Source organism: Callospermophilus lateralis, chromosome 2 (assembly GCF_048772815.1).
Source record: "Callospermophilus lateralis isolate mCalLat2 chromosome 2, mCalLat2.hap1, whole genome shotgun sequence".
Lineage (NCBI taxonomy): Eukaryota > Metazoa > Chordata > Mammalia > Rodentia > Sciuridae > Callospermophilus > Callospermophilus lateralis.
The window spans coordinates 53,588,988-53,877,345 of NC_135306.1; the positions used below are offsets into that span (position 1 = coordinate 53,588,988).

The 288,358-nt window shown below is 38.2% G+C and overlaps 1 protein-coding gene, 2 non-coding genes and 1 pseudogene across 3 annotated transcripts; 3 read left to right on the top strand and 1 right to left on the bottom strand.

Moving 5' to 3' along the window:
- Positions 1–18,035: 18,035 nt before the first annotated feature.
- LOC143393334 (U6 spliceosomal RNA) lies at positions 18,036–18,142 on the top strand. Its single transcript, XR_013090621.2, has one exon. It is a non-coding gene; the product is annotated as a U6 spliceosomal RNA (small nuclear RNA).
- Positions 18,143–43,054: 24,912 nt separating this feature from the next.
- LOC143393165 (U6 spliceosomal RNA) lies at positions 43,055–43,160 on the top strand. The gene has a single exon (XR_013090485.1). It is a non-coding gene; the product is annotated as a U6 spliceosomal RNA (small nuclear RNA).
- A 26,047-nt stretch (positions 43,161–69,207) lies between these two features.
- Positions 69,208–69,922, bottom strand: LOC143390929 (centromere protein K pseudogene; annotated as a pseudogene).
- Positions 69,923–76,070: 6,148 nt separating this feature from the next.
- On the top strand, positions 76,071–207,382 carry Ttc39b (tetratricopeptide repeat domain 39B). Its single transcript, XM_076845961.2, has 20 exons — positions 76,071–76,209; positions 112,430–112,464; positions 148,316–148,411; positions 158,702–158,812; positions 161,849–161,980; positions 162,898–162,974; positions 174,004–174,071; positions 176,965–177,029; positions 179,938–180,043; positions 181,385–181,450; positions 182,987–183,095; positions 183,648–183,715; positions 183,806–183,865; positions 185,290–185,451; positions 186,038–186,129; positions 187,199–187,325; positions 189,800–189,908; positions 195,441–195,558; positions 197,924–198,040; positions 200,400–207,382. The coding sequence occupies exons 1-20, from the start codon at positions 76,168–76,170 to the stop codon at positions 200,488–200,490; spliced, it is 1,851 nt and encodes a 616-aa protein (XP_076702076.2). The 5' UTR covers positions 76,071–76,167; the 3' UTR covers positions 200,491–207,382.
- Positions 207,383–288,358: the final 80,976 nt, after the last annotated feature.

The window sequence follows — 288,358 nt, forward strand, 5'->3', positions numbered from 1 at the left end:
TATCTTGCAATGAATTAAAATTATCTCCCAGGCAATAGCAATTTTATTATTACTGCCCACCTGACCAATACTGAGATGATCAACCAGACCACAGTTTAAGCAAGACTGCTTGCTGTGCATACTTCTGGGCCCTTTTGTGTATTTAACTTGAGAGCTCAAGTCAGTATTCCTGAAGATAGGCCTGAAACTTCTTGTTCCCTTGTCTTCCTGGCATAGCTATACTGATTGAGGTTCCTGTCCTACTTTTAACTATTACTTTTTCTATTTGTCTTTTTGGAGTTAGTGACTGGACCTGATTTGTTGAGACCCCTAGAATTGGGCTTCTGAACTTAGGACTCTCTGGAAACAAGAGGAATGGATCTTGGAAATGGTAGAAAATTATTAAGTCTGGGCATGGTGGTGCATGCCTGTAATCCCAGTGGCTCAGGAGACTGAGGCAGGAGGATCTCGAGTTCAAAGTCAGCCTCAGCAAAAGCCAGGTGCTAAGTGACTCAGTGGGACCCTGTCTCTAAATAAAATACAAAATAGACCTGGAGATGTGGCTCAGTGGTTGAGTACCTCTGAGTTCAATGCCTGGTACACCCCCCACTACCCGCCACAAAAAAGAAAATTATTGAAGGTTAAAACTATGGGAATAGATAATCCAGTATATTCTGCCCCCATCTTGAAAGAAAAGCATATTTCCACTGTAAAGTTGCTTTTCTCTCTCTTCCCATATTTTATCCTTTGGAAGGAAATTACCCAACACAGTACATATTGGAAAGGTGAAGATTAATCTCCATCTCCTGAAGTGGGGAGGTGTTACACACAAATTTTTTGGAATTCTATGAGGGAGATTTTTCTCTTCTCTATTTCTTATTAATTCAATCAATCATTTATATCACTATGAGTTTGTGAATGTTTATTTTATACTTTGGTCAACAACCGATACAACATGCTTTTCTGATATTTTGACATTAGTTGTTAGTGAACCAGGCCTGTTTTGCCTACTGCACAGTATGTCAATCACTGAAATGATGAGTTTGGCCAAAGAGAAAGAGTATTCATAAGGGAATCAGTTGCATGGAGACCAGAAAACAAGCCTTAAATCTGCCTCATTGAGAACAGGGTTAATGGATATTTATGGGATAAAGAAGCAGGATAGTCTGAGGAATGGGGAAAGGGGATTGATCTTAAGAATAAGTGCTATGTACATGTATAAACGAACCTCATAACACTTCATAGTACACATGTGTTCAGAAAATGGTGACATGATGTGCTCTGAGAGTATAACCTGGCAATCTCTAAAATAGGAAATAAAAGCAGTAGCTAAAAAAAAGTGTCTAGATGGATATTCAGGTTTTCCCTCAGTAGTTCCAATTCGAGAAACAATAAGTAGCTACTTTTAAAATAGTTTTATTATTTGGGTATGATGAAGGTGAACAGACCCAGGAGATAATTTAAAAGATGGTTTGTTCCTCACAATTCTAAGATAAGAGGCCACACCATGCAGGGGCCATATAGAGAAGCACCAGTGTTGGTCAGGAGTGAGAGTAAACGTGGGCCAAGGCCTTTATTGTGAATTCCATAGGAGGGAATGGGTGAAACAAGGTGAAAGGGTTTAGGATTGGCTTGAGTGATTTCAGCAAGCTCTGGAGTATAAGGGTTGTCACTGGATGCCAGGTACCTGGCTCTGGAGAAGAAAGGGCAAAGGAATTGTAGCCCTGAGTAACAGAATCCAATGAAGAGATAAGGAAGTGAACTCTGGATTAGTTGGTTTGTATATGTCAGGTACCTTCACACGAAAGTTCCTTACTCTGTGCAGGAATTGATTATCCCTGGGAGGAGATTATTTCCAGGCCCAGAAGGCCCTAATGAAACCAAGGAAAAACCTGAATAAACCCTGTAACTTTACTTACCTTTAGTCACTTGTTTTTATAACCAATTTTAGGTATCACCAAGCTAAGCAATAAACTCCCATTAGCTTTTTAAATTTTTTTTATTTGTTCTAATTAGTGACATATGACAGCATAATGCATTTAGACTCATTGTACACAAATGGAGCACAACTTTTCATTTCTCTAATTGTACACAATGCAGAGTTACACCATTCATGCAATCATACATGTACATAGAGTAATCATGTGTGTCTCATTCCACCATATTTCCCACCCCTATGCCCTGCCCACTCCCGTCTGCCCAACCCAAATTTCCTCCATTCTTCCCCTGCCCCCCTCCCCCAAATTTTTGATCAACATCCACTTATCAGAGAAAATATTTGGCCTTTGGTTTTGGGGGACTGGCTTACTTCACTAAGCATGACATTTTCCAGCTCCATCCACCGCTAGCTTTGCTATAGATAACACCTCCGACATACTAGTCAAGATGATAATAGTTGCCTAAGTTGTTTTTCAAGAACTTGGAGGTAGGTCAAACCAGTCAAAAGCACCAATCTTTTACATATGCCTGTACAAGTATTTGATGGGTGACCTTTTGATGTCAGAAGGTTGGAACTCTGCCCTCAGAGCATTCTAATGCCCCATTTCCCTACCTTTCTTCTTTCTTTAGCTCTTTCTTTCTTTGGGCAGTGCTAGGGACAGAGCCCAGGACCTCCTGCATGCTAGGTAAGGGGTCTACCACTGAGCCGTATCACCAGTTCCAATGCCACCATTTTCTGAACATATCGAATGAAAAACCGTAACATTTGATTATGCGTGCATAGACAACTGATTGCTTCACTTTCCCTTAAATTTGATCACCTTTCTTCATGCCCCAAGCCACCCAATTTCTTTATTCCATAAACACCCATAAATTCTATCTTCAGGGAGGAAGATTTAAGACTTGGGTTTCCACCTATGTTTGCTCTCCTCTTGAATAAATAAACTCTCTTTTGCAAACCTAGTTGTTTCAATAATTGGCATACTGTTAAGCAGGCAAAATGGCCTAGTTTGGTAACAGATTTATTCCATGTTTGGTCTCCAATGTTTCAGGACATGCCCCACCAAATCGTACCACTCCAAATTGTACCACCCCCTCCAAATTGTACCACTTGAGCATAGAATTATTTTTAGCTAAAGACAATTGAGAATCAGCAGATTCAAGGAAAGTTTTTTCTTTCTCCTGATTGCCTAATAATAAACTATAAATTTCCTCCTTTAAAAAGGAAATTTCCATTTGGAAGGTGTACTGGAAGAGAGGACCGGGAGAAAGCAGTTAGACATGTAACTTGTCTAGTGCATGCAGGTCCACAGGACGCTCCCTCTCCAGTGCACCTCCTCTCTTCTCTGCCTCCACACAGAGGAGGCACCCCCGACACTTCCCCTTCTCCCAGGCCCATGCTCCTCCCTCAGTTTCAGGACTCCCAGACAGAAATCTTATGTTTTGGGACCTACCTAACCACCTCTGACCTCATTTCCAGTTCCAGTCAGGGTGACTTTTTTGCCTGTTTCCTTTTCTGCATTTTTTCTAGTAATAGTCCAGCTATCTAACATGTGGTCATACTTTTCTCTTTTCATCCAGATCATCCAAAATTCTTGAATTAAAGTCCTTCAGTCCTACGCCATCTTTCCCCCACTTCACTTTGTACTCTTCCATATTTTCCCAAACTTTAGAAGTTATCTGTATACATGAGCACTTCAAAAATCCAACTGGTACCTGCTATGAACAAGGCCTTTTGCACTATGGCACTTATTTTCAAATTTGAAAAGAAAAATAAACATAAGTCAATTAAAGGTTTTTGTTTCTTGTTTTATTTTGTTTTTGCAGTAGTGAGGATAGAACCCAGGGCCTTGCACATGTTAGGTAAGTGCTCTACCTCTGAATTCCCTGAATTACATCTCCAGCCCCTAAGGGTTTTTTTTTTTTTTTTTAATTACTCATAATGCCAATAGCTTAAAATGGCTTCTTAAACTTTTTTTTTTGTGTGTGTGTGGGGGGGTGGGTGGTATTGAACCCAGGAGCCACATTTCTAATACTTTGAAAATTTTTTTTAATTTTCAGGGGCTGGGGTTGTGGCTCAGCGGTAGAGTGCTTGCCTAGCATGTGTGAGGCTCTAGGTTCGATCCTCAGTACCACATAAATAAATAAACGAAATAAAAGGTATTGTGTCCATCTATAAATAAATTTTTTAAAAATTGTTTTAATTTTCAGAAAGGGTCTCCCTAAGTTGATTAGAGCCTTGCTAAATTTCTTTCTAAGTTTTTGAATTTATGATCCTCCTGCCTCAAGCTCCTGAGCCAGTGGGATTGCAGATGTGTGCCATTTGGAGTAGCCTTCCAAATCTTATAATATATGAACATATATTATGGCTACTGATTGACCCATATTCATGTCCTTTTAGATTTTGTGAACTAAGAAGATGGGCCCCTTCTCTTCTACTTTCAAATAGCAACAACCCAAGAAGATGATGAGTCCAACTCAGATACACACCACAAATATCCCAATCCTTTGAATAAACAACTAGGGCTTAGGAATGAACCCACAATGCAAAGAAAAGATCATCAACTCCAATTTTCAACGGAATTAAAGCAAGCTTATATTGTGTACATAAGAGAGTTGGCCAGCAACTGTCTCACCCAAAACCCAGTCCAGAGAACAACCCAGCTCTCAGGGAAGAAAAGTTTTTCATAGCACAAAAAGTTACAAAGAGGGGTGTCTTGGGAACTTACAGTTTACAAGGTCCTGGCAAATATAATACAAGAGCAGATAGCAGATTAATGATCTACATGGCTTGATATTTCAAGGTAGGGAGTAAATTCAGATTCCAACATCAGAATTTATGAAGCATCACTGAGGTTTCAGAGAGAGAGAGAGAGAGAGAGAGAGAGAGAGAGAGAGAGAGAGTTGTTATCTGGTCAGGGAGAGCCAGGATTTATGAGGTGCCACTAAGGTTTTAGGGAGGGTTGTTATCTGGTTAAGGAGAGTCAGGCATGGGTGAGTTCAGAGCGCTGGCAGGAATTCCAAACAAGTTTTTAAAATATCAGGAGACAATCTCAAAATGTGGCCAGACCAAATAGAAATCTTAGTATTTTATAGAAAAACAGAAATAAACTTTCTATGACTTTGTGGTGAGATGGCTCCCAATCTTAAGAAGGAATTAGACTGTGTTCATCATTACTTCATTTGGCCAGATCTAAGTTACCTTGTGGCCACATGATTGGGTATGATTGACAGCCCTCATTGTAACTTTTTGTTCTATAAAAACCTTTTCTTGGGCTGGGGATGTGGCTCAAGCGGTAGCACGCTCGCCTGGCATGCGTGCGGCCCGGGTTCGATCCTCACCACCACATACAAACAAAGATGTTGTGTCCGCTGAAAACTAAAAAAATAAATAAATATTAAAACTCTCAAAAACAAAACAAAACAAAACAAAAAAAACCACCTTTTCTTCCCTGAGAGCTGGGTTGTTTCTGGCCTGGGTTTTGGGTGAGACAACTCTCTTATGTACACAATATAAGCTTGCTTTAATTCTGTTTAAAATTGGAGGCTGAAAGGAAGAAATGTAGTAATGGACAGACAGAAATAACTGCCATCTATGAACACGAAGGTTTGAGAAACCAGCCTCTGCCTCAGAGCAAAGCCTGTCCAAGAAAGGGGGCATGACCCTTGTCCTTGGAAAAACCAACAGAGCACTTCTAGGCACATACCCACCTTGCTGAGTTGTTTATCTACAAATAACGGAGAGATCTGAGACACCAGGTGTCCCTGACTCAGTTAGGCTAGGTGAGAACCCAAGGCAACCCCCTAGCAACCACCAATTAGTATGAGACAGGGAAAATACCTGGGATACCAGATAACCCTCCCAGTAGTTATTGGTGGTTGATAACATGTTGGGAAACCATGTAGTTCAGCACGTACTTAAGCCAATCAGTTAAAAGGAATCCTCCTCTTGTACTAACCGATCAATCACCCTTACTCAACTTGTTTCTGCCAGTGAATGTGCTAGTCAACGTTAAGAGTTGTCGTTTGATTTTTCTGTGGTGTATAATGACTTGCTAAGAGATGCTACGATGTATGTGAAGTCCCTGTCGTCCCCAAAGAGTATATAAAACTGCTGCAAACCCTGGGCTCGGGGCCTGTCAGCGTCACCAGCTGCTGTGTGTGCGGAGGACCGAGCTAGCTCTCAATAAACACCTTTTAGCTGCTTACATCGATCTTGGTCTCTGGTGGTCTTTTGGGGGTCCGGAACTCGAGCATAACAGGTTCTCCTGAATTTCTCAGTCATTCTACCAAATGACTCCTCAAATCTGGTCATATTTTGGTGAACTGAAAACAAAATTTATGAAACTATGAAATTGAGGATTATACTTTCAGTCAGTGATAATTGAAAAGAAACACACTAATTTTAAGAATATTGATTTTACTAAATTATACTTCTTTCATTTGAGTGTCTGAATGACATTTATTTATTTATTTATTTACTTATTTTCCCAGGAGCAGGGAGTATACTGGGGATTGAATTCAGGGGCACTCAACCACCAAGACACATCCCCATCCCTACTTTATTTAGAGACAGGGTCTCACTGAGTTGCTTAGTGTCTCACTGTTGCTGAGGCTTTGAACTCATGGTCTTCCTGTCTCAGCCTCTGGAGCCACCTGAATGACATTTATAATAATCACATGGCATGGAATGTCTAAGATGATATTATTGTTCTCCTTTTTTAAAATATTTTTTAGTTGTCAATGGACCTTTATTTTATTTATTTATATGTGGTGCTGGGAATTGAACCCCGTGCCTCACACTTGTTAAGCAAGTACTCTACCACTGAGACACAACCCCAGCCCCTGTTGTTCTCCTTTTAAAGAGGAGTGCATTGGGATTTGGAAAGATGAAAAACAAAACAAAAACAAATAAAACTGACCCTGACCCTGTCTAATAACATTTGCAGGCCTATTGCCTGGGGAAAGTAAGTTTTTGGTCTTGTAACTTAGGCTTTACAAGGGAAGCTTCTAAACTACAATATATCAGAGGTTTGTTTTCCCCTCAGGGCTGAGAACTGAACTCAGGACCTTGCATGTGCTGGGCAACACTCAGCCACTGACCTAATGCCCAACCATGGACATTTTTTTAAATTGGAAGATGACTTTAGGGTATGCAGTTGTGATAGTCTGAATATACCCCTCGCCCTGCCCAAATTCATGTGTTGAAACCCACCAGTGTGATATTCAGAGGTGTGGGCCTTTGGAGGTGATTGGGTCATGAGAGCAGAGCCTTCATAAGTAGGAATTAGGGTCCTAATAAAAATAGTTCTAGAGAGCTGTCTTGACTTCTTCCACCATGTGAGGACACAGCAGGAATGTGTCACCCCAGGGACAGGAGCCTACTCTCACCAGTCATGGAATCTGTCAGTTCCTTCCTTCCTTCCTTCCTTTATTTATTTAGTTATTTCCTGTGCTGAGGATTGAAACCAAGTCTTCATGCATGCTGGGCAAATGCTCTGTCACTGAGCTACATCCGCAATCTCAGCTCCTTGATCATGGACTTTACATAAATAAATAAATTTCTATTGTTCATAAGTCACTCAATCTATGGTATTTTGGTATAGAGCTCCGAGACAGAGTTACTATTTGTTTTCTTTTCCCAGTGTAGCCAATAAACACTCTTCATATCCATTCAGGAATAAGGCAGAAGAAATGTTGTTTAAACAAAATGAATGTACCTTCATAAACAGGAAATAAAATTGTGCTTCCAAGTATGTATGGTGAATTTCCCTGCCTATATTTTGCTTTTCCACCAGCCAAAAGTCTCCATTTGTCTTTTTTTTTTTTTTTTTTTAAATAAAGATACTCTTCTCACATTGGGGTAATTGCAGAGAATAGCTATCTACCTACATAATAGATGCTACCTACATAAGAGGGAGGTGAAGCAAAACATTCTTCCCTCATTTACTTTTGCCAGCAAGTTTCTGACTCATAGAACATTTTTTAAAAGTGTTGTCTCCTGAGCCCTGTATCTAACTTTGTTGTTTCTGTATAATATATTCTTTGAAAATAATTCTCAGCAGATAATATTTTAATATAGTTCAAAAATAAAAATATAAAGGTTGAATGAATCTTATTTCCACACTTTTATTATCTTTTCAATTCTCACCAAACTTTACCCAACAATAACTACTCTTACTCTTAATAGATATATATGACTCATATAGTTTTTAATATAAATGCAAACAAATATGAATATATGATCTCATTTTACCCTATTTAAAATAAAAGGAGGTATTGTTCTAAACTTTTTTAAATTTTATTTTTAGCCTTTTTCTTTTAAACTTAGCATTGTACCTTGAAAGATCTTTCATACCAATGAATAGAGATCTTCCTCATTCTTTTTTTTTTCTTTTTACAATTGTATCATCTTCTATCAAGTAAAAATACAATGTTTATTTAACTAGTGCTACTAATTTACATTTGGATTGGTTCCAATCTGTTACTATAACAAATAATGTTACAATGCTTAATTTTGGACATAAGTTATTTGTTACATGGTGGAATAAATTCCAGCAATGAAATTGTTAAATTTAATAGTTAACATTCTTGCAGTGTCTTTGTTTTTGTTTTGTTTTGTTTTTAGAGAAGTACTATCTTTCTTCTTTTGGTAAACTCATTCTCCAATGCTCACTTAAACATTAGCTATTCTTTGAAGACATTCCCGCTTCCCTTTCAGAGGATAGTCACTTGCTTCCATTTCTGTGTTCTCATTGTCCCATATCACTACCTCCATATCTGCTTAACCCTTTGTATTGAGATTATTTATTGGTATGGCAGTCTCCTCCATTGATCTATGATGTTGAAAAGCAGTGTTCCTGTTCCATAGTTTTGTAATCCTAGGATCATGGGACAGAATCCCATGTTTTCTAGATATTTGATACAGAAAAGATGGATGGATAGATGGATAGACAAATGTATGAAATAGATAGGTGGATGCCACCAAAGAAATTACTTTAACTAGAATAAGAAGAATTATGGTTCCTATGGAGAAGCTGGAACAATTGCCAATGTTAAAAACACTGTGTTTTGTTATGTTTTAGTATTTGGCCTGAGTGGGTAAGCAGACTGAAAGAAAGTTTCTGGACCACTGAGTTCAAGTGAGTATTGGATAAGGTTCATATTAGATGCAAGCACCAATAATGGATCTTCTATCAGTTATGCAAAAAAAAAAAAAAAAAAATAGATTTATTGTGCAAGCTTAAAATAGAAGATTTTTAGCTGAGTGCAGTGGCACACACCTGTAATGCTAGCAACTCAGTAGACTAAAGCAAGATGATCACAAGTTTGAGGCCAAAAATTTAGTGAGACTCTATCTCAAAATAAAAAATGAAAAGGTAGCTGGGAATATAGTTCAGTGGCAAAGTGCCCTTGAGTTCAATCCTTAGTACAAAAAAAAAAAAAAAAAAAAAAAAAAGTTTTCTTTCTTTCTTTTTCTTTTTTCTTTTCATGCTGGGAATTGAACCCAGGGCTTTGCACACGCTAAGCATGTAGCAACAGAAGACATGATCATCTAATTTTCAAGACCCTGTTTAGTAACAAAGTCAGTACTTCAGAAACAGAGCTAATGGGCTTCTCCTTTGAACATTGCCAGAGATGACTCAGCTCTCCCCATTTTCTGTTTCTGATTAAGTCTCAAAATTCTCAGGAAAAAAGCTGATAGGTCAGTATCCTCTTTCCTTGGATCTCTCAGGCATAGCTCAAGGACAATTGTCTGTTGGTGTGACTGAGAAAGGGAAGGATACTAGTATCCATTTTGTGCCTACTTTGTTCCAGACATAGTAATGGGATCTCATATACATTATTGCATTTTCAATCCTCAAATTCACTCTCAAAGGGAATAATTAGGCCTCCTTTAAAAAAAAAAATGAGCCACTTTATTGAGCTACAATTGACATACAAAAAACTGTAGAGGGTTGAAGCTGTAGCTCAATGGTAGAGCTCTTGCCTAACATGTGTGAGGACCTGGGTTCAATCCCCAGCACCACAAACAAAACAAAAACAAAGAAGCTGTACATATTTAATGTTCACAACTTAATGAGTTTGGAGACAAATATATACCCGTGAAATCATCCGTGTATCTATGCATACACATGTCCCACCTCCAAATGTTTCCTCCTGGGGTCACACGCCTTTTATAGGTGAATTAATTTAGGTCAAGGAAGCTAAAGTAACTTGAACAAAATTCCCTGAGATTCCAGTGCTGACATTTCTCCCTTCGTTTCACCTGCTAGATCCTCTTGGCTCTATCATGTTCACACAAGATCCATGGTACCTTTCTTGATAGTGACTATGTACTGGTCATGATGTCATGGGCAGTGGAATATACTTGGAATCATATAACCTCAACATCTGGCCCAGCTCTGCTATTAATTATTTGGTGACTCAGTTTCTTATCTATAAAATGAGGGAGTTGAATTAGCTGATGTTCTGGATCTTTATTGCTATAAGAATGCCATGCCTCTGATTTCAAAGCCCTTAAAATGATTAGAGATTGCTTCTGCATTAGAGACCTTGGATTTGGCTTGTGGATATGTGTCATAATGATGTCACATTTGGTTAACCTCTGAAGAAAATATGCCAGTATCTTTGACATTCTTCTTTACTCCTTTGCTACTCCTCCCCCTACACACAACATATGATTGAATGAAGCAGTATTGTGTGCCCATGGCCTCATCTGACATTCCCGAGAAACTTGAACTTACCCATATTGTTTCTCAGGTAAAATTTGGTGTATTGTCTCCTTTACTTCCCTGGGCTGTAAAAGTTATTTTAAAATGTCTCCTCCTGCTGGGTGGGTGGTGCATGCCTGTAATCCCAGCAACTCAGGAGGCTGAGAAAGGAGGATTGCAAATTAGAGACTAGTCTCAGCAATTTAGTGAAGCCCTCAGCAACTCAGAGACCCTATCCCAAAAGAAAATAGAAAAAGTGCTGGGGATGTAACTCAGTGGTAAATCACTCCTGGATTCAATCAACAGTACCAAAACACACACACACACACACACACACACACACACAAAACAGACAAACCAACCCTTCCTCCTCCCATTTTTGATAATAGAAACTATTTTTTTTCCTTCCCAAATGAAGTATCTATTCAGAATTCCAAAATGTAAACCAAATGTAAATGAGTATGAAAGAGTTATCATATCAACAGTTAAGAAAAAAATCCTGTTGGAAAAACAAAAGGTTTTTGTATTGGAAAAGACTTTTATGATAAAAGAGAGAGAGAGAGAGAGAGAGAGAGAGAGAGAGAGAGAGAGAGAGAGAGAGAGAAATTTATTGCACTAGAAATTAACAGAAATTTGGAGGGAGAGGAATTGCATAGATGGAGGAGGGGTTCAGCAATATACTGATAAACTGGAGTTCAAGGTTCCTGAAATTGGTGAAAAGTAGATGTGTCTAATATTCAATTTTAAAGTGTTGGATTTGGGGCTGGGGATGTGGCTCAAGCAGTAGCGCACTTGCCTGGCACGCGTGCGGCCCGGGTTCGATCCTCAGCACCACATACAAACAAAGATGTTGTGTCCGCTGAAAACTAAAAAATAAATAATAAAATTCTCTTTCTCTCTCTCTCTCTTTAAAAAAAAAAAAAAAATGTTAGGTTTCTGTGATGCAAATCCTATGCATTTCCCAAACTTTGTCTGCTGTACACATAGGCACTCTTATTGTGAGGGGGATTCTTTGCTTGTATAAAGTGGGTAGTGGGGATGAAAACTAAGGAAAAGGACTGAAGTTCCCCCATGAAATTGATTCATTGGAAGTAGAAAGTTATCATTATATCAAGTTCTTCTGAGCTCCTGGCAATATACTTGATGCATTTACTCTTCTGAAGAGCTCTAGGAAGTGGATGCTATTAAGCGCAGAGAAAATAAATTGTTTGTATGAAGTTATCCAAGGAGCAAGTGGTCAAGTGGTGAGTAGAATTTGAATTCAAATTTGCCTGACTATAAGATACATCTTTCTCTTCGTATATTGCAGTGCTGGGAATTGAACCCAGGGCTTTGAACATGTTATCAAATGCCCTACCACTGACTTATAATCCTCTCCGTAGAATAAAACACATTTCTTATTCAGTCACTGCACTAAATGGCTATTCATGTTGGTTAGGGATTTAATCACCGGGATTTGGAGCTAATAGCACATTATGTTTCCTTTTTTTGTAATCTTCCTCCTGAGGTTTTATTTTTTAATTAAAATATTTTGTATTTCACAAGCCAAAGGAATTTACTACCTAAATATAAACATGGAATCATTATTACTATTTTATTAGTAAAATAAATCATTATTACTAATTTTATTGGTAATAATTTATTATTTTAAAACCTGTCCAGCATTATAATTTATAATATAGAGAGTCACATCATAGAAGGCATTATAACCATAGTTGTTAAGGCATTATAACCATTATAACCATAGTTGCAGGTCTAGGGCCGGGGATATAGCTCAGTAGGTAGAGTGCTTGCCTTGCATGCACAAAGCACTTGGTTCAATCTCCAACAAACACACACACACACACACACACACACACACACACACATACACACACACAAAGTGCAGGTCTGGGGCTAAAGTGCAGCTCAGTGGTAAAGCACCTGCCTAGCAGGTGTAAGGCCCTGGATTTGGTCTCCAGTATCACTCCACCTGCCAAAAAGAAAAGAAAAGAAAATCCAAAACCAGAGTGCAGGTCTGAATCCTTGGCTCAGACATTTCTTGACTACATAGAATCAGGCTAATTACTGAACCTATATGTGCCTTTATTGTCTGCTTCATAAAAAGAGGTTTATAGACTGGTGTTATTACTTTATAGTCACACCTTCTTTTTTTTACCTAAACTGGATCATCCACTTTGATCATCCTTTTTTTTCTTCCAGACTTAGATCTTAACAATTTTATCTTGTTTCAAAAATTTAAAAAAATATAAAATAATTATAATAATTACAAAATTATCATTATTCATAAAATGATTATAAAATAATATAAGAATATTTTAAAAGAATAGTAATAGACAAAGCAAAAACAATGCTCTGAAGGCAACTCATAGAAATTTCAAAATGCTTTTAGCAATAGCCTTCTTATCTAATTGAGCATGTGGTTTCCCATGGAGGTAATTTTGAATGGGGCAACATTATTTCATCATTATCTCAGGGACTATAAAACTGAAGAAATCACACACACCCTCCCTTTCTGGGCATCTGGATCCAGATATCTGGGAACCCAGAATGATATTCTACAGAGATGTCCAAAGAAGTATTCCCTGGAAAAGATACACCGGAAATTAGTGCACAGAACGTTAAGGTTGAAGGATGTGGTTCTTAATTTCTCTAATAACTAATTCCTCTTAACTACCCAATTGGTATGGTTTGAATGTGTTCATGTATTGGAAACTTAGTCCCAATACAACAGTGTTGGGAGGTGAGGCCTAATAAAAGATGATTAGGTCATGAGGACAGAATCTTCATGAATACATTAGTGTAGTTATTGTGGAACTGGGTTAGTTGCCATGAGAGCGGGCTTTTATATAAGTGAGTTTGGCCCCTCTTGCTCATTTGCTTTCTCAAACTCTCTTGCCCTTTCATCCTCTACCATGGGATGGCAAAGAATAAAGGTCTCACCAGAGGCTTGCACCTTGGTATTGGACTTCCCAGTCTCCAGAAGTGTGAGAAATAAATTTCCCTTCTTTATTATCCTGTGCGTTGTATTCTGTTATAACAACATGGAACACACTAAGACACCAGTGTTCCCAGAGGCCTACTATATCAGTTGTAACCCACCCCCACCCTCTTATCTGCTGTCTATTCAACTCTTGCCAGTTATGTTGCCTACTTCTTTTGGAATTTGCAAGTAGACTGCCTTTTCCCTGCTTAGATAGACACCTTGGACCCTGTTCTGTTTGGAAATTAGCCAGTAGCATTCAGTTCCTATCTTTTGTTTCCATAATACCTGAACACCTGATTGCCAGATTCAAGTTTCCCTAAATGAACTGACTCCCTAGTTTGTTCCTAAGTTCAGTGTGTGTGTGTGTGTGTGTGTGTGTGTGTGTGTGTTGCTGGGGATTGAACACAGGGCCTTGTGCATGCAAGGCTAGTACTCTACCAACTGAGCTATATCCCCAGCCTCAAGTTCATATCTCAACTTCTTTGGTTTTGTTTCAGTCAGATACCACCCATGGTCTAGTTACAACATAGTCAACCTGTATTCTACAGCTTGCAGGTGGAGACAGGCACATGCTTACCTTTGTGTAGGAGGGACCAGTAGGTGGAAAACTGGAGCAGAGCCAGATAATAAGGATAAGACTAGCAATCTGAAAATTAGGGAAGAGGTCATAGGGTGGAAAAAGAGAGGAGAGGGCCTTATGGTTGGTTATAATGTCTGTGTTCAAAAAGAGAAGTGCTTTAGACCCCTATCATCACCCCAGATCAAATGACTATGCATCAGGGGTTCCTTTAGTTTCAAAAAATCTTTTTCCTTAGTAGTATGCTTATTATGATAGCTCCATGCCACTTCTGTTGTGAGATTTGCATTATTGTAACAAAATATCAGAGAAAATCAACTTAAAAAGAAGAAAAGTTTATTTTGGCTCACATTTTTGGAGATTTCAGTCCATGTTCAATTGTCCTTGTTGCTTTTAGGCCTGTGACGAGGAAGTACATTATGGTAGGAGCACGTGACAGAAGAAGCTATTCACTTCATAATGGCTGGGAAGTGAAAGAGAGAAAGAGATGGAAAGAGACCAGCATTCTGCAATTCTCTTCAAGGCCATATCCCCAATGACCTGAGACCTCTCACCAGGCCATATATCTTTTATTATTATTATTATTATTATTATTATTTGTTCAAAACATTACAAAGCTCTTGACATATCATATTTCATACATTTGATTCAAGTGGATTATGAACTCCCATTTTTACCCCGTACACAGATTGCAGAATCACATCCATATCTCTTAAAGATTTCTACCACCTTCCAATAATGCCAAGCTAAAGGCGGAAGCTTTATTTTGAGACAGGGTGTTGTTATGTTGCCCAGACTAGCCTTGTATCATAATTTGCCTGTCCCAAACTCCCTGGTAGCTGGTGTCACAGATATGCACCTTTGTGCCCAGCCTAGGACCATGCCTTTAACACATTAGTCTTTAAGAGACATTCTAAATTCAAACTTTAGCACCACTATAGGTGTGGGTCTCAATGTCTTAGTTCTTCATTCAAGGTGTTTAATTTCCCCTGTCACAAGCTGTCCGTGGGCTGTGTGTGGACTGTGTTGCACATGGTAGCCTCTTGATAGGATAGGCCTGGCTTGCAATCTCCCTGTCAGGGATTGAATATAGCATGATGCAGGTGCACCTCCTCCTCTAGCTCTGCCTAAGATCCCACGCAGCACCTGAGGTGGGTGTGATTCGCCAAGATGTCAATCGATCTGCTGACCACAGGACATCACAAACCAAGACTCTACCCTTGAAACCTTATCCCCCTCTGATGTCTCTGCTATAAAATAAAGGAAACATGGGCTCATGCTGTCTTTTCCAGTGCTCTTTCCAGTATGGAAGCTGACCCTTAAGGTCACAGAGTCATCCCTCCCTGGATTTGAAAACTACTCTCTGTGCCAAGTGTTTTATTTTCTGCTTTCTTAGCTTAATGTTGCAGCCAGTTCTTTTAAACCCAGTTCATCTCATTTGAGAGGGTCACTGGTGAAACCCTCCCCTCAAAACAGACAACCTATTACCACCTTCCCTGCCAACACTTATACACATCTATTTTTCCCAAGGTACTAGAAAGTGTCAGGGTAGTTGAATCAGGGAGTGTTTCTAGTCTCTGCCACGTGGGTGCCTGGAACTAACTCTTTCCCCAACCCTGGAGACATCATCATGGAAAGTAGAAAAGGAAGACTAACTTCTTAATACAAAAACATCAACCACTTTCTGAATCTGAATAAATGTTATTTCTTTTAGAGGTAGATTTTTCCCATGCTTAAAAATGAATGATCCACAGAGTTCCTTTTATACTGAGCTAAGCATAAGCTCAATGTTTAAATGTTTTCTTCCAACAAGATTTATTAAGCACTTAAGGATTAAACAAGAAAAGAGCAAAATATCTCTCCTTTAAAAAAGTTCTGAGTGTTTTGAACTTCCATGTTTAACTTGAAGGAATGTCCATACTCTCCCTTCAACCACAAATAGTTCTAAATCAGAATAAAGTACACTTTATTCTGAAAGTGTACTTTCAAGCATTGGACAACAGAGTGTATGGGCTATAATTCCTTAAAGAAGGGAAACAAGAAAGGTAAACTCTAGGTTTTGCTGTTTTATGCCGGTGAGAACTCTCTGAATTACAGAGGAGAGATTGAGGGGCTTCTGGTGCCACCAAGACAATAAATCATTGAGTAAGCACTGCCTCAGAGAGAAGAGAGGAAAAAGGGACCAGAAATGTTCACTAGGTAACTCCCTGGCTCCTTGGCCAGGGTTGGACTACATGCACACAAGGCAAGGACTGGCAAGGCCCAGTGAAGGCCAAAAGTGGAAGAAGTGATTAGGAGAAGCAGACAGGTTCAGGTTATAGCTGGAGATTTTAACCACCTTTTAGTAAATGATAGAAGAAACACACACATACAATCACGGACACAGAAAATTTGAACAATACTATGAGCCAACTTGACATTAGCGAGTACTACCCCAACAACTGGAGAGTACAAGTGCACACAGGATATTCACCAAGAGACTATATTCTGGAATATGCCCAGAGAGAAATAAAATTAGAAATGAGTAGCCAAATATTTGTAAACAATATGCTGGGCCCAATGGCATACATCTGTAATCCCAGAACTCAGGAGGCTGAGGAGGGAGAATCACAAGTTTAAGGCCAGCTTCAGCAACTTAGCAAGACTCTGTCTCAAAATAAAAAGAAAGGACCCTGGATTCCAACCTCAGTACCAAAAAAAAAAAAAAAAAAGGAAAAGAAAAACCCATATATTTTGGATATTAGACAACATACTTTTAAATAACTCATAGGTCAAAGAAGAAACCCTAAATTTCTAAGAGAAACTTAGAAATATTTCAAACTGAATGATAACAAAACACAATGTCAAAGTTTGTAGAATGTACCTAATCCAATGTCTAAGAGAAAATTTATAGCCTAAAGTGATTATATTAGGGAAAAAAAAGGTTGAAAACAATTGATCTGAATTTCTACCCTAAGAAGTGAGAAGAAAATGAAGCAAATTAAAAAATGAATAGAAGGAAGAAATCAGTAAGAAGTTTGCAGCGGCACATGTCTATAATTTCAGGTACTCAAGAGACTGAAGCAGGAGGATCACAAGTTTGAGTCCAGCCTGGGCAACTTAGAAAGATTCTGTCTCAAAATAAAAGATGAAAAAGGATGGGCTGGGGTTGTGGCTCAGGGGTAGAGCACTTGCCTACCATGCGTGAGGCACTGGGTTCAATCCTCAGCACCACATAAAAACAAAATAAAGATATTGTGTCCACTTATATAACTAAAAAAATAAAAATTAAATTAAAAAAGAAAGAAATAAAGAAATAAAAAGGATATAACCCAGAGGTAGAACACTTGCTTCAAGTGTGCAAGGCCCTGGATGCAAAATCTCAGCATCTCGCCAGGGCAATTTTTCCTGTGCAGGAGGGGATAAGCCACCTGAAAAAATAAAGTCTGGAATTAATTTTTTTTTTAATAATTCTTTAAAAGTTATACATGGACACAATTTCTTTATTTTATTTATTTATTATTTTTATGTGGTGCTGAGGATAAAACCCAGTGCCTGGCATATATTAGGCAAGTACTCTACCACTGAGCTATATCCTCAGTCCCAATAACTTAAAAAAAATAAATTTAAAATATGTTTATAATACATTTCAGCAACATCAGTACTGGATATTTATCCAAGAAAAATAAAAACAGTTATACATTCAAAAGCCTTTACTCAGGCCTAGGGTTGTGGCTCAGAGGTAGAGCACTTGCCTAGGATGCATGAGGCACTAGTTCAATCCTCAGCACCACATAAAAATAAAATAAAGGTATCCTGTCTACCTACAACTAAAAAATAATTTTTAAAAAGCCTGTACTCAGTGCTCGCTTCGGCAGCACATGTACTAAAATTGGAACGATACAGAGAAGATTAGCATGGCCCCTGTGCAAGGATGACATGCAAATTCGTGAAGCGTTCCATATTTTTTGGCATGAACATACTTTATATACAGAGTTATGAAAAATTGTTCTGTGAATGAATAACTATGAATGCAATGAATTCCACTATTGTCATGTAAGAAATAAATAAGTAGATAAATATATAAATAAAATAATACCATGTTAAAAAAAAAAAAAGCCTGTACTCAGATTTTCATAGCAGTTTTATTCACAATATTTAAAAGTGGAAATGATCCACACATTCACCAAGTGGTAAATGGCTAAAAATTATAATATTAAAAATTATCACAGAAAAATGTAATAAATGATTCCATTCCATGCAGTACTTCTCATCATTAAGACTGCTACCTACACTGGTGAATCTCAAAAGTTGGTAAGTGAAAGGAAAAACCATCAGGATAGAGAACAGGTGATCTGGGACAGGGGATTTGGGGAGGGAATGACTAAACACTGGCATGAGGGAACTTTTTGAGGTGATGGGACACTCCATATCTTGACTTTGATTATAATTACAAGATTATAATTTGTTAAACTTATCAAAGTGCACATTTAAAATGGGTGGATTTTATAGTATAAAATTACTGTTTTTAAAAAAAATATCTTTATTTCATTTTTATGTGGTGCTGAGGATCAAACCCAGCGCCTCCCATATGCTAGGCGAGCACTCTGCCACTGAGCCACAACCCCAGATCTTAAAATTACCTTTATAAATTATATCTCAACAACACTACTCTTCAGGAAAAAAAATATTGCCTTTACAATTCATTTACTTGTCAAATCAAATAAAGCAATGTATAGCTCTTAGTAAAAAAGAAAGTCAGGAAGGAAGGAAGACAAAAGAAAGACTGCAGTAAGCTGTAAATGATTTAATAATACTTGAAGTAAAATTCCCTAAGACTTACCAAAGAGAAAGAGATATATAAAGAGGATGCTTCAGTTGAGGGTATTGCTCAGTTGCAGAGTACTTACCTAGCATGTGCAAAGCCCTTGAGTTTGATCTTCAGCACTGCAAAAAAATAAGTTAAATAAATCAATCCAGAGACTGCTTGGAGACAAGACTCCTGGGAATTGATCAGATAGCTTTAACCATATCACATAGGTTTGTGTTCTCTTCCATTTTCAATTGAGGGTGTTATTTATTAACACCTGGCAGTCAGAGTAAACCTGCTTTGCCTTGCTCTTACAGACCACGTCTTTTTTTTTTTTTTTTTTTTTTTTTTTTTTGGTATCAGGAATTGAACCTGGGGATATTTAACCACTGAGCCACATCCCCATCCCTTTTTATTTTATTTTTTTATTTTGAGATGGGGTTTCACTAAGTTGCCTAAGTCCTTACTAAGTTGCTGACCTCAAACTTGCAATCTTCCTGCCGTAGCCTCCTGAGCTGCTGGGATTATAGGTGTGCACCACTGATTCTGGCTGCAGACCATGTCTTGGTTAAATTAAGATATCAAGAAGAGGGTTGCTATGTATCATCACTCCATACTTGGCATAACCCCAAGTGAGCATCCTCCTAAATGACAACAGGCTGTGTTCAGGCCTGGGCTGGTCCTTAACTGAACACAGACCCAGATTGAGATCCTCTAAAGATCTGTCCAGCAAAGCAGATAGCTTGTAATGAAAAGCAAGCTCTTGGTAAGAGTGGAACATTACCATTTTCAGAATTTTCCTAAACTAAATAGCTATGCCATATGTTATTCAGACCCTTTGGGAGATGCCCTGGAAATTATGCATGAAAGAACCCTCACATTCAGGGGAAAACAGGAAGGGCAGTTGTTCCTTAATGGGCTTCAAATAAAACAACCAGTGAGCTGAAAGCACGAGCAAGCAATTAAGGAGGTCACATAGGATTTAGTTTCTTCAACCAGCTTGACGCAGTGGAAGTTGCGTGGAAGCATGGGAATGGAAGCCATTCCCAGTGGAAGTTTCAGATCTCAGAGCCAAGCTCAGTTGTTTGCAATGTCCAAGCTAAGGCAGGGTGGTAAAAACAAAACCAATGAAGAATCAAAAAGTATTGCTTTCTCAGTTTAGAAACAGAGTTAATCTGGTATGGAAGGATGGTTTGGTGGCCTGATTCCCTTAACTACTCTGGGTGGATCCCCTCTTCACATCCTTGCTCTCCTAATCATTTTTTCTCTCTCTTTTGTTTTGAGGGGGGCTACTGGGGATTGAACTCAGGGGCACTTGACCACTGAGCCACATCCCCAGCCCTATTTGTATTTTAACTAAAGACAGGGTCTCACTGAGTTGCTTTCGCCTCGCTTTTGCTGATGCTGGATTTAGACTCGGGATCCTCCTGCCTCAGCCTCTTGAGCTGCTGGGGTTACAGGCATGTGCCACTGTGCCTGGCCTAATCATTCTCTTCCATTAAATAATATGATAACCACTTTGAAAAGCTATTGTGAGGTTAAAAGAGAAAGATGCAGGCCTTCAGCACACAGTCCTGCACCAAGGAACTCATGGTCAATAACTTCTAAACAGCATACTAACTATCATGTGCTGAATATGAAATTGTAAATATCATATGTAAAAACAGTAAATACCATTTGTGTGAATGTTGTCTGTGGACAGAGGGAAACTGTCACGATTACAGGATTAATTCCCAGAGGGTTAAGAACGTAAGCATAAGAGAGATACACTTGTCTTCTTCATGGAAACAGAGATGAGATTCCCAGTGAGGGGTGTGTTCTGGTCATTCTTATTGTCCCATACTCATCATTCTTCCAGGAAGCTATCCCCTGATAATTCTATCACTGGAACTTCTTTGCTGGCCAGAGACAGGTTGAGCTTGATCTGTGTGAGGCACTGGCAGGAGCTCACTGAGCAGGAAGAGGGAGTTCTGGGTGTTTTCTCCGGCCACCTCCCTGTGTTGGTGGTGTCTCTTGTGCAATGTTTGCATCCTTCCAGGACTACACTAAGACCAGGTGGCTGCTCCCTCACAATTGGTGCTCACTGGCCTCTGGTATTAACTATTTCTTTCCCTTGTCCTTTCATGCCTGAGGTGGTGATGACTTTCCCCTGTTATGAATATATATATATATATATATATATATATATATATATATATATATATAATTTTTTTTTTTTTTTTTTTTTTTTTTGCGGAGGGAGCAGGAGATTACTGGGGATTGAAACCCAGGGTCACTTTATCACTGAGCTACATCCTCTGTCCTTTATTTTGAGACAGAGTCTCCTTAAATTTTTGAGCTGGCCTCAAACTTGCAAGTCTACCTCACCCTCCTGAGTCCCTGGGATTACAGACATGTGCCACTATGTCTGACTTCCGTGTTAGGAATTTTTATGTGACACTGTTCTTTCTGTATTCTGTTAATGCAATACATGTCTCTATAAGCATGCCATTCTTTAGCGTCTCTGATTGAACCATCTGAGGCAAGTACCGTTTTCTGCTAGAATCTTGACTGATCAGAAGCTTCCAAAGAACTCACAAATGTACCCATTAGAAAAAGAAGTTTTAAATATTTGGTATTTCTGAAGAGTGACAACTACTTTACCACAACAGTGCAAGTAATAATTTTCCTAACAACATTAGAAAGACACCTAACAAGATAGAGGAGGAACAGCAAACCCTAAGTGGGAGAGAAAGAGAAGCGGATAACCTCTGGGGATAAGCCAGAGCTTGAATAATGAGGAGAGAAGCCTCAATTTAACATGAAATTCCATATTGGGGTGTGTGTGTGTGTGTGTGTGTGTGTGTGTGTGTGTGTAACTGGAATTGAACTCATGGGTGCCCTTCCACTGAGCTACATCCCTAGAACTTTAATTTTTTTTTTTTTTTTTTTTTTTTTTTTGAGACAGGATCTTGCTAAGTTGCCCAGGCTGGTCTCTAACTTGTGATCCTCTTGCCTCGGCCTCCTACGTAGCTGGGATTACTTACAGACATGCACCATTATGTGTTTAGCAAATTCAAAGTTTTAACTATTATATAAGGCTGATATAGTAAAAATTAACCAGAGAACTTATGATTACCTCAGGATAATGAGAAAGGTCACAGGACCTGCTTCAGTTTTTATTCAGGGTGGGAGGAGAAAGAACAAGACTTAGTGAATACATTTAAAGGGAGCAGCGAATAGGGCTGAAGCTGCAGCTCACTAGTAGAGCATGGGGGAGGCTCTGGGTTCCATCCTAGCACCCCCCCAAAACTAAGACTAAAAATAAAAGAAGCAAATAAATTTGCTCTACTATATATCAGGGGCAGGCTCTTCAATATAATGGTGTGAGTCATAGTTCTAGAAAGACTTCTTGCACAGAAGCAGTCATAGAGATGTCTCAACTATTGGCTGCATGCCTAGTCAGCTCTGCCTAGATACCAAATCATTAACCTTGGCAGGCTGGCATGACAAAGTGTCTGTTCATTTCCTTGTTATTTTATGGCCAGAGCAACGTTTTCTTCCTATTTCTTTGCCCTTGTATGTTTTACGAATGTCATACTAGCCCCACAAATGTACAGTATTTTTATCCTTTTTTTTTTCTTCTGGTACTGGGAATTGAACCCAGGGGTGTTCTACCATTGAACTACACACTCCTTTTTTTTTTTTAGAGAGAGAATTTTAATATTTATTTTTTAGTTTTCGGCGGACACAACATCTTTGTTTGTATGTGGTGCTGAGGATCGAACCCGGGCCGCACGCATGCCAGGCGAGCGCGCTACCGCTTGAGCCACATCCCCAGCCCCTGAACTCCACTCTCAGCCTCCCAAATAGCTTAGATTAGAGTTGTAGATTATAGTAGGTTCAGTATTTTTATTCTTAAGTGGTACCACATCATAAATCACATAATGTTCCATCTTATCAGTTTAATTATTGGTGTGAACTCTCAGAAAGAAAAGACGTGCTGTTGCTGCTGTTGATTACAGAGGAGGGTGTACAGGAGGGCAGTGGTCAGAGACACACTACACAGGAAAGAATTGCCTGTTACCCTAACCCAACTCCATGTAGCTGCCACCTTTTTGATTGCCATATTCTAAAATTCAATTGTTAGGCCATACAAAGGTGTTTGAATTATGGGAGGCTGACAGCATTTGGACAAACCTCAAGAGTATATGTGTATGTGATATATAAATATGTATATATATATCCCCTGAAGGCCCATCTGTTAATTAAAAATGAGATCTGTAGGTATATTATAGCCAAAATAGTTGTGTGGCTGATCAATGCATTATTATTTTATCTGCAGAATATATGTGAAGCCAATATCTAGTAGGATAATTACTCGGTGAGCTTAGAATTAACGAAGAGGGATCAGTTGGATGATATTAATGGTTAATGTCATCCAGTCATGATAATTAGCAGGAATCTGGCTATATCAGGTTATGTGGGCCCATAGCCCAGGGGCCTCACTAACTAATGATTCATTTGCCAACCCAAATGCAATCTGATAGACACACTCTTTTTTTAGTTGTGTTAACAGTGATACTTGAAGTTACTGTTACATTTTACTGGGCCAGGAATCTTGCCATCTGTCTCTGGACCATAACTTTGCTTATCTCTGATATAATTCTTTCTTTGCTTGTATATATAACCCAGCTCCCAGAGGGTAGTCTTCTTTATCTCCAACTTTTCAGGGAATCCTCATTCTTGGCGCTGCATGCCACCTATGGCTACCAGATGGGAATGCAGAATCCTTAGGGCTAGTCTTACCTAGTGCAACACTGCTCTTCATTTTAGGCTTCCAAGCAGAAGTACGAGTGGCTGTCTCCCAGCCAATGTTTTCTCTATATTTTTTCTGCCATCTGGACCTTTTCAATGGTCACATTTTGGACCCCAGTAATTCCACTAGATCTAACACTCTGGAAGCCTGCACTTGACCACAGATTCCTGTCATTCCAGCTATCACACCTTTACTTCTGCAACTCCTAATCCTCAATCCCGAAGGAACTTTAAATTACCTTGAACCCTCTATCTGTCCCTTCCTGGCCACATTTACTTCTTTAGCTATTTTCTAACCTGATGGACTATCACTTTATCTGCTCAAGGACCATGTCCTGTTGTTCTTCTATGCCTGCCCTGTAGTCAGTATTGGCCTTTATGCTTCCCCGTGGGTGTTAGAGTATTGCTGAAGGAAAAGCAAACTTTAAGTATATTGGAACCACTTCAAATTTATAATTTTAATTATACTCATCTTTCAATTTTTCCTCTACTTGATGATGATCACTTCCTATTTAACAGTTAGAACATTGCATGATTTTTCAAGGCCCCTAACTAACCCCCAACACTGTCTTCCCCAGTTGATGATCTTGCTTATTTATTTCATGGATAAAACAGAGGCAATCCATAGATATTTACTTATCTTTAGATATTTACTTAAACTCCCCAGTTTAAAAATGTGTACCCAGCCACATGCATCCTGACTTATTTGCTCCTTGCTCAGAGAAGCAGCCATCTCTCCCTACAGCACTCCAAGGCTAATCCTTCCACCTGGCCTCTGACTCAGTTGCGGGTTTTAAAAATCATCCCTTTTCTTTCTAATCATGGTAACTTTCCTCTACTGGTTCCTTCTCAGCCTAAAAATATGCTCAAATCTCTTTTATCTTCAAAAAATAGATAAAATCAAAACCCTTCCTTAGTTATACATTGTCTTCTACAAATGAACCTCTCCAACTTACTACCTTCTACCTCTGCCCCCAGATTTTCACTGAAACTGTTCTAGAAAATGTTATCAGTCTAGCTGGAAAATTCAGTGGACTGGGTGTGTGTGTGGCATGGGGAATTGAATCTAGGGTACTTTACAGCAGAGTTACATCTTAAGCCCTTTTATTTTAATTTTTTTTATTTTGAAATGGTCTTACTAAGTTGCAGAAGCTGGCCTACAACTTCCAATCCCCCTACTTCAGCCTCCCTGGTAGCTGGGATTACAGGCATGTGTCACCATACCCAGCAATTGACACTTATTCGATCTTGATACAGAAGTTACCACTGTTTGCCACACTTTCCTTAGTGGAGTATGTTAGTTAGCTTCCTATCCCTGAAAACTATACATAAGGTAATCAACTTACAAGGAAGAAAGACTTATTTTGACTCATGGTTTCAGAGATTTCAATCTGTGGTTGATTGGCCCCTTGGCTTTTGGACCTGTGGCAAGGCAGCATGTCATGGTGGGGAGAATGTAGTAGAGAAAAACTGCTCACTTGATGGCATCTGGGAAGCAAAAAGAAAAGAGACTGGAAGGGGTGAGGGTCCCAATAGCCCACTAAGGACAATGCACCCAGTGACCTAATTTCCTTCCAATAGTCCCCACTTCTTAAAAGGTTTCACAAGCACCACCACAGGCTGGCAATCAAAGCTTCGATGCATGGACAGATTCAAACTATGTGACCAGGTGTTGGGGCACACACCTATAATCCCAGCGGCTCCGGAAGCTGAGACAGGAGAATTACAAGTTCACAGCCAGCAAGGCCCTAAGTAACTCAGTGAGACCCTGACTGTGGGGAGCCACTCTGAATGATTTGTGTCATTTGTCTTGGAGCGCAGAGGCTTTGACCATCCCTACATCTCTTAGTGACTTGGACATTGCCCCAGTTTGAGGACACGTCTTCAGACATAGGTGTCGCCCTACAGCCTTGGGTCGAATTACACTCACATGTCCCTTGTAACTCCATCTCTTCTTGCCTTTTTTGGATGGAAGTTTCTAAGAATGAGAGTCCTCTCAATAAACCCACTTCTGACCGTGCTCACTCTTTCTCCGGTGTGTGCCAGCTTCTCATGACTACCCCTCACTCTCCCATTTGGGGAGCTTGAGGCTGAGAGCGGAGGAGCCATCCTGAAGCTTGTTGAAAGATAAAGTGTGTGTCTGTGTTTTATTTGGTGTTCCTGGAAATTTACACGAGGGACCTTAAGTTTAGCTGCCTCTGCGGGCTAGGGGTGGCACCTGACTCTAAATAAAATTTAAAAAGGGCCAGCCCAGTGGCTCGGTGCCCCTATTCAATCCCCAGTACCAAAAAAAAAAAAAAAAAAATCCAAGCTACTATATATGGGCTTTTGTCATCCTTTTGGCAACTCAGCATACTGTTAGAGTCTGTAAACAAGTCAGGATGGCGCCTGGCAAATGTTAGAGTCTGTAAACAAGTCTGGATGGCGCCTGGCATTTTGTGAGGGGGAGTGGTTTGTAAGGTGGAGCCAGCGAGCCATTAAGTGTGGAGATTTCTTATTGGTTGACTGCTGTATCTAGTTTATGCTAATTAAGATAAGCTGTGTGGAATGTATAAATACCTCTGTTGTCCTACAATAAAGGGCTCCCCAGCTGGCTCCCACTCCTGCTGTATCAATCTACACAAGTTGCTCGTCACCCCCCCCCACCCCCGGTTATTTTGCTGCAGCCGGACTGCGGCAGCATACTACCCTTTTCTTATACTGAGTGATTTCTCCACTTCATGAGTCACAGGAGAAGCAAATACTACATTTCAAAAATTGGAGGCATTTCCAGACGCCTTTGCAGCTAGGGCACAGCCCATGACCTAGGCTTGATCATTCAAATACGTTTGTCCTGGACATTGAATCCATAGCAACTGATGCAAAGAGACTCAGGGACAGCAGACTTCCTTCTGATGGTGAAGAACATGGCAGCAGCATTTAGCTTCTTGAGACAGTAAAAGTGGTCCAGTCTTTGAGATTGTGGTAGCCTATGAAACCAATTCTTTCATATGGTTTATGGTTGTGATTTAATAGCCTGGCCCCTGGGCCTTCCAAGTGATTCAATGAGCTATTCAGTAGCCTTCATTTTTTTTTCCTTTTATTTAAAAATTAAGAACTCAGACTGATAACTACTTCATTTTTTTTAACAACTCCATTTTTGAAATGCCTCCTTTGGTTGATAAATTCTTCATTCCCATTTCCTCTTCATTAGACAACATCTGAAGATATAAAAGGAAAAACCAACTCACACTCTAATACATTCAAAGCACAGATCACTTCTGACACCAGAAGTGTAGGGTTCCCCCCCCCCCCGCCCACATACCAAGAAAGCAATCATTGTTGCAGGAGATACCAGCTGATTGTCCTCTAATTCAACTCAGTTCTGACACTATCTACCTGAGATAGCATTATATCCCATAGGTTGAGGCTCAGTTCCCCAAATTGCCTCTACATTTTTTATGCCAATCACAACCCCTGAGATGTTTTACCTGTGCTTCTAATTGATCAGCTATAAATTTGTGTTCCCACAACTCCCTCCTTAGGAACCTATTCTCCAGTGGCTCACAGAACTCAGGGAAACACTTTGGTTTGCTGGCTTATTATAAAGGATACAGATGAAGAAATGCATAGGGTAAAGCATGTGGGAAGGGGAGCAGAGCTTCTTTGCCTTCCTCAGGTGAACCCCCCGCCAGGAACCTACACATGCTCAGCTTCTGGAAGCTCTCTGAGCTCTGTCCATGATTAAAGAACAAATAACCATATTGAAATATGATTTGACAAAAAGGGTATGATCTGATTTAGACTGAGTGGGGAAACACAGGAAGCTTAGTCTGTTCAAATTCTTCTTGGCCTCTCTGTGTAGCATTCTGCTCTCCCTGGTATAAGGCAGAGCTACTCTGAAATGGGGGTCCTAGGATCTACTGTCAGATAAGGTAGGTCATAAAATTTTTTTATGGCTAGCTCCAAGATAGAAAGGTGGGTTAAGATTGGAGTTTCTATGACATATCTTAGGGAAAAGAAATTCAAATTTCTAATGCCTGTCTTGAGGTGAGGATTATGAGCCAGCAGATGACAACCAAGTTATATCATGTGGCCATTTTAATGTATGAAAATATATATATTTGGAACTGGGTGTCAGGGGTCGAAACCAGGGCTTTGCAAATGCAAGGCAGACACTTTTCCACTGAGCTACATCCCAGCCCTGAATATGTATCTTTGAACTTAAATGTGTTCCTGAAAATATGTGATTTTTTGTATGTTTTAAAATTTATATAAATAGGGGCTTGGATATAGCTCAGTTGGTAGAGTGCTTCCATGCACAAGGCCCTGGGTTCAATCCCCAGCAACACACACACACACAAATAATTATATAAAAAGTATTTTTGCTAGAACCTTTCTTTGCTTTTTAATTAAATTACTGCTACTACTACTACTACTACTACTACTACTACTACTACTGTGCTAGGGATCAAACCCAGATCCTTATTCATGCTGATCAAGTGTTCTATCACTGAGCTATACCCCAGTCCTCTATCTTTTTTAAAAAACTCAGCTATAAGCTTTTAAAAAATCCCATGTAGTTATATTTATATATTGAGCATGTTGCATAGGGGCATTTCTATGTCTTGTCTGAAGTTTAAAACTCTCTTTGTACACATGACACCACACTAACCTATTTGAGAATGTCTCTGATATATTTTGCCAAAAGTGAAATTGCTGGGACATAAAGAATATATTTATTAAATTTGAGTTAGTACTGCTATATTGCCCCCTGCCATGGTAGTTATATCTACCAATAAAAGTCACCTAGTGTTCTCATGGTCCACATCCTTACCAATACTTATTATAATTCTTAATGACTTGACAGACTTGGTAGTTTTTTTTTTTCACATTTGCCATAGGAAATTAGTACAAATCACTCATTTTAAAAAATTTAATTATAGATGAACATAATGTCTTTATTTTATTTATTTTTATGTGGTGCTGAGGATTGAACATGGTATCTCTACATGCTAAGCAAGCACTCTACCACTGAGCTACCACCATAGTCCCCTAGCCCTAGTTTTATTTATTTTAGGGAATTGGCTCACACATTTGTACAGACTGTCAAGTCTGAAATTTGCAGGCTGAAAATTCAGGTGCAAGTTGATGTGAGAGCCTTGAGCCCAAAATCTGTAGGACAGACTGGGAAGCTGAGGTGGGATTTCATTGTTTTCTTTTTTGTACCAGGGATTGAACCCAGGGACTTAACCACTGAGCCACATCCCCAGAACTTTTTTTTTTTTTTTTGAGACAGTCTCAGTAAGTTAGGGAGGCTGGCTTCAAACTTGCAATCTTTCTGCCTTAGCCTCTCAAGTTGCTGGGATTATAAGTGTGTGCCACTGCACCCAGCCTCAGGTTGGATTTCTATGTTGCAGACTTGAGGCAGAATTGCTTCCTCTTCAGAAGAACCTCAGTATTTGTTTTTAAAGCCTTTGTCTGATTAAATGAGTCTTTATCAAGGTAATATATTTTACTTAAAGTCAACTGACTTTACTTTAATTTTTTTTTAAGAGAGAGAGAGAGGGAGAGGGAGAGAGAAAGAATTTGTTTTCGGCAGATACAACATCTTTTGTTTTTTTTGTATGTGGTGCAGAGGATCGAACCAGGGCCACACGCATGCCAGGCGAGCGCGCTACCACTTGAGCCACATCCCCAGCCCCAACTGACTTTAAATATTAGTTATATCCATAAATACCTTCACATGTACACTTGACCAAACAAGTGGGCACAACAGCTTAGCCAAGTTGACACACAAAGTTAACATCATAGTGCCTGATAAGTGTTTGTCATATAAATAAATGAACAGATGTCTAATAAATATTCCAGAATTTCAGAGAAGAAAGCAATGGTTTGGAATAGATTTATAAACTTGAAATGTTCTCGACAAGTAAAAGAATAATATTGTTTTATTCATTAAGCAAATAGCCACCAGAACCCCTACACCAAAGACAGAAAGAGAAAGAATATGAAGAGCCAATAGTTATACATGTATCAAATATGGATAAATGTCACAATTTTAAGAAAAACGATCTATGTGTGGTACATGTTGTTACTGGAATCCTAGGCTAGAGGTCCAACTCGGAGGGTCCCCCAAATCAAGTTTATTCACTCATTTCAAAAACCAAACGGGAGGGGCTGGGGATGTGGCTCAAGCGGTAGCGCGCTCGCCTGGCATGCGTGCGGCCCAGGTTCGATCCTCAGCACCACATACAAACAAAGATGTTGTGCCTGCCGAAAAACTGAAAAATAAATATTAAAAATTCTCTCTCTCACTCACTCTTTCTTTAAAAAAAAAAAAAAAAAAAAAAACCCAAAAAAGCAGGAAAGGAACTTTTTTTTTTTTTTTTTTAAAGAAAGAGTGAGAGAGAGAGAGAGAGAGAGAGAGAATTTTTTTAATATTTATTTTTTAATTAAAAGCGGACACAACATCTTTGTACGTGGTGTTGAGAATCGAACCCGGGCCGCACGCATGCCAGGCGAGCGCGCTACCACGTGAGCCACATCCCGAGCCCCCAGGAAAGGAACTTTAATTAATACGGTCATACTGAAAAGATGACTGAGATCCAGTGTCTCAGACTTGTCTTTGAGGGTACTGTAGGTTTAAATAGAAGAAGAATTTGGGCAAGGGGTGAGATATATGCATAGTTAAACAGTTTTTGTCAAACTGTGATCTGGTTGATCATTACCTCAGTTCTGGTCACACAGAGTCATTGGTGTCAGGAAGCTCCTGCTAAGGAGGTAATTTCTATTTGCTTCACAGAATGTTTATTTACTACAACTGTGATCCTGGGAGGGGGACAAATCAATGAGATGATTGTTCCTGCTTGGGGGCAAGGAGCAGTCTTATCATGAAGTTATCTGCCTATAAGGCTCTGAAGTTCCTGAAAGGTGTAGGGCAATGATTAGAGATTTCTAGGCACCATGCCAAGGTGTCTAGAAGAGAATATTGTAAAAGCTTGCAATTGAGTGTTCCTGAAAATCTAGAGAAAAACCTTAGTTACTCTTGTATTGGTGTCCTTAGTATTGAAGGGAGAAGAGAAGGTATATTTAGAGCTATGAAACCTTGTATTAGACCTACATGCACAGCTGAGGAAGAATCTAAACTGAAACTTAGGGTAATAAGGAAGACATAAAATGAAAGCAAAAATGCCAAGCCTTATTGCTGCTCTTACTTGTTGGGAACAGTGAATGAGTTATGGCCCTTGAACTGCCCAGAGACAGAGGTGATACTTCTCATGGGAATTTCTCAGTGCTGATCTAAGATTGCACCGTTGCTATGGTGGCACCCCCTCAAAAGGGGGTTCTGTGCCAACCACAAAATTTATCAGTTCGTGGCTGGATGTGGAGGTGCGCACCTAAAATCCCAGCAGCTCGGGAAGTTGAGACACGAGGATCATGAGTTCAAAGCCAGCCTCAGCAAAAACAAGGTGCTAAGCAACTCAGTGAAGACCCTGTCTCTAATAAAATACAAAATAGGACTGGGGGTGTGACTCAGTGGTCAAGTGCACCTGAGTTCAATCGCGAGTAGGTACCAAAAAAAAAAAGAATTTATTGATTCTTAACCTGGGGTTCAAATGCCAGCTGCCTGAGGGTAGAGAGTTATGGGCACAAGCTGATAATTATAATCAGGCTGCAAAGAACTTTGTTCTTAACTTTGAGTGCTTTGCAGAAACTTTCTCACAATAAATCCTTTTAATGATATAACTTATATAATAAACATGCAGAGCTGACTCATTGTGATCACACTCTAACAGAGTGTAGTGCCCTCTGGTTCCCAGCTTGTTCTCTATTTGTCTATTTGTTTTTTCTAATCCCCCGTGGTTCCTCGTCCAGTTTCCTGACTTTTAAATAGTGTTATCATTGACTATCCCCCCTTCCTAAGTTAACAGATTTTTTTTGTTCTAAGAGCTCTTCTCAACAGTGGATGCTCTTAGATAGTTAAAAAAGAAAAAGAGGGCTGGGGATGTGGCTCAAGTGGTAGCGCGCTCGCCTGGCATGCGTGCGGCCCGGGTTCGATTTTCAGCACCACGTACAAACAAGGATGTTGTGTCTGCCGAAAACTAAAAAATAAATATCAAAAAAAAAAAAAAAAAAAAAAAAAGAGGGAGAAGAAGAGAGGGGAGGAAAGGGAGAGAAGGGAAAGGAAAAATATCAACTCAAGTTCCAGCCCAGACAAACTGATGCTTGGCTGTATAGTTGCTTCCTATTCTAAAACAATGTCCATGCCCAAATGATAACTGTAATTGGGGCCTGTCAATCCTACCAAAATTTGTTAACAAACTTATTTGCTTTATGTAAATTCACCCCAGGCTAGACTTGTTATTTTACCATTTATTGCTATTTTATCCCATAAAATTTTGTTAAATGAATCTAAATTTGGCTTGAGGTTGCCTCCATACTTTGAGTTGCTACCTAACAACAACTTAACTTAGTAGGAAAACTAACTGAAAACTTAACTTAGAAGTATACTTCTGTAACAAATAGCTAAATCTCAGGCAATCACAGCAGCCAAGCATCAGTCAATCACAGACGGCTAATCCATCAGGCCATATTGGAGGCACAGGCTTGGCCCATCAAGCTGTTTCTATACCTTACTTAAACTTTCGGTCTATAAATACTCACTGTCCACATTGTGCAATGGAGCTCTCCAAACCTCTTCTGGTTCAGACAGACACCCAATTTGAGAATTGCTCTTAGCTCTATTCAACTGTTTAATTTGTCTAAAGTTCTTTTTTTAATCAGTATCTCTATCATCTAGTCAGGATGAAATTGGAAACTATTTGGAAGGTAAATGAAGGTGACGAAGAGTTGCTGATATAGTTTGGAGTTTTCCAATTCAAGATACAATATCTAAAGAAATTATTATTATTATTATTATTATTATTATTATTATTATTATTTTAAATCTGGGGTTCTCCACCACTGAGCAACATTTCTAGCCCTTTTTATTTTTTATTTTGAGACAGGGTCTCCCTAATTTGCCCTGGCTGTTCTCCAACTTGTGATCCTTCTTCCTCAGCTTCCCAAGTGGCTGGGATTGTAGGTATGTACCACAGACGGCTGGCAAGAAACAAGCTCTGGATATGGTTTATGGAAGCTAAGTGGGCACACACATGCTGGGAGCATGAGGCATCTTGGTTTTGAAACCCATCTTTACGGTTGTTCTTAGCGGCTAGGGCAAAGAGAGGTGCTTATTGGATTAAGAAATAGGCAATTCTGAGTAACACTAACTGCAAGTGAGACATTTGACACTTTAAAAGAAGAGAATAAAAATGAACAGTGGGGACAGAAGGGGTGTAGCTCAGAGGTAGAGCATGCCCAAGATACTGGCTCCATTCCCAGTATCATCTTAAAAAAAAAAAACTGGGTATAGTGGTACATACTGTAATCCCAGCTACTGGGGGCAGTGGGAACTGAGGCAGGAGGAACACAAGTTTGCAGTCAGCTGGGCAACTCAGTGAGATCTTGTCTCAAAATAAAATGAAAAGGATTGGGATGTAGCTCAGCCGTGCAGTGATTGCCTAACATGCTCAAGGCCTTGGGTTCTGTTCTCAACACTGCGAACAAATAAGCAAAAAACAGCAGAGGTTGTAATGGACATAAATGATTGGAAGAATATAGGAAACTTTCTTTAGAAAAGATAGTAGGAGCTGGGCATGGTGATGCATGCCTGTAATCCGAGCGGCTTGGGAGGCTGAGGCAGGAGGATCATGAATTCAAAGCCAGCCTCAAGTGAGGCACTAAGCAACTCAGTGAGACCCTGTCACTAAATAAAATACAAAACAGAGCTGGGAATGTGGCTCCGTGGTCAAGTGTCCCTGAGTTCAATCCCCAGGACCAAAACAACAACAAAAAAAAAAAAAAGGAAAAAGTAAAGAAAAGATAGAGGGAGAGGGCTGGGGTTATAGCTCAGTGGTAGAGCACTTGCCTAGCATGTGTGAAACACTGGGTTCGATTCTCAGCACCACATATAAAGAAATAAAGATCCATCAACAACTAATAAAATATTTTAAAAATATATAGTGGGAGAGAGAGTGAAGGGAGGGGAGGGGTATGTAGGAAAGAATAAAATGAATTGGACGTTATTGCCTCACATGCATGTATAACTCTACAACCATTGTGATTCTCCATCATGTACAACCAGAAGAATGAGAAATTATACTGTATTTATGTATGATGTGTCAAGATGCATTCTACTGCTATGTGTAACTAATTAAAACAAATTTAAAAGAAAAAAGAAAATGGAAAGAAAAAAAGATAGTGGGAAAAATGTGTATGGTATTGTATCAAGCAGTGGTTTAGAAGTTTAGTGTGTAGCAAACAGATAAATGGTTAGGAGAGCAAAGACTAAAGAATTAGAATTTTTTTTCTAATTTTTTTTAGTTATAGATGGACATAATACCTTTATTTTTTTAAAAATATTTATTTTGGGGGCTGGGGTTGTGGCTCAGCGGGAGAGCGCTCACCTAGCACGTGCAAGGCCCTGGGTTCGATCCTCAGTACCACATAAAAATAAATAAATAAAATAAATGTATAAAAAATATTTATTTTTTAGTTGTAGTTGGACACAATATCTTTATTTTTATTCATTTTTATGTGGTGCTGAGGATCTAACCCAGGGCCTCCTCACACATGCTAGGCAAGTACTCTACCACTGAGCCACAACCCCACCCCTACAATACCTTTATTTTATTTATTTATTTTTATGTGGTGCTGAGGATCTAACCTAGTGCCTTGTACTTGTGAGGCAAGTGTTCTGCCATTGAGCCACAATTCCAGCCCTGTAATCCCAACAGCTTGGGAGCCTGAGGCAGAGGGATCATAAATTCAAATCCAGCCTCAGCAACTTAGCAAGGCCCTACCTCAAAATAAAAAAAAAATTTAAAAGTGCTGGGATGTGACTTGGTGGTTAAGCACCCCTGGATTCTATCTCTGATATCAAAAGAAAAGAAATGCAAGAGCTAAATTTAGCTAAGAGTTTTTTTTTTTCTGGAAAAAAAAAAAAAAAGAACTTAAGTGGGAAAATATTTCTGTGAAGATTTGGCTACTCAGCTGAGTGATGAACAAAGCAGCCAAGAATATCCTTCTCTTCTTTTAAAGGAAACTGGAAAAAATAATTAAAAAAAAAAAAAAAAAAAAAAAGCAGCAGGATTGCCATGACCTACGAAAAACTGTAGCAGAATACTGACAGATACTGTGAATTTGGGTCCCTATCTCCATATGTTTTTCGCTTTGTTTTTTATTTAATTATTCAGGACCCAATTGACCTGTTGGCAAGGAGTTTAATTAGGAGGAATTGTTTTATTCTTCTCTTCGTTCTTGTGTGTTTTTCAAACTCTTCTATGATCGCTTTTGTAGTAAGAAAGTTATTTTAATTCTTAAAAGCTAAAGAGAAAGAGAAACATTAAATTTATTTAACAGTGACATTTAAAGACATGAAACTAGGGGGAAAGACATTCAAATAGAAAGTTCCACCCACAGCAGAAGTTGTAGAGTTCTCACCCAAGAAGACTTTTTTTGTTGTATCTATGGGTTTACTTGTTTCCATAGCAGCAACCTAGATCAACTGAGAGCAAGTGGGTTGACTTTGCTGTTGACTATGCACTCTTTCTTTTAATTTTTTTTTTAGTTGTAGATGGACACAATATCTTTATTTTACATATTTACATATTTTACATATACATATTTTACATATTTACATTTTTAATGTGGTGCTAATGATCAAACTCAGTGCCTCACACATGCTAGGCAAACACTCTACCACTGAACTACAACCCCAGCCCCAACTATGCGCTGTTGCAATATGCGATGGAATCAGGGTAGATTGGGCTGGCAACCAAAGAAACCACCCAAACACAGAAAATACCTTTTTCAGGGTTCAGGATGGCTCTGCAGCCTCAAGAATCAAGCTCCCATGTTGGAGGGCAAGGAGAGCAAGGGAGGCAAGAGGCTAGAGGCAGGCAGACAGAGAGTACATCCTGAACTCTAATATTTACTGGGGGAAAAGAAATTTGATAGAAAGTTCCACCCAAATAAGGCAGGGATTGGGTTTTGGAGGGTGGAGTCTTGCTGGGTGACAGCCTTGTGGTCAGCAGTTTGACTGACATCTTGGAAAGTCACACCAATCTCAGGTGTTGTGTAGGATCATAGGCAGAGTAAGAGAAACAGCACACGTAGTTCATAGAGCCCAGTGAACAACGTCAGCCCAGTTCTCTCACGTGCTCAAATGCGCATGGCTCGCACACACAGTCCATGGATGGCTCACCACAATGCACTCTTAATATCTTATAAATTAAGAATGCCCTATTTGGCCTTATGAGACCAATGACAAGGAAAATTTGAACCAAAGAACATGCCCATAAAAACAGATTTTTGAAAAAGTTTGTGTAATAGTCTTTCTTTAGGGCTAGGGGTGTAGCTCAGTAGAAGAGTGCTTGCCTAGCATGTACAAAGCCCTGGGTTAGATCCCAAGCACCAACCATAAATCAATGAAAAAATGAGTAAATAAATACATATCAAAATTATTCTGCAAATAATTACCCATATAATACTCCAAGGTTTGTCTATATGAACAGAGTAACAAAGTGTTTTCATGGATGATATTTCTCAAGTTCCCCAAATAGTCAATTGCATCTTGTTCTTCATTAGTTTATGTAAATAAGAAATGATCTATTAACATCTAAAGGATTGTATAATGTTAATATTTAAATAATACCTCATGAGTTTTATTAACTCCTTAGAGTTAATAAGGTAGTGGTTTGCAGTTAGCTCTTAGGGATGGTAGTGGGAGAAGTGCATGGAGCTGATTAAAGTAAATGTGTTTAATTTGAAATGTTTGTTTTTTGCCTTCCTGCCATTAGTTTATGTGTGTGTGTGTGTGTGTGTGTGTGTGTGTGTGTATCCACGGGAAAGTTGAAATTATTTTTTTCCATTTGTTCATTCATTTAATAATTATTAACTAAAAACTTCCCCCCCCCTTTTTTTTTCTTTCTTTGCCTGTACTAGGCATAGAACCCAGGGCCTCACACATGCCAGGTAAACACTACCACTAAGCTACACCCCAGTCCCAGGAGTTTCCTGGAATGAGATTAAGTATCTCTTGATTGCTCTTGCCAATCACCGTGTAAGCACTGTCTGTACTCATTGTGCTTATAAACCTGAAAGCGCGTCAGAGGAATTTGACTAGTTTACAATAGTACACATAGCCAGTTTAGTAGTTTTCCTAGTGAAAATGAATCATAAACCCTTAACTACATTTAGTAAAGGGTATGAAATGATATTAGCTTTTAGGGACAACTTCTTTAAAATTTACCTTTCCTTTTTTCCTTCCTTGGAAAAGAGGTATTCCCCCACCCACCCTGCATCCCCGGTCTCTTACAGAAACCAGTTGTGTTAGTTAGAGTCTCTCTCTCTCTCTCTCTCTCTCTCTCTCTCTCTCTCCATATATATCTGTCTGTCTGTTTATCTATCTAACGGAAATTGGCTCACACAATTGTGGAGTCCAAGGAGTCCCATTAAATGACATCTGCGGACTGTAGGATTAGGAAAGCTGATGGTTGTAGTTCAGTCCAAGCATGAAGGCATGGGAACTTGAGGAGGTCTGAGGCAGAAGAAGATGGATGTCCCACCTCTGGAAGAGAGTAAATTTTCCCTTCTTCTACCTTTATATTTTATCTGGGCTTTCAATAGATTAGATGCTGTGATTCCGTACCAGTGAGGGCTGATTTTCCTTAGTGTGATGACTCAAATACCAATGTCTTCTGGAAACATCTTCAGAGACACACCCAGAACTAATGTTTCATTAGTGATTTGGAAGTCACAATCCAGTCAGGTTGCACCTGAAATGAATCATCACACTAGTTCAATTGGTTTTTCTCTGTTCATTCATCAAATTTTACTTAATACATACTACGTACGATACACTAGGCTGGCAGTGGATACAAAGACAGTCTCAGCCCTCAAGGAGCTCACACCCAAAGTTTGATTATTGTGATGACAAAGATAAGTCAGAATGGCCAGGTGTGGTGGTGCACACCCATAATCCCAATGGTTCAGGAAGCTGAGGTACAGGGATGGCGAGTTCAAAGCCAACCTCAGCAAAAGCAAGGCACTAAGCAACTCAGTGAGAACCTGTCTCTAAATAAAATACAAAATGGGATTGGGGATGTGGCTCAGTGGTGGCGTGCCCCTGAGTTTAATCCCCAGTACAAAAAAAAAAAGGTAAATCAAAACAAAATAGTAAAGGTAAGTAGATGTGGAAGAAGAGGTGTCAAGAGAGGCTTCGGGGAATGGAACCACCATTTGACCCAGCTATTGCCCTTCTCGGACTATTCCCTGAAGACCTTAAAAGAGCATACTACAGGGATACTGCTACATCGATGTTCATAGTAGCACAATTCACAATAGCTAGACTGTGGAACCAACCTAGATGCCCTTCAATAGATGAATGGATTAAAAAATGTGGCATTATACACAATGGAGTATTACTCTGCACTAAAAAATGACAAATCATGGAATTTGCATAGAAATGGATGGCACTAGAGCAGATTATGCTAAGTGAAGCTAGCCAATCCCTAAAAAACAAATGCCAAATATCATCTTTGATATAAGGAGAGCAACTAAGAACAGAATAGGGAGGAAGAGCATGAGAAGAAGATCACCATTAAACAGGGTTGAGAGGCGGGGAGGGAAAGAGAGAGAGAAGGGAAATTGCATGGTAAAGGAAGGAGACCCTCATCGTTATACAAAATTACATATAAGAGGAAGTGAGGGGAAAGGGGAAAAAAACAAGAGAGAGAAATGAATTACAGTAGATGGGGTAGAGAGAGAAAATGGGAGGAGAGGGGAGGGGAGGGGAGGGGGATAGTAGAGGATAGGAAGGGCAGCAGAATACAATAGACACTAGTATGGCAGTATGTAAAAAAGTGGATGTGGAACCGATGTGAATCTGCAATCTGTATATGGGGTAAAATGGGAGTTCATAATCTGCTTGAATCAAATGTATGAAATATGATATGTCAAGAGCTTTGTAATGGTTTGAACAACTAATAATAAAAAAAAAAAAAAAAAGAAAGGCTTTGTACAGAAAGACAGGGCTGTGTGCATTGTCACTTGCATGGCACAAAAACATTTCAAAATGAACACACCTAAAACTGAACTCGTTATCTCTCTTCCTCTTTGGGGAGCTGGCACCTAGTACCTATTGTGGCCTCCATCCACCTAATCGTCTGAGACGGAAACCAAGGAGTCTGTCTAGGTTCCCTTTCTCACTGTCCCTGACCTTCTTAAGAATTCAGAGCCAGCTGGGTGGGATCTCCACAGATGAGAGTGGCCCTAGGATGGATGGGTCTTGAGCTCATTCCAAGCAGGAAGGGTGTTTTCCTGTGACACAGCAGGTGGAGAAGTAAATTGTCAAGGGAGGTGGAGTTTGCAGTTGGAAAAACAGGATTCAGCACGGAGTTGGAAATGCAAGGAATGGAAAAGGATCAAGGCTGGTAGCTGGCAGCTTTGAAATCAAGAGAGTCTGAGATTCCAGGTTGAGAAGAGTAGATCAGAAGTGAGTTATATTAATGGTAGGGATGAGTGACAGCTTTCCTTTTAGGTGGTGGTAAGTTATGTCGTTGGGTATAACGTGGTGTGTGATAGTCAAGCCAAAGTGACTCCATTTTGTTTTGTGACTCCATCCTATAAAACAACCATGCCAAGTAGAAGAGTCATGACTGGAGCAAGTTGTTCTTTTCCTTTTCTATAGAAACCTTTAAGAACACAGAACGGCCTAATGGGGCATTGTTTCTGTAACTAAGGTAACGGGGCTGTGTTTCTGTAACTGGGGTGACTGGGCTAACTGTGATTGGCTAAGCGTCCCTCCATCTGACTGCACTCTCCTGCTTCTGTAATTTGGCTTGATTGCATTGGCTAGATCCCCAAAATGTCCCTTTTGCAATTTTCAGGCTTATAAGGAGAGCCCTTGCAATTGTTCGGGACTTATCAGGGGAACAGCTTTATGTTCTGGTCAGTCACCACGGGTGTGCTTCAATAAAGGCTTATACGTGAGTGGTCCCAAGGTCAATTTATGAAACCCTGGGATGATGCTTCAACTATAACAGTGGCGTAAATGATATGACCACATTCTTATTGGCAATGCTGAAAAAAGGCTCTTTGGATTACAAATGATCTATGGACCTAGTTGAGAATGATATTTTTAAAAGTTACACAATGTATACACATTGAAACATTACAAGGTACGCCATAAATATATACAATCTTTGTTTCTGCATATTAGTTAAATAATTCTAAACTTTAAAGTTACACAAAGAAATTGTGTATTCTAAGTTAAAACATAGAAGCATATATTGATTCCTAAACTTTTTGTTGTTGGTGGTGCTAAAGATTGAACACAGGGCCTTGTGCATGCTAGGTAAGCACTCTACCAACTGTGCTATACCCACAGCCCAATCTCCCAAACTTTTTTTTTTTTTTTTTTTTGCAGGGGGTGGGGGATGTACTGGGGATTGAGCTCAGAGGCACTCAACCACTGAGCCACATCCCCAGCCCTATTTTGTATTTGATTTAGAGATAGGCTCTCACTAAGTTGCCGAGGCTGGTGTTGAACTCGGGATCCTCCTGCCTCAGCCTCCTGAGCTGCTGGGATTATGTGTGTGCGCCACTGTGCCCAGCTCACTTGAGCTATCTTTATCAATGTTTATTGAATAAATACAGTCTTATAATAGCTTTCTTTTAATATTTATTTGTTTATTTTTAGGTGTAGATGGACACAACATGATGCCTTTATTTTTATGTGGTACTGAGAATCGAACCTGGATTCCACTAGTGCTAGGCGAGTGCTCTACCGCTGAGCCACAATCCCAGCCTCTTATAATAGCTTTTTAAGTGTGTATACAATATCTTGTGCAAGATTAAGCTCCATCTCATGTGACAATCTTGATGCTGTCTTGGGAATATATGAGACGAGGGCTCTGTGGGCAAGGGTGCTTTATTCTGGGCAGCCATATATTCACTCATCCTGGACCCTTTTTTTTTTTTTTTAAGTTTCTCTCTATGGTTACTACCCCAGACTATATAGTGCTTGATTATATTCTGAATTATATCACATGCAGAGAGCATATTTCCATCCTAAATAATAATTTGGAGAAAATGAATTTCCCTTTCATGTATATAAATTGGAAAACTAATTATTTGTAATTCCAACTGTACATTAGATTCATCTGTAGAACTTATGCATTTTGCATGTCTGGGTCCCATTTCAGACCAAATGAACCAGAATCTCTGGAGGGGAGGCAGACATCACTTTTTTTTTTTTTCCCCAGAGCTCCCAGGTGATTCTTTGTGTTGCCAGGCTGGCAAAAGGATGACTTACATCCTCTCTGCATCTTACCATTGTTTGGCTCAGGTATGAGATTTTCTTAGTCATTTGGATCCAGAACATAATGGAACATATCAAACGACTGTTATTACTAGTGCAGTTCAGCTGCCTCATGAGCTGCATTGATTGCAAGGCTAGGGGAAGACAGAGCAAATGAAAAGGTTGGCATCTATATGCTTGGTGTTTTGGGTAAAAGAAGATTTAAAGTCAAATTTGAAAGGAGTGCCAACCTATCAAACTGACCTTTGCTAATACTTAAGGTGTCCCTGCTATGTGTTCACCAGTGGGGGAAAGGAGAAACAGCAGAGATGTGGTTCCTGACCTAGAGTGGAGAAGGGGAGTAGAGGGGCAAACAGTTACAAATCTATTCCTATGTCTAAGGCACAATGATGTTGGGCACTTACCGTTATCATCCTCATGACAATCTGGAAAATTGTGACTATATTTACACAAGGAAACAAATTCTTTTTCACAAAATGAGAATACTGTTTTTAACTCCCTGGTTGTTCAGATATATTAAGCTCTTAGCATCATTGCACATACAAAACAATAAAGGTTGTAATTATTGTTAGTGCCAAGGTCTCAAAACTAGCAAGTGGAAAGAGAAGTAGGATTAAAATCCAAGATCACTGGGGCTGGGGTTGTGGCAGAGCCCTCACCTAGCATGTATGAGGCACTGGGTTGGATCCTCAGCACCACAGAAAAATAAAATAAAAATACTATGTCCACCTAAAACTAAAAAATAAATATTAAAAAATAAAATAAAATCCAAGACCATCTGACTCCATAAGGCTTGTACTTTTTCCTTCTGATTTGCAGCCCAGAAGAGGATTTAAGAACATGGAGAGTGGGCTGGGGATATAGCTCAGTGGCAGAGCACTTGCTTAGCATGTCATGAGGCACTGGTTCGATCCTTAGCACTGCATAAAAATAAGCAAATAAAGGTATACTATCCATCTACAACTACAAAAAAAACAAAAACAAAAACAAAAAAACACAAACAAACAAACAAACAAACAAACAAAAAACCCACAGGGAAACTTCAATATGAAGTTTCAATAGATGCAGCATACAGTGAAGTGTCAGAGGAAGGCAAGGGCAGGAGCCTGAGTGCTGTCATTTATACTCAGTGAGGGAAAACACCAAGTGTGAGGCCCAGAATGTAGACACTGAAGGTCTGAACTCAAATCTTGCCTTCACATGTACTAGTTGTCTAATTTGGGTTCAACTGTATCTCTAGAGGTCTTATTTCTTCATTTGCAAAAAATACTACTAATAATGCATATTTCGTGTGAGTGATTTTGGAAAAAATTAAATTTGATCATTATGCAAGAAACTTATGCTAATTAAGTAATTTCTTTTTAGTTAGGTAAAGGAAGTGGTGTGGAAACATGGCTTCTAGAAAGCTATCATTACTTAGTCACTTTGGGCAAATCCTCTGACAACCTAGCTTTGAGTTCACTCCATGTTAAATAAAGGAAGGAATCAGGGGGCAGCATGGTAGGCATCCAGGAAATGTTAGCACCATCTTTGTCCTTTCAGTGTCTCGTAAAATGAGATAACTAGAATATGCTATTGTTTCACAAACCTGGCCTGCTATTAGGATCCTCCACAGAACTTAAAAAAGAAAGCAACAGATGAATCTGAACATGTATGTGTGTGTGTGTGTGTGTGTGTGTGTGTGTGTGAGAGAGAGAGAGAGAGAGAGAGAGAGAGAGAGGAGCAGGAGGAAAGAGAGAGGAAGGTGGGGCTATTTTTAACCTCAGGAAGAAAATATGACTTGAGCTTAATTTTAAATTGTTTATTCTTTTTCTACAAATTGTTTGAGCCAGTTTCTAATATTATGCTAAAAAATGAAAATATATGAGTGCTGGCTTTGGCAACGCATATACTAAAATTGGAACATATAGAGAAGAAAAGCATGGCTCCTGCGCAAGAATGACACATAAATTTATGAAGCGTTCCATATTTTTATTCACAATAAGGTGGGGGTGTGCTAGGGAAGAATAGAGTTACTTTAGATTAGGTAGAGGGGAGTGAAGGGAAGGGAGGGGGTCTGGGGGTTGGAAGGGTAGTACAATGAATCAGACATTATTACCCTATATACATCCCCAAATATAACTATATAACTGGTGGGATTCTACATCATGTACAATCAGAAGAATGAGAAATTATACTTCATTTATATATAATATATCAAAGTGCATTCTACTGTCATGTACAGCTAATTAGAACAAATAAAAAAATTAGACAGGGAAATAAATTCTGTGACATTAAGTGCATTTTATAATATTAAGGGACATTTTATAAAACAATATGCACATTCTTTTTTTTTTTTTTTTTTTATGGTACTGGGATTGAACTCAGAGGCACCCAACCACTGAGCTAAATCCCCAGCCCTATTTCATATTTTATTTAGAGACAGGGTTTCACTAGTTGCTTAGCACCTTCCTGTTGCTGTGGTTGGCTTTGAACTTGAGACCTTCCTGTCTCAGCCTCCCAAGCTGCTGGGATTACAGGCGTGTGCCACAGCACGTGGTGATGCACATTCTTGCTGTTGTATAGGTAGAAATAAGATTGGAAGGAAAAGCACCAAAATGTTAATACCTGTTTTTTTGTGTGTGATGGTATCAGAGGTATCAGATGGTACCAGAGATATCAGATGGTATCACCACACTTTTTGCTTATTTGCTTGCTTGCCTTTATGAGGTCTATTATAAAAGTTCCAGTTTTATTAAAAAAAAAAAAAACTTTAAAAAAAAGAGAGAGAAGAGAAAGCATGAGACCAGGGTATTTTTTTTTTTTTTTTTTTTTTTTTAAGTACCTGGGATTGAACTCAGGGGCACTTATCCACTGAGCCACATCCCCAGCCCTATTTTGTATTTTATTTAGGGACAGGGTCTCACTGAGTTGCTTAGTGCCTTGCTGTTGCTGAAGCTGGTTTTGTAGTTTACAATGGGTTGATGTGTCTGGGTCTTTAGGGAGACTGGCTAAGAGGTGGGACTGCTAGGAAGGCAGGTCAGAGTACAGAGGCTTGAAGACTGAGTAGAAAACAGTAAATCTGTTGTGCTAGGAAGGGAAGCTGAATTTAAAGTGTCCTAATCCTTCAAATTTAAACCCTTTCTGTTACAGTTCTCCTTACTCCAACTCCAACTGTTTTCAAATGATGGTATTCTCTAGCCACATCCCAGACAGAGTAAGAAACCAGCAGGTGTGTTCCTCTTCTCTTTTTTGCATTTGGGATTCTCATTAATGTTGAGGATCCTTGAGGTCAGGGACTGAGCTTTTTTTTCATCTGCCATTTATACCTGGTCCAGATGGTGTGCACAGGACTGATGTCTGCTAGGAAAGTGACCACAACAGGGGACTGGAGTATATTCAGTGCAAACGTTCTGCTTGCAGTTTACAGTGAGTGTAGAGCTCTTTGTTAAAAGAGAGTGACAAGACCTGAATCAGCAGCCAAACTCCCACTCCTACATGGTAACGGTTGCATTTTTTTTTCTTGTTCCAAATCCTATTCACAAAGCTGATTGGAAATCTTAAAACAACACTACAAATAAGTGTAAATGTGTAGGTGTGGTATTCTAAGTTTCTTGGATAAGATTTTTGGAGGGCTGGGGATGTGGCTCTAATGGTGGCGCGCTCGCCTGGCATGCGTGCGGCCTGGGTTCGATCCTCAGCACCACATACCAACAAAGATGTTGTGTCCGCCAAATACTAAAAAATAAATATTAAAAAAAAAAAAAAGATTTTTGGAAATATGCTGGTATTTTACCAGTGTGTTGGTCAGAGGGATGCTCAAAATAACTCATTAAAAAGGTTATTCTGGTCATATTATGTTCATTCCAAACCCTGCCTAGAGATAGTGTTATGCTCAAATTCGGGACCCCCAAAAGTCCACCAGAGACCCAAGATCGATGTAAGCAGCAAAGAGGTGTTTATTGCAAGCTAGCTCGGTCCTCCATGCGCACACACAGCAACTGGTGACGCTGAGAGGCCCGGAGCCCAGGGTTTGCAGCAGTTTTATACATTCTTTGGAGAAGGCAGGGACCTCACATACATCATAGCATCTCTTAGCAAATCATCACACACTGAGGGAAAATCAAATAACAATTCTAAAACATGATTAGCACATTCACTGGCAGGAACAAGTTGGGGAGGGGTGATTGGTTACTACAAGAGGGGGATTCGTTTGAACTGATTGGTTTAAGCCAAGAGGGGTGTACTGCTGAACTACATCGTTTCCCAACACCATAAACTACTGGGAGGGTCATCTGGCATCCCAGGTATTTCCCTGTCTCATGCTGATTGGTGGCTGCTAGGGGGTTGCTATGGATCCCCACCTAGCCTGACAGAGTCAGGGACACCTGGTGCAGCAGATCTCTCCTGTTATTTGTAGATAAACCACTTAGCAGGGTGGGAATGTGCCTAGGAGTGCTCTGTGGGTCTTTCCAAGGACAAAGGTGATGTTCCTTCCTTGGACAGGCTTTGCTCTGAGGTAGAGGCTGGTTTTTCAATAGAATTGGAGAGATGCTAAACATTCTAAATAACATCCAGAGATTTTTTTTTCCTACTAAAGCCAAGTCGGTCCACTTCTAATATTTTCTTTCTTTCTTTTTTTTTTTAAAGAGAGAGAGAGAGAGTTTTAATATTTATTTATTTATTTTTTAGTTTTTGGTGGACACAACATCTTTGTTTGTATGTGGTGCTGAGGGTTGAACCCGGCCCGCACGCATGCCAGGCGAGCACGCTACCTCTTGAGCCACATCCCCAGCCTACTTCTGATATTTTCAGTGATGGTTCCTTGTGATGAACGAAAGCAATATGTTCCTTCCTGTTATTCTTGGTCAGTTTTGGGGTGGGGTTGTTTGTTTTGAGAGAGAGTCTTGCTCTATTGCCCAGGCTGGTCTTCCACTCATGGGCTCTGGTGATCCTCTAGCCTCGGCCTCCTGAGTAGCTGGCATGCACCACCAGGTCCAGGTTTCTTGGCAAGTTTTTGTCATCCCTAGTAGAGGCATCTCTGCTTTTGCATGTAATATGGCCTTAGGAATGTATTTATATATCAAATATCTGAAAGTCAAGTAGCTGACTCACATATTATAAAGAGCGTTCCATTTTTAGATAGCTAAAATATATCAAGGAATTATACTTCATGCAAGCTTCCTTTCCTTGGAAATAGGTAACTGGGCATGAGATAGTCAGTTCAGGTATACCTTGCTCTGGGGTGAGGGGAGGAAAGGCAGGAAAGTGAAAGGGAGGTGTTTAGTCCCCCCAAGTAATGCTAGGTGGATTGTCCAGAGTGGGGTGAGGTGGAAGGGTGAGTAGTAAGCTCCAGGGCTCCAGAGACAGGAATATGATAAGATTTGGAGGAACATGTTTGTACTGACAAGATCACTGCCACCATAACTGAAGGAAAGCAACTTTCCCTCATACCTTGCTGATACTGAAGCCAGAATTAGACAGGCAGTCAGTATAAATAGGTAAATCGAGTCAGGAGGCCAATTTTGAGTGAGTCCAGCAAGTTGGAGACTGTCCCCTGAGGGGCTGAAATGTTAATTCCTTCAGAGCCCTTCCTCCACCCTTATCAAGAACCTGCCCTCGCTCCAACCTGTTGCTAAGGTAACTAACCTGTCCCAGGAATTGCCACCCTATCTCTCTCTCTCTCTCTCTCTCTCTCACACACACACACACACACACACAGGGAGCTGTAAGGTTGTTAATTAATGTGTCCTTCCCCCTTCAGCCCATCTGTTTTTGTAATACCAGATTCATAGGACCCCAGTAAACCTCCAGGAGCCGAACTCATTCAATCACACAAGAGTCTTTATTGCAAGCTCGAACCTGGACTCAACTGTTTCGGACACAGCAATCCCGAGGAGTGAGTGAGGAGTTCAGTGAGGATTTATAGGTTTTGGGGGGATACTTTATGCGTCACAACATCACACAGCAAATCATTTCACACCGTGGGAAAATCAAACAACAACTCTTAACATTGATTAGCACATTCATTGGCAGGAACAAGTCGGGTAGGGGTGATTGGTTAGTTCGAGTGGTAGATAAGTTTGAACTGATTGTTTAGGCCACAAGGTGTTGCAAGAGTGTATATGCTAAACTTGCAGGGTTGCCTAATCATGTTATCAATCACGATAACAAGATTGATAACCATGTTATCAATCTTGCCTTTAAGTTTTGTTATCAATCACTACTGGGAGGGCCGCTTGGTATTTCAGGTATCTTCCCTGTCTCACTCTGATTGATTGTTGCTATGGTCCAAAATTAAGCCTCAGGCATTCTTTTGGTCTTTTCTGGAACTTGCATTTGCTGAGTCAAGGACACCTGGTATGAACAAATGACTCAGCAGGGTAGCTATGTGCCTAGGAATGGGTTTTCCAAGGACAAGAGTCACCCTCCCCCCACTTTGGACAGGCCCTGCTCTGAAGGTACAGGCTGGTTTTTCAAAAATGGAGTCACATCAGTTTCTCATTTCCCACCTTTTGGCCATCCCACTGAGCATTCCTGGGCCCAGTCATATATGCAGGAAGGAGAGAGACAAAGGGAAGAGGGCAGGAGAACAAAGGAAGCCTAGGACATGTAAAAAGGGCAGAACACCTGCTTCTTGGGACACCAGGATACCAGCTATGGCCCCCTCTCCCTCCCAGGAAAAGTCTATGTTATTCCTTTTTAAAATAAACCCTACTTTTTATGCTTGCCTGGGCGTGACTCTCAAACTTCAACATGTGAGAGAGCAGAACTTGTCACCTGATAACCAGCGGTATCCCATGCTGATAAGTCCTTTAAGTTAGCAGATTCCGGGTCTTAATTATCCTGCTTCCCCATATCTGGGAATCTCTGGTCTGTGTCATTTGTGCAGGACCTTGCTTAAGATGTCTTATGGATTAGGTTCTTTTGAACAAACATAATCTAGTGCTTTTGTTCTTGTCCCCTGAATTTTGCGTCTGGGATTTTCATTAATATTGAGGATCCTTGAGGTCAGGGACTGAACTTTTCTTTCATCTGCCGTTTATACCTTATAAAAGGAATAGATTATAACAGGGCTGAGATCAGGCAAGAGTCCTGATATAGCAACTTGTCAGATCTTGTGGTGTCACCGAGGCAGGGCTTTTGATTAACTGATTTGTTCTGCAGGAAATATTTTCTTGAACTCCTGACCCATTGTTCACGTCTAACTGCTACCTAGGTTAATCAAGCTTCTTGGATTCATCAAATTTGGAAAAATTTTAGTTATGGTTCAAATATTTTTTCTGAAAGGCTGGAGGTGTGGCCCAGTGGTAGAGCACTTGCCTACCATGCACAAGGCCCTGGGTTTGATCCCAGCACCACATAAAAATAAACAAAATAAAGTCCATCTACAACTATACACACACACACACACACACACACATACATATATATTCATATATTTATATATATTAAAAACAAAACAATGGGGTTGGGGTTGTGGCTCAGTGGTAGAGCTCTTGCCTAGCACATGTGAGGCACTGGGTTCAATCTTCAGCACACATAAAAATAAAATAAAGGTATTGTTTTCACCTACAACTAAATATATTATATATATATATATATATATATATATATATATATATACACACACAGTTTGTTTGATATATATATTAAACAAACAAACAAAACTCTGTGTGTGGTACTGGGAATTAAACCCAGGACCTCATGCGTATTAAGCATTCACTCCACCACTGAGCTACAATTGAGTCCATAATAATAACAGTTTCAATGTTTTTGTCTACTAATTCATTTGTGTTGTTTCTGGATCAGTGTTTATTGATTGATTGATTTTTTTTTTTCTATTTATTATGGGCCACTGTATTAGTCAGGGCTCTCCAGAGAAAGAGAATCAACAGGAAATTCAATGATGGATCAATTGATTGATTGACTGAATTATCTCATATGATTGTAGAGGCAGAGGAGACCCAACATCTGCAACTGGCAAGTTGGAGATCCAGAAGACCTGATGGTATAGTTCTAGCCTAAATCCAGAGGCCTGAGAAGAAAAAGAAATGGTGGTGTAAATTCCAATCCTAGTCCAAGCCCAGACGCAAGGAAATACTGAGGTCAGACAATGAGAACAAGTTCTCCACTACTTAGCATCTTTGTCTATTTTTGCCTTGATAACTTGAACTAGGTCCACCCACATTAGGGAGAGGCTCCAAATTCAAATGTTAATCTCATCCAGAAATAGCCTCACAGATACATCTGGAATGTTTAACAAAACATCTGGACAACATGTGACCAAACTGACACATAAGAATTAACCATCATAGTCATTTTTTCCTACTTTTTTTTGGATGCCTGGTAATTTTATGAAATGCCAGACATTGTGAATTTTATCCTGTTAAGTGCTCTATATTTTAATATTCCTTTAATTCTTCTGGACTGGCACATAGTAATGTTACTTGTAAATATTTGTATCCTTCAGGGTCTTGCCTTTAAGCTTTGTTATGCAGAATTAATCAGCTGGGCACAGGAACTGTTAACACAGCTGTGATCCCCCAGCATTATTCCTGTGTGTGTGTGTGTGTGTGTGTGTGTGTGTTACTGGGGATTTAACGATTTAACCCAGGGGCACTTTACCAATGAGCTACATTCCCAACCCTTTTTAAATTTCTGAGACAGAGTCTTGCTAAGTTGCCCAAGCTTGAACTTATGATCCTCCTATAATAGTGGTCTATCTCATGCTTTGAATATAGCCCTTGCTGCTCAGTCACTAAGGCTTATTTATTTATTTTTTTAAAATATTTATTTATTTATTTATTTTTAGTTCTCGGCAGACACAACATCTTCGTTGGTATGTGGTGCTGAGGATCGAACCCGGTCCACATGCATGCCAGGCGAGCGCGCTACCGCTTGAGCCACATCCCCAGCCCCACTAAGGCTTATTTTAGAATAGACATTTTTTCCCTCTTCTCCCTCTCTCCCACCCTAACCTCAGGAGAGGAACAAGATTATCTTTTTCACATTCTAGGCCAAGTTATCTGTCTTTGAGAACACATCTACTACAGGAACCAAGTAATTCAGACTTTTGGGATGGCCAGATCTAGGGAAAGGCCATCTCCCAAATTGGTAAGTGGATTGCAATCTCCCTATGGGGGACATCTGGAATGAAGCTTTTTTTTTTTTTTTTTTTTTTGAGGTGCTGAGGATTGAACCCAGGGCCTTGTGGGGATTGAACCCAGGGCCTTATGCTTGTGAGGCAAGAACTCTACCAACTGAGGTATAGCCCCAGCCCCTGGAATGAAACCTTTGAATAGCTTCTTCAGTCATTTCTTTTAAAACCCTCTCTACCCCCATTACTGGCAGAATCACAGCTTCTGGGACAGGAGTCCCCTGTGCTTCTACTTTGCTAACAAAGCAATAAACCTTCTTTTTCCCTTTTCTCAAAAATCATGTACTCCTTATTAAATTGGCATCAGGGACAAGAACCAAACTTTTGGTAACACTCCTGCCTCAGCCTTCTGAGTCACTGAAATTACAGACATATGCCACCACACCTGGTAAGAACTGTCAGGCATTGTGCTCTTTATTTCTCCTAATAGCCAAAAATAAACTCTGAATTCCCTTCTATTGTAAAGAAAAATTGCATTTACAAGAAAACTTCCATTTGTAAAGGTATTTCTGTATCAACAAGAAAACTACTTTGGGAGATAGCTATTATCATTTAATCACTCATCTGCTGATAAGTAATTACCTCAGGACTCAAGGGGGTCTGTAACAGTGGTCCACTTTGTGATTTGAATATAACCCTTGCTGCTCTACCACTGCAACTTATTTTTTAAATGGACAAGTTTCTTTTCCTCTCTCCCTGCTCCTCCCTAATCTCTCTCCGTCCCTAATCTCAGGGGAAACAGGGTTACTTTTCTTCTCTGTCCTAGGCAGAGTTCTCTTGGTCCCCGAGTGCACACCCACAGTAGGAATCCAGACTTTGGGGATCATACTAGAAGATCTCAGAAATACCTCTCTCCCAAATTAACAAGTGAATTACAACTACAGAGAACATGTGGAATGTAGCAGTTGAGTCACCTTTAAAAACCCCCTGTTCCTGCTGATGGGCAAAATTTTAGCTTTTAGGGCAGGAGTCCCCTGTGTTTCTCTTTCACCAGCAAAGCAATAAACCTTCTTTTTCCTTTTTCTGAAAACCTTATCATTATTATTTAATTGGCATGGGGGACAAGGACCACTATCTTGTTTTCCTGATGCTAATGTCTAAAAAGCATTGTTTATATACACGTGTTACATACACAATTTTTCAGTCATTTCAAGCAGCCAGGTAAATTTGGAACTTGCTACTCTTTTTTTTTTTTTTTTTTTTTTTTTTTTTAGGAAGTAGATATCACTTTTTTATTATTTTTGAAGTTGGCATTGAACAATGTCAGAAAAAGCCACCCTGAAATATGCCTTTTTGACAGATGAATTATTTTGAGCTAAAGGCAATTGAGAACCAGCAGCTGCAGGAAAAGCTCTTTATTCCCTTTAAGAGCCAAAAATAAAGTATAAATTCCCCCTTTTGTAAAGAAAATTTCCATTTGTAAAGGTATTTCAGTACCAAGAAGAAAGCTACTTTGGGAGATAATGCTTATCACTGGGGAGAGACTCTTATCTGCATAACAAGACATGCCTTATTTTCTGTATGTTTTCTCCTCCCCTTCCTAGAAAAAATTATTTTCTTTTATTTAGCCTAAAATGTTATATAAGGCCACTTCTCTGAGAGTCATTTCTTTGTACATAAACATTTAATTAACCTTTTCCTCCTGTTAACCTCTCTTTTGTCTGATTAATTTCCAGGGCCCCAGGCAAAGAATCTGGGAGGTTAGAGGGCTGGGGTTGTGGCTCAGCGGTAGATCACTGGCCTGGCACATGTGAGATCTGCATTTGATCCTCAGCACCACATAAAAATAAACAAAATAAAGATATTGTGTCTATGTATAACTAAAAAAAATTTTTTAAAAAATCACAAAAAAAACTAAATAAATTCCTTCAAGGACAATACAAACAAAACAAAATAACCCAATTTCCAAGCCTGTGGGATGGTATGCACCTGTAATTCCACCTATGTGACCAGCCAAGGCGGGAGAGATCAAGTGTGCAGCCAGCCTGGAAACTCAGACATTTCTTGAAATTAAGAAGGGATAGCTGGGTGTGGCGGTACATGCCTGTAATTCTAGCAATTTGGGAAGCTGAGTCAGGAAGATCCCAAGTTCAAAGCCAGCTTTAGCAATTTAGTGAGGCCCTAAGCAATTTAGTGAGAACCTATCTCAAAATAAAAGATAAAAAGGATTGGAGGTGTGGCTTAGTGGTTAAATACCCCTGGGTTCAATCCCTGGTACCAAAGCGGGGCAGGGATTTTAAAAGGGCTGGAGATGTAGCTCAGTGGAAGGGCATTTAAACATGTGTAAAGCCCTAAGTTTGGTCCTCAGTACCAAAACTACAAAAAACTAAATGCATTATGAAAATAATTTTTTTCTTTTCTTTCTTTTCTTTTTTTTTTTTTTTGGTACTGAGGATTGAACCCAGGAGTACTTTACCAATGAGCCACATCATCAGACCTGGGTTTTGCATATGCCAGGTAAATACTATACTACTGAACTATACCAACAGTTCAGAATTTTATGATTTTTAAAAATAAAAAAAAAAATTAGTTGTAGATGGACACAATACATATGTTCCTGCCTCAGCCTCCTGAGCCTCTGTGATTATAGGTATCATTGTACCTGGCCAGTGCTTTTTTATTTTATTTGTACATTGATGCTGAGGATCAAACTTAGTGCTTCACATGTGCTAGGCAAGTACTCCACCACTGAGCTATAACCCCAACCCCAGAATTTTATGATTTTAAAAATTGTAAAATTTTGCTCTCTGTAAAATTGATATCTGAAATATTATCCAGGAAGACAATCACATACATATAACATAATATTGTATAATATATATATGAGATTTCATGTATATATACACACTCACATATATACATATGTATACGTATATCACTCAGAATCCTAGTTGCAAGTAACAGAAACCATTTTTTGATAACTGAAGCATAAAAGCAACTCATTAAAAAGATATTAAGAGTATTTTGCTTGCTTTCCAGAGGCTTCAGAGAACTAAATCAGAAGCTTCACAACCAAAAACTGGCACCCAACAGCTTGCTATAGTTAAGGTCCCATGAAGGTATCACCAGTGTACATAGACACTGTAACTGGGGTTACCAGTTTTATTGACAATGAATGGACCATGGTCGCCATCACAAGGACTGTTGCAACTGTCTCTAAAAATTGCTTGTAGGGGCTGGGGTTGTAGCTCAGTGGTACAGTGCTTGCCTAGCATGCATGAGGCACTAGGTTCGATTCTCAGCACCATATATAAATAACTAAAATAAAGTCCATTGACAACTAAAAAATATTTTTTTAAAAAATTGCTTTAGTAGCTTCTACTACCACTGCCCATTTCCAGAATGGATTTTTGCCTACTTGGTCATATACTAACAATTCAATACCTGGGTTGGGCACTTGTGATTTGTGGAACCCAGGTCACAGCTCACATCCTTGGACGTCTCTGGCCAACTCTGCCTTGTAGGGTGAGAGTTCCCTGGACACAATCAGGGTTTTAGATGCTGGTGGCTAAAGTGAATGAAAGACGTCCATGCTAGTGACTGATTCTTCTTCCACATCCAAACAGCAGAAGAAATTCATTACAGAACTGAGGGAAAATTTTTGTATGGCTTTAAGTTTGTCTCTTTCTATATAATTCTCAGATGGAGGTTGCTGAGAATTTGTAATTTCTGTATAATTATTGCTAAATTGAGCACACAAGAAGAGGTAAAAATCTCACTATTGTATTGAGACTGAAAATCTCTGTATTAACAATAACTCTTTCCAAAACAGCACTTTATCGAACTTTTAAATCTTTGTCTGATAGTTAAATATTAAAAATTGCTATAATTAAAGACTTGTGAAGAGAAACAGCACACACCACCCCAAAACATACCACTTTTTCATAAGGTTTATTTGGAGTTGAAGACAATTGAGAAGAAGCAGAAATAAGAAAAACTCTCATCTCTTCCTATTTGCCTAAAAGCAAGGCATAAATTTTTTTAAATGTCCTCTCCCCTGTTCCCATCATCCAGGAAGGACAAAAATTAATTACTGGCAGCAATCCTAGACCCTTATCAGCCCAGAGATGACACCAGAGGAAACTACAAATTTTATCAGCTAGCCTTATCTCCCATTGGTTCCCTCACATAATTATCTTCCCACAATTTGTCAATTCTAGAAGCTCAAAGTCCTATCACTTTTCTAAACATCTGTCTTGTCACTTCTCAGTTTTGGGTCTAGGGATTGTAGTTCAGTGGTAAAGCGTGTACTTACCATGTGTAAAACCCAAAAGTTTCGACTCTAACACTGAGTAAAAATAAAAGATCTAGCTGGGCTCAGTGGCATAGGCTGTAATCCCAGGTATTTGGAGGCTTAGGCAGGAGGATCAGTTGAGATCAGGAATTCCAGACCAGCCTGGGCAACATTTAATATGCTACAGAAGCCCAAGTACTAACCATCACTTGGAGTTATTTATTACTGAGGGCTTCATTTGTATATATAATATACATGTTAATAAATTTTGTTTTCCTGTCCATTTGTTTATTGTCAGTCTAATCTTATAGGGCACCAGCCAGAGAACTGGGAATGAGTAGAGAGAAAAAGGGATATTCCTCTGCCCCACATTTTTTACATTTAAATATATATATATATATATATATATATATATATATATATATATATATATATAAAATATTTAGAATTTTGTAATTTTAAAAATATGTGATATTTTTAAAATTTATTATTACTATTTTTTTTTTGCAGTGTTGGTAATTAAACCCTGGGCTTTGCATGTGCCAGGCAAATGCCCTACTACTGAACTATATATACCCTAGTTCAGCCTGCTATTTATCTCTAAATGATAAGATCCTAGAGAATTGTTGGTATGCAAAATTTTAAATTCTTGATCCTTGTTGCCCAACTGTTTTCCAGGAATATGTACCAATTTTTCCATTTCTACCTAAGGTTAAAAATTACTTAGGTATAAGGAGGTAAAATGCAGTAGGTAGGAAAATACCCTTTAACACATCAGGGTTTAATTTGGATTCTTTTAGATCTTCTGAAGAATATATATGAATATATATTCATTCATATATATATATATATATATATATATATATATATATATATATATATATATACATACTGGGGATTGAACTCAGGGGCACTCAACCACTGAGTCACATCCCCAGCCTTTTGTGTATTTTATTTAGAAACAGCATGCTTCTATACATACTTCATTTCATTTCATGGCCAAAGAATTTTCCATTGTGTAAATATACTATTCATTCATGGGAGGACATTGTTTCGGCCTTTTGGCTCTTATGAGTAGAGCTGCTATGAACTCTTGTGTATCAATTATTTGTTTGAACACCTGTTTTCAATTCTTTTGGCTATGTACCTAGAAGCAGAATTATTGAGTCATATGGTAATTCTATATTTAATTTATTAAAGAACTACCAAATTGTTTTCCACAGTAGCTACACCACTTACTTTCTTACCAGCAATGGATGAGAGTTCTAGTTTCTCTATATCTGTGCTGATACTTATTTTCTACTTTATTTATTTATTTATTTATTGATATTTATTTTTTTTAACTTTAATATTTATTTATTTATTTTAGTTTTTTCAGCGGACACAACATCTTTGTGTTTGTATGTGGTGCTGAGGATCGAACCCGGTCCGCACGCATGCCAGGCGAGCGCGCTACCGCTTGAGCCACATCCCCAGCCCCAATTATTTTCTACTTTAAAAAAAAAAAAATTACATCCATTCTCCTGGGTATGAAGTGCTACCTCATTGTGGCTTTACTTTGCATTTCTCTCATGACTAATAATGTAGAACATTTTTCATGTACTTGTTAACAATTTATATGTCTCATATGGATAAATGTCTACTCAAGTTCTTTCCCATTTTTAAATTAGAAGTTCTGGCCATGGCTAATTGTTATGTATTATTATTTGTATGAGTTTTTAAAACTTGTATTCTAGATATTAGACCTGGTTTGAAAATAATTTCTACGATTTCATATGTTGTCTACCTACTTTCTGTGTAATATTTTTTTCAGGTACAAAAGCTTTAAATTTTGATTAAGTCCCAATTTATTTTTTTACTGTTATTGCTTATGCTTTTGGTGTCCTATTTAAGCCTTCATTGTTAAATCCAATGTCCTGAAGATTCACCCCATGTTTTCCTCTAAGAGTTTTAGACTTTCTTTCTTACATTTACGTCTTTGATCCATTTTGAATTAATTTTTATTTACGTTGTAGGTAGTGGTTCAGTTTTATTATTTGGCGTGTGGATATGCAGGTGTCCTTCACCATTTGTTGAAATGACAGCTGTTGTTCTGTATTGCTTGCGTTTTCATTCTGGTCAAAAATCAATTGGCCATAGCTGCATGGGTTTATTTCTCGCTTCTCAATTCTACTCCTCTGGTCTATATGCCTGTCTTTATGTCACTACCTCCCGCCCACGTCCTGGGTGGGCCATAGAAATGGGGTTCCCCTCCATGGAATGGGCTGGCTGAGAAACAAAAGCTAAGATAAATAGAACTGCCATAAAAACCACAGAACACAGAAAGTAGTTTCAAAAGTGGGGGCAGGACGGGCAAGCTGATCAGAGGATCAAGCTTCTGGCAAAGATGGTACCTGGGTCTGCTTTATTTATATCAGGGAACATCAAAGGCCTTCCACAGAATGTTCTTTTCCAAAAAAGGTTAAAGCTGGGCTGTTCAGTTCCTAATGGGTTCCGCCCATGTCGGGAGCTATTATGAGAAAACTTCCTAGCAGAACAGAGGGAAAGATTGAGTGCATTGGACAATCTATTGTGGTGAGAGAGCCACAGAAAGTTCCCAGTGCCAGGCCTGTCTCTCCCTGGCTACCATGCAGAAGATCCTTATGTATTTCACGGATGGTTTCCTACAACTACCACAGTGTTTTGATCATTGTTGTTTTATAGTATGTTTTTAAATCAGAAAATATGAATCCTCCAACTTTGCTGTTTTTTGTACTTCTTTTCGCTATTCAGGATTCTTTGCAACTCCAATATGAATTTTAGGATCTGCCATCCTATTTCTGCAAAGGTCATTGGCAATTTTATGGGTATTACAGTGAATTGTAGGTCACTTTAGAAAGAGTGTTGACATCTTTTTGTGTGTATGTGTGGTGCTGGGAATCAAACCTTGTGCATAGGCGTCAAGTGCTCTACCAACTGAGCTGTATCTCCAGCTCTATTGTTGACATCTTAACAGTAATAGTAATAAGTCTAAGTTTTCTTTCTTTCTTTTTTTTTTTTTTTTTTTTTTTTTTTGTGGTGCTGGGGATTGAACCCAGGGCCTTGTGCATGCAAAGCAAGCACTCTACCAATTGAGCTATATCCCCCCAGCCCATGTCTAAGTTTTCTAAACCAAGAATACAAATTGTCTTTCCATCTATTTAATTATTTACTTACTTTCAGCAACATTTTCGGGTTTCAATGTACAAATTTCATACTCACTCTCCTATTTTTATTTCTAAGTATCTTATTATTTTATGCTATTACAAATAGAAGAGTTACGGGGCTGGGGTTGTGGCTCATACGATAGCGCGCTCGCCTGGCATGTGTGCAGCCCGGGTTGGATCCTCAGCACCACATACAAACAAAGATGTTGTGTCCCCCGAAAACTAAAAAAAATAAATAAACATTCTCTCTTTTTCTCTCTCTCTAAAAAAAAAAAAAAATAGAAGAGTTAATTTCCTTTTCAATTATTCATTACCAGGGTATAAAAATACAACAGATTTTGCATGTTGATCTTGTGTCCCACAATTTTGCTGAATTTGACTACTAGTTCTACCACATTTTTTTGTGTGGCTTCTTTGGTTTTCTATATGTAGGATCATGTCATCTATGATTATAGTTTTAATTCTTTTCTAATTTGCATGTCAGTTATTTATTGATTGATGGCCTAATTGCCCTGGTGAGAACTTCCTGTACAATGCTGAAGAGCAGTGGTAAAAAAAAAAGAGCATCCTTGTCTTATTTCTGATTTGGAGAGAATAGTTTTCAGTCTTTCAAATATTGGTTATGATGTTAGCTACATTGTTTTTATGTAGAGCCTTATCAAGCTGAGGATACTCTATTTATAGTTTGTTAAGTTTCATTTTAAAAAAGATTTTTTTAGTTGTAGATGGACACAATACCTTTATTTTATTTATTTATTTTCATGTGATGCTGAGAATAGAACCCAGTGACTCACGCATACTAGGCAAGCACTCTGCCACTAAGCCGTATCCTCAGCCCCTCATTTTTTTTTTTTAATCACAAGAGGGGATTAGATTTTTGTCAAATACTTTTTCTGTATCAATTGAGATGGTAAATTTTTTAAACCTTTGTTGCATTAAAGTGTTATATTATGTTGGCTTTTAAATTTTATTTTATTTATTTTGTGTGTGTGTGGTACTGGGGGTTGAATCTAGGGCCTTGTACACATTCAGTAAGTGCTCTAACTACTGAGATATATCACTAGCACTTTATTATTATTATTATTATTATTATTATTATTTTAAGTTTTGAGACAGGGTCTGGCAAAGTTGTCCAAGCTGACTTCTAACTTGCAATCTTTATGACTACCTCCCCACTGGTTGGGATTACAGGCATGTGTCACATTGCCTGGCTATTTGATTGACTTTTGTATGCTGAACCATCCTTGCATTCATGGGATAAATCCCATGTGGTCAGGTATATAATACTTTCAATTTGTTGCTGATTTTAGTTTATTAGTATTTTTTGAGGATTTGTACACTTATAGTCATGAAGGAAGTAAAATTATTTATCTCCAAAATATGAAGGATTATTGAGTTGAAGATCATCAAGATGCAAGGGAACTTTCTACCTTCTGTTTGCCTAAAAGCAGAACAGAGAATCACAAAGACAAAAAACCCTTTCCACCTTCCTCGTTCCTATTTCACTGCCATGAGTGAATATAAATTCTGCTTCATAATGCCTTGCTTATTAGCTCAGAGACAGTGGCGCCAGAGGTGTCTGGAGTCTGGGACTGATTTTCCTTTATTTTGTCACCTCTCTAAAATTTATTGTTCTTTGTTGAAATAGTACTTGAGGCAGCTTTCTAGGTTATTGCTCCAAGTGACTTTTCTTCCATGCATGTTAATAACCTTGTTTATCTTTCTCTTGTTAACCTATCTTTTGTTACAAGAGTCTGTCTCAACACAAACTTTATGAAGGTTGGGGACCAATTATATTCCCTACCTTTAGTTGAAAGGAATATTGGTGTATAGTTTTCTTTTCTTGTGATATTTTTGTTTGTAGTATCAGGGAAAATATTTCTATATCAACTTCCTTTATTTTTGTTTTTAAAATATATATTTATTTATGTATCTTTAGTTTTAGGTGGATACATTAGTTTATTTTTATGTGGTGCCAAGGATCTAACCCAGTGCCTCATGCATGCTAGGCGAGCACTCTACCACTGAGCCACCACCCCAGCCCTTCAACTTCTTTTCTTGGCATGATTTTTGACTATTTAAAAATTGAGCTAAAACATATTAATGGTCTTTCCTATTAATATTAGTAAAACATGTTGACTTAAAAACATGTAGTTTTAACTTGCAAAAACTTAATTTGAATGTAACATTTATAAATTAATGGGTTTTATATATCTGTACCTAGCTCATGGCTAAGTGTTTTAAATGAATACAGGATCTTTTTGTCCATCTATGTCTATGTATGTTTATAAATGTGTACAAGTACACTTTTACATTATATCTGTACAAATTAAAATCCTCTAAATGAATCATATTTAAATTGTTTTAAAGATAAACATTCATAAATTAAATATACTTAAAACTGCTAACTAGAGAAACTAACCCAGATGTTTTTCAAGTTCATGTGACTTGGTAAATTTTCTTTTTCTTTTTTTTTTTTAATATTAATATTTATTTTTTAGTTCTCGGCAGACACAACATGTTTGTATGTGGTGCTGAGGATCGAACCCGGGCCACATGCATGGCAGGCGAGCGCGCTACCGCTTGAGCCACATCCCCAGCCCCGTAAATTTTCAATAAACAAAAATATTGTTGGTTTAATAAAAACAACTACAGTTATCAGAAAAAAACCTATCAATTTTGTATAAAAGGCTCTCACACTAACCAACTCTGCTTTTTAACTACCTGTATACCTTGACTTAGAGCAATGATAAATTGTTATCCCTACTTATACACACACACACACACACACACACACACTCACCAAAAACATTCTTTGTTGGCCACAAATGAGCCAGAAAAAGCCAAAAACCTATAAATGACCTTTGGAAGCCATTTCTAAGGTATTTTCACCCATACCAACCCATGAATTATCCAAACCTACAGATGAAAGAGGAATCTGTTTACTGATTTCCAATCTTACCTGGGTTTTTGTTTTACTTGACTTTCCAGCCAACATAGGAAAATCAAGGCTTTCCAAAATAATAGTCCTGTAATTATAATGATTCCAGGGCAACTGAGAGCCTAAAAGGAACTTTGTGCTTCTGTGTAATAAGTGACTCTTACATCAAGATGTTTATCTGCTCAGGAGGGCTATATTTGTTCAACATCTTATGAAATTTTCCTGTCTTAGTTGTATAAGTAATTTAAATTAGATGTAAGTGGCATGAAAGTTTATAAATGAACTTTTTAATTGTAATTATATTTGAGATAAGGATGTGGTTCAGTAGTTGGGTGATTGCCTAAAATGTGTGAGGCCCTGGGTAAAATCCCTAGCAGCACAAATAAGCAAAGAAAACAATAATTGTACTTTATGTTTGCTTTAAAAAATTCCTAAATCTCTTCAGTAACTATATCCTTAGCATTTTTCACAGTTTAATTAAATGAAGGATATTCATTGAATATTTAGATTCTTGACAATAAGATAAAATATTAAAACATCAACTGCTTAACATAGGCTTAAGTTTACTCACTTTTGACTTCTTTAATTTTATAAAAATACAATTTATATGAGTGGGTTAGTAAACATGTTCTACTCCACATTGAAAAGTGTCATGTGAGAGACCTTATGTTTCTAAAAATTATAAAATGGTCATTTATAAATTGTTGGCACTTGATGGTTAAAAAATTGCTTACTTCTTGGGTTTTCACTAAAAATTAAGGTTACTAAGATTACAATTCTTACATATGTAATTAAAATCACTAGAAGTAAGGGAAACAGTTCTGTATGCAAAGTATACAAGGAAAATGAGATGTGCTTTTTGTTAAGAAAAGTTATAAATATGTGTTTTTTTCCTGAAAGAATAATTTTGTCTAAGTAAAGATTATTTCAAGATTGTTTCAAAATGAATAAATGCAGAAAAAGTGATATGGATAAAACTGAATGGATTTAACCCAGGTTTGTTCTGCCACTGAGCTACACCTTAGCCCTTTAATTTTTTTTTAATTTCTGAATTTAAAAAAAAAAATTATTTTGAGAAAGGGTCTCACAAAGTTGTTCAAGCTGGCCTGCCTCATAAAACTGAATGTTTGGGAAGACTGTTAGTAATTATTTAAATTTTGGACAGAATTCACCAATGAAGCCATGTGGTTCTGAGATGGTCTTTGTTGGGAAGTTTTAACTACCGATTAAATCTTTTTACTTATTATACCTCTGTTCAGATTTTCTATTTCTACTTGAAGTTTTGGTGGTTTGTGTATTTCTAGGAGTTTTCCATTTCATCTGGGTGGTTTAATTTGTTGGTGTATCATTGTTCATAGTATTCTCTTATATTCCTCTGTTTCTGTACAGTCAGTATTATATTTGCCCTTTCATTTCTAATCTGAGTAATTTGAGTTGACTCTTTTTTTAGACTAACAGGAAGACTGTCACTCTTGTTGATCTTTTCAAAGAATCACCTCTTGGTTTCATTGATTTTTCTATGTTTTTTTACTTTCTGTTTCATTTATCTCTAATCTTTATAATTTCTTTTTTTCTTCTGCTAATTTTGAACTTAGTTTGCTTCCCCCCCAATCCCCAGTTCCTTAAGGTGTAATGTTAGGTTATTGACTTGAGATCATTCTTTTCTTTAATATAGGTTCTTGATCCTTTTTGCATAACTCAACTTTTTAAAATCTTTTCCTTCTGAATAATACTTTATTATTATTATTATTTTCATTTTTTTGTGGTGCTTGGGATTGAACCCAGGGCCTTGTGCATGCAAGGCAAATACTCTACAAACTGAGCTATATTCGCAGCCCGTGCTTTAGGGTTTTTTTAAATTTTTTTTTTAGATGTTGATTTTATTTATTTATTTATTTATTTTTATGTGGTGCTGAGAATCAAACCTAGTGTCTCACACATGCTAGGCAAGCACTCTACCACTGAGTCACAACCCCCATGCTTTAGTTTTAAATAAAATTTTGGGAATTATTTCCGTGCTCTTTATAGTAGAACATCTATGATATATACAGAGTCCAGTGCATGAGCAGTGCCATTAAAATAGATCTAAGGACCTATGTTTCCAAAGGTGTTGGAATTGTCTGATAATGAATAAAACAGCATTATTGTGATGGTGGTGAGGTGACAGGGGAGCTTATGAATTTCTAGGGCATATTTGTTGTACTGAGACAACTTTGGGGGTATTATTCCTTTCCTAATCTCTCTCTAAAAAAAAAAAAAAACCAACAACAACAAAACCCAAATCTCCATACCACAGTTCTATCTTCATGAAATATCCTTTAGTAAAAGTTTTTTTAAAAAAAAAAATTTATTTTTTAGTTGGACACAATATCTTTATTTATTTATTTTTATATGATGCTGAGGATTGAACCCAGGGCCTTGCACGTGCTAAGCAAGCACTCTACCACTGAGCCACAACCCCAGTCCCAGTAAAAGTCTTAATGTGTATTTTATTCTCATGCTGTAATGACTTTGGGTAAGTCATCTAACACTTCATAATTTCAGTGTAAGTGAGGAACACAGCCTAATTCCATCTTAAGATTGGGAGCCATCTTGTCACAAAGTAATGAAAAGTTAATTTCTGTTTTACTATAAATTACTGAGATTTCTAAACTTGTTTGGAATTCCTGCCCATGTCTTGAACTCACCCATGCCTGGCTCTGAAAAACCAGCTTCTACCTCAGAGCAAAGCCTGTCCAAGGAAGGGGGCGTGACCCTTGTCCTTAGAAAGACCCACAGAGCACTCCTAGGCACATACCCTTGTTTATCTACAAATAACAGGAGAGATCTGAGACACCAGGTGTCCCTGACTCAGTCAGGCTAGGTGGGGACCCATAACAACCCCCTAGCAGCCACCAATCGGCATGAAACAGGGAAAATACCTGGGATGCCAGATGACCCCCAGTAGTTTATGGTGGTTGATAACATGTTGGGAAACCACGTAGTTCAGCACGTACACCCCTCTTGGCTTAAACCAATCAGTTCAAAGGAATTCCCCTCTTGTACTGACCAATCACCCCTACCCAACTTGTTCCCACCAGTGAATATGCTAATCATGTTTTACAGTTGTTTTATGATTTTCCCGCAGTGTGTGAAGATTTGCTAAGAGATGCTATGATGTATGTGAAATCCCTGCCTTCCCCTAAGAGTGTATAAAACTGCTGCAAACCCTGGGCTTGGGGCCTCTCAGCGTCATCAGTTGCTGTGTGGGCGTGGAGGACCGAGCTAGCTCGCAATAAACACCTCTTTGCTGCTTACATTGATCTTGGTCTCTGGTGGTCTTTTGGGGGTCCCGAATTTGAGCATAACAGCTCCCCCTGACCAGATAACAACCTCTCTGAAACCTCAGCAGTGCCTCATAAATTCTGATGTTGGGATCTAAATTTATTCCTTACCTTAAAATGTTAAGCCATGGGGTTGGGGATGTGGCTCAAGCCGTAGCACGCTCGCCTGGCATGCTTGTGACCCGGGTTCCATTCTCAGCACCACATACAAACAAAGATGTTGTGTCTGCCGAAAACTAAAAAATAATAAATAAACATTCTCTCTCTCTCTCTCTCTCTCTCTCTCTCTCTCTCTTTAAAAAAAAAAGATTTAAAAAAAAATGTTAAGCCATGCAGATCATTAACCTACTATCTGCCTTTGTATTATGCTTGTCAAAATCCTGTTATCTGTAAGTTCTCAAGAAGCTTCCTTTTGCAACTTTTTGTGCTATAAAACCTTTTCCTTGAGAGCTGGGGGGCTGTTCTCTGGCCCAGGATTTCGGGTGAGACAGTCGCTGGCCAGCTTTTGTGTACACAATACAAGCTTGCTTTATTTGATTTAAAATTGGAGTCGGTAGTCTTTTCTTTGAGTCGTGGTTCAACAGTAAGATGTAAGCCCTGCCTGTCTCACAGTATGCTGTGAAAGTGCTTGAGAGACACTGAAACAACAGTTCATAGAGACATAAAAGATACTGGGCTGACTCTGAACCCTGGCAGAACTGTTGAACCAGATTGGAGCTCCCAGACTGTACCTAAGCCCCATCAGCCTACAGCCCACTTTCCAACATGCTTCCAGATAAAGTTCTCTGTTGGGAAATACATGGGGAATTTCATGTCAGCAGGAAACTTCAAAAAGAGGTGTCTGTAGCCACATGCGGTGGCTCCTGCCTGTAATCCCAACAATTTGGGAGGTTGCAAAGCCATCCTCAGCAAAAGAGATGCGATGAGCAACTCAGTGAGACCCCGTCTCTAAATGAAATACAAAATAGGGATAGAGATGTGACTCAGTGGTTGAGTGCCCCTGAGTTCAATCCCCAGTACCAAAAAAAAAAAAAAAAAGAGGGTGACTGTTGAACCTGCGACACAAAGAAAAGATCACTGACTACAATTTAAACCAAATTAAAGCAAGCCTATATCTTGCATATGAGAGAGCTGACCAGCAACTGCCTCACTGGAAAGCTGGGATGGGGAACTGCAACAGCTCTCAGAGCAGGAAAGTTTTTATAGCACAAAAAGTTACAAAGGAGGATGTCTTGGGAACTTACAGCTAACAGGGTTCTGGCAAGCATAATACAAAGGCAGATAGCAGGTTAATGATCTACGTGGCTTAATGTTTCAAGGTAGGGAGTAAATTGAGATTCCAACATCAGAATTTATGAGGAGCCGCTGAGGTTTCTGAGAGGGTTGTTATATGGTCAAGGAGAGTCAGGCATGGGTGTGTTAAGAGCACTGGCAGGAATTCCAAACACGTTTAAACATCAGAGTATGGTCAGGCCAAATAGAAATCTTAGTATTTTATAGTAAAACAGAAATGAACTTTTCATGACTTTGTCACGAGGTGGCTCTCAATCTTAAGATGGAATTAGTCTGGGTTCATCAGACTGTAGATATGTAGTATGAAGTACCTAGAATGGCATAAATTATATCACCTTTAAAATCTTTTCCCTGTTAGAGGGACGCAGCTATCACCTCTTTAATGAGGTTTTTCTTCCTGCTCAGGAGGGTGTAAGCTCTCACTACGTCCCTGTGGGTGATGGAAATGGGGTTCCCCTTGGTGGAATGGGCTGGCTGAGAAATAAAAGCTAAGAAAAATAGAATGATGATAAAGCTACAGGACACAAAATAATTTCAAAAGCTGGAATGGGACTGGCAAGCTTATCCTATGGATCGAGCTTTAATACTATGGCAAAATGGAGCCTGTGCCTGCTTTATTTAATATTGGGAAACATCAAAGGCCTTCCATAGTATATTCTTCACCAAAAAAGGTTAAAGATGGGCTGTTCAGTTTCCAATGGATTACAACCATCTCTGGAGCTACTATAAGGTATCTTCCTAGCAGAGCAGAGATAAAGGTCACGTACATTGGGCAATCTATTGCCATGGGAGAGCCATGGATAGTTTGCAATGCCAAACCTAAATCTCTCTGGCTACCAAGAGAAGACCCTGGCGTAATGCATGGATGGTTTCCGGCAGTAAGCCACCTAAGAAATGAAAGTCTAGAATAATTAGTGAAGAACAAAAGACAAAGTCAGAATTAGTTTTTTTTTTAATATTTTTTTGTTATATATGGACACAATATCTTTTTTTGTTTGTTTATTTTTATGTGGTGCTGAGGATCAAACCCAGTGCCTCACATGTGCGAGGCAAATGCTCCGCCCCTGAGCCACAACCCCAGCCCCAGAATTAGGTTTAAAGGATGGAACACCTAATAGATCCAGCTCACACAGGAGCTGGAGCTGGACAATTAGAATTAGAAAATGGCTCCAGTGGTTTATTTAAGGGGTACATCAAAGGCAGGGATAAGATTTCAGGGGTGGAGGCTTGCTTCATGCAGGTTGATTGGCATCTTGCAGGTCACACCCAACTCAGAGGGGCTTTGTGGCTATAGCAGGTCACCTCATCTCTGGTGCTATGTGGGACCTTTGGCAGAGTGGAGGAGAAAGTTCACCTGCATCAGGCAATCTATCCCTGTGGGGGTGCCATGTGAAGTTCCTATTACCATACCTAACCCCTCACTGCCTGCCATGCCTGCCGATGTAGTCCACATACAGCCCATGGGTGACTCTCAGCACCCTCTAGCATATTAACTATTTGGCATTTTGGTGAAATTATGTGAGATATTTGGTAAATTAGGGACAAATAAAATGACCTACTTTGCTATTTCCAGTCAACACGTCAGTCTCCATCATAACTGAATTAAAGAGATGTTCCTTCAATTCAATCCCTACCAATCTCAAAATTGCAGTCAGATATGAAAAGTTATGTTATTTAACCCCTCATTCTGTTTTTTTGTTTGTGTGTTTTTGTTTTGTTTTTGTGGTACTAAGGACAGAACCCAGGTCCTGGTGCATGCTAGGTTAGTGCTCTACCCGGGATCTATAGCCCAGTCCATAACCCTTCAAATTATTTTTGACACACACACAAACTTGAAAGAATTGAAATGGATTGTTTAAGGTTGGGGTGTTGGTCCAGTTTGCAGTATCACAATGAAATACTTGAGGCAGTTTCTTTGTAAAGGAAAGATGTTTATTTTGGCTTACAGTTCTGCAGGTGCAAAATCTCAGGCCTTATCTGCTGATGGCTTCCTTGTGAGCTCAAGGTGGTGCAGAGTATCACATGGAAAGAGACAAGGAGCACTTGCATGTGTCTTTCTGCCTCTTCTTATAAAGCCACCATGATCCAATATGAGGGCTCTACCCTAATGGCTTTATCTAATCCCAGTCACCTATCAAAAACCCCACCTCGGGCTGGGGATGTGGCTCAAGCGGTAGCGCACTCTCCTGGCATGCGTGCGGCCCGGGTTCGATCCTCAGACCACATACAAACAAAGATGTTGTGTCCAACGGAAAAATAAAAAATAAAAATATTAAAAAACCCCCCACCTCTAAACACTATAGTTGGATTGTTTTCACCCTCTTAAAAACTCTACAATGGATATTAAATTTCAACCTATAAGTCAGGCCTTGTGGTGCATGCCTGGAATCCCAGTGGCCTGGGAGGCTGAGGTAGAAGGATTGCAGGTTCAAAGCCAGTTTCGGCAACTTAGCCAGGTGGTAAGCAACCTAATGAGACTCTGTCTCAAAATAAAAATAAAAAGGGCTGGGGATGTGGATCAGTGGTTAAGTGCCCCTGGGTTCAATCCCTGGTACCAAAAAAAAAAAAAAAATTCAGCCCATGAAACCCTGGAGAACCAATTCAAAACATCAGGAGTCAGAAACCTGGTCTCAAGGAGCTACCACATGAGACTTTCCACCTGGTGGTCTGGTATCTTTGTGGGAGTCAGGCTGTGACTCTGGAGCAGTGGGAAACTAGTTTCTTTTTTTTTTTTTTTCTTTTCTTACATCAGTAATCTTGACAAAACAAAATTTATGAAAAAAAATTAGTTTTATTGAGTCACATAAGATATTTTTATCACTTAGATTATTTGCTTTTTTAAAATATATTTTTTAGTTGTCAATGGACCTTTATTTTATGTATTTATATGTGGTGCTGAGAATCGAACCCTGTGCCTCACACATGCTAGGCAAGTGCTTGCTCTACCACTGAGCCAAAACCCCAGCCCCCTAGATTATTTTCTTTATTGTTGGAAGAAAATCAAATAGAAAATTGTGATAGTTTTTCATTCGGATGGGACATTAATATTAGGTCATGTGTGTTAAGTAGCAAGGATGTTATAACAAAATACCTTACACTGGGTAATTTATTTTATTTCCATTTTTTATTGGTGCATTATAGTTGTACATAATGGTAGGATTCGTTGTTACATATTTGTACATGCACAGAATATAACAATATAATTTGGTCAATATCATTCCTCAGAATTAGACTGGGTAGTTTATAAATAATAGAAATTTATTTATCATAGTTCTAGAGGCTAGGAAGTCCATGCTTAAGGTGCTGGCAGATTTAGTGTTTGGTGAAGGCCTACCCTCTCCTCTGCAGATGGTGTCCCTTGTTGTGTTCTCATGTGGTAGAAGGGAGAAGGCAGCTTCTTTCAATCTTTTTTTTTTTTTTTAGATTTGCTAGGTATTTTTAATTATATCACTTTCTCCATGGGATATTACTTCAATTTTATAAACATTAGCAAATTAAATGACCTTTCCATTATAATTCCTAAATATAATTCCTAAATACAAATGAAACATAAAATGCATAAAATATACTGCCATAAAATTGAAAAGAAAAGTATTACATTAGGAATATCCTAAATTAACAAAGAATTTTCCAAAGAACATCGAATGAGGCAAAGTACATTAATGCTTTATAAATCTACAATATTTTTTACTTGCTTTCTTTGTATAGTTTAAAGCACCACAGCACTGAATGCATAAGAAAGGACCATTTTTAAAATGAAGAAATGGCAATACATGTCACTTAAGGATAAAAGAAAGATAGGCTATTACTTCGATTTGCAAATAATATTATTTTATTCAAATAATCCTGTTTCCATTATCCTTTGATGACAAGATTCTTTCCTGTTATGAAAAAAGAACATCCTTTTATTGATGGAAGGCTTCTAATCTCAATCTGGTTGGATCTTCTGGATGTCTCAAGGCAATTCCATTACGCAGCACCAGCTCAATATAAGGTGGCCAAAAGGAATCACTGATTTTGACATATGGATCATGTGGAGCATCAAATAATCTATTTAAATAATCTATTTAAAAGAATCTCTAATATTTCATGCATTGTTATCAACTGTTTGGTTGATTCTTGAATGTTTTTCTTTTCTTTTCTTTTTCTTTCTTTTTTTTTAACATTCCCATCAGGCAGAGGAAAATGGTCTTCTAGAAACTCACCCAAAGTAATCAAGAGTTTCTCCTTGAATGCTTTTATATTAAGCATTTTAGTTTTCAGCTCACTAAAGATTTTTGTTTCAGAAAATGTCACGAACTGATTTTTCAATTCACTGTAAAGTGCATTAAGAGATTCCATTATTTGTTGCAGTTCATCCAACCATTGTTCTCCCTTTTTAGGTCTTCCTTTAACTTTCATTCTTTGACTGAATGCTAGATAGTACCATTTCAAGATCATGTCTTAATTTTTGGAACTCTTCTGTTCCTAATGTTATCAGAACATCCTCTGTCAGGGGAGTTATTCTTCCATGTCTTTCCATATTTCTTCATATTCTTTAATAAGTTATTCTTCAGTATCTGTAACAACTTCCACATCTGTAGTACTATCGGGATCTAGATCTTGCTGACTCACTGACATGTGGTTTGTGATTTTTCTTAGCCTTATAAGAAAAAAAGGTGTGGGACCTTTGGCAAGTCACTTAACCTTTCTTTGCCTCAGTTTCTTCACAGAGCTGTAGGCTTTGGTTCTCAGCTTTGCTTAGTGTCAGCTATGGAGCAGAGCCAATCTTTTTTTTATAAAGGCACCAATCTCATTAATGAGGGCAAGGCCCTCATGACTTAATCATTTCCTAAAAGGCCCCAACTCTTAGTATTATCACATTGACTATGAAGTTCCAGCATATTAATTTTGGGGAGACATTAATATTCACACTGTAATACATTAACCAAAGAACCTGTCCAGTTTAGTTGAAGTGGACACTTAGTTGGTGTGTTATGCCAGACTCGTGGGACCCCAGTAGACCTCCAGGAGCCGAATCTGATGCAAGCACACAAGAGTCTTTATTGCAAGCTCGAGCCTGGACTCACAACTGTTCCCTACGCAGTGGTCCCAGGGAGTGAGTCCTGGTCCTTTGTTCAGTGAGATCTTATAGGTTTTGGGGGGATACTCTATGAGTCACAACATCACACAGCAAACCATTCCATAGCTCTGGAAAATCAAACAACAACTCTTAACATTGATTAGCACATTCAATGGTGGGAACAAGTTGGGTAGGGGTGATTGATTAGTACAAAAGGGGGATTTGTTTGAACTGATTGGTTTAGGCCATGAGGGGTGTACATGCTAAACTACATTGTTTCCCAACATTTTATCAACCACCATAAACTACTTGGGGGTCCTCTGGCATTCCAGGTATTTTCCCTGTCTCATGCAGATTGGAGGTTGCTAGGGGTGTTGCTATGGGTCCTCACCTAGCCTAACTGAGTCAGGGATACCTGGCACCTCAGACTTCTCCTGTTATTTACAGACAAACAGCTCAGCAGGGTGGGTATGTGTTTAGGAGTGCTTTGTAGGTTTTTCCAAGGACAAGGGTCACGCCCCCTTCTTTAGGACAGGCCTTGAGGTAGAAGCTGCTGTTATTTATTTATTTTTAAAAATGGAGTCACATTAGTTTCTCAGGTGGACTGTGTCTGGAAGCCTGATAGTGTTCCTATGCCCAAAGCAGCTCATATTGCTTGTTATGCTTTAGAGCAGTAGTTCTCAAAGTGATTCTTGAATTAGCAGCAGCAGCAACAGCAGTAGTGGCAAGGGGAATCCACCCTAGATTTATATAATCAGGAACTCTGGTGGTTGGGTTGTGGCCAGCAATCTGTGTTTTAACTTGCATGCTCAAGTTTGAGAACCACTGCCTTAGAGATACTTGGAGCTAATCATAGTAGTGTTGAGTTGAAACTGATGTTAAATATAAATGCTACTATTTTTAGGTCTTAAGAAGAGCTTTTGTGTCTGTGACTCTTCTCTAGGTTAGTTTAGAAAAACTACCTGATATAAGCCCAAAGTGCCAATCAGAAGTGCTGTAATACTAGGCCTAAATGAAGCAATGAAAAAAGAATTGCTAAAGATAGTCAAAGATAATTATCAGCTTACTCTTATTATGCATGAAACACAATAAGAATATCATTTAAAGACGATACTAGGGCTGGGGATGTGGCTCAAGCAGTAGTGTGCTCACCTGGCGTGTGTGGGCCACTGGGTTCGATCCTCAGCACCACATAAAAATAAAGATGTTATGTCCACCGAAAACTGAAAAATAAATATTAAAAAAAAAAAGAAGATACTAGTATCCTTCAGAATATTGAAAATATTTGGACTTGTGGGACACTAGTGAAGCCAGATTTAAAGGTAGGTAGTTAGTGTAGTTAGGTAAATTGGGTCTAATATGGAGTAAAATCAAGAATGAAGGCCATATTGAGAATATAGAGTTCAGGAAAGTTCAAAGTTCTTTAAAACACAGCTCAAAGGGGTGTTAAGAGGTGAGAACAGAAAAGCTGGCGGTCTTTACCACAACACTCAAAAGTCCCCAAGGCCGGGAGCCCATCCCAAGGAAACGTTAATGAAGCAGCTCTCAGCAAACAAAGACATGCTAATCCAAACGCCCTTCCTGCCCAGGTTACTACCCGCCCACCTTTTGGGCCTTCCCACGTACATTCCACCACTGCAAGATAATAGAACAAAGGACAGGAATGCGGGAAATCTGAAAGTAAACCTTAGCTATAAAAAAGGGAAGACCTCCCCCTTCCATGGATTCCACCTCTTGGGTCCCCTTCTTCCTCCAGGGAGAAATCTTTTCTACTGTCCTTTAATAAAGTTTCAACTTTCCACTCTAAACTTGCCTCGGCGTGCTTCTCTGGTATTATACTTCAGCATCGGGTAAACAGCGGTAACACTAGAAGACCCTGATAATATGAGGGGAAAGATGCTGGAAAAGAAGGCACAACTGAAAGAAGACCTGGGGGAAGTTGCATAATTGCTCTAAGTCACTTACTTGTTCTACTCTGACACTGACCAGAAGTCCTAAAATGATTTTGCTGGAATGAATGGGAGAGTGTTTCGGACATCTATCCAATAAAACTTTGAATAAGATACACATTGAGATTTAGATTTGTGTTCATGTAACAGAAAACACAATATAATAGTGGCTTAACTAAGATAGTCACTGATTTATCATTCATATAACAGAAATCTGAAGGTTGGTAGTCCAAAGACTTGTGTGTCAGCTCCACAGTTTTCAGGAACTCTTTTTTTCAGTGCTGGGATCAAAGCCAAGGCCATACTAAGCAAGCACTCTATCACTAAGCTACACTCCCAGCTTAAAGAACCTGACTCTTGTCTTTTTGTTTAATGATTCTTAATTATGGCTTTTATTTTCAAGATATTACCTCATGGTAAATAAGACAGCAGCAACTCCAATCATCACAGAAGAGCAAAAGGGCAAAAAGGTACACACCCTGATTGAATAATTTCCTTTCAGATAGTCTTCCTGGAAATCAAATATAATATAATGCATTCCATTGGCCAGAATTTAGTTACATTAGCCAGTTTAATTGTAAAGGAATCCTTAGCTGAGGCTGGCTTTGAACTTGCCATTCTCCTGCCTCAGCCTCCTGAGTCGGCTAAGATTATAGGAGTGCACCATCACACTTGGATCAGAAATCTTAAAGATTAGATTGTCCCTTATATTTATTTTGAAACCCAAACAGCTCCCAATATGTGTGGTTTCAAAATGAAACAATTTTAACACCACTCTTGCTTAATCCTTATGCTAGTTACTTCAGGGAAATGGAATATCTGAATAATTTCACTTGACAGAGGATAATTTACCAGAAATCTGGCAGGGGAAATTCTGTTTTAAAAACAAATCCATGGCCAGGCATGGTGGCTCCTGCCTGTAATCCCAGAGGCTGGGGAGGCAGAGGCAGGAGGATCTCCAATTCAAAGCCATCCTCAGCAATTTAGCAAGTTGAGTTGCTAAGCAACTCAGTGAGACCCTGTCTCTAGTAAAATACAAAATAGAGCTAGGGATGTGGTTCAGTGGTTGAGTGCCCCTGAGTTCAATTCCTGGTACCCCAAAACAAAAATTAAAACAAAACAAAAAAAGCCCCAAATCCATTCTGATTGTTTTTGAAAAAATTTTTTTTGAATTTGTGATCCATGATTTTATACAATTACACACGTACAGGAAAAGAAAGATGACATCAAGGCAAGCTTGACTAGTTGTTCCAGTCGCTAGAAGACATTTATTCATTCAGTGTTTATAATTAAAATGAGTGTTGCTCATATAGTGATCTGATTTTACAACATATAGTGCTTCAGATTTGATCCCTGATATAAAAAGAAACAACAAAACCCCTAGCAAACTCAAGCTGTAATATAGATTTTTGAAAAATTAAACTTGATTGTCATTATAACAGAGCCATGCCACTAATTAAAGCCAAATTTTTACATCACTTGAAAACATGGAACTGAAATTCATAACAGAATACCAAAGCATATGGGAAAGGAAGAAGTCACCAGTGAAATAATTTCACATAAACAATATGTGATATTAATTTAAGAACCAATACTTTAAATAATGGCATCAGACATGACTAATAGAGTAGAATCCAGAAATTCAGACAGGAAATCTAGCTTTGGAAAGTGAGGCATAAACAGGAATGGGGATAGGGTAGTAACAGAAACTTTCACGGGTCTTAGAATTAAGGGATCTCTAGTTGCTTTAGCACCCAAAGGATGTGTTAACTCATTTTAAAAACAGCTTTATTGGGCTGGGGTTGTAGCTCAGTGGTAGATTGCTTGAGATGCATGTGTGAGGTACTAGGTTGAATCCTCAGTACCACATAAAAGTAAATAAAATAAAGAAATAAAAACAGCTTTATTGAGATACTTTGCATAATCACAAATGTCACCCATAGGAAATATACAGTGATTTTTAGTAAATTCAGTGCTGTGCAATTGTCAACCTCAATCTAACATAGTTTTTCAAGTTTTTTTCTGGGGTACAAACCATTTTTATCTTTCTTGTATAAAGGTACATGGTGACTCAATAAAATCACAGAGCAAGTATCAAGGATTCAAAGATGACTCACTGAAATTGTGTGTAATAGACATGTGCAGGCAGCTGCTGTGCTGAAACCAACAGGGATAAAGAGAGGAAGGGTGGTTGGAGGTAACACTGAGCAATGGTTACCAGCCAGCCTTAGTGTCAGACTGCTGGAGTTCTGCTTCTGTCATCCTCACTTAATCAAGGGAATTACTTAACTCTCTGAGCTTCCTTTTACTTATCTGTTGTAAAATAATAGCACCTATTTCATGAGATTATGAAGACTAGATGAAATAATATATGCAATGGGCTTCATATAGTCTCTCATATAGTAAGTATTCAATTAAATTAAGTATTTTTATAATTTTTTAAAGAATTTTTTTGTTGCACATGGATACATGCCTTTATTTTGTTTATTTATTTTTATGTGGTGCTGAAGTTTGAACCCAGTGCCTCAGACATGCTAGGCAAGCGCTCTACCACGGAGCCATAACCCCAGCCCCCATTTTTATAATTTTTACTGGATGACTATTAAATAACATTTCATAAACTAGACACAAAGGATCACATACGGTGTGATTTAATTTCTATGAAATTCTCGAAAAGGGAAAGCTGGTGCCAGAAGAATGATCAATTAAAGGGTAGAAAATTGACTGCAAAGCATCACCAAGAACTTTTTGGAATATTCTACCTTGTGATTGGAGGGGTGTTTTGTGAACATTTGTCATGGAATTACACCCTTTAACTTAGTGAACTTTGTTGTATGTCAATTAAAACCGTCCCCCTAACCCTAAATATATACTTTTAATTTTCCAATTGAATAGTTCAGTTGTTTTATAGGTCAGAAGCAGGAATCAATTCTAAACACAGTCAACTATGTGCAAGGCATGGTTCTAAGTCTGAGGAACGGTCTTAAAGAAGACAGTATCTACCCCCATGGAGCTTTTTCAAGCACGAATTATTCACATAGATTTGAAATTAAAAAAGGAATCATTGAGGATACTGGTAGAATAATCTGGGGGTGCGGGGAGACAGAGTAGCTGTAAGTTATTTAAACCTCTATCCCGGTTTTTTTTTTTCTTTTTAAATTTCAAACATGCACAGAAGGAAACAGAGTTTCTCCATTAAAAGAGAATGCATTGGACATAGTATCTGGGCAGGTTTGTGTCAGAGGCCTCTCAGTATAAGATGACCCAAGGTTGTCCCCTGCGGACACCATCGGAGAGACGCAGTGCCCACAGAGCGAGGGAAACACACTGGCACCAGACCAAGGTCCAAGACTCTTCCACGGGCCCCAGGGGCACCATGACCTTGGCAGTGTGAGCTCCGCACTCTCCAGGCTCCCGGCGTGCGCCAGCCCTCCGCAGGGGAAAAGCTGCCGGTATCCTTGGGATACTTTCCCAGAGGCCGGGCCAGATTCGCCGCCCTCTCGGCAGGGTGAGTCCGCCCACTAGAGTGACTGGCTGAGGAACGGAGGCGAGTTGCGGGAACCGGATTGGCTGCTCCGCATGCGGAGGGCGGGGAGATGCATGTGAGGGGCGGAGCTAGAGGAGAGACGGCGGCCGTCGGGCGTTCGCTCGGGAAATGGATGCTCCGCTGGTCCGCCAGCGCCGGGGGCGGGGAAAGCACGCGCTCCGGTGTGCGCGCCCCGCCCAGGAGTCGGCGGGAGCGTCCTCCCGCTCCTTCCTCTCTCACCAGCCCTTGGTTGAGCACCCAGCGAGGAAATAGAGTACCTTATAAGTTTCTTGCTTGGTATTTGGGCGGCCGCAGCCGAGAAAGGAACATGGCGCTTGTAGGCAGCCGAGTGGAGCTGGAAGCTGATGAGGTACTAGCGATGGGCAACGCGGGCGCTACCCCTGGAGCCCGCACCCGGGCGCGGGAGGGATGGGCGAGCCCCGCTTGGGGTGGCTGAGGTCCCGCCCCCTGGGTCCGGGTCGGGGACCTGCGGGCTCCCGCTCTGGCTCTGAGGTAGGGGAAGGGGAGGGGGCTGGGTGCGGGCATCTGGCCTTGGCAGTCTCTTCCTTTCGGGACAGGAGGGATCTTGCGGTGGGCTGGCAAGGGGATGTTGAACCCCGAGTTTGGCCCCGGGACGTGTGGGTGCGAATGAGCGGGAGCGTAGGACCTGGAGCTCGGAGCTGTTCAGAGTCTTCCCCTGGACTCCCGGGCTTTCCAAAGTAGGACCCCGAAGTCCTGACACTAGCCCTCTGGGGTTCTGGACCTGGGAATCTCGCCTTCTATGGAAGTTTCCTGGTGGCAGAACTGAAGGGCTTACGTTCGATGAAAAGAGAGGGCAGCCAGAGGAAAAAGAAGCCGAGGGACATCTGCCAGAACGGCCAGGGCTGCCGGAGGAGCTAACCCCCACAGGCAGTGATGCTTCTTGCTTTTGCTGTGGTGCCGGGACACTTCCTTAAGTGAAGGACCTTTGAGAACTGTCAGTGGCCTTCGGTGGTCTTAACTATTTAATTAGCCACTTCTTGTCGCTGCGCACCTGGGGCTGAGCACTCTGCGGCCCTGCGGCAGGCGCGCAGGACCTGTTGATTTACTGACAGTTCCTTTCAGCGCTTGCCAGCTCCAGAAAAAGCGCTGTCTTGCTCTTGAAGTTGAAGTTGAGGCTCCTGCGGCAGCCGCAGGAACTGCAGAGCCCCTCAGCCGCGGCTTCTGCCATTTTACCTGACTTGAATTTTACAAGTCGCTGCCTAAGAAGGCTTCGGTTTCAAATGATGCAATAGTGGATGACCTGGAGGAGGCGGGATAAGATTTCTGTTCATCTCTTTAATGCTTGGACACTCCTGAAAACTAACCGATACTATGCTTTAAATGTGGGCCTAACAACAAAAACAGAACTACAGTACCTTTGCACAACTGGTAGAGAAGAGGGCCAGCACGATGTCCAGAACTTTGCTTACATTTTCACAGTTCTTTGACCATCATTCATTTCTTCCTCAGTGTTTTTTGGTTCCTGATTGTATATTACATTAAATATCCATGTTCCTGGCATGCAAATCTCTCCACAGTATGATCTCAATTGTTTATCTCAGGTTCCTCCTCAGCTGTCTCCCTGTATATAATCATTTAGTTCAATCATATTTTAAACAAGGAAGAAAGATTGGGAGTAGTTAGTAAATTTGAAGTGAAATTTCTGAATCCTTGGCTGCTTGTCCAAAAAGATTTTCTATGTTTAGGGTGGAACTATGGCGCTATAGACAGGACCCTGTTAATAATTAGATTGGAATAATAGATGTAAACTGGGACTGTTCTAGCATAGTGAGGCATGTGATAACTCAAGCTGTACTCATTACCTACAAGATGAACCAAAGTGTTGAAATGTGTGAACTGGTGGGGAGTGCTCTAGCTCTGTTGGGGGAAATAGGTTTCAGAGCAGTAGAGAGTCTGGCACAAAGATAGTTGGTATATGTTTGTAGAATGAATGAATGAATGACTGTAGAAAAGATGTTGCTTGGTAATGTCTCAGTTTTTGTTAAACAATTTGTTCATTAACTATAGGATTCCTATTTATTACATGCCAGGTACTGTGCTAGTCCTAGGAGATAGCAAGTACAAACAGAACTCATTGTTAATGCCAAATCCACTTTTGCCCCTCATATTGTATTTTATCTGTTAGTATAAATGTACCAAGCATTTATTGATCATTTGCTCTGTGCTCAAACTTGGTAGGTGCCTTAGAAAAATAAGACACAGTCTTGGCTCTTTAGGATTTTCAGTCAGGGTAGAAAGATATGACCTATGTAAAAAAACTTCAGAAAATAGCTCAAGGCAGGGTGAGCAAGTAAGAAGTAAGAAGTAGGGTGCTATAGACTGAGTATTCTTGATTTTTTTGGTAAAAGATTTCTAACCGTAAATGGACCGAAGAACTCATCATACTCATGAGTAAAACCCTGTTCTTCGATTTTCAGGGTGTATAAAATGAAAATAGCTATTTTATTTATAAGCTGCCTTGCTTATATCTGGCTCTTAGTGGTTTTTGTGTGTGACTTAAAATTTGAGGGTTAGATAAAAGTTTACATGTTACTATTTAATTCTGTTAAAGTAGTCAGCATTTTCTCTTTATCATTTGATAATAATTAAATGCTTAAAAAAGAAATTCATTCTCTTAAGAAGAATGCTGTTTTTATCACCATTATATGATACTCTTGAGAAGTAAAAAGGGACACAGTCGAAAGTAGAAAAGTATTCTGTTTGGAATTAGGTAAACTAGGCTCTCAGCTCTCTTTACCCCATAGTCATTCACTATTATTATATGTACATTTATGGAGACTAATTTGCTCCATAGTCATTGAGTCATTTATATGTGGAGACATCTGATTATCCTAGGTGCCAAGCCGTGTTCTAGCCTGGAGATACAACAATGAACAAGACAGACAGACCCTGCCAAGACTAGTGATTTTTTTAAAAAAATATTTATTTAGTTGTAGATGAACATATCTACAACTATTTATTTTTTATGTGGTGCTGAGGCGTGAACCCAGTGCCTCACATGCGAGGCAAGCACTTTACCACTGAGGTATAGCCTCAGCCCTGTGACTAGTGATCTTGATTGAGCAAGTCTGTCAACCTCTAAGGATTCTTTCAGTTTCTTCAACTGAAAATAGTTGGGCTAGAGAACTCTTAAGTTTCTCTCAGCTCTAAAAATCTATGCTTTTGTATGTGTGTGTGCGCGTATGTGTTTTGAAGGGGATGGAGAAGGGGGTTTTATGTTTTGGGAGAAAGGCTAATAATATGGAAGTCAGTGGGAGCACTGAGGTTAGGACTTGTATCCTCAATGGGAGCAAAAATTTGATTCTTGAAGGGGACAAAATATCTTAGATATTATAATGTTTTGTGGTTCTTCAAAGCTCAATCAACAAAATCCTTTTAACATTTTCACTTTTCTCACCTGTTTTTCCTTAGTATTACATGAGCAACATTGACATCAAGTTCATGGAAAATATACAGATGTGTGCAAGGTCAATACAACAAATTCCTGGCAAATTATCAGATGGCTATCATTAGAGGACCAATTGAGGACGTTCTATCAGTTGCTTGATCATATCTTAATTGGTGACTTTAGTTGGCTGCCATCAGTTGCATTGTGGATGTGGCTTACATTTGGCCCTCAGTTTCTTTTTTGTTTTTGTTTGTTTAAAATAATTTTTACTTTAATTTTTAATTTGCATGACATGAATTCCCTATTTACATAATAAAAGAGAAGTAAGAAATTATTTACTTGGAGAAAGAAAACTTTTCTTTTTTTTTTTTTTTAAATATTTATTCTCAAGCTTTAGGTGGATACAATATCTTTATTTTACATTTATGTGGTGCTGAGGATCGAACCCGGTGCCTTGTGCTTGCTAGGTGACCACTCTACCACTGAGCCACAACCCCAGCCCCCAAACCTTTCTTTTTTAAAGAAATTTTTTATTCTAATTTGTTTTATATGACAGCAGAATGCATTACAATTTATATTACATATATAGAGCACAATTTTTCATCTCTCTGCTTGTGTAGAAAGTATATTCACGCCATTTGTGTCTTCTTCATACTTGTATTTAGGGTAGTGATGTTTATCTCATTACACTATCTTTTTTACCCCTCTGCCCTATCTACAGTTTGTCTAATCTTCCCATGCTCCCCCTCTGAACCCCACTGTGAATCAGCCTCCTTATATCAGAGAAAACATTTGGCATTTGTTTTTTTTGGGATTGGCTTACTTCACTTAGCATTATATTCTCCTGGCTCTCAGTTTTTTTTTTTTTTTTTGGTGTGTGTATATGTATGACTTGAGATTTGAGGGTTGAATGAAAATAGTTTCTATTTTATTTAATTCTATAAAATATTCAACATTTTCTCTTTTCAGTATTGACAATAATTATATGAAGTGCTGAAACAGATAATATTGACCATACTTGAATGAATAACTAGTAGCTAGTTAAATTTAATATTATTTTATCATGTAAACCAAAAGATCACCAAAATAACTTATTCTTTATTCTTTATTTATGTATGTATTTTGTGATATTGGGGATTGGATCCAGGGCCTTATGTGTGCTAGGTAAAGGCTCTACCACTGTGCTACATTCCTAGTCCCTAAAATAGGTTTTGAATTTTATTTTTTTAATTGGTATTGGGAATTGAACCTGAAGTACTTTACTACTGAGCCACATCTGTAGTTCCTTTTATTTTGTATTTTGAGACAGGGCCTAACTAAGTTCTTGAAGCTGGCCTTGAACTTGAAGTTTCCTGCCTCAGCCTTCCAAGCTGCTGGGATAACAGGTGTGGGCCATGGTCCAGTTAGGTTTTGATTGTTGTTAAAAAAAAAAAAAAATGGTTGTGTTATTATATAGTTACATGAATTAGAAAATTGCATATATGATTTGATACATTTAAATTGTTAGTAAATTCTTGAAAGGTTAAATGTTAATATCTTTAAAGTTTTGAATTTGACATTTACAATTTTTATTTAGCTATTCTGAATCTATTCTGAATAAAAGCTCTACTTATTAATTTTATGTTTAAAATATATATGTAATTAAAATTTCATGGGGAGGTGCAATTAGGAAAACAAATATATAAACACTCCTTAGGGAAGTGATGATGAAGAAAGGTGGAGAAACACTGAGGGAAAGAAATTGCTTATGTGACAGATGCTTTCATGAACTGCTTTACTTTTTAATTTCTTTTTTTCTTTTTTTGAGATAGAGTCTTGCTATGTTGTCAGGCTAATCTCTAACTCCTGGATTTAAACAATCCTCTTACCTCAGCCTTTTAAATAGCTGAGACTATAGACATGGGCCACTATGCCTGGCTTCATAGGTCTCTTTTTGGTCCAGGATATTTAAAACCAAATTCTGATCTAGAAATTTTTTCCCTTTAAAGTTTAGATGAAGGCTTTGTTTTGGTCTCTTGGCTTTTTTTTTTTTTTTTTTTTTTTTTTTTTGAGGCAGGCCTGGCTAAATTGCCCATACTGGCATTTAACTCTTTCTGCCTCTGCCTTAGCCTGAGGAGTAGATGAGATTATAGGCTTACTCCTGTCTGGATGAAGTTTTGATAAAATTGCCATAATTTTCTTAGAGTCAGATTCATTCTTTCATTCCACTGATGATCATTGGGTACCTCCTAGATGCCAATAGTCTGTAGATGCTGAAAATACACACTAGAGTAAGACTTACTGTCCTTGAGTGCATTGTCTAGCAAAAGACACTTACACAAAGCAACTAGTTCTATCTTTGTGTCAGAGTAGGGTTTAGGTCATTGGACTTGGTCCTGAAAGAAGATCAGGATTGTGCTAGGCAGAAAGCAGGATAAGGTGCAGGCCTTGGTAGACATTGAGGTTGGTAGCAGTGAAAGCAGAGCATCTACATGGTGGGAAGGAGAGCCTGGAAACTGAAAGCCTGGTTCAGATTGCGTGCTGCAGTATCTAATGCCATGCTAAGGACTTTGGGCTATATCCTAAAAAATGGGAATCTGGAAGGTTTTTAACCAGGCAATATGATCAGATTGTTTATTTTAGAAAGATAAGCCTGGTGATGTTGATGTAGCAGATTGTGGAGTTGGCAGCAGGTGGGACTAGGGGCTGTTGCAACAGTTCACTTGGGAGATAATGAGGACTGGAGTAGAGCAAAGGCTGTGGGGTTGAAGAGGAGAGGCCAGTTTGAGGGACATTTAGTGAAAACATGGAAGAGGACTTGGCTTCGTGGCCTGTTTCCCAGTTTGAGGGTCAGTGATACAGGGAGGGAGAGAGGAGCCATTTAATTATAATGCTGAGTTCCTTGTGTAACCACAAGCTTGAATGGTGATGATGTCACCGAAGGAAGAAGAGAAGGGTTTGGGTAGGTGCAGAGGATGGGGAATGATACAAGCAGAAAAACCTGTGGTTCGATGAGAGTTTTCTTAGTGAGGGGGCATAAGTGGTTAGTTTTTGAGGGTTTGGATTTGAGCAAAGTTAAGAAAGGGTATTTATAAATTGGTAATGCAGGCTAGTGGAAGGAACACTCAATTTACTATCAGTCTCAACTCCAGCTCAGGTTAAGCAACAGGCAATTTTGCTGAAACATTCAGTCTTGAATCTCTTTTGAAATCCCATCTATTCTTTTTTTGGGGGTGGTGGTGGTGCTGGGAATTGAACCCAGAGCCTTGTGTGCATGCAAGGCAAGCACTCTACCAACTGAGCTGTATTCCCAGATCTAAAGGGACTCTTGAAGCGTGGAATGCCTGGGAGTTCATAATGCCATCTCACATTTTCAGTTAAAGGCTGTGTGTGTGTGTGTGTGTGTGTGTGTGTGTGTGAGAGAGAGAGAGAGAGAGAGAGAGAGAGAGAGAGAGAGCGTAGTAAGAATTTTTTAGCTGTGATCTGTGGACATGTCCCCTTGGTATTGCTCATATTATGCTGACACACATAGGACCTACATATTGAATATTTTAGTAAAATGATAAATTGTGTGTATTTGTGGGTTTGATTGTAACTCGTAACTAGTGGGAATGATTCTGTCTGAATTAATATATTGAATACTGTGCTGGTTGGGGGGAAGGCTAGCAGAGCTCTTGTCCTAGGTTGTAGTCTAGAGGGAGATGGGTGACAGCCTTAAAAGGAGGGATGCCAGCATGCTTTAGGAGCAAAGAGGAAGGCACTTCACTTGGGGAAGGAGTCAGGGATAGCTTCCTGGAGGAGGCCATTTCTTAGAAACCTGGTATTACAGGATGAATAGGGTTAGCCAAGTAGAAGTGATGTAGGGATGAGGAGAGCTTTTGAAGTGTTTTTCAGGGAGGGAATAGCAGGATAAGGTACAAAGTTGAGGGATAGCCTACAGTGATTTGGGTGGCTGGGAGGAAATGAGGATGGAGGGATACTATATTAAGGTTCTTGAGAGATAGAACCATAGGATAGGGGAGGTAGGTAGGTAGGTAGCTAGATAGAAGAGGGAGTTGGAGGCTAAGAAGGTCCCACAGTATGCTCACTACAAACTGGTGAGCCAGGAAAATTGGTAGCATGGCTCACTCCAAGTCTGGAAGCCTCAGAACCAGGGGAACTGATGGCATAACTCTCAGTCTGAGACTGGAGGCCTAACAACATGAGGGGTCCATTAATATAAGTCCTGGAGTTTGAGGGATGAAGAACCTTAAGTTCTGATGCCCACCGGCAAGAGATGGATATCTTAGTTCCAAAAGAGAGAGAGAAAAACAAATTCACACTGCCTCTGCCTTTTTGTTTTGTTTAGGCCCACAGCCAATAGAATGGTGCTTGATGATGGTGAACCTTCCTTACTCAGTCCACTGATTAAAAAGCCAATCACTTCTGGAACTACTTTACAGACATGCCCAGAAATAAAGCTTTGTTGGTTGTCTGGGTATCTCTTAGTACAGTTAAGTTGACACCTGAAGTTCACCATCATGGGTAGGAAGGGCATTTAGTCTTACACACCACATAGTGGAGTATATTGTGTGCCTTTAAGATTCTGAGTTGTGGGGATTGGGGTTGTGGCTCAGCTTAGCACGTGTGAGGTGCTGGGTTTGATCCTCAGCACCTCATAAAAATAAATAAATAAATAAAATAAAGGTATTGTGTCCAACTACAACTAAAAAATATTAAAAAAAAAAAAGATTCTGAGTTGTGGAGGGATATAGAGAGGTGGCCTGTTAGGTATCTGAATGATAATACATAGAAGCTGATGGGAGGGAGACCTACCAAAGTAGGGAGAGAGTTGGGTTTCCTGTGTTGTATTTGCAGAATGAGTATTGGAACCCACTGAAGACCTGGTATATGCTAGGCTTACTAAGTATTGACTAGTCTATGATGGGTAAGCTATAATTTTTGACCTCTCTTGAGAAGATGGTAGGAATGTGAACATAAATAGACAACTTAGACAGGACATGAGAGAGCATTTGTAAGCCCTGTGCTCCAAGGAGAAGAAGAAAAGCTTTTATGGGGCATTCAGCTGGGATGTCACATCAAGGGTCCCCTAACTTTTTGGCCCTTGGTTTCCTCATGGGCAACATGAAGGAGTTGAAATTGATTATCTGACTATAATGTTCCTTTCAGCTTTAATATCTATCATCTCGAAGGTGACATTAGATCTAGAGTTGAAGGGGTGAAATTTCAGCAGGTACTGAGGAAGCAGATCACCTATTCTCCAGGCAGAGGGAATAGCAGGGGGAACATGTTTGGAATGGATGAAGCATGAGGCCATGTGACTGCAGGATTGGGCATGAGGGAGTTAAGTGGCTAGGCAGGAAAACTATGGTGTGTGTTCCAGCCAGATTTTGGTAGGCTTTAAACTAGTTCATCTAAGGATGTCCTCCTGCCACCCCACTCTGTTTTTGTTTTTGACAGTTGGGAGAGGTATGTATTCTGTATTTGGGAAATGTTTTTCCTTTCTCCTCCCCTCTTTTTTATGATAAGGGAAATAACAGTATCCCATTTCAGTAGTTTCACTTGCCCCTTTCTCAATCTCAGTTCCTAGACTGTAAACTGAAATATAGTGAGTAGGTCAGACATGTTTGAGGAATTCCAGAGGCTTACATTTCACCACATAGATTCTCAAGTTCATGCCAGAGCCCACTGGACCTGCTACTCATGTGGTCAGCAGGACTAGTCACTATTTTTCTGAGCATGTGCTGGGCATTCCTTTGCTCCTACCCTGCTTCTTCCAGCCACTGCGGCCTGCAGTTCTGGGATTCCTGGACTTTTTCAATACACGACACAGTCCTTCCACTCAGAGCTTAAACAAAACAAAAAACAACAAACCTCAGATTCTCACATAATTTTTCAAACTCAGTGCGGCATGTTCTTTTTGAGAGGAGGCCGGCAAGATAGATAAGGAGAGAGTGAGAGAGTCTTGAAGAGAAGAAAGTGGGGCTTGACTTAAGGATCTTATCCCCAGAAGCCTTCATATGTCATCTGGTCGGAGCCATCTGTCAAATATTCATTGACCAATACCAGCCACCTCCTGTGCAGAGCAGCATCAAGCTTCTTAGGGAGCAGCCAGCTGGGTTCAGGTCCTAGTTTCCTTGTTGTCTGACCTTGGGTTCATTATGTAACTTCTTTGATGCTGTTCATTTATGAAGAATGAAATCAGATTATGTTTTGCAGAATACCTAGCACATGAAAGTATTCCTTTTCCCTTATGCATTTACTTTGAGGTATCTCATCACTGTTCATTATTTATAAATTTGATGAATAATCTGCAGATAATGTTTTGGTGTGTTAAAAACAATTTTATCTTATATTTACAGACAATTGAGAAGAAAATCTGCAGGAATACATGCTTTAGAAAAGAAAGTAAATGACAAGTTTGGGTTACTCAGTTGGCTTAGGTACTGAATCAGAGTTAAGAAGCCGCATGCTCTGACTCTAAATTTATGCCCTCTTCCCAAGGTCAGGGGCCTGAAAACTTCATAAGAAGCCCAAATGCAGCCTGTACCCTAGCTGTTTTTGTAAGTAGAATTTTTTGGGGACATAATCATCCCAATTTGTTTAGGTGTTGCTGTGGTTGCTTCTGTACTACAGAGGTATAGTTGAGAGGTTGGAACTATATGATTCCTACTGCTGAAATACCCATAGGTCCTTTGTAGTTTGCTGACCCCTGGAGTAGGAGATTTCTGGGGATATGTGTAAGTTTGTTTATGATGTGTTGTAAGTCTTATAGATTAAATTTGCTTATTTCCTTAATACTTTATTATTATTATGATATATTTATATTTATTATTAATTATCATGATACTAATATTAAATATTTTTTTTAAAGAGAGAGAGAGAGAGAGAGAGAGAGAGAGAGAGAGAGAGTTCTTTAATATTCATTTTCTAGTTTTCGGCAGACACAACAACTTTGTTTGTATGAGGTGCTGAGGATCGAACCCGGGCCGCACGCATGCCAGACGAGTGCGCTACCACTTGAGCCACATCCCCAGCCCCATAATATTAAATATTATTATGGTTTGAATGTGGGGTGTCCCCTGAAAGCTCATATGTGAGATAATCCAGGAATGTTCAGAAGTGAAATGATTAGATTGTGAGAGCTGGGACCTAATTGGTGGATTAATCCATTTGATGAATCAATAATTTGAAAGGACCACTATGCTGGGTAATAATTGTAGGCAGGTGGGGAGTGACTGGATGAAGTAGTTAAGGTGGGGTGGGCTGCCTTGGGGATTTTTATTTTGTCCCTGATGCCTGGATTTCCCTCTCTGCTTCCTGGCTGCCATGAACTGTGCAGTTTTCCTCTGCCATGCTTTTCTGCCGTGATGTTCTGCCTCACCTCAGGCTCAGAGCAATGGAGTTGGCTGACCATGGAATGAACTTCTGAAACCATGAGCTAAAATAAACTTTTCCTACTATAAGTTGTTCTTGTCAGATATTTTCATCAGAATGATGAAAAACTGACTAGTATATATTAAAAAAGAGAGAAAAATAGAAATTTATTTGTTATATCCTTTAAAGTGGTGTGGTGCAAGTTCTGGAGTCAGATGGACATGGATTTGAATCTCTGCTGTTTCTTGCATAGCCTCGGATACATTACTTAATCTGTCTTCAGTTTCTTCATCTATGAAATGGAGATAATAGAAGCTATTTCATGGGGCTATTGTGGATTAAAGGTCTACATAGTGCTTGGCACTTGAGAATCAGATGCTGGCTCTTAGCACTTGGTTGTTAAGGCTACTCTATGTTGCTGCTTGGCACTGTTTTCTCAGCAGTATAAGGAACAGGCATTGGATAAAGGTTGGCCCATGCAGGGTCCTGCACAACAGTCCTGCTCCACTGTTGGAGCCTGTAGGATGGGTGCAGTTGACTCTTAGGCTCATCCCCAGGACTCCAGCTGGGTAAATTCTACAGATATACAGCCCTTATGGCTTTCCTTTCCTGAAGAGAGAGGAGAAACCACTTAACACAAAAGAGAACAGTAAACAGACTCAAGGGCCATCTATTCTAGCTCCATCTACAACTGAACAGTGTTAGTACTTATCAGCTGGGAAACTCATCATGTCAGTAATGTATAGGAAATAGCATTTGCCACTGACACAGAAGTGGTGTTGTAATCTCTTGTTTCTCTGAAAACAGTCTTAGAGGGTTTTTATGTAGCACCTATATGTTAATAGGAGACTCTGATCTCTAAGAAGCATGTTTATATTCAACTACTCTATTAGTCCATTTTGTGCTGCTATAACAGAACCTCTGAGACTGGGTAATTTATGAATAGAGATTTGTTTCTTACAGTTCTAGAGGCTGGGATAGTAAAGACTGAGGGGCTATATCCAGCAAAGATCTTGCTGCATCCTAACCTGTCATCTCATGCGAGAGAGCATGCATGCATGTAAGAGAAAGAGGAGGCTGAGTTGGTTTTTGTCACATTTCACTCTTGCAATAAATAACTTATTTAATATTAGCATTAATCTATCACTCTTAATAGATCCACCTCTCAACACTATTGCATCCGGGATTAAATTTATAGCACATGAACTTTGGTGGATACAGTTTAAACTGTAGCAGTTACCCAATATAAGAAGCTGAAAGGTAAAGGGAGGTGACAAGATGCAAACACTCCTGGGTTCTTGAGGGAGCTCTAGGTTCTTGCTGTGCCCCAGAGCAATCCACTTTTACCTTGTTTCTCAAATTAAAAATTTGTCCATAGCTTCTTATTGCCTTTGAGGTAAAATGTGATCATTGCAGCATAACACATAAGGCCTTAATTAGGGTCTAGTTCAGTGGTTCTCACATTTTAATGAGTATAAAAATTATCAGGATGGGAGCAGGTGGCTTGTTAAGATGCACATACTGGGTCCTACTGCCAGCATTTCTTAGTAGGTCTGGATCCAGTCCTACAATCTGGAGTTCCTAACATGGACTTTTCACATTTGCTCTTTTGAAGTGATTGTGGTTTCTCTTCTCATGCCCAGTTTCCCAAAAGGTGGTCCTTTGTCATTTCCCAATTCTTTCATTCTGCTGTTCTCTCAACTGGCTTATTCTTTTCATCCTTTAAGATCTCCTGTAGGTATTCTTCCTCTTCCAGTCTTCCAGATTCTGCTTCCTTCCTTCCCTCCAGATGCTAGCTAGCTTCCCTGGCTACCTATCCCTTTGGCTTCTGTGCCATGGCGTCCAACTGGAATTCAGCAGGAAAGGAACCCTCTCCCTTAGAGACAAAGCAGCAAAGGAACTTTTTCTAGTGCTAACAGCATAGTACTTTTATCCTATGTACTGTGTACATAATAATATCCTATAGTACATAGTACTTTTATCAGGGACAATTTACCTGCATAGTCCATTAGCATTACCTCTGTACACTTAACTCCCACATTATCAGATGTGATTTACATATAAAATTCACTCTTTTTTTTCTTTTGGTTTGTTTTTGTGGTGCTAGGAATTGAGCCCTGAACTTTGCACTTGTTAGGCAAGCACTCTGTTACTGAGGTACACCCCCAGCCCAAAGTTCACTCTTTTTAAGTGTTCTATGATTTTATTAAATTTATAGAGTTGTGTAGCCATCACCATAGTCCATTTTAAGAACATTTCCTTCACCCTGTAAAGATCCCTTTTGCCCTTTTCCTTTCAGCTTAGTTTAAAAATCATCAGGAGAAAATAAGATTTCCCAAGCAGAAATAAAAAAAATGAGCATCTGTTGAAAGCAAATGAAAGAGAATACAAAAAGAAAAAGAAATGGAGACAGACCTCAATGATTCAGCAATGCTTTATTAAGCAAAGGAGGGGCACATTTTCTTTCTTCTTTTTTTTTTTTTAAGAGAGAGAGAGAGAGAGAGAGAGAGAAGAGGAGAGAAGAGAGAGAGAGAGAGAGAGAGAGAGAGAGAGAGAGAGAGAAAGAATTTTAATATTTATTTTTTAGTTTTTTCGGCAGATACAACATCGTTGTTTGTATGTGATGCTGAGGATCGAACCCAGGCCACACGCATGCCAGGCGAGCGCGCTACCGCTTGAGCCACATCCCCAGCCCAGGAGGGGCACATTTTCAAGGACAAAATGTTGATGGGCTACAAGGTCCTGAGTTTTATAGGGTTTATCAGGGCCGGGTCATGGGAGGAATTTTGGTGGTGGGCTCATTTAGGACTGGGGAGCATGGTGGGTAGGGGATCGGTGGTAGATAAGGGAAGTTTCCTGGGGCCTACTAGACTGGAAACAGCCTGTTCAGCTATAGGTGGGGGCCAGGTACAGTTCCTCCTGTGCTCTTCCCCATTTTCCCTTCTGCTTTCCTCTGGCTGGACTTCTATTTTATCCCACCGCAATGACAAAATCTCCAAATTTACCACAGACATCTCCCCACACACTTGGCAGGAGGGCAGGTAGGGGAACTATTGTAGATAAGGGAAGTTCCCTGGGGCCTGTTTTCCATATCTGTCATCTGTAATAGGTGATGAGGATAAAGCACAGGTATTAGGTATCAGTAAGCCAGATTGGAGAGCAGGGTGCATTTGGGTCAGTGGTTGACATGGCTTACACATTGTGACATCATCAGAAGGAAGGTTGCTGAGCTTTGTGCATTACCCCTGCCCACGAGAATAATTTGTTCCATATGTGAGAAAGCAGATGTGTATGTAGTTCATATCGATGTTCCCCCCGCCCCCCCGCCCCTCTGGTTTTCTAGTTAATTCCCCAAGACATTTGCTATTTATCCAACATGTTTAGGTTCCCGCTGGAAGGATGCACAAACAGTTGACATTTCTAAGCCATTGCTAGTTGAGTAAAAAGAACTATCACTGTGTCCAGTCTCAACTAGGACCAAACAAACAAACAAACAAACAAAAACCCCAAAAACAAAAAAACCAAAAAACCAAAACAAACAAACAAAAAAGACCAACCAAACAAAATCAGCCTTTTTACCAGCACACCCGAATTTCAGACTTGTATCTGTTCCAAGCAAGGCATGTGGAAGTGAGGAAATAACATGGACAGGCTTGGTCAGCAGGCGTGATTGTACTTCTGCTTCTTGCTGGCAGCGTGACCTTGGCCAAATTAATTAACCTCTTTGTGAGCTTCAGTCTTCTCATTAGTCAAATGGGGATTCCAGTGCCCTCTTCAGAGTTGCTGGATGCTGTGGCACCTTACTCACTGCCTGTCATACTATAAACACTTAGTTACAGCCATTCATTTGATTAGCAATTAGGTATAGATTTTGCTTTTCATAAGTGCATTTATATGGTAAGGATTTTATAGAACAGGAAAAGAATCATGAATCATGGTTAGATTGTTTTAAATGCTTCACTGGACATATTGAATATATTGGTATTAAATATTTATTTGCTGATAATAATTTTAAAATCAACTTTAAGAAGGTAAGATTTTTGTTTTTGTTTTTATTTTAAATCCAGACAATGGTAAATGTCATTTAGGAGTACTGGCTCAAGCCAGGGAACCAAGGGCAAGGTACTCCAAGCCAGTTTCCTAACTCATGCAGTGGAGCAGAATATAATGACATCTATGTACCCTGCAACCTGGGGTGAATGAAGAGCACTCACAAAATAGGGATGGTTATACTTTATTCAGTACTCTTAAAAGCATTGTTTGAACGTTCACAGTTCTAACAACTTGCTTATTTAGTAATAATAATATATGTGTTATTTATTTTTCACTTTTTTTTTTTTTTGAGCTGGGGATTGAACCCAGGGCCTTGTGCATGTGAGACAAGCACTCTACCAACTGAGCTATATCCCCAGTCCCTTCACAACTTTTCAAGATAGAAAGTGTTGAGATTTTTTGGAATTCTTTGTCAAACCATGGCAAACCTAGTTTGACTTCCTAAACAAAATTAGGGATGAGTTTACTTAGATGTAAGACCCTAAAAGTCAAAACAGAGAGCCAATTATGTTTGAAATTTAAAAGGCACAGCTACTAGCTTAGGAAGTAATTTTCTTCTAAAGGTTTTCCTGTCATTACCTTCCTTTACAGTTTCTGGTGGAAGAGGTTACATTTTAATTGAGATAAGAGGGCCTTGTTTGAAGTATACAAAGCCCAGTTCAAGTAAGAACTTGAGGTCCTAATGCTCGGGAAGCAGATTTCACATGGGAGTAGATTAGGTTTGGACATTTTAAGACTGAGGGACCTGTGATATGTTTAATGAACTCTATGGAAGGCTGCAGGGCTTTCCATTTCTTTCATGGCAGTTGGAGACAATCCTTCTTTTTGTAATTTTCAGGAGCAAACACAGGGCTTTGAAGACTGATTCAAAACAGTAATGTACAACAGAAAACAGCATTGCTTAACCCCCTGCAAACCATTGCCTCATCCTTAATTCTATCTGTTCCCCCTCAACTTTCCCTTCCCTCTGCCAACACACTTCTATCATCAGTTAGTCTTGGTGAGTCCTCCTCATGAACATGACTCCATTCCAGTTCCCTTTTTTCACACCTTTTGCCACCTCCCGGGTCCCATACCATAGTTTTCTCTTCATCTCACTCCTCTGGGAGAGCCTCCTGCTTCCTCTCTGCCCTCAGCAATCTGCTGTCTACTCTGCAGCCCTAGTGGTTTTTTTAGATGTTAATTACATATTATTCTCCTGTTGGTAGCTTTTTAGTGGCTATCCATAGCATTTAGAAGAAAACCCATGCTCCTTCCTTCCTGTGACCTGCATAGTCTGGCTTTTGCCTTCTTCCTCAGTTTGTCTCCCAACCTTCCTCCTGTTTCTACTGTAGTTTCCCTAGCTCCCATTCAATTTCCTGAACATTCCAAATTCCTTCCCACCACAGTGATCTTGCTTGGGTACTTTTGGCCTGCTGACTCATGTCCATCTTCCCAACTTCCTGTCCTTACTATGAAGGTCAAGTACAGAGTGAGGCTGTCTTTAGGTCCCATCTTCCAAGCAGACTTTCTCTTTTCTGCACTTTATATCCTGTTTGTTTCCTCTCAGCTATGATCACTATCTGTATGCTCTTATTTATCTGGCATCTCTCTCTTGGTCTGTCAAGTTTCAGTTGCAGGAAGCATATTGCTGTCTGTAGTTTAAGGAAGAAGAATTTAAGAAAGGGAACATGCTGCTGTAGGAGTGCTTGGTTCTAGGCTGGTATTCAGGAATGGCTGCCAGTCCCATACAGAATTGGCCCACTTGGGGAGATGCCTGTATTTTGTGGCTGATGATTCTAGGTCTGTGTTAGCTTTCTGTGGATGTGACAAAATATAATACCTATAAACAACTTAAAAGGAGAGAAAGGTTATTTAGACTCACAGTTTCAGAGATTTTAGTCCATGGTTGCTTGACACTGTGATTTTGGGCCTGTAGCAGCACAAGAACATCATGCCAAGAACTTGTGGGAGTAATTACCTTACTCTAGTCACTAAGAAAACTGCTCTTCTCATGACAGCTAGGAAGGAAACACACACACACCAGGGTCCCAATATCTTCTTCAAGAGCATGTCCCAATACTAATCTTCTTTCCAAAGACTCCATCTTCTAAAAGTTTCCCAACCTCCTTACCAGTACTATCAGCAGGTGACCAAGCCTTGAACACATGGGGGAAATTTGGTGGCCATTCCAGATACAAACGATAATGAGGACTTGGAGTTCACAGTGTTCTGCAGTAGTTAATGATCCAGGGATGGGGTGCCAGAGTCAAGAAGCTTTTCTGCCACTGCCTTTTATATATCTATGTCTATATATCTATATCTATATCTATATTTATATCTCTATATATGTCAAGTGAGAGAGTGGACACTGGAATGCTTCTGAAATAACCTCAGTTTTATTACCTCTGTTAGACAGCAGAAGTAGTCAGAATGAGACAGGAAAATGGCCCCAGCTCTCTGAAACTCACACAGGTATCTCATAATAGGTAGAACCTAATTCATTCTCAAACATTTAGAATAATGATTTAAGAAATCAGCTAAGGATTAATAATGAAACTCAAACTTCAGACAATAGCAACTCAAGCAAACCCTTAATATCCTCATTTTAATAAGGTTTATTTTAGAATATACATTAGAGCATCAAATATGGAAGTCAGTGGCTGTATAGCTCAGTTTTCATTAAGAGAATTGGAAAAATAAGTGAGTTTTATTGCTAAAGTTTAGATATGCCTTAACCATATAAGGTTAAGAATTCTCACAATATGAATTCTCATAATAAACAAGTTCTAGATATTAGAACATTTCTCAGAGGGAGTAAATTGAGAATTTAAAAATTATCCTGGGGACAAATTGAGTACTGTAATAATTAAGGGCAATAGTGTATAGTAGAGCATTGAAAATAATAGGAACCCTTGAATCCATATTTATGACAAATAACTATATGAATATTTAGTAATTATATATAATGGGGGAAACAGGGTTTTTGTTTTAGTAGAATGCCAAAGGCAGAGTGGAAGGAATGGAGGGAGTGCTGAAGTTGAAAACTTAGTTTTTAACTGTCACCATTGATTCAGGAAGGCATCATCCTAGCTGAATCTAGGTGAGGAGCATGATATCTTACTTGGTCTTGTACTATCTCATCACAGGCTCCTTAGTAATAGATAAAAATAGTAACTGTTGCAGAAATGGGAAACTCCATACCATGTGATCAAAATTAACATCACTGAACAGGTGGATGAACATCTGTCTCCAGAGATAAATCTCCTGAGAAGGACACAATGCCCCTTATGTAGTAGTCTAACCTGATTATTCACAAGGATACATCAGAGAAACTTTTTTTTTTTGTACTAGGGATTGAACCCAGGGGCAATTAACCACTGAGTCACATCCCAGCCCCTTTTTATATTTATTTGTTTATATTTTTGGTATCAGGTATTGAACTCAGGGGCTCAACTACTGAGTCATATCCCTAGTCCTGTTTTGTATTTTATTTAGAGACAGGGTCTCACTGAGTTGCTTAGCAACTTGCCATTGCTGAGGCTGGTTTTGAACTCGTGATCCTCCTGTATTAGCCTTCCAAGCCCTTGAGATTACAGGCATGTGCCCCTCACACCTGCCTGGCCATCAGAAACTTTAATTGAGGAAGTTTATAAAAAAGAGAGCAGGGCTATATTCTCTAAAGTTGTCAGTGTTATAAAAGATAAAGGCTTTGAGAATGATTAAATGATTAAAAAAGGTTAAAGAGACATGACAGCTAAATGCAATAGCTGACTCTAGACCAGATCTTGTTGTGTAAGAGAAAAAAATGCTAGGAAGAGTATTCTTGGGTCAGTTTACCAAATTGGATAGAATTGGGTAGAAATGTAAAATAGTTTAATATATAGAAGTGAACGACCATACTTGGGTTATGTGAGAGAATATCCTTGTTTTTAGGAAACATACCCTGAAGTATTTAGGGTCAAAGTCCTGCAGTGTTTGCAGTTTATTCTTAAATGGTTCAGAAAGAAAAGCTAGGTAGGGTGGAAGGTAAAGGGAAGTGGATTGAGGAGAGGGAGTAAGAGATTATAAAACAAATAGGATAAAATGTTAATGATAAATAAATCTGTATAAATTGTATACAGGTGTTCTTTGCTCTAATCTTATTCTGGCAACTTTTCTATGAGTTTAAATTAATTCTTTTTTTTTTTTTTTTTTTTTTTTTTGTGGTGCTTGGGATTGAACCCAGGGCTTTGTGCATGTGAGGCAAGCACTCTACCAACTGAGCTATATCCCCAGCCCTTGAATTAATTCTAAATAAAAATTTCCTAAAAGTTGTCTGGAGACTGAGAATATTGCTTGCATACACTCTGTGCAAAAGGATCTGATTTGTAAAACAACTTGAGGTTAAGAATCTCTAGAAATGGGTCTCATTAGAACTGAGTTGTACAAGGACTTAGATGAAAGCCATTCCAAAGAATGTATTAGCTTTAAGGTGATACTTTTTTTTTTTTCAGAACCATTGCACATAAATAACCCACAGATGCTATAACAATTATGGACAAAATTAGGAAAAGATCTTTTGACTAAGCTGGGTGTGGTGACTCACAACTGTAATCCCAGTGGCCTGGGAGGCTGACACAGGAGGATTGGATCTGGAGTTCAAAGCCAGCTTCAGCAATTTTGTGAGGCCTGAAGCAACTCAGTGAAACACTGTCTTTAAATAAAATACAAAATAGGGCTGGGGATGTGGCTCAGTGGTTAAGTGCCCCTGGGTTCAGTCCCTAGTACAAAAACAAAACAAAACAAAACAAACAGATCTTTTGACTAAAGTGGGGAAGACAGTATAAAACATTTACAAAAGGAAAACAAATTCAGAATAAATAGATATTTATAGGATGTTTAAAAAAAAAAAAGATTCACCTTTAACCATAATGAGGCCCCTCCAAACTCCCAAGACCTTTGCTTGCTCCTTTTGTTTTTGCTAGTGTTTCTTCCATTACCCTTCCCTGGTCTGGAAATAAGGTAATTTTGTTTTCTTATAGGCTAACTCTTTATATGTTCATTCAGAGATTTATTTTCATTAGATTGCTCCCTGGTTTTAGCTTTCCTTTGTATGGCTCCAGTTGAGGGATGGAGACACAAAGTTGCTTTCAGATCATGTGCTAGTTTCTTACTGGAGACTGGAGTCTGTTGCCATGTTGGCAAGTGATTGGGTTAATAACAACAGCAGAATCCCCTTGGTGATCTTCAGCTTTAGTGCCCTGAGCACTGCCTGGCTTTTGGGATACTCCCAGATGTGGTCACATGGAAATTTTCTGATTGGAGCCTTGGTCAGCGAATGCTTATGCTCATTATCTATAGTAGCAACTGAAAACTTTACATTCAGTTTAGTTGCTAAGAAAGTGGTGTGCTTGACTGAGCCCTTCAGACACAACCCTTCCCATTTTCTCCAGGAACTATTTCATTGTTTCAATATATTCATGGGTGAACTCCATTTCCTTAAAACACACCTGGAGAAACTTCTTACAGTTTGGAGTGGTGGTCATCCTCTTCTGCAGTCTAGGCAACACTGAGGCTCTGTCCATGAACCTAAATAGTACCTTTCAAAACTCTGGTACCAGTCTAAGCATTGACCATTATTAACAATCTTACAATTTTTTTTGCCAACTATATGGGCCAAAGTAATATTACATTTTAAGTGAACATTTCCAAATTGTTGGCTATTGGATTTCTTCAGTGTACTGTGAAGTGTGCACATCATTGCTTTTATCTGTATTCTTTTTTTTTTTTTTTTTTTAGAGAGAATTTTTTAATATTTATTTTTTAGTTCTCGGCGGACACAACATCTTTGTTTGTATGTGGTGCTGAGGATCGAACCCGGGCAGCACACATGCCAGGCGAGCGCGCTACCGCTTGAGCCACATCCCCAGCCCATATCTGTATTCTTTTTGATTGTCTCTTTTGTTTTTGGTACTGGGGATTGAATCCAGGGGTACTTTACCACTGAACTACACACACAGCCTTTTTATTTATTTATACATTTTTTTTTGAGACAGGGTCTTACTAAGTTGCTGAGGCTAACCTGTAACCTGCATTCTTCCTGTCTTAGCCTTCTGACTTGCTGGGATTGTAGGCATGCACCACCATTCCTATTCCTATTTCTTTTCTTTCTTTTTTTTTTTTTTTTAATATTTATTTTTTAGTTTTCAGCAGACACAACATCTTTGTTTGTATGTGGTGTTGAGGATCAAACACGGGCCGCATGCATGCCAGGTGAGCGCACTACCGCTTGAGCCACCTCCCCAACCAATTCCTATTTCTTATTGATGCTTTTCTTTATGGTTTTTGGTTCTTGTGTCTTTTTTTTTTTTTTTTGAGAGAGATAATTTTTTTAATATTTATTTTTTAGTTTTTCGGCAGGCACAGCATCTTTGTTTGTATGTGGTGCTGAGGATCGAACCCGGGCCGCACGCATGCCAGGCGAGCGCGCTACTGCTTGAGCCACATCCCCAGCCCATGGTTCTTGTGTCTTGCCTGAAAGATTATGTCTATTTCTTTCTTTTTTAAATATATTTTTTTTTACAGTTGTACACAATAACTTCTATTTATTTATTTATTTTTATATGGTGCTGAGGATTGAACCCAGGACCTTGCATGTGCGAGGTGAGTGCTCTACCGCTGAGCCATAATCCCAGCCCCAAGACTGTGTCTATTTCTTTTCTTGTTTTTGATTCTAGAGTTGAACCTAGGGCCTTGCACGTAACCTGAGCTACACCCTCAAGCCATATTCCAATATTGTAAAAAAACTTCCCTTAAATTCATCTATAATATTTCTCTTTAATCTATCTGGAAATTTGTATGTGGATGTACTTTTATTTGTGCCCCAATAAATGATCAATTTCCTTAGCATCATTTGTTACATAATTTATTATTCTCTTCCCAGTGTAAAATCTTTTTTTTTGTACTGGAGATTAACTCAGGGATATTTAACCACTGAGCCACATCCCCAGCCCTTTTTAAATATTTTATTTAGACATAGGTCTTGCTGAGTTGCTAAGTGCCTTGCTAAATTGCTGAGGCTTCAATCCTCCTGCCTCAGCCTCCCAACCTGCTGTGATTACAGGCGTGCGCCACCATGCCCAGCTCCCAGTGTAAAATCTTGACTGAATAATGAAATAAATTTCCATGTGTATAGGAATTTGTCTCATGTTCTGTTGATTTCTTTCAACATATATACTCCTGGGCCAGTTCCATAGTTTTTGTCAGAGCAAATCCTATAAATTTTTTCCTTCCAGATAGCTTAAGAACTACTTGTCAGATTCCACTGAAAGTGATGTTGGGATTTTGAATTACAGAACTCTATGTAAAAAAATTCTCTCAGCATAATGGATAGGCACTTAGGCAATGGAGCCAGATAGGCCTCAGCAGAATCCATTTATTAGTTCTGGGATGATAATCACACCTAGTTTAGAGAAATGTCATCAGGTTCATATGTTTAAATTTTATTAGTTGTTGATCAGAATAATCTACATTCATTTAAGAAATGATGTATATGCACACACAAACAAACATGTATCCACATATGAATACAATTTCTATTTATGGTAGTACTTGATATGTAAACAGATGCATTGTGTATTCTTGGGCACATTCATTTGTTCTTTTTTCATCCTTGAAGTAGTCTTGCTGGTTCAGGTGTTGTGTGTAGGCACTGGGCTTGGTGATTGTGGATATAGCTCAAGGGTAAGCCTCATGATACCTGTGCCTGGAGGGAGAGCAGGAGTGAAACACAACTACACATCTAATTTTGTAATTACGATTAAGATATGTTTTATAAAGATAAGTTAGATTATAACTCTGGACTCGGTGGGACGAAGTTCCCTTTGTCAAATATCTCAGTTTGTTGACTTTACAGAATTTCCTTCTCACGAACAGTTTTAAAATCTGTAAGAGAATCAGATTCTGTGGTTGGACTCTGGCCTAAGTCCTGTTTCTGCCAACATGGTGTGACCCTGGGCAAATTACTTACATTCTCTCAACCCTAGTATTTTCATTTGTAAACTGGGGCAGTACTAAGCCACTCCAGAAGGTTAGGAAGAATGTATATACATAAAAAATGTAGAACAGGGGCTGGGGTTTTGGCTCAGTGGTAGAGTGCTTGCCTAGCGTGTATGAAGCACTGGATTCAATCTTCAGTACCATATTAAGAAAAAATAATAATAAAATAAAGGTGTTGTGTCCATCTACAACTAAAAAATATTTATAAAAAAACCATGTATAACCATACCAGCATCCACATTTTTAGCATAAATTAAAAAAAATTTATAACATTTTCCCCATATTCCTTTAAAAACCAACTTTCATCAAAGTGTAATGAATATGCAATAAAATGAACCATTTTAAGTGCATAGATTAAGTGTCTTAAAAATATAAACTCATTTAACCATCACTACAATCCAGATAAAAGAACATTTCCATTGACCTCAAAGTCCCCTGGTATCTCAGCATTCATTTCAAATTATGTTTTTGTTTTTTCTTCTTTGTACTGGGGATTGAACCCATACATACTCAGTCCTTTTTTTTTTTTTTTTTTTTTTTTTTTACTTTGAGACAGAGTCTTGCTAAGTTGCCCAGGCTGGCCTTGAACTTTCGATCTTCCTGCCTCAGGTTCCTGATTTCCTGGCATTACAGATGTGTGCCATTGTGCCCAGCTTCATTTCAAATTCTGTTTAATGCATTTTTTTTAACTAGAACTTTAGTATTCATTTTTTAGCATGTTTAGAATTTTTAATTCATTTTAAATTTGAAATACTAATTATATCATCTATTATACAAATGATCCCTTGTGGCATTTCTGTATGCTAGATTTGAGTAAATTTTTGTATTTAATAGCTTCTCATTAGAATTCAGAATGTCAGATTATAATGGTGTTGATTCAATTAATTTGTTTTTTGTATAATTGAAAGTTTTTTCCTACATAATAAAATGTATAGGGTGGTATTTAGCTTTTTGCTGTAAATTTCTTGCTGTTGAGGGTAGAATGCTGGTGGGGGGTAGAGGAGAATTTAGTCTCGACACAAATGATGTGTCATTTTTAGGCTTTTTTTCTCTTAGTCTGGCCTAAAGGAATGGATTACAGTTTGCAGTATTTCTGCTTTACTAACACCTATAATTCTGTGAGTATAGAGACCATGAGAGGGAAGGTATTGTTCAAATGGTCTAATATTTGGGCAAATAACTTTTCCTTGTAGCAATTGCAATGAAAGTAATAATTTAATGAGAGCTGACATTATTCAGTACTGTTTTGGGCCAGGCATGACCAATGGCTGCTTACATCTCATTTTATTCTTTCAGCCCCACAGGTTTGGTACTAGTGCACAGACGATGAGTATGCATCTCGGAGAGTCTAAGGAATGTGCCCAAGGCCACACATAGTTAATGGGTGAAGCTGATGGTGGGACTTTGGCCCATATTTTTAGTATTCATTACCTTTTGTTTAAAGCTCAAAGACAGCGAGCATTTTTGGTTAATAATCTCCTATCTGCCAGCCCTTAAAACTTTGTTTTATGGACTTTTCACATCTATTTCTCATTCTGTCTTCAAGGCTACCAATGGGTAGGGAAGGAAATCCAATGTTTCATTTGTGCAAAGGTAGGTAGACTTTTTCTGTAAAGGGTCAGGTCAGATACTAAATATTTTTGGGGACCTTATATCTCAGTTGTAACTGCTCATTTCTGCATTTTTAGGAAAGTAGCCTTAGAAAATATATAAATTGTGTTTCAATAAAACTTTATAAACAGCAGTTAGGATTTAACCCGCAGGTTGTCATTTGCTGAGTCTGCAGTGGTAGGCATCTATTTGGGGACATTATAACCCTCATCCAAGAGGAGGCAGAACCAGGATTCTTAGTACCAAATGCTGTGCCCTCTCCTCTCTAAACTCCAGGTTGCAGTGCATAGTACCACTCAGCGGTGCTGTTAGGACACTCAGTTCATAACAGTAATTGTGGTAACAACTAATGTTTTCTACTGAATGATTTGTTCTAAGTGTTTTTCATTGTGACATTTGATCTGTGCACAGCCCAGTGATGGGAGACTGAGGTATGTTTACTCACAGAGCTGATGGCAGATGAAACTGGGGTTTGAACCCAGGCAGTGATTACAAGCAATAAGCTCAAGTTTTCTTACCTTCTGTGCCTGCATTTTGGGGTTTCTCAGATTAAGGTCCCTGTTGAAGCCTCATTTTTCAGAAGCTACCTTCCTGGGCACTCAAATTATATGACAAGATTCTTGTGTTCTCCTTTTAAGGCATTTAGTATGAAGCAGAGCTATAAGTGAGGGAATGCTACGTCTTCCATTTTTTTTTTTTTTTTTTTTTGTGGGGAGTGATAACTGGAAAGTTTGAGGGTCAAACAAGGTAATGCAAGAGGTTTCTTTGTTTATCTTGGGCTTTACCTGAGACTTTAAGCTGTAGAAACATTTTAATGATAACAGTAGAGATTATTTATTGAGTGTTTTGTCACATATCTCAGTTAGATCTCAGCAATGCTAAGATTTATTATTCCCATTTGATAGGTGAAAAAATGGAGGCTCAGCCATAGGTAAATTAATTAAATCAGTTTCCTCATTTTAATGTCATAATTATTCTTTTATGTAGTGTAGTTGTGAAGATGAGTCAAAACATCTTAAGGATCTATAGCAGGGCCGAGATTGTGGCTCAGTGGTAGAGCGCTCGCCTAGCACGGGCGGGACCTGGGTTTGATTCTCAGCACCACATAAAAATAAAGGCATTGCTTTTAAATAAATAAATAAATAAATAAATAATCAAAGGATCAATAGCAGTGATCAGATTCAGTTGTGTTACTTCTTATCATTACTGTTTTTATTATCAGAATAGAGTAGTAGTAGTGGTAGTAGTAGTAATTGTAGAGGTGAAATGCATGCCCATTTTTTAATGATTTTTTGTGAATTAAAAATAAGCATATAAGATCCAACAAAATGCCTGGGTATTAATAAGTGGGATTTGTGATTATTCATAGAAGAAGCTATGTAAACTCTCTGCCACTTAATTTTAAAATATCTCCATCAGTGATCTTTTTAAAATTAAATAACTTAAAACTAAATTTCTTGGCTCTCTTTGTTATTTGCTTTGGATGGAATTATTCTCATGCAAAAACAGTGTGCCCTAAATGATCCTTTGTTCACCTTAGATTGGGTAGATAAGGTAGGGCCAGCCCTAGAGGGTAGGAGATATTAAGTGACATATTAAGTGATTTATAAGGTTCATTTTACAGTTGTAAAAATAGCAGCTGAGCAATATGCACAGGGAAGTAAAATTGCTCATTTATGTGAAACAAATTCAACAATACGCAGTTGTAAACACCTACATTTTATATGTACTCTTTGTTATATACTGGACATATTGTACACATTTTGTGTTTGTACCTACCCATTCTTCTATGGGGTCAAGTCCAAAATTATGTATACTTTATTATAATTACAGTAATTTCTTTTTTTTTTTCTTTAAAGAGAGAGTGAGTGTGTATGTGTGTGTGTGTGTGTGTGTGTGTGTGTGTGAGAGAGAGAGAGAGAGAGAGAGAGAGAGAGAGAGAGAGAATTTTTTACTATTTATTTTTTAGTTTTTGGCAGACACAGCATCTTTGTTTGTATGTGGTGCTGAGGTTCGAACCCGGGCCGCATGCATGCCAGGCGAGCGCGCTACCGCTTGAGCCACATCCCCAGCCCTCTTTTTTAAAGATATTTATTTTTTAGCTGTAGATGGACACAACACAATGCCTTTATTTTTATGTGGTGCTGAGGATCGAACCTGGGGAACCTGGGTCCGCCCATGCAAGGCGAGCGCTCTCCTGCTGAGCCACAATCCCAGCCCAAATCAATGATAATTTCGATTGTACATTTTTTCAAGTACTGATCTTAGTACTTAACTCTCAACTCTGTATTTATTTTTATTTATTATTATTATTATTTTAGTTGTAGTTGGATACAATACCTTTATTTTGGACACAATACCTTTATTTTGTTTATTTATTTTTATGTGGTACTGAGGATTGAAACCAGGGCCCTGCATGTGCGAGGCGAGCACTCTATGGCTGAATCACAACCCCAGCCCTGTCAACTCTGTGTTTAAAATGAAAGGCAAAAAGGGGAAATTTTTCCTCTTCATAAAGTTTATTTTTTTCAGTTGTAGGTGAACACAATGCCTTTATTTTTATTTATTTATTTTTATGTGGTGCTGAGGATCAACCAAGTGCCCCATCCAAGCTAGGCCAGCACTCTAACACTGAGCCACAACCCCAGCTCCTCCTCTTCATAAAGTTAGCTTTCATTTTTAAAAACATGCTAATCTGAGTGGAAACTAGTCATGCTAGCCAATGAAAAAAAAATTTTTTTTCTTTGTGAGAGCGACATCTGGTGGTTTGTTTTTAATTCTCATGGTTTCCTGGTTCTTGACCAGAAATTGTTGAAAATTCCAAAGAATCATAGTGCAAACTGCTTTCTTTTTCTTTCTTTCTTTCTTTCTTTCTTTTTTTTTTTTTTGCTTGGTACTCCACACTAGTTGGCTATCCAGGATCAAGTTAGTACCACTAGTGTGGCTTGGACTTTAGAAAAGCCCAGTGCTCCTTTTGAATGTAGTCCCTCTGAATGCTAGGTTTTCCTGAGGGATTTTGTTTTAGTGTATGTGATGGACAAACGGTTGCTTTGGAAAAAGATTTTTGTTTAATGCAAAGAATTTAGAGTTTTGAATAAGGGATGGAATCTGTGTTAACCTCTCCGTTTTATTCTTGAGGAGGCTGGAGCCCCAGAGTTTGAGTACATTGGCCAAAGTTACACTGGCCAAAGTCGCTCTGTGTTGGCTCAGGCTGCTCTGTGTGAGTCAAGGTTGTGCTCTGTTGGCCAAGGTCACTCTACTGGTTAAGGTTGTGCTGTGTTGGGCAAGGGCACTCTCTGTTTGCCAGGGTTGTACTGTGTTGCACTGGGTTGTAAGGTCACTCTGTGTTGGCCAAGGTGAGCTAAGGTCCTGTGAGGCTTATGAAGCTCTGTGTCTGTAAGTTATGTTTTTCTTGTTGGGCAATTCACTCAGTAAAATGGATGTATATGTGAAATAAAGGAGGCAAAGGCATGTTAAGACAGAGAAAAGAAGGCATATAATATTTTTTGAATATCTGTTTGCTACAAATATTCTCACATTTGACTTTTTATTCTCTTTTCTTAAGGAGGTTCAGAGTCTTTGGTGTGAAAAAGAGCTGTTGAAGAAGTACAATAATGGACCCCTGTGTCTTCTTGAGTGCACTGATTCATGTTATAGCTGGGAATTTAATATCTATGGGATTGTATTTATGGAGCCTATTTTGAGTCAGACCTGTTCTATATATTATCTCACCAATCCTGGAGGGGATTGGAATCCCTATAGTGCCTAGTAAGAAATGGAGCATGGAAAGGGCCTGGAATCAGGGTGGAGTCAAGATTCAGACCCAGAGAGGACTACCTTCCAAGCCTAAATTTATGTTTTGCCCTGTACTACATTAGCAGTGTGACTAAAATTATTAATGTGTATTGACTTTTACAATGATAGTACTTAGGGAGGAGAGACCAATTTGCTCTTTTAGACAGTTGAGCACATGCCATTTAGAATTTCCATCTCGACCTATGGAAACTTACGGGAATATTCTTTTGTTGTGAAGAGAGGAGGGAGGGCTCATGTCATTATCATATCATAATTGCACTGATGGGCACTGACTGTGCCAGAAACTGCCTAGCACTTTACTTTCTGATCTTCCTAATGACTCTCTGGGGTATAGGTACTTTGGGTGTCCCCAGTTTACCGATGGTAACACTGGAATGGAAGGAAAGGATTTGCTATGGGGTAGAAAAGAAGAGGGAGAAGGGAATGGGTAAATGGTGGTAAATGGTAAATGGTGCTCCTGGGCCCTGTCTGGTAAACCTGATGGGAGAGCAGGAAGGCACACTCCCTCCTGTCATTATGGCCTGCTTGCCACAAATCTGAAGGGCCTTTGTACACTGAAGTAAAGTATCCTGCCAATTACCCGTATGTATTTTTCCAGCTTCCCCCACAGTAACAGTTGAAATTAAGGCACAGGGCCCTTCTGTATCAGCATCCGCACCCTCACAGACAGGGCCCTGCTGGGTAAGGCACAGCTCCATGGCATTTACATGGCAGCATTTGTTCCTTACAAACATGAAGCTCTCTGGTGCCCCTGATGTATTTTTTTTTTTTTAAAGCATTGTCTGTGGTCACCTCTAGGCTGCTTTGCTATTGGGTGCTTATAGATTTTGTGCACACGGACTGTCTGTCTGCCTTGGCTCTCATGATCTGTCGTAGGGAGCTGTGTGTAAATTATTATTCCTGTGTCTGTAAAGAGATCAGAGTAAACTCCCATCTTGGAGCCTTATCTTATGCAGTTCTCTGTGCCTCCCCATTCCCACCAGCCTTTCATTCAGTCCATTCTCCCTTCCTATGCAAAGTTAGGTCCCACTTTTTGGTGGTCTCATTGTGGGTTTATACTCTCCTTTCCTTAGGAGACTGGAATTTTGAGAGAGCAGGGACTGTATCTTTTTTTCTGTTTGACTAGTGATTGGCATGCTGATGCTTAAATGTTTGAATGAAGCATTTGAATAAAGTATAACTTGCTGATATTTAATAGTTATTATATTAACCAACTTTTCATTGCTGTGACCAAAATGCCTGACAAGAACAAATTGTAGGAGTAGAGTTTATTGTTGCTCATGATTTTAGAGGTTCAGTCCACTGTCATCCCACTCCCTTGCTTGGGGCCTAGGTGAGGCAGAACACTGTGACAGAAATACAAGGTGGAGGAGCAGTGCTCACCTCATGGCAGCTACCAAGCAGAGAGGAGGGAGAGGAGTGGGCTGTAAGCAAGGTGAACCCTACCAGAGCACCCCTCCCCTACCCACTCCATTCCTGGGCCATTTAACTGATTGGGTCACATACAGCTCTCATAATCTATTCATTTCACTTCTGAATATTAACACAGGAGCTTCGAGGAGACACCTCATTTCCATATCATAACAGTAGCTTAGTAAAAATGTTCTCAATTATTTGGCATAAGAACACCCAGAGAACTAGACTAATGCTATACTTGGAGGATGTATGAAATTCTTTTCAATCTAAATGATAAATATCTAAAATAAAAATTTCTGAGAACTTTTTCTTCTGGTGTATGATTTTACTGTTGCATTATTAAAACATTTTTTTTAAACCTCCAGGTGCTTCTTTTTTTTTTTTTTTTTTGGTCTGCTACTTTAGAATTAAGTTCATAGTCTGACCTTTTTTTTGATCCTGGGTTTTGAACCCAAAGTCCTGCATGTGCTAGGTATGTGCTCTATCACTGAGCTATCCCCCCAGGCTTTTAAAATTTTTAGGCAAGGTATTGCTAAGTTTCCTAGACTGACCTCAAATTTGTGATTCTCCAACCAACCTCAGACTCCCAAGTAACTGAGATTACAGGTATGCCCCATACCTGGCTATTTGACCTCTCAAACCTCAAGATGGTCCATTTTGTTCAGTGAAAGAGCTAGCCATAATTATAGGTGGAGACTTGGAGCATGAGTGGCCTGTGGTGTGTTGGCTCCTATGGCTTTCTTTCCCTTTGATTAAGAGCTCTGTGGGTTAGCTGAGGATTCACAAAGGACTCACTTTGATGCTAATTTATTAAGATATTCCCTTTTCCAATCGAGTTGGAAAAATATAGCACTGACTCTAAGAAGCAATTGGTGGTAGTCCTTGGGAGCTTAAATGTTCCAGAAGTCCATGGGCTGCTTTTTTTTTTTTTTTTGGTACTGGGGATTGAACTCAGGGACACTCAACCACTGTGCCACATCCCCAGCCCCATTTTGTATTTTATTTAGAGACAGGGTCTCACTGAGTTGCTTAGTGCCTTACTAAGTTGCTGAGGCTGGCCTTAAACTTGTGATCCTACTGTCTCAGCCTCCCCAGCTGCTGGGATTACAGGTGTATATCACCGCACCCAGCCCCATGGGCTACTTTTTAAGGTTGAAAAATAGATGGCAAAGAATTGGATGGCAGATGTGAGCAGAATGGAAGATTATTCCTGACTGAAGAGCTCTTAGGCATGTGTGTGTGTGTGTGTGTGTGTGTGTGTGTGTGTGCGCGTGTGTGTGCTCGCTCAGGCTTTGCTTGATCATTCTTCTAAAATCACTTCATAGCCAGATGTGGTACACACCTGTAATCCTTGCTACTCCAGAATCTGAGGCAGAAGAATCCCAAGTTTGAAGTCCAGCCTTTGCAATTTGGCGAGACCCTGTCTCAAAATAAAGTAAAAAAGACTGGGTATGTCACTCGGTAGTAGAGTATTTGCCTAGCATTCATGAAGTCCTGGTCCATCTTCAGTACAGCCATACCTACATACACACATACATGATAAAGTAAATCCATAAAAAGTCATTTCATGGACACACAGTGAAGGTGTACTTTGGTGTACTTTAAATTAATCCTGATTGCTGGGCATGATGGTGCACACCTGTAATCCCTGCAGCTCAGGAGTCTGAGGCAGGAGGATTGCAAGTTTGAGGCCAGCTTCAGCAACTTTGTGAGGCACTAAGCAATTCAGTGGTCTCTAAATAAAATATAAAAAGGGCTGGGGATTTGGCTCAGTGGTTAAGCACCTCTGGGTTTAATCCCTGGTACCACAAAAAATTTAATATTTGGGCTGGGGATGTGGCTCAAGCGGTAGCGCGCTCGCCTGGCATGCGTGCAGCCCGGGTTCAATCCTCAGCACCACATACAAACAAAGATGTTGTGTCCGCCGAGAACTAAAAAATAAATATTAAAAAAAAATTCTCTCTCTCTCTCTCTCTTTAAAAAAAATTAATATTGATTTAGAAAAATTAATATTTTATTCAATAGAGAGGCATGTCATGTTTATGTGTTTCTTATACGATTCCTTACTAACATTGTACCCTTTCTCTATGACAAGATTTATATTCAATAGTTGAGTCCTTTGTATGTGTTGCTATGATGACAAAGTATAATAACTAATGTCCAATGTGGCTTTTATTTTGGACATCTTGATTCACAGTGATGAATTCATGGTGAGGCGTGTTTGTAGCCCTTAAAACACTAGTACACATGGCTCTCTCTCTCTCTTTCTCTTTTTTTTTTTTTTTAGAGAGAGAGAGAGAGAATTTTTTTAATATTTATTTTTTAGTTTTCGGTGGACACAACATCTTTGTTTGTATGTGGTGCTGAGGATCGAACCCGGGCCGCACGCATGCCAGACGGGCGTGCTACCACTTGAGCCACATCCCCAGCCCTATAGTATATAATTTTAATTTTCCTATCTTTACTTCCTTTTCTTTTCGTGGAGTAATATTTGCCACATATTCCTTTTTACATCACAAAATGAATTGAGGGTGATGCATGCCTGTAATCCCAGCGACTTGGGAGGCTGAGACAGGAGGATCGCAAAGCCAGCCTCAGCAAAAATGAGGTGCTAAGTAACTCAGTGAGACCCTGTCTCTAAATAAAGTTCAAAATAGGGCTGGGATGTGGCTCAGTGACCGAGAGCTCCTGAGTTCAACCCTGGTACCTCCTTCCCTTCCCCCCAAAAAATCCAAATGAGGAAGCCTGAAAAATAGTAAATCTATTTGGTCTCTTTGGAAATTAATACAGAATATTGAAATTACTACTGTTAATAGTGTATTTGTCATCTTTACTCTTTGCCTCTTTTCCCTAGGGATTAAAAAAATGTAAATATTTTCATCAGTATCTTTTTATTATTTAAGAGTCTTAAATATTTATTAAGAGCATGCTATCACTTAAATGAAACTGCATGTATTTTTGCTACTCAGAATATGGCAAAATTAACAAATTAAGATGAAGATTGTTTGGAAAAACCTTAGTGCTTGATGCAGCGCCCTATCCCTTTTCCTTACTCTGTGTCAGTTTCTGTTTGGAGCCTCTCTCCATCAGGGAGCAGGGTAGATTGCAGGCTGCCTTACCTGCAGGGAGTAGGCAGGCTCTTGGGTGCTAGCCTTGCATCTGGTAGCCCATTTGCTAAAGTGCAGAATGAACTGCTCAAGGTAAGGACCTTTCATTTCAGGATGAGGTATTGAGCCAGCCAGCTAACAATAATTTGCTAAGTGTTGGTAAAGTATAAAGTACTGTGCTGGGCTGTCAAGTGGATTCAGAGAGTATAGTGGCTCTTCACTCCAGCCGGGGAGTCAAAATAGACTCTTAAAAAAAATTGGTGTCAGATGTGTAATTAGGAGTGAGGGGTGGTTCTATTCAAATGCTGCCACCCATGCCCAACGGTTGCTCCTCAAGTTTGGACCCAGCATGGGAATGGGGAGTCAAATGCAGTTGCCTTCATGGAAGGAACTAAGTGCAGGTTTTCCTTTCAATATATCACATTTATTAGCAGCATGAGCTTTCCTGTCTTACTTTCCTTATACTGGAAGGAATCTGGAGGCTGCTCTAACTGTACATGTTTTAAGTAGAGAATACATGGTGCTCCTACCTAGTACTGAGGGGCTTAAAGAGGAACCAGCTATAGTGCTTGCTGTGGAAACCAACACTGGAGTTGTACTAGGAAGTGGATAATGGGTATAGAGAAGCAAAAATACCGTAGGTGGAAAATTTAGTTATGCTACATGATTTCATGTAGGTACCAGATGGAGACTTGTGCAGTAGTAGCCAGCTGCAGTCCATGCCAGCCCAAGGGTCCTAATGGGACTCTGGTAGAGGGAAGGAGCTCACTGAGGTAGGTGCAGGAAAGGAATAGAATTTGAGTCGTGTGTTGGGACCTTGAATGACCCCCAGGGGTTAGGGTATAGAATGGGTGAGCAGTCTGTTTGACTTCTGGCATTTCCTCCCTCAGGTGGTACCCACATCAGTTTTCCCAAGGAGCTGGGAAAGAGGTATTGGGGAGAGAGTGTGTTGTCACTATTAATGTCAAAGTATAATTTCCCCAAGTTAGAAGTATGACTTTCATAAAGATACAAAATGAAAGTCAAATTTTATTTAACCCATCAGTTAGGAAACTGATGAGATGGTGAACTCATTCAAAAGTTATTTAAGGAACTAGTTATTTATTAACTGTAAAGAAACTGATCATATTATGTTATATGCATGTGCAAATGTGCCACTTGAAACTTTTCACTTGGTATAATAAATATGCACCAATGAAAAAAGAATTTAAGATTGCTAGGCTATGCACAAATCTGGATAATGTCCTACACAGCAATAAAACCAGACTCTTTTGGTACTCTTTTTTCCTGCCATTCAGAATTCCATAAATTAAGTGGTAACTCCACAGGGTCTGCAGTGTACTCAGTGAATAGTAAGGTCAAATACAAGTGCATTGTCTCGAGAGTTAAATAAGCCTTGGCAGGGCTCCTTAAACGATGCTGCAGCCCGGCATTGGGAGGGCTCCCTGCCTCCTCATTTCTCACTCCCTCCCCATCTCACCCAACTGCCTCATTCCAAGTTTTGTATATATTTTATTAACATTAAAAAGAATACATTGAAGTTAAAGAAACCTTAGATTGAGCCCCAGTTTCTTCACTTATTAACTGTGTAATGTGGGGCAGAGAATTACTTACAGTTGGAATTACTTGCTACAAATTGGAAGAAGCAAGTGGCACAGCTTTTGTAAAGTGCCTGGGATATGATAGGTATGCAGTAATGCCTGATTCTTTACAAATACCCTCTTTTTTTTTTTTTTTTTTTTTAAAGAGAGAGTGTGAGAGAGAGAAGGAGAGAGAGAGAGAGAGAATTTTAATATTTATTTTTTAGTTTTTGGCAGACACAACATCTTTGTTTGTATGTGGTGCTGAGGATCGAACCCGGGCCGCACGCATGCCAGGCGAGCGCGCTACCACTTGAGCCACATCCCCAGCCCACAAATACCCTCTTCTTAAAATGAAAAATGTTTCACTTTTTGTCTGGTTTTCATAGAGTGTGACTTATTTACAGAAGTCAATGGGATGTTTCAACAAAATAGAGGGATGTTGCTTAAGTGACTTCTTACTTGATTGTCCTTCTTTTTTCAATTTTTGAAGGTGAGGCTGGGAGCATATTTCTTGCTCTATGGAAATATTACCTGGTAGCCATGGTATATGTCTATAATACTCAGGTGTGTGGGGGTGGGGGCACTGAGGCAGGAGGATTCCAAGTTTGAATTGCCATCCCAGGCAACCAGCCAGACCCTTTCTCAAATGATAAAAATGGTTGGAGATGTAGCTCAGAGGTAGAGCATCCCTGGGAGGGAGGGAGGGAGAAAATCAGCTTGCCTCCTTTTATATGGAGAGCTGGTTTCCCAAGTTGTGAAGGGAGGGAGAGAGGGAAGAAGGAAGAAAGGAGGGAAGTTGAGGTTTGTGAGAAGGTTGGAGAACTGGAGAAGGAATGGAAAACTCTTGCCTACAAGGATACATGCCTTGACAGTCCAAGCTTGATTCTTTCATTCATTAGGCAACAAGTATTTATTGAGCAACATTTCTGTGCCAAGCCCTGATGATTTTCTGTTTACATGTTGAGAGCCTGCTCTGGTGGAGACGGACAGTAACTATATAAACAAGGAAGATGATTTTGGAAAGTATTATGAATGAAATAAATAAGATGATGAGAAACTATAAGTAAATTGCTGTTCTTAGTAGCTTTAATTAGGGTGTTGGCTAGAGACAATATCCTTGAAGAAGTGACTTTTTGATTTGAAGAATGAAAAGGAGTCAGCATGGGAATGGTTGAGAGAAGGAGAAAGAATGAACAGTGCAGAAAGATACAGGATGAATATGGCCTGTTCAAGGAACAGAAAAATCTGTGGCTCATGTGGTTGACAAGAGGAGGATGAGTGGAGATGTGATTGGATAATGGAAAGGCTGTTTGAGGGCTCCAAAGATTGTGGGAAGGAGTTTGGGTTTACTCTAAGTGCAGTAGAAAGCTCTTAAAGAGGTCTAAAGCAGTGGAATGGCAAGGTGCTTATTAAAAGAAGAGAGAGAAAAAGGATGGGATGGTGGGTCTCATGAATAGGAGTAGGGAGACAGTGAGGTGATCCTTATAGGAGTTGTGGTGAATCCCAAACCATAGTGGATGAGGGGCTTGGTTTTGATTTTGCTGCTATGAGGGAGCTATTGTGTATGTGTGAGTTTTTGAGCTAGGTTATGTGTGTTTGTGAGTGTGTGTTGTATGACTGTGAGTCAGTATATGTGAGTGTAGAGTGTGTATGGATTTGTGAGTGTGTATGAGTGTGTGTGTGTATTTAGATTTGTCTCTTGTTATAGCTTTTGAACAGGCTAGTGGCATGAAGGAAGGGGCTCTTGTATTGGTACAGATTTAGCTAGAGGAAGGCAAGTGCCAGAAAAAACTAGGAGGGTAGTTCAAGTAGCTATGAAGTGAAGGCCTAGCTATCTTGGCTAGCACAAAAAGAAGACTGCATTGGGAAAGTCCTGTTGTTTATGTGTTGTATTCTATATCCGGAACGAATGAGACTGAGAAGTGAAAGATAGCTCCATTAAAGAAGTCACCTTTTCTTCAAAGCAGTCCAGTTTGATTGCAGGCTGAATATTCTACCAGTCTTAATTACAACATATGTACATCACTTAAATTCACAGATTTCTGTGAAAGGAATTCCATTTGTCAGAGTTGGATGATTCTATTGCATGCTTTACTCTTCTGCCAAGCCCCGCCCCCAAATACATACTCATTTTCTTTTTTTACATTAAAATCCTTAATTCTTGAGAAATTCATTATGTTTTTTATCTCCCCCCTCCAGGATATCTTTGAAGATGCCTTGGAAACCATCTCTATGTAAGTAATAATATAATAAAAACTAAGTTATAATTAAAAATTGATGGTTTTCATATGTAAAATGTAAATTTTATTCTCATTATTTTAGAGTAGTGACCAGTGTTGAAAGTCACTACTCTGTAATTAAAAAGAGTTAGGATGTGATTATCCTAAAGAAATAATCTACCCAATGTTACTCTCTCTCTTTTAAAAATATATATAAAAATATAAATATAAAAATATATATATATACTTGTAGATGGACACAATATATTTATTTATGTGGTGCTGAGGATCGAACCCAATGCCTCACGCATGCGAGGCAAGCACTCAACCACTGAGCTACAACCTCAGCCCCTCTAATGTTACTCACCAATGTATTTTTTAGTATTATTTTTTATAACATCATAAAATAAAATGTTTTCCAACAAATTATTTTATTTATAGCTAACCTTTTTAATACTTGCTCATATTTATTTACATGGTTAACCTCTTATTATATTTGCATTTAGTTTTGTTACAGGCATTTACTCTAAGCCTCTATAGTTTTTGTAATAATTTTAAATGACTAAATTATATTAGAATCAAGTAGAATACCACAACTTAATCACTCTCCTTTGTTAGACATTTAGGTTGTTACTGGGAGTTTACAAACTTAAAACTAAGTAATGAATATTTTCATGCATATAGCTTTATCATATTTTGAATGATTTCCAAAGAGCAACATTACAGAAGTAGGATTTTTGGATTAAAGGATACATATGTTTATTGCTCTTCATATATTTAAATTTTCCTTTCTATATTTGTTAGCTTAGGCTGCCATACAAAATATAGTAGATTGGGTAGCTTACATAACAAGTTTATTTTCTCAGCTTTTTGGAGGCTGTAATTCTGGGAGTATGGCATCAGCATGGTTGGGTTCTGGCAAGGATTCTCTTTTTGCTTGCAGATGGCCACCTTCTTTATCTGTATTTTCACATGACAGAGAGAGAGAGATGGAGCAAGTTGTCTGGTGTCTTTTCTAGTAAGGGCACAATCCCACCATGAGGGCCCCATTCTCATGACTTCATATAAGCATAATAATCTACCCAAGGCCCAGTCTTTAAATATGATCATATTGGAGGTTAGGGCTTCAAATGTGAATTTATGGGTAACAGTGTAGGTAGACACGTGATTTAATACTTAGCACTTTGTTTTTTGCTTTTTTTTAAAAAGAATTTTTAATATTTATTATTTAGTTTTCGGTGGAAACAACATCTTTGTTTGTATGTGGTGCTGAGGATCGAACCCGGGCCGCACACATGCCAGGCAAGCGCACTACCGCTTGAGCCATATCCCCAGCCCAATACTTAGCACTTTGAAAAAGAATTTTATCTGTTTACAAGGCTACAACACTGCGAAGTGAAATCATTTAAACTGTAGCATTACCATCACTAGATATTATTTGAAAAATAGTTTGCTACTGAAATGATACTGGTTTTAGTGTCTTTGATTTTCCTTATTCTCTTATTCATTGCTTGTTATATAACACTTCCTTTTGTATGACTTTTTATCTTCTAGACTGTTTAACTTTTCCTCAACGTTTCTTTTAAGTTCTTATGGACTTAAGACTATATATGCCCTAATTTTTTGTCATATTTGTTATAGATATTTTTCTCAAAATGGTATTTTTTAAAATATTTATTTTTTAGTTGTAGTTGGACACAATACCTTTATTTTATTTATATGTGGTGCTGAGGATTGAACCTAGGGCCCTGCATGTGGTAGGCAAGCACCCAACTGCTGAGCCACAACTCTAGCCCTCAAAGTGGAATTTTTATCTTAGAATTACAAATTTTATTTTGTCCAAAAATTTTAATGTTTATGTTGTCAAATATTTTTATGATTACAAAAAGTTTCAATGTGTTTAGGAGTTCAGAAAAAATATTCTGTCTATTTTGGAACAGTTTCAGATTTACAGAATTATTGTGAAAATAGTGCAGAGTTCCTGTATGCCCCACACCTAGTTTTCCTTGTTATTAATTTCTTAAATTAGCATGTTACATTTGTTACAATTAATGATCCAATATGGATACTGTTGTAGTTTGAATCTGGAATGCCCCCCAAAGTCTTCTTCCCCAGTTTGGCACTGTTGGAAGATAGTAGAAAACTTTAAGAGATGGGGCCCAGGGCTGGGGGTGTGGCTCAAGCGGTAGCGTGCTCGCCTGGCATGTGTGCAGCCCGGGTTCTATCCTCAGCACCACATACAAACAAAGATGTTGTGTCTGCCGAAAAATAAAAAATAAAATATTAAAAATTCTCTCTCTCTATTAAAAAAAAAAAGAGAGAGAGAGATGGGGCCCAGTGAGAGGTTTTAGGTCACCAGGGATGTGTCCTTGAAAGGGATTGGGGTACCCTGGCCTCTCTTCTTTTTCTCTGCTTGGCTGCCATGAGCTAAATGGGCTTCCTTTTTTATGTGTTCCTACTGTGATGTGCTGCCTCATCACAGGTTCAAAAGCAGTGGGACCAACTGACCATGAACTTAAACCTCCAGAATTTGAGCCAAAATAACTCTTAACTCTTTTTAAATTGATTTATCTCAGAAACTCATTACAGTAATGGAAAATAAATGAACACAGATACATTATTATTAGGGACAGTCCTTACATTATTCATATTTCTTTGGCTTTCAGCTAGTGTCTTTTTTCTGTCCCAGGATCCTGGCTAGCAAACTACATTACGTTTAGTTATCATGCCCCCTTAGGCTTCTCTTGATTGTTACAGTTTCACAGACTTTCCTTGTTTTTGATGACATTGGCAGTTTTAATTGGTGAGTTATAGAATGTTCCTTAATTGAGTTTTTTTTTTTTTTTTTTTTTTTTATGGTGTGTTTGAGGTCATGTGTTCTTGGGAGGGAGACCACAGAGGCAAAGGGCCACTCTCTACACATCAAAGGTGCATGATATCCATGAGACTGACCACTGTGATATTAAACTTGATCACCTGGCTTGAGATAGTATTTGCTAGGTTTCTCCACTGTAAAGTTACTTTTTTTCTCCTCTGTTTTTTCATATTGTGCTTTTTGGAATAAGTTTATTTGTGGTATTATGATGTGTGTGTGTGTGTGTGTGTGTGTGTCTATTTGTTTATTTGTATTTGTGCCTTGACTTGGTTTTTTAAAAAATTTAAATTTGTTTTTATTAGTTATACATGACAGTAGAATGCAGTTATGCACTTTGATATGTCATACATAGATTGGATATAATTTCTCATTTTTCTGAGTGTACATGTTGCAGAATCATATTGGTCATGTGGTCACATACATACATACAATAAAAATGTCTGTTTCATTCTACTGTCTTTCCTATCCCCACATCCTCACAAAAAATAAAAAGAGTTCCCCAATCACAACTCTTTCCTCAAGGCTAACCATAGGAACTAAAATTTCTTCTCTTGAAGGCAAGTAGTATCCATAGACCTAGCCTGTCTGACAATGGGTCATTAGATCCCTATTGAGAAGGGATCTTCTCCCATACCTGGGAAGAAGGAATGCTGCTTGGAGAGGCCAAGAAGAATCTGAACAGACAGGGCTTGTTGAGTTTCGGCTACATTGCTACATAGTTGTTTGTGCTTCCATCATGCCTATGCTATGAAATTTCCATAAGAGGCCAAAAGGAATGTTCAAAGAGCTGGATAGTTAAAAATGTAGAGGTGTCTAGGAGGTTGTTTTATACCCCTTGCCCTGTTCTTCAATTCATCTGTATCCTTGATGATATCCTGTATAATAAACCAGTAATTGTATTTCCCTGAGTTCTGTAAGTAGCTTGAGCACATTAATCACACCCAATAAGGGGATTTTGGGAGCTCCGATTTATAGCTGGTCAATCAGAAGCACAGATAGAACAACCTAGGGCTTGCAAATGGCATCTGAAGTGAAGGGAGCCAGGCTTAGGAACCGAGTCCTCAACCTGTGAGATAGGAAACTATCTCAGAAAGAGTGCCAGAACTGAGATAAATTAGAGGACCCTCAACTGTTTTCAGCTGCAGAACTGATTTCTTGTTTGCTATTGGGAAGAAATCCCTGTATCTTTTGGAATCACAGAGGTTTTTTATGTTGATGGCTATGGTGTGAAAGCAGAGGAAAAACAATTTTTCCTGTGCTCATTGTGATGTTTTAAAAAATCACTTTTAAGATTATTGAGTTATTGTCATACAGAAATCTTATAACATTCAACCCTGACACTATGGCTCCACTCTGGGTACTGGCAGAAACTGAGCTGGGGCCACAGAAGGAGTCAGCAGTTCAGGTGATGGGAAATGTTTGGGCTGTGGACTGCTGACTAGAATTCATCAGTGAGGTACCGCTGTCCCCAGCAGGAGCCTGGAACACTAGACACAAGCCAGGAAGAGGTCTGGCCTCACAGAGGGAGATGGGCTGTTGCACCTGATGAGACCCAAGGAGCAGCACATATTAGTACTTGTGTATCTTCCAGCATGCACTGGCTGCATTAGGCTGGTAGCAGCTTTACCTTTGGGGTGTATGAGAGGCTCTGAAAGTGATTCCTAATAGTTTTTAAAAATTGGATTATACACCCCCCCCCAAAAAAAGGGATCAAAACAAAACTTGAGTTTAAGCCATTGAAGTTAATTTAAATCCCTATGTCATGCCATCCCTAAAATTATTAGGCTATTACATATTCCAGCATAATTTTCTAAGTCCATGAGGAAAGAAAATTTATGTATGATGCTTCTTTTATAGAATGATAAATATATTAAAATAATAACACTGTTTTGGGCTTCCTAGTCCGTTCCTTTGATTTGTATGTCTGTGTTTGCACAAAAATTGCTCTTTTGTTCAACTGTTTTAGATGTTTTAATACTAGTATGAATGATTCTTAGGAAAACAGCATCCAAAAGGGATCCTTGTGATGGAGTTGTTTTTGTTTCATATCGATCAGATGCCTCTTCATGTGCTTTTCACATGAGGAAATCAGCAACTCTGTGTGCCTTGACTTGGTTTTTTAAAAATTTTAAATTTGTTTTTATTAGTTATACATGACTGTAGAATGCAGTTATGCACTTTGATATGTCATACGTAGATTGGATATAATTTCTCATTTTTCTGAGTGTACATGTTGCAGAATCATATTGGTCATGTGGTCACATACATACATACAATAAAAATGTCTGTTTCATTCTACTGTCTTTCCTATCCCCACATCCTCTCTCCTCCCTCCCATCACTTCCCTCTACCTAATCTAAGGTAATGCTATTCTTTCCTAGTGCGCATGTCCGTGCCCCCCCCCCCCATTGTGAATTAGCATCTGCATATTAGAGAAAACATTTGGCCTTTGGTTTGGGGAGATTGGCTTATTTTACTTAGCATGATATTCTCCAACTTCAACCATTTACTGGCAAATGCCATAATTTCACTCTTCTTTAAAGCTGAGTAATATCCCATTGGCTTCTTTTATTCTATTGTGAACCATATTATAGTTTTTCTCATCCTGAAAGCAATAGTTCCTTAACATTTCTTCACTATCTAATTATCTAACATTTTCCCTACATTGCCTCTTTGCCTCTCTTTGGATGTATTTAATTGCCGCTGTCAGTATTTTCTTTCTTTTTCCTACTTTTAACTTCCCTGTCCTGCTCAACTTAACAAATCCAAAGGCTTGCTGTGTTAATTGACATTCTATCACTTTAGCAAAATACTTGACATTATTAACTATAAAGAGAAAAGTTTTATTTCTGGTTCACAGTTTAGAGGTTCCAGTTCCAGTTCATGATTTAGTGGCCCCATTGCTTTGGGCCTGTGGTGAGGCAGCACATCATGGTAGGAGTACATGATGGAGCAAAACCACTTTCCACGTTGCCAGGAAGCAAAAGGGAGGAAGGGGCTGGTGTCTCACTGTCCCCTCTAGGGCTTGCCCCTGGTGATCTAAGTTCCTTCCTCTAGGCCTCACTTCTTAAAGGTTCTACCACTTCCTAAAAGTTTTTCCACCTCCCAATAGCATTAGCTTGGGGACCAAGCTTTTTACCACATGGACCTTTGGGGGACAGTCAAGATCCAAATTATAGAATTTACCCATTCTAGAATTTTCTTTGCTTTTTTAGATTTCTGTGTGCTTTATTTCTTATGTCCTCTAAGATTGTTTCTGAAACACTTTTATGTTCTCTTTTAATGTTGTGGAAATGTCCCCATACAGACTTCTTTCACCTTGGTCATAGCAGTACAGTATAGTAACACTTCACCTAATAGAGAACCTCAGCTTTGTGAATTAGAGCCTGGTCACAAGAGTCAGGCATTGCTGTTCCTGCTCTAGAAATTTTGCACTTTACTTCTATTATAGATCTGCACTGGAGTTTCTTTACAATTGATTTTGATCTGATTCTAATAAACTTTTCTTTTTAGTCTCTTGAATAATTTTACCATATAGAGTTCAGGGAGGTGGTGTGTGTGTGTGTGTGTGTGTGTGTGTGTGTGTGTGTTAGTGTGTGTGTTAGGGGGATTGGGTTTAGAAGTCAGTTTTTTTGGGGGGGCTGGGGTGGGTGGGTTGGATTGAACTCAGGGGCACTCGACCACTGAGCCACATCCCCAGCCCTATTTTGTATTTTATTTAGAGACAGGGTCTCACTGAGTTGCTAAGTGCCTCGTCATTGCTGAGGCTGGCTTTGAACTTGTGATCCTCCTGCCTCAGCCTCCCGAATAGCTGGGATTATAGGTATGTGCCATCGTGCCTGGCTTAGAAGTCAGGTTGTTGTTAATAGCAAAAATGGTAGTGAAAGAGGAAAGTAACTATTCCACATAACCATAGAGTTTCAAAGCAGACAATGTAGTTTTACTTTGTTTACATGTACATGCCTACATGAGCTCTAGTCCCAGTCTGCCTGTTGCTGACTAGAAGGCCAGTTTCTCTGAGCCCATTTCCTCATCCTCTTATAAATTTATTATGTGGATTATATGAAATTTAATTTGAATAAATATAAAGCACATCTATTGTCCCCTTCATGTTAGTCTGGGTTCTCCAGAAAAATAGGACCAAAAGCTCTATATGAAGAAATTTACCATAAGGATTGGTTCGTGTGATTATGGAGGCTGACAAATCCCAAGATTTACAGTTGGCAAGCTGGACACCAATGGAAGCAAGAAATAAAGGGAAAGAAGTCTGTATGGGGACATTCCACAATATTAAAAGAGAACATAACAATGTTTGAGAAACAGTCTTAGAGGACATAAGAAACAATGCACACAGAAATCTAAGAAAGCAAGGTCTTTAGGTGTAATACAAGTCTGTATTGAAGAAGATACGATGGTGTGAGTTCTAAAATGTGTCAGAGTCCTAAAGCACAGGAAGACAGATGTTCTGGCTAAAAGAGAGAGGGAAAAGCCCTCCTGGAAGGATCCTTTTATTTGTCTAACAGACAATGGTGATGCTTTCACTTGGGTGTCCTCTATCACTGAAACTTTTTGAGATTAAAAATGTTGCAGGAATAATTTGATACTGTTTTTTAAAAAAATTTGAATATTTGTTTCCTCTGATTGTAATTGCATGTTAATTGTAAAAAGTTTTTAAGTCTCTTTTTTATGTGAACTTTCAGTTAATCCTAATTTCAAAGTTTGTCAATATTTCTCTCCTGTTCCTCTTAGATTTATAGTGCTAAACATTCCCTTTGTGACCCAGTGGCTGCTAAATTCAGTAGATTTTTTTCCTGATGCTGAATGAACCACACATTTTGGTTTTGTGTTCACAGTGCAGATAGAAATACTTAAGCAAGCTAGGGTGCTCTTGCCAAGCTGATGATTAATTTCTCTTAAATTCCTAATGAACAGATTCATGCAAACAGATGAAGGGAACCTTAAATTGTTTTCACAAAGGAGATTCCTTTCTATTTTTCTTTTTTGCCTAATGGATTTACCACTTAGACATAGATTTTCCTACTTCCAGGTCTTTAGGATAACAACTCAGTTCCCAAGTATCTTGGGAAATTGCTAGTTTTACAAACTGGTAGATCACACTAAATTCTCTGCCACTTAGAACTTGAGGAAAAATTAGAGATTAAAAACAAAAGTGGCACATTGACCATATCCTTTTGCAAAATTAAAATTCTTTATGAATAGTATGACATGATTGACATGAGGAGGTGACTCTCTAGGGAAGGACTACAAATTTGCCCAATCTCATGATATTCAGAAATCTGCTGTATGTAACATGCAGTTCTAGATTGCTTCCTGATTTAACAACTCCTGCTAGCATTGGCTTCTTAATGCTCTGCCTGGTATTCTCATTTCTCAGTGTTTGTGCCCAATTACTGCATCTGACAACATAGAGGTGGGTGTAATAAAGTCTGTTAATAAATCCACTGACATGGCACATGAAGAATATATAAAAATAAATAAAAAAGCAGTTTTGAAGACAGTGGCCAGAGGATAGGGCAGTGGGTATAGAGTTCCTGTAGGTCACGGATGCAGGTCACAGAGGATTCCTGTCCTTACAAGTGGGGAATGGACTAGCCACCTGAAACTGTCATTACTTGTTGGGTTTTTTTGCTTTTGTTGATGCCTTATATTTATACATAATAGTTGGGTTCATTTTGACATAATTGTACATGTATAGGGTTTATTCCATTTTAGACCCCCGTGCTCCTGCTTTCTTGCCCTTCTCCTTCCCCCTCTTCCCCTTTCTTTACTAATTTTCCTTTTACTAATTTATTTATTTATTGGTGCTTTATTAGGTATATATAAAGGCAGCATTCACTGTGGTATGTGTATGTATGTGTGTGTGTGTGTGTGTGTGTGTGTGTGTGTGTGTGTATAATATGCACAAAGCGTAATTTTGTCATATCCATTCTGCCTTTCCTCCCCTTTTCTGTCCCTCCTCTCTTCCTCTCAGTCTCCTTCTTCTGCTCTACTGATCTTCCCTATACCTTCATGATATCCAACGCCCCTTGGTGTTGTTTTTGATGAACCTCTTTCATGAAAACTACAGTGAGCAATGGGACAGAACTCTAACACTGGGAGGTACTAGTTAATCAAGATTTTCTTCTCATGGTAGTTTAGTGACGTCTGGGGAGACAGAGCAAACTTACGCTTAAAGACTGTGAGAACAGATGCAGGTTTAATATGTTCTCAGCAGTGGTCTCTCATATTCCATTGCATCTTATTAAAGTTTTGGATTTATTTTTAGTAGAAATTTGTAGGTGTTTAATGGAGTCCCAAGGCAATATTAAAACAATGGTGATGAATGTGTGTATGTGCAAGAACTGCTGTGAATTTTTATTTACCTGTAGAAGGCGAATAGGCAGACATTTTTAGCCAGGTAATTGGATGCTTACAATGAAAATAAAAATATTTTGTAATATAGCATTTCTCATGGACTTTTTACTTCTTCATATCTTCTCTTTTGAACCATATGTTGTAGACTAGAATAAGATAAGTCCTTTGGGGCCATATTTTTTTCTTGTTAGATTAGATTAGTCGATGATGATACCATAGTTTTTTCTGTTTTAAGGTAAATTAAGGATGAATTTTGCTGAATGATAGCTGGAAAAGTATCTAATTGGTATTTTTCTTCATCCTGCTTAAATTATAAATGGGAACAACAGGCAGAGTTGTATTTATTTTTATTTTTGTCTGCTATTTTTTTTTTGGGGGTGGGGCGGTGATGGTGGTGCTGGGGATTGAATCCAGGGCCTTGTGCATGCGAGGCAGGCACTCTACCAAATGAGCTATATCCCCAGCCCTGTCCTTTTTTGGCTACAATTGGACAGGTACATTTTTCCTTTCCTTAACTTTATTTTCATAACCAGGCTGACAGTTATTTTATTGGCTCTAAGATACTATTGATATTGTTATATATCACTAAGGAAAGAAAAAATACAATGAGGGATTTTACAGGAGAATTTATATAAGGAAAAGGAGAAAACAAAAAACAAATCTGTTATACAGAAGGAAAAGTAAGAAAGTGCTTGTATTTCATCTTTGTTAATGAGTAGAGAGGAAAAATACCTCTCATGATATTCTCAATGCTGAAAAATTTCTAAAACAGCCTTATTGTGATATTCATTTATATTCTACGAACTTCCCTATTTTAGGTATATAATTTTTATGAATTTTGGTATATTTAAAGAATTATACCACCTTCACTGCAGTGTAATTTAAAAATATTTTTATTACCCTAAAAAGAAACCTGTACCCCTTTTCAGTCATTCCTCATTCCTACCCCAGACAAAGGCTGCCACTTACCTAATTTTTGTTGGTAGATTTGTCTGTGTAGACATTTCATGTAAATAAAATCATCTAGTATGTGTTCTTTTCTTTCTGCCTTTTAAAGTTGCAATATGTATTGGTACTTCATTCCTTCTTATGACTGAATAATATTCATTTGTATCCATAGACCATATTTTGTTTATTCATTCATAAGCTGGTGAATATTTGGTTGCTTCATTTTTGGTTACTGTGAATAATGCTGCTATGAATAATTATATGTAGGCTTTGTGTGAATTCATGTAGTAAGTTCTCTGTCATTATATACTTAGAAGTGGAATTGATGGATCATAAGCTGGTTTGGGGTCTGGATAAAAGTTATTCTAGGGCTGGGGATGTGGCTCACGCGGTAGCGCGCTCGCCTGGCATGTGTGCGGCCCGGGTTCGATCCTCAGCACCACATACAAACAAAGATGTTGTGTCCGCCAAGAACTAAATAAATAAATAAATAAATAAACCTCTCTCTCTCTCTCTCTCTCTCTCTTTCTCTCTCTTTAAAAAAAAAAAAAAAAAAAGTTATTCTAGTGATCCCTATGACTCCAAGTAGGTAATTTAATTTTAAATGGACTAGGTTGGTGGTGCTCTCATGTAATTGGCAGAAACAAATTACCCCCCCCATCCCAAAAAACTTAACTTTGCTCTAGGGTGATCAAGTTGTCAGTTTAACCCACATCTTGTTTTCAGCGATATTTCAGAATGAAAAATTATGTATCATAGAGTCATAAGGTCACTGATATGTAGTAAACAGAAATAAAAGTTCTCTAAAAAGCTGATAGTGAACTGCACCCCATGCCTTTACCGTGTATTTGTTACTACTTGGATTGTTTCTTTGTGTATTTTCTTTTGTACTATTAGGTCTGCTATTACTGTCTGGTATTGTGTTTGTTTGGACCTTCCCAGTGTTTAGTTCTTTATGTGAGGCTTTATGTGTGTATTATTTTAAGTTAAGATTTAGATCTTGTAAATGTTCCCTTTCACTGTGAGGAGTGACAGGATTTCATAGCTCCAAGAAAAGCTCCTTTTGGTCCAATCCTCACCTTGTAACAAGGAGACCCAGTGGAGAAGGAAGACTGGTCACTGTCAGGGTATTGTTGGTAGCAAAATGACCTGTGAACTCCCCTAAGTAAGACCTTTGCCTTTGTGGCTGCCTTTCTGCAGATTCAGGAGCTTATCTGACTCCCTGGACTTGGAATAGTGCGTTTAGCACTAAATTCTTTCCCTCCCTTATTAAATAACTCTCTAGATAGAGATACTGCTCCATGCTCTTCTGTCTTAGGGCTATTTTGTTAGCTGTAATGGGAAAGAAAGCCACACATCACTTATTTGATCACCCATTTGAATGTCACTATCATCTTAATTTGTATGTTCCAAATAGACTGTTGGTATCTGCCCCCTTCCTCTATTGGATACCTTTTCCTCTTCTAGTCTTCTTTTCTTTTTCTGTAAATTTCTCCACCCAAAACAGATAATGCTCAAAACAGATACCTAGGAGACATTTTTAGTCTCTTCTGTTTCCTTTAACTTCCATATTACGAGGTCTGATGTTTTTCTATGCCCGAAATTACATTTTCCAACTGTTATTTTTTCTCTCTCTACCCTATTACATTAGCTTAAGTTGACTATCACATTTTTCCTGGGCTATTTTAGGAGCTGGCTAATGGCTAATATATTTTCCTGCTTTCTTTGCTCTCGTTCTGCCTTTCCAACCACATCTTACTCATATTTTACACAGCAGCTAAAGTTCAATTATAACATATACAAAAAGTAAAAAGGATAGTAAACGGAACTCTTATATACTCATCACTCAGCTCTAACAGTTATTAACTCAAGGTCAATGTTATTTCATCAATAATCCACCCCCAGATTATTTGGAATTCTAGATATGACAGTTTTTTTTCTATCTCCAAGCACATACTAAAATATGTGCTTCCTAAAAACAAAGGTGTTCTTTCACATAATTATCAAGAAAATTAACATTGATATAGAATTATTATCTAACCTACATATGCCTTTATGGTATCATTTCTTCTGTATTTTATAAAAGACAGTGTCTCTTTTTTTGGGCTGGGAAAGTGCTTGGAGTTAGAACACTCATAGTATGCGTGAGGCCCTGCGTTTAATTCCCCAGCACCAAAAATGAAAGGTCTTTTATTAAAAAAGTCACAATACAAGACAGTTACCATACCTACAGAGTAACAGTATTCATCAGATAGCCTTGTCAGTGCTAAGATTTCCACACTATCTGATGATTTGTTTATTTGTTTGTTTGTTTGGTACCAGGGATTGAACTCAGGGGCACTCGACCACTGAGCTATAGCCCTAGCCCAATTTTGTATTTTATTTAGAGACAGGGTCTTACTGAGCGCCTTGCTATTGCTGAGGCTGGCTTTGAATTCGCGATCCTCCTGTCTCAGCCTCCCCAGCTGCTGGAATCACAGGTGTGTATCACCCTGCTCGGCATGATTTATTTCTTAACAGTATGTTTGAATTAAGACAGATTTTGCCTTTTGAAAATGGAAAGATGTCATTACCTTGTTAAAAATCTCCGTGAGTTTGCATTTCTCTCAAGATGAAGAAAGATCCCAGTCTATCTTAGCTGTTAAGGCTTGAGGTGGTCAGGTTCCCCCAACTGCTTCCACCTCATCTAGGGCAACTCTTACCCTCACTCTCTCCCCTCCAGTCCTATAGACCTTATTCAGCATTTTTGTTTGCGTGAGCCATTGTTGTTCTAGTTTTGAGCATGAGGGTCTCTCAGACTGCTGTGTGCTTCCTGCCACAAGAACTTTTTATGGCCATCTTCAGCATTTAGCTGGCATGTTCTCCCACCTTCTTAATGACTGCACCCAAGTAGGTTAGTTACTCTTTGCCCATTTTTCTTTCTTGGCATCTTATTTCTCTCCCTTCATTTCTCAAAAGATGACTGTTCTATAGGATCTGTGTTCCATAGGGATGGGTCTGCTTTACTCAACATGTCTACTTTACTCAACATGGTGTACTCTGTGTGTAAGTAAACCATTCTTGGCACATAGTAGGTACTCAGTATATATTTGTTAGATTAATGAATTTGTTAAATTAATACACTATCTTAATTTGTTTGGGCTGCTGTTACAATTTCTTGGATTTGATAGTCCATAAACAACAGAAATGTATTTCTCATAGTTCTGAAGGCTGGAAATTCCAAGATCAAGGGGCCAGTAGGTTCAGTGTCTGTTGAGGGCCTGTTCATCACAGATGGTGTTTTATATGTATCCTCAATGGTGGAAGAGGGGGATAAAAAAAAGCAAGCCTCTTAAAAAAATTTTATATATATATATAGATATATATATCTATATCTATATATCTATATCTCTATATCTATCTATCTATCTATTTCTATCTATAGCTATATAGCTATATCTCTATATCTATCTATCTATATTTAGTTGATGGACATGATACCTTTATTTTATTTATTTATTTTTATGTGGTGCTAAGGATTGAACCCAGTAGTGCCTCACACATGCGACGCAAGCGCTCTACCACTGAGCCACAGCTCTGGCCCAAAAGCAAGACCTTTTTTAAGGGCACTTATCCCATTCATAAGAGTGAAGTCGTCATGACCTGATTGCTTCCCAATGGTCCTGCCTTTTACACAGTCACCTTGCGAGTTAAGTTTAAATGTATTAATTTTAGAGGAATGCAAATATTTAAACAGTAACATGTACTATTCAGAAAATATAGATATTCAAAGTAGAATGCAAGGATTTCAGTGCATTAAAAATATCAGCCATCACCAAGTTATGGCCTCAAGTGAATGGCACAATTGACAGTGTGGTGGTGGTTCAAAAGGGGAGTAAAATGGTCTTTTTGGATGTATGCATTTTAAATAATGATCCATGGCTGGCTGTGTTCATCAACTCAGATGCATACAAAACTCAGTATTGTCCAATTGTTTGGGCAAAGAAGCAGTATCCTGAACTGGTAGTATCTCTCTCTCTTTTTTTTTTTTTTTTTTTAAAGAGAGAGGTGAGAGAGAGAGAGAGAGAGAGAGAGAGAGAGAATTTTTAATATTTACTTTTTAGTTTTTGGCGGACACAACATCTTTGTTTTTGTACGTGGTGCTGAGGATCGAACCCGGGCCGCACGCATGCCAGGCGAGCGCGCTACTGCTTGAGCCACATTCCCAGCCCTGGTAGTATCTCTTTGGCATTTTTCAATTGGGGGCTGCCTCAGTTTTTGTTTGAAGCTTATGTAAATGAGCTGTCAGAATTCTAAGCAATACAGTGAGCTCATTTCCTTTTGTTAACTTTGTACCATCTTTTATCTGCCCTTTTTTTCCGACACATTCATACTCCTTTTATCTACCTTTTGATAAAAATAGCAACTTAAAATGACTAATAAAACATCTAAAAGCACATAGTTGGGAATTTTGTCTTTTGAAATGTGCCAGATTTCACTACTGTTTTGAAAATTAATCTCAATTTTCCCTTCTCCCTTCTCTTTCCATTTTGATTCTCATTATTTTTGTAGAACTACATGAATAGAACTCCTTAAAGGCATAGCAATACTTGGTTTAGGTACATTTTTGTATAAGGTATAGTTTAGTATCATGTATTTGTAAATTTGATCAATGGTCTGAAGACTTACATAGCCACTAACAAATTGGAAGGACTTTGCAATTACTTAAAACTGAAGAGGGATTTGAGGATTTACATATAATTTTCATTATTGTATAAAGTAATTCCAGTGTACTTTATTTCATTTTTTGTGGGGGTACCAGCGATTGAATTCAGGGGTGCTCAACCACTGAGCCACTTCCCAACCCCTATTTTGTATTTTATGTAGAGAGGGAGTCTCACTGAATTGCTTATCACCTTGCTTTTGCTGAGTATGGCTTTGAACTTGTGATCCTCCTGCCTCAACCTCCTGAGCTTCTGGGTGCACCACTGTGCCCAAGGTCATTTATTTTATTTTTATTGTCTAGAAAGAAAATATTCAAGGCAGCATGTTTTTTTTTTTTTTTTTTGTTTTGTTCTTGTAACTTATGAGCAGAGTGTTATAATTACAAATAGAAATACAAATGTAGCTCTGATAAATTAGCCTTTTCAGAGATAAGGGAATTGTTTTGGTCTCCCTTATAGGCAACTCAGTTGTAAGCTTTTGGTTTTATTTATTTTGGGAGTTATTAAGGTTTTTTGCAACTTTAGCTTTACGCAATTAAAAAAAGTGTGTGCGTATATAAAGTTCTGCATGTCAAATCTCCCATTGATTTAAGAGATTATTTGCCATTTAAAAATTTTGGACCCAGTCAAGCATAGTGGTGCTCACATGTAATTGCAGCTACTCAGGAGGCGGAGGCAGGGTTCACATGTTTAAGTATAGCCTCGGCAACTTAGCAAGACCCTGTTTTAAAATAATAGAATACAAGAACTGGGGATGTAGCTCAGTGTGAAGTACCCTGGGTTTAATTCCTAGTACTGCCAAAAAGGGGGGGGGCAATTTAAAATAAATTATACTCATAATGTACATTTTTCTTTGATTAAAATAATCCTGTGTAATCATTACAAGAAAATTAATTCCATGATTGGTTGTTTAAAGCATATGTGCTCTAAAAGAGCATTCTTATTGTTTTAGTACAATTCAGTAATTGAAATAGTGTCAGGATGCTTTTCCAGGCAATTCCATATGAATAAACATTGTTTTGTAACATGTGTCTTTAATCTATGAAATAATTTATTGGAAAGCATTTTGTAAAACGGCAACATGCAAGTGGGTATGGTAGTGCATGCCTGCAGTCACAGTGACTGAGGAGGCTGAGGCAGGAGTATTGTTAAGTTCAAGGTCAGTATTGGCAACTGATCAAGACTTTTTCCCAAAATTAAAAAAAAGGGCTGGGGGATGTCAGTATGTTTGTATCTGTATGTGTGTGTGTATGACGCTTGCACAAGGACACACATACATTTAGTATATTTGGGATTGGGTATTTCAGTGTGTGAGATTAAAAGGCATTTATTATTATTATTATTATTATTATTATTATTATTTTAAGTTGTAGATGAATACAATACCTTTATTTTATGTATTTATTTTTATGTGGTGCTGAGGATTGAACCCAGTGCCTCACATTTGCTAGGCAAGTGCTCTATCGCTGAGCTACAACCCCAGCCCCGCATTTATTATTTTTTAAAAGCCTCTTCTATAACTTCTTTTTGTATTGTCAGAATTTTTATGGGATACATTTTATTTTGTTTTATTTTTGGGGGCACAAGGGATTGAACTCAGGGGCACTTGACCTCTGAGCCACATGCCAGCCCCATTTTGTATTTTATTTAGAGACAGGGTCTCACTGAGTTGCTTATTGCCTTGCTTTTTGCTGAGGCTGGCTTTGAACTCATGATCCTCCTCTCTCTGACTCCGGAACCACTGGGACTACAGGCGTGAGCCACCCTGCCCAGCTGGCTGTGTCACTTCTTAGACTGTCCTTGTTTTGATGACCTGTACAGAATTGAACAGTGCTACTAGTCAAACATCTTATAGGATGCTTTTCTGTTGAAGTTTGTCTTGTGTTTTTCTCATGATGTTATGGTTTGGATGTGAGGTATCCCCCAAAATTTCACATGTGATACGATGTAGGAAGGTTCAGAGGAGAAATGAGAATATTAACCCAATCAACGAATTAATCCCCTGATAGGGATTAACTGAGTGGTAATTGAAGTGGTAGAGTGACTGGAGGAGGTGGGAATTTGGGGCATGGCTTTGGGTATATATTTGTATCTGCCAAGTGGAGACTTTCTCTCTGCTCTCTGATCACCATGTGAACTGCTTCCCTCTGCCATACTCTTCCTCCATGATGTTCAGCCTCACCTTGAACCCCAAGGAATGGATCTGGCTGTCTGTGGACTGAGACCTCCTAAACTGTAAGCCTCCAAATAAACTTTTCCTCCTCTGCTGTGCTGGTTGGGTCTGTTAGTCACAGTGGTGAAAAAGCTGACTAAAACATATGGTTAGACTTGGTTATGTATAGGTTATTTTGGAAGGAAGAGCAGAGAGGTAAATTGCCATTTTCATTATAACCTATCAAAAATATATACTGTTGGGCTGGGGATATAGCTGAGTTGGTAGAGTGCTTGCCTCACATGTACAAGGCCCTGGGTTCAATCCCCAGCAGCTCGTGTGTGTGTGTGTGTGTGTGTGTGTATATACATATACATATACATACATATATATATATAAAACAATGTCAGCATGATTTACATTGTTGATGTTGCCCTTGGTTATATGGCTGAGGTACTGTGTGTGTGTGTGACCTCTTTCCACTGTAAAGTCATTCTGTTGCAGTCTTTGGAAGGAAGACACTATGTGCAACCCACTCTTTTTTTTTTTTTTTGTTTTGGAAGTGCTGGGGATCAAACCCGGGGCCTTGCACATGGTAGTTAAGCCCTGTATCACTGTAATCTACTCTTAAAGAGTTCAGGGAGTTGTGCTCCTTTTCTTTTAGGGCAGGGTATCTATATAAACTATTTGGACATTTTTTTTCTCTTAGTTTACGTCAAAATATAAGAAAAACAAATCCACATCAAGTTGTCATGTCTCTTTCAACATTCTCAAAGGAGTCTTTTTAGCTTTCATGGGATTCTGAGCATGTCTCACTTAAGTTGGAGATGCTTAGAAACCTGTGGTGACTGATCAGTTAGGAGATATCTGAAGTTATGTGGGTGGCCTACCTTTTGTAATTTCTTTCTTATTTCCTTTTGGTACGTGGGATTGCAACCAAGGGCACTCACCACTGAACAAAAATCTAGTTCTTTTTTTTTTTTTTGTACTGGGGAATGAACTCAGGGGCACTCAACCACTGAGCCACATCCCTAGCTCTATTTTGTATTTTATTTAGAGACAGGGTCTCACTGACTTGTTTAGTACCTCATGGTTGCTGAAGTTGGCTTTGAACTCACGATCCTCTTGTCTCAGCTTCCTGAGCTGTTGGGATTACAGGCTTGCTCCACTGTACCCAGCTTACACCCAGTCCTTTTTATGTTTTATTTTGAGACAGGGTCTCACTAAGTTGCCCAAGCTGGCCTCAAAATTTACAATTCTCCTGCCTTAGCTTCTGGAGTTGCTGGGATTGCTGGTGTGTGCCACCTTGTTCAGCCCTTTTTTAATTTCTTAAAGCTTGAGTTTTAATTGATTAGATGCATAAGATCTATATAAGTTAGATCAGTTATCCTCTTACATATTGCATATTATTCCAAAAATATAGTTGGAAACTAGTCATAATTTTTTTTGATGAAAAGGAATATTAGATGAGAGATATTTATATTGGTGGAAAAATGAAGGTCTGTTGTACTCTGTACTTAAAATTTTTCATTTGGGCTTGCTGTTCTCTTTCCTTCCCTTGAGAAATTCCAGCTGTCACAAGACCAGGCCACTTGCATATTTCTGACATGTCTGTAGTATTCTTTTGTTGTACAATACCTACCACATTTGCTCACATTTGGTGAATATCTGGCTTCCCTACTGGACCTATAGTTTCAGGGGAACAGGAATCATGTGTGTTCTGTTCATTCTCTATCCCCTCTGCCCATCATATAATAGGCATAAAAATAGATATTGACTGTTATTGGGTATTCTAACCTTTTTGAGCTCTTATAGAAATATAGGTGGTTAACAGTAAGTCACATGTGTGGGCAAATCATCATCAGCCGTGGTGAAAAGATTAGTATATACATGTAAAGCAATAGTATTTAAGAAAAAAATGCATCTAGTTGTGAAGTCATCTTAATATATGAAAGAAGACTAGAAGTAAGTTTTTACAAAATATTAAACAGCTCTAGATTATGATCTTATAACTGATTTAAATTTCTTCTTTGTTTTATAATTTATTCCAAGGAGTTTATTATTTACAATCTGGAGATATCAGAATACATTACCTAGTATAACTTAAATAATCGAATCCCATAGGAAAAATGGTTCACTCCTATTATGTGCAAAAGTCCTTGAGGTAAGACAGGAAACCTGTTAAATCACTGACTGTCTCATTCCCCAGTAAAGCTTTTAGCTATTCAAACAAAAAAGGTATAGCTGAACTTTGGAATTTTGCTCATTTTAGAATTTTTGAATTATTCTCTAAGTCTAATTTAAAAAAATTTCATCAAAGCCATTTCAAATATTATTCATCAAATGTCAATTTAAAAGTGACATTGATGTGACTATAACATTATATTACATTGATATGACTGTAACATTATTCACTTCACTAATTTAACCTGTTAGACTAAAAACGCCAGAGAAATTGATTTTCCCCTATTTAGTATTTTTAAAAAGTCCATGGGATTTAAAAATCTAAGTCTTGGAGCAATAGCCTATTTTTATGTTTTCCTTAAAACAATTCATTTTATCCTTGATATGGGAGATGAATCCCTAGATTAAGTTCCTATAGTTTTTATAAATCCAGACCATTTATATTTTTCTTGCTTATTTCTCTAGTATAATTAAACAGTGATGGATTAAAACTAGGTTGCAGCAGAGACTGGGGGGGGGGGGGGTGGTGGAAATCTCCCAGCATCCCTTCCTGCAGAAGCATCGCTAGAGCAATGAGTGTAGCTGCCACTTTAACTGACATGTCTTAAATTCTGCCCTGCAAAGCCCTGGGATGCTGTCAGTCGCCTCGGCAACTTCTTTGCTTTGCCTGATAATTGAGAGTCAATTGGAGCCAAAAGAATAGAACAAATTGAAGACTTGTTGGCTCTTAAATTGAGGATTGTCTCTTCTTTCTATTGGCTTTTAAAAAATCTGGTAGAAGAGAGGGAAAGACATTTTCATAGTGGAGCTGTATTCATTTCTCCAAAGTTACAGCTGCTTTAAATCTGTGAGTATCTTGTATGTATTTAGCAGTTTCTAGAGGTATTATTACAAGGTTCTCTTTAAATCTCTAAGAATTTAAGGAAGCTGTGTAAAAATTTTAAACCAGAGTTAGATTTTATCGGAGGGCTGCGTGTTTTGTAAGATAATATTGTCTTCATTAAAAGCCTCATGTCAAGCTTGCTAGGGCTCCCCTGCTGTCCTCTCGCCCCCTTTTAACTTCCTAAGGACAAGAGTTGCAATTGGAGAAAATAGGCGTCTGGCTGCTGCAGAGGCTCTGGTCTTCCTGGGATGCCGTGGCTGGTTTATCGCTGCTGCAAGGTGTGCATAGTGGGGGTTGCTGAGTCTCCTGCTGCAGAACAATGGCAGGATGATAATGCTTCACTTTGTATTTACTGTGTTTGTCTTCTGCTGGCTTCGTTATGGGTTTTGTTTTGTCTTGTCACATTAATTAAAATATTAAAGATTAGTAAAGTGGTATGTCCTCAGAAATAGTGTGTTGATCGTCCTAGACCTTCACCTATGACTGTGCTGTATTGACTTAAGCCTATCTCTTTGTCACAGATTATAGTAAACACAAGCTCCCTCAAAGTAACCCTCACATGATTGTCCTTTTCTAATTGTGCATTGAAATCAGTGCTGGTTTTTTTGTGACGCAGACCCTGAAGTCTAAACATCTGTCCGTAGTCATCATGTCCCACTTTCCTACTTTGGAATTCACTGGAGGCTACAACTGTATCGTTGCTGAATTATGTGCAGAGTGAATGAATTGGGCATTTTGTAAAGATAAGAGGTTAATTTCTGATTCCCACCATAACCCCCATATATTCTTGATTTGTCTTTGTTAAATGAAAGTCTTATTATTTTAGTGAACTGGTTCATTCAGTTGGCTACTGATCTCATTCCTTTATCTTAAAACCACATTATCTAAAGTTATTTTTTTAAAAGCTGATATGTTCAGAGATTAGTAGTTGGAATACTTTTCAACATCCTTTGGTAACAGTCATCTTTATGGATGCAGAATATGCTTGGCTTAGACTAACATAGTATATGAGCTTTTTGGGTGCCAGGATTTTAGTTGACTTCCTGCAGCATAAAATAAGTAAAGGATTTTAAAAAAGAAATTTGCTCTACCACCCAGAGATCAAACATCTGTTGTTTTTATTTTTAAACATTTTGTCAGACCTAAATGCAGCAACTTCAAATTTAATTAGGAAGGGTTGCTAAAATTAGGAAATTCTGCCTTGTTTAGACTCAAGAAAACTTAAATTCATTCAGTTATCATTGTTCATTCAATAAATGTTTATATTTGTTGCAAAGCTCTTAACCAACTCTGGGGAGATGATGCTAAACAAAATATTTTATTTGGTCTTATGGAGTAGATATTTTTAGCAGGTGAGGGAGACATTTAAAAATGAATTACAAATTAATTTTTATTACAATTGTAGTAATATTTTCAGCTGTTGAAGTATAGGTACTTTGTAGCCAAACAAATATAGGCCATATAAGTGCTTGCAACTAATTCTGCCCCAGATCTGAAGCCACAGATCCTTAGAGTGCTTGAACTGGAAAGAGATGTTAGAAATAATTTAATTAGTTCAACAAGCATGTGATAGGCACTATATTAAGTGCTGGATTTAGATAAGAATTAAGTAATGAGCCTTGCTTTGTAGGAGCTCACAGTCTAGTGGGAAAGGAAGGGAATTGGTTTTGTCATATATTCTGGGTCATCATTTTCCTTAGTGGAAAAGAAATGAACTAGGCATCTTTTTAAAAATTTGTTCTGTATTAGTCCAAGTACTTTTGTTAATCTGTTTGTTGTTTTCTCAAGTCTGTAACAACAATAGTCTTGCCACTCTGGATTTTTAGATGAAGAAAAGGAGTGCACAAAGGTTAAATCCATTGCCCAAGGTCATTCAGAGTGTTGACCATGACCTGTCATGCTCAAAGTTGGTAAAACTGTGCTCCTTGAAGCTTTGCATTATCTTTCTTCACCCTAGGTTGATGGGGGGAGCTCCCTCATTTTCTTCTTTTTGAAGCCTTAGTACACTTCTGGGTATAATGTATCATGTAAAATAAAGATGCTTAGTTTTTTTGGCCCTATGCCCAGACATCTTCCTAACATTTTGCACTTGCTTTCCACTTGTTAACACCACATTTACACAGAAGTCTTTGGCTCATTTTAGAAAGAGTAGGCCTGCATATATGGGAAGATTATGCTTTAGTGTCAGGTCAGTTAAGAAATATGGAAAAAGTTCTTCCTAAAACAAGGATGCTAATGGGAAGAATCAAGGATTTCTTGAATTTTGGGTTTAGATTGCTGCCCATCAGCATCAGCAATTCCTTACAGAATTGGAATGTTTAAAGTTGCAAAGGTCTTGCCTCTTCAGTAAGTTAGGATTCTTTCGGATTTGATAATTGCTAAGGGTAGAGAGTAACTTTTCAGATTAGAGATTTTCTAGCCAAAGAGCTTCCTTGACCTCCCAAGGCCATCTCTCCATTTCTGAAAGGCTGTTAGGAAATTCTTCCTTAACCAAAATATACTTTACCTCTTGGCAGCCCCTAACCCACTAATTCCAGGATAAAATAATTCTGGTATTTTTACAAAGTAGTCTTTCAGATATGTGAGATGCTCACCCCACGTCCCAAGTGTACTTTTGCAGTTCTATGTTCTGTCTCAGTCCTATCACTTGTTTCTCATGTGATGTATTTCAGATTTCTCACTATTCTAACTTATTTGCATTTGACCTGTGATAGTTTCTAGATGGTGAAAACTAGAACCTGACACCGTCTGGGGTATATTCTGGGTCAGCTGAGAATGCAAATGGGTTATTTCTTCCCATGACTCAGTATACTATGTCTGTGCTACTTATCAATAGCTGTTTAACAAATCACTGTGAAATTTAGTGGGTTTAAAACAATAATAACAATCATCTATTTGCCTATGAGCCTACATTTTCAGTAGATTGCAGAAGGAAAGACTCATCTTGGCCCACTTGGAATCACTAGAGGTGGTTCAGCTAGAACTGAAGGATCCGTTTTCTTGATGTCTTACCTGGCCAGCCAGTTAGTGCTGGTTGTTGGTTGGGAACTTAGCTACAGCTGTTGGCTAGAGGCTTTGTTCTTCTCCATGTGGTTGCTTGAGCTTCCTCAAAGCATGGCAATGAAGTTTCAAGTTTTAATATTCCAAATAATGGGAAGTAGAAACTACTAGTTTTAAAGATCTGGGTCCCCAAATGAACACATTATTGTATTGGTTAAGTATTCACTGAGACCACCTAATTTAGGGGAAGAGCCATGGACCCCACTTCTTGACAGGAAAAATTTATGACTCTCTCTAATCTGTCACACTTCCCAAATTATAAGTCCCCTTCCAGATATGTTATACATCTTAAGTGTCTCAACTAAAACCCTAATAGTCATATTTGAATCCTTGCTAAGGTAGGTTCCTCATCTGGTACTTGACAATTCATATTTGACTTGTTAGCAGTTTTAAAAAAATTTGTTCTAATTAGTTATACATGACAGTAGAATGCATTTTGACACATTGTAACAAATGGTTGTTAGTTTTGTTCTTCCTTCTGGCATTGCTCTTTTTACACTCATTTGGATCTTGACTGTGGTGTCTCTCATATGAATTGTCCTTTCTTTATGTTATCCACATATATAGTGAGAATATTTACTGTGTTCTCACTGAAGATATGATCAACATGTTGGACAGCACAAGTCTGTGGACACTGGAGACCCCTCAAATCATTAACCAGAATATCTTGTGATACTGATGACTTAATTGGTACAAAGTGACTTAATAGTGCCCTTCTATCACATTCACTGACTTAGCCCCAGAGAGGTAGGTGTTTAAATTGAGGAAGACCAAATGGTAACATGAGTTTGATGGGAATTTCTTATATGGTTTACTTTTCTTTTGATATTCCATCACAGATGTGGAAAGCCTTTGGGGCCCATTCAAGTGGTATGAATGGATTTCTTTGGTGATCATTTTAGAACAGTGGATTATAGAATATCTGATTATAGATAATGTCTTATTACAGGTGACTGCATTTTGGAAAACAGGGAATTATGGAACCAAGAGTTGAATTTCTTTTGTGGTTTGGGATGAAGTCATTATCTTCTTAGCTAGTAGGCGTGGTAGAATTTGAGCCTTTCCATGATCCAGGAAACCAGGACCTAATCTACAGCATAATTTGACATCCTGCCTCCTTAATTTTAGCTTAGGTTTTTGTTTTGTTTTGTTTTATTTTTAAGGCATTAGCATCCTGTATAACAAAACCATTTTGTGTGCCTGCATCATACCACAGATTAAATAAATATAGCCTATCAACTGAAAATAGCCATACATTGAAAGGATATTAAACTCTGGAGCTTAATTACTTGAGTATTTATATGCTTCTCCTTCTGTTTCATTTGTTTCTCCTAATGGATGTTTGTAGGGAAAGCCCTTGTATTTACTGAAAGCTGCTTGTTTGTGACTGGAAGTCTCTGTGTGATAGTTTTTACAGGGTATTTTCTGTGACTTACACATATGACATAAAATATAGGAAGACTGTTTGGTTCAAAGGTGCTAATAAAGTCAACAAAAAGTTATTCATTTATCAAACACTGAGCATCTGTGAAATAAGATCATTTCTATCCTTAAGAAGTTCATAAGCTATTTATCACAACTAAAATAGACCCATATGATGGGCACTGCATAATCTCAGCTACTCAGGAGGCTGAGGCAGGAAGAATGTGAGTTTGAGGCCATCCTGGGCAGTTTAGTGAGACCCTGTCTCTAAGTAAAAAAATAAGGACTGGGAATGTAGCTCAGAGGTGGAGCACTCCTGGGATCAATCTGTAATACTGCACATGTGTGTTACATATTACACACACACACACACACACACACACACACACACACGATCAGTAATCTTATTGTGATGCATTATAAACTCCTACCACAAGAACCCAGAGGGGAGCTGGGCACGGTAGCGTAGCCTGTAATCCCAATGGTTTGGGAGACTGAAGCAGGAGGATTGCGAGTTCAAAGCCAGCCTCAGTAATTGTGAGGCACTAAGTAATTCAGTGAGATCCTGTCTCTAAGGATGTGGCTCAGTGGTTGAGTTCCCCTGAGTTCAATCCCTGGTACCAAAAAGAAAATAAAAAATAAAAATAAAAAGGAACCTAGAGGGGAGACATACTATCTATTCTGACATAGTAATTTTTGGGCAGTCCTTATGTTTTCTTTCCCTCATAGATCATGAGGTAAATTAAAGGAAAACTTGCCTTTCCCATTTAAAATTTTTTTTTCTTGTTATTCTTCGTTTAGGTTGTGATTTTTTTTTTTTTAAATGATGAACAGCTTCTTCCCATTCATTGAAAACCTGCAGTTGCTCTCTTCTCCCTACTTGGAGGGACATGATGAAATTGACAAAATGCTGCTTTAGTAACTTCATCCTTTGACTGCTGGAATCATTAAGCAGACTGCTGAGCATCAGGAATATTATGGTCTGTCAGTGGGAAATTCTTGGCTCTTATCATCTATCTCTACTAATAACATCTCCACTACTTATGTTCCCTTATATTTATGTGATGTTTCAGATTAAAAAGTGATTTTCCAAGGGGCTGGGGTTGTGGCTCAGAGGTAGAGCACAACCTCTGAGTTCGATCCTCAGCACCACATAAGAATAAATAAAGCTATTGTGTGCACATACAACTAAAAAATAAATGTTTTTAAAAAAGTGATTTTATAAAACGAAAAAGCATTTCTTCCTCATAACATCCTTGTGAGTTGGGCATAGCAGGGATTGTCTTATGTCCTGTGCTTTGCAGTTGGAGACATAGGCTCATAGGGGTAAAGGGATGATCCAAAGTCACACTGCTTACAAGTGATGGCACACCTAGGGTAGCAACCCAGAGATCTGCCTTGTGTCCCAGCCCACATTCTCCTGAGTTATGTTGCAGTTTCATGGTAAGAAAGGATAAGTCTTACATCAGGTAAGAAGTCTTTTACTAGAAGAGTCACATAATAGGAAAGGGATTCTTTTTTTTTTTTTTCCCATTTAAAAAAAGATCAGCAAAGAGAACCAAGAAAATGAAATAGGAGCTGTGCATATCTCTTGCCAATCTAAAATTCCATTTTTGTTTGTTTTAAATAATGTGAGGGATTATAATTTGCTTTGCTTAAGGAAAGAATTTGAAAAGATACTGGCTCTGGTTTTGATTTCCTACTCTGTTGGTAATTTGCTGTGACTATGGGCAAGGAAAATCGCATCAGTTGGGGATTGTTTCTTTTTCAAAAGAAATAGCAATTCCTACCTTCCATTTTCTTATGAAAATGGCTTATGTTTTATATGAATGTGAATCTTTATTCTTTTCAGCTGTTCTAACTTTGCTCTAAAACTGTCATCCCCATTGAGGATAGAAAAAAAATTAACTTGCTAAGTTGTCAATTAAATATTACATCTGTTCATATTTTAGTATCTTTGAATGACTCATGTTTTTTGGAGAGAGGGAAGTGCTAAGTGCCCAGTGAAGTAAAAGTCCCATATCTCTCTTATCAAAGGATTTCCTTCTCTCTCCTTTCAAGATGACACTGAGAAGAGGAGGCAGTACTGTGGGGCTGGTGCTCCAGGATGGGACGTGCTGTCTGCTCTGGGGCCTTGTCCTGTGGTCTTTGCATTGGCCTTTCTCCTCCCTGCCCCTGACTGCTGGCTGTCGGTGTGCCCATGAACTGAGTGCTTCTTTTTCTCCATTGGTGTTGGTTGGTTCACAGGTGACTGAAATCTACTGGTCACTATCATTTGTTCCTGTCTGTGTCCTTTGCCACTGAGGTATCTTTTTAAAAAATCTTATTTTGTGGACTGGGAATGTGGCTCAAGCGGTAGCGTGCTTGCCTGCCATGCGCAGGGCGCTGGGTTCAATCCTCAGCATCACATACAAATAAAATAAAGATGTTGCATCCACCGAAAACTGAAAAATAAATATTAAAAAATTCTTTCTCTCTTTCTCTCAAAAAAAAAAAAAATCTTATTTTGTGATTGTTTTAGTCAGCTTTTTTGCTGCTGTGACCAAAAGAACTAATAAGAACAATTGGAGGAGGAAAAGTTTATTTTGGGGCTCACAGTTTTGGAGGTCTCTGTTTATAGATGGCCTGTTCCATTCTTTGGGACCCAAGGTGAGGCAAAACATCCTGGTGGAAGAGTGTCAGAGAGGAAAGTGTCTGAGAACAAGGCACCAGGGAGAGAGAGACAGAGAGAAAGAGAGAGAGAGAGAGAGAGAGAGAGAGAGAGAGAGAGAGAGATTGATTGATTGATTGATTCCACTCACTAGGGACAAAATGTAAATCCCAAAGGCATGCCTCCAATGACTCACTTCCCCCAGCCACACATAGCCTGTCTACAGTTGCCACCCAGTTAATCCCTATCAGAGGATTAATGTATTGATTGAGTTAAGGCTCTCATAACCGATCATTTCACCTCTATGCTTTCTTGCATTGTCTCATTCAGGAGCCTTTGGGGAATACCTAATATCTAAACCCTAACGATGATAATTCCCAATATACAGAAAAAGTGCAAGAATTATACAGAGAATATCTGAATACCCTTAATCCAGTTTTGATACTTGATTACATTTGTTTTATCATTCTGTCTGTATAACATTATACATTTTTTTCTTAATCATTTGAGAGTAGGAGAAGCTCCAGAGCAGGTGGACTGGAAGGATGAACTAGAACCTTCCAAGTGAACAAGGGCGATTTTATATTTTTTCCTTTGTTTTTTTTTCCAACTCTTCTTTCTTGCATTTAAGTGTGTCTAAGACCTCAGGTAGGCCAAATGTGTCTGTCTTGAACAAAGGAGAGTGGTGTTCTTCAGTTGCTCCTTTGTTCATTTATTCAGTTCGTCCTCAGGATGTTATTGAAGATTTCCACTTGCAAGGCATGGTGCTGTATGCTGTGTTACATTATTACCTTCAAGAAGTTTGTATTCTGATAGAGACAATTACTTTTTTAAAAAAGTGCTAATTAAAAGAAAATTAGGACAGACCACCATTAAGACAAACTTTTCCTTACTCTAGACACTACATTTCTCTCTCTCTCTCTCTCTCTCTCTCTTTCTCTTTGGTACCGGGGATTGAACTCAGGGGCACTTTACACTGAGCCACATCCCCAGCCCTGTTTGTATTTTATTTACAGACAGGGTCTCACTGAGTTTCTTAGTGCCTCGCTTTTTGCTGAGGCCGGCTTTGAACTTGCAATCCTTTTGCCTCAGCCTCCCCAACCACTGAGCCTCCCCAACCACTGGGATTACTGGTGTGCCCACCGTGCCTGACTTTTAGACACTGCATTTCTAATATTACTGCAGTTAAGTTGGATCAGAGTTAACATTCTGTTGTGTTCATCAGTTTACTTTTAAGTAATTCACAACTTTCACATCTCTTAGAGGGGCTAAGTCACATCTCTTTTATCCTGTTTTTATTCAATTGGATCTTTCAAATTCAGGAATTTATAATCTAGTCTCACTCAGATATCATCTTTCTGAGTAGAGACAGGATGACTTTATATGTCTTAACACCTGGTACAGTGCCTGTAATATGGGGCTCTGAAATGTTTATGAATGAAAATTAAATTTTAATCTGTTAAATGTAACCAATCCATTTAAAGCATTATCTTTTTAGATTAGTGTTCATTTACTGCTGTATTTCCCGGCTTTATCGGTTTCTGCACAGTGGTTTATTTTATTTTCTCTATTTTAATTCCAGTTACTACTAAAAATGTAAAACAGGATAGAATAAAGGGAAGAACCTTTTGAGTAAAGCTATTCAAACAGTTATGAGTCTGCTTACGTTAGTCCTCTTTTATCTGCAGTTTCCTGCAGTCTACTGTCGTCTGAAAATATAACTAGAGTCCAAAGAGGAATTTATATGTATGTATGTGCATAGGTTTACATATATTTATGTGGACTTTATTAAAGTATAATTTTATATTATTCTATTTTGTTATTATTATTAATTTCTTACTGTGCTTAATTTATAAATTAAACTTTCTCATAGGTATATATTTATAGAAAACCCATATATAGGGCTCAGTACTCCCTGCAGTTTCAGGCATTGTCTTAGAGTATCCTACATGGGTGAAGGGGGAACTGTGTCTATATGAACCTGTTACTCCCTTTCATTCATATAGGGCTTATGGGCACTTGGCAGATACCGTGCTGATATTTACACAGGTTCCATGTATTACATTTTCCTGATCTCCAGAGGTGGTGAATGAGGCTGATTTTAGAGAACTTGTGATGGTGCCTGCTGATTGTCACCGCTTAGCTTCCCATGTGGGCAGTTCCTTCAATAAAGAATAAATCATAGCTAATTTTCATCAAAGGTAGATACATTCAAGACCTGGTTGAGATGGTAAATATATATAAAGTAATAATTTTGAGAATAATTCAGGAATATGATAATAGAATTATTATAGTTTAAAACTTAAAATAGCACTGAAGTGTGTTAGCAATGTAGGAAATAGAATAGGAGAAATTAGAAAACTACACCATTTAAATACCAACTTGTTAAAGTAGTGGAAATTTGGAAAATTTCTAAAATAACTTTGGAAACACATTGGATAGTGATGTATTCTGACTTCTTTATGTGGAAATATAATAAATTATGCTGTTCTTGTATATTTTTAGAAGAACCATTTTGAGTTATGTGTGACATAGAAGATGATTAGAAGGTAGTTTCTTAAATTAATATTTCTTGAATTTAACTTAAATTGTTCAAGATATATAGTTTTTTTTAAAATTGATTAAAACAGTACATGATCATTTTTGAAAATTTGAGAAAACATAAGATAAGTACAGCAAATCTCAACCTACTCAAGCCCTAAAGGTTATATTAAGTTTTATAGTTTTGATTGAGGAAAGCTTTGTAGTAAGTCAACCATAGGTTACTTATGGCAAGATTATCTAGTTTATCAATTTGCCATTTTTTGTTCAAGAAAACATTAATAAATTTCTCATTTAGTAGAACAATTATATCTTTATATTGCCCTTTGACAGTTCTTGGCTTTTTAAATTTTTCCTTCTAAAGGATCACCATCAGAGCAGAGAGAAAAAGTTGGAATATATTCTTTTGATTCTGATAGCATTGGTGATAGGCCAGGTAAAATGGTATTAAGGTTGACAGTAAAATAGCATGGCAGGGTATCTGTTGAATTCTGTACTGTTCTTACTTTCTCATTATCAGCAGCAATACCTCTCCCTTCTGACCATTGGCCATGAGAATGGCTGTTTGAAAGAATCATCCAATGGGAAGAGTTTGGGGCTGGTGAGCAGTTTTCTTTAATAAGAAAAACAAGCTGTTCATATGGTCAGTAATATTAAGCAATAGATTCCCAGGGGAGTTTCAGTGGATACCATTCAGACTGTGAGGTATATAAATGGTGACCCAGGGCAGGTCACTTGGCCTATTTACATGGATTCATTTTTTCCCCTAGGAAGAAATTCTAACTTTGATGAAAAAGTTCGCTGAACATTAAGTATATTTTTCTTAACTTTTAAAAACTTGTTTCATTCTTTTTCTTTTTTTTTAAATGGGCTAGCTTTTATCTTCTTGTATAGGAATATGACATGATGTGTTGGATTTTGGGGGAGAAACTTAACTTTTAATTGGTTTTGTTAATTATGGTTTGATTGAGAGAAAAGGTATAAGCAAAGATAGCTGTGACCTTTTCATTTGAAAATAGTTCTTCTACCTAGTGATTAAAAATTAGAGCAGTTTTTAGGTCAATAATAAAAAGACAAATAATCTAATTAAAAATGGTAAAAGTATCTGAATAGATGTCTCTCCAAAGAAGATACGAAATGGCTAATAAGTGCCTGAAAATATTCTTAGCATTATTAGTCATTAGGCAAATGCAAGTTAAAACCACAATGAGATATCACCATAGCCACTGAAATGGATAATAACAAGCATTTGCCAAGATACAAAGAAATGGGAAATTTCATACAGCATTGGGGGGAATATAAAATCACATAGCCACTTTGGAAAACAGTCTTGACAATTCTTCAGTTTCAGAGTTACCATATGACTTAGTGATTCTGTGTTCATACAGGAACTTGTACATGAATTCATGATATCCAAAAAATGGAGATAATCCACATATCATGAAATGATAAACAAAAAGTGGTATATATAAACAATGGGATACTATTTGGCAATAAAAAGGAATGATGTATTGTTACATGCTATAACATGAAATGAACTTGAAAACACACCAAGTGAAATAAATTAATGATGAAAGACCACATATTGTGAGAGTCCTTTGATATGAAATATCCAGAAAAGGCAAATTTAGAGATGAGAAAGTAGTTTAGTGTTTGTTTAGGACTAGAGGTAATAGGAAAAAATGGAGTGATTGCTAATAGATGGACACATTTGGGCGATAGATGGTAAAATTATATTGTGATAGTTGCAAACTTATGTGACTATATTAAGAAAAGTATACTGATTGTAATCTTTAAATGTGAATTTTATCTCAAGCCATTTAAACTTTTTCAAAACAATTAGAGTAGTCAAGGGCTGTGACAGTAGCTCAGTGGCAGAGCACTTGCCTAGCATGTGTAAGGCACTGGGTTTGATCCTCAGCACCACATAAAAATAAACAAATAAAATAAAGGCATTCTGTTAATCTACAACTAAATAATAATAATAATAATAATAATAATAATAATAAATAATAATAATAAAAATTAGAATAGTTAAAATAAGAGCATATTTTCCAGTTGAATGTGGCAGCATATGCCTATAACCCCAGTGGCTTGGGAGGCTGAGGTAGGAGGATTGTAAGTTCAGAGCCAGCCTCAGCAACTTACTTAGGCCCTAAGCAACTTAATGAGACCCTGTCTCAAAATAAAAAAATAAAAAGGACTGGGAATGTGGCTCAGTGGTTAGGCATCTTGGGGTCAATCTATGGTACCAAAAAAGAAAAAAAAGGGCATATTTTCCAGTATAATAATATTTGTAATTGAAATATGTTACTTTGTTCAGCCTCAGTCAACCAAATAATACTATTTTTCTCTACAAAAAATACATCCCCCCAACATGTGAGTATAATATTCAGATTATACTCAGGAGTGGAACAAACAATTATTTTTTTTTTCAGTTAAATTTTTAATGACTATGCTTATTTTGATGGTATGGATTCTAAAATTAGAGCAATATAAGAATCTAACATGGCTGTTTTGTAAGGATACATTATCATCAGTGCAGTGTGCATATACTAAAACCTTTAACAAGAAAATAAGGCTTGAATAATGTTAGTCAGCTTTATGTTACTTCAACAAAGTAATTGAGTCAAAATGAAAGTGTATTTAGTTCATAGTTGTGTAGGTTCAAAGTCCAAGATCAGATAGGGTGAGGGCCCCATTGGTTTGACCTGTGGTGAGGGCAGCAGTAGGGCAGCACATTGTGGTGGGAGCTTCTGAAGGGTTGAGCTGTCACATCCTGACAGGAGCAGAGACAGAGTACCAGCAGGTGAGGCTTTCTCCTTTGATAATAGTGGTCTTGTGAGAGCTCGCAGGGTTGCAGTTGAACTATTTTACATCCTCCTTGACCTAAGGACCTCCCATTAGGTCCCATCTCTCAAAAGTTCCGCAACATCCCACAGTGCTACCTCGGGACTGAGCCCGTAATCATAGGGGACTTCAAACCATGTTCAAATCACAGCAATATGTGTTGATAGCAATATGAAGAAGCAATCTTGTAAAGACAGCAATTCTCTGCAGAATTCCTCAATAACATAACTTACAGTCACTGATTCTAAAATTCATAAGTAAGAATGAAAATAAGAAAAAATAATAAAAAGCAACAACAAATAAGTTAACAACAAAAAAAAGTGAAAGTTTCATAATAATGGTCTCATTCCTCCAAAAAGCTTATTTAATAAAGTAGAGGGCTTGCTCCCATTGGCTTATAGTTATCAGAGAGCCATGATAATGAAAACTGTGACTGGTGCAGAAGGAGGCAGGTATGTGTGTGGAATAAGAGAATACCCAGAAACTGTCTTGCTTACACATGGGAACTTGCTCTGTGTCAGCAAGTACAGAATAACACAGCGTGTCAAAGAATAATAATTACAAAATCAACACATGGAAAGATTTGAGGAAATCATCAAGATTGTGAAACTGGTTCTAAGAATATTTGGGCATCTGAAGAGAAAGCATTGGAATAAGGTTTGTTAGATCCCAAATTGGTTTGTCTCTGTCACAGCAATAAAACTATAACCCCCTCAGACAGAGATTATTTGCATATCTACCAGACCAACATTATCTGTAAGTTAACATCTCATTTTACAGAGTATAATTCTTAATGTAAATAGCAAGTCAGAGGTAAATCCCTTAGAGAACAAAATATTCCTTGGGCAGTGCTCTTTGAGAGGACATGCAATCTGACTTTTGTCTTCTTTCTAATCTAACAGGAAGCTGAAGGATTAGTTATTAATAGTCTATCTGGAGGAGGGTTAAATTTAGCGCACAGTGTACACAAAAATGGATTCCAGATATACTGCATGTTCTTCATTTTCTCTATTTGTCTGAAACATTTCTTATAAAAAATAAAATGGGAAAATAGGTTCTTGATGAAATACCATACTGTAGTTTAAATGAATGAGTTAGATCTGTATCTAAACATACTGTGAGTGTGCTGAATGTGAGTGGCCGATCCAGGTGCACCTGACTGACCTGCAGAGGGTATAGCTTTAGAAGCAGGTGCTGCGCCACAGTGAATTGCAGTACATTAGTGCATCTGTGGAGATAAATGCCTATACTTTGCTTGTTTGTTGAGAGTCCTGTTTGAGGAACATAAGAATGAAAACTAAGTCCACACAGTGACTGAGACAGGTGGAGTAATTCTGGCATATTCAGCACCTATAGCCATATGTCTGTGACTCTCCTGGGGGCTTCTCCTGTGAGTCGTGTGTGTGCTGCAGAGTTCCAGCCTTTGCTTGAATTAGCTTCTTGTCACTGTGAGATGATACTTGTGAAAGACAAAGGGGGAGGGTTTATTTTGGTTTACAATGTCAGAGGTTTCAGTTCATGGTCAGCTGATGTCATTGTTTCTTGGCCTGTGGTGAGGGAGTACATCATGGTGGAAGGCTATGGCAGAGCATAGCTCCCCTCTTGGAGGCCAGGAAGGACAGAGAGAGAGAGAGAGAGAGAGAGAGAGAGAGAGAGAGGGAGAGAGAGAGAAAGGGCCAAGGACAAGATAGTAGTCCCCAAGGGCATACCCCAAGGACCCATTCTCTTCAACAAGGTCCTGCCTCCCATAGTTCTCTCTACCTTCCAAATAGTACATTCAGCTATGAATCCACTGATGGATTAATCCATTGATGAAGTCAGAGTTCTCATGATCCAATCATTTCCCTAAAGCCTGTCTTTGACCAAGTCTTCAACAAAGGAGCCTTGGGGGAAACAGTCCAGATCAAAATCATAACACTTCTCTACAGTATAACTTATTTACATGCTCTCTGTTTTCTACTAGTAAAAAGTTTTTGTGTTAGAGAATAAGCCTTCAAACTACATTTACCTTCATCTGTGGATTTTTCTTTCCTCCCCGACCCCACATACAACTACCCTTTTAAGAAGATCCTTGACTTTCCTTGACTGATGTATAAAATTTAGGGAATTTGATATGTCTAGGATAAGATTTATATCGAATATAAAATATTATAGGGAATTGGAAAATGTGAAAGGTGGGTTATAATCATACTCCACTTTTACTGAGGGCATTTTACATCTTAAAATTAAAAAAAATAGATTCCATAAAGTTAGCACAGTCAGTAGTCCTTTTTTCTACTCCTTTTATTGGTAACTGTAGTTCTTCTTATTGGAATGTGTGCTATTAGGTGAGTGGAAGCTGAAAGAGATTGGCATCAATTATAATATAGGACAGGGCTTATTCTGAAACTTTTTAAGTTTCCTTCTCTGAGTGGACCTGTCCCCTAGTTGTATCTACAGGGTATCTCTGGATCAATAAAGTTTAAGATTTTGATTGGTCTTCACCTGTGTGTTCCTTCAGCTTGCTATGGTATATATAGAATGGGAAATTAGACAGTTTATTAAAAATATAATGAGTAGGGCTGGGGATGTGGCTTATTCTGAAACTTTCTGTAAGTTTCCTTCTCTGAGTGGACCTGTCCCCTAGTTGTATCTACAGGGTATCTCTGGATCAATAAAGTTTAAGATTTTGATTGGTCTTCACCTGTGTGTTCCTTCAGCTTGCTATGGTATATATAGAATGGGAAATTAGACAGTTTATTAAAAATATAATGAGTAGGGCTGGGGATGTGGCTCAAGCGGTAGCGCGCTCGCCTGGCATGCGTGCGGCCTGGGTTCGATCCTCAGCACCACATACAAACAAAGATGGTGTGTCCACCGAAAACTAAAAAATAAATATTAAAAAATTCTCTAAAAAAATATAATGAGTAGATTTACTTGGGAAAAGATTTAGGAGGGTATATACAAGATACAGTGCAGTCTTTGAGTAGAAAGCTATGAGATTTCAATTTATCTTTTGTGCATTAGAATAAATTAAAAAATAAGATCAGTCTGTTGGGGCTATATTTCAGGAATATTCAATGTATGGCAGTAGATTTGTGTTACTAGATTTTCAGAAAGTGATGAGAATGGAAGTGATATGTACAAAATAATTGAAAGGCTTACATTGTGAACTTGAATTCTTATAGACTTTTCTCACAGGACAAAAAAATAAAAAACTCACTCTGTCTTTTTAAATTCACAGGTCTCCTCAACCAGATATGGCAACAAGTAGCTTTCACTTTGCATCATATGATACCAAACGGGCATCCAGACAGCTTGGAACATCAAGTTCGAGCAGGTTAGAAGAGTGTGTGGGCATTCTTGGGGGATCAGGGAAGAAATAGTCTAACCTTTAGAGAATATAATTCTGATATTCCCGAGGTGCCTTGTGTTCAACAAACCAGTGAGGTTGGGAGGGTCTTAGGTAATTACAGTGCCATTTTACAAATTAGAGAAGAGGATATGTAACTACTGAATGACTCAGTGTTATAGAAAAGCCAAAAAACTAAATTCAACTTCTGGGGGCACAACTTCCTTTTGAGTTTTTTTTTTTAATCTTTCAAAATGTTAATGATTATTTTTTTTATTATAAGATAATATAACCACATTGCCAAAATTGGGAAAGGTGGAGGAAATGAGAAACATCAACTATAATTGCAGCCACTATAATAGACTATCAGACTTTGCTATATTTCATTCCAGTCTTTTCCTAGGCATATGCTTCTTGATATAATTATAATATTACCAGAAGTTGATACTTAATTGGAGTGTTGTGGTTTAGTCTCAGTCCTTGGGTATAATTGTCTAAGATTAAGCAGTTATCCTGGTGCAAATGCAAAAGTATACAATGATGCAGAGACAGATAGTGTGTAGGGCAAGTTTATTACAAGGTGAAGAATAGACAAGAGAAAGTGTCTGTGGTGGACAGGCAAATTAGCTAGGGACTGACATGCACAGAAATGATTACATTTTGACCTCTTGTTGGGATAGGAGAATGGGAATTTTCATTGGTGTGAACCTTGGCCACACATTTTTGGGCCAGTGCTTTGTACAGTTATTGCCCAATTTGGGGAAGTCATATACTGAGCTCTTTAAATTGAGGGCACCTACCCTCAATTTTATACTTGGGAGACTTGTGTTGGGCCTCTTTCTGGAACCTGGTAGAAGACTGGTGCCTTGGGTCAATCACTGTAAAGAGTGAGTCTCTTTACAGCTGCTACTCGCTTTTTTTTGCCCCCCACCCCTTTGTGGCTCATCTACACTAACATTTAATTATTATAAATGTTTTACTGAATATTGTTTTACAATAATTTTTCTCTTTAACATTTTCTTGTAACCTTGGTTTAAAAGTGTGTCTATTGTAGAAAATTTAGGAGCTATAGAAAGCACAAAGAAGAGAATGGAATATAAAATATACAATTGAAACTCTTTTTTTTCTTTTCATATAGAAATTTTAAAATTTTAAATTGATATCTTATTAAATATACTGTTAAATTGTCTACCTTTTAAACTTAAATATCATGATATTTTACCTTTTCATTAGATATTTTTATATAAGATAATATTTAATTGCTCATTACTGTTTCCTTTTTACCTATTGAACATGTAGGTTGTTTCTTTATGAGTTATTAAGGAAACTGTAAAGCAGTTTTAGTACCATTGAAAAAAAGATTTCCATCCTTCCTTCCTTCCAGGTTTATTAAACTTTTAAAATTATACAGCAGGTCTTTAGCATTTGAAATTTCAGGTGTCTTCCAGGGTGTTTATTATACTCATGGATTTGGTAATTTGCCGCAGTCTCTGGCTGGGCACAAATCACGAGTCTCCACACAGCTTGTAGATTCAAACAGCAATTCTTTATTCCCGAACTCACACCGGCCGTCTACAAACACGTTCTGGGGGAATCCACGTTCTCTGCCCAAATCCACTCCTGCCCAAATCCACTCTCTCCCAAATCCAATCCTCTGCCCAAATCCACCCGCATGGGCTTCTCTCTCCCAAAATATACTGTCTGACCCTAAGCACTCAAGAGGAACTCAGCAGCAGGATACGCCCTATTCCAAAAGAGGAACACCCTAATCTCCTATTATACTAAACCGCCCTATTCTAAAGGGGAAACACCCTACTCTCCTATTATGCTAAACTGCCCTATTCTAAAGGGGGAACACCCTAAACACGGATCCTGCCCTGGTCCTTGAGCAAGGTCACCTTTCAGAAGTCCTTCCACCAGACAGCATGGGAGTAAGCTGGCAAGGAATTTGTCATACCTACTTGGCTGATGGCTCCCAGCAGTAATTTGTCTTTTTTTCTTTTCCCTCCATTACTGGGGATTGAACCCAATGCCTTATGCACACCAGGCAAGTGCTCTACCATTAAGCTACACCCCGAGCCCTTTTTATTTTATTTTATTTTGAGATAAATTCTCACTAGGTATTGATCCTCCTGCCTCAGCCTCCCAAATAGCTGATATTATAGGTGGACACCACTGTGCCTGGGCAGCAATTTCTCTTAATATGTGGAAGGCATTGAAGAGTGGGAAAAAAGTTGAGAATAATAAATGTCTTTAAGGCATTAATTCCCAACATACTTTAAAAATTTTTTTTTGTAGTTGTAGATGGTGCTAAGGATTGAACACAATGCCTCACATATGCAAGGCGAGTGTGCTACCACTGAGCCACAACCCCAGCCCCCACACATTACTTTTTTTTGTGTGTGGTGCGGTGGATCAAACCCAGGAACTTGTGTGTGTGAGGCAAGCACTCTACCAACTGAGCTATATCCTCAGCCTCCCACATTACTTTTTTATTCTATATGTCCCCATGGAAATCTGTTTTCCCCCCAGAAATAAAATTTTCTGTCTCATAGTTTTCTTCCAATCTTTTTGATAGTTTCCTAGGTAAGTACTGTATCACCATTGATAACACTGAGTTTGAAAGCTGTAGTAAAATAAATAAAAATTACTTAAGGCAGTAATGGATAAGAGTTGGACTTTGCACAGAAAGCACTGTGCTGGATCTGTAGACTGGGAATCTTTTAGCTTGTATATAGTGTTGAAGTCATGAACTGCAAATGCTATTAAGAGAAAGCAAAACAAAAAAGAAGGGACTGGGTGGAGGAAGGAACTATAAGACACAGACAGTAAAGGATTGCTGAGGGAATGAAGAGTTCAAGCAGGAGCTACAGAGATAGTTGCCATAGGACAGGCAAGGAATTTGTGGGAGGGGTAAGTTCTAGAATCTTGTCAGCAGAGAATTCTGCATGGATTTAGGCTGAAAAGCGTCCTTTGCATTTTGTAGTCAATTTATCAGACACCTTTATCTTGGAGGGAATTTAGAAAGTTGGGACAGTGCCAGCCTGTAGCAGCTGAAGATGTCAACTTTTTTTTTGTTTTAAGTTGTTAATAGACCTTTATTTTTTATTTATTTATATGTGGTGCTGAGAATCAAACCCAGTTCCTCATACATGCTAGGCAATGCTCTACCACTGGGCTGCAACCCTATCCTAGATGTCAACTTTTTTTTTTGAAGCTCTTGCCTATGAAAAGAAGGATTTCTGTTGCTAAAACAAATACTTGGGATAATAAACTTATAAAGAGAAAAGGTCAGGCAGCAAAAGAGAGTGAGGAGGGAGCTGAAATTCTAACAATCCCCTTAAAAGGCACCCTTAATTACCTACAGATTCTCCTAGGCTCTACCTCTTCCCAGCAGCACCTCCCTGGGAACCAGTCCTTTAACACATGGTCCTTAGGGGGACATTTAAGATCCAAACTACACAGAGAAGTTGTGTGGTAGGAGAGAACCAAGATTGAGGGAAAGTTATCTTTCTTGCTGTATTTGTTTTAAATAAGTAAATTTGTGCATGTCTCTGAGTTGGGAAGTGGTAACAGAAGGAGTTAAAAGATGGATGTAAAGGAAGAAGTGGAGGTGAAATATAAGAAATAGTTTTGAGATGTTTCCATTGTAGAATCAAAGTTTGCAAAACAACAACAACAAAAAAAACCCCACAAATAATGAAAATTCCCATGCTGGCTTTTAATCAATAGGCCTTCTAATGCACCAATAAAAGCAAGCACTTTTAAACACATTGTGGAGCAGCTAAAAAGACACTTTCAAAGTAGTGTGAGGCTTCAGACTTCATATGGTACTTATATATTTAGGCTACACAGAAAATAACATTGCCTTACCTCATGGTACTTTTCACTCCACAGATACTTGTTTGCTTCTCAACACAAGGTTGTGAGGCAGGCAGTGGGGGAGTTTCAGTTTGTCATTTATTAAAATGTAAAGGTACATAACCAAAGTGCCCTTGATGTAAAGGTACATATCCTTGGTTCTATAGCTGGCAGTGGACGAATTGCAACTTGTCACTCAATTTTCTCATTTCTGGGCAACACACCTTTCAGGAACCCATTTGCCTTCTCATAACAAAAGACAGGTTGACAAGAAGAAAACTTACAGATTTACTTAATTTTTTTTTTTTTTTTTTAAATATGACATGAGAGTCTTTGTAAGGAAAGGAAGACCCATAGGAATGGGCATTCTGAGAGTTTTTTTTTTTTTGGTGGTGGTGGTGCTGGGGATTGAACTCAGGGCCTTGTGCACATGAGGCAAGCACTCTACCAGTTGAACTATATCCCCAACCCTGAGTATTCTTAATAGTTATGCGCTGAAGGATTTAGCAAGGCCTGTTTGTTCAGATTTCTTCTGTGTCCTTGTGTCTTCATAGATAAGGGTTATCCTTTCCTCTGGGCATAGGAAGGGCATCTCATATTTTGTGTAGCATTTCCCCAACCCAATTATTATTTTCTAGCACAGTTGAAAGCTTCTGCAGTAGCTTCTGTAAAATTTATGATTTATGATGCTCATATATCCTTAGTTGAAAAACTGATTAGTATTGAGCCTTGATTATGTAGGAATCAATTCAAAAGAGGTTCACATTAGAATTACTTTTGAAAAGTTCTAAAATGTTAATATTTATTTAGTGGGTATGCAGTCATTTTAAATAATTGCCTTTGCAAATGAAAAAGTAAGGAATAATTTAGAAGTATTCAGATGTACATAATTATTGTATATTGGTTTTGAGACTTTTATTTTTTTAATAAAAATCACAAAAATTCCTTCTTTCTCTTTTAATCAGCAGGTCTTTTTATTTTTTTTTTTAATTTTTTTAAAGAGAGAGTGGGGGAGAGAGAGAGAGAGAGAGAGAGAGAGAGAGAGAGAGAGAATTTTTTAATATTTATTCTTTAGTTCTCGGCGGATTTAATAAGATATGAAGAAAGCAGGTCATTAAGTAAAGTATAGAAAAATTTTGTCAGGTCACAAACATGTGAGTGTGTATGTGGTTCTTACCAAATAGGGTTGGGTAGTGTGACACTCCTGGAGAATGGTAGTAATGCCTCAGTACATATAAATGCTTGTGCTTTTATTTTCATAAGCTTACCTGATTTTCACACTACCTCATAAATTATAAAGAACAGTCTTGGCTCCATCTTAGTGATAAGGAAACTTAGGTAAGGTGAGGAAGTTCAAGGTTACAGAGCTGGGAAATGGTAGTGATAAGACTTTTTGTTTTCCTTTGAGACATTACTTTTATGCTTTAAAATTTTACAAATCAGTTTTTCATAATAAAAGTAGTATGAACAGAGTTCAAATAATTTGGAAAGAGGAGGAGGAAAAGTCACTAATTCTCTTCCCACACAACATGTCAGTATAAGTTGTGAATTTTCAGAGGGTAGAGACAAAATATCTAGATAAATAATTAGAAATGTCATTAGGAGTTCATAATCTGCTTATCTACAGCTATAGTTTCAGCTGAATCAGTATGTTACGGTGAATCTTTGTGACTTTTGAGGCAAAGGTGAATCTTGAACCCTGAGGAAAGTAGGAACTTTCTCTGGATAGGCTTAGCAAAGAATCCAGCATTCTCATCTGCTCTCTGCTCCCTCCTTGCTCCCCTGATCCATAATAGTTCTCTCCCCAAATACACCCACATTCTCAAATCTTCATAAATAATAAAATTCAGACATGCTGACTATCCTATAGAGAATATTAACCCACATGGCTAGCTTTTCCTACTTCATTTGTCTTTATTGCTAGTAAGGTTCTCATAAGAAAAACTCTTTACAAAACTTTGCTTTAGCTATTCTGAACTTATTTTATTCATTCTTCCTTCTATATTGCATGTTCTTTCCCCACTCCAGTCATCGCTAAATTGTCTGGTATTGTACAATTGATAACATGAATGAACAAATATTTATTACTTATTTCTTCAACTGTTATGTACTTGGCCATTTGGAGTTATTGAAGGCCATTTGGTTACTTATAAATTAATGTTAGCATTAGCTTGGCAATACTTGAGGACTTCTATGTGTCAGACACTGAGCACATTATCTGTATTAATAACATAACCTGTGAGGTGGGTACTTTTACTAGGTCCATCTTACATAAGAAACTGAGTATTAGGGAGGAAAAGTAACTTGCCATGGCCATACATACTTAGGGTTGAAGTCATGAAATGAATAAAATGATATGATTCCAGAATTGATCCTTGTCCACTATAATAAATATAGCTCTTTTCAATGGAGTTTATTAAGTTATTAATAAAGGAAGAAGTGGTATTGGACTATAAGAGATAATATTAGTGTAGTCTTAGATTTTTATATTATGTTTGTTTTTTGTCTGTTTTATAAAAGACAAGACTAGGACTCATTTATCTTTAAATTAACGTATCTTAGAAATAGGAAGAAAGGATCTTCATCTTACTGAAGATATATATTAAGAAGGGCATCTGAGCTGGACTCTAACAGGGCTGGAATTTGAGCATATGGGTTGAACATCCATAGCTTTTAGAAAATTATGCATGGTTGTTAATTCATGTAGGGCTTGAAAGTCCACAAAGAACACTTCTAATAGCCATTGCCTTTGTTTCTCTTACACAAGTTGTGAAATGGGAGAACATTTGGGTATTTCAAAGATGAAGCAAGAGACCCAGGGAGGCTAAGCAGCTCTCTGAAGGTCACGTAGATAGAAAAATGGCAATAATGTTATTACTAGCAATAATGACAAATGAGTAGGAAAAGCTAGCCATGTGGGTCAGATTTCCAGTCCAGGAAGTTTTTCATTCCATCATCCCAGGCTTGAGGATGATGCCCTGTTGATGAGCCTCTTGCAAGATACTGGGCTGTTTTTAAATAGCCATGCTCATTGCTCCAGTCTGGTTGGACAGGTGAGGTGGGGCCAGATTTCTCAGGCCTAGAAGCCAGAAGAGTTTGAACTTAACATGGCAGGTGTGGTAGCTATTTTTGGTTATTTAATCTAAGGAGGTAGTATCATGAATATCTGCTTTAGGAAGAGAAGTCTGAGAGTGGAATCCAGTATGAATCAAAGCAGGATTAATATCATCTGAAAACCTGTCCACCTTAGGTCTACTGAGCAGAAATTTTTGGGGAAGGACTCAGTAGTATATTTTAGTAAATTCTCCAGGTGAGTCTAATGCATGATGAATTTTGAGGACCATGAAATCAAAGCAGGCAGGTATTTAGAATTCAGTAATGAAGTGACACGCATCTCAATTCAGGTGATGGCAGTACATATGGAGAGGAGAATGTGTCCCTAAGAGATGTTGAGAGGAGTCCTGGTTAATGAACACATGGTACCACCAGTGTTGTGTGTATTTGGGGGGGCAGGGTGTATTGATTCCAGGTGAGTCTCGTAATAGACTACTTAGAGGGGCTGTGTTTACTGTGTTTGGAGGTAGTGATCTGGTTTTTAATCTAAGCCGGGACAGGTATAATGTGTCCTTCCAGATGACAGAGGCCAGCTGAGATGCAGAGGTGTTGTTTTTTTTTTGGCAAGGAGCCCATTTCCTGTGACAAAGGATAAAGGATGAGTTGTAACCTTATAGAGAAATGGTAAGAGATAAGGGAGAAGTAAAACTGGAAAGCCTAGTAGTTAAAGGGAAGGATTGATTAGAAAAGGAGTAGAGATTTCTGAGGCAATGCATGTTCTTTGGTTCTTAGAATAAAATCCATTCTCGCTGCCTTTGTTGTTTCTGGCTTTTGTCTTTTATGCACTCATTTTCTCCTGTTCTTGATCTTACTCTCCACATTTTCTGTTTAGAATCCTTTCTCTGTTTCTAACTTAAATATTCCCATGGCTGATTCCATTGTACAGCATTTGGATGTTGCCTTCTTGGAGAGCCTTCTGTGACTCACTCTTTCTCTCCCTTTCTCCCTCTCTCCCTCTCTCCCTTTCTCCCTCTCTCCCTCTCTCCCTTTCTCTCTCTCTCTCTCTCTCTCTCACACACACACACACACCACACACACACACACAAACACACACCATTCTCTAAACTAGGTTCTGTCCCAAACTACTTATCCCAATTTGAGATGATCTTAGTTATTGGTCTGCTTATGTAAGTCTGCCTTCCTTTCTCCCAGAGAGCCAGGATTCACTGTGTCTTGTTCATTGCTGTATTGCCAGTGCTGAGTACCTGGCACGTACTTCATAAGTATTCATTGAATGAATTCTAGGTAAACATTTGATGGGGCAGTAGGGGTAGGTGATGGGGAGAAAATAATTCTGTAGCCACTAGGCAACATAGGAGCTAACTTGGACTGTGTGATAGAGATGCAAGCGAATAAATCCAAGGTACATTCAGAAGGTAACACTGACACGGTTTGGTGGTGGACTGCTATGAGAGAGTCAGATAACTTTCTTTTAAAAAATCTTGCTGTGAGAGACTTGTGAACACCATAGTGTAATTTCATCTTCTCATTCTCTGGAAACTTAAGGGTACATCAATTCTTAGCTCTTCAGCTACCCCTCCATCAAGGGCTGGTCTCCTTTCTGCTTTGCCCCAGGAGGAAGGTGCTTTAAGCCCTAAGTATGAGGAGGTTTTTTATTTCTACCCAGAACAGGAACCTACCCACTCAAGTATATTTACTGAGCATGTTCTAGGTACCACCAAAGACACTGATGACGCAGAAATGACTAAAACAGTCTCCTTGCACTTGCATCTTATGTCCACAAATACTACATTCACAAGATCCTGGATTAAGTGGTACAGAAGGAAAACTGGAGTATGGGGTGGGCTCAGCCAAGCCACTCTCTGTTGGTGGTGTATTAGGTGAGACGTGAATAACAAGAAGGAATCATGAGCTGGGATCAGTATATGCCTATAATCACAGTGGTTTAGGAGGCTGAAGCAGGAAGATTGCAAGTTCAAGGCTTGCCTCAGTGATTTAGTGAGGCCCTAAGCAATTTAGTGAGACCTTGTCTTAAAAAAAAAAAAAAAAAAGACAAGACTGGGCTCAGTGATGCAGCTCCCCTAGGAGCTCTGATTGCCAATACTGAAAGAAAGAAAAGAAGGAAGGGAAGGGAAGGGAAGACAGGAGCAGGAATTTAACCCAGGGGTATTTTACCACTGAGCTACATTCCTAGTCCTTTTTATTTTTTATTTTGAAACAGGGTTTAACTAAATTGCTGAGGGCTTTGCTAATTTGCTGAGGGTGATCTTGAACTTGCAATCTTCCTGTCTCAGACTCCCAAATTGCTGGGATTATTGGTGTGTGCCACCACTCCCAGCTCAGGAATTAGGATAGCCATACCGGGAAGATAAGGGGACCAGTGCCCTTAGCCCTGTCTTCAGGAAAACTGACACCAGCTTTTATATTATATAGTTAAGTCCGAATCAGAAGTATGCATGGTCAAGCAGTCTTGGTCAAACTGTGTTCTGGTTGGTCCCTATAGGATTGGCGGGTGGGTAGGTGGTGGTTGTCAGAACCTGTAAGAAAGGTACTGTTTCCTGGTTGGGGGTGGGGAAGGGGAATTTCCACTCACCACACTGTGTTTATTGATAAGATCTGTTGTTTCTGGAATCCAAAGAGACTCAGAAAGGAGATAGATGCAAAAATGGAGGCAGAGATGCCAAGTTTTTTTTTTAATCCTGCTTCTAGTTACTCATTGGACTTTTGTAGGTCCAAGTGAATTGTCAGTTTTTTTTTTTTTTTGTGTGTGTGTGTGCCTACTCTGATCATTATTTGTCAATTAATATCATCCTCCAGACAGCCTATCAAGTAGGTTGGTGTTTCCCATTTTACACATAAAAAAGTTGAGACTCAGGGATGTAACAGACAAAGTTAGTTTTGGGACTCAGAAAACAGTATTCCAAAGTGTGGCAATTTGACGTGCTGGATGCTTTGAATGAAAGTAGCAGATTCAGAACCAGGGTCTCTCTAACCTTCTCCCACTCTGTCCCTCCTTCTTCTAGAAAGAATGCAATTGCTATGGCATCCACCATTCCCAATAACCTCATTAGTCAAGGAGGATTAACTAGCAGAAAAGAAGGACACCATACTCAGAACCCAGAAGAACTTTGTCTCAGGCTATTCTCTATTCTTTGGTTCATCTCCCCTAAAAATCATTTACAAGAGGATAGAGGGAGTGTTCCCTTAGCCCCTACACTAGTCAGTTGTAGAGTTAGAATTTCAGTCTGCCTTCTGTCTCCAAGGTTCATACGCATTCCCTGGGAAAGTGTGCTAATAATAAAACTGATAAAAATTCTTTGTATTTTTTTTCTTGATCTTTAGTTCATCATCAACCAAAGTGGATCTCAAGAGTGGCCTAGAAGAATGTGCAGTGGCATTGAATTTATTTCTAAGTAACAGATTTACAGATGCCTTAGAATTGCTTCGTCCAGGGTAATTTATTTTTAGATGAAACATTGTTTTATCCATTTCTTTAATGTCATGTAGGTTAATTTATGTGTTCCTACCTAAATATTTATAAGCCTATTTGGTTGAGACCCCTTATTGTAGGTCAGTTTTAAAATTTAGTTAAGAAATATGTCTTTTTAAATTTTATCATTAGAAAATTTCTGATTATTTCATATATTTTAATTTCCATATTTGGCTCAAATATTGTCATGTTATGTAGTTTTGTAGGACTTCAGTTTTGTTTTATTCAGTGAAATATTTACATGGATGTTTCTTTTAAATATAATTAGAAAAAGATTCATTTGAAATGAGGCAAAGAACTAGAATATGCTAATCTCAATGTTAAATTTCAAGATAATATTACTGGGATTTCCTATATATGTGATTAACCAAGTTGAGCAATTTAATTTTAATTAACAGTACCCTTAATTTTTTAAATCATAATTCACCAATTAGCATCTCAGAAGTTAAGAAGAAATGATAAGATAAATGTTGAGACCACAGGCTAAGGAAAATTGTCAGGGTTGCCTCCAGTTTTTGTCTCAACCTCTGCCTTGCCAGTGTTCTTCCCTCCTCCACCCTTCTAGGTGCTTTAGACTTCTCTTTCTGTGTTCTGGCCCTCTACCTCCTTTTGTAGTCTTCTTGTCTTTCCTTCTTTATTTCTCCTCTGTCTCCTTTCTCAGCCTACCTACCTATCTTTTTAATTTTTTTATTCAAACAAGTCTTTTTTCCCCCCTTCTTCCATTGACACCTAGCTGGTTATAATATAATCTTGTATCCAGTCAAGTTTTATAGTCCGTGATATTTATGCATGCGTCATTGTTAAAAATACTCCCCCGCTTGAACCTTTTTTTTTCCTTCTTGGAAGAACATTCAGTTAGAAAAATAATAGGTTTGAAGGCACAGTTAGTGAATAACTTCTGGCTGCTCTTATTCCTTGTAGTTCTTTTTTTAAATATTTATTTTTTTAGTTGTAGTTGGACACAATATCTTTATTTTATTCATTTATTTTTATGTGGTGTTGAGGATCAAACCCAGAGTCTTGCATATGCAAGGCGAGCGCTCTACTGCTGAGCCATAACTCCAGTCCCCTTGTAGTTCTTTTGAACAGCCAGTGGCCTCACTGTTTAGGACAAACTGCAAATTACCAAAGAATTGTTTAGACTATTTATTTCCATGGGGGAAGGGAAAAAAATTAGTGTGGCTTGTATTTGTTTCATATAACAGCAGGCTGTTGAGCCTTAATATTTAAATTAAAAACAAAACTGTGTATTGGTTTGTTGTTGTTGTTTTGGCTATGCTGGGAATGAACCTAGGGCCTTGCTATTTTAGCAAGCCCTTCACCACTGAGCCACATCCCCAGGCATATGCATTGCTTTTTTTTTTTTTTTTTTTTTTTTCTTTTGGTACCAGGGGTGCTTAACTACTGGGGCACATCCCTGGCCCTTTTTATTTTTTATTTTGAGACAGGGTCTTGCTAAGTTTCTTGGGACCTTGCTAAGTTGCTGAGGCTGGCCTTGAACTCTTAATCCTCCTGCCTCAGGTTCCCACACTAGTGGGATTACAGATGTGCTACACTGCACTTGGATATGTGTTGGTATTTTTAATATCATAAATAACTAACATCAGAAGTTTTGAGAAGAGATGGTAATGCTTTTACATGCAGGAAATTGAGATGTCTGTTCCACAGTAGAACTAATGAACATTCTTAGATTCCTGAAGCAACCATTGATAACTTTTTTTTTTTTTAATTTTTTTATTGGTTATTCAAAAACCATTGATAACTTAATAACTGAAATTATTAAGAACTTTAATTAGGAATCTCAGATAATGCAATTAGATCAGATACAGGATTTGAGATTTATTTTGGTCAGGCCCTTTTGGGGCTGATCCACTGCCCCACAATTGCCCCAAATCTTGCTTCTTCTTGATCTGGGGCTGTAGAGGAAAGGGAATGATATAATGAGTCTTCCTCTTTCAAAAAACATTGAGGCCAGGCATGGTGGCGCATGCTTGTAATCCCAGTAGCTCAGGAGGCTGAGACAGGAGAACAGAGTTCAAAGCCAGCCCCAGCAAAAACTAGATGCTAAGCAACTCAGTGAGACCCTGTCTCTAGATAAAACACAAACTAGGGCTGGGGATATAGATCCGTGGTCAAGTGCCCCTGAGTTCAATCCCTTGTAACCCCCATTACCCAAAATGAAATCTCTTTGTCACAAAATACATTTCCAGTAGTCTTTATTTTTAGCACTTATTTTTTTTTTTTTTAATTTTTTCATCTTCCATACATTTGATTTAAATGAGTTATGCATTTCCATTTTTACCCCAAATATAGATTGCAGAATCACATCAGTTACACATTCACAATGTTTACATAATACCATATTAGTGACTGTTGTATTCTGCTAACTTTCCTATCCCCTACTATCCCCCCTCCCCTCCCCTCTCATCTTCCCTCTCTATCTCATCTGTTGTTGTTCCATTCTCTCCCTTCCCCCCCTTTCCCCTCACAATCTTGTATATGTGATTTCGTATAAAAATGAGGGTGTCCTTCCGTTTCCATGCACTTTCCCTTCTCTCTCCCTTTTCCTCCTATCACTCGTCTCAGTTTAATGTTAATATTTTCCTCATTTTAGCACTTATTTTAAATCTTAAGGCAGCACATTGCACCTTGTTTAACTAGAAAATGTTGTTTGCTCTGAAACCTTTTCTGGGAAATGAATCAGCAGGCTGCCCCCTTGTGCTGAAGCAGAGAAAGGCATGTTGCCACTTTAGCTTCTTCTCCCGGAACATTTTGTCCTGCCTGTGTGAGTTTAATTTGGAAAATTCTTGACAGTAAAGTTCTTAAGCACCCACCTCTCACAGGCTGTAACATTTCAGTGATTATGGTGAAAGACTAGATGTTATTACTGTGGAAGTCAGGGCATGCTTTGGTAGGATTTCTTGTGATTAGTATCAAAAAAGCCTAGATTGTTTTTTTTTATGTAATTGAATTGTACTAATTCCCTGTGTTCTTTTTAGGGCTAAGGAGAGTATGTACCATGCCTTGGGCTACAGTACCATTGTGGTGTTGCAGGCTGTCATGACCTTTGAGCAACAGGACATCCAAAAAGGCATTTCTGCCATGAAGGACGCTTTACAAACCTGCCAAAAGTATGACTGAAGAGTTAAATACTTGAGATCTGACCCCCAAACCCTGAACCTGTGTGATAAAATGAGCCCTATTTGCCTGAGAACTCTGGTTGAGGTTGGCCAGATACAGAAAAGGACTTCAGCTTCAAAACTTCTTGGCCTTATCCAATTTTATATAATAGAGTTTAACAATTCCTACCAGGAATAGTGTGGTTCCCAGACTTTTCTTCTTGATAGTTTAGGGCCCCAGCTAAAGAGAAGATTTGAGGGAGATTTCAGTGAGGTTAACAGCCAGCATCTCTCAGGTGTCTCCTGAAGTGGGTGAGATTTGAGTACTGTATACTGTGCCAAGTCAAGCAAGGAGCTTGTTTTATGTGGGATGCTGCAAATTCCAACAGGATTATTTTGTTCATATAAGAAGAACTTATGTTGGGTACTTTGGATTGGTCAAAATAAGATAGATTTTTAATCGTATTTTGAGCTTTCCTCTGTATGTTTAGGAATAACATAGTAAAAGCTATTATTAGTGTTAGTAAATATTAACATGGGTAAATTGACATCTTTATATAATTATGTTGTGAGCCCCTCAAATGAAGAGCACTTTCAAATAGTGCACTTTAACTCCACTGGTGACATAGCCATAGAGATAAGGGAAGACCCCTAGCAGGTTTAGTAGTCAGTGTGTATGGGTTTGTCCCACATGTGGGGTGTAAATGTGGGATGACTGTCTGTGGGTTGCTAGCCCTGTGCTAGGAGCTAGGTGTGCAGTTGATAGAAAAGGGTGGCCTTTTCCCTGCAGATGTGAGGGTTTAGAGTTGCAGCTTGGTGACTCTTTGGTGTGACTGCTGAAATGAATGTCAAATGAAAAAGAACACAGCCTGATTTGTTTTTATTTTTTCTTTCTATTTCCTATCTCCCTATCTATTTACTCAATGCAGATATAGGAAAAAATGCACAGTTGTAGAATCTTTTTCAAGTCTTCTTTCTCGAGGATCATTGGAACAGCTGAGTGAAGGTATGAGTGATTTCAAAGATTAATTTTTATTTTCTTTTAAAAATTAAAAGGCAGTCATGTTCATAAAATTCAATACTGAAGTGTAGAAAGTAATTGGAATCTTTTATCTTCCCCATTGTGCTCACCCTCCTGAAGTAACCATTGCTAATGGTGAATTTAAAGCCTTGCAGACTTTTCTATGTACAAACATATAAGAAACCCATAGGGTTTTGGTGGTTGTTTATGTGGTGTTCACCTTTTGCAAACATGGAATCATGTAATTCGTGTCGTTCTATGATGTTATGTTTTCCCAAGTCATATAAATATGCTTCATTCTACACCTATGTAGTATTGCATATGATGGATATACATAATTTAGTTGCTTTTTCTCTATTAAAGAACAGTCATATAATTTTTAGTTTTTCATTGTGGCAAATAATTATGTTCTAAAACCCTTGTACATGTGTCTTCACACATTTAAAAAATATTTCATAGGATAAATTCCTACAAATGGTATTACTAGTTGTTTTAGTCAGTTTTTTTTCACAGCTATGACCAAAAGACTGACAAAACAATTAGAGAAGGAGAAGTTTATTTGGGGCTCATAGTTTCAGAGGTCTCTGTCTATAGATGGTTTACTCCATTCCTCCTGGCCTCAGTTTGAGACAGAACATCATGACAGAGAAGTGTAGCTGAGGAAAGCAGCTGGGAACTTGGTACCAGGAAGCAAAAAGAGAGAGCTCCCCTCACCACAGACAAAATATAAACCCCAAGGCTACGCCCCCAATGACCCACCCATGCCTCTAGCCATACCCTACCTGCCTTCAGTTACTACCCAGTTAATCCCTATCAGTGTATCAACACACTGATTAGTTTAAGGCTCTCATAACCCAACCATTTCACCTCTAACTTTCTTGCATTGTCTCACACATGAGCTTTTGGGAAACACATCTAGATCATAATACTAGGTCTAAGGGTTTGAAATTTTAAAAAATTTACAGGTATTGCGATTTTTTTTCCTCTAAAAACTGAAGACACTTATATTCTTACTACCCACTTATGAGAGTTTCAGTTTTCTCTGTTATTAAGAATTTTTTCCAAGGTCAAAGTAATTTTGATAACTTTTAAAAAGTGTTAATACTTCACAGTATCATAGGTATTCTGTTGGTGGACAGGTAGTTAGGAATGTTCGGAATCTAGGAAGGCCCACAGCATCCTGAGCAGATGGATGGGAAGAAAGGACGCCTGTTGTCAGTTACTTGATGTTCCTGCTGAGATCAGGGCAGAAGTTTCCAGTTGTTTGATTGATGTTTTACCCTAGTGAGGATGGTTTATCAGAAAAGAGTGTGCAGGTAACCCTGCAGAATTAAAAATATGTCCTTCAGAAACTTCTGTCATTTCAAAGGAATCTGTTCCTGCATTGTCATTGTCCGACTTGCTCTCTGGAGGAAGTAACACAAAATACTTGAAAACTTTGTGGCTGATTAAAAGCAAGAGCAGTTTTGAAAACCATCAGAGGCATTCCTCATGGTCAAGTGTACGTCACACACATTGTTAAGTGTGTTTTATCATGAAGTGTTCATTTTTTTTAGATAAGTGTCATCAACTCGTTATGGACATTGGAGAACTTGGGAACATTTGCGTGATGTGAGTTTCAAGTGTTGATCACCAGAGAGGACTGATGCATATCACATCTTCAGGACTTGTTCTGAGAGGGTGTGATGTTGCCTCCCAAACAAAATGGCATTTCATTAGTCATTCTCTTACAGGGCAGATGCCTACTGTGAAACTGAGGCAGTGTGGAGGCCCCCTCTTTTCTTGAAATTAGGCCAGAAAGATTTCAAACTTGTCATTCAGAATAATAGCCATGAGTTTATTAGAGGGCATAGGAAAGAAGAAAAGGGGATACTATTAAGGGAGAGATGGGTCCTCTCAGAGAAGAGAGAGATATTGTGCCCTTCCTGCTCTCCAGTTTTAGTGGCAGAGGGGGTCTTAAAAGTTTCCAGAGTCCCACCCAGGTCTACCTTTGGATTTTTTTTTTTTTTTTTTCCTGACAGCATAGGACTACATGGACTGTATCCATGGGAGGATGGCATGATGCTCAGAGTTGGTGGACAGGTAGTTAGGAATGTTCGGAATCTAGGAATTTAAGGAAATAGAGTCCCCCTGTTTTTGACTCTGTTTCCTGTCCCCTGAATTGGTTATTACCCTTGAATACCATCAACAAGCTTTCTTGTGAGGGTCTTGATGTTCGATTGCCAAGATGATTGGCGGCTGTGATAGTTGTGACAAGGGAGGTTTCAGGCTACCTGGTAGGGTGTGAACTGATCTTGAAACAATGGTTTTTCTTGAGAGGAGGTAATTATGGGCTGGAGGAGATTTTAACATGCTAGGTCCCCATCTTCCAGCTGCTTTTACCTGTAGTTTTCAGTTACCCTTCCTTGTCTTAGCTCTGCCCACCCATTCATGGCTGACTAGCTACCTAACAACTCTAGATCCCTGAAACCCATCTTGTTTTTTTCTTCCAGAAACTGACCTCCAGGTATCCATAAGAATAAAAATTTGTACTAGTAGTTCTACAGTCCTCTAACAAAGATTAATAGGAGATTAAATAGCCCCTCCCCCCCAAAATCCAAGGGAATCTGAGGACTCTGTTTGTATTCCCAGTTCTGTTACACTCTATAGTGCTTTTCTACTGACCCCTGCTTCCCTCTTTCTTTGTAGTATGAAAATGATATTGGAGATTTTTTTAACCTTAGTTTTAGGAAGGATGACATGATGTGAGTATAAATAGTAATTAAAAAATAATATGATCCCTCTAAATTCTGGAACAAGACAGGGATGCCCTCTCTCACCACTTCTATTCAATATAGTTCTCAAAATACTGGCCAGAGCAATTAGACAGACACAAGAAATTAAAGGCATTAAGATAGGAAAAGAAGAACTTAAATTATCACTATTTGCGGATGATATGATCCTATACCTAGAAGACACAAAAGGGTCTACAAAGAAACTACTAGAGCTAATAAATTAATTCAGCAAAGTGGCAGGATACACTCAAATTACTAGCATACGGGATGAAAAAGGCAATATCACAACAGACACTTCAGAAATACAGAAGATTATCAGAAATTATTTTGAATCCTTATACTCCAATAAAATAGAAGACAGTGAAGGCATCGATAAATTTCTTAAGTCATATGATCTGCCCAGATTGAGTCAGGAGGATATTGACAACCTAAACAGACCAATATCAATTGAGGAAATAGAAGAAACCATCAAAAGACTACCAACTAAGAAAAGCCCAGGACCGGATGGGTATACAGCAGAGTTTTACAAAACCTTTAAAGAGGAACTAATACCAATACTTTTCAAGCTATTTCAGGAAATAGAAAAAGAGGGAGAACTTCCAAATTCATTCTACGAGGCCAACATCACCCTGATTCCTAAACCAGACAAAGACACTTCAAAGAAAGAAAACTACAGACCAATATCTCTAATGAATCTAGATGCAAAAATCCTCAATAAAATTCTGGTGAACCAGATACAAAAACATATCAAAAAAATTGTGCACCATGATCAGGTAGGATTTATCCCTGGGATGCAAGGTTGGTTCAACATACAGAAATCAATAAATGTTATTCACCACATCAATAGGCTTAAAAATAAGAACCATATGATCATCTCGATAGATGCGGAAAAAGCATTCGACAAAGTACAGCATCCCTTTATGTTCAAAACTCTAGAAAAACTAGGGATAACAGGAATATACCTCAATATTGTAAAAGCAATCTATGCTAAGCCTCAAGCTAGCATCATTCTGAATGGAGAAAAACTGAAGGCATTCCCTCTAAAATCTGGAACAAGACAGGGATGCCCTCTCTCACCACTTCTGTTCAACATAGTTCTCGAATCACTGGCCAGAGCAATTAGACAGACGAAAGAAATTAAAGGCATAAAAATAGGAAAAGAAGAACTCAAATTATCACTATTTGCAGATGACATGATTCTATACCTAGCAGACCCAAAAGGGTCTACAAAGAAACTATTAGAGCTAATAAATGAATTCAGCAAAGTGGCAGGATATAAAATCAACACTCATAAATCAAAGGCATTCCTGTATATCAGCGACAAATCCTCTGAAATGGAAATGAGGACAACCACTCCATTCACAATATCCTCAAAAAAATAAAAATACTTGGGAATCAACCTAACAAAAGAGGTGAAAGACTTGTACAATGAAAACTGCAGAACCCTAAAGAGAGAAATAGAAGAAGATCTTAGAAGATGGAAAAATATACCCTCTTCATGGATAGGTAGAACTAACATCATCAAAATGGCGATATTACCAAAAGTTCTCTATAGGTTTAATGCAATGCCAATCAAAATCCCAACGGCATTTCTTGTAGAAATAGAGAAAGCAATCATGAAATTCATATGGAAAAATAAAAGACCCAGAGTAGCAAAAACAATGCTAAGCAGGAAGTGTGAATCAGGCGGTATAGCTATACCAGACTTCAAACTATACTACAGAGCAATAGTAACAAAAACAGCATGGTACTGGTACCAAAACAGGCAGGTGGACCAATGGTACAGAATAGAGGACACAGAAACCAATCCACAAAATTACTACTATCTTATATTTGATAAAGGGGCTAAAAGAATGCAATGGAGGAAGGATAGCATCTTCAACAAATGGTGTTGGGAAAACTGGAAATCCATATGCAACAAAATGAAACTGAATCCCTTTCTCTCGCCATGCACAAAAGTTAACTCAAAGTGGATCAAGGACCTTGATATCAAATCAGAGACATGGCGTCTGATAGAAGAAAAAGTTGGCTATGATCTACATACTGTGGGGTCGGGCTCCAAATTCCTCAATAGGACACCCATAGCACAAGAGTTAATAACTAGAATCAACAAATGGGACTTAATCAAACTAAAAAGTTTTTTTCTCAGCAAAAGAAAGAATAAGAGAGGTAAATAGGGAGCCTACGTCCCGGGAACAAATCTTTACTCCTCACACTTCAGACAGAGCCCTAATATCCAGAATATACAAAGAACTAAAAAAATTAGACAATAAGATAACAAATAACCTAATCAACAAATGGGCCAAGGACCTGAACAGACATTTCTCAGAGGAGGACATACAATCAATCAACAAGTATATGAAAAAATGCTCACCATCTCTAGCAGTCAGAGAAATGCAAATCAAAACCACCCTAAGATACCATCTTACCCCAGTAGGATTGGCAGCCATTATGAAGTCAAACAACAAGTGCTGGCGAGGATGTGGGGAAAAGGGTACACTTGTACATTGCTGGTGGGACTGCAAATTGGTGCAGCCAATTTGGAAAGCAGTATGGAGATTTCTTTTAAAGCTGGGAATGGAACCACCATTTGACCCAGCTATTCCCCTACTCGGTCTATTCCCTAAAGACCTAAAAAGAGCACACTATAGGGACACTGCTACATCCATGTTCATAGCAGCACAATTAATAATAGCAAGACTGTGGAACCAACCTAGATGCCCTTCAATAGACGAATGGATAAAAAAATGTGGCATTATACACAATGGAGTATTACTCTGCATTAAAAAATGACAAAATCGTAGAATTTGGAGGGAAATGGATGGCATTAGAGCAGATTATGCTAAGTGAAGCTAGCCAATCCCTTAAAAACAAATGCCAAATGTCTTCTTTGATATAAGGAGAGTAACTAAGAACAGAGTAGGGACGAAGAGCATGAGAAGAAGATTAACATTAAACAGGGATGAGAGGTAGGAGGGAAAGGGAGAGAGAAGGGAAATTGCATGTAAATGGAAGGAGACCCTCAGGGGTATACAAAATTACATACAAGAGGAAGTGAGGGGAAAGGGGGAAAAATATAAGGGGGAGAAATGAATTACAGTAGAGAGGGTAGAGAGAGAAGAGGGGAGGGGAGGGGGGAGAGGGGGATAGTAGAGGATAGGAAAGGCAGCAGAATACAACAGACACTAGTATGGCAATATGTAAATCAATAGATGTGCAACTGATGTGATTCTGCAATCTGTATACGGGGTAAAAATGAGAGTTCATATCCCACTTGAATCAAAGTGTGAAATATGATATATCAAGAACTATGTAATGTTTTGAACAACCAACAATAAAAATTAATTAAAAAAAAAAAGAAAATAGGAAAATTGGAAAAAAAAAGTGGCAGGATACAAAATCAACACGCATAAATCAAAGGCATTCCTGTATATCAGCGATAAATCTTCTGAACTGGAAATGAGGAAAACCACTCCATTCACAGTATCCTCAAAAAAAATAAAATACTTGGGAATCAACCTAACAAAAGAGGTGAAAGATTTATACAATGAAAACTACAGAACCCTAAAGAGAGAAACAGAAGAAGATCTTAGAAGATGGAAAAATATACCCTCTTCATGGATAGGCAGAACTAACATCATCAAAATGGCGATATTACCAAAAGTTCTCTATAGGTTCAATGCAATGCCAATTAAAATCCCAACGGCATTTCTTGTGGAAATAGATAAAGCAATCATGAAATTCATATGGAAAAATAAAAGACCCAGAATAGCAAAAGCAATTCTAAGTAGGAAGTGTGAATCAGGAGGTGTAGCGATACCAGATTTCAAACTGTACTACAAAGCAATAGTAACAAAAACAGCATGGTACTGGTACCAAAACAGACTGGTGGACCAATGGTATAGAATAGAGGACACAGAAACCAATCCACAAAATTACAATTATCTTATATTCGATAAAGGGGCTAAAAGCATGCAATGGAGGAAGGATAGCATCTTCAACAAATGGTGCTGGGAAAACTGGAAATCCCTATGCAACAAAATGAAACTGAATCCCTTTCTCTCGCCATGCACAAAAGTTAACTCAAAATGGATCAAGGACCTTGATATCAAATCAGAGACTCTGCGTCTGATAGAAGAAAAAGTTGGCTCCGATCTACATATTGTGGGGTCGGGCTCCAAATTCCTTAATAGGACACCCATAGCACAAGAGTTAATAACAAGAATCAACAAATGGGACTTACTTAAACTAAAAAGTTTTTTCTCAGCAAGAGAAACAATAAGAGAGGTAAACAGGGAGCCTACATCATGGGAACAAATTTTTACTCCTCACACTTCAGATAGAGCCCTAATATCCAGAGTATACAAAGAACTCAAAAAATTAAACAATAAGAAAACAAATAACCCAATCAACAAATGGGCCAAAGACATGAACAGACACTTCTCAGAGGAGGACATACAATCAATCAACAAGTACATGAAAAAATGCTCACCATCTCTAGCAGTCAGAGAAATGCAAATCAAAACCACCCTAATATACCATCTCACTCCAGTAAGATTGGCAGCCATTATGAAGTCAAACAACAACAAGTGCTGGCGAGGATGTGGGGAAAAGGGTACTCTTGTACATTGCTGGTGGGACTGCAAATTGGTGCAGCCAATATGGAAAGCAGTATGGAGATTCCTGGGAAAGCTGGGAATGGAACCACCATTTGACCTAGCTATTGCCCTTCTCGGACTATTCCCTGAAGACCGAGCGTACTACAGGGATACTGCCACATCGATGTTCATAGCAGCACAATTCACAATAGCTAGACTGTGGAACCAACCTCGATGCCCCTCAATAGATGAATGGATAAAAAAAATGTGGCATTTATACACAATGGAGTACTACGCAGCACTAAGAAATGACAAAATCATGGAATTTGCAGGGAAATGGATGGCATTAGAGCAGATTATGCTAAGTGAAGCTAGCCAATCCCTAAAAAACAAATGCCAAATGTCTTCTTTGATATAATGAGAGCAACTAAGAACAGAGCAGGGAGGAAGAACAGGAGGAAAAGATTAACATTAAACAGAGTCATGAGGTCGGAGGGAAAGGGAGAGAAAAGGGAAATTGCATGGAAATGAAAGGAGACCCTCATTGTTATACAAAATTACATATAAGAGGTTGTGAGGGGAATGGGAAAAAAATAAGGAGAGAAATGAATTACAGTAGATGGGGTAGAGAGAGAAGATGGGAGGGGAGGGGAGGGGGGATAGTAGAGGATAGGAAAGGTAGCAGAATACAACAGTTACAATTATGGCATTATGTAAAAATGTGGATATGTAACCGATGTGATTCTGCAATCTTTGTAATGTTTTGAATAACCAATAAAAAAACAAAAACAAAAACATTCATATAAAAAAAATGTAAACAAGAGCCCTATTAAAATTTAGGTTTCTAAAAAAAATAATATGATAATAACCATTAAAAAATACTTTCTATGTTCCAAACATTAACCAATCTATTCCATGTAACCTCCTCATTAAACTAGGAGCTAATGTTTGGAGAGATTGGATAGGTGGTCTAGGTCACCCACCTTTCAGAGCAGGGTTTAAAGCTGATGTGCCTTTCCTGGTAGCCCAGCTTTCTCTGTTATAACCATACTTGTTCCTGTAGATAGCTAAAAAAATGGGTGAGGAAAATGTGGGATCACTCCTGTGTTAAACATCTTAAAAACAGATGTTACTCTGTTCTTATTCTTTTATAATATCTTTGGATAGTGCACTTCAGGAAGTCTGGAGTAAGGTAGAAAACTTTGGCTAATTATAAAAATTGTATAGACTGTGGCTATAGTCTATTCTGAAATATAGACTTTATACCTAAAAGCTGTACTTGGCTAACATTTCAGTGCACCATGAATTTATTTCCTTCAGTGGCCTAAGGGTTTTATAATTCAGTGGCATTCTACTAGTGCCTATTTATAAGTGCCCAATACTAATTTTGAGAACCAGGGAACTGCCCTATGTAAATCATCCACAGTAAAGGAAGAAATAAGACTTGTATAAATTAAGTTGCTTTTTTCTTCCCAGTGAGCTTGGCTGTCACTACAACCCAGACAGACTTTGTGTTCAAGAGAGCATGTCAAAACATTGTCGTTTTAGTATGTGATTTGTTTTCCCTCTTGGTAATTTTCATTTACATCGTTGAGTGTCTGGTTGTCTGCAGGAATGAGTATATTTCATTAAACTTTTCATGGGCTTAATGTGGAACACACCTGCTCTTCTCTCATGGCTGGCGGATTGTGCTGAACGGGTTTCAAATTGACTTTAAAAAGAGATATTTAAATGCAATGTCTAGGATGTGAGCTATAATATGAAGAATACTTACATGTGGAATATAGAATTGGAATTCTCATGCCTTTTTCTCTTTGCTTTCTTGTTACATCTTTTATGTTGCTCTTGGATTTGTCCATTGTTAACCTAATCATAATCCATTCACTCTTCTGTTCATATCTTTTCAAGGACTCATGGTTACCTACTGAATCCAGGGCAGACTGTGACAGTCAAGGTCATCCATAGTTTAACTCCTACTTACCTTTCCAGTCTCATTGCTCTCTCTTCCTTGACTGCACACCACATGGTACAGCCAAAGGTGGCCTGGGCTTTTCTTGCTCTATGCCTTTTTTCCTGCTGATCCCCTCTGCGCATGTCCCACACCAGCAATCTGATCCTTAGCACAGCGTTAACAGTCCCTGAAAGTTCTCACTGTGTTATAGACTTAACCTAGGAAGAGGATATTTTTGTGACTCTAAAAATAAAAGTTATCAGTTTTTATCCCGCTGAAACACTGAAAAAATCAAGAGGCACATTTTTAGGGAAGGTGTTCTAAAGAACTGCAGCTCTGATTATTGATCCTGATGGGATACACACAGACAGGTATAGGTCCCCAAATACTGCCTGTTGTGGGTTTGGACCTGTCTGTGTGCTGTTGGGGATCTTAGTTGCTTATTTACTTCTTCATAAATTGCACATTTGGAATATGAGCATAGCAAGAAGTTGAACTCATATGAAAGAGCCAATGGGTTGTGTGTGTGTGTGTAATTGAAAGATGACACATATTCTTATCTAGTTTGATCAATAGCATTTACAATTATACAGACATATACCCTATTTTTCCATCACTTACTTGTCATAAAAATGCTTTCTGCTTTCTAAGTTTTTACCAAAATGTACATTTGTCAAAGACAGTAATCTTAGTGCAAGTAACTAACATTTATCAAGTGCTTACTGTGTATAGTGAACTCTACATGCAGTGCCTCATTTAATCCTTTACCTATGAAATAGAGACATTAGAGGATTTTATAAATGAGGCAACCAACAGAGAAAGAAAGGCTACCTTGCACAAGGTTCTATAGCTAGAACATGGCAAAGCCTTTTCTCCAAACTCAAGTACTTAAATAACATACTGATTTGCAATCCACGGAGAAGGCAGGAATCTGCTGAGTGTGTTTAAGCAAACATGCAAGATTTGTCTCCCTAATCTCTGCAAGTATAATAGATTATTTAAGAAGATAAGGAATGTGTTTTGGGGGCATTCCACATATCCCTAGGACATACATAGCCTCCACAACCCCCTTTTGCAAGGCATCTTGTTTTTGTGCTGGATATCTAATGATAAAGTTACCCTAAAACTGGAATAGTCCTGACTCTCTTTAGATCAAGTTTGATTTGTGTGCAGAACCCTGACCTGAGTGCGTTTTCAGAGAGCTCTGGAGAATTGATGCATTCACTTCAGGTTAATAATGTTTCTAGTCATTGTCATGATTATCATACCTTCATATTTTAGGAGTTTATAAATTTCATATAGTTTTTTTTTCAAACTTTACAACTGTGTTGAGCTTTAATGTTACTGTTAAGTTAAAGAATTGTCTTTTTTTTTTTTTTTTTTTTCTTTTTAAAGACTTAAATATTGGTTCTCCTTATGAGCCAAGTTTGGGTTTTGGACATCAAATGTGGACTCCTGTTGTGTTTGAATGGGGCCAATGATGACTTCCCTGAACTTTGCATACATTCCAGAGGAATGTTGCTGAATCAGCACTAATAATGGGCTAATGTATCCCTTTTATGGAAGAACAAAAGCAATCTAGGTGTTAGTGTCTCTTGGGATCATTTATTTATCAGTCTTTTCTGAATATCTATGGAAATTACTGTGGACTTGGGATTTTTCTTAACATATTTTTATTTATTTTTTAATAGAGGAGATGCATGCTGAGATCTGTTATGCTGAGTGTCTTCTACAGAAAGCAGCACTCACCTTTGTGCAGGTAATAAATGTCTGTCTTAGAATTGGTATTGGCTGAGAAGCCTGCTAATACTACATAAAAAATGTGACTCAGTCAAGTGTTGTCTTACAGTGTTAATGAAAAATATTTGTTATTCTGATAAAATTTGGCTGTAAAAAACCTCCAGACAACTTTTTATCTACTGAAATGTACTTCAGAGTCTATTTTGAGTTTTTCAGTCTAATGGGACTGACTGCCTTATAAAGAAATGCCTTATAAAGGCCACACCTAGTTTCAGACTGCTTTTCCATGTGAAAACAGAGATTATTCCATTTTGTACTTTCTTATGGTAGAGGGCCTCCCACCAAAGTGGCCCAGGCAGAGGAAGGCCCCTTATTCCTAGTGGCCCTTCTGCCTTCCCTCCTCTCAGGGTTTTGCATGTGCTAGGCGATTGCTGGACCACTGAACTGCATCTCCAGCCTGGCCATTCCTTTCTTGCTTCAGTGAAGCTCCATCATGCATATATCAATAACCACATTTTTTGTGGATACTTCAAATATTATTTTTCCCCACTTTCTATTCTTAGTCCCCTTTCTTTTAGTTCTTCCTTCTGAAAGAAAAGTTTTAAAGTTACTAAATAAAACAATGAATCTTTTTCTCATGAGGCACTTTAATTTCACCTCTAAGAACTGTTATCGTTGGTATTTTGCCTATCTCTGTATTTTCCAGTACTTCCAAAAAATTATATTTGCACATGGAAGCCTCTAAGGTGATGGTGAAGGCTATAGGGGTGGGGTCAGGAGTATAAGGAGAGACAGAAAGAAACTCAACTATAAAATGATAAATCTTCCATTCTAAAATCTTTTGTATTTGTTTGAGAATTGCTTCTCTCTTTTTCTGGAAGTTGACCTCTTAGGTTAGATTTTGGTTTAGTAAAAGTGAATCAGTGTGGTATTTTCTAAAACCCTGTACATTACAAAGTCTGGTTAATAACAACAATTTTACTATCTCAGTAAACAATATGAAGCTATCCACAGAGGCCCCTGTTTTTTTCTGATGTGTTTTCCAATGGGGATCAGACAGTTGAATATGGGATTTGAAAACTTATTTTATATTTGGGGAGTTAAAATTTAATAGCTGGAAAATGTACATGATTTTCCACTCTTCCTTGTGCCTCACTTTCATATTCATGCTGCTTTTGCCTTTTAAAGATTGCTTGGCTACATCTCTTCTTTATTATGACTCTCATTGTTGTAGTGGAGTTGCTCATCAGCTCTTGCCTGAACTGTGCAGCAATCTAGTGACTATCTCTAATTTCCATTTACCTCCCACTCATTCTTCACTCTGTCACTGAGTATATTTTAAACAATGAAGACTCTGACCTTGCCTTTTCTCTGTTTCAGCATTTAATCACTCTTACTGACCATGGCAGTGTCCTCTATCAGAATATCACAAGTTGGGAAGGTGTTTCTCCCCTAAATCCAGACTCCCTGCCTTCAGGTGTTACTGATAGGCATGTTGCATACTTGAGTGGCATGAGGGGAGAGGTAGCTTTCCTCCTTCTTGACCTCTGCTTTCCTCAGCAGTGCTGGTGTATGTATGCACAGGTGGCCACGCACATCATGACTTTTAATGCTTCTTGGCTTTTCTCTTTCAGTTTTCCTTTGTTTGAAAGTTCACATTTGCTTTGCCTTTCTTCACCTGGCCACTTCCAATTTTTTTTTTTTTTTTTTTTTTTTTTTAACTTTAAGCACTGATACTTCAAGAGTGTTTTCTGGCCTTCCACATATCTCCATTTTGTGCTTTCATGAGAAGCTGTGCATGCCTTCATCTCTGTTTTTGCATTCAGGTGCCTGGTATAACACAGACACTCAGTAAATATTTGATGAACTGTGAAATGAAATACTCTTATGTCAGATTTTAATCTAACCCAGGAAATGCTTTTCTGACTAGTGTTAGAACTTATATAATTATAGGATTCCTTAAAATAATGTGATAAACATTTAAATTGCATAGTGAATTTTGTATCTACTGATTCTTATGACATTTGGAATATTAAATATTTCAGTAGCGAATGAAATTAGTGAACTGAGTTTATCTTTTGCTTCAGAAGGATGCTTAAGATATACAAGAAGTAAATATCAGAGCATTTTTCTGATATCAATAGATTAGAGAAACTTTCTCCCTGGAAATGTGAAGCATGGCACTGTCTCTATTAGTACCATCTATTAAAGTAACCTTCTTCCAGTGGTTATTTAATATGATTTATTAAGAGACTGTCTTAGAATGCTGACCTTGAAAATGCTATTCATCTAGGCTAATTGCCACAATTGTATTGCTCAATGACCATCAGGCAAAAAAAAAATAAAGTGATGCTACCCTCCATTTCCTCAAAACAAAATTGCACATTAGTGATAGCCACTTCAGAATCCAGACCAGTTATTTTGGTCTAGAAATGTGTATGAATGAAATTCACAATGTTAAACAGGCTCTGCCAGCTCAAGTACCCTGTGAAAGAGGAAACATAGTTCCATTTACTGGATATGATGGATGAGAAAATTTGGCCTTAAAACAGACACTTTAAATCAATTATTTTGAATTTGAATGAAACCAAAAGACATTGCTCAGTAAATGATGATATTTATTAAAGTAAGTTTGGACTAAATTTGGCCCTTAATTGGTGAGGATTTGTTCCTTAGAAATATAAAGTGATGCAAGGATTTAAAAAATACTTTCATTGTTTTCTAACTTGTAAGAAAAAAGATACATTACAAAAAGATACATTCCAAATGTTAAGCAAGAAGAATGTGTTAATTTCAATACTGTGTCCTCAAAAAGATAGTATTTTCCCCCCTAGTTACACAAATATGCAAGTGTTGGAACAATTTAAAATTTTTTGCTAAGTGATATATTTATTTAATTGAATTATTTTCAGGATGAAAATATGATCAACTTCATCAAAGGTGGACTCAAAATTAGAACAAGTTACCAAATATATAAGTAAGTTTAAAAAGCAAAACATGACTTTTAAATGATTTTTGTGCTTACATTACTTTGTTTTTCAAAATTCTCATAAACTTAATATGATAAGTTTAAAAAATTTTTAGTATTGGTAAAAATGCACTTGATTTTTGGTTGAGTATGTTTTCAGTGCCATAAGGCAATAGAATTTAAGTTTAAATAAAAATTTAAGAGCAAAACAGCAGGAAAGAAAGTGACTGTTATGATTTCTGCTCAGATAATCCTAGTTTCTCACTCCTAAGGATAACTTATAAATTTCAAATAACAGGTATGTCTTTGGTCCAGACTCTAGAGCAACTCTGCCCCCTAGAATTGCTGTGGATAAAAATGTTCAATTTAGGTGGCTCATAGAGTTGTTCATGTCTTCTGTATACTTACTGATTTTTATCTAGTTTTTCTACCAGCTCATGAGACTGTTGATGTTTCCAACTTGGAATGTGGAGTCATCCATTTCTCCCTTCAGTTCTATCCGTATTTGCTGTAGATATTTAGGACCTCTGGTAGGCTCATGTATATTTATAATTGTTCTGTTTCCCGAATGAATTAGCTTTTTTAAAATTATAAAATGTCCCAATTTAGCTCTCGTAGTATTCCTTGTCTTAAAATATATTTTTATAATATTAATATAGCCAATCATGCTTTTTTATAAGTCTTTGTACGATATATATATATATATATATATATATATATATATATATATATATATATTTACTTTAAATCTACCCTTGTTTATATGTTTAAGTTGCATTTCTTGTAAATGCACATAATTGGATGATTGATATTGTGACTGCCATTTTGCCTTTTTTTCTTTGTCTCACCTATTTACCCCCCCTTTTCTTGTCTGATTTTGCTTGAACAAAAAAATTTAAAAATTCCACGTAATCCTTGTCTTCTTAGTTACATCTCAGATTTGTTTCAGAAGTTGCTATGGTGATTATAATCTCCTTTTAACCTTATCACAGTCAATTTAGAGTTAATATTGTATCATTGCATATAAAGTAGAAGAACTTTGTAGAAGTACAGTTTCATTTCCCACTTGCTATCCTTTGTAATGTTCTTTTTTAAAAATTATTTATTTGTTCTTTTTAGTTATGCATGACAGTAGAATGTATTTTGACATATCATACATACATGGAGTATAACTTCCCATTTCATGGTTGAATATGATGTGGAGTTATGCTGGTTGTGTATTCATATAAGAACATAGGAAAGTTAATTCCAATTCATTGTACTGTCTTTCCCATTCCCGTCCCTTCTCCCTTCCCCATCTGATTTGGAGATACTCCCTTTCCCACCCTGCCCATGTGAGTTAGCATCCACATATCAGAGAAAACATTCAGCCTTTGGTTTTGTGGGATTGGCTTATTTTACTTAACATCCATTTACTGGCAAATGCCATCATTTCATTCTCCTTGTTGGCTGGGTAATATTCTGTTTTGTGTATGTACCACATTTTTTAAATCCATTCGTCTGTCGAAGGGCATCTAGGTTGGTACCACAGCTTAGCTATTGGTAATTGACCTGACATTGATGTGGCCATGTCAATATAGTATTCAGATTTTAAGTTTTTCGATATATACCGAGGAATGGGATAACTGGGTCAAATGGTGGTTCCATTCTGTGTTTTCTAAGGAATCTCCGTACTGCTTTCCATAGTGTTTTTCCATAATTTGCAGTCCCACAAGCAATATGAGTTTACCTTTTCCCCCACATGTTCGTCAACATTTGTTGTTACTTGTATTCTTGATATTTGCAATTCTGACTGGAATGAGATGAAATCTCAGTGTAGTTTTAATTTGCACTTCTCTTGCAATATTCTTATGATATATAGTACAGTTATGTATGATAGAAGCCCCCCCACCACCAGTACCATGGCAGACTTAAGCCTTAAATAGTTTGGTGTTGTCTTCTCTCTTTACTCAAAAAATTACCATTTTTAGTATAATTCATTCATTTCTGTTTATTTTCAGACTGAAAAACTTCCTTTAGCATTTCTTGTGTATGTCTGCTTTCAAAAAATTTTCATTTATTTGAAATTGTCTTTCTTTTTCCCTTCATTTTCAAGGATACTTTTGCTAAGTATTTACTATACTGAGTCAACAGGTTTGTTTGTTTATTTCTTTCTTCAGCCTTCTGAAACTACTATCCATTGTATTAAGGTCTTTGTTGTTTGCGATCCGAAGTCAGTTGTCATTTGTACTATCATTCTTCTTATTTAATGTGTCATTTCACCTAGCCTCTTTGAAGACTATTTTGTGTTTTGAGTCTCAGCACTTTGACTATGATATGCCAAAGTATGATTCTGAGAGATCTATGGTCAGTATTCCTTCAGTGGTGTGTGTGTGTGTGTGTGTGTGTGTGTGTGTGTGTGTGTGTGTGTATGTTATATATATATATATATATATATATATATATATATATATATATATATATATATAATTTTTTAAAATTTCCCCCCCTCCCCATTACTCTGTCCTTTCCTTCTGGAACTCCTAAATTACATATTAGTCTGCCTGATTTTGTTCAATAGGCTACTGAGGTATTTTTTTAAAAAAGAAATTTTTTTTCCGATTGGACATTATCTCAACATCTGTGTCATTGTAGAGTTAGTTTCTATTGACTGCTTTTTCTTTTGACTATTAAACTTGCTGATGATTGAGCTTCCTTTACTCCTCAAAAGATTGGTCCTGTTAAAAATGGGTTTTTCCTTTTTCCTTAATAATTCTTCACAGATGGCCTTAAGAGAAAATTTAGCATAGCATTATCCATTTAAACATTCTGTGGTATTTTGTCTAATGACATTTATAGTGTGCAAGTGTAAAATTCGATTTAACATTTATTTTAAGTTATGGAATACTTATGCTATAACCTTTTTTCTTCAATCCAGAGAATGTCTTTCTATCCTGCATGTAATTCAGAAGAATAAACTTGAGCAAGAATTCTTCTATGAGTTTGAAGGAGGTGTCAAGCTTGGAACAGGGGCCTTTAACTTGGTAAGGTAATAATTCTATAGAAACCAGTTTTTTATAGAAAACCTAAGGTTTTCATTACCTTCTTGATCGCACTTGGACCTTATTCTTAACTCACACTTGGGTTTAGGGGATAAGTGTCTAAAGTGGGTCCATTTTTGTTTGTTTGTTTTTTTACCCAGTGGGACTTTGGCTACTGTGTGTAGTAAAGCTGTACATGTGTTCAGGGAGGCTTTGGATTGTACAGTGTAAGAGAATCATGCAGCACTCTTAGTGGACTAGTCAGACTTTTAGTAACAAGAAGCTTATAATCTAGTTCCATTTCCACATCAGAAATATTGTTGCTGTAATAATCAATGATGGCTCTGGGATTGAAAATATAAAAGGGAGTGATATAGCTTGACAAATAATTTTTGATGATCTCTAGGGAAATGGAGAGTCTCCAATATATTATTTAGAGAGTTTGAAATATTATGAAGATTTTATTGGAATTCATGAGAACGTGATAAAGAGAATCATATCTATGAGTGTATGGACCACCAGGGACATTTTTTATGAACCTATTGTGCTATGACTAGTAGCTAGAAAAGGAGGCCTGTTCATGTCCATGTACCCACTGGTTATTAAAATCTGCAGCATTCATAGGGGACCCACATATCTTCATATTTTCTGCCTATTTGGAGAAGCCTGTCCACCATCTCTTCCCCAGACATTTTTGCCATCAATTTTCCAATCACGTTCCTTCCAAGCCCCTGAGCTAAACCATTGACCATAGGCCATGAATTAGTACATAGACACATATGACTATTTCTGCTTTCAAGCAAATTGTTTACCAGATGCACTGCCCTGGCTCTGTTTACCAGATTCTCACTACTCACAGGGAGAATTTCCCTTCCTCCCTTACTTCAGGGATGAACCAAAAAGGAGCCGTAGTACTGTAGCTGTTCACTTCCAAGTAGGGTCTGTATGTTGCCCAGAATACAAAAGATTTCTCTTTCTAGGAAAGAAACTTAAGAAGAAATCTTGTCTAGAAAGGGTGCTAAGGAATAAAATTGCTATCATTTTATCACTCCATATAGAAGAAGCTATAAGCCAGTGTTCTTTAGAGAACCACTGAAAGGACAGGCTTTGTTTTCTCCTTCAAAAAAGGATTTTTTTAAGGTTCTTTACTTTAGTAAATGAAATTCATAATTATTATAGTATGTGGTGATTGAGACATATCTAGTGTTTAAACTTGTTTCTAATTTTTCATATTACTGAAACATTAAAAATTTACAAGTTGTTGTAGTTACTGTTTGTGTATAGTTAGATATACTAACATACACAAAAATATATATATGTATGTTTTTCTTTTCCCCCTTACAGATGCTGTCTCTTTTACCTGCAAGGATTATCCGATTATTAGAATTTATTGGATTTTCTGGAAACAGGGTACAAATTTAATTTTATATTAATTTTGACATTATTTATTAACTATGAGAATATTGTAACTTGTCCTTCCAAGTAGCATGAAAATGATCGGCAATTTGTTTGTAGGACAATAAAGAACCATTGGTCTTGATCATGTCTTTTAGGAATTAAGTGTGGATTTTCTGTTGAAAGTTTAAAATCTCATCTTTCTTACCTAGATTCTGGGTTTAAAAATTATGTTTTACTGATATTGCTGCTTGCTGGATCTTTATTACTTCTATGTGGTTAAACTACTTCCTTATTATTTTACTAACCCCAGAGTTATCTTCTGTAAAACAAAGAAATTGGGATAGATTTCCATATCTAATAGCTTATAATTCTGACAGATTAATAGCATGGATTAAATATAGTGGCAATATTTTGGATTTCCATATTTTTTACTAGTTTCACTGTGGAACTAAGTGAGAAAAATTTGCTTTCTGTGAGTTTTATTCATTCAATTTCTGTGTGGTGGTTGTTTCGTAGCAAGTATATAGCATTTATTAATCATAACACTCAGTATGCTATTACAAGAGTTGTCTCTTTGCAAAAACTGTTTCTTTTAGTCAAAGAGCAGGTTTTGAGACATGTAATGAATAAATGAAAGAAAAAACGTTTATTCCACTGTCCATATTCTTCCTAGGCTATTATGTATTTGTGGTGATCTCTTTATGATAGGTTTTGTTTTTATATATATATTTTGACTCGGTACATTTTTATCCTACTCCTTAACCATTCATCTTCCACCTTATTCCTTCAGTAGCTCCGAGTTACCTTCCCCCCCCCCTCCCTCCCTATGATACTGGAACTGACTCCAGGGTCTTTTGCAAGTCTGGCAAGTGCTCTACCACTGAACTACTTCCTCAGCCCCAAGTTCGCCTCTTGAATAAAGTCCAGACTCTAACATGGCTTAAAGGTCCCCATAATCTCAATACTCATGCTGAACTGAACAGTTAGTTGTTCCTTAAACAGGCCCTGAGCTTTCCTGGTTCTGTGCTTCTGCTTGTCTCCGTTTTCAGACATCTTCCACAATGAGCTTCCTCCCAATAATGGAGAGCCTCTCCATTCACTGGATTTGAAATAAATGCCACCCATTCCACAAAGCTTTCCATTAGTCCCCCAACAGGCTCAAGCATTCCTAACTTTCAGAATCATTCATTCGTTCAGGTGTTCATGTGCTGTCTTCCTCAGTTGATGGCAGGGTCTTTGCAGACATACTCACCAGAGTGCTTTGCACTTGAATCTTCAGTATGTTTTAATAAGTATATATTTTTATTAGAGAAATATAGCCTGTTTATGAAGTGAGCACTGCCTTATTCTCTTGCTAAAATCACTTAATACAAAAGAATTCGTGAGATTGTGTTATGCCAGTCAAAATATGAAGTTTGTTTCTAGTTGAGCATTATCACTATTTTAAACTTCTAAAAAAATATCCCACCTTCATGGAGGGCAGAAATAAATTAATTAACATGTGATAGTTTTCATTTATAATCTTTCAATTGTGTTTGATTCACATAGGAGTTGGGCCTCCTGCAGCTTCGGGAAGGTGCATCGGGAAGAAGCATGAGGTCTTCACTGTGCTGCCTAACCATCTTGGCTTTCCACACTTATATCTCCCTCATACTTGGTAAGGTGTAGATTATATTATGCTTAATTGAAAGTTGGTTATCTTTAATCTGAATAAGTAAAAATGTAGAAAAATCAGTTAGTAGTTTCTGCCTGTTTGCTTTTTTTTGAGTAAAGATGGAAAATAGTGACGTTGTCATAGTGACATTTGACAGGGAGTGGGCTCCTTTCTTTCATTGAAGAATTTTCTTTTTCTTCTCAACTAAAATTTCTGCATTAAAGTAATCTATTTAATCATATTTAGATTTATTTTGTGTTAGGTTAATTTTTTGACTAAAATAAATTAATATTGCTATTGAAAGCAGAAATTCCAATTAGGAAATTAGGAATTTAAGATAGCTGCCTCTATTCTCAAGAATTCTTCTGACCCAGAGCTGTCTAAAATAGTCATAGATGACACTTGTCTTTGTTTCTCAGATGTGAAAAATGAGAAAGTAATCATTTTCATTTTTTCCATGAATATATCTCTACTACATGTTAGTGAAATATGGAGAGAGTTATAAATACCTGTTGTGTTTCATGAAGACTAAGGTTTTTCCTGTTGAATTTCTAGGTACAGGAGAAGTGAATGTTGGGGAAGCAGAGAGTCTCCTTGCACCCTTCCTCCAGCAGTTTCCAAACGTATGTTTGGTATTTCAATTGTATGTTTCAACCATAATCAATCAGCCAGCGTTGACTGTTGAACAGTGTGTTTTCTTCCTTTCTGTACAGGGCTCACTCATGTTGTTTTATCATGCCCGAATCGAGTTGCTGAAAGGGAATATCGAAGAGGTAACTTTTTTGGTAGGAGTTGTTTTGGGGAGCTATCTGTGTAGTAGAGTTGCATCACATAGCCATTCTACATAAGTAAATCCAGCTATGTGGACTAGCTAAAAACAAAGAAAAAGACATTTTAATTAAAAGACCAACATTTTAACTTGTGTATATATCCTATTATATATAGTAGGTTACTGAAAGCAACCTTACACATAAAACGCATAAGACAGTTCAGAGTAGAATATACAAAATAACAGGTGGGTAGTCTGAGGCATTTTCAAAAACTTTTGATTGTTATCAATTACTGCATTGTATACATTACCTTTGAAATGTAGGACCTATATAAGATGCAGTTCCATTGTATTGTGTGTGGGCTCTTCATCAAAGGATCTTATTCACAAGTTCCCTGAAGATGTAAGAGCGAGGAGCCTTTTATGTGCATACACACACAAATGAGATCAAACATGTATATTTTTCTGTGATTTTTTTTTTTTCCTGTTTACAATACATCTTGGATCTTTCTCCAGGTCAGTATATATAAATCTCCTTCACTCTTTCTGATGACTTGGTTTCATTTTATGGGATGAATATACTATACTAAAGTCTGCTGTTGGTAGATATTTGTCCACTACAAATAATGCTGTTGACAGCAGCATTGTATGTTCATTTCTGTGCACAAGTATATTGACCTAAACCAGATTCTGATCATTAGAATGGCTAGGTTGGAATATGTTTACATTTTGATCTATCTAGCCAAAACGTCCTCCTTTTTTAAAGGTTCTTACAACTTGAACTCTCATAAAGATATGAGAATGCTTGTTTCCAGTGCTCTTTGTCAAGTCTAGACATTTTCCATCTTCTAAATCTTTGCCAGTGTGATCGTTGATAAATAACAGATCTGATTTTTATGTTTATATTGCCCAGTTTACAAATTTCTTTATATATATGTCATTTGTTTATCTTTTTCTCTGGTTTGCTTGTTTCAATCTTCACCATTTTCCCTGTGAGTCTAATCTTAAAGAATCTTACAAAATTTATGTCTGATAAGGGGTTAGTTAACCTTTTGCCAGGTGTGAGCAGGCATGTCTTCTCCCAGTCTTCCAGTGCCTGGGACTGTGTTTATAGTGTGTTTTGTCCATTGGCAGTTCTACCTTTATTATTGTCAGTCTTCCTTTTAAAGGACTTAGATATTATATATCTGGAAAGGAGCTTCCCCACTCCCACATTATAAAATGCCAGGGTCCCTCACAAAGTTACATGAAAAGACAGAACTTAACTGTATTATTGCATGTAAGCAGAGAATCATATTTATCATATTGAGTGGTTTAATAAGTGATAATTTTGTTCTTTTTGTACAAAGTGTTTTATGTATTTTTCCATTAGGTTATTATCTCCTTATCTAATATCTGGATGATCAGCTTTATGCAATTGACTTATAGGCACAAGAGATATTTCGAAAATGCATTTCAGTTCAAGAAGAATGGAAACAGTTTCACCATCTCTGTTACTGGGAGCTAATGTGGATTTATGTATTCCAACAAAACTGGATGCAGGCGTATTACTATTCAGATCTGCTTTGCAAAGAGAGTAAATGGTCCAAGGTAAGTGTAGTGCTTTCATTTGCTTATAAATGTCAGGATGAATTTTACTTAGGATTGTTTGTTCAGCAGTTTGACATTGAGGGAATGTGCATTAAGTATCTAGTACTTAGCGCTATCATCAGTATTATGCACTTTAAAAGCCATACAAAGAGTTCTAACAAAGAGATTTTACTCTTTAAGAAGAACTGCACTTATATTTAAAGTTAGTACGTATCAATACTGTAATCTTGATAATTTTTTGGTAGATTTTCCAGTTTCCTGATGGCCAGGCTTTTCATAATAATTAAAATAAATTCTGATTAATTTGTGAGAAGTTGGGAGGAGTGAGACAGTGAGGAGCTTTCATTCATTTTGCCCACTTTCTTACCTATGAGTAATATAGTTATATAATAGGAAAATGGTCTAAATTAATTGGTCAGTGTTTTTCTCGTTTAGAAATGACAACTTAAAACTTCTATTTCCTTTGGTTTCTTTGATGCCTTTTAATATTATATCTGGAAGATTTGTAGTTCATTCCTGATTTTCTAGGTAGAAAGTTCTTGTACCTCAAGATGTTTTTATAGCAAGCTCTTTTCTTCTCCTCAAGGCAACATATGTATTTTTGAAAGCTGCAATTTTGAGTATGCTTCCTGAGGAAGATGTGGTGGCAACTAATGAGAATGTGGTAACTTTATTCAGGTAGGCAAGACACTATTTCTTTAACAAAGACCCTGAATATATAGACCAGTACACTAGTACATCTTTTGCCTTTTTTCCTTAGAGCTCCCTCATGATTCACTTTCATATTTCTTAGGTGGGAACCCCTAAACAATTTATTTACTCAAGAGTCAAAATACCATTCTTCTGATAGGATTTTGCATATATGCTTGTGTGACAGGGAATTTTGAGAACATTTGTTTTATTTATGTCTTAAAACCTTTTTTTTTTATTTATGTCTTAAAACTACATTTTTTTTTTTTTTAAACTGGGGCTTTGCTAGTGCAATTATACTGGATTTTCCCCCTCCCTATTTCATCTTACTCTTTCAGTGATGTAATTGGATATTTCCTTGAATTCTTTTCTCAACAACTTGTTTGATATATTCATAAAATTATGCATAGGAAAATGCCCTCAGGAGCATGTAATCTTCCCACCCTACTTTCATTTTTATTTGCTTGTGAATTTCATAATTGAAATTTTTTAGAATTTTGAGAGGAAGTTTATAAATATGGTGTATATCTTAAACTGATTATTTCCAAAATCACCTATGCTTGGGAAACATTTTCTCAAAGTCTGCCTTAATTGATGGCTATCTTTTGTGCCACATTATTTTATAGATCTGTGTTGGTCTTGCAAATAGGAACAGTAACAGTGTATGCTCCGTTCCCTCTCTGTGGGTATCCACACTGTAAGGAAACACCTTGTACTATTTCCTGTTTTCTTATATGAATTGTCAATTTTATATTTACATTGCCTGGACTGGGTTTGATATATGTAGTTTATTAGCTAAATTGACTAGAAGAAACGTGTCAATCAGTGATTCTCACTTGGGTGTACATCAGAGTACATGCTGAGTGTGCATCAGACTCCTGATTACTGGTCCCACCACTGGAATTGTTGATTTAGTAGGTCTAGGGAAGGTCCTGAGTATTGGCATTTCACACAGCCTCTCAGCATCTGCTGCTGCTGTGTGGCCTGCAATGTGAAAACCACAGGTGTAAATAATGTGTGTTTACTGACCTTTCTTTGGGGTTGGGGATCTTCACAGACAGGTGGATGGCTTGAAGCAGAGAATTGCTGGTAAATCTCTCCCTACTGAGAAGTTTGCAGTGAGGAAGGCTCGGCGTTACTCCCCCTCCTTGCCTGACCCTATAAAGCTGGTCCTGCCAGCCCTGGTTTGTGCTTTTATTTTATTTATTATTTGCATACTAGAAATAGTGTACTCAGAGCATCAGGGAGAATGTTAACTTTGGTTGGGAAGATAGCTGTTTTAAAAACCATTTTGTTTTGTAAGGTAAACCTAAGTGATTTATTAACAAATAATAAAAATTATAGCTGATTTTTTTGACTAGTTGATATACTCCAGGCATTATGATAAAGGCTAATTTTTTTTAGAGAATCATATCAATTTAATTCTTATAATACCTATGAATGTTAGCCCCATTTTATAGATAAGAAAGTTTAGGCAGGGAGAAGGGAAAGTTGACTTCATTGAAATTGAATTGAAATAGAATGTGAGCCACTAATCTAATCATACCTTTTCTAATAGCTTATTTTAAAAGTAAAAAGAAGCCTGAAATTAATTTTAAGAATGTATTTTGTTTAACCCAGTATATGCCAACTTTTGCCACTTCAACATGTAATGGAAAAAAAACTTGTTCAGAAGACATTTTACTAGTTCTTGGAAGTCAGTGTGTCTTTCATACTTAGATGACTCGTTAGTTTGAAATAGCCATCCTTATAGTGCTCAAGAGTGCCAAGTGAGTGGTGACTGTTTAGTCCTGCTCCAGCTCATACTCCTAATTATTATGCCTTTTAGGTAAGATGTCTGTGAAAAGCAAAATTTCAGTTTAATTAATGAAATCTTCCTTTAAAGATATATTTGAATATATTGAGTTACTATGACTCTTTTGAGGGTTTAGTTTTTGCAAAGGTAGTCAACACAGGAAAGCTGTTCACTGCAAGTCGATATCTGTAGCCCTCTTGTGGGGGTTCCTGAATCTATTTGGCTTTTTATTCTAGATTTTATTCAGCCATTTCCCTTTGACTCTTCTATAGGTTTTTCTAGTTTTTACTACATACAACACATGACAGCAAATATCCTTTTTTTTTTGTACATGTATATGTACTTCCCTCAGAATGATTTCTAGAGATGGAATTCCTGGTTGAAGGGTGTATACATTTAATATTTTGGTAAATATTTCCATATTTCCTTCCAAAAAAAGCTGTACAAATTTAAATTACTACCAACAATATTTTATTCTTTTGATTTGCATTTCCTTTTTGGTGCCATTGAGCATGTTTTTATGGGTTCGTGCAGTTTAATTTTTAGTACTGAGGATTGAAACTGGTGGGTGTGGGTTCATTCATTTTTATTTCTTCTTTTGTGAATTGTTGTTTACATCCTTCCTTAACTTTTCATTGGGTTGTTTCTTGTTCTGTTATTGACTTACAGAACCTCTACAACCCCTTGCTGGTATCAGATAGGAGTTGGCTTGCAACTACCACTAAGGCCCAAGTGTTCCAAACTTAAAACAGTTCCAGAGAACACCAACATCAGACAGTTTCCTTCTGTGACTGTAATGAAGGAAGACAAAAATGTGGCCACTCTGTAATCATGTCTGAGCTGAGCCTGCCTCCTTCTGATAAAATATTCCATCAATAAAAATTTTTAAATCATCATCAATTTAAAAATATTCTCAGTTATTGAATTGAGCTCTTACTCTGTTAGCAGTAAGAAAATATGTAAAATGAAAGGCAGAGTGCTGTGATCTTAGCATTCAGTGTCATTAAATAAACTCACCACCATTCTGCCTGAATGAGGCTTCTACATTTCTGTTGCTTCCCTGGTAAGAGGCTTTTCAAGTAATATCTATCATATTTTAAATTTTATTTATTTCAAAAAAGATACTAATTACTTTGCTTATTGTATACCCTTCAAAATATGAACTGCACTATCAGGAACACTGGTAAAATATTTTCAAGCAAAAGCACATTTGCTTTTGGTCTAAAAAAAAAATTCTCATCTGTTAGCCAATTGAATATAATAGGCAATGAGAAATCATTAATTTACATTTTCAGGAGCTGTCATTTGCCATATGGCTTTAAATGAGTGCTTTTTGCATATTGGATTGCACTACTGGACCAACACATATTTTTAATGGTATAAAAACCTGAGCCCAGTGAAATATTTCAATGTTTATTTTCAGTGATAGGCTTGGAATAGTTTATGTAAACAATTGGCAGACATTTTAAAATATTTCCCTTTAAAGTAACAGTAAAAATTATATTAAACAGAACTGTTCATAGTGTCATTTAAAAATGTTTTATTTACTTATATTTATATTCTAAAAAATTGAATACTTATAGTTACTTAATATTTATTGAACAAAGAAGTTATTTTTTCAGTAAAATCATAATGTATGTATACTGAATTACTTCCCAGTACAAAGGCAAAAGATGTATCATAAAACAAGGGGAAATTATATCATTAAATTCCAAATGAAGAAAGCTAAAGAAAATGATCCCTAAATACTGTCTTGTGATTCCCTAGCAACCATGGCAAAATACATGCATGTACTTTTGAGATCATGAGGAATGTTGAATAACCTCACATAATTGGGAATGATTTTTCATTCTTCCTCATTAGGAAATGATGTATGTCTGGAATGGTTTTTCAATAGTGGGTAAAAGAAAAGACATTTCTGAAAATCTCTTGGTAACCGTTGAAATGGCTGAGGCAGCTTTACAAAATCAAAGTAAGTGTGAAGAGTAAACCTGTAGTCATCTTTCTCTGTGCTCCATTTTCATTCTCCTGCCTTTTCCCTTGCATCTTTGTCCACGTCAATCTGTGTGCACCTTGAGGACAGCAGCTTTTGCTGCAGGGTGGTTGTAATTAAGATGAAGGGAGGAATGACATGTTGCAACAAGGAGGAACCTTGGAAACACTGGGCTGAATGAAAGAAGCAGTCACAAAAGGCCATTTTTTTTATGTGATTTCATTTATATGACATGCCCAGCAGAGGCCAGTGTTTAAGACTGAAAGCAGATTAATAGTTGATAGGGATGGAGGAATTGGGGTGAGATGGGATAGCTAAAGTGTACGGCATTTTATTGAGGAGGGGGATGAAAATGTTCTAAAATTGTGATAGTTGCCCAATTATATAAATGTACTAAAAACGATTGAATTATATACTTCACTTGAACAAGATGTATAGCATGTAAATTGTATCAGAAAACTGTTTAAAAAAAAAATGAAGGGAAAAAAACAGGCATTCCAGTGTAAAAGCAGCACAAAGAATGTGGGCTCTTCCTTCTGGTTTAGCTGTGACTCTTTCCAGGCCTCCTGATTGCTCTCCAGGTTGGCGTGTTTCTGGAGACTTGAGGAATTGTTGTTTTCACGTTCGGATCTTATCACCATTTGATTTTTCACTCATTACCTTTGGCGATGCTAGTGGTTTACCAAGGTTTGCCAGAGGCAGCTGGCAGAATGACAGGGGCATCAGATATGGTGTCTGTGGCCCCAGCTCTGCAGCCCTCAGACTCTGGAAAAACACCTATTTCTTTTGAAATGAGAGCACTGTTGGGCCAATGATGCCCAAGTTTTCTTGCTCTGACATTTATAATTCTGTTTTTTTAAAAGAATTTTTTAATATTTTTTAGTTTTCGGTGGACACAATATCTTTTTATTTTATTTTGTATGTGGTGCTGAGGATCGAACCCAGCGCCCACACATGCCAGGCGAGCGCACTACCGCTTGAGCCACATCCCCAGCCCATAATTCTGTTTTTTTTAAATAGAGGATTTATGTTTTGTTAGACAGTGCCATCAGTGATAGCCTCTATTGTGTTCCTTATCAATGCAAGACCACTTAGGTATTATCCCAAAATTATGGTCTTATCTTTTGGAATGTTATAACCACAGAAGTAAAATGGAAATTTTCCTGGTGATAAACCTGCTTATTGGGCATAGAAATTAAGGAATTATGTGTTTGTGGGAAGGGCTGTAACAATTAACTCTTCCCTCCCTCCCTCCCTTCCTCCGGGATTGAATTACTTCCTCAGCCCTGTTTATTTTTTTTTTATCTTGAGACAGGGTCTCAGTACGTTGTCCAGGCTGGTTTCAAGTTTGCAATCCTGCCTTAGCCTTCTGAGGAGCTGTGATGATAGGTGTGTGCTGCCACACCCTGTTCATTTCTCTTAGCAGGAAAAAGATGGACACTCAAGGAGCCCTGGCTCATATTCAGTAAGCTCCCCATAGTGGGGATTGAGTTATTGAAGAGGGCTGCAGGGATTAGGACTTTTTTTTTTTTTCGTACTTGCATCTTTGTTATGAGGCTGAACTTTTTTTTTTTTTTTTTTTTTTAAGAGAGAGTGAGAGAGAGGGAAAGAGAGAATTTTAATATTTATTTTTTAGTATTTGGCGGACACACATCTTTGTTTGTATGTGGTGCTGAGGATCGAACCCGGGCCTCACGCGTGCCAGGTGAGTGCGCTACTGCCTGAGCCACATCCCCAGCCCGAGGCTGAACTTTTTAATGAGATTTCTCTTTATAATTATTCTTTTAAACACATAATCAAACTTCTTAGGTATAGGTGGAAAAAGTCACCTATATTTTTGCTATGATTGTACAATTAATTTAGAATTTTTGGTATTCCATCTTGACCTTATTTTTAGAGTTATAAACATAGGTATCTAGATGTATTCTAGTCTGGAGTTTTTTTATCTTTTAATTTAATAAATAATAAATGTTTTAAGTGTTGGTAAATGGGGTTCATTGGGACATTTAGACTGCTTTCCCCATATATAATAATTCTAGCTTTATATTTCCATCAATAGAAGAAATAAAAAAGAATGAGAGTTGAATGAAATGACTTATCTACTAACAAGGTCAAAGTTTCAGATAAGGTAGCTATAGAGTCAGTTAGAACAAAGAGAAGAATGATGTTCTGGGGCCATAAGACCTCCCCGCCACCTTCTCCATACCAAAAGCCATCTTGGAAATATAGACCTATGGTCTTGGGGAGACTGGGGTATGGAATATCCTATCCCACTGCAGTCACATGTAGAGCTCGTCTGTTGATCTGTTGATGAGGAGTGTTACACTGCTTTCACCATGTTAAAGACAGCATGTTTAGAAAAGAAACAAAGAGTTCCTTTCTGTTGCTTCTTTTTGCCCCCTTTCACAAAAAAGTTAAAATACTTTAATCCCTTCTTGAGCTGGATCTTAGGTAGGATAGCCAAAGTGCTGAGGTGTTCATCAAAAGGAATTCCTTTTGGATTTCTGGATTTCTAAGTACCAGGGAAATAAGCAGATGTGAAGACTTCAGAAGTGGGGACAAAAGAGGAATTCAAAGTTTTTACTTTGAATATTTATAAAGTGCTGACTATAGACTTGCTGCATGCACTTTTCAGACTTTGTATGTTTTTCTAGATATTCTGGTACTATATTTTCTACACAGTTTTTATTAGAATTGTGATAAGAGTCCTAACTTTTATTTTTAACAATTATCTTTTTAAAAACTCTATTTTTAATTGTGAGTAAAAACATATAAAATAAAATCTTAGTTCTTTTTAAGTGTACATTTCAGGAGATTAAAGTATATTCATATCATTGTGTGAACAACCTCTAGAACTTTCCATACCCATTAAAAACCAACTGCTTATTCCTCCATTTTTTCTGTCCCAAGGCAGCAACCATTCTTCCTTCTGTTACTGAGTTTGACCACTCTCGTTACCCCATATAAAATAGTATCATATAAGTAGTTGTCTTTTTGTGACTGCATTATTTTATTTATGTAATATTTTAATGTTCGTTCATGTTGTGGCATGTGCTATATTTCCTTCCTTTTGTTTATTTAGTTTTTTTTTTTTTTAATGTGGTGCTGGGAATCAAACCCAGTGCCTCAACACATGGTAGGTAAGCGCTCTACCACTGAGTCACAACCCCAGCCCAATTTCCTTCCTTTTCAAGGCAGGAATTAGCCTTAAATTAGCAATTAGAATTTCTACCTTTAATTTTGTGAGGAATTGCCTATTTTAGTCTATTTTCTGCTGCTATAAAAGAATACCAAATTGGGTGGTTCACAAAGAAAAAAAATTTTTTTTTCATAGTTCTGCAGGCTAGGAAGTTCAATATCAAGTTTCTGCCATCTGGTGAGGGGCTTCATGCTGTACCATATCATGGCAGAGGGCATCACATGGAGAGAGAGAGATAGATAGACAGACTGACCGATCCTCTTAAAGTTCCCACCTCCCAATACCATCACAGTGACTATATTTCACTGTGGGTTGTAGAGGACATTCAAACCATAGCATCAGTGTAGCGTTTTCTTTAGTGGCTGTGTCATCTTATATTCCTATCAGTGGCACATAAAGATTCCAGTTTCTCCTTATCCTCACCAACACTTCATGGTTTCTACTTTTTCTTTTCTTTTCTTAGTAGTAGCCATTCTAATGGGTATAAGGTGATCTTTACTTTTTTTTTTTTTTTAAATATCTTTGTTTTATTTATTTTTTATGTGGTGCTGAGGATCAAACAGTGCTTCACATATGCGAGGCAAGTGCTCAACCACTAAGCTATAACCCCAGCTCCAATATTTATTATTTTTAATGTGAAATAATTTCAGAAAGAAATTTTTACCTCTTTGAGGTAGAAATTAGCATAACCTTGTATCATTTTGAAATTCAAATGAAATATTTGAAAGTTCACCTTTAAAAAAATGAGATTTCAGGAACTGAGGCTGTAGCTCAGTGGCAGAGCACTTGCCTAGCATGTGTGAGGCACTGGGTTTGGTCCTTAGCACCACATAAAAATAAACAAATAAAGGCATTCTGTCCATCTACAACTACAAAAAGAAAAACAAAAAAGAGAGATTTCATGAGATATACTTCCATAAAAGCCACTTGGGCTTTTGAGTAAACTTTGTTCAAACAGTCTGACTACTTTTTATTAATTTTCCCATTGCTTTTTGAATATATATATTTCAACAAACATCCATGATTAGAAGCCTGGATAGATTTTTTTTTAATAGGAAAAATTGTCCTAAGTAAATAATAGGAAAGGTAAGGTAATGTGGTGTTGGTATTGGTGGTTTTCTTAATGAATGACCTATCAGCACTTGAAAGTTAGAGGTGAATCTCAGCTGTTTTCAGTACCTAGAAACAAAGTGATCACCTTCTAGTTGGCTAAATGGCATTCTTAACCTCCCATAGACATGGAGTTTACCAACTAAAGCACCAACATGTGTCACTGGTGATTTCTGAGGTTTGTACTGAAAGCATAATTTCAATATGAGGGACTCCTAGGGCCTCATTATTTCTCTTTCCTACCCTCCCCTCTGTTGTCACAGTCTGAAATGTGTAAATTAGCAGTCTGTCTTGGAGTGACTTCTTAGTTACATATCACTTACAAACAAAAAACAAAACAAAAGAAACCTTCAAAAGTGGTAAATCTGGAGTGGGCTACCTTGTCAAATGATGTCGCACACAGTATGGTTTCATTCTGTTTAATATGCATTTGATTTTAGCTGTAGAAGGCAGTCAGTTTCAAAAAGAAAAAGGGGTGAAAGAAAATCCTATGCATTATCTTCAAGCATTCAGAAGTTTGTGGGGATTTTTGGTGTCTTTCATGTAATTCAGAACAGTTTTGACTAATTTTACAACATAATTTCCCCCCAAAAGAACATAACCTGGGAGAATTGATAAGTTGTAAACATAATGATCTGGAGAGGGTGTTCTACTTCCTGAATTTTTAATGGGTGCAAGGCCATCTGCTTCTCCATATGGAAGTGCTATCCTCTCCTGCATCGAAGCCAACACAGTTAGAAGCCAAAACAACAGCTTTCTTATTCCTCCTGGTTTTACCTTTTACAGAATTAATAAAGCTCTTTATTTAGAGTTTACATTTCCTGTGGTTGTAACTAAAGTCACAAAATTTAGAGTGTGACCACCTGAAGCAAAATTTTAAGTGGATAGAGTGAACCCCTAAATAAAATGGTGTACTAATGTTGTAAATTCAATGTTCTCTTGATTTAAAATATTTTCATGGTGGTATTTAGTGAGGGACAACAAATGCTAAAAGCATTTTTTTAAAAAAATTTTTTGAATGATCTCTCTGAAACCTAGTAGCTTTTTGGTTTCCTCTTAATTTAAAAAGTATTTTGGGGCTGGAGGTGTAGCTCAGTGATAGAACACTTGCTTAGCATATATGAGGCTCAAGTTTCGATCCTCAGCACCACCAAAAAAAAAAAAAAGCAGTTCTTTTATTTATGATTCTTGTTTGTTTTAAGACTTTAGCGACTACTCTGTAGATGACGAGTGCTTAGTGCAGTTACTTAAAGGATGCTGCCTCAAGAACCTGCAGCGGCCCATGCAAGCCGAACTGTGTTTCAATCATGTTGTGGAAAGGTAAGAACAAACAATAAAACCAACCTGAGTGCATGTCATGCTTTCTGGGTAACTGCTGTGAGAAAAATGCAAAATAATTCAATTTTATGTCCCTTAACATTTACTTAGTGTTAACTAAGGAGAGAATCCTGCAGAGTTTTCTTTGTTCCTCATGAATAAAACTGTGGTCTAAATGAAATATGGCCTTAAGCATTTCTACTTGGTGTTTAAAAGATTACCCACAAAAACTAAATTTATGGCTTGGCTAACAGATTTCTATCCAAACTCTGACTGCAATATACTGAGAATATACGGAGTCTCTGATACTCTTTTAATTCATGGTTTTTTTTTTTTTTTTGTCCATTTATTTATTTTGCAGATATTTGAGAGCCCAGCATGTGCCAGAGACTGTGCTGAGTCCTAGGCACTGAGAGCTGAGTAAATAGACTTGCCATTATTCTTATAATCTGGCAGGGACGAAAGATATGTGACAAGTATCATAACTTTTTTTTTTTTCCGTAAAGGGCATTTATTTGCGTATAATTTTTTTCAATGGCAATGATGATGAGGTCCTATTCCTACTAATCATAGAATTCATTCAAGGGTCGATGCGTGGCCCTCTTCTCTGAATAAAATGCAAGTAACTCTAGTGGTAGTATTCATACTAAATGAGACAGGCTAAATGATATAGGAAGAGATTGGTGAGCAGTGTAGATTAGAAAGGTTGTGTGTTCTAACCACTCCTTAGCTGTAATTGATTATTGCTGTGCGTAATGTGGTCTGAATAACAATAGTCCATACCATTTTTTTTAAATGAAAAGCGTAGAAGCTGGATTTTATCCAAAATATCCCAATTTTTAAATTTTGTCTCAAATTTTTTGACCCAAAAGATCACAGTGCAGACCAAAAAGATCACTGCTGTAGACTACCAGGTGACATCCTGTGCCTTTCAATCATGTACCTTTCAATCCATGGACATCTGTTCCCCTTCCTCCTGATAATATTTATGAGAATGTAAGAGGACTGGTGTCTGAATAAGAAGAAAGAGACAATATTTATTTCCCAAATAAGTAATATACAGTATTTAGTAAACATGTTAAAGAACTATGCACCGAGTTCTGTTTTATTGGTGCTTTTATAAGGATCAAAAAGGATGATCAGAATGATGACCCATTTGTGCTGTTTATTGACTCTCACAGTGAATTGTTTGCTTATATATTTTATTATTTTGGATTGTGAATTTACCTTCAGTTGGGTTTTATCTTCAAATTCTTATGGTGCTCTATTAAGGAAGAGTTTCTCTAAAGTGATTTTGCTTTTATTTCTGCCAGGTGCCCTAAAGGCTTTTCTATCCCAAAGCCTCTTTCATGTTAATTTCATTGCTTATAGGCTCTTGGATTATTTGGGCAATTAAAATTTGAATTGTAAGTTCATTACTCTCCCAAGGTATCTTTTTTCTTCCCATCAAAAGTAAAGGTCTTGCTCCTATGAACAAAAAAATTAATAATAAAAGAGCTTTCTTAACTCTAAATGGAGTCATTTTCTTGCTCCTATGTTGGTAAGTGTGTTTCTTCCAATATGCTCTTTCTCTAGAGGAGTGCTCTTCTAGGATCCAAAACTTTAAATGGAAGTTTAAGTTCTCCCTACCTGCTTTCTGTGGGCCCAAGACCTCATCTCTTGCTTGCACACTAAGAACCTGGATGGTTTGGATGGAAGCAAAACCCAGGATTCATTCAGCATCATCCCACATACCTAGAGTCCTACTTTTTCAGTTATAGTTCTATTTTTGGAATCTGAGATATTTTATTATGTTCCTTTGAGCTAAGCTATGCATTGGAAAGGGTATTACTCATATTTTCCCCAAAGCTTCTGGATGTTTTGTAATGATAATTTTCACAATTATGAAAACAGAACTGTTGACCACTTCTTTATTGACATTCTAAAGTCTTACAAGACTTTAAAATACAAAAGGAATTGAATCATAGTTTTTTTAAAAAAAGATAATAATGCAGCTTTCTTATCTCTAAATGGGATAAGAGATGAACACTTTCATGTTTGAAAGGAAGATCTTGTCATTTCTGGGGTTCATCTTTAGAGGTCTGTGTGTATTCATCTATAAAAAACTGTAAACCATCATCAGAAATAAATCATTGATCTTGGGAAAAAAATGATCAGTTCTGGATTTACAGTATGGAATAAATAATGTATCAAGAGCATACAATTTATTGTCATAGTTTATTTAAAGTTCCATAACTATTTAGTACAGCTTTTCTTTCAGATAATAGGCTTGATGCTTCACCTGTTTTTTTGAGGAATGAGGGATAAGTCTTAAAATGATATGCTTTTGTTCTGTTAAGACTTAATTGATTCTCATTTGCTCTTTCAGTGAAAAGCGGCTGAAATATGACCACTACTTAGTGCCATTCACTCTGTTTGAGTTGGCATTTTTATATAAAAGCCAAGGGGAAATTGACAAGGCCATAAAATTCCTAGAAACTGCAAGGTAAGTGATGAAGGTAGCTCTTCTTTGATTGCTGTGGAGTTAGGAATGTCAACACCATCACAACTAAAATCAGCAGCAGTGGCCTCAGACACTTAAAGATTAATAAAGTCATGAAGAATTAGTAATAATATTACTTCTGCAAATTAGCAATAACATTGCTTTTGCTGGCTTATGCATTATGTTCATGCTTTTGCTATAATTGTGCTGTTCCCCATGCCTTACCCTGTTGCTTCTTATAGATGTGATTGTAGGTATCCGTCTCAGCGATTGCTAAATTACTGTTCTCTAAATCAGAAGTTGGAATATTTTTATGTAAGTGGCCAAATAGTATTTTTGGCTCTATTGTGTAAGGTCTTCATTGAAACTACTCAGTTGTATTAAAAATAGTCATAGAATATGATATGTAAATAAATGGATGTGTTCAGATTTGAATGTTGGGTCGTAATTTGATGACCGATAGATAAGGTCATTTAAGTCGTAACTATCATTTCCTTGATGAGCAACTAATCACATGAAGTTCTTTGATCTCCACCATAGTAGTTCTGAAGTATTTTTTTTTAATTAATATTTATTATTTAGTTTTTGGTGGACACAACATCTTTGTTTGTATGTGGTGCTGAGGATCGAACCCGGGCCGCACACATGCCAAGCAAGCGCGCTACTGCTTGAGCCACATCCCCAGCCCCAGTATTTTTTCTTTTTATCATTTGAGCTAGACAATGACTCTTAAACTTGTGATCATGGTCCCCTTATTTAAGGCAAAACCTTATAGTCTGTGTGCCTTGAGCATTTTGTGCAATGGAGAAGGAATGCCATAACAGCTGTAGGTCACAAATAGCCTGGGGTTTGTTGGTTCATTAATTTCTTTAAATTCAGCAAATATTGACTGAACACCTACTAAGTACCAGATACTGGTAAAAGTGCTAGAGAGACCTAGCTACAAACTATATAGGCAGTGTTTCTACTTCCTTAGCTGGAGGGAGATTTTAGATTGTCAAGTGAGAAAAATATTAATGATATTTTTTTTCCTGAAGTTTACAATATGATACAGAGTACTCAGATATTATTTTAGATTTTATTGTTTCTGGAAGATTTCCTTGAGGAGGTGATACTGTAATTGAAAATTGTATAATTAGAGCAAGTTTTGAGAAAATCAGTCACATGAAATCACCAGAAGACTGGGCAGGAAGCATTTTTGGCAGAAGCCACAGGGGAGTTAAACTAGGTCATCAGTTTTGGTTTTACTGAGATGGGGAATAGTTAGAAGAACAGGTTTGGGGAAAGAAACATACTTCTTTTGGGCTGTTGAATTTCCCAGGTAGAGATATTGAGTTGGTAGTCAGATATGTAAGCATGGGTTCTCTGGTAATCAGAGCTAAATGTAGAGATTCCAAAGTCACCAACACAAGATGGCAATATTTAAAGCCATCGTACTTGATAAGTTCATTTCGGGAAAGTTGCAGAGCAAGGATGGAAGTCTATCGTGGTGCCTGGGATATGCCTTCATTTTAGAGATGAACCAATAAAATTAAGAAGATTAAAATTTTAATATGAGTTAGAAAGACATCTAGGAAACCCAAGTGCTTGGAAAAAAAATAAGAATAGTCATTTCATGAGAGCAGCTGCTGAGAGGTCAAGCAACATAAGACCAAAGAAGGCCTGTCGAACTTTGCAGCATGATCATTAGTGACCTTGACAAGTGAGGTGAAAATGAAATAGAGTTGGTCTGGGGCTGGAGCTCAGTGGTAGAGCACTCGCCTAGCACATGCAAGGCCCTGGGTTTGTGGTGCTGAGGATCGAACCTGGGCCACACGCATGCCAGGCGAGCGCGCTACAGCTTGAGCCACATCCCCAGCCCCCTGATTATTATTTAATTATTGGACAAATCATTGATATTTGCTCATTAGAATTAGAATAAGTAATTTTGGTAGTACTAAGGAATACTGCTGTCTTTGTTGCAGGTCTTTCTTTCTAGTGGTTGATGATGTTTACCATGTTTAAATGAGCCTACCTTCACATTTTCCAAATTAAAAAAAGGAAGTCAAACTATTTAGGAATAGTTCACCAAATTTGTTAGGTCCTCCTCAAAACCTTCTTGCTGGGTTTGTGAATGGTTTGGTAATTAAGTAGAATTTTGCTACTGAAAGTATGACTTTAAATCACCACCAGGAAGCTTCTGCAAAAACAGACTTGCTATCCTCACCCCTACCTCCAGGCAGAATCCGCATTTTGCTGTGATGCACGGTTTCGCATATTAAAGTTTGAAAGTAAATAGCATATTGGGGAGTGGGATACAAAGAATTTGTATCCTTTGGAACACAAAGAAATTTTGACTGTATAATTTTATTGTTATCTTCAGAAACAACTACAAAGATTACTCCTTGGAGTCCAGACTACATTTCAGAATTCAGGCCGCTCTTCACCTCTGGAAAAAACCCTCCTCGGAATGATCAGGACACAGATGATGGAATTCCCCCCAAATAGCATCGGCATCTGCTGTAGATTAGACCTTGTTTTAAAGTGAGAAAGTGATCTTGTGAATAAGAGATGGAAAATTTATTTTATTGTCAATATTTTTTATCATCTAAATGGTTTACTGTTGGTCTCCATAAAAATGTTTTTATTTTTCTTCCTGTGGAATAACATTCAATAATAGCTAGAAAATTCTTATACTTTGCCTCTCCAAAAAGAATTTCACATTAGATTTTAATTGGGGGGTGAAGAGTCTTTTTAGAGACTCATAGGTACAATAAAGACTAATTAGATTATTTATTTTTTTAATGTGGAAATTAATATTGTTTAGCAAATAACTTACAAGTTGAGCCATTTTTAGATTTGTTGTTGGTCAGTTAAGCTTAGAGATATTTTGTTGCCTAGTATTTAAATCTCAGAGGAGAAATAAATATTGCATTAGATAATTTAATGAACTTCTGAAGACTGAAAAAGACAGGCAGAGGGCATAAACTTGGTTGGGATAATTACTTCATGTTTTAAAGAGACTTGTACCTATAAAAGATCATGAAACTCCAAGTTATTGGGGTTTTACTCCTCTTATTGGTTAAAAGTTGAGAGACTATGCTGGTTTTGAATGTACTTAAGTCTATCATAAAAACAAAATTTTGTAAAGCTTGTGTATATAAAGGGAAGAAAAAGTCATATTTTAGAAATTATCCTTAACCTTAGTGATAAAGCCTAAAATCTAAACATTGATTATTTTTCTTACAGGAAGCAAAGTTCTTGCAGCTTTAAATGATATATAAAAATCAATAATTTTTACACTTACAACGATAAGATCTCATTTTCTAATCTCTCTAGCACTGTGATGGTTCCTTATAAATATTTGGACTGTGCTTAATCCTTTAATTGAGAAATAGGCTCAAGGCAGGGAGTAGGGAAAATGCTGTAATCCTGGCTCTGCGATTGATGAGCAGTTTAACAGGTGACCTTTAGGAAGCCCCTGCTCCCTGTGCATCACCGTGGTTTCTTCATCTATGATATGGAAAAAGGAACAGATGACTTAAAGGTCTCTTTCAGCTTTATAACTGTGTGACAGTGTATTAGGTATTTATTTTTGGCAGATGTTAAATGTTTTCATCCAAACCATTCCCACCTACAGCATGTTTTATTTGTCAGTCATCACCATTCCTTGCCCATATGTATGTGTTGTGGCTAAGGACCAGCTTTCATCTAGAATGAAGAAAAGCAGTTCATGAATCTATGAGTCTGGGTTTTGTTCCATTTCTTTTTTGAAGAAGGGAGCTTGTCCTGGAAACCTCTTCATTTTCACAGAAAGAGCCTCAGATTGGGAATCTTTCTCTGTTGGTTAATCGTGCCATGATATTGGAGAAAGTGGCTTATACTTTCTGGGACTCAGTTTTCCCAGTGGGAATAGCAAAGTAGTACTTGGTGCTCCTGAGGACTTAATTAGATAATGCTTATGGAGGCATTTTGTAAACCCTGAAAGGCTATATGAATATGAGTTGTTGTAATAATTATGGTTTTTAATGCACTGATTACAGTATATTGGCTGAGTCTATGGTCTCTGCTGTAAAATGAAAGAAGTGTGGAAATTTAAAAACCATTAAATTTACTCATGCATTTAGCACTGATTGTAGCCCATATAATGAATTTCTTCCTTGCTCTCCCCTGTTACAGGACTCTTTCCCTAGCAGGAATTTGGTGATATTTTCTTTAAGGTGCAAATTCTTGACCAATGAAGATGTATTTCCAATGGAAGATAATTAATACAAGTCAAGTCAGAGTACTGCCTCTTTAGATAGTATGGTGGCAGATATCAACATGTGCTATCAATATAAATTATATAATTACTTTAGGTACAGACTGAAAAGGAAATAAATCAACTCATTATTTACTATAATTAGTAGTAAAAAACATGTTCATTAATTATTTTACTTTGAAAAAAGTTTATAAATTCTTTAGGAGAGCTTTGGTAGCAATATACTCTTATTTTTGTGAGAAGCTGCAAGTCAATAAAAAATATTCTTCTGGTATAAAATGAAGAAATCTTAATCTAACAGTGGCTATTTTAATTGTAGCTACATTATCAAATACAAAAGAAATTCATCTGTCCCATTTAAAATTTTCCTGTTATTTTCTTTCTTTTTCTATTTTCTATGTAATGCATTCGTAAGTAAGTACTATAATAGCATTAGTTCTGCTATATTTGTTTTCTCTCATGCCTAAGATTTTGTGCTGGCACCAATTTCTTGACATCAGCTGATATTGTATTTTTGGAGTTATTTTGTAATTCAGGGTGTTATATGAAGTGACATTGCTTAATCTTTTGAGAGGCGTGTATGACGACATTGAATTTCTGATGTGTCTGACAATGTAATTTATGTAATACCTCGTAAAATTGCCTTTTTTCCCCCCTTTTTAATGGAGAGGCAGTGTTCTGAGTGGTGAATTGTAAATTTTTAAAATTTGTTTTAATTAGTTATACATGCCAGTAGAATGCATTTTGACACATCATACATAAATGGACTATACCTTCTTATTCTTTTCATTGTACATGATGTAGAATCACACCAGTCACGTAGTCATATATGCACATAGAGTAATAATGTCCAATTCATTCTACTATTCTCCCTAACCCCAATGCTCCCTTCCCTCCCTTCCCCTCACTACCCTTTGCCTAATCCAAAGTACCTCTATTTTTCCCAAGATCCTCTCCCCTTATCTTGAATTAGCATCTGCATATCAGAGAAAACATTCTGCCTTTGGTTTTTGGGGATTGGCTTATTTTGATTAGGATGATATTCTCTGGCGCCATCCATTTACCAGCAAATGCCATCATTTCTTTTTCTGTTTTTTTGTTTTTGGTACCGGGGATCGAACTCAGGGGTACTCAACTACTGAGCCACATCCCCAGCCCTATTTTGCATTTTATTTAGAGACAGAGTCTCACTGATGATTGCCTCACTTTTGCTCAGGCTGGCTTTGAACTCAAGATACTCCTGCCACAGCCTCCCAGCCACTGGGATTGCAGGCATGCATCACCACTCCCGGCTTAATGCCATCATTTCATTCTTCTTCGTTAAGGCTGAATAATATTGCATTGTGATATGTATTACATTTTCTGTATCCATTTATCTGTTGAAGGGCATCTAGGTTGGTTATTGTGAGTTGATCTGCTTTAAACATTGACATGGCTGTGTCACTCTAGTATGCTGATTTTAAGTCTTTTTTTTTTTTGGTAATATTTATTTATTTATTTTGATTTTAAGTCTTTTGGGTATAAACCAAGGAATGGGATAGCTGGGTCAAGTGGTGGTTCATTCCAAGTTTTCTGAGGAATCTCCATACCGCTTTCCATATGGTTTTAACCAAGTTGAAGTTTCACCAGCAATATATGAGTGTACCTTTTCCCCCACATCCTCACCAACATTTATTGTTGCTTGTATCCTTGATAATTGCCATTCTGACTAGAGTGAGATGCATTGTATATTTAAGTAAATTTTTTGTTTCATTGGATTGGTGACAAGGCACCATTTCCATTCGGCTTTTTTTTTTTTTTTTTTTTTTTTTAAAGAAAGAGGGAGAGAGGCAGAGAGAGAGGGAGAGAGGCAGAGAGAGAATTTTTTTATATTTATTTTTTAGTTTTTTTGGCGGACACAACATCTTTGTTTGTATGTGGTGCTGAGGATCGAACCCGGGCCGCACACATGCCAGGCGAGTGCGCTACTGCCTGAGCCACATCCCCAGCCCCTCCATTTGGCATTTAATGATAGATTATGTTGGCTCTTGACATTTTCTATACCCAGAGATATAAGTAGGTCCCAAGTTGTTTAGAAGAAAAAGTTCATTGATTTTTTTCCTTCAGAGGGCAGAGATGAGACAAAGTGGATAGAAGCTGTAAGGAGGTGAATTCTAGATTAATCAGTGTTAAAAAATATTTTTAATCATTAGAATGTTCCAACAGTCTTAGTCTAACTAGCTCTTTGGCATTGGGGTGAGTTTAGTAGTGCTATATGACTATCATTCCTACCTGGCATCAGTGCTTGGGCTAGTTGAATTTGAGGTCACTCTATGAGTCTTTGATCAGGGTTTCAAATCAGAGAGATTTGGGGTATAAAGAAGAAAATGCTCCTTTAAATAAAAAATGAATGTTTCTTCTTTCAAAGGTCCTTACATTGTGATAGGCACCAACAGTATCTGCTATTGATACTCATTATGATTCTATTTCTGTCCCTTCAAAACTATTGAAGCTATTGATCTTTGTGAATAGAGGTATTTCCCCCCTTCAATGATAAAAGCAGTAATTAAAATGTGGTCTTTATGACCAACTGGAAATTTTTCTGTAAATGATCAATTTTTTATTTATTAATTTTTTACTCTTTTTCTTTCTAGTGGGACTATCCATATTCATAAATCTTAAATATATTTAGTTAAAACGAATTAATGAAGACTCCTAGCAATCATTTTTGAAACCCTAAGATTTTACTTTTTATTGGCCCTGGAATGGATCTGGGGACATTATCTTATCCTTTTCAGCTTTTTAACTGTAGTGGTTCTCCTTTCATACTGTTTTGTCTGGTATAATCTCTACTTGCCACCTTGTGGCCATTGAGCCGTTGAAATGTCCAGGCTACACAGGATTATGCTGATTGTCACAGGGGCCTTCCTTCATACATGCTGCAGTTTTGTCTAAAGAATCCCAGGATCCTGCTTCCTGGCATTCTGGCTTTTGCTTGCTGTCTACTGTGACCACTTAGTCGCCACAGTTGTATCAGGAATTGTGTTGCAAATATCTGTGAGTTCACTTCTTCTGTTGAAGTGCCCTTAAACCTTCATTTCGCTGTGTTCATTCTTCAGATGTTCCAGGTCATTGGCATGTTTGAATGTTAGTCTCACCCCTTCTGATCCCTTGCTGAGCTTGTATACAAATTAAAAGTTCTTATTTTTTTAAGGTTACTGTTTTAATATGATTTTATAGACATTCCTTGATTTTCCACAAAGTGCAGCTGTTAGAATTATAGGAGAGTGAGTGACTGTCACCACTGAAATATTAGTAGATTTCATGCGTAAAATAATAACTTATAATATATCATTATTCTGAAAAAATTTAGTGAACTCTTTTTAATCCCTTAATTAGTGTTTCAACATTGACTCTCTCAACTAGCCCAATCTTACTCTTTCAAGTTTTTAGATACAAGTTAACCACTTAGAATAATTTGGCAGATTGAAATTTAAAGTTATATATAAATGCCTTTTGCCGCCTATTATTATTTTGAATGTATATAATACTTAAACGATATGCATGGCATATTTTTAATCTCTAGACATTTCTTGATTATATAAGTCTATTGATTGCTAGACAAAACAACTTACTAGTATATAGACAATGTTTATACTGTCAGGAATGCAGGGTTTTCTCTAAATTGTTCTTTCTTCCCAATTATTTACATTTTTTTTTTTTTTAAGTATAGGAGTTTGTTCTATAACCCTTTTGCTGCTTCCCTTGTTGGTGGTTTTCTCTTTTGTGCATTTACTGTTGGATTTAGTAACTTTAGAATGTTAAGCTTGAAATATAATGGAAAGACATCAGAATTTATCATATCATTTGGGTTGAGCAATTTTGTCTGATCTTGACAGACCCCTTCCTACAAGGGAATTGTTGAAATCCATTCCAGTCTGTTTGTAAAACTTTGTCACTAGAGAAAGAAATGTAAGAACAATTCCGTATATTGGGATAGTTGAGCAGGCTCTTGGCTGAGCCATTCAGAAGGCTATGTGGATCTAGCTTCAAGGAAGTCCAAGCCCCATTCCCCCCTGTCTTCAGTGTACCTGTGACTTGTGTTAACATACTAATAATACTGTAACAGGACTTTGCATGGGAAAAAAATCAAAGCAGCTGCCTCACTGTATTTAATAAAGAATGCCTACGATGCCTGCCAATTGGATATTTTAATAGGAAAAGTCAAGGTCTGTGCATACCAAACTTCAATAAGTAAAACTTGTTGAACATACAATATACTTTGTGTTGCTAATGCAGTAGTTCTTAGAAATGTATAATTTAAATGATGAATTTAAGGGATGCTGGCATATCCCATTGGGAACATTTGTTTTATTGCTGCTTAACATTTTCTAGCATATTGGGTTTAATTATGGTAGTCTGTTGGGTATCATTTTTGGGGAAAATAAAGGTGTTAATGTCAGTGTAACAGAACTGATAGCAAGAGAAATCGAATAAATGAGTACATTAAAGAATATTACTTATTTCATTTTTAAAGGAATTACATTATTTTGAAATTTAAAGGTATTCTCAACTTGAAGGTACAACCTGTCTGCTTTGGAAATTATGCAAATATTTTAATTCATTCTTTAATGGAGCCAAATGTGCAGGAAGCAATTTTGGAGATAATAAATGAGTTTAAATAATTTCCATTAATTCACTTTTTTTCCTGAAGCAATTCATTCTTCATAATAGACAGTTGCTTTTTGTTAAGAAAAAATGTACACATTTTGAATCTTAGGCTGTTAGATTTAATGGCTTAAGAAAACAGCATTGTTGGGTTCTGTTTAACTGAAATTTACAGAGGGAGGGCATATGTGTTTGACTACGTGCTGTCCAGAAAAACTGTTTAATTCTCAACAATATGTTGCTTTCTTATACTGTGTCGTACAAATTCTACAAGTAAGTAGTTTATTTATTATCATTTTTTCCTTTGCTGATTATTGGTATCTAAACACCTAAAAGAGTACTCTCATGTATATATTGGTGTTTTAAAATATTTATTTGCAAATGTTCATAGAACACTTAATTTTTTTGATGCAGGTTGCTAAATTATATTTAAAAGCAGATATATATATATATATATATATATATATATATATATATTTAATAAGTGAGAAGTATTATTTTCTTACTGAAATTTATTTTCCAAGGCAAATTTATTTTATACTGTTTCATTTGGGAAACTTTGCTTTCTCTCAGAACAGAAAATAAACCTGTCTTGTAGTCTGGCTACCTAGAAGCCCCTAATGTTAACTTGTACATGTAGGAGGCTTTTGAAATTATTTAATAACATTATTTTTACTTTTGTTTGAATTTTTTAAAAAGTTGAAAGCCATAGCATTTTGTAAGCCAGTTTGGAGTTTCCTGTTGAATAATCAGAGCTACATATATGAACTTTATAGTTCAGTTTTCTATTAGTAAAAATTTTCAGTATCTTACCTCTTTCTTCACCACATTTGAGCTTAATCTCCTGCCTTTCACATTCTCAGCAGTCACAGTTTTACAAAACAAAATGTTTTTAGAAATTGAAGATGTAAGAGTCTGTGTGAGATGAATGTGTCAGTAATACCTTCTGCTGTTCAACTAGGCATTGGTACCTGAAAGTGAAATAGATTAAAGCTGTAAAAGCATTTTATCAATACAAGTCAAGAAGAAACTGTGAACTTCTTATAATTTTAATATAAAATCTGTGTTCCCAATGAGTATTCTCTTGTTGATTGTGTTAATGTTTTGTCTGCAATTTGTAAGTTTAATGCTGATATTTGATCTAAATTTTCAACACGAAGACAGCATTTCCTGTAGGCTATTTTTTTTAACCATTCAAATGTTTTTTGAAAACAGATGTCATCTTAAAAATTGCATTTTTAAGTGCAAATAAATCATCCCAAATTGCAAGTCAACATGTTTTATTTTTCATTCCTTAGTATTACAGAATATTCTGCATTATTAAATACATGTTTAAGTTGCCAGGTTTTGTTTTTCAGAATTCTGTATTTTCATATTGCTGTAACTAGTTTACCTACAACATGCAATTGAATTGTTCCTTAAATAAATGACACTTGATGCATCTGCAGTTTTCTTTTAGTTGGTGTATATATAAAAACTGTACAACATATGTTTCACTGGTCTTTAATTTTCACGTGATATAGACTTAAATTTTTGTTTCTTGACAAGATTCTCCTCCCCACCACATCCCTAGTCTTGACAGTTGTGAAAGCTCTACCTTGTGCCAAATCTTAGCTGAGCCCTAGGCATGAAGAGATAAGTGGGATGGTACAGTTGTCTTGAGGGGAGGACTACCTTCTCTTTTATCTTTTTATAATCTATTTAATAACCCAGAGATTTAAATTAGCTGCTAAAATGAACAATTTAAGGAGTCTTCAGCATTCTCTATAGCATAGTGGGTAAAAGTCCTACTCTCTGGGAATCAGGAAATCTGTCTTTAAGCCTGAACTTGGCTATATGAGACATATAATCTCCATCTTGAATCACTTAATTTCTCTGAACTTTGCCTAACCCCTCTGTGAAATGGGAACAATTTTACTACCTCATTCAGCTCCAAAACGATCAGAAGAAGAGGCAAGTGAGAATCACAATGGGCTAATCTAATATAAAATACTCTTGTCCACCCCACAAACCCTTGGCTAAATCTCAGTTACCCTGCTTTACATAATGACAAAAGAAACAGAAAAATGTAGTCTACTTGTGGTCTCAGGACTTTGCGTGCAGGAGGGAGAATGAACCAGATATTTGGTGGCTAGAAAGGCAGTCATTAATGTTGTTCATCATGAATTTCTGGTGCTTCTCCTTTTAGACACATGTCAGGGTCATACTTTCCTGCCCGGCTGGAAGTGGGTATGGTGCAAAACTTGCCTGTCTCTGTCATATCCACATTAAGGCTGGATTGTGTCCCCTCCTTTCCTACTTGTCATCCTTTATTCTTCTGTATGAAGAGCTTGTTAGATTTGCAAATAACATTAGGTACAACTCTTTGGTTTGAAAGGAAAGAAATGAACTGCATTTAGCTTAAAAACAACTTGCAAGAATGAGGAGACCCTTAGGAAGTCTGTATATTCAGAATGGAAAAGGTTTTGAGACCTGGGGAACAATTCTCCTGTCTCTCTCTTACAGTTCCTTCCTTCTGCTAATGGTTCATAGTAACAAAGGCTCTTTAAATTTTTTTTTTTTTTTAAATCATGCTCTATCACTATTTCAGGCCAGTAAGAAATTAACTCCACATTGTTCTCATTCAGGCCCCTGGACTGCCAGAGTATTCTCTATCTGGAATGAGAGGAGGAAAGGAGTATTGTGTAAATGACTTGCATCTCAACCAACAGACTTCCTGGCCAGACGCAGTGGCGTACTTCTGTAATCCCAGCAGGTCAGGAGACTGAGGCAGGAGGATCATGAGTTCAAAGCCTGCCCCAGTAAAAGTGAGGCACTGAGTTGCTCAGTCTCTAAATAAATACAAAATAGAGCTGAAGATGTGGCTCAGTGGTCCAGGTGCCCCAGAGTTCAATCCCCAAAACAAACAAAATACATTTCCTGTCCAAGCAAGTCTCACAGCTTTAGGCAACCTCAGCCGCCAAGCAGTAAAGTATGACCCCTACATGTGCCTGAAAGGAGAAGCACTGACTGTCTTTTTAGACACCAAATATCTGGTTCACTCGCCCTCCTACACACCAAGTGGTGACTCTGCTCCAAGAAAGACAATCCCCCAGTCCTTTCTAGTGGAGACATGTCTGCAACATTCCTTGCAATCTTATTCCAAATCCAAATATGGCTTCAAATTGATGTGAGCATCATGAACTATAAAGCTGTTTGTCCTCTACACAAGATTTCTATATGGGTTAACAGAGGGAGGACAACCACCATGAACATGCCCACTCAGAAGGCAGAAGGTGAAGCGTGAGAAGCAGCAAACACTGGTCTGTGACAATTCTAAAATCCCATATGTTGAGCCTCTCTACTTTGGGAGTAGGAAATGTCCTTTGATTAGACTTTGATCCCATTTTCTAGGAACATTGTCCTTATCCATTGATTTCTGGTCATCTGGTTTCACTTTCTAAGAGATTTTGAATTAAAAAAATAATAATTTCTGTGGCCCTATCTGAAGTGGTAGGGAATTTCCCCCTCCTCAGGAACTGAGCAACTTTGTCAGCTCTTTCCTGCCTCACACTGGAGTCAAAGGATCATTTTAAGTCAGAAAGTCAGAACATTTCTCAGTGTATATTGCTCTTCAGCAGTATCATTCTTTCAAAAAACATAGTCTGCTTTTTGTTTGATTCTGTGCCATATGCCAAATAATCATACCACAGAGTGTTTAAGGCATTGCTCTCATTCCCATTGATAGAACTGTCTCAATATTGACTGGGGTCAGTATTAATCAGAATGCACTGTGATATGCTATGGTAATAAAGCACCCTCAAGTCTAGGTGACTGAAAATTAAATTGTTTATTTCTTGTTCCCATTACATGTGCATTTTCAGTCTGTAGATAATCCTTTTGTGCGTTGTGAAGGCCATTGGAAACACCACCATCTGGAATAATGCTCATTGCCATGGCAAAGGGGAGGGAGTTTTCGCAAATTGTATTCTGGCCTTAAAAAAAAAAAAAAAAAAACAAAACTATTGAGTTATAATTTAAGTACCATAAATTTTTAAATATACAAATCTACATTTATTAAGTATGCTTTTGTGCAACCATCACCACAGTCCAGATTTAGAGCTCTTCCGTCACCTCTGGAGTTTCCTCATCTTTTTACTGTCAATCCCAATCCCATTCCCTAGCCCCAGGCAAACACTGAACTGGTTGTTTCTATGGTTTTGCCTTCAATACAAAGTTCATATAAATGGAATCACATAATACATAGTCTTTTGTTTCTGGCTTCTTTCACTTAGCATAATGTTTTTGAGATTCATCCAAAATAGACATGTTTATGGTTCATTTTTGAGTTATCTTCCATTGTATAAATATATGATGTATTATTCATTCACCAGCTGATGGCATTTGGGTAATTTCCTAGATTTTGGCTTTCATGAATAACACCACTACAAATATTTGCTTAAAAGTTTTTGTTTCAGCTGGGCATGGTGGCGCACACCTGTAATCCCCAGCAACTCAGGAGGCTGAGGCAGGAGGATCACAAGTTTGGGACCAGTATCAGTAACTTAGCAAAGATCTGTGCTACTTAGTGAGACTGTGTCTCAAAATTAAAAAATAAAAAGGGCTGGGGATGTGACTCAATGGTAACATATGCATGGGCTCATTCCCAGTGCCAAATTTTTTTTTTTTTTTGTTTTTACATAAGTTTCATTTCTCTTGAGTAGATACACAGGAGTGGAATTCCTGGGTCATATATGGGCATAGGTTAATTTAGGAAACTGCCTGTCCCTAATTGGGGCTATGAAATGTTACATCTCGCTAGCAGTGTATGAGAATTCCTGTTTCTCTACATGCTTATCAACACTTGATGATGTCATTATTTTAACAAGTTTGGTTTATGTAAAGTGATATCATGCTGAAGTTCTGGTACATTTTTAAAAATTGAATTTTAGTTCACATAACATAAAAGTCAATATTTTAAAGTTTACAGTGACTTTTTGTATATTTACTATGTTGTACATCTATCACCATTATTAATCCTAGACATTTTTATTTTTCTAAAAAGAAATCTCCTACCCATTAACAGTCAATTCTGATTCCTCCTTCTTCCATTCCCTGATAACCACTCATTAATTTCTGTTGGCATGGATGTACCTGTTCTGCACATTTCAGATAATTGGAACCATACAATATTGCCCTTTGTGTTTATCTTCTTTCATATGGCATAATGTTTTTTGAGTTTTATCCAAGTTGTAGCATGAAACAGTACTTCAGTTCTTTTTATCCACTGTATGGATATACCACATTTTCTGTATTCACTAGTTAAAGGACATTTGGGATATTATGAACAATGCGGCAGTGAACATTCTTGTGTAGGTTTTTGTGTGAACATTTGGTTTCAGTTTTCTTGGGTATATACCTAGAAATGGTATTTGTGAGTCATATAGTCCTCTACATTTGTTTCTGAGGAACTGCCAAACTGTTTTACAAAGTAGCTATACCCTATTACAGTCCCACCAGCAAAATATGAGGGTGCTGGTTTCTCTATATCTTCCCAATATCTGTTAGTTTCCAACTTTTTATTATAGCCATTCCTAGTGGGTGTGAAGTAGTATCTTATTGTGGCATTTGATTAAATTTCTCTAATGACTAATGATGTTGAGCATCTTTTCATATTCCTATTCATGCATTTTCTTTGGAGAGAATGATATATTTAAATTTTTAAATAATTTTAAAATTTATCTTAAATGTTGACTTGTAGGAGTTCTTTATATATTCTAGATACTAGATCTCTATCAAATATGTAATTTGCATATATTCTGTCCTATTTCATGTTGTTTTTCATTCTCTTGATTGTGTGAGGTCCAATTTGTCTTTTGTTTTGGTTCCTTGTGTTTTGGTATCATATCCAAGAAACCATTGCCTAATTTTCTAAGAGTTGATAGTTTTAGATTCTACATTTAAGTCTTTAATCTATTTTGTGTTATTTTTGTACATGGTGTGAAATAGAGGTCCAGTTCATTCTTTTGCGTGTGGATATTTCGCCATTTGTTGAGAGCATTCTGATCATTAGTCTAAGGAAATCATGTGATTATGCCCAATTTCAGTGGAACAGTTAAGTACAATCTACCATATTGGTTCATGGTTCCAGGTTCACATGTGAGAGTTCCACAGCTATCTTTCTCAGTCCAGGTTCTGCATCCTTGAAGGGGAGTTATTATTGCTCTAATGTAGGAGAGATGCTGATCCTTCCCTCAAAGGGTTGTAACTCAGGAAACAAGGTCACTGGGGACAGACATTACTGCTCAAGTTCACTGCTGTGGATTGTGAGTCAGTCAAGGGGAAAGGATCATCATGAACTTCAAAATATCATATATGATTTTGAATGTAATTCTAGTTTATTTGAAAATTGATTTTGAATATGTAATTCCCATTTGTACATTTGTTTAGCAAATATTTATTAAGTTTTTTTGTGTTTCTTATCAGACACTGTTTTCAAGCACATTGAAATATTTTTGAAAAAAACAAATATTGCTGCCTTTATGGACCTTATCTTCTAGTAGAATGAGAAGACATTAAATATAAAAAAGTAAATTATATGATGCAGGGGTTAGCGATTTAAGATCTCATGCAGGCTGCCTAGTCTTATAAATATTTACTAGAACATAATAATGCCCATTCATTTATGTGTTATCTATGGCAGCTTTCCCACCGCAATACCAGAGTTAAAACAGTGACTTCATGGCTTGCAAACTTAAAATATTTATTATCTGACCCTTGAAGAAAACATTCAGTGACCCCTCTGTAATCTGTGAATGGCTCTGTGTGCCCTGGGGTTGGGGAGAAGGAAATATGGCACTGAGTCACGGGAATTGGTAATGTTGAGATAGGGAAGGGTGTCAGTGGCAATTTAAATTTTTTTGTGTGTGTTGTTGTTTGGACACATGACTTTATTTTATTTATTTTTATGTGGTGCTGAGGATCGAACCCAGCTCCTCACACGCGATAGGCGAGTGCTCTACCGCTAAGCCACAACCCCAGCCCCAATTTTAAATAGGATGGTTAGAGTCGGTCTCATTGAGAAGGTGAAATTAGAGAAAAGACTTGACAGAGGAGAGGAGCTAAAGAGATAAGGCAAAAAAAAAAAAAAAAAAAGTCAATGTGAAGGCATTAAAGGAGTGTTTTCAAAGATCAAAAGGATCATATGGCTGTCTTGAAGGGACTGAGGGGGACTGTAGTAGAAGATGTCAGTGTGTGTAGGCTTTATCCTATTGGTAAGCTAACAAGTTTAGTCTGCATAGCTTTGTGGATTTGAACAGAAGACAGGAGATTCCTGAGTCAGAAATAAAACCATGCTGTTACAGCACAACAAGCAGCTCATCATATTTGCATCAGTTCCCTTCCTCTCCAGGTCCCGTAGGTGATATGGAGGGACCCTGTGGGTTTGTGTTATGGCTGAGAAATCTCAAGCTCAAGGAACCCGAATTTTTTGTAAAGGATTACTAGCAGCCTTTCTGCTCTTCTCTGAGGAAAGATAGTATCTTTGTCACACTGGACAGTAAACAAATCTTACTTATGCTCTAGAGGGAAATACCACTATAATCCTCCAAAGTTGATCATTGTCCAAAAGGTGGACCATTTTTGAAAAGATGTTCTGGAATAAAACTAGTCAGTGTCTTTTCATTGGAGATGTGCAGAAAAGCCAGAGACCTGTGGTGAATGACCAATGGCAAGTGTAAGATACCTTGTGAAGATAATGGGGCCATGTTGATGACTTGGACTTTTACTCTCAGGTGAGGAACTATGACATTTTTCAGCAAAGGAACAGCATGAGCTGACTTACATTTTGAAAAAGTTGCCCTGTCAGCCATGTTGAGAATAGAGTGGGGTTGACAAGGGCAGAAACAGGGAGACTACTGCGGAAATTCAGACAAGAAATAATGATAGCTCAGACCAGTGTGTGGTCTCTGGAGTTTGGGCCTGAACAACTGGAAGAATGAAGTTGCATCAACTGAGATGGGAGAAGTGGCAGGCCAAGCAGGTTTTAGAAAAATGCTCGGAAGTCAGTTTGAGCTTTAAACCTAAGCTCATTAAGCTTAAGATCACTGTTAAATACTTTGATATTGTGAGGGAAGTTGGATCAATGACTCTGGAATTAGACAAGTTTGGGTTGAGATAAAATGTTGAGAGTCCTTGGCATATGACTTTGAGAGGTGACTTTTAAAAGAGGTCTTTTTAAAATAATCTCAATAATCTCACTTTGTCTGGCTTTTTGAAAACTCCCATGTATTTTAAGTTTGCAAGCCATGACAGAGGAGAGGAGCTAAAGAGATAAGGCAAAAAAATACTCCCATGTATTTAAGGCAGTGGGATGGTGGTGGGAATGAATCATAGAATTTCAAATTTCAATTAAGAAAATTTGCCAGTGTTAAACAAAAAGCAGCTGCAAGGGGGAAGATATTTGTGTATTTTTAGCCCTGCTTTGAAAGCCTCAGATTGTCTTTGGAACAAAATGGAGCAAATTGTCACAAATCTTGTTTTCAGGGAAACCAGTTATGTCAACATTATAGCATGCCACTGCTACAGCCAGCATGCCAAAAATAACATGAAAAGGAGTGACTGCAAATCTATTTAGAATTAAGCCAGTAATTATTGCATTTGTGATCATTTCCAAGAATTGCTTCTACTCATATATTATATGGAAAACAAGAAGAGCTTATTCTGGCCCTGAACGTTTCCATTTTGCTTTTTGCCTTTCTTTTACTTACTAATGATTTATATTAATAAACTGCTAATAGTTTAAAAAGAGCATTTCTTTTAAACACAAGCTAAAAGCCAAGTCATTTTAGTCATATGGAGACTATATTTTTCTTTATTTCGGTTCATTAAGTCATAGGACACCAATTATTTTCTGATGCCCTCCATTATCAAAGGAATAAATCTTAATTTGGCATAAAATCTATTTGTCAAACTCTGGATGAACATGGAGATAAATTCTGAAAATGGAGCCAATGTAGTGATAAAGCTAAACCCTCTTTCATTTGTTGAAAAAATGGCTTCTCTGAAAAGAGATGGGTTCCTTTATTCCAGGAAAAAAAAAAATATATATATATATATATTTTTTAAAAAATAATTACAATATATCTACTTATTAAATTCCCTTTATATATGTCTAGTTGCTTCTCCTGACCCCACACTCCCCTTACAAGTTCACCATATCAAGAGACCATGTAAATACTTACAATACTTATTAATCTAGTAGTAAACATGTATATTCTGACATTTTGGGACCTTGGGGGATTCTTTCTTTCCCTCCTAACCCTAATTGGAGATTTATGCAGAAGAACAAGAACACATTCCTCCTCCATCCTCTCTCACCCAGGTGATCTTCCTAAGGCCAAACCAGGCAAAGTTTGATACAAGTGGTGACTTAATTGAATGGCTGTCAGAAAGGCAAATGCTGCTTTTAAAAATTGCTGCATGATGTTTCTTGTCAATGAAACCTGGGCCCTTGGGAAGGATGCTACAGGCCTTTTGTTACATTTAGGATTGTACAGAGGGCTCAGCTCATTTGTAGAACAAATATAGAATCTCTGCTGTGATGCTGCCTTAGCTGGCCAGCTTCATTCCTTCCTAGGACCAGATGTTGTACCTTGGTCATTGGCAATCAATGTATGGACTACAGGCTACAATGTAGTTTAGTGTAGTGGTTCTCAAGGTTTCACAGCATAGATTTATGAATCTTTTTAGGAGGGCTACAAAGAGGGAATGGGGAGGACACACAAAATCTATCTTTAACTATTATTACTCTTTTTAAAATTAATTTTTAAAATTTATTTTAATTAGTTACATATGACAATAGAATGCATTTGTGCACTTTGATATATCACATACATAGATGGGATATGATTTCTCATTTTTCTGAGTGTATATGTTGCAGGATCATATTGGTCATGCTGTCACATATATACATAGAGTAATAATGTCTATTTCATTCTACTATCTTTCCTATCCCCACATCCCCTCTCCTCCCTCCCATCACTTCCCTCTACCTGATCTAAGGTAACTCTATTCTTCCCTAGTACCCCTGCCTTATTGTGAACTATCATCTGCATATTAGAGAAAACATTCAGCCTTTGGTTTTATGGGATTGGCTCATTTTGCTTAGCATGATATTCTCCAACTCCAACCATTTACTGGCAAATGCCACAATTTTAACTCTTCTTTAAAGCTGGGTAATATTCCATTGAGTATATATACCACATTTTCTTTATTCATTCAACTATTCTGGAACACCTAGGTTGGTTCCATAGTCTAGCTATTGTGAATTGAGCTGCTATAAACATAGATGTGGCTGCATCACTATAGTATGCTGATTTTAAGTCCTTTGGGTATAAATCAAGAAGTGGGATAGCTGGGTCAAATGGTGGTTTCATTTCCAATTTTCTCTGGAATCTCTATACTGCTTTCCATAGTGATTTCGCTAATTTGCAGTCCCACCAGCAATGTATGAGTGTACCTTTTTCACCACATCCTTGCCAACATTTATTGTTGCCTGTATTCTTGATGATTGCCATTCTGACAGGAGTGAGATGAAATCTTAGTTTTGATTTGCATTTCTCTAACTGCTAGAGATAGTGAACACTTTTTCATATATTTGTTGATCAGTTGTATTTATTCTTCTGTGAAGTGTCTGTTCTTTATATATCCTAGAGATTGATACTTTATTGGAGGTGGATGTGGTAAAGATTTTCTCCCAAACTGTAGGCTCTCTCCTCACTGTATTGATTGTTTCCTTTGCTGAGAAAAAAACTTTTTAATTTGAATCCATCCCATTTATTAATTCTTGATTTTACTTCTTGAGCTTTAGGAGTCTTGTTAAGGAAGTCAGATCCTAGCTGATATGGTGAAGATTTGGGCCTACTTTTTCTTCTATTAGGCATAGGATCTCTGTTCTAGTGCCTAAGTCTTTGATCCACTTTGAGTTGATTTTTGTGCAGGATGAGAGAGAGAAGTTTAATTTCATTTTGCTACATATGGATTTCCAGTTTTGCCAGCACCATTTGTTGAATAGTCTATCTTTTCTTCAGTGAATATTTTTGGCACCTTTGTCTAGTATGACATAACCATATTTATGTGGGTTTGTCTCTGGGTTCTCTGTTCTGTACCATTGATGTATATGTCTATTTTGGTGTCAATACCATGCCATTTTTATTACTATAGATCTGTAGTATAGTTTAAGGTCGGTATTGTAATGCCTCACTTTTCTTGCTAAGGATTGCTTTAGCTTTTCTGGGTCTCTTATTTTTCCAAATAAGTTTTATGATTGCCTTTTCTAATTCTATGAAGAATGTCATTGGGATTTTAGTAGGAATTGCATAAAATCTGTAGTATGACCATTTTGACAATATTAATTCTGCCTATCCAGGAGCATGAGAGATCTTTCCATCTCCTGAAGTTTTCTTCAATTTTTCTTTAGTGTTCTGTAGTTTTCATTGTAGAGGTCTTTCACTCTTTTAAGAGGAAAGTTTATTGCATTGAATTTACTCATTAAAAGAATAAAATGTCAACAAATAAATGAACGAACACTACATCTCAAAGCCCTAGAAAAAGAAGAACAAATCAATACCAAAAGCAGTAGAAGACAGGAAATAATTAAAATCAGAGCTGAAATCAGTGAAATTGAGACAAAAGAAACAATTGAAAAAATTGACAAAACAAAAAGTTGGTTCTTTGAAAAAAATAAATAAAATAGATAACCCCCTGGCCATGCTAATGAAGAGAAAAAGAGAAAACTCAAATAACTAACGTATGTGATGAAAAAGCAAAAACCACAACAGACACTACAGACATACAGAAGATGATTAGAAACTATTTTGAAAATTTAGACTCTAATAAAATAGAAAATATTGAAGACAACGACAAATTTTAGAGACATATGACCTACCCAAATTAAATGAGGAGGTCATACATGATTTAAATTGATCAATTTCAAGTAATGAAATAGAAAATGCCATCAAAAGCCTATGAACCAAGACAAGCCCAGGACCAGATGGATTGTCAGTCGAGTTCTACAAGACTTTCAAAGAAGAATTAACACCAATACTCCTGAAAGTATTCCATGAAATAGAAACTCATTCTATAAGGCTAGTATCGCCCTGATACCAAAACCAGACAAAGACCCATCAAGGAAAGAAAACTTCATACCAATATCCCTGATGAACACAGACGCAAAAATTTTCAATAAAATTCTCGCAAGTGGCATACAAAAACATATTAAAAAGATAGTGTACCACAATCAAGTGGGATTCATTCCAGGGATGCTGGGTTGGTTCAACATACGGAAATCAATAAATGTAATACATCATATTAATAGACTTAAAAAGAAGAATCATATGATCATCTCAATAGATGCAGAAAAAAGCATTTGATAAAATAAAGCACACCTTCATGTTGAAAACACTAGAAAAACTAGGGATAGTAGGAACATACCTCAACATTATATAAGCTATGTATGCTAAACCCAAGGCTAGCATCATTCTAAATGGAGAAAAATTAAACGAATTCCTGCTAAAAATTGGAACAAGACAAAGATGTCCTCTTTCACCACTTCTATTCAGCTTTATCCTTAAAATTCTAGCCAGAACAATTAGAAGAGAGAAATTAAAGGGATACAAATAGGTAAAGAAGAACTCAAACTATCACTATTTGCTGATGACATGATTCTATATTTAGAAGATCCAAAAAATTCCACCAGAAAACTTCTAGAACTAATAAGTGAATTCAGTAAATAGCAGGATATAAAATCAACACCCATAAATCAGATGCATCCCTATACATCAGAGATGAATCTACTGAAAGAGAAATTAGCAAAACTATTCACAATTGCCTAAAAAAAAAAAAAAACACCTGGGAATCAATCTATTATTACTCTTTAAGCAGAAAGATCATGGGAAAGGATGGTGTTTCACATGGGTGCACCACTTGAATCCACAGGATGCCCTCTTCTTTGTCTTTTTAGATGAGCTCTATGTTGCTAGACTCAGTTTACACAGCACCATAAAAAATAGTAAATGTCTAAGGTATTTAATAACAAAGTTCACGACTGTATAATCACTGATGGATGATATTGTTGGGTAGAATGTGGGGACTGAGGAATTCTCAATAATTAATGTTGAAAATCCTATGTTCCCCATTTGGTTCTGGAACAACAAGTCAACAGAATCTCTTATGCTTAGAATTCATTTTCATGGCTCTTTCCCAGTAAGTGCCTCAGCCACAGGAAAGCACAAACTCAAAAATTATTCACTTTTTCCTTTCAGATTAGCTTTTTTTTCCATATCCCCCATGATAATTTTTAACATTTGAGGCTCATTTTTTTTTAATTTCCTGTAAAATTCGTCCCTGAGAGTCTTCCAAAATCTTATGAAGCATAATAGGATCAATTTTTATCTTGTTCCGTTATCACCTGTTTCATCATGAAGATGGTTTCCAATCTACAGTCCTCTGAGGAGAAGGTCTATAAAGCTTAGTCCAAGGAAAAACATCTACTGTTCCAAGGACAGCAAATTTCTTCCTACAGACAGCCTGAAGCAGCCAGCTACCAACAGTTCCCTCCTTCTTGTCTTTGTCCCCTACCCCAGGTGTGCACATTACCAACAATCCCTAGCTCTCTAGCTGCTTTAGCTCTTCTAGCAGTAGCACATTCTTTACAGAGGATGTGGAAAGGATGCAGAGATGAAGCAAAGGCTGCTTCCTTCCTTCCCAAGCTCTTATTTCCATCCTCAAGTCCCTGGGTTTGGACCTCAATTGCTGTGACATGTGGATAGCTGATAATTGCAGTGGCTGTGTTTTTACTGTATTATTCCAAGCAAATATATGCTTTTTTCCCCCTTATCTATGATATACTTTGTTATACTAAATTGTTCAAATATACTGGTATGAATGACCAGGTGCCTATTGAAACAAAGGTTTTAAATTGTAGGTTTTAAATTGCAGTTATACAAATCAGAAGAATGAAATGACTATTTATAGAAGAGAACACAGATCCAAAAAATGAAATACTGAGAACTAATAGAAGGTCTACTAAGACTTTCCATTCTTCCTTTGGGGAAAGGCCCTCGTGTAGTACTTTTTGTGCGTTGCCAATGGGCAGAGGAGTTTCTTAGTTTAAAAACTTATTTTCTGAGTAGGAATTACTTGGAGAACCCAGCTTTGCAGATGTAAGTTCAATAAAACAAGCTTTATTACCATTTACCTCCATCCCTTGGCTTAGTGGAGAAAGGTAAATGTTAGAAATAATGGGAAGTTCCAACCCAGCCTTCAAGGTTAGGAACTGCAACATGGAGATTAGTGTGGACAGGATCCTCTCACTGAAAGTCTTCAGAGGCATGCCTTGTCAGCCACATCTGCTCAGGGACTTTGGGCAGGTCACATAACAGCATGGACCAGAGTCTATTAGTTTCAGATGCTCTAGGAGAGGGCCAGAGGGCTTCTTCTGAAAGGGGCTGGCTGGGGATAGTCAAGGCACTGATCTAGAATGTCTAGGCCCTCTCAATCAGACCACAAGGGCACAAATAGCATGCCAAAACCCTAGTTTCTTTCACTCTCTACAGTTGAACAAATTAGGTATCTTTGGCTTTTTTTTTTTTTTTTTTTTTAGGTTAAACCTACAGACTTCAACCTGTTCAGATGATAGCAGTCTTTTAGCGAAAAGGAAAAAATCACATTACCAGATAGCATTTGCTTGGAGTCTTAAGGCTCCACAAGCGGTCATTCCCCAAGTTCACTGGCAGTGCAAAGTACATGTGCATCCATGCCTTCTTAATGCATGTACAACAACACACAAAAGAAAAGCTTTTGACTTGTGCGATAATATTGTGAAATTTCCAATACTGAATGGCTCTCCTACCTTCCCACCTCATCTTATGCCTGTGAGGTTCATGTCTGGGAGGAGGCTGTTTCCTTTTGATTTAAGAGCTGTGGGACAAATAGGTTAAGACAGATGCCTAATTTTACTATTTCAAGCTTTCTGCTTTATTTCAGACAGCTCAGCTCCAGCTGGGTAAAACTCTGATGCACTCCTTTCTGCTTTGAAATGTCAGTGGAGATTTATCTGCATGGATATGTGATTGATGGCAACCTTTTAGTTTCCTGCAGGATTCCTTTATAGCAGTAATTTGCTCTATATGTTGAAATCAAGGAAAACATTTTAGTTTCCTTTGCCTTTTCTGTGTAGAGCTTTCAAAAACTTATTGCATATAGTAAATAGTTACCAATAAACTTATTTATTATGTATTTAAAAAATAATAATTTGCTGAGGTGGGGACTTTCAGAACTTCTGAAGTGTCTTACAAATAGCCCTGCAAAGCATGGACATTCAGCATGTGTGGAATGAGCCCAAGGATTACTGGTGCCAGTTGTCTTTCTGTGGACTTGACTCAGCATGATGGAGCTCGGGTTGTGTTGCCTTCTGAGAGCACTGTATAGAACCGACAGAAAAGAGATATCTAGAAGACACCTGACTAAGGCTTAGAGTAGAGAAATGGAGATGGCAAGTGAAGGCATTTTTCCTCTCTAGGGCAAAAACTCCATGTGTCTACCAACTTGCTTGCTAGTAAGAGCATATCCTGAAATTGTAGGAATATGGTGTCTACTTCCCTTGTGCCTTCAGCTCTTCTCTTAGGACATCTAACTAAATCCACATCCAGATCAGAGTCTGCCCAGGCATGTGAGACTTGCAGTTTTTTAAGCTCTCAAGCCTCTTCTGCTCAGGAAGGCACAGTGGGAGGTTGGGGTGCATGTTGAGTAACTCTTGCCCAGGACTCATCCCATTTCCCATGGTGGGCTGGTCCCCTCAGCCTGGCAGCAGCCTAGGCTTGCCCAGCAAACTGAGAGAGTGTGTGCTCATGAGGATGGTCCCATGTAGGTGCACCTTAAGGAGTTCAGTGGGGCAGATGCATTCAGGCAGCCTGGGCAGCTGGGACTACAGAGGCAATAACTTCTATGAAGTTAGAGCTCTTGGTTGGGTTAGCACATGACAAATGCCTAAGGTTTGTGGGTGGGTTCAGTGAGTGCTGGTACCTGTCTTGACAATATGGGCCCCCCAACCCCCTGCCCCATCAAGCACAGCTCTTCCTTGGGAAAAGCATGAGCAGGTTATTGGGAGGAGAGTGTTTCCTGACTACCTTCCCTCCAGAAGCATTGATGGCTTCTGTACCACATGGGCTTTTCATAGGTGACTGAGGGGCACATGGGGAATGTGTATGAGGGGTGTCTTCCCGTGGGACCTGTAGTTTCCTCTGGTGGTGCCAGCAGCTTCAAGACCAGCCTTTTGCTCGGTAAGTGTGTGAACACTGTGGGTGACCTGAAGGGCATTCATAGTCCTGCTGAGCCCACTCAATGAAATTGTGTGTGAACTGGGTTTATAAATCTTTTTATAGTAAAATCTACTGGCATTTTTCTTGGAGATGTCACTTTTTACTTTTATATACAGAAACTTAACAAAACAGAGTAATGATTTAGTTCATCTAGATTTGATGTATGGTTCTAAGTTACTATTATCATCTGCATGATCGATTTCTCTAATATGTCTTTATTGAGATATAATGCTACCATGGTTTGGATATGGTTGGACTGTGTCCCCTAAGTGTTTCCAGGAAGATGTTGGGGTCATGGTGTGTGTGGACATTGACAAGAGTTTGGGAAAAGCAAGAAGTGGCCTTTGGTCTGTTGCTTGTTCTTACTGTCTAGCTCAGGCTGCATCAGGATAATAAGTCTGTCCTATCAGAAAACTGTGCTAATTAGTTGGAATTTCTCAACATCTTTGGATTCCTTCTGAAAACTAATTACTGGGAACCAGAGAGTGTAAGAGAATACACACCCTGTGGATAGGCAGTTAATACACACACCTTTCAGAGCCGCTGATGGGACAGGCCACTTAATTTCCCCAAAGAGGATTCTCTGATTCCCCCCCTCCTCATCGTTGAAGTTTTTCTTTTTTTAACAGCTTTGTTAATTTAGGTTAAGTGGTTTGGTTGTCATGGAAACCAGTATTCATCTCTGGTTGATTGTGTCAAAGGCATCATTAATCTGTTTTCTCCAATGCCTTTTCCTCATCCATCTAATTGCAGCCCTGCTTTCACCACCCCCCTTTGGATGACATCATTTTGGACATTTTTAGGACACCATATGTGAGATTCAGCACAATTTATTTTCCATTCAAATTCCATATCACTATGTTAATTGTCATATTTCCACCCCAGAGGCATAAGGTGGCTCCCCCAGGTGGGGATACAGCATCTTGAAAGGTGGAGCTGTAGTCTCTGGAGTTCAGCAAGCCTCAGGTGCAGTGCAGCATCCCAAACAAAAGAGGCATTTGAAGTCCTGTCTCTCCCTTTTTCTCATCTCCAGGTTTTTTGTTTTGAAAACGAATTCTAAATAATTCTGAACATATTTTGATGTTTTTGTGGAAGTCATGACCTCTCAAAGAGTAAGGAACCTGTCCTGTTGGGCTGGTGAGGAGGAAGGATAGCTCAGACTGCTCTCCTACTGAAGTGGCATCGATCCTGGTGAGAGATCATAGAGCTCAGTGTCTAATCCTCTCAGAAAGCGCTCTTGGTGCAAGATGCTGTGTCCTCCTTGTCTTTTTGCCTTGGTGTCCATTTTCACACCAACTGCTCAGCAAGAAAAAGTGATGTGACCCTGACGGTTTGTGCCCTGTAGCTCTGATCTGTGGAAAAATTCTTTCCTGTACACCCCAGCCCTGTGCAAGGTTTCTAAATTCCCCATTGTTATGAAGAGCATATGAGCACTAAGGACATGTTGGCTGTGGGTAGGGCAGAGTCAGGGGCACAAGACACATCCACTCTGCTTTCTGGTCCTTACCACGGAAGAGTTTGGAGAATTGTTGTCTTAACACCTTCTTCGTGGGAAAGCTGACTCTCATCTTTTCACTGTTTGGTTACTATTTTTATGGGATGGTACTGAAAAGCTTGGAAGTACTGTTTACTTTAATTTGGTTGCATTATCATTTGCATATAACTCATATATTAGAATGATTTTTTTGTTTCATAACAGCAGAAACAAATTTCTTGTGTTTTTGTGATATTTACTTGATTCTGAAGCTTAACATCTTTTTCTCATCTCTATTCCTTAGACAAGACTTACTGTTCATTCCTTTGTTATGTGACAATTTTCATCTATTTATTATAACATGCATACCATTTAATTGTAATTAATTTGAAAATATGTGTCTTCAAACATGAGTTGTTTAAATCACGTTTCTTATCCTTCTGCCTAGCAGGGTGCCTGACACATTATATTTAGTGTGAGTATTTATTAGATAAGGAAAGGTTGACATAGGACCAAAATGATTTTCATTTATAGCTAAATCAGTTTACCATAGAAAAAAATGCACGTTGATCTTAATTATCAGCAATAGTGATAGAACTGATGAGATCCTACATGTTAACTCTCTAAGAAGCATTTCTATGTTAGGCTAAACGAATGAAGCAATGTGAAAGAAAACACACAAAGAAGTTTATGCTTTTTAAGTTAAACAAATATAGTGACACCAAATTGGATGTGAGGCATGAGAGGGCCTAGAAGAATTCCAGCTTTCTGATTTAGGTTCCCTGAAGGATGTTGGCAATCACAGAATGAGCAGGGTTGGCAGGTGGGGGGGTGGGAATGGGAACTGAACTTGAGAAGTTTAACTCTACACTAGCACCAACTTGGAACCAAATTTGTATCTTTCTCGATAAAACACGAAAGAACCCTTATTTTACGTTTTTCTCAGATGACTCTTTAATGCAAATACATGGAAGCAAACTATCTCATATCATGCAGTTTAAGCAAGAAACCATCTCTATCACAGCTACTGAGCATGCAGATAAGGAAAATAGGAAACAAGAGTACTTAAGAATTAATGCACCATGAAGAGCAAAATTAAGATTTATGAGAAAAGTTTGATTTTTTAATTTGGGGAAATCAAGACTTTTTTGTATGTCTAGAAAGCCGCTTATTTCCTCAGTGATATTATACATACATACACACACACACACACACACACACACACACACACATATATATATATATATATATATATTTTTTTTAATTAAAAGACAATTAAGCTCAAGGATAGACAAGAACCAAGGTAGCCCCAGGATCAGGCCACACTGCCTGCCTCTTTCTCCTTTGATTTCCTTATCTTTTTTTCATGCTTTCTGGCCCCTTTTATTGCACATTTCTTTCCTTCTCTCTCCTGGTCAACTTGGTCTGCATCTTCATTGATACTGCTTCTTCAAAACTTTATATTTACAGAGCCCATGTTGACACTTCATGGGACACTTCTATTCTCAATGCCTTACATAGATGGCATTGTTTTCGAAGGTCCCAATTCCAGAGTTCTCAGGAGAGGGTGCTTATTGTCCATATCATTTTTAAAATCATGGTGCTGGGGATACAGGCGGGTTGACTGGCTTGCGATGCTTGAAGGGCTCCACAGAGCAGAACATGGGAAAACAAACCTAATTTAAAACACTACTCGGTCATGTGACACACCACCTGCTCTCAAAATGATGGGATACTTGCCTAACCACTTGTAGAAAAAAAGAATTATATCACAGTAATTCTTCCTCATGGTTTTTAATACAGTGAGAAATATAAGCACTTGAGTGGATGTTGTTAAATGTATTTATTGGGGCTTTTTCAGAACACATGCAATACCATTATGTTTCCCCCAAACATTTATTGCTTAAAATCCAACTTTCCTGCCTCAAGGAGATGCAGTAGCACTTTGACGCCACCAGATGTCACTATTGCAGATAGCATTCCACATTCTCCAGCTTGCTGCTGATGCTGTCAATGCAAATATTTTAGAAGAGTTGACAGTCTCCAAGAAGTCATCAAGATTGTCCCTCCCTGACAGGAAGCTATAGTGAACAGGTTAGTGGCGTGGTTAGCCTTTAGTGGCCATCAGATAATGAGAACAAGGTTTACGAGGAGTTCAGCAAGCCTTGGGTGCAGTGCAGCATCCCAAACAAAAGAGGCATTTGAAGTCCTCTTTTGAAGTCCCAAACAAGCTTGCCTCCAAGTTCTCTTCAACTATGATCAATGAATCTGTGATTCTAAGCCAAGTAGACATGGTCTCAGCCCTCTATTCAACATTGTGTGCTTTTGTTTGGTTAAGAGTGAATCATTTTGGTAGATGGCATATTACATATCAAGAAGCTTGAAGATTACATCCCAGTGGTGGTGGACTTGCTATGTATGACTTCTGGTGTGATTTCTCCTGGTTAAGGAGGCTCAGGCTAAGAGGCCAAGAGGCTGTTCTTCAGGCTACTGGCTGGCTGCTCCCACAGTAATATCATCTCCTTGGTGGTTTAAACTCAGCTCCAAGTTATTGATTGAGTTAATGTGGACGGAGGGGTGCTAGCAGTCTGTTGTTTCATGTGCCTTCTCACATGTTTTCCTTCTTATGTTGCCTTTTCATTTTTTCTTTATTCCTCTTCTCCTTTATACTTCTGTCCTCTTTCCCTTTGCTTCAATTATAGTTTCTAGAACCTCTGAAGGCATTTCTTGTTTCTATCAGTAACAATTGGTACTCAAAGAGATACAATTCTGCAACCCAGTTTCTTGCCTTCTCTTGTAATATTCTAGATCATCATCAAAAGAATTCTGGATGCTAAAAATTGATGACCAATGAAGGAAGTAGAACTTAAAGAATACTATTGGATCCAGAGGTGGGCAGTCATGGCTGACCCAAGTCAGTGCGTCCCATAGTGAGCTCAGCAAAACTGCCCCCCTCAGGATAGAGCATGAAAAAGCAGTTCCATGCAAAAGTGATTCTGTGAATTACCATAGCCCTTATCTTCTTTTGAGAGATTTACTGTGTGTATAGTGCAGTTAAGATTCTAATAAGTGCTCAGCAAATAAACCTTTCTTAGACCAGCATTACCCACTTATATTTGACTACAAGACCCATTTTATGCTATCACCCACCAGTGATCAGAGACCTGAGCTCTGTGGAATAATCTTTGGGGACTGTTCTCATTTTAGGAGAGTTTTGCACATCACTCTTTCCAAGAAAGTAAGCTGGAATGCCTTTTCTAGGATAGATTCAGGTTTCAATGTTTGTGTTCTGAGCTGTCATATTTAAAACAAATGGGATAATATATAAGGCATATAATTTTTCAGTGGTGTTATAGTCAGCTTTTTTTACTGCTATGACTAAAGGACCTGACAAGAACAATTTAAGGAGAAAAAGTTTATTTGGGGGCTCACCTCACAGTTTCAGAGGTCTCAGTCCCCAGATAGTCAGCTCTATTCCTGGGGGCTTGGGATGAGGCTGAACATCATTGAGGAAGAGTGTGGGGAAATGAATTGGCTCAAGACATCACATCAGGAAGCAGAGAGAGAGCTCTGCTCAACCAAGACAAATGATATACCCCAAAGGCACGCCCACAGGGACCCACATCCTCTAGTCACACCCTACCTGCCTGAAGTTACCACCAAGTTAATCCCTGTCAGGGGATTAATACACTGATTGGGTTAAGACTTTCATAACTCAATCTTTTCACTTCTAAACATTTTGGCATTGTCTCACACGTGAGCTTTTGGGGGACACCTCATACCTAAACCATAACATGTGATGTATTTTATATTACTAAAAATAAATGCTGGGTTACTGAGAAAGTTGAAAGACATTCTTCTCTTTGGAGGACTTCTCATTGCTTGAAATAGTTATAGCTTTAGATTGTTTAGTTTAATATTTATCGAGTACCAGTACTGTCCTGAAGATGCAAGCACAATTAAGACTTAGCTTTTGTTCAAAAGGAAATCTAGAGTCAAACCTTATAGTTTTACTAGTTTTACACTACTTAACTCTCAGGCTCTTTTTTCTTTCTTTCTTTTTTTTTTTTTTTTTTTTTTTGGTGCTGGGGATTGAACCCACGTCTTGTGTAGGCAAGGCAAGCACTCTACCAACTGAGCTGTATCCCCAACCCTGACTCTCATGCTCTTAATCCTCATATTTAAGCAACAAACTGTTATTTATAATATGCTCAGTGCTATCTGGATCTGGGTAAGTCTTCAATCTATAAGGTATTGTTAACTATTTAGTTAAATGCTTTGAGTCAAACAGAACATGGTAGAGATTTTAGGCCTTTCAAAATTCTTTTCCTTGTAGAGTAAGAAAACTAAACATAAACCTCAACTAGATGGCTTCTGATGCTTCTAGGTGCACCTTAGAATGTGCAATGCTGTACCCTACAGTTGCAGGAAATAACCTTCACACCCCTATCTCCTGTAACTCAGGAAACTCCCTGTGTTTATGGGGAGATCACTGCGATCATTTCACTTTCCAAGCACTAAGACTAAATGGATGGTGGAGCAACTCAAGTGGATCACAGACTCCTTCACATTCTCCCTTGGACCTGCCACCTCTGCAAGGACATCAGTGCTATGGTCTCAGTGGCCATGTCAAGCCATTTTACACATATGCTGCCTTTTTTTCATTCACAGTGGATATGGGATTCCCCTCAGTTGAACTGACACATGACACTAAAAACAATTTCACCCCCTGCCTGTTCATAGTTGTGCCTTTAAGCCTGATTGTGTGAGTGAGCGTCCTCAAAGACTGTAGGGGTCCACCCTGGACCCAGGCTTCCATGGCTGGGTCTAATAATCAACCGCAGCAGGCACCTGGCAGCTGGGGCTCTGGATTTCTGGTCTTTTCAGGAGAGAGCCATCTATATTAGCCTTGTGGGGATCCAACAAAGGCAGCCATTATTTCTTTATTGATATTAGGTCTAAGGCCTGACCAGTGCTTATTTGAATTGACCTATTCACATCGCCCCTTGAGAGATTACGAGTAACTCCCTAGAAATGGCCTCTCCTTTGACAAGAAACTTTGGAGGACATTGGCAACTTCTTTGCAATAAATTTATAAGGTATATTCCCACTTGGGGCAAAAGATAATCTTCAATTATCAGTGAAAGTTTAGCTCATGGACAGGATAAATAAATTCTAAATAGAATTAAAAATCTTTTGGAAGTTTCTCATTGATTTATGGACTTTATAAATATAATTCCTGGAAGATAGTATGCAGGATTATGGGATTTATTTTGTGTGTTTGCTATGAAGATGAAATAGAGTTTTGAAATTATTGAGTCCAGACGCAAAGGGAAATTAAATAAGCTCTGTGGATGAAAAGAATTGTTTAAAAATACCCTCCAAGACATCTCAGGTAATAAAGCTCCAGGACCAGATGGATACACAGCTGTATTGTACAGCACATTCGGTTATAAATTACTTCTAATTTTAGAAGAGGTTTATAAACATGCTTCAGGAACCATAGAAACTTCTCCTTGTTCCAATTTCACTGGCAAAAGAAACGTATGGGCTGAAAACTCATTTTATTCTTTAATTCTAACCATGAGACCATGACTGTTAGATTTATAAAGCTATTAAGCAGTATATTTATATTATGGAAGTGGATTTATTTTATGGAAGTTTTCTGGAAAATATCTATTTCTAGTTAATATTACAAATACAGTACTATGTCACTGAAAAAGAAGAACTGTAAAAAGCACTCATCTCAAATAGTCACAGAAGGTTTTTATAGAAATTTTAAGACTAGCCTGACTCCAAGTAGACTATATCCTTGCATTAATCACAGATATATTAAACTATTTGACGTCCTTTTTTTTGATACCAGGGATTGAACCCAGGGTGCTTAACCACTGAGCTTTACATCCCCAGGGTCCCTGCTACCTTCTACTTTTTAAAACTTAAAGACAGGGTCTTGCTGAATTGGTTAGAGCCTCACTAAGTTGCTGATACTGGCTTTTAACTAGTGATTCTCTTGCCTCAGCCTCCAGAGCCACTGGGATTACAGGTATGCACCACTGTGCCCAGCATTATCCTATAGATTTTTCATACTGTGGTTTGAAATAGTAATGATAACAAAAAGGAAAAAGCTTTATGTTCAATAATAGGTTTAGTAAATTATCATATGCTCATATAATAGTCATTATACAATCATTGCAAATAAATAGAATATTTAATACCAAAAAATGCCATATATTTTAGCGATAAAAGTGGGTTCCAAAGCAGTCTTTATGATTCACTTTTTTCAGAGTAATAGATAAATGTGTATCTGTGTGATCTGCAATACCTGATTAATTACACATGAAATTGTTCATCTTCATTATTAAGCAATGCTGCTTAGTATCAAAGCTGATATTCTGTCTGTTGAACAATCAGGTATTGGGTAATGAGTAAAACTGAGAGTAATAAACAGCCTTGGACCTCGGAGGGTGTGGTGAGCAAGAGGCACCTCTCTGCCTGCCCCAGTATTTTCCCCCATGGAGTCAAACTTTTCACCACTTTTATCAGGTATCCAGAAGAACAGAGCTAGAACATTAACTGAAGGAACAATTTTCATAACAAAGGGCTTTTAGCACTTTATCCATGGTGTTTATTATATTAACCTTCTTTTTCGGTCTGTCTCTTTTTATTTGCTCTGTGGATTCAAATGCTGTACCCTACAGTTGCAGGAAACAACCTTCACACCCCTATCTCCTGTAACTCAGGAAACTCCTTGTGTCATTTTCTCTTTATGTGCATAGTGACTTGGCTGGCAGACTATTTCTTCCCCAAGAGCTGAGCTATGGCCCTGCACACAGTTACCCTGGATGACAGGTTGGGGAGCTTGCTCTTTTTCTTTCCAGATCTCTCTGTTATTCTCTCCACCTCTGCTGGTATCACACCCAGTTGTTGAGCCACTAATTTCCAGCTGATTATTCTATTGTTTTTGAAAATGCTCTGGGCCCCAAACTGTCCCCATGGTCTTATCTAATAAAATCTTGGCGGTTGGGGGGGTGTGGCTGGGGTAGTGGCTCAGTGGTACAGTGCTTGCCTAGCATGTGTGAGGCACTGGTTCATTTCTTAGTACCACATATAAGCAAATAAATAAATAAAAGTTCATCAATAACAAAATATTTTTAAAAATCTGGGACCCTTTGTAGAGGTAGTATTTGAGGCCAATCTTTGAGGTTTGTTTTGACCCCAAGAGACTATTCTTAACCAACTTTCCCCCTGTTTTTCTCTATTAAACTTCTGCTTACTAGTCTACAATTTAGCTTCATGCTCTCATAAAGCTGCCAGTCTCTTCTTACTAATTTACTGACAAAATCTCTATAGGTTTCAATGGTGCCCTGAGGCTTGAACTCTGTTCCAAATAAAATCATTCCTTCCAGAAGATTGTAAGGTTTCTATTCTTATGTCCCATCTCACTCTCTGGGGAATAAAACCTCGATTGATCCACAGCCTTGGGCAGGAACATCAGCCCACTTCTCTCAGGGTGACACCTTTGCTTGATGAGCAAGATGCTGAGTGGTGGGTAGCCTCTGGTCTCCATGTTTACTTTCCTGGTATGGCCTCTCTGTGCACAGTGAGCTGGGATGAGGATGGTTTAGGACCTGTTCCTCTCAGCCTGCCATGCCAGGAGAGAGCTTTGGACCTCTGAGTTGAGGGTAGAGGAAGGGAATCCTAGACCTTTTAGATGTTCTTACCTGGAATAGAGCTGCTGCAGCATAAAGCTGGGAGAAGAGAAATGCTGCTGGCCTGGCCCTCCTGGGGATTCTATCACCCCAGATTCAGCGGTGGTCTTGGCTGTGCCTGCCTAGATTAGTCTTCCATCATTCTGATCTGTAGTGGGATGTGTGTGGGTATAGAATGCCACCAATTCTTATTATTCTTATGGAGATTAAGTAGATTTTCTTGAGTAAATATTTATGTATTTGCTGTATGTCCTTATGGAATTTTGTTAAACATTAACTTTTAAAAAAATAATTTTTAATAGTTACAGTTATTTTGCTAGGGAGAAGGTTTGCAGAGCTTCTTAAACTGCCATTTGAAAAATCAATTCCCCTTTCTTGTTTACAATTTATCTATGTCTTAAGGACCACTAGCTTGTAGTCATTTCATTAAAACTATACATTTTAGGTTGACTTAAATTTTTTTTTTTCAGTGCTGGGATGGAACCCAGGGCCTCCTAGGCAAGTATTCCACTACTGAGCCATACCCCCAGTCGAACTTAAGTATTTTTATTTTTCTTACTTATATTTTTTTTTGCAAGAAACTTGTTTTTGAGGTGAGAAAGAAAGCTTTCAAATAAGGAAGCAACTAAAATAAATCATCTTTCTCTTGTTGGCTGGAAAGACAGGCATGAAGCCTACGATCATTTCTCTGCCTTTTATTGTGAAACTCCCTGGAAGGAAAGATACATTGGTCAAATCTCCTTAAAACACATAAACGCCAGACTCTTGGCAAACACACTAAAGGCATTCAGTGGTGGGACAGTTGATAATGATGCAGTGTTTTTAGCATAACAGGATGTTCCTGGTCTTTCTAAAGCTGATCATGTTAAACAGAAAGGAATCTATGAATTTATGGGGTGGGACTGTGTGGGAAAAGTCACATGAGCCATGTAACTGTAGGAACATAAAAAAGCCTTCTTCTTTTTATATATATATACTTTAAGTTGTTGATACACCTTTATTTACTTATTTTACTATTTGTATGTGGTGCTAAGAATCAAACCCAATACCTCACGCATGCCAGGTAAGTGTGCTATAGCTGAGCCGTAGCCCAAGCCCAAAAACCTTCTCTCTCTCTCTCTCTCTCTCTCTCTCTCTCTCTCCATATATATATATATATATATATTTATATATTTAGTTGTAGTTGGACACAATACCTTTATTTTATTTATTTATTTTTATGTGGTGTTGAGGATTGAACCCTCACACGTGCTACACAAGTGCTCTACCGCTAAGCCATAACCCCAGCCCCAAAGCCTTGTTTTTTAAAGCCTTCACTTTTAAAGTGAAGACTGCATTTGTTAAATATTCCCTAATAGGGCAGGTACCATCTGGAAACTGAGTTGGAGGTCTCGAACCTTCCCTGCCTATTCCACAAAGACAACTTGGGCAAGAGTTCAGGTTCTGATGGGTGTTTGTATTATTTTCATGTCAAAATAGGAAAATGAGCTATTCTCTTAGCGTTTTTGTGAATTCAAACACTACTGAAATGGCATTAGAAATCACTGAACTCCAGCCAGGTGTGGTGGTGCATGTCTGTAATCCTAGCTACTGAGAAGCTGAGGTAGGAGAATCACAAGTTTGAGGTCAGTTTGGGCAACTTAACACTTCTACTTATTCCACAACAGGCATATTTTTATCCTAAAGTTGGATAATGCAACTTTACATCCTTTTTGTCTGAAAATAATTTTCCTTAAGTTAATTTGGCAATTGACTGAAATAATTTTCTGGGAATTGATTTTTAGTGAATTGGACTCCTTCCAGGCAGTAGAATTAAAAAGTAAAAATATTGACCTCTAGTTCCTCTTATATTTCAGGGTGCTTTAGCGTAAAGAGAACTTATTGAGAGTTTTAGAAGTGAAAACTTTCATCTAAACCATGAGAGGTTACATGGTTTTGTTCTGTCATAGGCCTTTTTTCCCATGTAAAAATGTTTTCCTCTTTGTGTTTGTTTCAGTCAGCTTTTTCACTGAGGTGACTTAAAGACTTGACAAGTAGAATTTTGAGACAAAAAAAAAATGTATTTGGGGGTTCAAGGTTTCAGAGGTCTCAGTCCATAGTTATGTGAACATAACTAAAGGCACACAGGAGAAAGTCACTCTACGCAAGGGGCAGAAGTTTCATGGGATTTGATTAGGAGGCTCTAGCCCTCAGGTACATTTGCCCATCACTGGGTAAATCTTGTAGTTTCTGTGGCTGTTTCCTGGGCTTTGATGAGTGGGCACAGTCCCTGTTTGGGCTGTTTCTATTGTGTATGAAACAATGGTCTCATCTATAGAATATTCTGTGTGAAATTGACTGTCCCCAATATGCTAACATGTTGCATTCCAAAGGAATGTTTAATTATTTCAATTTGGATTGGAACACATTTTCCAAGATAAATAATGCTAAAAATAATGGTTCAATTTCCAGCAATTTGGCCAAGAGAGGGTTCTAATAGCATTTTATTTTTTATTTGCTTCTGGCCCATAATGACTCTGATGATCTGTCTGGACTCTAAAAGTTCAACAGCATATGGCATATAAATAGCATAAAGCATTCTCAGTATTCAGATACAAGTCTTCTCTGTCCCTCCTTCCTCACTATTCATACCCTGACATAAAGTCAGAGGATTAATTCTATAAAAAATAATGTTAGTGAACATTTATTGTAGATATACTTTCTTCTAGTCATTATGCTAAACACTTGTGGATTTTCTCATTTAATTCCCACTGTTTTCTTTCTCCATGTTATATATGAGCAAATAGGTCTAGAATCAAAGTGACTTTCCCAAAGAGACATAGCTGTTAAGAGGTGAAGCAAGGCCTGGGGTCTCCAAGGGTGCTCCTCAACTGCAGCCATAAACCAATGTGTGTTGGACAAATATTTATTGTTTCCTCAGTAAGAATTTCCTTACTGAAATTCTTTTGCTCCTTCTTTCACTCAGAATAGCTCATTGTCCCTATTTAGGCTCTTACAACCCTGAACGAAGAGTCCTTGTCACTCTTGTACTAGTGTATGTGATTATTTAATTACTGACTCCCTATCTGCTAGACCCAAAGTGCCAGGGACTCTGCCTTCACCTTTCCCCTAATGTTAATGCCAGGGATGCCCTTTGGACCTCAGTTACACAAATATATGAGGTGGAAATGTGGGAGCATTGCTTTTATGGGATGGATCATTGCTTTTATGGGATAGAGAAAGAGGGGCATGTGCGAGCAGAATAAGGACTTTGGTATCTTAGGGACAGAGCTGAGCTCTAATGTTGACAGATCTTGGGGGTAGCTGCTGGAGCTCTTGGTGCTAGGTAGAGGAATGTGGCCCAGGGTGTTGGGGTCACCATTTTACCTGTCAAATTCTTATTTTAGTCGCAGTATTTCTTTTCTTTTAGTAGATAATTTCCAAAGAGCCAAGAGTTTGCTGTCTGTACAGCAAATCTGTAATTTCCTTATCCCATCACTGGTTCTTAATTGTCATTTTCCAATGAGGCCTTGACAAACCTTGGAAGATTTCTCTTTGCTTCTGGAGAAAAGTCCTACATTGTCAGCCCAAGGTTCTCAGTATCTAATCTCATTTCCTACAAGTTCCCAGTGCAAGTGTTCTTCTACAGCCAGTGCCTGCCCCCTGGACCTTCTTCCTGTGGTGGCTCTTCACCTGTGTCTGTGCCCCAGCCCCTTCCACTTTGCGTACTCCCCTTAGCCCTTGGTTAAACTCCCAGGAACCCCAGAAAGCTCCGTTAGACCTGCTCTATACAGAGCCTTCCGGCTGGACCCAGCCCTCTCGTCCCCATAGCTGTACCCTGCTCAGTCCGCGCCTTGCTGGCTTTGTGCTCCTGCTGCCCTGTCAATCTCACCCCGTTTTTCTTATCCCCTGGCGTTTCCCGCTTGAAGCCGGCTGCAGTGCCGCATGCTGTTCGGTAGGTGGCAGTCTTCACAAACAGAATTCAGGCCGCTGTGCGGCTTTGCTGGTGGACCCCAGCAGTTAACCTCAGCCAATCTTGTTCACTAATTAGAAACACTTGCTTCCTTGGAGTCACAAAAAGTTTCCCACTATTATTCTGGTTTGTGAGGGGACGCCATCTGAGTTGTTGTTTAGTGATTCCATTTTCCAGCCCTCACGTGCTTGGAAGATCCCAAACTAGCCACCAACTGCTGCCCTGCATGACTTGCCCTTGAGGAGTGGGGAGAAATGATGATTCTCTTTTCCTTCCTGGTGTGGGATGCTTCTTTTTCACAAGACGATGATGGTATTAAAAATTTGTGCAGAGATATTTGTCATTAAAATAATGGGAAGAAAAGATTGTTTTTTTTTTAAAGACATGAGGCTGGACTGCTAATTGAAAACACAGACAAGAAAAAAACTAGCTGTGTTCTTCAGAATTTTGTCTCCAGTTAACAAGAATGTTTGAGCATTGGCTGTTTTATGAAATGGAGCAGTTGGTAGGAGTTTTCCCCCATAAACACAAGGGCGAAGTACCCCTCTTTCTTTGCATTCAGACCTTGACTGCTTGCTGTCACTAAAAGCATCTTGCTTGGGACATACACTCACTTCCTTTACTTATGTGTTCCTGCAGAACATGGGGTCACCAGTGCAAATTTGACTTCCTGTGGTGAGCTTTCCTTGGGTCATCCAACCCCTGATGTCACCTTTCCCTCAAATTATCTACCACTACACAATCAAAGCTAATACAAAGAAAGGAGATTGAATTTTAGCAAACAAATGGGAATGTCTACTTTTAAATACGCATTGTGTTCTTCAGAGAACCCCTGTGGGAAACCGTGTACTTCTTGGTGTGACACAAAACATTTACAAACTCCTCTTTGGTTCTTATTTCAGAGCCTTGGTGCTGTGGGCTAAGGTCTGTTCTGCGGCTACTTCGTGATCCTTAGCACTGTGTGGATTTGTTGATTTCTTGAGCTGTTTTTTCAGGTGCTGTTTTTCATGTGAACTTTGTATTGTCTTAGGAATAACAAATGCACCCATAGCTCTTCTCTGACTCAGGGCAGGTTTGTAATAGCCTCTCATTTGTACCTTCAATATGAAACACGTACTCCTTAAAGAGCAGGTGTCTGAGATGGAATACTTCCGGTGGTCTCTCTGCCACTAGTGTGTGGAGTGGTGGTCCTTCAGTTTTTGTTGCACTCACCCACCTCCAAGGTCAAGCTTCACAGCTAGAAATATAATTTTATCTAGTTGAAATCAAACTGGATGTTCAGTTAAAAAGTCCTGATTTTTAGTAGAAAAGTCAGAAGATTTTTAGTAGAAACATTCAGTATGATACTCTAATATGTATCATGATACATTTATCTAAAGCCACAGAACGTACAATGTTAGGAGTGAACCCTAATGCAAACCGTGGACTTTAGGTGATGATGATTCCCAGCAACTTGGGAGGTTGAGGCAGGAGGATCATAAGTTCAAAGTCAGCCTCATTAATTTAGCGAGGCCCTAAGTAACTTAGTAAGACCCTTTCTCAAAATAAAAAAAGAAGGGCTGGGGAGGTAGCTCAGTGGTAAAGCACCCCTGGGTTCAATCCCTAGTACCAAAAAAAAAGAATACACATACACTATTCACACACACACAGACACACGGAGTATGTGGGTATTAATGGTTAAAGCAAATGCTCAGTTAATATTACCGTTCTGTCAGAGGACCTCTTTCCTTAAACTTGTCCCTTCGTTCTGGCCAGTGTAAATTTCCATCTCTTACATACACCTGAAGGACTCTTGATCTTGGGACCAGCTGGGGCTGATGAACATCTTTGTTGGGAATGACTAGACTTACTTCTACATAAACCCTCCCGTGTAAAAGCCTAGAAAGAACAAAACAATGTATGACTATATTAATTCCCTTCTCACAGAGGGGTTGGTAACAACTCTGTGTGTGGCTAGCCAGGAAGTGATGTGTCGCTCTTCAGTCACTCTTCCTCACTCTGGCTGTCCTCCTTCTGCTGGCCCCACACTGCTCCAGGAGATGAGGGATGACACTCGTGTGTCACAGCCCTTACTACTGTGTGTGGGAATCTCTTCCTCCAGGTCTGTTGTTGCTCCCAGCCCTCTGTTGAGTTATGCTCATTTTCACTTCAGCACTACTTATGTAACAAAGCAATGCCCCAACATACATGAACAACCAAATGGGACCACAGAGTCCACGAGAAAAACATAGGACCCTTGCGTGCCCCCACCACCCCCATCTTGGGTCTCCATGAAAGTGGTCACATTAGAATTAAGAGTCTAAGTGGTCTTCTAGGTGTTTCTTTTCGTATTTATTGTCATACTTCTAACCCATATACTGATTCTGGTGTTCCCCCCCCCCAATTTTAGACATTATTATTGTAGATGAGGTGTAGGTCTTCTCTCTCCTCCTGTCACCACTGCTGGCTTGGCTTCTGCCCCTGTTTTTTAATGTAGAGTTACAAAGTTTTGGTTAAATCAATGCTCAGCATTTACATTATAATGACCCTATAAGTTGTTCACTACAGACACCAGTAATGTTTGATGATTGCATTTGCTTTTTGTATAACCTTCTAATCTTGATGTTAATGATGGTCTCATTTTTTTTTCATTTGCTTAGTTTCCCATGAACTCACTAATAATTTTGTTTCCAAATGTTTCAATAGATTTCTCCTACATTTGTCAACATTCAAACCAAGTTCACAGAAACTCTAGGCTCCATTCCCTCTCTCCTTCTGCATTTACCACCAACCCCAGTATTTGCTCCACAGGCTTTAAGCATGAGGATCACTGTGAAGCTCCTTGGTTTTGAACCCTGTTTCTTGAGCCTCCCGTTCCTTGCTTGTTTTTTTTTTTATTTTTTTTTTCTTTTGAAGCACAGTCTGTGTTTGAGAAGCATGTTTTCTGAGATCATGTGCACTCTGAAAACGTTATTCATTATCACACCTTGATTAATTAATGATGTGGCTTGCTGTAGAATTCTTGGTTGAAGACCCTTCACTTGCCAGGATTTTGAAGGCTTCATTTATAGCCTTTGCCAATACAATTTTATTGTTAAGAAATCAGATGCCTACAGCACCCTGAGTATAGTTAATAATAATATATTGTATACTTGAATTTTGCTAAGAGAGTAGATCTGAAGTATTCTTTTTTTTTTTTTTAAGAGAGAGGGAGAGAGAGAGAAAAAAAAATTTTAATATTTATTTTTTAGTTATTGGCGGACACAACATCTTTGTTGTGGATCGAACCCGGGCTGCATGCATGCCAGGCGAGCGCCCTACCGCCTGAGCCACATCCCCAGCCCAATCTGAAGTATTCTTATCACACAACCTACCCAGAAAGGTATCTGTGTGAGGCAGTGGACATGTTAATTTGCTTCATTTCACAGTATATGCACATCTCAAAACATGATGTAGCTAAGTGTGGTGATGTTGCACACCTATAATCCCTGCTGCCCTACTTAGGAGGCAGAGGCACGAGGAGGGAGGTTCCAGGACAGCCTCAGCACCTTAGCAAGACCCTGTCTCAAAATAAAGAATTAAGAAGGGCTGGGTTCAAGTCCTTGGGTTCACTCCTTAGTGCTGCAAAAAACAAAACTCCACACATTATGTATGCCTTAAATATATACAATTTTTATTTGTCAATTATACCCTAGTAAAGCTTTGGAGAAAAAAAAATCTGATACATTCTAACTCCCATTTTCTTTATGAATTTTTCCTTCCTTCCTTCCTTCCTTCCTCCCTCCCTCCCTCCCTCCCTCCCTTCCTTCCTTCCTTCCTTCCTTCCTTCCTTCCTTCCTTCCTTCCTTCCATTTTGGTGGTGCTGGGGACTGAACCAAGAGACTCATTCATGTCATTCTATCATTGAGCCTCATCCCCAGCCCTCATTATAAGTGACTTATTATTATTAACTCTGTATAATCCCTTAGGATTTTCTGTTTATCTGTAGTATTAAAAAAATCCATGGAAGTGTGCCTTGGTACAGGTCTTTTATGATTCATTTTATGTGCACTTGTGGGTTCTATCAACACAAAGACTCATGTCCTGTTTTGAAAAATTCTTTAATTTCATATCTTTAGTAATTTCTTTTCTTCTCTTTCTCTCTATTTTCTGACTGAAACTTCTGGTAAATAGACCATAGGCCTCCATTCTAATTTTGGATTAGAATTAAAAATCAATCCTAATTTTAAACAATCTTTTATACTATCTCATGTTTTTCCATTCTACCCTTCCTTCCCTTATGTTGAATCTCCAAAAATTTCAGCCAAGATATTTTCAGTTGTAAAGGGCTCTTTATATTGCTTCTTAATACTATGTACTTTATTTCATTCTTGTTTCATGAATATAATATCTACACCTTTGTGATATTAAGTTTTATAGTTTCATATTGATCTTTTGTTTTCTACATTTATTCATTAGTTCAACAAATGATTTTTTTTAACAACTACTATGTTGTTATGGTTTGGCTGTGAGGTGTCCCCCAAAAGCTCACGTGTAAGATAATGCAAGAAGGTTCAGAGGAGAAGTGATTGGGTTATGAGAGCCTTAACCCAATCCGTGGACTAATCCCCAGTGGGATTAATTGAGTGGTAATTGAGGGCTTGTGGGGTGTGACTGGAGGAGGGGGGCATTGAGGGCGTGGCTTTGGGGTATATACTTGTAAGTAGCACATGGAGTCTCTCTCTCTCTCTCTGCTTCATGATCATCATGTGGGCTGCTTCCCTCTGCCACACTCTTCTGCCATGTTGTTCTGCCTCACCTGGAGCCCCAAGGAATGGAACTGGCTATCTATGGACAGAGACCCCTGAAACCATGAGCCCCCAAATAAACTGTTTCTCCTTTACAATTATTCTGATTGGATCTTTTAGTCACACCAGCAAAAAAGCTGACTAAAACTTATGTGTTTGGCAATATTTTTTTAGAGATATAGTAGAGCATAAGACAAAGCCCCTCTTCTCTTGGAATGTGTATCTAGGATATTTTTGAACAATTTTATCAAGAACAAGAATGGTGTGGGGATTCAGAGGTGAGAGCTTGGTGTTTGCTTTCGGGCACTGTATTAATTTCCTACTGCTGTTAGGACACATTACCACCAATGTTTTGACTTGAAGGAACACAACCTTATTCTACAGTTCTGGAGGTCACTAGTCTAAAATCAATTATACTGGGCTTCTGATATGAGTACCAGAAATATTATGAGATTGATTATTGACTATCCAGATTATTGATTGTGTACAGATTAAATATTGAGAGACTATAAGCAGTGTGCCAATGATGTAATGTGAACTGCAGAACTTAGATAGACTTAAGTTAGTGATGTCAGAGGATACACCCCGGGCGTAACCAGGTAAGCCCCAAATGCCACCCAGCTATCAGCTAGAGACACAGCTGACTTGGGACTTAAAAACCTGAACTTCTGTGACTGTGGGCGTGACAGGACCGAGAGACCCCCAGTGCTGTTGCCACCCTGAACCAGACTCCTCTATCCCCAGATCAAGTTCCAGCAACCCGGACTTAAGACATGTCACAGGTGAGTGTCTGGGACTCTCAGGTGTAGACTCAGTTAGGACTTAGAATTAGGATGTGTGTGTTGAAGTGTGATGATCATTAATAAAATAAATTTGATTGACTCTGACTACTTGGACTGAGTATACAAACCCACTTGTGACAGCCCCCACCAATGTGTCAGGAGGGCCATGTGCCCTGCAGAGGCTCTAAGGGTTCAGTCCTTTAGAACTGCATTCCATGCATTCTTTGGCTGAGGGCCTTCCCTCCCTCTTCAAAGCCAGCCTTTAGTCCACAGTCATTGCTCCTTCCTCTGTATCACACCTCCCTTTACTTCCCTCTTTATGAGGATACTTGAGATGATATTTAGGGCCAACTTGGATAAACCGTGATAATCTTCATCTGAATATCCTTAACCATCACATGCAAAGTTTCTTTTGCTATATAAGAAAACATTTGCTCGTGCCAGGGATTAGGACCTGGACACCTCCCACAGGCATTGTGAGTTTGAGACACCTTTATAGACCTTCAGCGGGGAATGTCAGGTGCAGCTGGTGTGAGTCTGGAGTTCAGGAAAGGTCTGGGATAAAGATACAGCTTTGGGAGCCAGGGGTTTATATATGGCATTTAAATCCAGAGGTGAATGGGATCACTTTGGAGATGACTGTATAGAAAGAACAAAGGATTCTAAGTGTGGGGCAATGTTAACTGCAGGTGAGAAAGATGAGAAGAAACCAGTCAGGTAGATAAAGAACTGGCAGTGGAGTAGGGAGAGAAACAGAGAGACAAGTGTCTCTAAGAAGGAAGTGAGAAACTGAATAAAATTGATAATTTAGAAAATTTGGAGTTGTTAGTGATTTAACAAGAACAGTTTTGGTAGCTGGTGTGGTCAAAGGCCTGGGTTGGCATGGTATCCTAAGAATGGGACAAGTGGAAAGGTTAAAGTTAGCAGTCGCCCTCAACTCTGTGCGTGTAGCTGTAGGCGACAGAGAAAAGCAGCAGTAGTTGGAGGAAGGGGTGGTGCAGGAGATTCCTTTAAAAAATCCCCTATATTAAGATATAATTTCCATACAATAATATATACCTATTGTAAACATACAGCTGGATGAGTTTTGGCAAGTGTATAAACCTGTGCTGCCATCACTACAATTCAGATTTGGAATTATTGCCATCACCTCTCAAATTCCTTCATACCTCTTTGCCACCAATCTACCCCCTGCTGCTAGGTATCCTTGGATTTTCTTTGCCATTATGGATTTGTTTTATCTATTCTAGAATTTCACCTAAAGCGAATCATACACTGTGTAGTCTCTTAGTATTTGGCTTCTTTCTTCAGCATCACGTTTTTGAGATTCATGCATGTTGTGTCTATCCTTGTTCCTTTTTATTGCTGAGTGGTATTCCATTGTTTGGATACAGCACCGTGTTTATCCATTACCTTTCAGTGAACATTGCAAAAAGAGAAATAATTAAAATTTTCAATTTAAATGTTATTAACTTCTTTTATGAGTCCAAGAGCAAACTTTCAGCAAACTGAATTTTAAAGATCCAATTGGTTTTTATCACCTATTTATGAACCAGGCAGTATTCCGTCTACAAATAGACAAGAGTTGCTCTAGGAATGGATGAACAGGTTTTTGTTGTTGCTTGTTTATTTTTTTAGGTAGCATGAGCAAGAACAAGTGAATTAATATTAAGTTATTTCAGGTGACTTTCCTTGTACAGATTGAAACAGAGGGGGCTTCCTTATGGTGCTGGCTCAGGCTGATGGGGATTCTTTTGAATGAATGTGGTAAATCTCCTGTTTTGAAAACTGGCCCATTTGTTCAGTTTGACTATGTGGCACTTAACGTGTGTGATTCCATCCTGGTTTGGTCTGGTCTAATTTAGAGCCTAATGAAAAGCTCTGTCCAAAACAATGGGCTTCAATAAATTTTATATGACATGTGGTTGGTATTTTTTCTGTTTTATATTAAAAAAAAAAACATTGTCTGGGGATGTGGCTCAGTGATTAATCTTCCCTGGGTTCAAACCCTGGTACCAAAGGCAAAACAAAAAAAAAAAAAAAAAAAGAAAAGAAAAAAAGAAAGAAAAGAGGAAAAACCATTGTCTGTTCCAAGGCAGTGGAAACTTTGTTTTATGTTTCTTCTAGAAGTTTTATGGTGTTTGCTTTTATTAATTAATTTTGTGCACTGTGAGGTCTTTTTAAAAATATTTTTATTAGTTGTTCATGGACCTTTATTTTACTTACTTATTTATATGTGGTGCTGAGAATCCAACACAGTGCCTTGCACATGCTGGACAAGCGCTCTACCACTGGGCCACAACCCCAGCTCAATGTGAGGTTGATTTTTTTCCCCATATGAATATCCTGTTGTTGCAGCGCTTTTTGCTGATAAGATTTCTGTTACCTAAGAGAATTACTTTGTCATGTTTGTTAAAGATCATCTGGTTCTTAACCAGATAATGTGCTTAAGTGTCACCTCTAAAACTCACATTGAAACTTAATTGCCACCATGACGGTTTTAAGGTGAGACCATTAAAAGGTGCTCAGGTCATGAGTGCCCAACTCACAGAAATGGATTAAGACCTTATCTTGGAAATAGGTTATTAAGCAACAGAGGGGTTTTGTTATAAAAACTGCGTCCTTTCCTGCTCTTGCCATGGGATGCCCTCCACCTTGTTAAGACACATCAAGGAGGCCCTCATCAGATGTGGCCCTTAGCTTAACCTTGAACTTCCCGGCCTCCAGAAGTGTGAGGAATAAATTCCCTGACCTGTGGTATTTTGTTACAGTAGCAAAAAAATTGACTAAGATACCATGCATGCATGGGTCTGTTTTTTTTCATTGTTCTTTAAATCTATCCTTACACCAATGTCACTGCAGCTTATCGTATCATAGGTCTTGAAGTCAGGCAGTGTGAGGATTGTGACTTTGTCACATGTTTGAGGATCCCTCTCTATGTTCTCATTAAAATCATAATCACTTCAAAGCACCCTGGAAGCTGGTGGGGAGGTATGTGGGTTTTGGTTTGTGATCTGATTTTTCATTGAGAGACGCTCTAATACCAATATCTGTGGTCCTCCAGCCCCATGCAGTTCTCTAGTCTGCTCCCTAGAGGGCATGTACTTCCCAGCAGTAGGGAGATGTAGCCCAGTCCTTACTGTTGAAGGCTTTGCCTTATCCTCCTCTCTTGAGCTCCATGGTTTAACCCAACCCTTTGCTACCACTTTCTTTTGAGTCCTTCAGGTCAGGTTTCCCCAGAGACTGCATTCCGGTCTGCTGGGCTACGGGGAGAAGGCCGTGGCCTGGTTACAGAGGGAGCAGGAGAGTGAAAAGGTCCCCAGTGCCTGGTCATGGTCTGCCTCCTGCTCTCATCTTCTGGTTCCTGGCTCTTCCATTCTTGGCCTCTCCCTAGTTCTGCAGGTGATCTGGCTCTATGCGTTTGTATTTTCCTCCTAGACGCTGGATTCCTTGCCTTTGCTACAGTTAATACTCCCTTGTCAGCTTTCTACCTTTGAAAACTTATTGCTATGACTCATTGGTATTTGTCTCATATTCTTTGTCCTTGTGGACCGGTGCATTTTGAATTTTTATTTCAGTAGAGTTTCAGAAGCTCAATGATCATTGCACTTGTACCCACCCCACCTGTTATCCCTGTGTACCTCAGAGAGACCAACAGAGATGCTGAGAACCCATTTACCCATCTGACTCTTACACCTACTCCCACCACAGTCCCTGGGTGCTGCCTAGAGCTACCTGGGGTGCAGTGGTGGAGAGGAGCCTGCCTTTCTTTTTTCAAAATACAGCCATTTTGGCAATTGAGAGCCTGTGTCTGGGTAAAGCCACAGGGATCTGGGCCTGGGCAGAGTCTGGGACAGCTGCTGAGGCAGAGACGTGCCAGGGGAAGGAGGGGTTTACCAAGAGAAAGGGAAGTGGTGGTCAGAAGTTCTGGGAGACATTCTCTGGAGAACCACAGAAATAATTCAGGGGGACTTTGCCAGGGACAGTACTCCCATCTGAGCACAGAGGGGGTGGCTAGTTGCTCTCACACTGCGTATTAATGTTGGTGAGACTCAAATGTATCATAGGTTGGGGACACTGGGGCACATTTGGGTTTTGCCACTGGCCTGCCCCCCTGCCTTCTTGCCTTTGGATACTTCAGATTTACCCATTTATCAAGCAGGTTTCAAATTAGATGTTAGATGCATAGATGAATAGTTTTTGTGACTTACCCTTAAATTACTGGATTTGTAGGGGACTGTGTAGTGAGACTGCACTGGCAGGCTGACAAGGGACCACCTGCTGGTCCTAAGGCCACCTGGGAAGGGGGTGGAGCTGAGGAGGGTTTCAGAGAAGAGTTCTGAGCTGGGTCTTAGAGGCAGACTCCTAGTTCCACAGCTTCCCAGGCTGCAAAAATGCCCTGGGGCAGCGTCATCTCAATAGCAAGCACTGTAACAAGCATTGGGTGAAAATTTAGAAGCGCCTGGCATGTCCCTAGGGTCTTTTAATCTACTAGAGTCCACAGGCTAGAGGGTACTATGCTTCACATGTAATTGTTGAGTGGAACTATACTTTGGCATCTGCTCTAACTTTACTTTTTGGATCTTTTTATGTGGCTTAACTGAGGCATTATTTTGCTGTCACCTGACTATAACATGACATTTTTTGACTTTTTGGCTCCAACATACCCATGTGTGTCTTATCAATTGCCCTCTGGCCCACTCCTTTACCAGTTGTTGTCTTTTGGCACATCTTTTGGATAATGGCATGGAATTTTTCAAGTATGCATCTTTTCCATCCAGTACGACTATGGGCTCCTTAGTTTGTTTATTTGTTTTAGGCCTTTTAACCATTTTGTTCGATTTCATCTAAAAACTGTGGAGTAAAAGAGAGTTTTTTTTTTTTTTTTTGAAGCTTAGAACAAAAACTTCGTGTCTTACACAGCAGCCATGTGGTGTACATGAAGTGCCCAGTTTACAAACTCTAATATAGAACATATTTGAAAAGACTCCCAGCTAATCCACACTGAGAATATTTATGCACTTTTCGGGGGTGGGGGAGGGATTTTGGCAGGGGCGTTTCTTTCTGGAACAGGTGGTGAAGCTAAATTTGTTTGGTGAGCTTGACATACTTGGAGCCTTATATTCTAAGACTTCTGTGGCTGCAATAAACAGTTCCTCTCTTCTTTGTTTACAAGGAGTTGGGACTTTCTCCAGGGTGTTGGATTTCTGTTTCTGTCCCCAGGCAGCCTGGCCTGCATTCTTCCACAGGGACAGAAAGCTGGGGTTGATTTGTCCCCGAAGACTTGTTGCTTGGCTGTGAGATGTGGCCCCCTAGTTCTGTCAGTGAGTCAGAATTGATTCCCATAATCCCTTCAGATCCGCAGAAACAAGAAATCCATAGAATTTCTTCACAATCTTCACAAGAAAGTGTTTCCTCCCAGTGTCTCAGTGTCACAGGACGGCAGGGAGGAAGAGGAGAGGGTGTGGGCAGGAGTGTGGGTATAAAAACATGGAAATCTCTCAGGTCTAATATTGAAGAATTCAGTTTTTGTTTGTTGTCTCTAAATCCAATGAATGTCCCTGCAGGAGGTTTGTGACCACAAGTCAGGTTCTCCTGCTGAAGGGGGGTGTTGCTTGCTTGGGTCCTTCAAGTGTGTGGCTGGTGGGGCTGGAACTGTTTCTTTAGTGGTGTAGACTTGGGCTTGACCTCTCTCTGGTTTCAGGCTCCAGGGTGCTCCTAGGAGACTTTTGAGGAACCAGGTGGGAGGCAATGAACCTTGACACTGCCAATTGCACTTCAGCTGGGAAGTATCATTGACCTGGCGGTATCACTGTGGTTCCTATGGCAAACCTGAGTCTAGGCCTGCTTAGGCCTTATATGCAACTTTCAGGATTGTGCATGCATAGCTTCCTTTTGTGGAGTGCCCCTCTGTCCCTTAGATGGTTGTTAGTATTTTCACTCACTGGGAGACCTGAACTTTAGGTGTAAGGGGACAGGGACTGATTTCATGCCTTAGAGCTCAAATTGATTTGTGTGTGATGCCTTCCCTAGGGGTCAGCTTGGCATTCTTTTGGCACACTGTCTGTGTTGTTGTTTGCAGGCAGTACTGTTTCATCTCTTTGTAGCAAGAGACAAGGGGCTTTAGATTCACACCGACTTGATTTTAAATAACATGCTCTGTTATTTATCATCAGTGTGACCTAGGAAATGAATTAGTAATGATATAGATTCAGCTGTTGTAACAAAGGCCAAAGTAAACTGATTTTAATAGGATAGTTAATATTTCTCTCATACAGTGGAGTATTCACTAAAGTGAATACTGGATACAATTTCATGGTATCTAGTTTCTGCTGTTTTCCACCTTCAACCTACAGCTACTATTACATGATCCAAGATGGTAGCTCCAGCTTACACTGCCAAATCTGCAGCCCAGCCAATGGGAGGGGAAGAAGAGGCAAGGAAGCTCCTTTAAAGGAACAACCCAGAAATCATTGTGGGAAATCTTGAAATCAGAACTCTTGTTGCAGCCCATTGCCCAGGACTGAATTGCATGACCGTGGTAGACTAGCTGTTTGTGATCTCCAAATAATACGTTGAACTCTTCACCTGCACTGTGATGGTCCTAGGAGGAGGGCCTGTGAGAGGTAATTAGATCTACATGGTGTCTTGGGGATGGGGGCCTCATGATGGGACTAGTATCCTTAAAAGAAAAGACCAGGGGGCAATCTCTCTCCCCCACCCTGGGAGACTTCACAGTTTCCTCCATCATCCCACCACGGTTGGACTCATTTGTGGACTTCATCAGATTCTCTCTCTCCCTTTTCCCCTTCCTCTTTCTGCCTCCTTTTCTTCCTCTGCTATGTAAAAGCTGGGGTTGATTTGTCCCAGAAGGCTTGTTGCTTGGCTGTGAGATGTGGCCCCCTAGTTTTGTCAATGAGTCAGAATTTGACTCCAGTAATCCCTTTAGATTCACAGAAACAAGAAATCCATAGAGTTTCTTCACAATCTTCACAAGAAAATGTTTCCTCCCAGTGTCTCAGTGTCACAGAACAGCAGGGAGTATAAGAGGAGAGGGTGTGGGCAGGAGTGTTGGATAAAAACATGGAGATCTTTCAGGTCTAATAGCGAAGAATTCAGGTTTGCTGTAGGAAGCAAGACTTGAAAGCAACCACAGTAAGAAGAAGACAAATTCGAAAGAGAGCCCTCTTCAGGAGTTGAATTGGTTGGCAACTTGCTCTTGGTCTTCTCATCCTCCAGAACTGTGAGAAATAAATTTCTGTCGTTTCATCCACCCCATCTATGGTATTTTGTAGTAGCAGCCCAAGTTAAGACAAGGGCCATACAAACAAATGTCTTCATCAGGTGGTTATATGCCCAGCTAACACTCAGATTCATCACTGCAATCAGAGGATCACAGATGTTAAGAGACAGCTGTCCTCTTCTACAGAGGAATTATTTGAATTTTCTGTGTTTCATTCACTTCATCTGAAAAATGAGATTGATCTCATAGAATCATGAAACTTGAATAAAATAATGTTTATAAGGCTGTGAGGATGGTATCTGGGACATAATAACTATTCAATTAATGAATGAGTAAAAGGATACAGAAGTTCTCTTGGGTTCTTAGCTTTTGTTAGGATAGATTTTATCAAACAATTTCTTTAGCTTGTATATATATTTTCAAGCTCTATTCCTAGGAAAAGGTGCTGTGCCACAATGGTTAATCGACTGCTTTAGCTTTCACATCAGTCTGGAGTTTTCTCTGTTGACGTGGAGAGATAAGCTTGGGGTGTTTCAGAAGGCTGTTGGAAAACTTGCACTCTGGGAATCTTTGCAGTTTCCCCTTCATCCTATCAAGACTTACTTGTCACATTTGTAGACTTCATCAGAAATGCCATACTTAGGGGCTTACGCTGCTGGCAATATGAAGAGGTGTTGATGGAGTTAGAAAATGATTGCTAAAACTTCTGAGAAGAAAGGAGGTCGCTTCTGGAACCCTGTGAAGAGTGTTGTGGCCTTCAGCGACCTGGGCTGGAAGCTCATGTTTGGAATTTGATGAAGCTGCAGTATTTGGAATCTGAGAAGTCAGACTTCTGAGTTGCTCTGATTTCTAGAGTGGACTAATTCGTTTGAGTCTGACATGAATCTGTACCTCTTTCCTAAGCATTTTCATCCATTTACGTTGATTGTAACATTGCATCCATTTTCACTACATACATTTTGCATTTCACAGTTGAAGGTCTGTGCTCTTTTGACACAAGGACAGATTTATATGCTGTTGCCTGGAGCTGTGATGAGCTCACAAGGGCCCAACCTGTGAGACCCCACAGGATGAAGGCAGCCTCAACAGACTTACCTTTCCATGTAACAAGGAGCAGGGTGGGGTCAAGGAAAGTCTCCACCAGCCCCCTTGGGCTTGGAAACTGCCAATCTTCAGGGCTGCCATAGAACTTGGACAGTTCTAATCTTTCTCTACTGAATTATTTCCCAAACCATAAAAAGTGAAATAATTTGGTAAACAGTGATGTAAATTATTGTAAAAATTCAAATAGAAAACACTAGTGTTCATCACAGGAAGTAAGAGAATATGAAATATTTATTTTAATTATGATGTGTGTGTGTGTGTGTGTGAGTGTGTGTTTTGAGTCAAGATGTGTTACTGGGCTGGGGTTGTGGCTCAGTGGTAGAGTGCTCTCCTAGCATGCACGAGGCGCCACATAAATGTAAAATAAGGATATTGCGACCACCTAAAACTTAAGAATAAATATTTTTTAAAAAAGATGTGTTATTCTTACGTGGTCATGGTCCAAAAAAGCATGAAAACTGATGGTCTGCAATAAGGTGTACCAATGTCATGGCTGCAGAGCTGGTCTTTTGTGGTTGGCTTGTGTTTTCCCTTGACCACTAAGACTGTGGTGACTGGGAGAGAGGTGTGTCTGGGTTTTGTAATTCAATCTATTTCTTTCACAGGATAGGCCAAAATCATCCCATACCAGGCTGGATAGCATGATCAGGTCCAGTCCACAAATAATTGTGGAACATGAACTGTGTATGATACTGCTAGGTGGGTGGGGCTGACCATTAGAAAAAGTACATAATAATTAACTGATTCAATCGTCACAAATTAATTTTCAAATTTAAACTTTAAGTAGACAAAACAATCTTACTTCCAAAATATCAATTATTTTGTATGAGATACACTTTCCATTTCGTTACTTATTTATTTTTGTGAGGTGCTGGTGATGGAATCCTGTACTTTCCATTTTAAAAATTACTGAGTTTGGTGCTGGGAAAGGTTTAGTAAGCTGGATATTCATGCATTGCTGATAGGGAATGTAAGTCACTGTCTTTTTTTGGAAGGCACATGACTTACAAATACAGTCTTAGCAGTAATTCCGCTATAAGGAATTTGTCCTTAAAAAAATCAAAGACTTGGATAGAATTAATGTATGAAGATGTTCACTGCAGGTTTATTTCTTTGAGTAAAAAGTTAAAAATGACTAAGGATTTATAGAAGGAATCTGCATAAGAGGAAATTACACATTGCTAAAAGCCGTGTTTTCAAAAAACAATATGACACTGAAAAGTGTTCACATGTGATATTAAATGAAAGAACAGGATAAAATATTGAGTGGATCGTTTGATCAAGATTCTGGGGGGGAAAAACAAACCTCTTCATGCATGAGAAGAAAACTAGAAAGAAATCCATCAATCTCATGAATGTATAGTCTCTGAATTGTGGGACTTGGGTGATTTTTATTTTTTTCAAAATTTTAATGTAATTTTGAAATTTTCTACAATATGTTTTCTTTTTCTTTTTTTTTTTTACAAAGAGAAATGACAAATACTATTTAATAGAACCTATAAAAATTACATTCATACCAGCATGTTAAACTGAATACACTGTTTTTTGGAGAGACTTTCAAGGATTATAGCTCTGTCCTTTTGTATTATTGGGTAGTCCTAATATTTACCTCTTCCCCTTCTTTTTGCCAATGGGAGAGATGTGTTGTGGCAACAGAAATGAAATAGTTGCTTATTTCCCTTCCTAAACTTAACATTTAAGAATTTCCCAAGTAGTTGGCACCATCTGTATACTCCTTTACATTTTCTGAAATCCATTAGTCTTAGTTTGCTGTGTCAGGACCAACCTGGAGAACTTCACACTCCATCATAGGACAAAACTAGCACTTTGACTTAACCATGGCTCTATTTTATTCATCCTTGTTATCCTTAGTTCCTCTACCCAGGGCAATTTTCACTCAGAACTGCCTTTGAAAGAAGAATCTGCTTTTTGGTAAATGCTCTAAGGACAGGAAAAAAAAAAAAAAGGGGGGGGGCAAATGTTAGTGCTTCTTTGATGGCACATGCCTTAACAGTTCAATGTAATTTACTTGCATTATCTCATTTAATTTCCACAATAAGCCCATTATGTAGTTTCTATTATTATCACTGTTTTATACAAGGTACCAGATATTTAAAGAGGCTACATAACCTGTCCAGAGTGATATCAAAGTAATTATCATGGGAGAACCATGTCCAAGTTTTAAACTCTATGCTGTGTGTTCCCTCTTACGTCCACTGAGACCCACTGTGACATTTGCTCATAGGCGAGGTAATCATTTTTAAGAATTCCAATGTCAGAAGAGACTTAGTATCATGAGACCATGGCTATAATGACTAAATTATTCTGAATTGATTAGGAAGGCCAGATGTCTCCAGGTTCATTCTATTAAAATTAGTTTTGCATATTTCTGTCCTATATTCAGTGAAACTCACATTTTAATCTCCTTGCAATTCCAGAAAAAAAAAAAAATCATTTTATTGCCAGTAAAAATCTTTTAGGTTTAGTCAAAGCAAGTTATAATTTCTGGTGCTCCTTGGCTCATTAGTTCTTCCAGATGGTCCATGTAAACATGGCAGGGGCTGCATTGTGTGAAGGCCGAAATGTAAATCAAGAAATAAGTATTCATTATAATTTGTATGACAAATGGAAAGGCCATAAAGCGAAACAGTGCGTTGCTCGATCGATTTCATCTCATCACTCTTGGGATCCCCTAGAGAATATTTTCAGAAATGGACTCCCCAGTTTTGTCAAGGTCAATTGTTGTCACAAGGTTGAGATCTCAGTCTGCTCAGATGTACGGGGGGCATCAGAGCTGTGTTCTTTCTGCTCTTCATCTTTGAAATGATCTTAGTTCTTCAAGAAATAGGAAGTGGGAAGAGGAAAACATTACTTTAAAATTCTGAGGATTGTTGGAGATGGCGTGGGGGCGGGGCAGGCATTCCCACGCTGGCTGGAGTGCAAACAAGGTGCCTGCTCAGATTCTCTTTCCGCTCCCCGAAGGGAGTAGTGACTGGTGACTGGTGGCTCTCGGCTGACTCGGGGCCACAGGCCTGAGCGCCACTTCTATTGACCGATGGGGGAGAATGAAGGTCCAGGCCTCTCATCCCACCTGCCTCCCCAGCTCAGGCAACTGTGACGGGGCGCCCAGCTCCAGCGTTCCGTAGCGGGTCCACTTAGGCCTTGGTGGCGACTGAATTGCAGTCCCACTTTCTGATCAGTTTCAAACCGTACCTCAGGCTCCCCAGGAAGAAGCAACCACGGCATGAGGAAGAAAGGGCGCCAGACCAGGAATTCAGAGACCCAGAGGCTAATGCAAGCTGTGCCACTCTTGAGCTCTGAGATCTCAGACTAGGAGTCTCTTCTCTGCTCCTTGTTCTTCTTATCTTTCAAGGATAAAACTTGACCTAGGTCGGCAGTTCTTACTTTGGATCGCCTCCATAGGATCCTTTGATGGAAAATCTATACATTTTTCTGGAAAACCTTTTCATCAGGTCTCCAAAGGGTTCCACAATTTTTTGGGGAATATATTTGTATTTTCGATTGACATACAGTGATTCTACATATTTATGGAGTACAGTTGTGCACAATGTGTAATGAATACATTAGGGCAATTGGTATATCTACTATCTTTATATCTGGCACATTTGTTATTAGTGTTGAGAACATTCAAAATCCTCTCTGATAGCTATTTTGGAATATTCAACTAATTGCTGTTACACTTTTCCTACCATGCTGTAGAGTATTAAAAGTTATTCTTCCTGCCCAACAGCAGCCCTATATCCTTAGCCATTCTCCCTTCATCCTTCCTTCCCCATACCTTTCTACTTCTGCGAGATTAACTCTTTAGTTTCTACATATGAGGGAACATTCATTTTTATCGTTCTGTACCTGATTTATTTCACTTAACACAGTACCCTCTAGTTCCATCAGGTTGCTGCAAGTGACACAGTTTTATTCTTTTCATGGCAGAGTAATATTCCATTATATGAATATATCTACATCGATTTTGTATCTTGGCTATTTGAATAGTGCTACAATAAACATGCGAGTGCAGATGTCTCTTTATTATATTGATTTCATTTCATATGTGTGTGTGAGAGAGAGAAAAAAAAAAATATATATATATATATATATACTCTTGAGATGTTTGGATCAGATAGGAATTCTATTTTTAGTTTTTTTTTTTTTTTAGGAATACCATACTGTTTCCCATAATGGCTGTATTAATTTACATTCTCCTTAATAGTATAAGAGAATTTCCCTTTCTCCACTTTCTTGCCACCATTTATTTTTGTCTTTTTAATAAAAGCCATTCTAACTAGGATGAGGTGATTGTCTCATTGTGGTTCTGATTTGCATTAGTCTGGAAATCGGTGATGCTGAGCCTTTTTTCCCCTGTACTTGTTATTCATTTGCTTACATCTTTTGAGAAACATCTATTCAGGTCATTTGCCCATTTAAAAATCTGACTTTGTTGTTGATTTTCTTTGGGTTCCGTACATATTCTGGATAGAGATCCTTTATCAGATGAATAGTTCGCAAATGTTCCCTTCTATTTGTAGGTCGTCTTTCCACTCTGCTGATTGTTCCTCTTGCTGTGCAGAAGCTTTTCAGTTGTATGTGATTTATCACTCTTTGCTTTTGTTTCCTGTGCTTTTGGAGTCATATCTAAACAGTCTTTGCTGAGAGCAATTCCTTGAGAGATTTCCCCTGTTTTCTTCTGGTAGTTTCGTGTCTTACATTTAAGATTTTGACCTGTTTTGAGTTGATTTTTGTACATGATGAGATAAGGTTGCGTTTTCTTCTGCACATGACTCATTTTCCAAACAGTGTGTGATGAAAATGTTTTCTGACATGTTCTTGCTGCCTTCGTTACAAATCAGTTGGCTGTTGATTTGTGGATTTATTTCTGACTTCTCTATTCTGTTCCATTGGTCCATATATCTGTTTTTATGCTAGTAACCTTCTGTTTTGGTTACGAGAGTTTTATAGTATGTTTTGAGGTCAAGTATTATAAGGCCTCCAGCTTTGTTCTTTGTTCAGGATTGCTTTGGCTACTCAGGCCCTTTTGTGATTTCACAAAATGTTAGAAGTTTTTTTTCTCTTCTTCTTTTTGTGAAAACTGTCATTGAATTTTTAAAGTTTATTTTTTATTTGTTCTTTTTAGGTATACATGACAGTAGAGTGCTTTTTGACATATTATACATACATGGAGTATAACGTATCCTCATTAGGATGTACATGTGGTTGTACATGAGGTGGAGTTCACTAGTTGTGTGTTCATATATGAATGTAGGAAAGTTCTGTCTGATTCATTCAACAACATCCCAACTCCGTTCCCTTCAGGTTCCTTTGTCTAATCCAGTGAGTTTCTATCTCCCCTCCCCTCCCCTTATTATGTGTTAACATCCGCGTAGCAGAGAGAACATTCAGCCCTTTTGGGTTGGCTTAGTTCACTTAGTGGGGGTTCCAGTCAGTTTTTTCCCTGCTGTGACTAAAGGATCTGACCAGAACAATTTTAGGAGGAAAAGTTTATTTAGGGGCACATGGTTTCAGAGGTCTCAGTCCATAGACAGCAGGTTCCACTCCTCAGGTCTCGAGGTGAGGCTGAACATCATGGTGGAAGAATGTGGCAGAGGGATCCAGCTCACATGAAGATCAGGAAGCAGAGAGAGAGGGAGACTCCACTCACCAGATACAAATATATACCCCAAGCCACACCCCAATTCCCAGCCTCCTCCAACCACATCCTACCACTGCCGTTTCCATTCAGTTAATCCCAATTAGGGGATTAAATCACTGATTGGGTTAAGACCTTTACAACCCAATCATTTCTCCTCTGAACCTTCTTGAACTGTCTCACACATAAATTTTTGGGAGTCATCTCACATCCAAACCATAACAACATGATGGTCTCCAGTTCCTTTGATTTAGTGGCAAATGCCATGATTTCACTCTTCTTTATAGCTAAGTAGTATTCCATTGAATATATGTACCATTATCCATTTATCTGTTGAAGGACACTTAGGTTGGTTCCATAGCTTCACTACTATTAATTGAGCTGCTATAAGCATTGATGTTGCTGTGTAGTATGCTGATTTTAAGTCCTCTGGGTAAATACAGAGAAGTGGGATAAATGGGTCAAATGGTGGTTCCATTCCAAGTTTTGTGAGGAATGTTCATACTGCTTTCCAGAGTGTTTGCCCCAATTTGCTGTCCCACCAACAATGTATGAGTGTATCTTCTCCTTCACATCCTCACCAACATTTACTGTTACTTGTATTCTCAATATTGCCATTCTGACTCGAGTGAATGGTATCTCGATATAGTTTTATTTTGCATTTCTCTAATTGCTAGAGAGGTTGAACATTTTCCAGATATTTGTTGACCATTCGTATTTCTTCTTCTGTGAAGTGCCTGTTTATTTCCTTGCACACTTATTGATTGGGTTTTTTAATTTTTATTTTTTAATATTTTTTAAGATGTTGATCAACATTTTATTTATTCATTTATTTATATGCAGTGCTGAGAATCCAACTCAGTGCCTCACACATGCTAGGCAAGTGCTCTGCCACTGAGTTCTTTGTATATCCTGGAGATTAATGCTCTATCTGAGGTGCATGCGGTAAAGATTTTCTCCCATTCTGTAGGCTCTCTCTTCACATTCTTTCACATTATTTCCTTTGCTGTGAAGAAGCTTTTTAGTTTGATACTATCTCATTTATTGATTCTTGATTTTCCTTCTTGTTCTTTAGGAGTCTTGTTAAGAAAATCAGTTCCTAAGCCAAGGGCTTATATTTTCTTCCACTAGATGCACGATCTCTGGTCTAATGCCTAGGTTCTTGATCTGCTTGGAGTTGAGTTTTGTGCATGGTGAGAGATAAGGGTTTAATTTCATTTTGTTATATATGAATTTCCATTTTTCCCAGCACCATTTGTTGAAGAGGCTATCTTTTCTCCAATGTATGTTTATGGGGTCTTTCTTTAGTATGAGGTAACTGTGTTTATGTGGGTTTGTTTCTGTGTCTTCTATTCTGTTCCATTGGTCTTCATGTCTGTTTTGGTGCAGATACCATACCGTTTTTGTTATTATAGTTCTGTAGTATAAGGTCTGGTATTGTGATACTTCCTGTTTCATTTTTCTCACTAAGGATTGCATTGAATATTCTGAGGCTTCTTATTTTTCCAAATGAATTTCATGACTGCTTTTTCTATTTCTATGAAGAATGTCATTGGGGTTTTCATAGGAATTGCATTAAATCTGTAGAGCCCTTTTGGTATTATAGCCATTTTGACAGTCATTTAATTTTGATGCAGGTTGCATTGAATCTGTTTTTCACTTTGGATAGTGCAGACATTTTAACAATATTAATTTTTCTAATCCATGAACATGCATTCTTTCCATTTTTGTATTCTATATAATTTGTTTCATTAGTGTCTTATTTTCATTGTGGAAGTCATTCAATTCTTTGATTAAATTTAAATTTATTCCTAAGTATTTTATTTTGGGTAGGGTAGCTTTTGTGGAATGGAATTGCTTTCTTGATTCCTTCTTTTTTATTACTGGTGTCATATGTAAGAAATTGTTGCCAAATATAATGTTATGAAGATTTCCCTCTATGTTTTCTTATAAGAATTTTGTAGTTTTAAGTCTTACTTTTAGGTCTTTAATTCATTTGAGTTGCTTTGTATATGGTGTAAAATAAGGATATATTTTTGTTCTTTTGCCTGTGGATATTCACTTTTCTCAATATCATTTGTTGAAAAGATTGTCCTTCTAGTGAGTGAGTGGTCTTCACACCCTTATCAAAAAAACTTTGACCTGTGTTCTATCCAATGGTCTATTTGTTTTTATGTCAGTATCACACTATTTTGATTACTGTGTCTTTGCAACATGTTTTGAAATTAGCAAATGCAAGTCCTCCAACTGTATTCTTTTTCAAAATTGGTTTGGCTATTAGGAGTTCTTTGAGTTCCATATGAACTTTAGGATACATTTTTCTTTTTCTGAAAAAATGCTGTTGGGATTTTGATAGGGATTATGTTGAATCTATAGATTGCTTTAGGTAGTATGGACAGTACTTAACAATATTAAGACTTCCAATCCATGAACACTGCATATCTTCCCATTTATGGCATCTATTTTAATTTATTTCAGCAATACTTAAGTATATCTCTCACTTCTTTATTTAGGTTATTCCTCAGGATTTTATTCTCTATAATAGTCTCGTAAATAGAACTGTTTGCTTAATTTCCTTTTTAGATTTTTTCATTGTTAGTGTATAAAAATTCAACCAATATTCATGTGTCAATTTTGTATCCTGCAGCTTTGCTGAATTTATTAGTTCTTGTGGGGTCCCCTGCCCCTACTAGCTGTGTATGGTATTTTAGAGTGATCTGTGTATAAGATTGTGCCATTTGTGAGTAGTGATCCTTTTACATCTTCTTTTCCAATTTAGATTCCTTTATTTTATTTCATTTTTCTTGACTAATTGTTCTGGTTAGGGCTTCCAAAGCTATGTGGAATAGAAGTGTTGAGAACAGGGCAGTGGTGCACACCCGTTATCCTAGAGACTGAAGAGGCCGAGGCAGGGGGATTTTAAGTTCAAAGTCAGCCTCAGTAATTCATAGAGGCCCTAAGCAACTTAGTGAGACCCTATCTCAAAAAATAAAAAGGGCTTAGCATGTGGCCTCAGGGTTCAGTGCCCCTGGGTTCAATCCCTGGAACAACAACAACAAAAAGCATTAACTTGTCCTGATCTTAGAGAAAGAACTTTCAGTTCAGGCTTTCACCATGTGATGTTAGCTGTGGCTTTCCATAAATATCCTTCATTGTATTGAGATATTTTTCTTTTAGTCCTAAAGTTTGTTGAGTGATTTTTTGAATTTTATCACGAGAGAGTGTTGAATATTGCCAAATGCTTTTCCTCCCTCCACTGAGATGATTATATCATTTTTGTCCTTCATTGTGTCAATGTGATGTGTTACTTCAATTAATTCTTTATTTTGAAGCTTCCTCACACCCTACGGATAAATCCCACTTGACAATGGTATATAATCCTTTTAAGGTATTTTTAAATTCAGTTTGCTAACATTTTATTGAGAATTTTTACATCAATATTCATCAGGGATATTGGTCTATAGTTTTCTTGTAATGTCTTTGGCTTTGGTATAAGGGTAATGCTAGTGTGACAGAATCAGCTTAGACATGTCCCCTTCTCTTTAATTTTTGTAAGATTTTAATTGTTCTTTAAATGTTAGGCAGAATTCTCCAGTGAAGTCATCTTGCCCTGGGATTTTCTTTGTTTAGAGCTTTTTGATATGGATTTGACAACTTTCTAATTATTAATCTGTTCAGGTTTCCTAGGTCTTCATGATTCAGTCTTGGTAGGTTGTGTGCTTTAGGAGTTTATACATTTTTTTAATACTAGGCACTTTATTGATGTATTATTTCAGAATTTGTGTTTGATTTTTTTTCGAGTTTTTATCTCTTTGTTGATATTTTAATATTTTCCCATACATTGTTTTCCTGATTTCTTTTAATTATCTACCGTTGTTCTTTTTTAGTTCATAAAGGATCTTTATGACAGTTATTTTATTTTTTAAAATTTTTTTTTAATTTATTTTTTTTTAAAGAGAGAGAGAATTTTTAATATTTATTTTTTTTTAGTTCTTGGCAGACACAACATATTTGTATGTGGTACTGAGGATCGAACCCAGGCCTCACGCATGCCAGGCTAGCGCGCTACCACTTGAGCCACATCCCCAGCCCAATGACAGTGAGATGATTATATTATATATATATGACAGTTATTTTAAATGCTTTGGCAAGTAGATCATAGATCTGCATTTCTTTGGGGTTGGTTTATGAAGTTTTATTTGTTCTTTTGATTGTGTCATGTCTCTTTGTTTCTTTGTATGTGGTATATTTTGGGGGGAGGGGGATAGGAATTTGGGTATTTAAAAAAACAGCAGCCACTTCTCCCAGTCCTTGCATACTGCCTTCACACAAAAACCCTTTACCAATCAGCCCAGCGGAAGGTTTTAGAACCTTTCAAGTCTTTTCTGATCTCTTGCTTTCCTGGGCATCTTCCTGTAAAACTATAGCTTTCATGTGCTGTTGGTGCTTCCAAAATCTGGCAATGATCTTTCTAGTGCCTCAAGTCAAGTGAAAAAGAAACCAGTCCCTCAGGAAGCCTACAGATAAACCACAAGAGTGGGTTAGTCTATTCTTGTTCTGTCCTGAGGGAAGAGCCCTGTTATGGAGATATTCTCACAGTTATTCCACACCTTACCATATAGTTGGTTTCCACAATTATACATATGATATGACATGAATCTGTGCACCAATTACAGCAAAGTGTTCTACACATTTCGCTGGTTGCTTTCTTCATTTTACAATGGCCTGAGTACTGTGGCTTCTCAACTGTCTCTAGAATTCTCAGAAGTGTTTTTATTTTTCCATATACTCTTGTGAATTTGGTGTTTCTGGGGTCAGAAGGAGGAGGACCTTTAGTTTTCTAGTACATCATCTTGTTGACAATCATTTTTTTTTAAGTTGTGCATCGTTTATTTCAACACAGACATTTATATAATTTACTTCCACTATTTAAACCTATAAATGTTCATTCCTATTAGAAAGATAATAGTGGCTATCATGTTTAATGATACCTAACAAATAATGAAGTAAAGGCAGAGCTTATGTGATAGTTGAGGCCTGTGTGTTCCCTACCAAAATACCATGATTACAGGACTTCCATGAGTACTAAGGTCCTTGGCATGTTACTCAAAACTCTAAATAATAGATCACAACTTCATTTCCCATTTTCATTACCAGAATCTATGATGACTTTGTACAGCCTACTACAGCACTCCTTTCTGCAGAGTCCTTTTTTTTTTTAATTAAGTTTGTTCTAATTAGTTACACATGACAATAGAACGCATTTTGACACTTCATGCATAAATGGAGTATAACTTATTATTCTTCTGGTTGTACACATGTAGAATTACACAGGTCATGTAATCATATACACACAGAGGGCAATAATGTCTGATTCATTCTACTATCATTTCTATCCCCATGCCCCATCCTTTCCCTTCACTCCCCTCTGTCTAATCCAAAGTACCTCAATTCTTCCCTAATCCCCCTTATTGTGAATTAGCATCGGCATATCAGAGAAAACATTCAGGCTTTGTTTTTTTGGAATTGTCTTATTTCACTTAGCATAATATCCTCCAGTTTCATCCATTTACCAGCAAATGCCATAATTTCCTTCTTCTTTAAGGCTGAGTGATATTCCATTGTGTAAATATACTACATTTTCTTTATCCATTCATCTGTTGAAGGGCACCTAGGTTGGTTCCATAGTTTAGCTTTTGTGAATTGAGTTGCTATAAACATTGATGTGGTTGTGTAAACACTGATGTGGTAGTTCCACTCCAAGTTTTCTAAGGAATCTCCACACTGCTTTCCATAGTGATTGCACCAATTTGTAGTCACACCAGCAATGTATGAGTACCTTTTCCCCACATCCTTGCCAACATTTATTGTAGCTTGTATTCTTGATGATGACCATTCTGACTGCAGTGAGATGGAATCTCAGTGTAGTTTTACTTTGCATTTCTCTAATTGCTAAAGATGTTGAACATTTTTCATATATTTGTTGACCATTTGTATTTATTCTTCTATGAAGTGCCTATTCAGTTCCTTTGCCCATTTATTGATTGAGTTATTTGTTCTTTTAGTGTTAAGTTTTTTTGAGTTTTTTATATATCCTGGAGATTAAAGCTCTATCTGAGGTGTAGGTGGTAAAGATTTTCTCCTATTCTATAAGCTCTCTGTTCATGTTCTTGATTGTTTCCTTTGCTGTGAAGAAGTTTTTAGTTTGATTCTATCCCATTCAGACAATTATTTTTATATTTATTTTTTCCTACAGAAGTTTAAAAACCAAACTGGGTGTGGTGGTGCACACCTGTCATCCTCGCAGCTCAGGATGTTGAGGCCGAAGGATCACAAATTCAAAGCCAGCCTCAGCAACTTAGTGAGGCCCTAAGCAACTTACCAAGACACTATGTGAAAATAAAACATAAAAAGGGCTGGGGATGTAATTCAGTGGTTCAGTTCCCATGGTTCAATCCATGGAGAAAAATAAAAAGAAGAAAAAGTTTAAAAACCAAAGCATTGGGAAATTATCAAGTCATCTCTGACTCTAAAAACTGATGCTTCTATGAATACTATGCTAATTAAGATGAAAATTATTCAGCATCAATATTCTTCATGGAGTCTATAGTAAGGAGGTAACTTTACTGACTTTGGCTCCTGTAGAATGGGGCTACGTAGGCAGAAAAGAAAGCTTATTCTAGGATAAATGGGAATAGCTACAGAAATGCTTAGTTTATATATATATATATATATATATATATATATATATATATATATATATATATATATATTTAGCAGTTCACAGGGGAAATTTCTCAGAAACATTACAGAACTCTGGTTGTGTTCGTCAGCTTTTTGTTGCTGTGAACAAAATACCTGATAAGAACAACCTAGAGGAGGGGAAATTTACTTTGGCTTACAGTTCCAGAGGGTTAGTACATGGTTGGCCAGTTCCATTGCTCTGGGCGGAAGGTGGGGCAGAACATCATGGTGGGAAGGTGTGGAGGAAGAGTGCTGCTCACCTTGTGGCAGCCAAGAAGCAGAGAGAGAGTAGAGGAAAGGGACCACAGGGAAGATGAACACTTGTAAGGTACAACCTCAGTGACCTACCTCCTCCAGCCAGACCCCACCTGCCTTTAGCACCCAGTCAGTCCATTCAAACTAGGATGAACTGACTAGGTAACAGCTCTCATAATGTCAACATTTCACTTCTGAATATTCCTATATTAACGCGAATTTTTTTTGTGGGGGGGCACTTCATATTCGAACCTTGACACTGGTTCATTTTATATCTGGGAAGTTGGGACACCGAAGGGTTTTCTGAAATGATCAGAGGCTATGTAGCTGCATATATCATTCCTGAGGTGATCATGAATTATATGTGCGTCAAGAGCAAGCTGACCTGTGTGGCAGGTAGATTTTAAGAGCACACCTTTCCTAAGTAGCTTCTTGGGGAGAATGCATGTCTCCTGGAAAGAAACATTTAAGGAGACATAGCTTGTGCTACAAACGACGGAATGTCAAAGTAGGTATCAGAATATAGCCTAGGACCCAGAGGCTCCTGTCTTTGGAAGTGTTTAACTGAGGCAGTGAATCAACCGGCAGAGATTTGGAAGGATTCTTACTGTAGAAGGGAGGTTGGACTAAACTGTCATGCACTTATCTGGATCTGAGTTTTTATGAACTTGGTGAAGGATTCTGGCTCATGAACATTTAATGTGAGAGGGTTACAACATTTAGAACGCCATGCAGTGTTGAAAAGAGATAATGAAATGGATGAGGCAAAGATATTCAGTTTCCCCAGATAGAAGTATCTGTCTGAGGGGTACTTGATGGATCCAGCTAAAAGTCGGAGGGTTTTGTTATTGTTTATTTCTATTCTTCTTCTGTAATATATCGATAAACTGATTTTCACAGATTGTAAAGGCTTGCTGTCCACATCCCGGGAGTGACCGGCAATGCCTTACTGAGTATCAGAAGATGCATGGGTTGGAGTAGATACAAAAGGAAAACTTCTCTTGTATTTTCTACACAGATAACATTCAGAGCTCAATGCAGGTCATCAGACAGCGTGGTTGAGATGCCTTTATGTTTGTAAAACTTTTCCTGACGCTATGTACACATTGACTTCTTCAACAATCTCAAATGCTTCACAGTTTATTGACCTTGTGGGAGGTTGTTATTTAAAAACTGGAGATTTTGTTTCTGGGACTCCATTTCTGCTATTACCTCCTTATCACATAGTCTTAGATCTCTTGGGGCCCCTCTTGTCATTGTGCTAGATTTTCTAATTATGTCTGTCATATATACGTGCTTGTGTTTCACTGAAACAGATTTCTCTGAATATCACAAAATACTTAACAGCCTATTTCTATATCAAGGTGGCTTTCTTATTTTTATAAATTTCCAGTATTTCTATTCATTAATTTTTTAATAGTAAATTCATCTAAGGACTGGCATGAGCAGTCTTTCCCTTCTTCATACTTTAAAAATGAGATGTATAAGAATCATTAGGAACACAGTGTATTAAAAAATAAATACAATCCTGGTACCAAAAAAAAAAAAAAAGTAAATATTTTCTCTTTATTTTTCCTTTAGTTGTCCTTAGGTGCTTTGAAACTGTTTCAGTGACACAGATTAATGGAGTTACTTAAGAATGAGTTACTCTGAGCTGGGGTGGTGGCCCCTGCCTATAATCCCAGCGACTCAGGGGTTTGGGGCGGGAGTCAAAGCCAGCCTCAGCAATTTAGTGCGGCCCTAAGCAACTTAGTGAGGCCCTGTCTCAAAATAAAAAATAAAAAGGGTGGGGATGTGGCTCAGTGGTAAGGTGTCCTTGGCTTCCATCACGAGTACCAAAGCAAAATAAAACAAACCCCACAAAACAAAACAACCAAAGAAGGAATGAATTGATTTGTCTGTTGCCTCCTTCCATGACCTCAGCCCAGTCTTTCACCTTATGGGGTATGGGGCCAGCTCCATAGCTGTGCTGGTGGGCCCTTTATGGTGATGTGAGCAGTCCTTTGAGGAGCTTCCTGTAGTGCTTGGTACTGGTGTGCTGCTGACATCGGGGACATGTGCTCGTCATCCACTCCCAGGCCCCCCTTCCAACTGGAAAGCCTGACCTTTCATCTAGGAGCTGTTTAAAGGAAATGCTTCTACTTATCTCAGAGCCAGGGAGAATGGATGGGAGGCAGGGGTTGCTTGCCCACATCTTCAAACACACTGCATTCAGGGGATGCCTGCAGGACTGTTTTTTAATTTGCTACTCACAAAGGCAGACTTCTGTTGCTCTTCCTGAGATCCTTACGGAGGAGTGTTTGCCTTTAATGTCATGAGATGAGATAGCGCAGCTGTGTTGATGGTGGGAGTTACCTGTAATTTATGTTCTAACTTAAACATTTAGGGAGATTAGCTGTTTCCTTTAATTTAAAGATCTGAATGCTTCCCCGCCCCTTTTTTTAAGGTCCAACTCCCATACATGTTTTAAGCATCAGGAAGACAGTGGGAAAATCAGAATTTCTGTTCTCTGGTACAGAGCTGGAATTATTGAAATGACAACACTTTAGAATGTGAACCTAAAATTAACGTCAACATAAAAATCGTGAGCAAATGAGAAAAATTTACCAGGTGGGCTATCTGAACGAGGGCAGGATATTTATTGGGTGGTTTCTGAGATGTGATCCTATCATGCGCCGCCCTATTTGTTTACTATTCTGCCCACTTGCTATTTTAGTTGTTCAGATTGTGATAAATTTTATTTTTATAAAAAGTTGTCTTCCAAGGACACTGGGGAAAGTGAGCTGAGAAGAAGATTACCACTAAATAGGGAAGAGAGGTGGGAGGGAAAGGGAGGGAGAAGGGGAATTGCATGGTAGATGGAAGGAGACCCTCATTGTTATACAGAATACATGTATGACGATGTGAGGGAAAAAAAAAAAGTGAGTCACATTAGATTGGGTAGAGAGAAGTGAAGGGAGGGGAGGGGTGGGGAAAGAGGGATAGGAAGGGCAGCAGAATAAAATAGACATTATTATTGTTGTATGTATATATGTGACTGCATGACCCAATGTGATTCTGCAACTTGTACACTCAGAAAAATGAGAAATTATACCCCATCTGATTCAAATGTATGATATGTCAAGAACATTGTACTGTCATGTGTAACCAATCAAAAAAATTTAAAAATTGACTTCCAAGGACACTGGGAAAAGTGAGCTGGTAAGGCCATGTAGGTTTTGGGATTGGGAATAAGGGTGCAGTGGTAGTAGTTGTGGACAAACATAAAGGGTCTCCATATTTTTAAAATGAGATTTACAACAATCACTAGAAACAACTGCTTTATTTTTGCTACTAAATATAAACACAAAATATTTTTCTCCTCATTCGATGGAATCTAATGGAACCCCAAAGTTTTTGTTGTTGTGGTTCTTGCTGTTTTGTTTTTGTAGGCACCAACAGATGAATACCTCCTCATCCAGGAAGTTGAGAGGGAAAATCTACTTGCCTGTCCTGTGCTACAGGAAACCAGAGCCCTTTGTTCACATTTAGCTTTAGGACTCTTTTTCTAAAAATTAAACTCTCATTGAAAAGATTAATAGAATCTCCAAAGGAATTAAAGTACAGCACAATTTACTCATCAATGCAGCAGATACTTACTGAGTACCTACCATTTACAGGCATTGTGGAAGAGGCGAAGATGATGGTAAATGCTACACCTATGCAAACACGTTTAATAAAATATGGGTGTCTTAGTAGGACAAGGGGAAAGAATTGTTACTGGCCGCAGATGTCAAACCTCAATGAGATTCAGATTTAGTCTCTCTGTGATGTATTCTTATTTGCTGAGTCTTGAGATTCTTTGCTGAAAGTCAAAGAGGTTAATCTGGTCTGATTTATTTTTGTGAGCCTAGAGAATCTCATAGTGATGCTATTTTCTTTTCCAAATTTTTCTAAATTCTGAGTAGTGGTCAATTTTAGAATTTTCCTATGCATTGATTTTCAATTTCATTGGTTTGTACTTTACAAAAATTATCTGAACAATATGCAACATTTATGCTTCCCTAGATTTTCTCTCCAGGCACTACCATCCCCAGATGATGGAGACTCAGTATTTTTATAATCAAGTGATCAACAATGTAGGGGCTCGTATGACCATTAGGTTTCTGAGCTTGTGCAGAAGGGCATCTTTGTCCATACCCTCCCCACAGAACTGCTCCAGAATTGATAGAGAAGTCCTCTCAGCCACTTAGCACTGACCAGAACCTTCCTAGCTTCTGTAGGTTGTCTGAATTTATTCCAAAGTTATTATAAAGACCATTTGCCATGACAAAAGAACGCTTTTTTTCCTTATCATTTTCCTAGAACAGTAATTCCCAGATTTTTTTTTAACAGAAAAACATAGGTGTCTCCAAGTTGTGTGTGTGAGTCATAACTAGATTTCAGGAAGGATTTGGTTCGACTCCACCTCTACTCCATAGTGAAGTGTGGCTTCATCTACACTTTGCCATGCTTCCCTATGAGGTGTGCTCTTCCCCACCCCCTCTGCCATGGACATTTCTTGCTTTAGAATAATCTTCAATATTCAAAAGGTATAGGAAAAATGTATATGTGGGATGTAAAAATTTAAAGTAAATTTTTGTTTCTGTTGTACTCTTCTAGGTAAAAATAATGTAAGCAAAAGCCTGTCCAATCTCTTATTGAAAAGTGCACAGAATTATGCTGTTTGTGTGAAACTTCCCTAAGGGTTCATTGGTGATCCCAGTGGAGATTCTGGGTGTTAATGCTGATACTTCTTACCTTTCTAATTACTTTAAATATGATACCTGAAAACCATCAGCTTAAAGTGTACACATGTTTATTGGCTCAGTAAAACATTCAAAGTCTGCCCAAAAGTTCAGAACAGAATTGTAAGATATAGTCAGTTTTGGACTGTGAAATACTTTAAAATCATTACAAAGATTGAAAAATAACCGCGGAGAAGAGAGTGACATGTTGAAGGTTAACACATGGGGAATAACTGCCAGAAACAGGAATTTGTGAATCAACCTGTGCATAACTAGTCCGTGTAGCAGGACCTTCACATTGGAATGCAGAACTCCCTCTAATCTGCTGAGGGACTTTAGGCTTCCCAGATATACTGGGGACTTTTTTATTCTGTTAGGGCTCCCGTAACACTATGAACTGGGTAGTTTATAAAAGAGCAATTTATTTCTCACAGTTCTGGAGGCTAGGAAGTCTGTGATCAAGGTGTTGGCAGATTCTCTGTCTGGTGAGGGCCTGCCTCTTGGCTTCCTGCCATAGATGGTGCCTTCTTGCATCCTCCAGGATGGTAGGGGCAAAGGAGCTCTCTGGGGTCTCTCTCTCTCTCTCTCTCTCTCTCTTTCTTTGAATGTCAATTTTTTAAAATTTACTTTTTAGTTGTGGGTGGACACAATACCTTTATTTTATTTTTATAAGGTGCTGAGGATTGAATCCAGTGCCTCACACATGCTAGGCAAGCACTCTACCCCTGAGCCACAACCCCAGCCCTGGAGTCTCTTATATAAAGGTTTAAATCCTATTCTTGAGGTCTCTGCCCTTATAAATCACCTCCCAGGGGTACCACCTATCAATATCACACATTAGTGATCAAGCATCAAAATTTGAATTTTGGTGGGACACAAATAGTCTACAGCAAGAATTGAACTGATTACTAGAAAGGGTAGAGAGTAGGAATTAAACCATTCTATCATGGTGGAAGAATTCTGGGGAGATGTGGCAACCTATTTTAAGAATATTAAATTCAGCTAGGGCGGGGTGCACACCTGTAATCAAAGTAGCTCAGGAGGTTGAGGCAGGAGGATCTTAAGTTCAAAGCCAGCCTGGGCAAAAGTGAGGCACTAAGCAACTCAAGTGAGACCCTGTCTCTAAATAAAATACACAATAGGGCTAGAGAGTGGCTCAGTAGTTGAGTACTCCTGAGTCCAATCCCTGGTACCACCCCCTGCAAAAAAAAAAAAAAAAAAAAAAAAGAATGTTAAACCCTACATCATGTATAACCACAAGAATGGGATCCTAATTAGAATAAGTAATGCTTCACATCATGTATGTATAATATGTCAAAATACACTCTACTGTCACGTATATCTAAAAAGAAGGAAAAAGTGAAAAATCGTTAATGGTGTATTTGTGTCAGTAACTGCATTTCCAAGAGTTCTCTTATTAATTACATTAGATAAGCATAAATGTATACAAGGGTTGATACATAAAAATGTTAATTAATTTTTTATTTACATTAGTTATATAGTAGAAAAATATGATATGATTTAATAGTAAATAATTACTAAAGTAAATAATGGTATAGCCCTTTAATGGAATACTCTTTATTTTATTTTCTTTTTAAATTTCTTATTCTAATTTGATATATATGATGGCAAAATGCATTACAATTCATATTACACATATAGAGCACAATTTTTCATATCTCTGGTTGTATACAAAGTATATTCACACCATTCTTGTCTTCATACAAGTACTTTGGATAGTGATGTCCATCTCATTCCACCATCATTTCTAACCCCATGGCCCCTCCCTACACCTCCCACCCCTCTAGAGTTTGTCTAATCTTCCCATGCTCCCCCTCCCTACCCCACTATGAATCAGCCTCCTTATATCAGAGAAAACATTCTGCATTTGGTTTTTTGGGATTGGCTAACTTCACTTGGTATTATCTTCTCCAACTCCATCCGTTTACATGCAAATGCCATGATTTTATTCTCTTTTATTGCTGAGTAGTATTATTTAATACTAAATAATTATTAAAATAAATAATTATAGGGCTGGGGATGTGGCTCAAATGGTAGTGCGCTCATCTGGCATGCGTGCGGCCCGGGTTCGATCCTCAGCACCACATACCAACAAAGATGTTGTGTCTGCTGATAACTAAAAAAATAAATAAATATTAAAAATAAATAAATAAATAAATAAATAATTATATAGCCCTTTAATGGAATACTCTTTAGGTAGTAAAAATCACGTTTTTTTTTTAAAAAGAAAACTGTCATGTTCAATATACTCATATTGTAATGTTTCATAGCTTTCTTTTTTATAATTTTTTAAAAAACAGATACAACTTTTTTTTATACCTTTATTTTACTTATTCATTTTTATGTGTGAAACCTAGGGCCTTATGCATGTTAGGCCAGGTTTCTTCACTGTACTACAGCCTCAGCGCTTGGATGAGTCTTTTTTTTTTTTTTTTTTTTTAGTTATAGTTGACACCTTTATTTTATTAATTTATTTTTATGTGGTGCTGAGGATCAAACCCAGTGCCTTGTATGTGCTAGGCGAGAGCTCTACTGCTTAGCCACAACCCCAGCAACCCCAGCCCCAAATCTTAACTGCATTTTGATAGTTGAAAAAAGCCAGGTCCAAAAGGCTATGTGTGTGATTGTGTGATTGCATTCATGTGATCTTCTGGAAACTACAAAACTATGAGAGCAAAAGATAAAAGCACTTCTGTGAGTAGGGCGGGGGGCAGACCGGAGGGGGCAGCCTGAGGGAGTGTAGGGGTGACTGGTGGAGCTGCTCTGTGGTATGATTGCAGTGGTGGACTCATGACCACACATTTATCAAAACCCACAAAACTGCACACCACAAAGAGTGATGTATCTATGCATATATACAATAAAATCAGCCAGGATGTAAGAGGAACCTAAAGCAGAATACAAAGAGTAGTAAATGAACCTAACTCTATAATGAATGAATAACATAATACTAAAGGGAGAAGGGAAGAAAAGACCAACTTAAGTCATTTCATAGTACTCAGACTGAATGCTGTAAGGCTAACGTCAAAAGAATTGTATGTAGGTACTAGACTCCAGTTGGCAAATTCGTTTCTTACAGAGGTATGGGTTACAAATTCTGAGATGACTCTGTGTGCGTACTAGGATTGAACAAACAAGTAAATACATAGTAGATTAAAAAAATAAAAATAAAAACAAAAACAGGCTTCTTGCTGCCAGAGAAAGGCAGCCACCTTTGCCACCTAAGAAAGGTAACCAGGAAAGGAGAATGAACCATATTATTATAGGATCAGATTAGAGGTTTTAGTAGTTTAAATTTAGAGAGGGGAGGGGAAGAGGTGTGTAAGCAAGAGTTCATGTGGCTACATATATTTCTACACTCTGTCCTTTGACAAGGCCTAGAAGCAATGACAGCCCGGTAACAAGGAACTCCCATGACCCACCCAGACCTTGGTGTCTAAATACTGTTCTGTTGTGACAGGAATCAGAGCTTCTTGGAGAAGTGATTAAGTCCAGGGTCAGTGCAAGGAAAATACGAGGTGAGTCTGGAACATCTCATGGTGTCAGAAAGTAAAGAAGTGCTGTCGAAGAGAGAGGGGAAGGGGAAGGGAGGAGGAGGAGGTGGAGCAGAGTGGAAGACAAGAAGATGAAGAAGGAAGGAGGCGCAGGGAGGAGGAGGAAGGAGGAAGAAAAGGAGAAAGAAGGGAGAAGGAGGAGGAGAAAGAGGAGGAGGAAACAAGGAGGAAAAGAGGGAGGGAGGAGAAAAGAAGAACCAGGAACTTGTCAAAAGAACTCAGGAGCCAGTCAAAAAGAGCACCTAACAGAGCTGGGATGTTGCTCAGTGGTCCCATGCTTGCCTAGTGTATGGGGGACCCTGGGGTGAGGTGTGGGGTTTGGACCCCGGTACTGGGGAGAAAAATCCTCCTAATAGCTAAAGCTGTAGCAATTTAAGCAACAAAATAAATAATATTGAATTAGGATTCATAGCATAAGATAAATATCTACTACGAGTCCATACAGATATATGTAAATAGTTGAGGAAATATAAGTAGAAGTAATGAAGACATAGAAACATCTTCATTAGAATACTGAGGGATTGTGACAGATTGGAGGCAAAGGAGACATGGCAATTAATGCAATATAGGAACTTGGGTTGGATTTCAGAATAGAAAAAGGTCATAGGTGAATCAACTAGTAAAATATGAATACATTAGTAGCTTGGTTAATAGTATTGTGCCAATGTTGATTCATTACTTTTGATAATTCTACTGTGCAAAGAGTTATTATCAGTGGGAGCTGGGTGAAATGTTGTGGTAGGCAGAATATTATTCTCCATCCCTCTATACTTGTCCATGTAATAATTCCACAGTTGATTCAGGGCAACGTGTTGATCCAGTATGCATCTCCAGAGACAAACTGCCTGGACTTAGATTCCAGTTCCTTTATTTACAAGCTACTGTGACTTGAAGCAGGATAATAAATCACTCTTTGCCTCAATTCCCATTCCACCACATATAAGGTGGAATTAATAATATGAACCCCAAATTCCATGCAGAGTTATAATGAAGATAAAATAAAATAATTTAAATGGAGCATTTAAAACAATGCATAGCTATTGTGAATCCTTAATAATTGTTAGCTGTTACCTTGCTAGCACATTTTAAGTAGAAATCACCACACTGCAATCCTCTTTATAGTCTGTCTTCTTCACTGTACTATGAACATAATTTTTATTAATAAATGTATTTGTACCACATCATTCATAGGGTCACAGAGTATTCTATTGTTTGAATACAATGTATTTTAATATGACCAGTCTTCTGTTTCTGTACAATATGAACTCTATAGATAAGAACTGTTCCAGCAACTGAGGCTTCCCTGTGCCTAAAACAAAGCTAGTACAAAGTAGGGGTGCTCAATAAATATTTATTTGTTAAATGAATTAATGTTGTTGACATTTTCAATTTTTCACCATTGATCATATTTTTTTTTGAAAAATTCCTTTTACTTCCAGGAAGTTTTGAAGTTTTCCTGTGCAGTAATATAAAACTTAATCATTCCTCAAGAAACAAAATACTGATGTAAAAACACATTGCATCTAAGGACATATGTGTCATTCAAGAGAAAAATAGTCCTGCAGCTAAAGGAAAGATGCATGGTTATGTTTAAAATAATAACTTTCAAATGTCTCTTTCATGAAATTGTTTTCCAAGAGTGTTTTACCATGTGGGTAAATTTTAACAAAAATTGCTCAAATTAACTGAGAGTACAATGACATGCATAATGTTTTGATTACACATATGAAATTCATTTAGTCAAAAAAGACTTTGAGAAGGAAAAATGCAATTTTGAAAGGAAAAAAAAAATCCCCATGACTATAATGATAGAGTAAGATCTAATCACATGCACATTTAGAAGAAAGCATTTTGTATTCTCTGTAACAGCAACATCTGGTAACTTTCTGACTGTTCCCAGAAAGCTTTACTCTGCTTTCAAAATTCCATTTTGTGTTATACAAATCTGTAAAGTTGCCTGTGGAGACTTAGGGAACTTGGAAAAAATTCATTTTAACTTCAAAAATGTGCTACTATCACTGGATTTCAGGAGCTGGGGTAGAAGATAGTAATGAAGGGGGAGCCCAGATGACAGAGGTTGGGCCAGCCAGTCCACGTTATGATGGAGTGAGCACCTCAGAGAACTTCCTTAAGGAGGTGCAGCAGGACATATAGACTAGAAGGAAGATGTGTGACTGGCCTGAGAATTGTGATAAAGGATTGTTCCACACAGGGAGGAAATCCAGAGTCCCAGCTGAGGACAGACTTTTCCCTTTGAGTATGCCTCACAATATTATTCTTCTAGAGAGATTTTATTTATTTGTAATCATGGAACTAAAATGCAACCCATGTAGTCCTGTCCACGTTCTCAGATAGTATTCAAGTAACTTCTAACCTGGAGGTCAATTTGTTTTTCATTTTATTTCATTCAGTGTGAAAGCAATGATCCCTGGCTACTTGGTCTGGAAATAATTTTTTCAATAACTGCTGTTTTAGTTGATACCGAGACACTGAGGTTTTGGCAAGAGACATTGGAGACCTGTGAACAATGGTTAAAGAGTTACCTAGGCATTATAAAAGGAAATGGCCCATTGATATAGCAGAAGTCTGCCCAATCTAGGGGAACAGCAGAGTGTAATGTAAGATAATCTTACTAATTTTCCTCTCCTTTATCTCTTCCTCATCTTATCTGACTTTCAGTTTCTTCTGTTTTTTCCCCTCTCTTTTCTTCCCTTCCCTACCTTTCAGCATTTCTTCTCTTCCCTAGCATTCTCTGTACTCTCCTCCCCACCGCTGACCCCCTTTGCCCCTCTTATTATTTTCTCTCTTCTCACTCCACCTACCCAACCCTTTTTTAACTGCCCACAGAGCTGAAGTTTTATTTGGATGATGGTTGATCTTTATTGTTTGTCATTTTTAAAATAGTTTATGGAGAATTTTTTTCCCAAGAAAGAAATTATGTTTTGCTGTTTAGAATCTGAAATTCCATTACCCAATATGAAGCACTTGACTGGAGTCTGACAAAAAAAAAAAAAAAAAGCACTGCATGAATCTTAGCAATTAGAATTCCTTTGATTACATTTTTCTCTTTGGGCCAGTCAATCTTGAAAGAAGAAAGATGTCTTATGTGTCCCCAAACTACCTACCACAGGCAGCTGCCATTGCTTCTGCAGGTGCTATCCAGCGGGGAGCGTTGCTGGTTCCCCCACTTTCTTTTTTCTTCTTTTTTTTAATTTTAATTTTTTATTTTTTGTAGTTGTAGATGGACAGAATGCTTTTATTTTATTTGTATATGGTGCTACGGATTGAACCCAGTGCCTTGCACATGCTAGGCAAGTGCTCTGCCTCTGAGCTACAGCCTCAGCCCCAGCTCCCCTGCTTTCTGTGTCACTGGATCATTATCAACTTGTCAAAACAACTTTTAATTCTGTGCAATCTAAGCTCACAGTCTTTTGTTTGAGCCTTAGCAGAAAAAAAAAAAAAACAAGTGGACAAATGACTTCCTTACAATGACACTTCAAGTTCTAGAAAATGGCTCTGAGGTCACTTTCTTGTGTGGCATCATAGTCTCCTGGACAGAGCCTGGGCTCTGGAGCCTGACACTGGGTCTCTGGACAAAGCAGGCCCACACTGAGCATCTGTTTTCTCATCTGTTAGGAGACACTCAGGGGACTGTGGTTAAAGGACACCAAACAGACGGAGCACAGCACCCACACAGGGTAGGATCGCATAAATGGCGGTGTGAGCCCCAGGGGACTCCTCATGCGAGTGCTACTGATTAAATAAGAGGGGAGATTCTCCTTCCCCCTCCACATGGTCCCTGAGTGATGAGTGTGGTCAGGGAGCACTGAAATCTGAGAGATCGAAGACACTGGATATTGAGAGAGAGGGCAAAATAGAGATGGAAAAGGTATCTGCTCTTTGGTGGCCACGTGACTCAGTTTTAGAGCTTCCCAAGACAGAACTTAGGAGAAATAGTGGGACTGCAGTTTGTGGAGTTAACTTTTTTCAAAATATTGTATTGGGCCTATTCCTAGGGTTATCCCTGCTCCACTCCCCAGTCATTGTATAAGTCTCTGGTTGGTGGTGAAGCGAAGCAAATATGATAAGCCATCTTTTTTAAGTGTAAGAGTTATACATGACAATGTCATATGAGTGTGTGTGTGTGTGTGTGTGTGTGTGTGTGTGTGTGTAATAAGCTAACAGAAGTGAATTCTTCTCTTAGCAAAAATTGAAATGCTCCACAGCTTTAAAAAGCTCAGTCAACAAGTTCTTAGTACTTTTTCTTGATTAACCTAGAGATAAAACTAAAGATCAACTTTGATTAATCTCTCAGTTAACTAAAACTGATCCAGTCAGAACATGTTTTTTTATGGGAATTTCTGTTGGCTGCACTCTGAAGACCTCAGTGGCTCGAAGTTGCACACCAGTGTTCGCAGCAGTGCTGTGTGACCCGCGTTGTCAGCTGGGAGCTGGTTGCCAGCAGCTTAAAAGTAGCATCAGTAGTAATTAAAGGAGTCGGGCTTGCAGATGACTTACTTTATAATCAAATTAGAATGAATTTGACTTTTTTTCTCTAATGATATTATTTTTTGGTTGCTGTCATTCTGTTTTCCTGGGTGAAGAAAATGAAGGTGGCAGTATGTCTGGCGGGGGGGAATTTTACCGGACCTAAGATGTAAGTGTCACTGACTTTGGGTTGTTAGGAACTGCTTGTGTAAGATGAGCCTGGAGGGAAAGGGGATGCAGCTGGGCTGGTGTTGACTCTAAGGTAGAAAGAGAAATATCTATGCCCTGAGGCAGGAGCAGATTGGCAAAATAAAAAGACCCTTATAGTTCTAAGATCTGTCATTAAACAATCACAGCTTTTGAAGCATGATTTTTTATGTTATTATTTTTCATTGTTATCATTTATTTTTATTTTTATTAGTTCTTTTTTAGTTATATGTGACAGTAGAATGTATTTTGACATATCATATATATGTGGAATATAACTTCCCATTCTTCTGGTCGTACAGATGTGGAGTTACACTGGTCATGTACTCATATGTGAACATAGGAAAATAGTGTTCGATCCATTCTATTGTGTTTCCCATTCCCATTTCCCTTCCTTTCCCTCCACTCCTCCCTGTCCAATCCAGTGAACCTCTAGTCCTCCCTCCTCTGCCTTCCTATTGTTAGTCAGTATCCACATATCAGAGAAAACATTCGGCTTTTGGTTTCTTGGAATTGGCTTATTTTATGATAGTCTCCAGTTCCATCCATTTACCTGCAAATGCCATAATTTCATTCTTCTTTGTGGCTGAGTTATATTCCATTGTGTATATACACCACATTTTCTTTATCCATTCATCTGTTGAAAGACATCTAGGTTGGTTCCATAACTTAGCTATTGTGAATTGAGCTGCTATGAACATCGATGTGGCTGCATTACTATAGCATGCTAATTTAAGTCCTTTGGGTATACACCAAGGAGAGGGAGAACTGGATCAAATGGTGGTTCCATCCCAAGTTTTCTGAGGAATTTCCATACTTCTTTCCAGAGTGGTTGCACCAATTTGCAGTCCCATCAGCAATGTATGAAGCATAATTTTTAATACTTTAATTTGGATTGGAACATGGACAATCAAGAAGGCTCCCATGTCCTTGCCTGTTCTTTAACGGTTGACTTCTGGGGGTCTTGTCCAATTTAGAAGGGAGGTTATAGAGGCAGAGTGAGGTTCACAGATATCACTGCACCTTATCAGTCTAGAGAGGAATAGAGAGGGTACCAGAAGCTAAGACTCTCTGGTAGGTTAGACACTCTGCCAGGAAGTGCCAATACATTGCTTCATTATACCCTAGCAATCGTTGCAGTGTGTATCCTCCAGAAAACTGAGGCTTGGCAAAATCAGTACATGTGAAGTCCCTAATAGATGCTTAGCACTTTGTCTGTAGGGACAGATGCAGCCTGTATCTTTGTGGGGCTTTCATGGCAAGAGCAATTATATGATCGATCAAGGTTGTAGACCAGGCCTGAGCTTCAGAATACGAATCTGTCGGCTTCCTATTATGTTTCCTCAAGATGAAGACGGAGGTAGGGCAGAAGCCAGAGGGGGATTGGGCACCAAACTTGGGGTTTCTCGGGAGCACTGAACTTCTCTTAGTTCAGCAGAAGCTCCCCGAGAACCCTCAGGTGGCTTAGTTCATGAATCATTCCTGGCCAGGAAGCTGTCATAACCTCCAGGGGAACTTGGCCCTGGTTCTGAGCTGAATACTGAACAGAGCTTTGTGATGATCAGCTCAGATGCCTCACTTGGTCCTTGTCCTTGTTCCTGTGTTGTTTCTTTTTAGCTTCTTGTGACTCAGAGCAGAGGCCTTGGAAACCACGGGCTCTTTCCACAGGTGACTTCTCTAGCCGATTCCACAGTGTTGTGCTTTGGATCTAGAATGGCCCCCAAAGGCTCATGTGTTGAAGGGTTGGTCCCCAGCTGGTAGCACCACTGGAGGTAGTGTAAGCTTTAGACATGTCCTTAAAGGGTATCTCTTGTCCCCAGCCCCTTCTTCACTTTCTCTCTTTCAGCTGTTTAGCCAACAGAAGATGAAAGGCTCAGCTCTGCCACATGTTCCCCACCATGATGTTCTGCCTCACCACAAGCCCATATTGATGAGGCCAAGGGACCATGGAAGGAATATCCAGAACCATGAACCAAATATTTTTTAAGTTGTTTATATCAGGTATTTTGTCACAGTGACAGCACTCTAACACACACTGCTGCCTCTCATTGTTACATAGCAGAGAGCACACAACATAGTCTAGGACAAAAAGAACAAATGTGTAACAGAAATGCACGATTAGGTTTAGATGCAAAACTCTGATTCAAGACAGGAGCTGTGCATATGTGTGTAGGTAGTAAGCATGTAAACCATTCTCCTTTGGGTAAGTGGTTGGTTTCTCTTGAACTTGACATTCATATTTTCATAAACTTACGCATGCAATAGCACAGCTCATGGCAATGGGGAAGACTTGTAAGTCACTTGTCCAACTTGTGGAAGTCCTATGGTGTGTTTGAACAAACATGATGAAGTACAGTAGGTTCCATAGATCTGTCTTTACATCCTATCAACTTTTCCAAAAAACTGTGAGATCTTCATAAGACACACTTGTCACTGTCCATTTTCTTACTTGAAAAAAAATGGGAATAATTCCTACCTTCCAGGTCATGATATTGAGTGAGATGACACAGGTGAAATTGCCTTGTGCTGTCTGGAGCTCCTGGGAGGCTCCCAGTACATATAGATTCTTTTCCTCCTTCCTTCAAGGTTTTGTCTCTTGAAACTTACCTTTCTCAGGAATGCTTATGGATTCAGTGCTTCAAATGATAGAACTAGGAAGACACCTTGTTTGGGGGACTTGTGCATGTGGTGTTGTAAGATCTTCCTGGTGTTGTTATGACAACAAACAGAGATGGAAGTGAGACACCAACGGGAAGTAGATTAAATCTGTATGTGGCCAGTCTTCAGGGAAGCCAAGAGAAGAAGAACAGCCAAGTTTCCTCCTGGGTGCTCCTAGAAAAGACCAGGTGAGATGGCAGCATTGTTCTCAGGATGTGAAATCGTGCAAGAACTTCTGAGTTTGGGAGATCTTCTTGGGTCACAGAACTCAAAGATATGATGGACTAGCCTATAAAAAGTGTCTGAGCCCATTCACTGGGGTTTCCTTTTCCCTGTATTTTCAGGAGAGGAACAGGAGTTAGGTACGAGAGCAGGAGACTGAGGAAGTCATGGGAGACACCATGTTGCCTCTCTATCTTGCATTCCCACACAGTTTGCTGCATAAGCTAAGAATGCAAGGTAACCATCACTTTATCTTCGGGCCTTTTCTCAAGGCTGTTTGCAGTGGGCAACCCCGAGGGGTGAAGTATGTCTCCTTCTGAAACAGAGCCAGCTTGCTTATTACTTGTGATAAAATGGCGAGTCCCAATGCTCAGTGCTGTTCTTCTATAATTTAAAGAATATCCAGAGCCATGTAGCCCTCCACATCACCCTGTGGGAGTTGGAGGGCAGAGAGAAGTGATTCAAATATCACAATGTTCATGCTGCTCCCTGTGCCATGAGCAAGAAGTCCTTAGCCTCTAAACCAGAAATCCTCTGTCTTCTGCCAGCATTCATGAAACAGTACCAGGCTAACTTTTGAACTGTAGATAGGCTAGAATCAGATCCCAGGCTTATTCCGTTAAGAAAAAATTAGAAAATGTTTTGAGAAAGATTGGGCATTCACTAAAACACTTTTTTTCCCCCTCTGTCCTTCATGAAGTTGCTCACCATCCTTAAAATCATTAATGAAGTTGGCATTTCTTGGCACTGCTGTAGAATTCTTGGACTTCTTAGCTTTGGCCTCTAAAGTCTCTGAACTTCTGAATTCTTTGCTAGCTCATGAAAGACACTGTAAGAGCACCGACACAGTGTGCAGGATCCCAGATTACCGGGGTCACCCAGTCACGTTTGTTTCCAAACATCTCCAAAGAGTAGGTTCAGCCACATTTCCTCGGGAACTCAGTGTAACATTTAGCCTTTCCCTTTTAGGACCTTTCTCTGCTCTATATAATGTAAATAAAATGACAAAGAGAGTGAAATGCCTTATCATTGATTTTTTTTTTTCCCTTTTGTGGCCTTTTTGAGTTTTCAGAAAACTGGTCATACCCTTTGAGAGAAAAACAGCATCCTGAAGTTCACTTATCATGGTCTTTTCTCAAGGCTAAATGATATTCCAATTTTCTTTGAAAACCAGACCCTGTGAATTTCATTTTTTTTCTCTGCTGGTTTCCTGGGGGTGGGGGGGGACAGATAAAGTTCTATTCTCATGGACTTATGGATTCAAGATTTTCTTTCTACTCTGCTCACCCTTAGGCCCTCCCCCAACAACCCTCGGGTCAACTCACAGACTTTGTATTGAGTGGATTCTCCAATTGGGTTGGGTTGATGATGAAGTTCTGAGATCACTTCCAAACATAAAGTTCATGAGTTTGTGTGATCTGGGGATCACGTATCCCCAGCTTATGCACACCTATGCAGAGTGTCATGACCTCCTTCCACTCATCCAAAGTTGCTTTACATAGAGCAGCCTGTCATCCTTGGTCCCAAGGATTTTCCTTCATAAGAGACAACACCATTTCCCTAAGCTTCCCTTACATACATGCCTTGTTTTGCTCTGCACCTCTCAGCAGACTCATTGCTATTGATATTGTTATCTTGCAGTTAGGAAAAACCAATTCTTATTTTAAGGTCAAAAAGGAGTTATGTGCATGGTCTCCTTGTCTTGGCTTTCCACCGTGGTCTGATAGTGACATACTGACACAATGTGCTTCCTTCTCCCTTCCCTTTAGTTTTCAAGCTGTGCAGCCAAAAATCTCATCATAGTTTTCCTTCTTGACTTCCTCGGTCATTTCCTTGTCAGTTAACAAGTATTTATTTAGGACTTAGTTGTGCAAGCAGCTGAGCTTTAATTATCTGACTGAATATACTAAGTGAGTGTGTAGTGTTTGCTATATACTTTTATTTTTTCCCTGTAATTCCTTAGTGACATTTCATTTATCTACTATGGATTTCCTGTGTTGGGGGTGAAGTTAATGTAGTAAGGAAAACTGGGCAAAGGTAGCCTTTGAGAAAACCCTGAAAGCAGGTCATTAAACTTTGCTTAATTAGGTACTTAGCAGTAAAATTTATTTTTCCCCCACGAATTTTATTTCTGCTCTTAAAAGCATGTACTTTGGTGGTTATTACAAGCAATAGTTTAAGGTGCTATAGCTATCAATCCACTGACCATCAAAATATTATATCCTGCTGATGAATCATGTTTAGGCACACTTTAATAGTTAAAATAGAGTCAGGAAAATGATGTTATAGAATAACTTATTGATATGAAAAGATATGTATTAATGGTGATTTTCATTTTTCTCCTTTTGCTCATATGCATTTTCTAATTTTTCTATTATTGATACCTATAAAACTGATGTGAGATATATTGCTTATAATGATGGACTTTAATTGTCAAAAGGACCCATAAAAAAACAAATGAAGTCTATTGTGGTCATGCCATATTTGAAAAACTCAGTATTGTTGAAGTTAGTATTAGCATATGTACAAAAACCTACTATTTAGAATATGGAGCAATAATAAGTACCCGATCCTTTGTGTTTGAAATAAGTTCATATGATATGACATATTTGTGCTTTGAAGACCTATCTTTAATATTTTTATGTGACCAGAACTTTTGTTCATTGGTATAGCTCTTTTCAAGTCTTAGAGCATTTAAGGGCCAATGGAGACTTTATAGCTAGCCTAATCTTAGAACCTTTTAATATTCTATGATATTTAATAAGCTATGTAAATAAAAATATACCCTGGTTCAAGTCTGACTCAGAAGAGATTTCACCAAATCTGAAAAATGTGTATCTTTTTTATTTTACTGATAATTCTATTTGATTTTTAAAGACTTCTGCATAATTACTACTGTCATCATGTGACATCCTCTCTTATTTTATTTTAGGGATAAACAATTTTAAATTTGTGCTCAATGTTGTTTTTTAAAAAACCTGGTATATGATAACTGGGCATCAAAGGTGCTAAGGGACCCAAGAGAAAGAGACAAATTCAGGATTGCATAGAGTGCAATCCATTAGGAACTTTTGGAAGAAGCAAGTCTTGGGTGATAGCAAGACAGGAGGCGAAGGAAGGGGTTTAAAAGATAAGCTAGACAAATGTGGCTTGTAGGCAACCAAAATGTACCTGGATTTTCTCAAGGAAAAAAAAATGCCAGAACCACACTATTAATATGTCAAAGGTCAATTAATAGTCCAGACCACAGTAGCCAGCCTCACAGGACATCTTGGCTGACAGTCTTAATGATTTTGTTTATCCTGTAGGGTTTGGAATGTGTGCCAGGGTCATCTGGCAGGCAAGATAGTGGATACAACCAAGATGGCTATAGTCATGTCAAGCTGGAGTTCTATAATATCAATAAAACATCTCTGTTCCTTAAGCCCAACATGTCTAAATTGATTTTTTTTCTCTCAAACTTGATCTTTTTAATAATCTCCAGGTCAATATTCTGATTTCTTGTTTCAAGTTTCTCTCTTTCCCCCACATTCCCAACTGATCTCCAAGTTCTGTTGAATCTGTTAAATGGCTGTTTTTTTTTCTTTCCTTCCCTTTATTCACTACCTCTTCCTTAATCCAGACTCTAATCACTTTTCACCTTGAGTTCAACAGCCTTCTAAATGTCCTCCCTGACTCTATCCCCTCACCTTCCTCCCTAGCTAGGCACTCATAAACCACCGTGTAATACCATTTCTCTGTTTAGAAATGACCTTGAGCAATTCATTGCCCTCAGCAACAACATTTTTCAATTAAAATATTTCAATTGGGCTAAAGTACATCTAACATAAAATTTGCCATCCTCACCATTTTAAAATACACACTTCAGCAGCCCTAAGTACATCTACAGTGTCTGGCAACCAGTCTCCAAAACTGAAACTATATACATGAAATGATTCCCCATCTCCTCCACTCCCCCATCCCTAGAAACCACCATTCTACTATCTAGCTCTTTGAATCTGAATGGTTTAAGTCCCTCATATAAGTGAAATCATTAGGCACCTCACATAAGTAGGATCATACAAGATTTGCCTTTTTGTGATTGGCTTATTTCTCTTAGCACATTCATCATGTTTAACATGTGTCGAAATTTCCTTTTAAGGCTAAATAACATAGGATAGATAATTTTTAGCACAGTCCACAAAGTCCTCTTTTGAAAATTCCTGTTTATGCTTGAAATAAGAAAGGTAGTGTGGCCATGTTAATATCAGAATTAGACCAATAGATGAAGAGTCATCAGAGATAACAGAAACCTTTCATAATATTTAATTAAAAGGTCAATGTCTCAGAAAGACAAAACAATCATGTGTGTATATACTTAACAGATTTGAAATGCATGAAGCAGACATAGACAGAACTAGAGGGAGATATAGGCAAATCTAGAATCATCTTAAATTTTAATACCCCTCCATCCCTTGGTAATGGATAGAACAAGTGGAAAAAAAGGAAGACTTAGATGATCTGAATAACTATCAGTTTCCTAGATGCCATTGCCATTTGAAAAATACACCAATGTCCGAAGAGTTTCTTTATAAGTGCACAGAGGAAATTCACTACCAACCTAATAAAATGTCTCAGGAAATTTCACAAGATTGAAGTGTTCAGGACATGTTCTCTGACCACAGCAGAATTAAATTAGAAAGTAAAGGAGACTTTCTCCTGTTTTCCTTCCCACAGGAATTTATTTTATTTTATTTTTTATAATCAGGTTCATGTTCTTTAGCAAAAAAGGAGAACTGGGAAGAGAAAAAGATCAGTCAGCTTTACAGGGGGCTCTGTGTAGTAGTCTGGCACCAACTAGGAGAGGATTACATCAGAGGTGGCCCTGAAAGATGGAGGGCCACCAAGAAGATAGACCGTTGAAGAGTTTATATGTGCCCACTTTGCTAGAAGGATGGTTGGCCTGAGGTAAGGTTCCATACCAATTCATGGAGAGGGTCTTATTTAGCTAAATAGCCAGGGGGAGGAGATTTAGGGAGTGGGTATTCAATGGGTCTATTGGAATGGATCAAAAGTGTGAGGGTATTTGAATCTCATGTAAACGCTCACTATAAAACTCTGCACTCAGCTTTTTATAACTCATCCCTCAACAAAGTAGCTGTTAAGGCACAGATGAGGACCAAGCCTGGGCTTAGCAGCATGGATATCCCTCCCCAGCGAGCTCCTGGCTACAACACTACTGAGCGCTCTCTTTGTCAGCAGAAAAAGCATGAGCCCCCTCAAGATGGCAGACACTGGAGGAGTGCCTGGGTGATATGTTGATTACATTGGAGCCCTTTGGTGGGTTTGAAAACTCCTGTTGATGCTTGAAATCCTCTCAGCCTCACTAGTCATTACTAGAATAAGATGTGGATAGACTGACTAGTTTCAAGCAGGTACAACCTGTCATCACCTCTCCCTGGACCTGTGTCACCTGCCTCTTGCTCCCCACCTCGTGATTCTCTGATCCTATAGCACAAGGCACGTATAGGGACCCATTCTTGCACATATAACCTGTTAGCATGAAGGAGCTATTGTCTCATAGAAATGTGACCTAGGATTGGTTCACTTACACACTCCTGCCTAGGACTTTGGCCCTTGAAGGCATGGCACAGTGGTGCAGGGATTATTTATATGGGATTGGGGGTAACAGTCCACTGCTGACACCCTCAGTGACAGTCCAAAACACTTTCCATGGAATGAACTTGGTGATGTTCCAATAGGTTACTTCCCTTGTTCCTGCCTATTAGCTTTGTTTTTCAATTTCTCTCTGTGTTTGAATTCTATGAACTATCCAATGGTTTTCCAATAAAATAATTTTTCTGCTTAAGTAGATTTCTACTGCTTATAACCAAGAACCTTTACTATGTAAAAAGAGAGGGTTGGACTCAATGCCCTATACATTACCTGATCTCCCCCCAGAACCCTAATATTAGAATGCTTTCATTTCATCAAGATGTGTGTGTCATGAAATTTTTAAGAAATAAAATCAGTGCATTATTAGGCTTAAACTGGTAGACTTTCTTGACTTTGTCCTTTGGAAGATGATTGTAAAGACCAGCCAACTGAGTAGATATCAGGTCTGACATCATTTTTTGATGTCTTCAACTGGAGCTAAGTTGAGCTGTAATAGGATTTATGTACAAAGACTTTTATCTTATTTTAGAATCAGTTTCACACAGATTTGGCTCATTTCCAGGAAAAAAAAAAAAAAAAAAGCTAGCTTTTCCTGAAGACCTATTATGTACCAGTCACTTTGCCAGTAGGATACCAAAGTGAGGAGGGGTACACTAGGAGCTGCTTGCCCTAGAGGAGAAGGATTTAATCATTGAGATTGTTTCATATTGCCCATGAATTATAATAATAAAAAGCAGGTTGTCTTTACTTAAGTTTTATTATTGTTTTTAAATTCTGTACAGATAGCGCTGGGGATGTGGCTCAGTGGTAGTGTGCTTGTCAATGTTCAGCAAATTCTCCGCAGATAACAATCCCCTTTTTGCCTGTTCTTGAAGTACATGGCTCCTCCTCCCCAGATTGCAACTTCTCTAGCTTTATATGCTGTTTTATCTCCAAGAATAATCCTACAAGGTATTGTCACTCCACTTCTATTTTCTAGATCAGCCTTGAAAAGACTCAGGACCTTATTGAAGGACACAGCTAAATAAGGCAGATCAAGATTTAAACCCAGAACCTCAGGTGTGCAACCATTTTAGTCCAACTACCCCATCCTACCTCCTCAGGGTGGCCTGGAAAATATATCAGACTCCTAAGCGTGTCTTTCATCTAGCCAAGGACTTGGCAAACCACTGCAGCTTCTAAAATCTCAGGGACAGTAGGATACCTCTTGGGGTAATGGATGAGGACCAATTTTGTCTCTGGTGGCAAAATTACTTTGGTTATTGTTGGTCTCTCAAATTCTTAGGATGTGCATTTAGATTTGAGAGGAGTCATATAAAAGCAGAGACTCAATTCAGACCTACAGGACAGTACAACCGTCCCACTTCTCTAAAGCATTTGGCCCATTCTCAAGAAATAAATATAAATAGCATTGTAACTTGTTAGTGATAAAAAACTTCTCCCTTGTATGAAAAAGTTCAGTTAAAAAAATAGCTTAGAGTAACATAATGATCATGATAAAGTATCAAAACTAATTTGCTCTTGGTTAAACTGTGCCCTTTTCCTATGCCCACCGTGAAAGAATGGATACACCAGAGAAGTAAATTAAGAGTTCAAAGCCTTGGGAAAGTTCGGCTTGAACTGAAGTCGACAAAAACATCACTAGAAAGATCCATTCTAATTGCTTTTGAATTCCTACCTCTCTTTCTCCCACTTTCCCCCATTTTAAACTACCATTCTTCAATCCTGAATGTTTCTTGCTTAAATATAGAGAAATTCCTCTTTGCTGTCTTCATGGTAAAGGTTTTCTCTTGCTTGTAAATTAACACTAAAAACATTTTTGACTCAAGTCTAAGTAAGACAAACATATGGATTAGATTTGGTTTTGAAATAAACATTGCTCTAAGGCCTGTCTGTGGTAGCATGGGGGTGGGGAAGGAAAATACATTTCAGTCTCTTCTGACATCAAAACAATTAGAAACATTCTTAAATCACTCAGAAACCCAGCAGCACAGATGGCCTCATTTTTTGAACAATCTCTTCTCGCCATCAGAGCCTAAAATTCTTTTGAGTTGGGGGACTGGTGAGACCTGCCTGCTTCGCATCTACCCCCCACCCTTTGGGTCTCCCGATTTTAGGGTGTAAAGTGACTATGGCATTATCAATCTCTTAATCTGCTTATTTTTTTTGCAGATTAAATTTTGCTCTTGCTTTTGGTTTCATGTTTATCCATGTGTGGTCCAGAGACCACATGCATCAAAATGGCCCATAGTGTTTACTAGAAATGTAGAGTCCCAGGTTCATGCCAGTCTTGTGAAAGCCACATCTTCATAGGCAGAGGGCAGGAATATACATCTTACAAGATTCCCAAACACATTTAAGTATGGGATCCATTGTTCTATCACTTAGGATTGATTAAAGTTTAGTGTTAGATGACATCTTGGTAACAATAATTGTTTATGGTTTAGATTCAATTAGTATTGATTCTCTCCTTTCATGCTATGCTTTTTCAAAAATGTTATTTCATGTATTGATAGATTACCCACGGAAGTGTTTTAACTACCACATTTGTCTTCCTATCTCAGTTATGAGAGAGAACTCTTCAGAAGTAGCACATTGAACTATATTTTTGATTTTTACCTCAGTAAAAACAAATAAAAAAATCTTTTAAGAACTTGTATTAATGGAGGGGGGAGAAATCTTGAGGACAAAAGCATCTTTAACCAAGAAAGGTACACATGAGAGATTGAGGTGATGAACTTAATTCCTCTCCTATTAAAGATACTGAATGAACTTAACACTGTTAAAATTCTTGTTCTTCCCTTGGACCCAAACACAGTACAGGATCAGCCTTTTTTGCTGATTTACTTACAACAGTGTCCTATCCTGAGCTGTTCAGAATATTGTTGTTTTATTTTCTGGTATTTTGAGCTAAGTCAAGATTTTTTCCCCACCCCCTGACATTTCAGTGATAACGCTTTATTTTCCTGAGATAAATTTTCACAGATGTTTCCATTCCGTGTACTGCCTGGCCTGGCTTTTGTCTAGAAAAGATAGTCCACTCAAGCCCTTGCCAAATGTGAGAAAACCATGGCAGATTTTATGCTTTGGGGAGGAAGCACTTTGAGAAAAACTCCTGGGGGAGGCACGGTGGGTGTGTATGTGTGGTGTCTTTAGTTTCTCCATCTCTTCAGTTGAGTGTGTATGTTTTATGCTGGGGATTGAGCTCTGAGGCACACTACCACTGAGCCACATCTCCATTCCTTTTTATTTTTTATTATCAGACAAAGTTTCACTAAGTTACTTAGGGCCTCACTTGGTTGCTGAGGCTGGCCTTGAACTTGTGATCCTCCCGCTCAGTCTCCCAAGTCACTAGGATTACAGGCATGCACTGATCTAGGACAGAAGAGGCTGGACACCTGAGGAATTTTCCAGAAGGAGGTTTATTTAAACTACAGCAGTCCAGAGGGGCTAATGCCTAAAAACCTCTGTACCCCAAGTCTGGAAATATTTTTAGATTTATACTCAGTAGGTGGTTACATGATAGTGGGAAGAAACATACTTTTTGTCCATATTCTTAGGCCAGACAGAGGTTTTACAAGTTTTTACCAAGAAAACTGGTCTTTGAGGATGACCAGGTTTCTCTCTGGGCTCCATCACACACCAGCTGAATGGCTTTGGGCAACTTACTTACCTCTTTCTCAGCTTCAGTTTCCTGAATTCCCAGGCAGTACTGGTACCTACTGCACAGAGTCGTCCATGTGAAGGGCTGGTCTATATAAAGCGCTCAGTGAATGTTACTTTCTCTTTACTCTCATCCCCTTTCGTGGTA

What these genes read in the sequence shown, in the direction of transcription:
- Ttc39b (XM_076845961.2), top strand. Translation starts at nt 76,168, where the DNA reads ATGGCGCTTGTAGGCAGCCGAGTGGAGCTGGAAGCTGATGAG. An exon ending in GGAACATCAAGTTCGAGCAG is followed by an intron (nt 148,412 to 158,701) that starts GTTAGAAGAGTG and finishes CTTGATCTTTAG; the next exon opens with TTCATCATCAACCAAAGTGG. An exon ending in GCTTTACAAACCTGCCAAAA is followed by an intron (nt 161,981 to 162,897) that starts GTATGACTGAAG and finishes TACTCAATGCAG; the next exon opens with ATATAGGAAAAAATGCACAG.